This window comes from Mobula hypostoma, chromosome 1 (genome assembly GCF_963921235.1).
Source record: "Mobula hypostoma chromosome 1, sMobHyp1.1, whole genome shotgun sequence".
Taxonomy (NCBI): domain Eukaryota; kingdom Metazoa; phylum Chordata; class Chondrichthyes; order Myliobatiformes; family Myliobatidae; genus Mobula; species Mobula hypostoma.
The window spans coordinates 151334088-151622445 of record NC_086097.1 but is presented as its reverse complement, the minus strand read 5'-3'; the positions used below and the strand labels follow the sequence as shown (position 1 = coordinate 151622445).

General features: G+C 41.0%; 1 protein-coding gene across 2 annotated transcripts; it reads right to left on the bottom strand.

Moving 5' to 3' along the window:
- Nucleotides 1-56096: 56096 nt before the first annotated feature.
- On the bottom strand, nucleotides 56097-282502 carry LOC134351722 (KH domain-containing, RNA-binding, signal transduction-associated protein 3-like). Of its 2 annotated transcripts, XR_010019243.1 has the most exons (12): nucleotides 282387-282502; nucleotides 282036-282127; nucleotides 211960-212078; nucleotides 178349-178465; nucleotides 174004-174150; nucleotides 169973-170109; nucleotides 168483-168666; nucleotides 140621-140703; nucleotides 94004-94062; nucleotides 71822-71990; nucleotides 70342-70403; nucleotides 56097-56484 (listed from the first exon to the last, which is right to left on the bottom strand). XR_010019243.1 is itself a non-coding variant. In XM_063058289.1 (10 exons), exons 2-10 carry the CDS (start codon nucleotides 282124-282126, stop codon nucleotides 71890-71892), a joined length of 1038 nt encoding a protein of 345 aa, XP_062914359.1. In that variant the 5' UTR covers nucleotide 282127; nucleotides 282387-282502; the 3' UTR covers nucleotides 71288-71889. The 2 variants fall into 2 exon arrangements, 1 of the variants encoding a protein (XP_062914359.1); XM_063058289.1 differs by lacking the exons at nucleotides 56097-56484; nucleotides 70342-70403 and having other exon boundaries at nucleotides 71288-71990.
- Nucleotides 282503-288358: the final 5856 nt, after the last annotated feature.

Genomic DNA, 288358 nt, shown 5'->3' with positions numbered 1-288358 from the left:
AGGGATTCAAGTTTTTGGATCATTGGGACCTCTTTTGGCGCAGGCGTGACCTGTACAAAAAGGACGGGTTACACTTGAATCCTAGGGGGACCAATATCCTGGCAGGGAGATTAGCGGGGGCTACTGAGGTGACTTTAAACTAGAATGGTTGGGGGGTGGGAATCAAATTAAAGAGGCTAGGCGTGAGGAGGTTAGTTCACAACAGAGGGATGGGAACCAGTGCAGAGAGACAGAGGGCTGTAAAGTGAGCGTAGAAGCAAAAAGTACAAAGGAGAAAAGTAAAAGTGGCAGGCCGACAAATCCAGGGCAAGCATTAAAAAGGGCCACTTTTCAACATAATTGTACAAGGGTTAAGAGAGTTGTAAAAGAGCGCCTGAAGGCTTTATGTGTCAATGCAAGGAGCATTCGTAATAAGGTGGATGAATTGAAAGTGCAGATTGTTATTAATGATTATGATATAGTTGGGATCACAGAGACATGGCTCCAGGGTGACCAGGGATGGGAGCTCAACGTTCAGGGATATTCAATATTCAGGAGGGATAGACATGAAGGAAGGGGAGGTGGGGTGGCGTTGCTGGTTAAAGAAGAGATTAACGCAATAGAAAGGAAGGACATAAGCCGGGAAGATGTGGAATCGATATGGGTAGAGCTGCGTAACACTAAGGGGCAGAAGACGCTGGTGGGAGTTGTGTACAGGCCACCTAACAGTAGTAGTGAGGTCAGAGATGGTATTAAACAGGAAATTAGAAATGTGTGCAATAAAGGAACAGCAGTTATAATGGGTGACTTCAATCTACATGTAGACTGGGTGAACCAAATTGGTAAAGGTGCTGAGGAAGAGGATTTCTTGGAATGTATGCGGGATGGTTTTTTGAACCAACATGTCGAGGAACCAACTAGAGAGCAGGCTATTCTGGACTGGGTTTTGAGCAATGAGGAAGGGTTAATTAGCGATCTTGTCGTGAGAGGCCCCTTGGGTAAGAGTGACCATAATATGGTGGAATTCTTCATTAAGATGGAGAGTGGCATAGTTAATTCAGAAACAAAGATACTGAACTTAAAGAGGGGTAACTTTGAAGGTATGAGACGTGAATTAGCTAAGATAGACTGGCAAATGACACTTAAAGGATTGACGGTGGATATGCAATGGCAAGCATTTAAAGGTTGCATGGATGAACTACAACAATTGTTCATCCCAGTTTGGCAAAAGAATAAATCAAGGAAGGTAGTGCACCCGTGGCTGACAAGAGAAATTAGGGATAGTATCAATTCCAAAGATGTAGCATACAAATTAGCCAGAGAAAGTGGCTCACCTGAGGACTGGGAGAAATTCAGAGTTCAGCAGAGGAGGACAAAGGGCTTAATTAGGAAGGGGAAAAAAGATTATGAGAGAAAACTGGCAGAGAACATAAAAACGGACTGTAAAAGCTTTTATAGATATGTAAAAAGGAAAAGACTGGTAAAGACAAATGTAGGTCCCCTGCAGACAGAAACAGGTGAATTGATTATGGGGAGCAAGGACATGGCAGACCAATTGAATAATTACTTTGGTTCTGTCTTCACTAAGGAGGACATAAATAATCTTCCAGAAATGGTAAGGGACAGAGGGTCCAGTGAGATGGAGGAACTGAGTGAAATACATGTTAGTAGGGAAGTGGTGTTAGGTAAATTGAAGGGATTGAAGGCAGATAAATCCCCAGGGCCAGATGGTCTGCATCCTAGAGTGCTTAAGGAAGTAGCCCAAGAAATAGTGGATGCATTAGTGATAATTTTTCAAAACTCGTTAGATTCTGGACTAGTTCCTGAGGATTGGAGGGTGGCTAATGTAACCCCACTTTTTAAAAAAGGAGGGAGAGAGAAACCGGGGAATTATAGACCGGTTAGCCTAACGTCGGTGGTGGGGAAACTGCTGGAGTCAGTTATCAAGGATGTGATAACAGCACATTTGGAAAGCGGTGAAATGATCGGACAAAGTCAGCATGGATTTGTGAAAGGAAAATCATGTCTGACGAATCTCATAGAATTTTTTGAGGATGTAACTAGTAGAGTGGATAGGGGAGAACCAGTGGATGTGGTATATTTGGATTTTCAAAAGGCTTTTGACAAGGTCCCACACAGGAGATTAGTGTGCAAACTTAGAGCACACGGTATTGGGGGTAAGGTATTGGTGTGGGTGGAGAATTGGTTAGCAGACAGGAAGCAAAGAGTGGGAATAAACGGGACCTTTTCAGAATGGCAGGCAGTGACTAGTGGGGTACCGCAAGGCTCAGTGCTGGGACCCCAGTTGTTTACAATATATATTAATGACTTGGATGAGGGAATTAAATGCAGCATCTCCAAGTTTGCGGATGACACGAAGCTGGGTGGCAGTGTTAGCAGTGAGGAGGATGCTAAGAGGATGCAGGGTGACTTGGATAGGTTGGGTGAGTGGGCAAACTCATGGCAGATGCAATTTAATGTGGATAAATGTGAAGTTATCCACTTTGGTGGCAAAAATAGGAAAACAGATTATTATCTGAATGGTGGCCGATTAGGAAAAGGGGAGGTGCAACGAGACCTGGGTGTCATTATACACCAGTCATTGAAAGTGGGCATGCAGGTACAGCAGGCGGTGAAAAAGGTGAATGGTATGCTGGCATTTATAGCGAGAGGATTCGAGTACAGGATCAGGGAGGTACTACTGCAGTTGTACAAGGCCTTGGTGAGACCACACCTGGAGTATTGTGTGCAGTTTTGGTCCCCTAATCTGAGGAAAGACATCTTTGCCATAGAGGGAGTACAAAGAAGGTTCACCAGATTGATTCCTGGGATGGCAGGACTTTCATATGAAGAAAGACTGGATGAACTAGGCTTGTACTCGTTGGAATTTAGAAGATTGAGGGGGGATCTGATTGAAACGTATAAGATCCTAAAGGGATTGGACAGGCTAGATGCAGGAAGATTGTTCCCGATGTTGGGGAAGTCCAGAACGAGGGGTCACAGTTTGAGGATAGAGGGGAAGCCTTTTAGGAGCGAGGTTAGGAAAAACTTCTTCACACAGAGAGTGGTGAATCTGTGGAATTCTCTGCCACAGCAAACTGTTGAGGCCAGTTCATTGGCTATGTTTAAGAGGGAGTTAGATATGGCCCTTGTGGCTACAGGGATCAGGGGATATGGAGGGAAGGCTGGAGCGGGGTTCTGAGTTGGATGATCAGCCATGATCATAATAAATGGCGGTGCAGGCTTGAAGGGCCGAATGGCCTACTCCTGCACCTATTTTCTATGTTTCTATGTTTCTATATCTATTGCCATGGTTCAGCTCTGCCCCACTGTCAACCACATTGCTGCCACTTCTCCTGACCCAATGATCAAAAGATCACACAAATAATTTTAGCAGTTCTGCTAATCTATTGAAATGCCCATTTGCAATACTACCGTATATAAAAAGACTGGGACTTATTTACTTCAGTGAAAACAAGATCCACTCTTCAAGAGGTTTTCAAGTCAAAAATGCCTAATTCCCAGAATCATTAATCAACTCTATTTAAATGTTCTCGAGTCCACCAGCATCATTTTAAAGGTCAAGCCCCCAGGTGAAAAATGGTTTGCAACTGACCTCAGCAGAGTTCTGCAAGAAAGAAAAACAGCTCATTTCATCTTTTGATTAATCACCCACAAGATTTATCTTGGTATTTAATTAACTTTCTATAAAACAGATTCATATTGGCTACAAACTTTCAGTGTATGATCAATAGTATTATTCAACAGGGTAAAAAGGTATCCATTTACCATTCCTATTCATGGAGCCATGTCCCAAAATATACTGTTTTACTTGTATCAGGGAGAAGCAGCCATTGTCAGAGAGCGTGCAATTTTAGATATAGCAGCCATTAATACACATACAGTAAGAACCAGACTTCACAAACTATTTTAAATAAAAGCTACCTATCAATAACAAGTAATTAGTTTTGAATTTAAAAGGGAACCAGTTTACACAAGCAGCATTGTTGAAGAGGGCTGACAACTGGTTCATAGCTTTAGGCCACTGAAGAGATAAGGTTTGCAAATTGACATGATTTCCCTAAGACAATAGGATCATATGACGTAGGAACAGAATTAGGCGAGCCCATCAAGTCTGCTGTGCCATTCTATCATGGCTGATTTATAATACCTCTCAAACACATTCCCACATTCTTCAGCCTTCTCCCTGTAACCTTTGATGCCCTTACTAATTCAGAACCTATCAACTTCTGCTTTAAATGCTTGGCTTCCACAACCATCTGTGGCACTGAATTCCATGGATTCACCACTTGCTGGTTAAAGAAATTCCCCTTCTTCTCCGTTGTAAATGGGCATCCCTCTCTAATGCCAGCACATCATTTTTAGATAAGGTACCCAAAACTGCTCACAATACTCCAAGTGCATTCTAGCCAATGCCTTATAAAGCCTCAGTATTGCATCCTTCTTTATGTTCTATTCCGCTCAAAATGAATTTCTTATTGCATTGGCCTTCCTTACTACAAACTCAACCACAAGATAACCTTTAGGGTATCTTACACAAGGACTCTCAAGTCCCTTTAAGGCTCCAATTTTTGAAAGTTTCTCCCTGTTTAGATAATAGTCTACCCCTTTCCAGCTATCTTCATATTGTCCTCAAATATGGACACAAAGTCATCAATTCTATCATCCAAATCATTGACATATAGCATGAAAAGAAGTGGTAACAACATCTACCCCTGCATAACACCATGAGTCATGGCAGCCAACTAGGAAAGACCGCCTTCATATCCATTCTTTGCCTGCTGCTTGTCAGCCATTCTTCTTATACTTTAGTATGCAATGACCAAAAAAAAAGACGATAGGTCTGCGTCAAACAGGCATCTTCAACTAGTCTGCTCTCTATCACTCTCTACGTGAGTCCCCTGTCTGCTCATCTCTCACCACTGATCTCCCTCCTGGCGTTTATCCCTGCAAGAAGGGCAGGTGTTATACATGCCCCTAGACTTCCTTCCTCACCGCTATTCAGGACCCCAAACAATACTTCCTGGTAAAGCAGCACTTCACCTGCAGGTCTCTTAGGGCTGTCTACTGTGTTTGGTGCTCCAGGTGAGGATTCCCCTACATTGGTGAGACACAACATAGCTTGGGAGACCTCTTCATTGAGCACCTTCATGTTGACTGCAACAAAAGGTGGATTTCCTAGAGGTCACCCATTTCAATTCAATTTCCCGTTCCCATTCCAGATTGATAGTCCTCTACTGCAATGGTGAGGCTACACTTGTCATGGTTTTACAAATGACAAAGGAGACGCCGAAGATTCTCCAAGAAATTTTGAAACTTTAATTTGCAAATCAAAGCTGAGACAGACAGTGGGCTAGCCTCTGAATGCCTGCCTATTTTTTCACACAGCATTCTTTATAGCCCCCCTTCTCGCATTAGCATACGCTGTAAGTTTCACTCTAACTAATAAATCAATTACTCTTATCTCTCTTACTTCGCTACATTCCTTTCTCATGGTGTTAAAAGTACACAGGTTTCATTCTAACTAATGAATCAATGGTTACATAGCAAAGTACCATAGGAATCCCCTACACACTCAATAACTGACCCTTCATGCATAGCAAAGGCATAGTAAACACCTGAATAAACACTTGATACGCAATAAAAGCACACTTAAATAAACACTTAAAAAACAAAGTGTTACAATGTTTTCCAATACACTCAGGTTGGAGTAACAACACTTCATATTCCATCTGGGCAGCATCCTGATGGCATGAATATTGATTCCTCTAAAGATTTGATCCTTTCTCCCCCTCCCTTCACTTTTTTCCCATTCCCCATATTAGTTGCCCACTCATTCTTTTTATTCTCCTCAGCTTCTCATCAACTCCCTATGGTGACCCTCCTCCTCCCTTTCTTCCATGGTCTACTGTTCTCTCCTATCAGATTCTTTCTTCATCAGCCATTTGCCTCTTCGACCTATCATGTCCCAGTTTTTTACTTCATTCCCCAACCCCCCACAACCCACCCACCTTTGTTTCACTTATCACCCGTCACCTTACATTCCTTCCCCTCCCCCACCTTCTTATTCTGCTTGCTGTAAACATGTCATCCCTTTCTCTCAATTCTTCTATCTCTGCTGTAACTGCTCTCAGGATGAGACTTTTCATTCTAATGAATGTGAGATGACCTCAAAGTTTTTGGACGGAAGGACTCAGTGTCGGCTGTGTTCAGGTGCTTCCAATGCATCGGCAGTTGTCGGTGCCTGGAGGTTTATGGGAGGGAGTTTCTCCCTTTGCCGCCTGCTATCGGGGACTCGGGACTTTGAGACTTATTTTTACTGTGCCCATCGTCTGTTCTTTATCAAATTATGGTATTGTTTTGCACTGCTGTAACTATATGTTATAATTATGTGGTTCTGTCAGTGTTAGTCTTTGGTTTGTCCTGTTTTTCTGTGATATCACTCTGGAGAAACATTGTATCATTTCTTAATGCATGCATGCGTTTCTAAATGACAATAAATGAGGACTGAGTGTTCTCATAATCTAATCTAATCTAATCCTTTTATACATGGCATCAAAGGTTACGGGGAGAAGGCCGGGAACTGGCATTGAGGAGGAGATAGAAAAAAGCATCAGCCATGACTGAATGGCAGAGCAGACTCAATGGGCCAGATGGCCAAATTCTGCTCTTATGTCTTATGGTCTTATGGCCCTTCAAAGAAAGGGGTTTTCCTTCCTCTGCCATCAATGCAGCCCTCACCCGCATCACTTCTATTTTGCGAAAATCTACCCTCATCCCGTCCACCCACCACCCCACCAGTGATAGGGTTCCCCTTGTCCGCAACTACCACCCCACTAGCTGCCACATCCAGCACATAATTCTCTGTAACTTCCACCACTTCCAATAGAATCCCACCATCAAACACATCTTTCCCTCCCCCCAACTTTCCGCTTTCTGCAGGAATTATTCCCTCCATTGTCCACTCATCCCTCCCCACTGATCTCCCTCCTGGTACTTACTCCTGCAAGCGGAACATGTGCCACACCTGCCCCTATACCTCCTCCCTCACTACCATTCAGGGCTCGAAACGGTCCTTCCAGGTGAGGTGACAGTTCACCTGTGAGTCTGTTGGAGTCACCTACTGTATCTGGTGTTCCCAGAGTAGCGTCCTGTTTATTGCTGAGGCTGCTTCGCCAGGCACCTCTGCTCCAATCACCAGAAAAAGGCAGCAGTTCCCGGTGGCCACCCATTTTAACTCTACTTCCCATCCCTATTCCTATATGTCAGTCCGTGGCCTCCTCTACTGCCACATTGAGGCCACACTCAGGTTGGAGGAGCAACACCTTGTAGCCTCCAACCTGATGGCGTAAAGGTTTATATTTTTTATCTTCTGGTAATTGCCTCCCCCTTCACCATTCCCATTTCCTTCTCTCACTTAATCTCCTAACCTGCCCATCACCTCCTAGTGGTGTTCCTCCCCCTTCCTTTTCTTCCATGGCCTTCTGTCCTCTGCTATCAGATTCCCCCTTCTCCAGCCCTTTATCTCTTTCACCAATTGACTTCTTGGCTCTTTACTTCACCCCTCACCCCTCCCAGTTCATATCTTGTATTTCATCCTCCCCTCCCCCCTCCTTTTCACTCTGACCTCATCTTTTTTCTCCAGTCCAGATGAAGGGTCTCGGAGAGAAACGCCAAAGACTTACTCTTTTCCATAGATGCTGCCTGGCCTGCTGAGTTCCTCCAGCATTTTCTGTTTGTTGCTTGGATTTCCAGCATCAGCAGATTTTCTCTTGTTTCTGAATAGCTTATCCCTCCTTCTTTTCCAATCCTGATGAAGTGTTGGCCCAAATCATCGACTGTTTATTCCCCTCCATAGATGCTGACTGACCCTCAGCTTTCCTCCAGCACTTTATGTGGGTTGCTCAAGACTTCCAGCATGTGCTGCATCTCTTGTGTTTGTCTTCAGCTAAGGTATTTAGCAGCATCATGACGGAGATCAAGGAAGGTTCCAGAATGTTTATTTTACCACTTGTGTATCAGATATGGTTGGAAGCATATTTATTCTGTCAATCAATAATTGGGGTATTTTATAGCCAGAGAATTATCCCTCACAACGCTATTTCTGAGTGCTTGTGTTTTTATTGCACTCAGAAGCTTTCAGAATATTGATGTGAACATCTTTGTTGCAACAATTTTATTTGATTGCCTTGTCAGTAGAGATCCTCTCCCATTGTAAATATGTCATTCTATGGAAACAGTTATGCTTACACAATATATTGAAGTAAATTGTGCAACTGTAATTATTGAAGTATTAATCACTTGCTGTTATCCACTCAACAGTACAAATACTTCATGTTCAGAGAGATTTTACCATCAGTTTTCCTCTGCATGTTGCTTATGTACATCTCTGGCTCCGTTTCCATTTGGTCATTAATTGATTGTCTTAACATTTTGAAGCTGATAAATTAGTTTGCACTGTCTGTTTTAACTGGTTCACATTGCAGTCTGAGAAGGATTTTGCATAAGATAAGGGCGTGTGTTGTTGCAGGCAATACATTAATATGGATAAGTGATTGAATAACAAAAATAAAACAGTGATTAGTGGTAAGAAGGTCATCTTCAAGTAGACTGATTCTTGACCATTTCCAGCCCATTGTTAGATTCAAACAAAAGGATCAAATGCATTTCATCAAAAAGGGCTGATGACACAAAGATGGTTGGGAGGCAAAAGAGGTGGGGGCGTGGCATTGTTAATTAGGGATAGTGTCACGGCTGCAGAAAAGGAGGAAGTCATGGAGGGATTGTCTACTGAGTAAGTGTGGGTGGAAGTCAGAAACAGGAAAGGGCAATATCTGTACTGGGTGTTTTTTATAGACCCCCCCCCCAATAGTAACACGGATAGGAGCAGACAATTTGGGAAAACATTTAATTGGGGTGGGGGAAATATGATGCAATTAGGCAGGAACTTGGGACCATAAATTTGGAGCAGATGTTCTCAGGAAAATGCATGGCAGAAATGTGGCAAATGTTCAGGGAACATTTGCATGCAGTTCTGCATACGTATATTCCATTGAGGCAGGGAAAGGATGGTAGAGTTAAAGAACCATGGTGTACAAAGTATGTAGAAAATCTAGTTAAGACAAAAAGAAAAGTTTACGAAAGGTTCAAGAAACTAGGCACTATTAGAGCTCTAGAAAATTACAAGGTTGCTAGGAAGGAGTTTAAGAATGAAATTAGGAGAGCCAGAAGGGGCCATGAGAAGGTCTTGGTGAGCAGGATTAAAGAAAATCCCAAGGTATTCTACAAGTATGTGAAGAACAAGAAGATAAGCCGTTTGAGAATAGGACCAATCAGGCATGATAGTGGAAATGTATGCATGGAGTCGGAGGAGGTAGCGGAGGTACTTAATGAATGCTTTGTTTCAATATTCACCAGGGAAAAAGACCTTGGCAATTGTGGGGATGACTTAAAGTGGGCTGAAACGCTTGAGCATATAAACATAAAAAATAGGATGTGCTGGAGGTTTTGAAAAGCAATAAATTAGTTAAGTCACTGGGACCGGATGAGATATACCCTAGGCTACTGTGGGAAGCGAGGGAGGAGATTGCTGAGCCTCTTGCGATGACCGTTGCATTAGCAACAAGGATGGGAGAAGTACTGGAGGATTGGAGGGTTGCAAATAAGGTCGCGCCTTATAAGCCTGATTGAATCCTTTGAGGAAGTAACAAAACACATTGATAAAGGTAGAGCAGTGGATGTAGTGTATATGGATTTCAGTAAGGCATTTGATAAGGTTCCCCATGCAAGGTTCCTTCAGAAATTAAAGTGGCATTCGATCCAAGGAGACCTTGCTTTGTGGATCCAAAAGTGGCTTGCCCAGAGAAGGCAAAGGTTGGTTGTAGATGGTTCGTATTCTGCATGGAGGTCGGTGACCAGTGGTGTTCTGCAGAGATCTGTACTGAGACCCTTCCTCTTTGTGGTTTTTATAAATGACCTAGATAAAGAAGTAGAAGGGTAGGTTAGTAAATTTGCTGATGTCACAAAGGTTGGGGGTGTTGTGGACAGTATGGAGGGTTGTCAGAGGTTACAGTGGGACATCAATAGGATGCAGAACTGGGCTGAGAAGTGGCAGATAGACTTCAACCCAGATAATTGTGAAGTGGTTCATTTTGGTAGGTCCAATTTGAAGAAAGATTATAATATAAATGGTAAGACTCTAGGTAATGTGGAGGATCTGAAAGATCTTGGGTTCCGTGTCAATAGGACACTCAAAACTGCTGCACAGGTTGACAGTGCTGTTAAGAAGGTGTATGATGTGTTGGTCTTCATCAACCATGGGATTGACTTCAAGAGCCATAAGGTAATGTACAGCTACATAAGACCTTGTTCAGACCCCACTTGCAGTACTGTGTTCAGTTCTGATCACCTCACTACAGGAAGAATGTGGATACTATAGAGAGAGTGCAGACGAGACTTACAAGGATGTTGCCTGGATTGGAGGGCATATCTTATGAGAATAGGTTGAGTGAACTCGGTCTTTACTCCTTGGAGCGACAGAGGATGAGAGGTGACCTGATAGAGGTGTACAAGATGATGAGAGGCATTGATCATGTGGATAGCCAGAGCAGTGGCGGTGCCAGAGATTTTTTCTTGCTGGTGCTACGGAGGGGCTGAATGATTCAGTGATGGTGCTGAGGGTTGCTCCGTATGGTAATATGTATTCGCAAGGCCAGACATCTGGTGTTAAAAAGTCAGTTTTAAGCATTATGTGCCTACTATAAATGCCTCTGTTGATTCACAAGCAACAGCAATTGATAGATCTAATATAGAAGTGAACCGTTACAGTGTCAACAGCATCAGAGACAACCTGGGCTACACAGAGCATAAACAAAAAAAACAAACAGAGCATCCGAGCAACAGCGGACAACGTGAATCACGCACCAATCCCGCAATCGGCGCCAAATGCGTGCTTTTCAACTGAAAAACACAAAACAAACCCACTGCTATTCGCATTACATAGACAGCAATGCCAAAAGATACACCATTATTAAAGTCAAATAAGACAAACAACAGATGCAAGGCTTTACCAGGAGTTGGACAAATCGTACTCTGACCATGCAATACTTCAATTAATTCGGCTATTGAATTTAAAACAAAAATCAACAGAATCACCACTTGGAAGTCTAAGCAAAACCAGTAGGCTTAATAGTAGTAAGTGTAATATTTTAGGATTTTCAGGAAACATAAGGACTATGGGGTATCCACCACAAAATAATAATAATAATAATAATAATCAGCATTAGTCTTGGCCCAAATTTTTAAAAAATCATCTGCACTCACCATTAATGTTTTCAGAGAAGCACAATCCGTCTGTTGTTGTGATTGGTGGCGAAAGCATCAATGATTTTCTGGATGTCACTGTCTGTCCTTGCTTTTGTTTTATTTCCAGCAGACGCCAAACCTGATGTAGCTCTGCAGTCAGGTTCACTTCAGTCACTCCATAGTATTGGGCCATTGGCCAAAGCCAATTCTTGTCTAGGAAGAACTTGTGCTTGGGACTCAGTGCTGAGACTCCAGTCAGAACACCCCCAGTCTCAATTGAGAACCGTCTTTTCATTTCAGTCAGAAGTCTGTCTATAACTGGATAGAAACAGTGGTTGCGAAGGTCATCAGAAGATGTGACAGGTGTGCGTTCAGTGTGGGCTTCAACAACAAAATCATGTAGGCAGCGGGGTGGCTGGGCCTGTCTCCTTTCATGTGGTCAGTATACCGGCCTTGACGCACAGGTCCCTAGCTCTTGCCTGAATTTCATTCCATGATTCCTCTCCTCGTTTTGCTGAGAGTGCATCGATAACAGACTGAGCCAAGTCCACAGCAGATGAAAGCTCCAAACTGGGAGATTGTAGCTGGTCTGACATGAACTTGGTGACTCGGAATAAATCCTCAAACAGAGTGAGAAGTAAAGCAAACTGCTCGTCAATCAGTCCATTTACAGCTCTGGCCTCCGTTTTCCTCCGTGCATTTGATTGACCCATAGTATCCTGTAGTGTAGCTAGAATGGCAGGGAGTGATTTCCTTATAGTCCACAAAGCTGTATACTGCCATGCCCAGCGTGTATCTGACAATTTCTTCAACTCCACGGGCTGTGCAGTTGATTCCTGTTCTTTCTGTTTCTTCATGAAAAGATCGTGGGCAACAGAGTTTGAAAAGAAGTTGTAAAGCAGCTGCACAGTTTCAAAAAACTCACCCACTTGTTGTACATTGCTCACAACATCCACTAAAACAAGGTTAAGTCTGTCAGCATGGCGGTGTGTATATAATGCCTGTGGGACCTCTTTCCTGAACCTCTCTTGTACCCTGTTATTGCACGTGGACATCACTGCCACCCGTCATAACACTGACCTACACACGCGTTCTTATCAATAACACACTGGGCGAGCATCTGTTCAATGCTTTTAAGAAGCGACTCTGCGTTCAACCCTTCTGCTGGAGTGAAGTACAATAATTCTTCAAGCACTGTTTTGTTATTCAAATACCGCACCACCACTGATATTTGCTCCTTTTTACTCAAGTCTTTACTTTCATCCACCATGATGGCAAAATATCCAGCCTCCTTGATTTCTGCACTTATTTGACGTCTGACCCATATCTGCCATAATACCCATAATTTCATTTTGGATATCGTGATGGGTGTCTTTTGCATTTCCAGGATTGTCCTCTTTTTTTTTAGCTACAGTCTTATCAAACTTCCCAATTACACTGAGCAACTCAACAAAGTTTCCCCTATTGCCAGATCCATCATTGTCCTGGTGTCCTCACTGGGCAATGCCTTCGCACGCAGTATAGCGTACAGACTCAACTACTGCTCTCATATACTCACAATTTTCTTGGACAATCTTGGCATGTCCTTTGTCAAGCATATTTCTCAATCTTGAATCGTCCTGTTTTCTCAATCTGAATTCGGCCCGTGCCTCCATCGCAAACTTATGAGCTATACTTACATGGTGGGTTTTGAAAGCTGTTGTAGCTTTCCGCCAGTTGTGGTAACCGGTGACAGTGAAGGTAGACTCAGAATGGAAACCATGTCCTCCACACAGGAAATGCCTGCATGCGAAGCAGAATGTAGCATCTTTTGTGATTGAATATTCCAGCCAGGAGTTCAGGTCAAACCAGCCACGAATACTCCTTTGCTGATTGCCAAACTGTTGCGAAGGGTACTTTTTCAATGCTGGCCGACGGGGTCCTTCCTCAGGCTGCTGGCTAACATCACTAACAGTGTTCCCACTAGCACTAACAGCAGCTTCATCCAAGTTCTCTTCCGAATCCCGCTCCATTTCTTGTTCCTCTACTTCGCCCTCACACTCTTTCGATGAACTGCTGTCATCCTCATCCCCACTTACTTCTTTCTGCATGTCACTTTCAATTAAGACATGCTCAGGCTGAAACATCACTGATTCCTCTGGATGAGGTCATTTTCTGACTAAAAACCGATCCATTTTTCATGCCGGCCAAAATAATACACGTGCCAGGTCGACGCTAGCTTGCAAAAGAACAATGTGTGCGTGTGGCATCCGTTAGTCTCACGAGGCCATGGATCTGCGCCTGGATGTATACTATCAATCTCTCGCGTGAGTGAGAGTGAGTGACGTCACCACCTTAAGTGATCTTGGATCAGCTTAACTGATCTGAGGACAGCAACGGCAAGACATTGACAACGAACGAATAAGCAAAAGTGTAGAGTGGATCTGACAGAGCTTATAACTTTTTTGCTGCATGGGTGCTATGGTAATTGGGGGCGCTGTTTCACTAGATCAGCTGGAGAAAAAAGCTGTATTCAAAACTATACAGAGAAAGCAAAGCAGCTGCAGTTAATTTCTTGTTGGTGCTATGGTGGGGCAATTGCAATTTCTGCTGGGGCTATAGCCCCAGCTAGCACCACCTTAGTGCCGCCCCTGAGCCAGAGGCTTTTTCCCGGGGCTGAAATGGCTAACACGAGGGGGACATAGATTTAAGGTGCTTGGAAATAGGTACCGAGGGGATGTCAGGGGTAAGTTGTTGTTTGTTTTTTTTTCCCACGGAGAGTAGTGAGTGCGTGGAATGCACTACCGGCGGCAGTGGTGGAAGCGGATACAATAGGCCTCTTAGATAGGTACATGGAGCTTAGAGAAATAGAGGGCTATGTGCTAGGGAAATTCTAGGTAGTCTCTAGAGTAGGTTACATGGTCGACACAATGTTGTGGGCTGAAGGGCCTGTAATGTGCTGTATATTTCTAACTTCTGTGTTCTATGTAAGTAAATAGAAGAACAGAAAGAGTCAAAGGAGGCTATAAACAGATTGAATGAGCAACTACAAATCTTGGATATGTGGGATTAATAGAAATACAGAATTCATTTAAATTCTATGAGACTTTTGACTAGAGGGATCAGGCAGCTCCCTTTGCCCAAAGTCTGTTAACCGAGAATAATGAAATACCTATTCACTATTCAATGCACCTGGTGCAAAGTGTTAATATTCTGAACTATTCAAGGAAAATAAAGGAAAGCAAAATTGTCATCCAAAATGAAACAGCATACCACCTTCTGATTCTGGACTCACACATTAACAACAGTCATCTCTGTGGTGTTGCCCTTCAGCACAGAGCTAAATTGTGGAAGTAACAAAGACCAAACAAACTCAATAATAAAAAAGTTAACATTGACCCAGACTTGGAAACTACATTAATTTTGTCTTTACTGTTTGCAGTTTATTACATCCAGTTAATTATATCCTCATCTTTGAACAATATTTGAGTTGCCAGCTTCTGTAATTTAGAAAGATTGAATGGGGTCTAATCAACTTTTGCCCTTCTATGTTAAAACAAATTCAGAAATAAATTACTTTCTTCATTTCCAATCTCTTCCAAACGAAGCTTTAGACTTGTATTATTGTAATTTCTACAAGTACTTATCTAGGGGAACTAGTAATCAACCACAACATTATAGTGGATACCTTAAGGACCCCTGCATATTTTTATACCAGCTCTGAATTTAATAGAATAAGATGTCAGTTTCTTCTTAGGTTTTCATCCCAGCTCATTTTCCAAAATCTGCCACAGAAGCACAAGAAGCTATACTATATTTGATCATTGATTTCTCCTGTAATGAATGATATCCTCCAGTTGCACACATTGTTGAAAATCTCATTCCCTCCAGCAGGGAAAATCTATTTGTACAAATTGGCATGCATATCTCAGATTAGAAAATTACAGATATACCCCTGCAAAGAGGAGAGTGAGAAATAAGAAAGTTTAAGACCTGACAGTCCAGGATCTGCTATGGGAAAATTATTGGAATCATTACTTAAGAGGAAATTCCTTACAAACTCCTTGAACTTCATGATACAATAGCTAAAGTACAGGAGAGTAACATGTTTATGTGTATAGTTTACGAGGGCTTCCAGAATGTATTTGCTAAAGATCCACATGAGACGCTTTGTTAATAGCACAGGCTAATGGAATCAAATGTAAATTTTTGACTTGGTTAGATTCATTAGACACTGGAAAGCAGAGTGCCTGGATAATGAATAAATAACCTCATCAAAAAGATGTGACTAGTGGTGTCCCAGAAGAGTCTGAGCAGGAAGTCAATTATTCATTATTTTAATAATCAGATTAGATCATTCCGGCAGCCCAATCAGTGATGGGAGCAGTGCACATCAAGGAGGTTTCTCACAGGTCGGGGGCGCTTGTTTAAAAGGAGAGCTTCGCGGGTGTTCGGTGTCATTCCAGTGGCCCAATCAGCGACGGAAGCAGCGCATAGAGGACTTAATAAAAGTGCAGAAGGGACAAGTGGAGCGGCCATTATTGGGAGTGGGCCAGTGGTGAGAGCGGGAGTGTCAGGCTTAGGCTCAAAGGAGGCTTCAGCTCGGAAGAGGTATTGGCTTTGGGTAAGTTGTCTGGGTAAATTTCTGTTAAGTTTCCCTTTTTTCTTACTGTGTCAGGGGTACAGGAGATTCTGTGAATGTTCATGGGGCACCTGGATGGTATGTTGCCTCCCAAATGCCAGGGTCAGGAATGTCTTGGATCATGTCCACAGCATTTTGGAAAGGGAGGGGGAGCAACCAGATGTCTTGGTACATATTGGTATCAATGACATAGGAAGGAAAAGCAAAAAGATCCTGAAAAGAGAATTTAGAGAACTAGACAGCAAGCTGAGAAGCAGGTCCTCCAGGGCAGTAATTTCTAGATTGCTACCTCTGCCACGCACCAGAGAACAGGATGATATGGCAGATAAATGTGTGGCCGAGAAGCTGGTGCAGGGGGCAAGGGTTCAGGTTCTTGGATATTTGGGATCTATTCTGGAGGAGGTTTGACCTGTGAAAAAAGGGATGGGTTGCACCTGAACCCAAGGGGGACCAATATTCTCACAGGCAGGTTTATAAGAGCTGCTGCAGAGGGTACAAACTAATTTGGCAGGGGGATGGGAACCAGAGTGAAAGGACTCAGGATAAGACAGATAGTTAAAAAAGCAAAGATAGCGTGATAGACTGCCAGGAAGGGCAGGCAGATGATAGGACAAAATTGCAGTCAGCAGGGCATTAGGGATGCAGAATCAAAAAGAGCAGCAAATACAGTACTCAAAGTATTATATCTCAATGCACGGATTATAAGAAATAAGATGGACGATGGATGATAAGATAGGTTGTCGGTTATGATGTTGTGGCGATCTCTGAATTGTGGCTGAAGAATGGTTGTAGTTGGGAGCAGAATCTCCAAGGGAATAAAGGGATCCTATTCTGGCTGGCTGCCAGTTACCAGTGGTTTTCCACAGGGGTCCGTGTTGGGGCCCCTTCTTTTTACATTGTACATCAATGATTTGGATTATGGAATAGATGGCTTTGTGGCTAAGTTTGCTGATGATACGAAGATAGTTGGAGGGGCCGGTAGTGCTGAGGAAATGGAGAGTCTGCAGAGAGACTTGGATAGATTGGAAGAATGGGCAAAGAAGTGGCAAATGAAATACAATGTTGGAAAGTGTATGGTTATGCACTTGGCAGAAAAAATAAACGGACAGACTATTATTTAAATGGGGAAAGAATTCAAAGTGCGGAGATGCAACGGGACTTGGGAGTCCTCGTACAGGACACCCTTAATGTTAACCTCCAGATTGAGTCAGTAGTGAAGAAGGCGAATGCAATGTTGGCATTCATTTCTAGAGGAATAGAGTATAGAAGCAGGGATGTGATGTTGAGGCTCTATAAGATGCTGGTGAGACCTCACTTGGAGTACTGTGGGCAGTTTTGGTCTTCTTATTTAAGAAAGGATGTGCTGACGTTGGAGAGGGTTCAGAGAAGATTCACTAGAATGATTCCGGGAATGAGAGGGTTAACATATGAGGAACATTTGTCCGCTCTTGGACTGTATTCCTTGGAGTTTAGAAGAATGAGGGGGGACCTCATAGAAACATTTCGAATGTTGAAAGGCATGGACAGAGTGGATGTGGCAAAGTTGTTTTCCATGATGGGGGAGTCTAGTACGAGAGGGCATGACTTCAGGATTGAAGGGCGCCCTTTCAGAACAGAAATGCGAAGAAATTTTTTTAGTCAGAGGGTGGTGAATCTATGGAATTTGTTGCCATGGGCAGCAGTGGAGGCCAAGTCATTGGGTGTATTTAAGGCAGAGATTGATAGGTATCTGAGTAGCCAGGGCATCAAAGGTTATGGTGAGAAGGTGAGGGAGTGGGACTAAATGGGAGAATGGATCAGCTCAGGATAAAATGGCGGAGCAGACTCGATGGGCCGAATGGCTGGCTTCTGCTCCTTTGTCTTATGGTCTTTTGGTTACACATTTTATCAGAGGGATAGGAAGGCAAGAAGAGGGGCTGATGTGGCTTTGCTGGTAAAGAATGGCATCAAATCAGTAGAAAGATGTACATAGAATCGGAAGATATTGGACCCTTGTGGGTTGAGTTAGGAAATTGCAACGGTAAAAGGACGCTGATGGCAAACCTCCAGACAGTAGCTGGAATGTGGATTACAGATTACAACAGGAAATAGAAAAGGCGTGTCAAAAGGACAATGTTATGATAGTCATGGGAGATCAACATGCAGGTTGATTGGGAAAATCAGTTTGGTAATGGATATCAAGACAGTGAATTTGTTGAATGCCTATGAAATAGCTATTTAGAGCAGCCTGTCATTGAGCCTACTCAGCTATACTGGATTGGAAGTTATGTAATGAACTAGAGGCAATTAGGAAACTTAAGGTAAAGGAACTCTTAGGAGTCAGTAATCACAGTATGATTGAGTTCAATTTGAAATTTGATAGGGAGAAAGTAAAGTCTGACGTAGCAGTATTTCAGTGGAGTAAGGGAAATTACAGTGATACAAGAGAGGAGTTGGCCAAAGTAAATTGGAAAGAGCTGCTGGCAGAGATAATAACAGAGCAGCAATGGTTTGAATTTCTGGGAAAAATTAAGAAGGTGCAGGCTAGATGTATTCCAAAAATAAAGGAATATTTAAATGGCAAAATAGTACAATCATGCTGACAAGAGAAGTCAACATTAATGTAAAAGCAAAAGAGAGGGCATACAACAAAGCAAAAATTAACGGGAAGATAGAGGATTGGGAAGCTTTTAAAAACCTACAGAAAGGAACTGAAAGAGTCATTAGGAGGGACGAGATGAAATATGAAAGCAAGCTAGCAGATAATATCAAAGTGGATAGAAAAAGCTTTTTCAAGTATATAAAAAATAAAAGAGAGATGAGGGTGGATATTGGAGGGCTGAGAAATAGGCTGAAGAAATAATAACTGGGGACAAGGAGATGGCAGATGAACTGAATGAGTATCTTTCAACAGTCTTCACTCTGGAAGACACCAGCAGTATGCCAGTTGTTGAAGGGTGTGAGGGGTGAGAAGTGAGTGCAGTTGCTATTACAAGGGATAAGGTGCTCAAAAACCTGAAAGACCTGAAGGTGCATAAGTCACCCAGACCAGATGAACTGCACTGTAGGGTTCTGAAAGAGGTAGTGTTAGAGATTGTGGAGGCATTAGTAGTGGTTTTCCAAGAATCATTAGACTCTGGCCTGGTTCCAGATGACTGGAAATATGCAAATGTCACTCCATTCTTTAAGAAAAGAGGAAGGCAGCAGAAAGGAAATTATAGACCAGTTAGCCTGACTTCAGTGGTTGAGAAGATGTTGGAGTCAAATGTTAAGAATGAAGTGATGGAGTACTTGGTAATACAGGACAAGATAGTACAAAGTCAGTATGGTTTCCTTCAAGGAAAATCCTGACTTCAGAGGTTGGATTCAATTGTTAAGAATGGGGTTATGGACTACTTGATGAAACAAGACAAGATAGGTTAAAGTCAGCATGGTTTCATTAAGGGAATATCTTGCCTGACCAGCCTGTTGGAATTTTTTAAGGAGATTACAAGTGGGATAGATAAAGGAGATGTAGTGGATGTTGTATATTTGGATTTTCAGAAGGCCTCTGACAAGTTGCCACACATGAGGCTGCTTACTATGTTAAGAGCCCATGGTATTACAGGAAAGTTACTAACATGGTTAGAGCATTGGCTGATTGGTAAGGGGCAGTGAGTTGGAATAAAAGGATCCTCTTCTGGTTGGCTGACAGTGACTAGTCGTATTCCGTAGGGGTCGGTGTTGGGACTGCTTCATTTTATGCTCTATATCAATGATTTGGATGATGGAATAGATGGCTTTGTTGCCAAGTGTGCAGATGATAGGAGGATTGGTGGAAGAGCAGGTAGTGCTGAGGGATCAGGAAAGCTACAGAAGGACTTAGACAGATTAGGAGAATGGGCAAGAAAGTGGCAAATGAAATACAATGTTGGAAAATGCATGGTCATGCACTTTGGTAGAAGAAATCAAAGTGCAGACTAATTTCTAAATGGGGAGAAAATCCAAAAATCGGAGATGTAAAGGGAGTTGGGAGTCCTTGTGCAGAACACCCTAATGGTTAACTTGCAGGTTGAGTCAGTGGTGAAGAAGGCAAATCAATGTCAGCATTCATTTCAAGAGGTTCAGAATATAAGAGGAGGGATGTGCTGCTGAGGGATTGTAAGGCTGAGGCCTCACCTTGATTATTGTGAACAGTTTTGGGCTCGTCATCTAAGAAAAGTGGTATTGGCATTGGAGAGGATTCAGAGGAGGTTCTCAAGAATGCCAATTCTGGAATGAGAGGGTTATCATATGAAGAACGTTTGATGGCTCTGGCCTGTACTTGCTGGAATTTAGAAGGATGAGAGGGGTTCTCATCGAAACCTTTCAAATGTTGAAAGGCCTAGACAGAGTAGATGTGGAAAGTATGTTTCCCATGGTGGGGGAGTCTCGGACGAGAGGACACAGACTCAGGAGAGAGGGCCATCCATTTAAAACAGAGATGCGGAGAAATTTCTGTAGCCAGAGGGTGGTGATTTGTGGAATTTGCTACCACAGGCAGCTGTGGAGGCCAGGTCCTTGGATGTATTTAAGGTGGAGATTGATAGGTTCTTGATTGGTTGCGTTTTCAAAGATTACGGGGTCAAGGCCAGGGAGTGGGACTGAGCAGGGGCAAAAAGGGTCAGGCATGATTGAATGGCCGAACGGACTCGATGGGCCAAATGGCCTATAAATGGTCTTATGAAGTATCACATATCCAGATAAATTGTTGACCTAAATGATAGTAGCATATCACATATTTTAGATGTGTGCAAAAAATTACAATGAGAAAATGATATATTCATTGAATGGTTGAAACACAGACAAATGGATTTCAACAAATTCAGAAACAAATAGATGATGCTGACATAAACACGAGATTCTGCAGATGCTGGAAACCCACACACAAAATACTGGAGGAGCCGAGCAAGTCAGACAGCATTTATGGAGAAAAATAAATCAACATTTCATGCTGAGATTCTTCATCAGAACCAGAAAGGAAGGGGCAGAAGTCAGAATAAGAACGGGGAGAAGGAGTACCAGCTGGCAGGTGAGAGGTGAGACCAGGTGAGAGGGAAAATAACTGGGCGAGGCAGAGGGATGAAATAAGAAGGACCTCCATCCACTTAGATTGAACCATAGTCTTGAGAAGAACTTGAATAAACCAACTTTTCATTTGTGGATTCATGAGCCTCTGCTGCACAGCTCATCATGCACCTTGATCAGATCTCTCCTCAAGTTTTTGTTTTCATGGAGAAGAGAGCACGAGACAGTTCAATTTCACACTGGTATGATCTGTCAGATCTGTCTGAATACAGTGAGTCTTTATTTAACCTTTTTCTGTTGCTTTTATGTAATGCTATATTTTAATTTGAGTACTGAAAACTAAGAACAATAAGGTTTCAAAGGGCCATAGCAGTCCAAGCATATAAAGCACTAAAATGTGATTGCCAAACTCAAAAATTAAAATGTCACAATTATTGGAAATGCAAAATAAAACAAAAAGTAAAATAGAGGAAAGACGGATGGAGAGAGAAACTGATTAAAAGTGTCAATTCCATGCCTCTCCATCAGAACTTTGAAGGGTTAGAAACAAACAAGTTTTAAAAAGCAGGAAAATGGGGAAGGAGAGGGGAAACAATTAGGAAGATTGAGGTTAAAAGTGACTGAGGCCTGATTTCAGAAGCAAAGTTCAATGCACAATTGCTACCATATTACATTCTTAGAATATGCAACTAAGGATGAATTTTCATTTCTCGGGTTTAAAATTGAAAACATTTGATCACAGTAGGCAGAGTTTCTAATAGGTTCACCAGCAGTCAATCTGATTGGACTTTTGCCAATACAACAGAAACATCCCTTATTATAGAAACATAGAAACATAGAAACATAGAAAATAGGTGCAGGAGTAGGCCATTCGGCCCTTCGAGCCTGCACCGCCATTTATTATGATCATGGCTGATCATCCAACTCAGAACCCAGCCTTCCCTCCATACCCCCTGACCCCTGTAGCCACAAGGGCCATATCTAACTTCCTTTTAAACATAGCTAATGAACTGGCCTCAACAGTTTGCTGTGGCAGAGAATTCCACAGATTCACCACTCTCTGTGTGAAGAAGTTTTTCCTAACCTCGGTCCTAAAAGGCTTCCCCTCTATCCTCAAACTGTGACCCCTCGTTCTAGACCTCCCCAACATCGGGAACAATCTTCCTGCATCTAGCCTGTCCAATCCCTTTAGGATCTTATACGTTTCAATCAGATCCCCCCTCAATCTTCTAAATTCCAACGAGTACAAGCCCAGTTCATCCAGTCTTTCTTCATATGAAAGACCTGCCATCCCAGGAATCAATCTGGTGAACCTTCTTTGTACTCCCTCTATGGCAAAGATGTCTTTCCTCAGATTAGGGGACCAAAACTGCACACAATACTCCAGGTGTGGTCTCACCAAGGCCTTGTACAACTGCAGTAGTACCTCCCTGCTCCTGTACTCGAATCCTCTCGCTATAAATGCCAGCATACCGTTCGCCTTTTTCACCGCCTGCTGTACCTGCATGCCCACTTTCAATGACTGGTGTATAATGACACCCAGGTCTCGTTGCACCTCCCCTTTTCCTAATCGGCCACCATTCAGATAATAATCTGTTTTCCTATTTTTGCCACCAAAGTGGATAACTTCACATTTATCCACATTAAATTGCATCTGCCATGAGTTTGCCCACTCACCCAACCTATCCAAGTCACCCTGCATCCTCTTAGCATCCTCCTCACTGCTAACACTGCCACCCAGCTTCGTGTCATCCGCAAACTTGGAGATGCTGCATTTAATTCCCTCATCCAAGTCATTAATATATATTGTAAACAACTGGGGTCCCAGCACTGAGCCTTGCGGTACCCCACTAGTCACCGCCTGCCATTCTGAAAAGGTCCCGTTTATTCCCACTCTTTGCTTCCTGTCTGCTAACCAATTCTCCACCCACACCAATACCTTACCCCCAATACCGTGTGCTTTAAGTTTGCACACTAATCTCCTATGTGGGACCTTGTCAAAAGCCTTTTGAAAATCCAAATATACCACATCCACTGGTTCTCCCCTATCCACTCTACTAGTTACATCCTCAAAAAATTCTATGAGATTCGTCAGACATGATTTTCCTTTCACAAATCCATGCTGACTTTGTCCGATCATTTCACCGCTTTCCAAATGTGCTGTTATCACATCCTTGATAACTGACTCCAGCAGTTTCCCCACCACCGACGTTAGGCTAACCGGCCTATAATTCCCCGGTTTCTCTCTCCCTCCTTTTTTAAAAAGTGGGGTTACATTAGCCACCCTCCAATCCTCAGGAACTAGTCCAGAATCTAACGAGTTTTGAAAAATTATCACTAATGCATCCACTATTTCTTGGGCCACTTCCTTAAGCACTCTGGGATGCAGACCATCTGGCCCTGGGGATTTATCTGCCTTCAATCCCTTCAATTTACCTAACACCACTTCCCTACTAACATGTATTTCGCTCAGTTCCTCCATCTCACTGGACCCTCTGTCCCTTACTATTTCTGGAAGATTATTTATGTCCTCCTTAGTGAAGACAGAACCAAAGTAATTATTCAATTGGTCTGCCATGTCCTTGCTCCCCATAATCAATTCACCTGTTTCTGTTTGCAGGGGACCTACATTTGTCTTTATCAGTCTTTTCCTTTTTACATATCTATAAAAGCTTTTACAGTCCGTTTTTATGTTCTCTGCCAGTTTTCTCTCATAATCTTTTTTCCCCTTCCTAATTAAGCCCTTTGTCCTCCTCTGCTGAACTCTGAATTTCTCCCAGTCCTCAGGTGAGCCACTTTCTCTGGCTAATTTGTATGCTACTTCTTTGGAATTGATACTATCCCTAATTTCTCTTGTCAGCCACGGGTGCACTACCTTCCTTGATTTATTCTTTTGCCAAACTGGGATGAACAATTGTTGTAGTTCATTATGGTGCAGAACTAACACCTTCCAATCCATCTAATTTCGTGGATACAAGATTATCTCTACGAATTAATTTGTTAATGTTGTAGTTTCTGGAAATAAAATGGGATGAAGAGATTGAGTAAGAGAGAAAAAATCTAACTGATATTTTCCTATTCCTAGTGCACCTCAGTCTTCCATCCTCATTCTTCTTGTTGTATCTCAGGGAATGCAAATTTTCCAATTGATTTTGAAGCAGTGTTTTCTGCTGAAGTGTCAATGCCTCTTTAAAGAACAATTCAATAGCAAAGAGAAAAAGCAACTTTTAAAATTGACTGAAGTTCACAAGTCCCTTTTTGTCCTCTCAGCATAAAGCACATTTTTCATTATCATTCAAACTTTTCAGTTTTCCTTCTGCTGCAGCTACATCAAGCTCATAGGCAACTGGCCAGCAATGATTAATTGAGGAGCATGCATGGAACAAAGCCTGCCCTGAATCAGGCTTTCAATTCCACCATCTGACCCACTAATAGCTTGCAGCTATTGAAAAACTATGAATCCTAGGCGCCGGTTTTCAGACTGAAAATCTGGATGACAACTGCTCAGAAGTCTTGGTGGCAGAACGAATGTGTTGAATTAGTACTTTGCCGTTCTTCACATACATCATCATCCACAGCACCTTTCAAAAACAAATAACATTGTTTTAAGGCAGTCGGACACACTTACATTTGTCATTTTTCTATTTAGCAACACAAAATGCAGCTCTATACTGGATGAGAGGCAGTGTCAAAGTGTAGAGCATCTTGCATTAAACACTCTGACAGCTCCATTGATGATCCATTTGGTAACTGCATACTTTGGCATGGAACTGAGTTAGCCAGGCCAGAAAAGTTTTTGGTTTGTTCCTCATTGTGTGCTGGGTTGGCCGAGTTCACATAAAGCGAGTAACTCGTTTCAACTTTGCATTGGTGCTAATATTTTACAAGAATAAAATATCAGCCATTCTGGCCAGTCTTCACCGTTGCCTGATGACTTCTGCGGGCATGCATGTGTGTGCATTAAATGAGGAGCAGCTTCATCTGTGGTCTTTTGTGACATCAAATAACCTGTCAAATATATAGAATCGCCTCAGGGTGAAGATACTGAAATGCTTTGTTTCTTCAGTAGGAGAAAAAGAAACAATGAAAAATTATTGGCCGTAAAAGTAAATGAAAAAGTTGCAGCAAAGGGAATCATATTAAATGGATAATGCTGGAGCTGCTGTTTCAGTGGGTAAGAAGCCTGAGGTCATAAACCATTCATAATTCTTAGTATTTTCATGATTTTAAAGTAGTTGCTAGAGGATAATTGAAACTCCCAAGGGAGATGACCACATTAATGTTGATTGATTTTACCAGTGTGTAATTTCAGTAATATACACTGCAGTATCATCTAGTCAAAATCTCCTATGCTCTTTGGGATTTATTTTCCACTCTGCCAGCAGCTGTTACCTTAACCCTTATACTGCACTTTTTGCAACTTCCTGCCAAATTGTCCACCTTAGCACCAGTCCCCAGACTTTTGAAAGCACTGTGAAATAAAATGCCCTTCTGACCTTGCTTTCGAATTTGTCCCCAGCCCATATTTTCTCCTCGCCCTTTTTCTCTCTGGCTCCATGTTTACCTTCCTAACACCATGAAGAAAAAGGACTTATTTCCCTGTGTGAGATGAGTGCTGCAAAATGGCCAGCAGTTTTCTCAGCTCTCTGAGCTGGCGTTCTAAATATAAACATAAAATTCTGGAAATATTCAGAAGGCTAGGCAGCATCTGTGGAGAGGGAAACATTGAGTTAGCATTTCACAGGTTTACCTTTCATCAGAACTGGGAAATGTTAAAAATTAAGCATCGTTTATGTTACAGAGAAGGGGTTGGGGTAGGGGGAGGAGGGGGGAAATGTGCACGGAATGGTCTGATAGGGTGACAAGCTGCACATGACAATAACCTCGACCTGACTTGACCAAGACAGATTGATGGACACAAGTGGTGGTGCTGCTGGCTGAGGGTTGGAGCTGTTGATCTTTCTGCAGCATTCTTCTCAGACAGTGAACCATCTCCATTCTTTACATGGTTTTGGAAAAGTGAATATGGAGACAGAGAGTAAAAGGGAGAAGAAGGCATATCAGCTAGGGATTGCAATAATACACACCACAGCATCATGTTATAGAATTATATATTCAACGAGTTGTACAGCATAGAAATGAACCCTTCTTCCCATCGCTTCTATGCTGACCATCAAGCTTATCCATACCAATCCCACAGCAGCAATAATTCAATATCCCTCTGTGCCTTACTCATTCAAGTACCTGCCCAGATGCCTCTTTAATGCTGGTGCTCTTCCAGCCACTACCTCCTTCTCTCACAGATCATTACAGATACTATTCACCATAAAGATGTACCCTTCAGATTCCCGCAACACACATCAAAGTTGCTGGTGAACGCAGCAGGCCAGGCAGCATCTATAGGAAGAGGCGCAGTCGACGTTTCAGGCCGAGACCCTTCGTCAGGACTAACTGAAGGAAGAGTGAGTAAGGGATTTGAAAGTTGGAGGGGGAGGGGGAGATCCAAAATGATAGGAGAAGACAGGAGGGGGAGGGATAGAGCCAAGAGCTGGACAGGTGATAGGCAAAAGGGGATATGAGAGGATCATGGGACAGGAGGTCCGGGAAGAAAGACGGGGGGGGGTGACCCAGAGGATGGGCAAGAGGTATATTCAGAGGGACAGAGGGAGAAAAAGGAGAGTGAGAGAAAGAATGTGTGCATAAAAAAGAGTAACAGATGGGGTACGAGGGGAAGGTGGGGCCTAGCGGAAGTTAGAGAAGTCAATGTTCATGCCATCAGGTTGGAGGCTACCCAGACAGAATATAAGGTGTTGTTCCTCCAACCTGAGTGTGGCTTCATCTTTACAGTAGAGGAGGCCGTGGATAGACATGTCAGAGTGGGAATGGGATGTGGAATTAAAATGTGTGGCCACTGGGAGATCCTGCTTTCTCTGGCGGACAGAGCGTAGATGTTCAGCAAAGCGGTCTCCCAGTCTGCGTCGGGTCTCACCAATATATAAAAGGCCACATCGGGAGCACCGGACGCAGTATATCACCCCAGTCGACTCACAGGTGAAGTGATGCCTCACCTGGAAGGACTGTTTGGGGCCCTGAATGGTGGTAAGGGAGGAAGTGTAAGGGCATGTGTAGCACTTGTTCCGCTTACACGGATAAGTGCCAGGAGGGAGATCAGTGGGGAGGGATGGGGGGGACGAATGGACAAGGGAGTTGTGCAGGGAGCGATCCCTGCGGAATGCAGAGAGAGGGGGGGAGGGAAAGATGTGCTTAGTGGTGGGATCCCGTTGGAGGTGGCGGAAGTTACGGAGAATAATATGTTGGACCCGGAGGCTGGTGGAGTGGTAGGTGAGGACCAGGGGAACCCTATTCCTAGTGGGGTGGTGGGAGGATGGAGTGAGAGCAGATGTACGTGAAATGGAGGAGATGCGTTTAAGAGCAGAGTTGATCGTGGAGGAAGGGAAGCCCCTTTCTTTAAAAAATGAAGACATCTCCCTCGTCCTAGAATGAAAAGCCTCATCCTGAGAGCAGATGCGGCGGAGACGGAGGAATTGCGAGAAGGGGATGGCGTTTTTGCAAGAGACAGGGTGAGAAGAGGAATAGTCCAGATAGCTGTGAGAGTCAGTAGGCTTATAGTAGACATCAGTGGATAAGCTGTCTCCAGAGACAGAGACAGAAAGATCTAGAAAGGGGAGGGAGGTGTCGGAAATGGACCAGGTAAACTTGAAGGCAGGGTGAAAGTTGGAGGCAAAGTTAATAAAGTCAACGAGTTCTGCATGCGTGCAGGAAGCAGCGCTAATGCAGTCGTCGATGTAGCGAAGGAAAAGTGGGGGACAGATACCAGAATAGGCACGGAACATAGATTGTTCCACAAACCCAACAAAAAGGCAGGCATAGCTAGGACCCATACGGGTGCCCATAGCTACACCTTTAGTTTGGAGGAAGTGGGAGGTGCCAAAGGAGAAATTATTAAGAGTAAGGACTAATTCCGCTAGACGGAGCAGAGTGGTGGTAGAGGGGAACTGATTAGGTCTGGAATCCAAAAAGAAGCGTAGAGCTTTGAGACCTTCCTGATGGGGGATGGAAGTATATAAGGACTGGACATCCATGGTGAAAATAAAGCGGTGGGGGCCAGGGAACTTAAAATCATCGAAAAGTTTAAGAGCGTGAGAAGTGTCACGAACATAGGTCGGAAGGAATTGAACAAGGGTTCCCTTTCAATCTCTTCCCTCTCACTAAGCCTGTGTCTTCTAGTTTTTGTCATTCATACCATGGAAAACACACTCTGGCTATCTACCCTATCTATACCTCTCATAATTTTATCTCAATCACCCCCTTAGCCTTCTTTGCTTAAGGTAAAACTGTCCCAGCCAGTCTAGTCTCTCTTTATAACTCAAGCTCGCCAGTCTACACAATATCCTTGTGAATCTTTTTTGCACCGTCTCTAGTTTAATCAAATCCTTCCCATAATGCGACCAGCAGCAACACTCAATACACTGAGTACAGCCCAGCCAATGCTTCGTATAATGCTAATATGACATCCCAACAGTGTTGCCACTTCTGGGAAACTGTGTACTTGCAACACTCTCCAGGGACCTGCCATTAACTGTCTGATTTAACGTCCCAAAATTCTCCACTTCACACTTGTCAGAGTTAAATTCCATCCATCATTCCCTTGCTCACTTCCCCAGTAGATTTATGTCCTTTTATAATTTTGGACAACCTGCTTCATTGTCCACTGCACCACCAGTTCTGATGTCAGCTGCATTCTCATGCAGATCATGAATATAAATGACAAATGATAGAGGACACAACTCTAATCGATGCAACACAACACTGGTCATAGTCATGGGCATCCAATCTAAATAACAGTCCTCTACTACACTCTCTGCCTCCGACCTCCAAGGCAATTTTGTATCCAATAAGCCACTTCATCCTTGATCCCATGTGTCTATTCTTCCAGACCAGCCTACTACGCACAGCCATGTCAAAGGCCTTGACACCTCCATGTAGCCAATAAATACCGTACTGCCTTTATCAGTGCTCTTGGTCACCTCTTTAAAAAACTCAATCAAATTCATGAGAGGTGATTTCCCATGCCCAAATCCATGCTGACTAGTATTAATTATGTAACTCTCACTTCGCCTAGTGGCTTAATATAGGGGGTGATAACCCCCTGTCTGGCCAAACTTAAGAAATCTTGTTTGGGAGGATGCTGTGCAGTGTCCCCTGTTACAAATCAGTACCCCGAAATAACAAACAGTACACAATATGCGATTAAATGATTAAGCTTTATAGTTCTTACTTTGACTATATGGTTAGTAGAGAAACAAAATTTAAACAAGGGCCCAATTTTATTAAACAGTCTGTGCGCAAAGTTGGAGCTCACTCATAGGCCTATCGGTCCCCATCAACCTCCTTCGATCATTGCTGCCCTTCGGACCCTCAATCCGAGTCCACCCTGTCTGGCGGTCTACCAAGTTTGTCCATTCGCGTCTTCTCACTTTATCTATCTCTGTCCGGCAAATGCCCACGAAATCAACTGCTTCCAGATTCACAAGACAGGGCAACAAAATCTCGATTGGTTAACATGCATTCCACAGTCCTGTTTTCTCCAGCCATAGCCCAAACATTGCTGCTACAGAGAAACTGTTACTTCAGCAGTGAACATTACAAAGAAGCCATTACATTAGCAGTGAAACCTTACAGCGTGTTACAATTATCCTTGCACTTCCAAATACAGTAATGCTGTCTCCAGAATCCCTACCAATTATGTTCTCACTACTAATGTAAAGCTTACTCTTCTTAAGTAAAAGCACAACATCAGCTGATTTCCAGTCTTTCAGTTCTACACGTGTAGCTAACAAAGATACAGTAATGTCTGCTAGCACTCTTGTCCCTTGCCTCCCATAACATCCGAGGATAAATCTCATTAAACCCTAGGTATGTATTATCCATCATGCATTGCAGGACCTCCAACACTTCCTCCTTTGTTATGTAGTTATGCTACAGGACATCAACTCTTCCTTCTCCTAAACTTCCTAGCATCTGTGTCCTCTTCAGAGTAAATATAGACGAGAAGCATTAATTTAAGACCTTGACCATGAATCCACGCGTAGCTTATCATAGTACTGGCAGAGTCAAAAATAACTCCTAAAGAGAAAAGGAGATTTTTGCTAGATGATACTGCAATGTATACCACTGAAACTACGCACTGGTAAAATCTATCAACATTACTGTGGTGAAGGCTTGTTAAATGCAGCTGAGCTGTCTGATGGAGGTGCAAGTAGAAAGAATTCAAAGGCTACAAAAAAGAAAGCAGTGATAAAGAATTGTGGAACTATGACATAAATATGTAACTGCAGTTGCAGGACATGGAATAAAAGAGAACGTTGGAAATATACCACAGGTCAAGCAGCAGCTGTGGAGGTGGAAACTGAGTAAATGTTACAGCTGATAACATTTACATCTCTACCAACATCAATTCAGTTTCAGGACAGAAGTCTATATAAGTTAAACAACCATGATGGTAGCTACCAGTTCCAGATCTAGACTAAAAATGTATCAATTTTCCCTTACTCATGAAGGCTTCCGACTTAAGAAGGCGCTGTTTACAGCTTTAAGCGACATCTTGCTAGTGGTCAATGAAACAAAGAAAGCAACTAAATATTTAATTATTCACACTGTTTCTGGGAAACAATTACTGCCAAATAGCGGCCCGTGGCTTCCCTGTCGGAGTTGAGTTGAACTGCCTTTACAATCTGGCATTTTTGCGGTGTGACTGGGGTCTCGCTGGGGCAGGATGTTTGTCCATGCAGGAGTTGTCGGAGCGGACTTGGAGGCAACTTGAGGTGGAGCCGGGAAGAGCAAGGAAAGGTCCAAGGTTTGATCAATTTAAGAGCCAAACAACAACAAAAACACAGCACTTTAACAATCCACTACTTTCTTAGATGTCTGCGAATATTCGGCATGGCATGTAAAACTTTGACAAACTGCAATAGATGTGTGGAGGAGAGTATATTGATTGGTTATATCATGGCCCGATATGGAAACACCACTGCTGTTGAATGGAGAATCCTACAAAAAGTAACGGATACGGCCCAGTCCATCATGGGTAAAGCCTTTCCCACCATTGAGCACACCTACACAGAGTGCTGTCACAGGAAAGCAGCATCCATCATCAAGGACCTCCAGCACCTCAGCCATGTTCTCCTCTCACAGCTAACATCAGGAAGAAGGTAGGACACAAAACCCCAGGTTCAGGAACAATCAGGCTCTTGATCCAGTGAGAATAACTTCACTCAGCTTCGCTTATCCCATCGTTGAACTGTTCCCACAACCTATGGACTCATTTCCAAGGACTCTTCATCTCCTGTTCTCAATATTTATTGTTTTTTTATTTATTTCTTTTTTCTTTTGTATTTGCACTGTTTGTTGTCTTGTGCACATTGTTTGTTAATCCATCCTGCTGGGTGCACTCTTTCATTGATTTGACTGTGCTTTTTGGATTTGCTGAGTAAGCCCACATAGAGATGAATTTTAGGGTTATATATGGTGACAAATATGTGGTTTGATAATAAATTTACTTTGAACTTTGAAGTCACTGGACTGTGACCATTATTTTCCTTTTTACAGCACCTTACCAACACTGAAGGATACATAATATTTGCCCTTCTATTCCTCCCTTTCTCATTATCCAGAAATACAAACATTCCTTCTAGGAGAAGCAGTAATTCACTTGAACGTCATAAAAATTATTTAGCCTTTTATAATAATAGTAATGAAATACCCTCCATAATTGAAACACCATAGAATGATTGAGTGACCAATTTAGTGCACATTTTGTTCCGTCTGAAAGAGTAATCACAAGTTTCCAGTTGCCTGTCACTTTGTCTACAACTCACTCTAAACATGCTCTCCTTGGTTACCTACACTGTTCCAGAAAAGCCCAATATGAACTCAAGGAACAATATTTTATCTTCCAATTCAGTGTGGTACAGCTCTCAGGATTCAACTATTTCAGATAACCTACCTCTCCAATTTGTACTAAAATTAGCTAGTTCTGATGACAGATCACTAAACTATAAAATTAACTTGGCCTTTTACCTGTCACAGATAGTTCCTGACAATCTGAGTATTTTCATCATTTTGTTATATCTCAAGCTTAATACTCTCTAATCCAGGCAGCATCCTGTTGAAGCTCTTCTGCACCATCTCCAAAACCTCCACATCTCCCTTGGTGTCCACCTTTCCCAAGCATTGCTTCTGCTCTTTCCACACATCCCTCTTCTCCATCTCTTAAAACACACTGGACTTCTAACTTTTCCTAGTTCTAATGAAAGGTCATCAAATGATAACTCTCACAGATGCTGCCCGAGTACTGTGCACCTTCAGCATTTTTCCAGATTTTCAGCAACTGTTTTTCCCATTCCAAACTATGCCTTGACCTTGTCAACACAAAAAGGGTAAGAAAAGCACCAGCATATCACTCAGTGCTTTTGAGTCAGGATAGTGGCTATTTTCTAGAGACTCTGGATTGACCACGTGCTGTGGCTTCATTACTTGGTGCCCCCAACTTCCGGGATAGCAACAGCAATATCATTGGTGGTTTTAACATCTCGTACTTAGACTTCCTGTCAAGAAGTGTGACCCTGACCTATATAGAAAATCTATGTATGAATTTTGCAAAGCCATCAAGAGAAAATACCAGACCCAGCTGCAGTGACACACAAGCCACCAATTTTGCCGTCAGGCTTTAAAGGGCTAGAAAGCAAAGTCAGGCAATATATCTAGTTGGTAATAACACACCCCTTACCAATGAGCTCAATGTATTCTATGCATTTTTAAAACAGAATATCGGTGAAACGATGCCACCCACCCCAACAGCCTTTGATATGCTTGTAGCCATGGTCACAGTCACAGATGTCAGATCAGCCTTCCTGAGGGTCAACCCGTGGAAAGTAACCGACCTAGATGTATTTCTTGATTGTGTGCAAAGCAGCTGGTGGGTGTATTCACAGATACCTTTAACTTCTCCCTACTTCAGCCCAAGGATCCCACCTGCTTTAAAAAACCACTATCATCCTAATGCTAAAAAAAAATGATAATGTGCCTATACAACTACTATCCAGTGGCTCTGACATCCATCATGAAATGCTTTGAGGTGCTTCCAACCTCCTAGACGAACACGACCCACTGCAGTCTCCCTATCACCGTGGCAGACCCCTGGTGGATGCCACTTCTTGGTCCTACATTCATCTTTGGAACATACGGATAACAAACTTACCTCCAAACTCCTTGGCCCACGTCTCTGTAACCCTTTTCTGCAACTGAATCCATGACTTCTTGATCAACAGTTTGCAATCAATAAGGAGAGGCAACAACACTTTCACCATGATTACTGTATCCCCAACACAGGTGCCCTATTTTCACCTCCTGCTTTACTTCCTATACACTAATGACTATGTGGCCAAAATCTGCTCTAACTCCATTTACAAGTCTGTAGCTGACTCCAGCTGGTGGGCCAGATCTCAAACTATGAGATGCAGTGCAGGACAGAGGTAAAAAGCCTGGTAGCATGGAGTCAAAACACCAATCTCGTGCTCAATATCAGCAAAATGAGAAAAGCTGGTCACTGACTTCTGGAAGTGGGTTGGTATACGTGCCCCTGTCTATATCAGAGATTCTGAGGTGGACGTGGCTTAGAGTAGCTAGTTGTAAATATCACCAACAATTTGCTTTGCTCCAGACGTATGTATGCCAACGTCAAGAAAGCACATCAGCACTTCTACTTCTTTAGAAAACTATAGAAATTCACCTTGCCCTTGATTACTTAAACAATCACAGCTTGGTATGGCAACTACTCTGTCCAAGACCGCAAGAAACTGCAGAGTTGTGGACAGAGACCAGTCTATCACACAGTCTTCCCTGCATTGACTAAGTCCGTACTTCCCACTGCATTTGTAAAGCAGCCAACTTAAACAAGTTGTTATCAGAATCTTGAACAACCCTCAGATACACTAAAAGATGAACACTTGATCTTCAAACCTACTTTGCCATGGTGCTTGCACTTTACTTGTCTACTACACTTCACTTTCTCCATAACTGTCACACTATTTTGCGTGTTCTGCTTTTTTTTCTTAGTACCTTGATGCATAGGACTTACAGTATATATGGAATGATCTGTACAAATGGCACACAAAGCCTTTCACTCTGTCTCACTGCAAGTGACAGCAATATTCAAGTTCAGGTTCAAGGTTATTGTCATTCAACTGTGCACATGTACATGAATGCAACAATGTTCCTCTGGACACAGAACTCACACAACTCACACACATAACACAGAAAGTAATATTACCACTAGTAAATTAACAAGATAGAAGGAGCCTTTGAGATACAAGTTTAAAAGTAAATAGAACAACTCTACTTGTCCTTCACGCGTGATGAGACCTGGGTGGTGGCAGGGAGTTCAGTCATGTTGCGGCCTCGGGGAAGAAGCTGTTTCTTCATCCTAACAGCTTTTGTCCTAACGCTATGGTAACTCCTGCCTGATTCAGTTAACAATATATTGTAAAGCATTACAAGATACTTCACACATAAGATTATACATTTAATGCCTACAGCGGAAACTAGATGTCTTTCGTTGCAGTTGGTTGATGTGTATAGAACTCAACCCTGATATAATAACACACAAAAAATGCTGGAGGAACTCAGCAGACCAGACAGTGTTTAAGAAAAGAGTACAGTCGACGTTTCGGGTCAAGAAAATAAACACAAGAGATTTTGCAGCTGCTAAAATCCAGACTAACACATACAAAAGGAGGAGGAGAAGATGGCGACGTGACACAGCGCGCGCGGCCACTCTGGTGAATGATATTTGTAATCTGTCAAGTAGGATACCGTGCACAATTCTGATTTGATGGAGACAGATGTGAGAGTACGGAGAAACATCTGGAAAAACTTCTGAAATGCCCGCTTCGCTGCCGCTGCTGCTGTGTGGTCCAGAATCTCTGGAACAGAAGGCCCTGAATCCTCGGCTTTGCTTGTTTTGGCGGCCGGGGCAAAGTCGAAGGCGCTCGGCAGAGGATGGCACCTGGAAGGTGGTATTGGAGGGGCTGGTCGGAGGCTCGAAGTTTTCGGATGGATGGACTCAGTGTCGGCTGTTGTTGGTCGCTTCCAATGCATCGGCAGTTTTCGGTGCCTGGAGGTTTATGGCAGGGAGTTTCTCCCTTTTGTCGCCTGCTATCGGGGACTCGGGAGTCGATCGGGACCTTGAGACTTTTTTTTACCGTGTCCATGGTCTGCTCTTCCTCAAATTATGGTTTTGCTTTGCACTGCTGTAACTATATGTTATAATTATGTGTTCTGTCAGTGTTAGTCTTTGGTTTGTCCTGTTTTTCTGTGGTATCACTCTGGAGGAACATTGTATCATTTCTTATTGCATGCATGCATTTCTAAATGACAATAAACGAGGACTGAGTGTTCTCATAATCTAAAATGCTGCAGGAACGTAGGCAGCATCTATGGAGAATGATAAACAGTTGATATTTCAGGCCGAGATCCTTCATCAGGACTTATGCAATCCTGATATAATACATACTTTCTTTATTATACTGCTCTCCCATGTTTGTCAGACACATAAGCACTTGTACTTTCTATGCCTTCTTATTCTAGGAGTTTCCCTTTGATGTCCAGTTCTTAATTATACATTTGCATTATCTTCCGACCATAAAAGAGTGACCTCTGAACTAGATATCAGGGAGAGTTAAACCTGTCTGATTGAGTAGATCTTGCTGGCCAACACAGTTTGCAAGATCCGGTCAGATCACTGAGAAAGCCGTTTACTTATTTCTCTATGTGACGACGTGTTCTTTCAGAGCCCCCAAGGGAAACATTAACCTAACCAGTGCCCCACCACCCCCATTCTTCACAGACCACTAGTTGCCCCTGAAGTCACCACTGCTTGCCAGTGGCTTCGTGGCAGTTAACCTGGTCTATATCTGTCAGCAGGTTCTCAGAGGTACTTTAATGAGGCTGATTGGTACAATAGTTCTCACTGCCATGCCCAGGCAGCTTGGCTGCTCACAATAGATAATGTTTCCCACTCGTGTGTTAGATTTGTAAGTCCTACTAATGTCACATTAGTAGGGAATGTCACATTAATTAAAGGAAGCCAAGTTGCAAATTAAATCAATTCAGTACTGTACGTCCCTTCTACACAGGAAGACCCCACTTAAGAGGTCTAGTGAAACAGTGAGCATTGAGGGTGTCTGAAAGGGTAAGCAAAATGAAAGGTACGAAAGTATTATTTGGAGTCAGGGCTTTTTGGGAGATTATGAACGCAGACTGGTCAGAGGGGTCAGCAGCAGGTGGAACCCAATGAATAAAACTGAATCCTCTGAAGGAGCTGTAGAAAGAGAAGCAGGAAACGAAAGGTAACCATACTCCATGAGCACCAGGCAGGAGGGCAGGAGATCACTTGATATTGATAAGGGAGGGGCAGATGGAAGGTTGGGAGCATTGCAGTTTACTGGTTGAGTGTGACTGGGGAAGAAGTCACAAAGGGATCTGAAATTGAGGATTCAAATCCTAAAGTGAAATTGCTGAGGTAGAGAAGCGAGAGAAATCTTGGAAACTCCATCGAGAAATAATGTTGGAAAAGTGAGAATGCAGTTTTGAGGTCATTACACAACATTGGTTGTGGAATGGAAGGCAGTGATGGGGGACTGTAAAGAAACTGAAAATGAAGATGTGTAGAGAATCAGAATCAGGTATAACATCATTGGCACTTGTCATGAAATTTGTTGTTTTGTTGCAACAGTATGTGCAATACGTAATAATAGAAATCTGATGGCGGGGGGGGGGGGGCGCGCGTAGAAACAGTTCCTGAAACACGGAGTGCATGTCTATTCTATTCTACTCAGCATATTTACATGTAGGTGAAGCACCATCCCTCATGAGTCCTGTATTGACACCTGCAGGGTTGCAATCCAGATGAGTCAGTGCCATCATCATTGATTTCCTGATTAACACATACAAATGCTGGAGGAACTCTGCAGGTCAGACAGCATCAATGAAAAGGAATAAACTTTCAACGTTTCAAGACGAGACCCTTCAACAGTCCCGATGAAGGGTCTTGGCAAGAAATGTTAACTATTTACTCTGGATTTCCAGCACTCGCAAATCACACATGTTTATCATTGCTTTCCCTTGGGGTTCACATGGTCCATATACCACCATTCTACACTGATCTTTTTCAGGGTCAAGAGTTTAAATGAACTTGCATCGGGTTTGGTCTATATAGGAACAGTGTAAGACTAAGATGAGTAAGCCACAGCATGGCCAAACTTCAAAAAATGTGTACAGGCAACAGGAATTGTCTCTTTTCCAGGAAAGGTAGTTATCACATAATAGCTGTTCAATGATGCATCTCCTTTCTAAGATTTGATGAGTAAATTTTCTGCAGCAAGTATTGATTTCGCACAAAAGGGAGCTAGACAGCATAACAATACTTCTTATTTTGGCAGCAGTGTGGGAGGGTGCAGCAAATGTGGAAACTTGCTCCCAATCCAGTTTGATTTGAGTTATCCTTCAGTGTGTGTCTGCTTCTTTGCATCTGTGGTGATTGGCCAGTGGACAAAAATTGTTGATATTTTTCAACAATTTCTTAAATTTTACTTCGCTCCTCATAAGCAATTCCACAAATGATGAAGCAATCGGTTATTAGAGCACAAAAACTGAACATACCTTGGAAGGGAAGGCTAAGTGGACTAATAGGCTTGCTTGGAAGTTGATTTTCTGAATGCCACATGACTGAACTGAGGTGTAAAATTCATTGGTGATATTGGGCATGCAGCTGTGCTAAAGATCATCATACATGCATTTCGAGTGTCACTGCTGCTACACTGGGCCACAACTTGGATCTCTAATAGGAAAACAGGCCCTAACAGAAATAGTTCTGGTGCTACTTGAAGTGATATAATTGGGAGCTGGGAAAGGAAAGCTGATTTCTTGAATGGATTAGAGGATATGAGCTGCTTGGATTAGAGAATAGGAGCTACAAGAACAGGTTGGACAGACTTGGATTGTTTTCCTTAGAACATCGTGGGCCAGATGGCTTGTCCAATGCTCTACTATGTTCTATGTTATGTGATGTGAGTTTGGATCTTCAGAGGACAGGCTCACCTTCTAAAACAGCATATTCTATTTTGATGAACAGAGGACTGAGATCCTATTCTTCTACTTGGATGTACAGAAAACTCTAATACGGAGTTCAAACACTCAAACACGTTACATTCACAAGGATCAAGGAGTCTGATGGAATTCTACCAACATTGAAGAAGCTTGATATTATCCAGGCCACTGTTGTGGCTCACCAAAATTACTTCGATTGGCTTCCCTTACAACCTCCTTTGAGAAAGATAACAGATTCCAAACATGATAAATTCCGCAGTTGCTGAAAATCCGAAGCAACGCACAGAAAATGCTAGAGGAACTCAGCAGGTCAGGCAGCATTGATGGGAATGAGAGAAAAACCAGTTGATGCTTGGGGTCGAGACCCTTCTTCAGGACTGGAAAGGAAGGGGGAAGATGCCAGAATAAAAAGTGAGGGAGAGGGGAAAGAGGATAGCTGGAAGGTGATCGGTGAAGCCAGCTGGATAGAAAAGGAAAAGGGCTGGAAAAGAAGGAATCTGATAGGAGAGGAGAGTGGACCATGGGAGAAAGGGAAGGAGAGGGGACCTAGGGGAAGGTGATAGGCAGGTGAGGAGAAGAGGTAAGAGGCCAGAGTGGGGCATAGAAGAAGAAGGAAGGGGGAGGGAAAAAATTTGCTCTCAATCAACACTAATGGTATTTTCCCCTCTTTTCCCTATCAATTTCCACTTACTTTGGGGACAATTTACAGTTACTAATGAACTGGATCAAAAGGTGGGAAAAATACATGTTGTCACAGAGAGCATGTGCAAATTCCACTCAGACATCACCAGAGATCAGAATTGAACCTATGACTCTGGAGTTGGGAGGCAACACCACTAACTTCTGCAACTAGGTATTGAATATCACCCTAGTCCATTTATTTTCAAAACTCTCTTATAGTTCTATGTTTAAGCCTTTTGGGATGATACACCTACCCAGAAACTGAACTGGAGCTGTCTAATACACAATGGGGTGCAGGTCAGAGGGTAGGAATTCTGTGGCAAGTAACTCACCTCCTAACTCCCCAAAGGTTGTCCACTATATACAAGGCTCAAGTTAGGAGTGTGATGGAATACTCACCTCTTGCTTCAATGAGTGCAGATTCAACAGCACTCAAGAAGCTTGACACTATACAGGACATAGTCGCCCAGTTGATAGACACCCAATTTACAATCATTGACTCACTGCACCACTGACTCACAGTGGCAGCAACCTGTGCCATGCATAGGATGCATCGCAGCTACTCACCAGAATTCTGGGCAACACCTTCCAAGATATGACCTTGAAGGACAAGAACAGTAAAAGCTTGAGAACACCACTACCCCGAGGCTGCCCTCCAAGCCACATGCCATCCTAATTTGGGAATATATCAATACTCATTCACTGTCACTGGGCCTTTCTTCCTCACAGCATTGTGGGAATACCCGGACCTCAAGGACTACAGCCATTCAAGAATGCAGCTGACCACCATATTTTCAAGAGAAATTAGGGATGTGCAATAAATGCTGGTTCAGCCTGCAGAACACTCATCCCTTGAAAGAACATAAAAAAGGGTGTACTTTCCCTTATCATTTCAGGACTCTTCTTCTGTGGGCTTTTATGCTCTTTTATTTTAGTTTTTTTGATACAAAAATATTGAAAAAATGGTACTTATTCTGATAAAAGATCAAGACCTGAAACAATGTGTTACATTCTGTTTATGATTTTTATTCTTTGCTCAATTTCATCAGTAACTTAGTTTCATAGCCACCGAGAATTTAAATTATTCCAGTGTGTTCCCTCTTTACTTTGGCACAACACAGCATTCTTCCATCGGTTCTCTTTGTCCTGAACAAATTCACAGTTATTTAAGAATGTACATCACTACCTTCACACCAGACTGCCATTTACACCTTTATAAAGTGTCACATTCTCATTCTCAAATCAAATCAGCCATCTTTCTGGAGATTGCATAATTAATTAGTGCCAAAGCTGAGTTTTTTTGGTGTAATTGACTTTGCCTTAAGTTGAAGTAGAGGTAAACCTTTATCAGTCCGTCATTAAATTGCTCACATGTGATTTTTTTTCTGTATTACATCTACTTCAATTGATGAGTTTTATTGACCAACTGCAATTTAATAACTTTATAAATTTTAATTATTTAATCATTGAATTAATATGAGAATGAGAATGTATATCTGACAAAAGGAATATAAAAGGCAGACTATTATCTAAATGGAGAAAGATTGCAGATGAGCAAAGTGATCTTCTTGTGCATGAACTGCAGAGAAGTGCAGCAAGCAACGAGAGGGCTGAAGTTTAGCAATTGGAAAGTATCTGGAGTTCTATGCACAATTTTTTTCTCATTACTTTAGAAAAGATATACAAGCACTGAAGATATTGGCAAGAGATTCAGCAAGGCAATTCCAGGGACGAGAGATTTGTCTTATCACAAACAACTGAAGAAATTAAATCTATATTCTTTGGCATGTAGCGTGATATGCGGTGATCTTATTTAAACACGAAGTGGATATGATAGGGTAGATGGCAAATCATTTCACTGGTGGACGAAACCCAAATGAGGGCCTTATTTAAAGAAAAGAAGTTGTCATTTATAACTAGAGTCTATGGGAACTTCTTACAAAGTTAGTGAGTCACTTGAATTCTCTATCTTAGAGCATTGCAGAGGATAGGTCTTTGTGAGTTTTTTTTTAAAGAGGAAGAATATTCCTCTGTCAGTTCTTATTTTCTAGTCAAATGTAGCAAATAGTACATAACGTAGCAAATAGTAGCCTGGTAGATTACCTTCCCAAAGGTTACTACTAAACAACAGGAATTCTGCAGATGCTGGAAATTCAAGCAACACACATCAAAGTTGCTGGTGAACTCAGCAGACCAGGCAGCATCTCTAGGAAGAGGTACAGTCGACGTTTCAGGCCGAGACCCTTCGTCAGGACTAACTGAAGGAAGAGTTAGTAAGAGATTTGAAAGTGGGAGGGGAAGGGGGAGATCCAAAATGATAGGAGAAGACTGGAGGGGGAGGGATGGAGCCAAGAGCTGGACAGGTGATTGGCAAAGGGGATATGAGAGGATCATGGGACAGGAGGTCTGGGGAGAAAGGCAAGGAGGGGGGGAACCCAGAGGATGGGCAAGGGGTATAGTCAGAGGGACAGAGGGAGAAGGAGAGTGAGAGAAAGAATGTGTGTATAAAAATAAATAACGGATGGGGTACGAGGGGGAGGTGGGGCATTAGTGGAAGTTAGAGAAGTCGACGTTCATGCCATCAGGTTGGAGGCTACCCAGATGGAATATAAGGTGTTGTTCCTCCAACCTGAGTGTGGCTTCATCTTTAAAGAAAGGGGCTTCCCTTCCTCCACTATCAACTCTGCTCTCAAACGCATCTCCCCCATTTCACGTACATCTACTCTCACTCCTTCCTCCCGCCACCCCACTAGGAATAGGGTCCCCCTGGTCCTCACCTACCAACCCACCAGCCTCCGGGTCCAATATATTATTCTCCCGTAACTTCCGCCACCTCCAATGGGATCCCACCACTAAGCACATCTTTCCCTCCCTCCCCCCCGCTTTCCGCAGGGATCGCTCCCTACGCGAATCCCTTGTCCATTCGTCCGCCCCATCCCTCCCCACTGATCTCCCTCCTGGCAATTATCCTCGTAAGCGGAAGAAGTGCTACACATGCACTTACACTTTCTCCCTCACCACCATTCAGGGCCCCAGACAGTCCTTCCAGGTGAGGCGACACTTCACCTGTGAGTCGACTGGGGTGATATACTGCGTCCGGTGCTCCCGATGTGGCCTTCTATATAGTGGCGAGACCTGACGCAGACTGGGAGACCGCTTTGCTGAACACCTACGCTCTGTCCGCCAGAGAAAGCAGGATCTCCCAGTGACCACACATTTTAATTCCACATCCCATTCCCATTCTGACATGTCTATCCATGGCCTCCTCTACTGTAAAGATGAAACCACACTCAGGTTGGAGGAACAACACCTTATATTCCGTCTGGGTAGCCTCCAACCTGATGGCATGAACATCGACTGCTCTAACTTCCGCTAATGCCCCACCTCCCCCTCGTACCCCATCCGTTATTTATTTTTATACACACATTCTTTCTCTCACTCTCCTTTTTCTCCCTCTGTCCCTCTGACTATACGCCTTGCCCATCCTCTGGGTCCCCCCCCCCTTTGTCTTTCTCCCCGGACCTCCTGTCCCATGATCCTCTCATATCCCCTTTGCCAATCACCTGTCCAGCTCTTGGCTCCATCCCTCCCCCTCCTGTCTTCTCCTATCATTTTGGATCTCCCCCTCCCCCTCCCACTTTCAAATCTCTTACTAACTCTTCCTTCAGTTAGTCCTGACGAAGGGTCTCGGCCTGAAACGTCGACTGTACCTCTTCCTAAAGATGCTGCCTGGCCTGCTGCGTTCACCAGCAACTTTGATGTGTGTTACTACTAAACAGTTGAGTTTTCATAAAAAATAAGAGTTTAATTTGATACTCATCCTACCTTTTAAAGGCAAGTTTAAAGTCATAAATTCATGCAATGTCCTAACCACAACTCATACATTCCTTTACTCTTTTAACAAAAACTGAGAATTATGTAACTTTTCATGAATTAGCAATAGACAATGAAAATTTCCAGACTTGAATATTACAACATAATCTATTTCTTGCCATTAGAGATTTACTTATTATGAATGAATGCTTAAAAATGCTGATACTTCTTAATTTTATTATTACTGTCTTTTTCTCCATATTAATTCTGAGACTTTTTACAGTAGACACTGCTGTAAAACTGTATAGACTAATGTAAGATTATAGCCAAATATAACCATTATGGAACTTTTTTATGGACAAAAGAAGTTTTATTTTGAACAATGTTAGTTCTACAGCTCAGGAGGATAAAAAAACATAATTAAAATTAATATAATTAACAAAAATCTGGATACATGCTGTACATCAAGCCAATTAAGATTTAAAAGAAATTGATAAATGGAAATTGGCCAAAGAGTTTGCTGAGAAAATAGCAAGTGGCAATATGCATATCATTACTAAGGTGTAAATCATCCAGCTACTTGTGCTGCAGATTTCATTTGTAATTACCACAGATTTATAACTGTAGATTCTGCCACTTCATCATTAGGCTTGTGAAAACAACTGCTTACGGTCAATTGCTAATGAATTCTAAGAAATTTTTGGGTTTGCATATTAATAATCAATTATGTTCACCACTGAGTTAGCTGTAATGGCTTGATTTACTTCCATGCTGCAACTCCTTTTCAGATGTCCCGAAAAGAAACAACGTAAACTATGAAGATTCATTCCTGCAGTCAATTTGTTCTTGAGATCATTTTTAAGTGTAGTGTATTTCTACGTTATCTCTCTTACTTCAATCTTTTATTGATTATAAATGCTTATGTGTTCAGTTTTTGGAATTCTCAACACCAGAGGGTTAGAGTAACTGGATTATTGAGGGTATTTAGAAAGGAAATAGGATTGAGAATCAGATTTGGATTATTTATCACATCTACATTGAAGCACAGAGTGAAATGTGTCAACACACACAAAACACTGGAGGAGCTCAGCAGGCCAGGCAGCATCATTGGAAAAAATATAGTCAATATTTCGGGCCGAAACGCCTTCGGCAGGATTGGAGAAAAAAGGCTGAGGAGTAGATTTGAAAGATGGGGCGAGGGGGGAGAGAAATGCCAGGTGATAGGTGAAACTTCGAGGGGGAGGGATGAAGCAAATAGCTAGGAAGTTGATTGGTGAAAGAGACAGAAGGCCATGGAAGAAAGAAAAAGGTGGGGGGGTGAGGAGCACCAGAGGGAGGCGATGGGTGTGCAAGGAGGTAACATGAGAGAGGACCAAGGGGGTGGGAAATAGTGAGGGAGGGGGGAGGCATTAATGGAAGTCTGAGAAATCGATGTTCATACTATCAGGTTGGAGGCTACCCAAGCGGAATATAAGGTGTTATTCCTCCAACCTAAGTGTGGCCTTATCCTGACAGTGGAGGAGGCCAAGGATGGACATATTAGAATGGGAATGGGAATGGGAACTGGCATTAAAATGGGTGGCTACTGGGAGATCGTGCTTGTTCTGGCAGATGGAGCGTTGACGCTTGGCGTAATGGTCTCCCAATCTACGTCAGGTCTCACCGATATACAGGAGGCCACACCAGGAGCACCAAACACAGTAAATAACCCCAACAGACTCACAGGTGAAGTGTCGCTTCACCTGAAAGGACTGCTTTGGGCCCTGAGTGGTAGTGAGGGAGGAGGTACAGGGGCAGGTGTGGCACTTGTTCCACTTGCAAGGATAAGTGCCAGGAGGGAAATCAGTGGAAAGCGACGAATGGACAAGGGAATCTCATAGGGAGCGATCCCAGCTGAAAGCAGAAAGTGGGGGGAGGGAAAGATGTGTTTGGTGGTGAAAGTTTCAGAGAATTATGTGCTGGATGCGGAGGCTGGTGGGGTGGTAGGTGAGGATGAGGAACCCTATCCCTGGTAACTGGTGGGAGGATGGGGTAAGAGCAAACGTGCGTAACATGGAAGAGATGTGGTTGAGGGCAGCATTGATGGTGGAGGAAGGGAAGCCCCCTTCTTTGAAAAAGGAGGGGAGCTCTTTCATTCTAGAATGAAAAGCCTCATCCTGAGAGCAGCTGCGGCAGAGACGGAGGAATTGAGAGAAGGGGATGACATTTTTACAAGTAACAGGGTGGGATGAGGTATAGTCCAGGTAGCTGTGAGAGTCCGTTGGTTTATAATAGACATCGCTGGATAAGCTGTCTCCGGAGAAAGACACAGTAAGATCGGGAAATGGAAGAGAAGTGTCGGAAATGGACCAGGTGATTTTGAGGCCAGGGTGGCAGCTGGAGACAAAGTGGATGAAATCGACGAGTTCAGCATGGGTACAAGGAGCAGCACCAATGCAGTCATCAGTGTAGCATAGGAAAAGTGCGGGACGGTCACCTATCGCCTGGTGTTTCTCTCTCCCCGCCACCACCTTTCCGATCTACTCCTCGGCTTTTTTCTCTCCAGTCCTGCTGAAGGGTTTCAGCTCGAAACCTTAACTGGACTTTTTTTCCATAGATGCTGCCTGGCCTTCTGAGTTCCTTCAGCATTTTGTGTGCGTTGCTTGGATTTCCAGCATCTGCAGACCTTCTCTTGTTAGTGAAATATGTCATTTACATTAACAACCAAGGATGTGCTGGGGGCAGCTTACAAACGATCTAGGAAAGGCCTATGGAAACAGGAGGTGAGGCCTAAGGCAGCTCAGCTAGGATTATATTGAATGGTGAGGCAGATTTGAGGGGCTGAGTCTCCTTTTCATTCTTGTCTTTCATTATGTTCTAATATTCTTGAGATTGATCTAAAGCTTGAACTTTCATTAATTTGCAACCAAATATTTTTGGAAAGGCACATCAGTGGATGCCTGGTTCTACCATGTTCCCAGTCACTATTTTAATTAGGGTTGATCAACTCTTTAAAGTTACCATTTATTGAAACATTCTTCTGTAACTTTAAAGAGTTGTTCCCTTCCAGCTGACTGAACTACTATGAATTTTCAGCTCTTTCAATCAAAGTAAATAGAAGCATACCAATCTGATGATTGACTGTATTGATGTGCTGGTGGACTTCTGCCACCATAACCTGGCACTCAACGTCAGTAAGACGAAAGAGCTGATTGTGGACTTCAAGAAGGGTAGGACAAAGGAACACATACCAATCCTCATAGAGGGATCAGAAGTGGAGAGAGTGAGCTGCTTCAAGATCCCTGAGGATCTAACCTGGTCCCAACATATCGATGTAGTTATAAAGAAGGCAAGACAGCGGCTATACTTCATTAGGAGTTTGAAGAGATTTGGCATGTCAACAAATACACTCAAAAACCTCTATAGATGTACCGTGGAGGGCATTCTGACAGGCTGCATCACTCTCTGGTATGGGGGGGGGCAGTGGTGCAAATGCACAGGACTGAAAGAAGCTGCAAAGGGTTGTAAGCCTATTCAGCTCCATCTTGGGTACTAGCCTACAAAGTACCCAGGAAACCTTCAGGGTGCGGTGTCTCAGAAAGGCAGCATCCATTATTAAGGATCTCCAGCATCCAGGGCATGCCCTTTTCTCACTGTTACAATCAGGTAGGAGATACAGAGATACAGAAGCCTAAAGACACACACTCAGTGATTCAGGAACAATTTCTTCCCCTCTACCATCCAATTCCTACATGGACATTGAACCCTTGGACACTACCTCACTTTGTTTAATATACAGTATTTCTGAATTTTGCACATTTTTTAATCTATTCAATATACTGCAATTGATTTTTATTATTATTATTATTTTATTTTATTTATTTTTCCCCTTCTATATTATGTATCGCATTGAACTGCTGCTGCTAATTTAACAAATTTCACATCATATGCCTGTGATAATAAACCTGATTCTGATTCTGATTCTAATAATTGCGAATTTAACAAATATTTATGTTGCTAACTAGATTTACTCTCACCTCAACACTCCTGATGTGTGTAATGTGATGTTGCTACATCAAGTTTTATAATGAGATTAAGTAGATTTTCCAATATATTAGGATATCCTATAAAATCATTTTACTTATAATCAGTTAAGTATTTTTAATAGGAGATGAAAAGTCACACAGGCCCACAGAGTCCGAAATGCTCAACATCTACAATCAGGGCAGTCTGGGCAGATCCATTGTTTCAGCCTATTTAGCAGAATCTGTTTTGATTCCACTTTTTATCTTGTTTCTTCCTTTCCCACCTATATTCGCAGCACTCAAATGCTATTTGTCATAATTTCCAAATCCCATCTTCACCAAGGACATACAATGTTTTTGCACCTCCATCCCTACATCAAGACCTGTGCTTCTGCCCAACCAGTACCTCTCCATAAGCACTCGCACATGTCTGGCTTATTTTCCCAGATCAAAGATGTAGCAATGACATCCCACAAAGGCCCCGACTACGGTTGTCTTTTTGTGGGGTACATGAAGGTCTTTGTTCCGGTCCTGCTCTGGTCCCCTTGTCCAATTCCTCTACAAGCACACCAAGGGCAGTAATATCCCCTCTAATTTGCAATGGCCAGTGTGCGCAAAAATGTTGTGCTGTACTTAACATGAGAAGGTAGAGGCTGACAATCTTTTGTACGCAGTTTAAATTTCTTTGTGTGCCAGTAGCAAAAAATGTGTGTACGCGCATGCACACACACACACACACGTGCACACACACACACACACACACACACACACACACACCCACCCACACACACACACCCACATACACACACGACGCACCTGCACGCACACAGCTTAGAGGGAACATTGAATGGCAGTATTGTTGCTATTTCCTGCTCAAGAATTAACTTTTGCTGTCAATTTTTACCGTGGTCTCACCCTGATATGACCTATCTTTGATTCTTCCCATCCCTTTCTCGCTTTCTCCAGTAATTACAATGCTGGAACTGAAGAGCAGAAAATCAGAGAAGGGAAAAGTGATGCATATAATATTTATTCAAAGAACAGCAGACAGCGACTAACTGTCTGTCCCAATATGACTTGTTACTAATCAAGACCTGTACGGAATTCAGAATTCAGGGCCATCTCTCTCACTTGTTGTTTCACAGATCAATTGACCAAACCAGTTAGGTTCTTATTTATATATCATTTTTAGTTCCTTCCTCAATCATGACTGGAGGTTCAGTGCTCACACATGTAGTGTCATTCAGAATTATTATTAACCATCATCTTCTTTTGCATATTTCTTGTGCCTCACTTTCAAAATCTAAACCATGAGCTTCTCACCCTGTTTTTACTAACCATCCTTCTCACAATGTCTTCTAATTTGTAATTAAGCATCTCTCTAAGTTTGGGTTTTTACTAATACTGAAGTTCTTGCCAGTTTCTTTATCACCTTCGGCCTTAAGATCATTCCAAATCTCCTTGCCTCCTATATGCATGATATTTGTGGTCATCTGTTTCATGCCTGCTTTGTCTGTTCATATGTACCACGCTGAAAATTCATATTTGGTTTCAGCTGCCTCGTTTTATATTTTTAGTGACTCTAGTTAATAATGGGTTTTGGATAATAGACGGAGTAATACAGCATGGAGACAGGGCCCTTTGACCCAACTCTTCCTTGGTGACCATGGTGTGCACCAAGCTAGTCCCACTTGCCCATGTTTGGCCTAGTTCTGCCTGACTATGTGCTTATACAAATAACTTGAATGTTGCTACTGCACTTGTTTCAACTACTTTTTCTGGCATCTCATTCCATATACATATCACCCTCTGAGTGAAGATATTACCCCTCAGGTCCCTTTGAAATCTTTTACCTCTCATCTTAAACCTATAGCCTCTTAAACATAGGACAGATGCTAATTTCTGGCTTGCTCAATGATATGTTTACATTCAATTCAATATAAAGTATATTTTTATGAGCTAACTGAATTACAAAACTAAAACCTTCTTTGTTATACTTAATCACTATCTCAGTTGACAAGTTATTGACAAATATTAATCACAAAGTATCTACAGGTACTCTGTACAAGTTACCTCAATTATGCTTCATCCTACCTATATCTTGTGACGAGATTAGTTCATTGTGCACTTCCTCTGTCTCCATTGCTTTTGGTTTGCTGATAAAACTTTTCACATAAGTGCCCCTGAGGTGCTTTCCTTCTTTTTGTACCATGGCAGAACCCTTACACCCCTCCTCTTACCTCATCTCGTTCTCAATAAAAAAAGGATATCATGGTGCCTGCCTTCAAATTCAAAGGATCATCCTTTGCAATCCCCATCAGCTTCAATGGAATTCCACCATCTTCCCTCTTAGCATTTTGAAGCGACCATTCCATTTGCAACTCACTGGTCCATTCTTCCATCCTCATGTTTTATTCTTATAGTTCTTTTCCATGCAACTACAGGAGATGCAATACATGTCCAATCATTTCTTCCTTTCCCACCATCCAGGAGTCTAAACAGTCCTTCCAGAAAACACATTTCCTCCAAACTGGAGAGCTGTATTTGATACTCACAGTCTGGTGTCTGCTAGATTGGAGAAACAAAATGCAATGCACATAGGCAAAACTTAGTATCTTGTTGTCTTCCATGTATTTCTCCATCCCATTCCCAGCCTCATCTCTTTATCTGTTGCTTAATCCTTTCTGCTATTGTTCATCCACCTTGATATTGGCTCAGTTTTTCTCCATTAGCACATTCTGACCTGCTGGCCACGTTATACAGCCCTGTATTCCACACTGTTCTATACTTCTGTTTATATTCTCACTCCCCTATGAACCAATGATGTAGATGAACTCAACGTGGAAAGCCTGACCACCCCTTATTATAGATACTTGCTTCATCCTACCCATCCCCTCCTCCCTTTTCACTGCAAGATTGTTTATTTACTTCAGATGTTTTGACCTGAAATATCCTTTTGTTCCTACTTCCACAGATTCTGCTTGATCTGTTGACCTGCAGCATTTCCTGTTCCTATTTCAGATTTCTAAGTTTTCTTTTTGATTTTTATGATTTAGCATTGTTATTAAATATTTCTGCATAAGATTGGAAAAAGCTTGGAGAACTCTTGCATAAGTAGATACTGTGTAAGTTGGAAAAAAATAAAACCTGACCTATGCCTGTCCAAACTGAATGTGTCCTGAGTCCTAGAACACGTACGTGTAGACGTCTTGAGTCCTGTTGGCCCTGGAGTTCAGTCACCAGGATCTAGTGCTTGTTTTAAAACTAAAATGACAGACTTTTTTTTTGAACCAAAAGATATTAAAAGATTACAGGGTTAAAATATCATTTGGAGTTGAGCCATGCATATTTGAGATTAAATAAGATTCTTTTGGTCAGGTTTAGCAATGGCATTGAAATTCCACTTAAGGTTACGTAAGATTAGTGATCAACTTTGCTTTAATCAAAGCTTCTATAATGCATTCCTGAGTACATCAACAACTACAGATGAGTTACAGCAACGATAGAGGGCATCAACTCATTATGCCCAAGCTACCTAGAGGATATCCATCCTCAATAATCCCTTTTTCTGAGATTTGGACTGTACCCTTCCAAGCCTGGGTGATTCAAGTACTCATCAGATACTACTTAAATTCTACTAGCGACTCTGCTTCAAATAGCCTCTCTGGATGGATATCCCTTTCAGAGCTGCTCTAAACTTCATTACCCTAAATTGATCTCTGAAATGGGAAAACTCTCCTGCAGTCTACCCTATCTATACCCCTCATAATTGTAGGGGAAGGAAATACAGAAGCCTTAAGTGGTGTGGATAACTTTATTTGCTACTCCTCTAAACTGATTTTATCTTTCAAAGTCTCTCTACAACTCATGTCATCAGCATTATTTTTATTTGCAGGTTGTCTTCTCTTGCACCTTTGCTGTCTGTCGGTCTTCGCTTATGTAAAATACTATTGTATTTCATCTTCCTGAATAGGTCTATATTCTAGCATATATGTACTTTGATAATAAATTTTACTTTGAACTTTTTAATTCAAAGTAACACTCTATGTTGACTGCTGTAAGATAGTTAAAAGTGGGACATGCCTGCAGTTTTTCATCTGGAATATGTATATACTACAAACTCAAAACGATTATTCAATGGCTTTGATTTGAGTTCAAGATGTCAAAGGAATGAAGTAAAACTCTAATATTGATACTTTCAATTATTTACTTTTTGGCAGATTACGTTAAGATTTCTCATTTTTGGCTATTCTTTTGGTTATATGCATGATTATCTCTGAGCAAAAAGCTGCAATCCAACCTCATTTAAAAAGATCTCAGCAACTGTTAAATTACTTTCTTGCAGTTTTCACTAAATCTTGTACTTAATCACCACATACCAATGTAATTACTATTTTCAAAGAATAGTTGACCATAACAGAAGCAAACAGCTATTTTATTTCTATGTAGCACAGTATATCAACTTGACACATGGGGCAGTTTGTATTTAAAAATATATTCAAATAATAAGACAACAGAAGATTCTCAAGTTTGCCCAGTTATTAGTGCCACTGACATTGATAAAACAATATTTGAGATGAAACAACAGAAATTCACTGGGACACAGCAGGTGCAGCAGCATCTGAAATGAGCTGCTACCAGCTTTTGGGATAACCTACTTGAAATTATTTTAGCTTATAGCGTCTGGCAGGATAAATGGACTTTGATATTATAGTTACATGCAAAGAGTTTTCAATTATTTGTTTTTTTTATGCACAAAAGTCTAATTTTGACATTGATTCCCAAGGGAAATCAAAATCTTCATTTGATGGAGCTGCAACAAAAAGAAAAGCAATTATTAAGCAGAGCGAAGTATCTCACATTGGGCTGTAAAAAATTAAAAACAAGGAGGGGTAGTAGATTAATGTGGAAAAAAATTTACTTTTAGAAATCTTATTATTTGTAATATTCCTTGAATTTCTCCTCCAACACATTGGAGATTCAAGTTCTTGACATTCAAAGTTTATGTTCAAACAAGGTATGCAATGGTAAAGTCTACATTAAAGAGACTAGGAGTCTGCTGATAGTTTTTATCATACACTCAGAGGAAACCTCATGAGCTTTCTGGGACCATATCAAAGCAAGCAGTATTTAGAAGGAAAATCCAGGCCATGTTTAACCACCAAATTGTTAGAGGTTTACATGGATTTTAAAAATTCTCTTCATGATTTAGGCTCTTGTAATTTTGGAAAAAGAAATGCTCATGTCACTACTTGAAAATGAAGAGAATATTCTTATCTATGCAGTGATGCATTCAGATATGGTACAAGATGTTATCTTTTGAGGTAGAGAGGATATATCAGAAATGGCTTCAGCAAGTTCAAGCACAAAGGGCAAATTTTCTTCAGCTGTAGTCTGGAAGTGGCTTGATTGTGAAGCTGAGTTTTTTTTTCCAGCAAAATGCAAGGTAGTAAAAGTATCCTAAATGGTATAATCATATCTAATCACTTTTGGTCTGGAAAGCAAAATAAACACACGATCAAATACATTTCCTTCCGTGCATCTGAATCTACAACCTATTTAGTGGGCTTTTATAATTAAGCACTGGTTTAGTACATCAATGGATCTGGATACTGATGAAAATAGAGAGAAAAATCATGAAGGGAATAAGGTGTGTAAGGTGTATTTTTACTAGCCTTACTGAAGCAACAGTAGATGACATCTCATTGGCTCTTCACACAACCCTGGAACATGTGGCCATCAAAGATGCATACACCAGGATGTTTTTTTTTATCAATTACAGCTCGGCACTTAACACTATCATCCCCTCAAAACTAATCAGTAAAATCCAAGACATAGAAACATAGAAAATAGGTGCAGGAGTAGGCCATTCCGCCCTTCCAGCCTGCACTGCCATTCAGTATGATCATGGCTGATCATCCAACTCAGAACCCTGTACCAGCCTTCACTCCATACTCCCTGATCCCTTTAGCCACAAGGGCCATATCTAACTCCCTCTTAAATATAGCCAATGAACTGGCCTCAACTGTTTCCTGTGGCAGAGAATTCCACGGATTCATCACTCTCTGTGTGAAGAAGTTTTTCTTAATCTCAGTCCTAAAAGGCTTTCCCTTTATCTTCAAACTGTGACCCCTCGTTCTGGACTTCCCCAACATCGGGAACAATCTTCCTGCATCTAGCCTGTCCAATCCCTTTAGGATTTTATACATTTCAATAAGATCTCCCCTCAATCTTCTAAATTCCAACGAACATATAAGCCTAGTCGATCCAGTCTTTCTTCATATGAAAGTCCTGCCATCCCAGGAATCAATCTGGTGAACCTTCTTTGTATTCCCTCTATGGCAGGGATGTCTTTCCTCAGATTAGGGGACCAAAACTGCACACAATACTCCAGGTGTGATCTCACCAAGGCCTTGCACAACTGCAGTAATACCTCCCTGCTCCTGTTCTCAAATCCTCTTGCTATGAATGCCAGCATACCATTCGCCTTTTTCACCGCCTGCTGTACCTGCATGCCCACTTTCAATGACTGGTGTATGATGACACCCAGGTCTCATTGCACCTCCCCTTTTCCTAATCGGCCACCAGTCAGATAATAATCTGTTTTCCTGTTCTTGCCACCAAAGTGGATAACCTCACATTTATCCATATTAAATTGCATCTGCCATGAATTTGCCCACTCACCTAACCTATCCAAGTCACCCTGCATCCTCCTCACAGCTAACACTGCCGCCCAGCTTCCATCTGCAGACTTGGAGATGCTGCATTTAATTCCCTCCTCTAAGTCATTAATATATATTGTAAACAACTTGGGTCCCAGCACTGAGCCTTGCGGTACCCCACTAGTCACTGCCTGCCATTCTGAAAAGGTCCCGTTTATTCCCTCTCTTTGCTTCCTGTCTGCCAACCAATTCTCTATCCACATCAATACCTTGCCCCCAATATCGTGTGCTTTAAGTTTGCACACTAATCTCCTGTGTGGTACCTTGTCAAAAGCCTTTTGAAAATCCAAATATACCACATCCACTGGTTCTCCCCTATCCACTCTACTAGTTACATCCTCAGAAAATTCTACGAGATTCATCAGACATGATTTTCCTTTCACAAATCCATGCTGACTTTGTCCGATGATTTCACTGCTTTCCAAATGTGCTGTTATCACATCTTTGATAACTGACTCTAACATTTTCCCCACCACCGATGTTAGGCTAACCGGTCTATAATTCCCCAGTTTCTCTCTCCCTCCTTTTTTAAAATGCAGGGTTACATTAGCCACCCTCCAATCCTCAGGAACTAGTCCAGAATCTAAAGAGTTTTGAAAAATTATCACTAATGCATCCACTATTTCTTGGGCTATTTCCTTAAGCACTCTGGGATGCAGACCATCTGGCCCTGGGGATTTATCTGCCTTTAATCCCTTCAATTTACCTAACACCACTTCCATACTAACATGTATTTCCCTCAGTTCCTTCATCTCACTGGACCCTCTATCCCCTACCATTTCCGGAAGATTATTTATGTCCTCCTTAGTGAAGACAGAACCAAAGTAGTTATTCAATTGGTCTGCCATGTCCTTGCTCCCCATAATCAATTCACCTGTTTCTGTCTGTAGGGGACCTACATTTGTCTTAACGAATCTTTTTCTTTTCACCTATCTATAAAAGCTTTTACAGTCAGACCTGGGGCTCCATACCACCTTGTGCAATTGGATCCTAGGTTTCCTCACTTGTAGACCCCAGTCAGTTCTGATTGACAAAAACATCTCCTCCGTAATCTCCATCAGCACAGAAGCACTGCAGCGATGTGCACTTAGTCCCCTGCTCTACTCGTTTTACACCCTTGACTGTGTGGCTAAGGACAGCTCCAACACAATGTACAAGTTTGCTGATGACACCACTGTTCTGGGCTGTATCAAAGGGTGTGATGAATCAGCATATGGGGGGTGGGGGGCGCTGGAGATTGAAAATTTGGTTGAGTGGTGTAATAACGATAACCTCTCACTCAACATCAATAAGACGAAGGAAATGATAGTGGACTTCAGGAGAGGGAAACCAAAGGTCCATAATCCAGTAATCATCAGAGGATCAGTAACTTTAGATTCATGAGTATCATTGTCTCAGACGACCTGTCCTGGACCCATCATATAAATATAATAGCAAAGAAAGCACAACAGCACCTCTGCTTCCTCAGGAGTTTGTAGAGATTACGTCAACAACCTCGGCAAACTTCTATAGATGTAGGGTGGGAAGTGTGCTGACTGGATTCATTACAGCCTGGCTGGGAATACTGATGTCTTTGAACAGAAAATCAGATAACAGGTTGTGGATTTGGCCCAGTACATTGGAAAGGTTTTACCCACAACCATTTAGCACACCTGATTGAAACGTTGCCGTAGAAAAGCAGCATCTATCATCAAAGATCCTCACCACCTAGACCATGCTCTTTTCTCACTGCTGCCATTAGGTAGAAGGTACAAGTGCCTCAGGACTTGTACCACCAGGTTCAAGAGTAGTTACTACTCCTCAACCATCAGGCTCTTGAATAAAAGGGGTAACTATATTCATTTAAAAACTGTATCTCATTATTTTATGCTAATCTTTATTGCTATTATTGTTTTATCTGTATTTGCAGTTTGTTTACAGTTTGGTTACTGTTCTATAGATTTGCTAAGTATGCCCGCAGAAAAAGAATCTCAGGGTTGTGTGTGTGGTGATATGCATGTACTCTGATAATAAATTTTACCTTGAACGTTGCACAAAAATGCCAAGAAGCAAAGTAACACTGCTTGAGAAGAATGCATGCCAGAGGCCTGAACAAAACATTGCAGGGTTTAGGATTTATGTAAGCTAACTGCTTACATAAATACCATGGTGGAAAGTAAACTAACAACATCAAAAGGAAACAGAAATGGCAAACTGAAATGAGAACATTATAATTTTAAATTAATGGATTTCAATAACTTGTAGAAAGAAAGTAGTAATCACTGGACAAAAGAAAAACTAAGGTTGGGCTCCAGTGGTTGACCACTCCTTCCATAATCTGAGGAATTTACAATCTAATTTTCTAGAGTCACAATCTTGCTGTCATTCAAGAGATATTCCACAACTAATATAATCTGAATTTATGCCTTGTATTATGGCCTAAGTTTTCCAAATGTAGTATGGAATTCATATCAGAGGGAAAAATATCCTGCATATGTAACTTTTTCAGATTATGATGAAAGGTCATTGACCTGAATCGTTCATGGCTTTGTTTTCTTCATAGATGCCATATCTACTGAGTATTTCCATCATTTTACCTCATATTTAAAGCATCTCCAGCATTGTATTTGATGGCAAGATTGCTACAGGAGAAAATAGTTCAGTGATTTTGCACTGGCACAGAAATAAAGATTGTGTGCATAATTCCAATTGTCTTAGTTCTGAGTTAACAAATTCACTACATTATTTTCCACATTTTATTACAGATACAATACAGTTTTGCTTCTTGTTTATTTATCAAAGTTAAACACAGGAACACAAACATGATAAATTTCTGGATCTGGATCAAAGGAAGCCAGAATATTTTAGAAATCAATGAGCTATTTAACTTCGTTTTAAAAAAGTTCATTACATGAAAAATATTTTATGTTAAAATAGAAAAGTGAGAATGCAGCTATTATTCAAATAAACAATGCAAAACACAACTACTTTGGTAAAAACTAAATTTACAGATATTTACAATTTTACAACCAGTTTATACATGGAATCAACAATTATGTTCGATTTTTATTCTATATGACTGTCATTTTGTTGATTGCTCTTTTTGGTCATCTTCATTTAATCGGTGACAAGTCAAACGCACAGTCTCCTGTTAAAAGGACAAATAAAGAATTTTATTACAAGTATATTGTTTCTTTGTCCTACTGTGAATACTGGCAAGAAAATGAATCCCAGGGTCATATATGGTAACATCTACAGTACATACTTTGATAATAAATTTATTTTGACCTTTGAGATAACTGCAAAACATTGCCATCATTTTCAGACTCTATTCAATTCTTGAATTTTATTTGTCATTATAACCCAAATTAAACTATTTATCCATGTATTACAGTATCACTGGATTAAGGAATTTAAAAAAAAAGTAATTTATATTTGCTGGCATTTACCAGTGAAGGGCTTTCAAGTAGAGGCATGCTTTGCCACTTCAGGAAGTTAAGAGCCAATTCAGTACATTAGTGTAATTTGTAGACACATACAGACTAGATCAAACAGGGAAGACAAAAGTCATCAGAAAACAAGCTCAGTTGATTTGACAATAAACTTCAAGGTTGCTGACAGATCTTATTTTTTTCAGATAATTGAATCTGAACTCTGCCTTAAATTTTGTCTTCACTGGAAGTAAAAGGGGAGAAATATAAAATGAGACACAAGTTTACTATTTTCCATTTAACATAATTGTACAAAATCAAAGTCCAACCATGTTCTCTTTAGTCAAGAGGCTTCCATGGATATTATTGACCAGTAACACAACCAACGAATGCATGACACAACTATGCACAGTAGTTGTGCATTTACTAACAACTGGCTTAGAAATGAAAACACAAAGTATTCAACAGGAATTCTGCAGATGCTGGAAATTCAAGCAACTTTCATGTGTGTAACACAAAGTATTTTGTGTTTTTTTGCAGAACATGGAACATTGACATTTTCTACTGTGTTCAGATTTATAAGTCACACATACACAACTTTGTCAATTTCAGGATGCAGGTGCTTCAAACATTTCTTTTTTATTAATTGTCCTTAAGAAGGAAAAGGTGGGCCATCTTCTTGAAGCACCTCATTCCTGTTGGTGAATATAACCTCATGTAGCTGTTGACAAGTTTCAAGATTTAGATGGGAAAAACCCCTGCATAGCCATATTAGGATGACTCATAATTTGGAAAGAACCTATGCTTTATGGTTGTAGGTTTTTGTGTTGCTGCTGAGCTAGCTTGATGAACAGTTCCAGTGCGTTTTCTGATTGCATAGACTGCGGCCTTGGAGCAACAGGGGTGGAAGGAATGAATGTTTAGGATGAAAAATGAAATCCTTGTCCTGGTTGGTTTTGAGATTTTTGACATTTGTTCAGCTGCATTCAATGCAATGTATTCCGATAACAACGTCAGAGACTGTATCCAATCCTGATCTTGGGCACTATCAAGATGGAGTTTGCACATTCTCCCTCTGACCACATGGATTTCCTCCGAGTGCTCCATTGTACCTAAGATTTGTGAGTTGGTAGTTTAATTGGTCACTGCAAAGTGCAGTGTAGGTGAAAGACAGCACCTGAAGAGTTGATAGTAAGTAGGGAGAACAGGTTTCAGTGCAAATGGGTTGATGATAGATGGTGCACGTATGCTGGGCTGAATGGCCTGTATCTCTCTATGATTCTCTTGCAATATTGATGTTTTGAAGATGGTGGAAAGGCTTTAGGTCAGGGGTTCCCAACCTGGGGTCCACAGATCTCTTGATTACTGGTAAAGGCCCATGGCATAAAAAAGTTGTGAACCCCTGCTTTAGGGTGTCAAGAATTAAACCTCTTACATCAGAATACTCATGAGGTTCCTGACCTGCTCATTTGGCCTCTACATATATTCAGCTAGCTGGCATACGATTCTGGTCAATATGACCCTACAGGGTTTTGATGGTGAGAAATTTGCAATGCTAATACTAGTCAATGTAAATGGTAAGTCCCAGGACATTCTCTTGTTGAAGATGATCAATACTGAAAGTCTTGCAATACAGCATTGTTTTCCACAGGCCCATCAATACCTGATTATCTAGATTTTACTCTATGCAAGAGTGCTCTGCTTTAGTTACTGAGGTATTGTGAATATTTTGAATTTGAAAAATATACATTCAGCAACCCCAAAGTTTCTTTATAAACTTTTTCATGGACTAGAGTATACATTAAAGGCTGCTAGAAATCTTTGTAAAGGCTAACATTGTTCATATTTTCATATAAAAGCAGAAAACACTGTATACACTTGGCAATTTAGGTAGCATTTGTGGAAACATAAACAGTTTCTTTTATCCCTCTATATATAGTCAGTGAGATATATAAAACGGTAACAGCGTTTTTTGGCCTATTTCATCCATGCCGACCAAGATTCCTAACTAGCCCTATCTCAATTAATTTGATACACATCCCTCAAAACCATTTTCACCTGCCCGAGTCTTTTTAAATGTTGCTAATGTACCCAACCACTTCCTCTGGCAGGTGACCACTCCCAGTAGAAAAAGTTGCTCCACAGGTTCCTATTAAATCTCTCCTCTCACTTTATATCTATGTCCTTTAGTTGTTGGTTCTCCAAACTTGGAACACATTGTGTGCATACTCACCCTAATTCTGCTCCACATGATGTTATATCTCTCTGTAATATACCCCTTATATTTCTAGGCTCCATTGAATAAAGTCACAGCCTGCTCAATATCCCCTCCATACTCAGTCCCATGAGTCCCGGCAACATCCTCGTAAATCAGTCCAGCACTCTTTCTAACTTAATGGAATTTTTTTAAAGCAGGGTGACCAAAAATGAACACAATATTCCAAATGCAACTAACAACTGTAGCATAACATGCCAAGTTCTATACTGAATGCCTAGACTGATGATGGCCAGCATGGCAAAGGCATTGTATCTACCTGTGATGTCACTTCCAGGGAACCACATTCATATACACGTAGGTCCCACTGTTGTACAATGTTCCCCAGCATTCTACCATGCCAAACAACTTTTATCAGAGGCCTTACTGAAATCCATATAAACTGTCTGCAGCCCTGCCCTCATTGAGCTGCTTGGTTACTTCTAAAGAACTCATTCGAGTTCTAAAGACTTAATCTCCTGCACACAAAGCTGTGCTGATTATCCTTATGAACCTCTCTCTTTCCAAATTCTTGTACATCTTATCCCTCTGAATTCCTTCTTGTAACTTACCTACCATAGATATTTGGATTATTGGCCATTAGTTCCCAGGTTTTTCTTTACAATCCTTTTTAAATAAAGGCAAATCATGAGCCACCTTCCAGTCTTCACCTGTCACTAATGATGAAGCTAAAATTGCAGTTAGAACTCCTGCATTTTCTACCTTCTATAATGTTCTTTAATAGACTGGATCAGGTGCTGGAGACTTATCTACTTTGGTACATTTTATTACATCCAGCACTTCCTCTATAACACAGACTAATCTCAAGACTATTAACTATCTCAATTTCCTAAGTCTTCGTGTGGTCTTTTACCAAAGTAAAGAGGGGAAGCATGACTTGGAGGTAGGAGTACAGAGGTACATTCATAACATAGAGATATGTAAAATTATGTGGGGTATAGAGGGGGTAAATGTAAGCAGGCTTTTTCCACTGAGGTTGGGTGGGACTGCAACCAGAGATCATGGGTTAAGGGTTAAGGGTGAAGGGTGAAAAGATAAGGGGAACATGAGGCGAAACTTCTTCATTCAGAGCAATGAGATGAGAGTGTGGACTGAGCTACCAGCACAAGCTGCAAGCTCAATTTCAACATTTAAGCAAAGTTTGGATTTGCTGATGACACTAAACTGATTGACCAAATCTCAAATAATAATGTGGCAGCCCACACAGAGGAAGTCATCACCCTGGCACAGAGGTGTCAAGAAAACAGCCTCTCCTTCAATGTCGCAAAAACAAAGGAGCTGGTTGTGGACTACAGGAGGAATGGAGACAGGCTAACCCCTATTGACATCAATGGATCTGGGGTTGCGAGGGTGAACAGCTTTAAATTCCTTGGCACAAATGTCACCAAGGATCTCATGTGGTCTGTACATACTGGCTGTGTGGTGAAAAAGACACAATAGTGCCTCTTTCACCTCAGATGGCTGCAGAAGTTTGATATGGGTCCCCAGATCCTTAGAACTTTCTATAGGGGCAAAATTGAGAGCATCCTGACTGGTATGGGAACTGTACTTCCCTCAATCACAGGACTTTACACAGAGTGGTGTGGACAGCCCAGCGCATCCGTAGATGTGAATTTCCCACTATTCAGGCACTTACAAAGACAGGTGTGTAAAAAGGCCCTGAAGGATCATTGGGGACCCGTGTTACCCCAACCACAATCTGTTCCAGCTTCTACCATCCGGGAAACGATACTGCAGCATAAAAGCCAGGACCAACAGGTTCTGGAACAGCTTCTTCTACTAGGCCATCAGACTGCTTAATTCATGCTGACTTAACTGTATTTCTATGTTATATTGGCTATCCTGTTGTACATACTATTCATTACAAATGACTATAAATTGCACATTGCACATTTAGACAGAGACGTAATGTAAAGATTTTTACTCATGTATATAAAGGATATAAGTAATAAAGTCAATTCAATGCAATAGTAGGGATATGGAGGGCTATTGTCCCAGTGCAGGTTGATGGGAGCAGGCAGCTTAAGTGGTTTCGGCATGGACTAGGTGGACCATAGGGCCTGATTCTGTGTTATACTTTTCTACAGTTCTATGGCTTTGCCCATGATTTGTGGCTCTAAACAAAGATATCTACTTTAGTCTTTAGGTCCTAGTCTCTCTCCAGTTAACTCTTTTTCCTTTAATATACTTATAAAATCTCTTAGGATTCTCCTTGATCTTCTCACCCAAAGGTATCTTATGCCCCTTTTATGCCCCTCTGAATTCCTCAGGTATACCCCAGCAGCCCATATACTATTCCAGGAATTCACATGATTCCAGATGCCTGCACCCTATCCCCTACATCCGTTTTTTCTGACCACATCCTCAATATCCCTCATAGGAACATAGATACATAGAAAACCTACAGCACAATACAGGCCCTTCAGCCCACAATGCTGTGCCGAACATGTACTTTAGAAATCACCTAGGGTTACCCATAGCCCTCTCTTTTTCTAAGCTCCATGTACCTATCCAGGAGCCTCTTAATAGACCCTGTTGTATCCACCTCCACCACAGTCGCTGGCAGCTCATTCCACGCACTCACCACTCTCTGCGTAAAAAACTTACCCCTGACATCCCCTCTGTATCTACTTCCAAGCATCTTAAAACTGTATCCTCTTGTGTTAGCCATTTCAGCCCTAGCCAAAAGCCTCTGACTATCCACACGATCAATGTCTCTCATCATCTTATATACCTCTATCAGGTCACCTCTCATCCTCTGTCGCTCCAAGGAGAAAAAACCAAGTTCACTCAACCTATTCACGTAAGGAATGCACCCCAAGCCAGGCAACATCCTTGTAAATCTTCTCTGCACACTTTCTATAGCTTCCACATCCTTCCAGTAGTGAGATGACCAGAACTGAGCACAGTACTCCATGTGGGGTCTGACCAGGGTTCTATATGGCTGTAACATTAACTCTCCGCTCTTGAACTCAATCCCACAGTTGATGAAAATCAATGCACTGCAGGTCTTCTTAACCACACAGTCAACCTGTGCAGCAGCTTTGAGTGTCCTATGGACACCCACCCCAAGATCCCGCTGTTCCTGCACACGGCCAAGAGTCTTACCATTAATAATATATTCTGCCATCATATTTGACCTACCAAAATGAACCACCTCACACTTATCTGGGTTGAACTCCATCTGCCACTTCTCAGCTGCCTTTGATAAAGCCATGCTGACTATTCCCAATCATATTACGCCTCTCCAAATATTCATAAATCCTGCCTCTCAGAATCTTCTCCATCAGTTTACCAACCACTGAAGTAAGACTCACTGGTCTATAATTTCCTGGGCTATCTCTACTCCCTTTCTTGAATAAGGGAACAACATCTGCAACACTCCAACCCTCCAGAACCTCTCCCATCCTCACCGATGATGCAAAGATCATTGCCAGAGGCCCTGGGGTATATCTCGTTTGGCCTCGGGGACATACCCAATTTGATGCTTTCCAAGAGCTCCAGCACATCCTCTTTCTTAATGTCTATATGGTCAAACTTTTCAGTCTGCTGTAAGTCATCCCTACAATCGTCAAGGTCCTTTTCCATAGTGAACACCTCCGCTATCGCCTCCGGTTCCATACACACTTTTCTACTGTTACATTTGATTGGTCCTATTCTCTCACGTCTTATCCTCTTGCTCTTCACATACTTGTAGAATGCCTTGGGGTGTATGGGGTGTCAGAGAGGGGTAGCACCTCTGGTGGGGGAACATGTCACGTGCTTTTCAAGGCAGTTAGTCCACCTTTGGTCCCCTCCTGGCACTCAGCCCTCACCTGTGGCTCCCCGTAGCTGTTTGCATGCGACAGCAGCTACACCCTGGGCAACAGCTTCGACAAGCCGGCTAAACCAGGTGAGGGTAGACGACAGGTCTCAAACCCTCGGTGAGATAGGGAGTTGTCTATCCCAACATGTGAAAACAGACTCCGGTGGATTGAGCGGGCGAGACCAATGGAAGGTCCAACGTTCAAGAGGGCAGTCTCTGCAAGCGTTGTGGAATGTGTAGAGCATGACATGACACAGAAGACGTCCTGGTCATCCACTGTGCCCAGTCCCATTTCCAGTCGTCTCAACTCTTGTCTTGCCACTGGATCCAGATGGGAATTGGGAACTTCACTTAAATCCAAATCATGCGCTAGTCTCGACACCATCATTATGACTAATGGTGTCGTGGTCTTCATCGACGACGATGGACGAACAACAAGAATGCTTTGGGGGTTTCCTTAATCCTGCTCACCAAGGCCTTCTCTTGGCCCCTTCTGGCTCTCCTAATTTCATTCTTAAGCTCCTTCCTCCTCGCTTTATAATTTTCTATATCTCTATTATTACCTAGTTTTTCTGAACCTTTCATAAGCTTTACTTCTTGACTAGATTTACAACAGCCTTCGTACACCACAGTTCCTGTACCATACCATCTTTTCCCTGCCTTATTGGAATGTACCTATGCAGAACACCATGCAAATATCCCCTGAACATTTGCTACATTTCTGTCATCCATTTCCCTGAGAATATCTGTTCCCAAGTTATGCTTCCAAATTCCTGCCTGATAGCTTCATATTTCCTCTTACTCCAATTAAATGCTTTCCTAACTTGTCTGTTCCTATCCTTCTCCAATGCTATGGTAAAGGAGATAGAATTGTGATCACCATCTCCAAAATGCACTCCAATTGAGAGAAATGACACCTGACCAGATTTATTTCCTAATACCAGATCAAGTATAGCCTCTCCTCTTGTGGGCTTATCTACATATTGTGTCAGGAAACCTTCCTGAACATACCTAAAAAACTCCACCCCATCTAAATCCTTGCTCTAGGGAGATGCCAATCAATATTGCTGAAATTAAAATCTCCCACTATGACAACCCTGTTATTATTGCATCTTTCCAGAATCTGTCTCCTCACCTGCTCCTTGATGAACCTGTTACTACTGGGTGGTCTATAAAAAACACCCAGTAGAGTTATTGACTCCTTCCTGTTCCAAACTTCCACCCACAGAGACTCAGTAGACAATCCCTCCATGACTTCCTCCTTTTTCGCAGCTGTGACGCCATCTCTGATCTGCAGTTCAATGTCCCCACCTTTTTTGCCTCCCTCCCTGTCCTTTCTGAAACATCTAAAGCCTGGCACGTTAAGTAGTCATTCCTGCCCCTGAGCCATCCAAGTCTCTGTAATGGCCACATCATCATAGTTCCAAGTACTGATCCACATTTGAAGTTCATCTGTTTTGTTTCTCAATTTGTGAGCCAACCACCCCTTCTTCCATCTCCAGTTCGGTTCCCATCCCCCAAGTGATTCTAGTTTAAACTCACCCCAATAGCCTTAGCTAGCCTCCCTGCCAGGATATTGGTCCCCCTCGGATTCAAGTGCAACCTGTCTTTTTTGTACATGTCACTGCTGCCCCAAATGAGGTCCCAAAGATCTAGAAATCTGAATCCCTGTCCTCTGCTCCAATCCCTCAGCCACGCATTAACCCTCCACCTCACTCTATTCCTATACTCACATGGCACAGACAATAACTTTATACTTTATTGTCGCCAACCAATTGATACTAGAGCATACAATCATCACAGCGATATCTGATTCTGCGCTTTGTGCAGAATCAAAATTTCTGATGCACTTTGAGAAGAAACTTCAAAATTCACTACCTTTTATGTTAAGCATAGAAACATAGAAAATAGGTGCAGGAGTAGGCCATTCGGCCCTTCGAGCCTGCACCGCCATTTATTATGATCATCCAACTCAGAATCCTGCACCAGCCTTCCCTCCATACCCCCTGATCCCCATAGCCACAAGGGCCATATCTAACTCCCTCTTAAATATAGCCAATGAACTGGCCTCAGCTGTTTCCTGTGGCAGAGAATTCCACAGATTCACCACTCTCTGTGTGAAGAAGTTTTTCCTAATCTCGGTCCTAAAAGGCTTCCCCTTTATCCTCAAACTGTGACCCCTCGTTCTGGACTTCCCCAACATCGGGAACAATCTTCCTGCATCTAGCCTGTCCAATCCCTTTAGGATTTTATACGTTTCAATCAGATCCCCCCTCAATCTTCTAAATTCCAATGAGTACAAGCCCAGTTCATCCAGTCTTTCTTCATATGAAAGTCCTGCCATCCCAGGAATCAATCTGGTGAACCTCCTTTGTACTCCCTCTATGGCAAGGATGTCTTTCCTCAGATTAGGGGACCAAAACTGCACACAATACTCCAGGTGTGGTCTCACCAAGGCCTTGTACAACTGCAGTAGTACCTCCCTGCTCCTGTACTCGAATCCTCTCGCTATAAATGCTTAAAAAAATCCTATATAACATTGATGTTCAGCCTTAATCTAATTTTATTATAAACCTTTTGTCCCAGACTCAGTAGCAGAAAAGACAGTTTCTACCTGTGCATTCAAATCTTTTAATTGTTTAACACAGATAATTTTGTAACCCACCATTGTCAAGGGAGTACAAACATAATCCATGCAATCTGCTTTTGTAATACCTCAAATCTTTTAATTTTGGTATCAGCATGGTAATTCAAGATGCATCAACATTAGTATAATCTGAGAAAGAGGGCCCAAAAATAAAAGTAGTAATGCACTGAAGTCTAAACCAGAATCTTAACCAAGTCTGTTATGAAAGCAGCAGGAGAATAATCGAAGATGCAACTAGTTGTTACAATCAAAGGCATTGTTCTGCATCTTGTTTTCTAGTCACACAGTTAACAAAATACAGTCATAGCCAGAAAGGGAAGTCCCAAGGCAGTGAAGTACAGAACAGGGGATACAGGCAGATGGGTGCTTCTGATGCATTCTGACCTGCCTGGTATTCAGCTACCTTCTTTCTCCAAAACACAAAGTCCAATTGAAAAGCATATTTCTTAATTCCATTAACACTTATAAAAACATAAGAAATAGGAACAGGAGGAGGTCATTTGGCCCACTGAGTCTACTCCACCATTCAATCATGGCTGATCCTTTTCATCTCCTCCTCAACCCCAGTTCCCAGCCTTCTCCCCATAACTTTTGAAGCCATATCCAATCAAGAATCTATCAATATCTGCCTTAAATACATCCAACAACCTGGCCTCCACAGCTGCATGTGGCAACAAATTCCACAAATTCACCACCCTTTGGATAATGAAATTTCTCTGTATTTCTGTTTTGAAAGGGCGCTCCTCCATCCTGAGGCTGTGCTCTCTTGTCCTAGACTCTCCCACCATGGGAAACATCCTCATCACATCTACTCTGTCTAGGACTTTCAACATTCGGAAGGTTTCAATGAGATAACCCTTTCATTCTTGGATCATCCTTGTGAAACTCCTCTGGACCCTCTCCAATGCCAGCACAACTTTTCTAAGACGAGGAGCCCAAAACTGTTTACAATACTCAAGGTAAGGCCTCACCAGTGCCTTAAAAAGCCTGAGCATCATATCCTTGCTCTTGTCTTCTAGACCTCTTGAAATGAATGCCAACATGGCATTTGCCTTTCTCACCACCAACTCATTCTTCAAGTTAACCTTTAGGGTGTTCTGCACAAGGACTTTCAAGTCCCTTGGCATCTCAGATTTTTGGATTTTCTCCCTGTTTAGAAAATAGTCCACACATTTATTCTACTACTAAAGTGCATGCCCATACATTTTCCAACATTGTATTTCATTTGCCACTTTCTTGCCCATTCTCCTAATCTGTCTCAGTCCTTCTACATCCTACTTGTTTCCTCAACACTACCTGCCCATCTACCAATCTTCGTTTCATCTGCAAACTTGGCAACAAAGCCATATATTCCATCATCGAAATCATTTCTATACAGCATAAAAAGAAGTGGTCCCAACACCGACCCCTGTGGAACACCACTAGTCACTGGCACCAACCAGAAAAGGATCCTTTTATTCCCACTCACTGTCTCCTACCAATCAGCCAATGTTCTGCCCATGTTAATAACTTCCCTGTAATATCATGGGCTCTTAACTTAGTAAGCAACCTCATGTGTGGCACCTTGACAAAGGCCTTCTGCAAGTCAAAATATACAACATCCACTGCATCCCCTTTATCTATCCTACTTTTAAGCTCCTCAAAGAATTCCAACAGGTTTGCCAGGCAGGATTTTCCCTGAAGGAAACCATACTGACTTTGTAATATCTTATCCTGTGTCACCAAGTATGCCATCACCTCATCCTTAACACTTGACTCCAACATCTTCCCAACCACTGATGTCAGGCTAACTGGTCTATAATTTCCTTTCTTCTGCCTTCCTCCTTTCTTAAAGAATGGAGCGACATTTGCAATCTTCCGGTCCTCTGGCACTATGGCAGAGTCCAATGGTTTTTGAAAGATCATTTCTAATGTCACCACAATCTCTAATGCTACCTCTTTTAGAACCCGTTAAGATGGACAATGAGGTTTGTACATGCTGAACTTATACTTCAAATGCACTGCAAATTTCTGCTTTATGATGAGTGCAGGGTACGGAGGAAATAATGCCTCTACTGTGAGCGATTCTATTGTACAGCAATATATAAAATAAATGAAATTATATACAATACAATGGACCAAATAAAACATTGTTTTAGTATAACAAAGAGGTTTGTTAAATTCTTTCCCTAGGAAGACAAACATCAATAATGAAGTTTACCATTTCTTTCAATGTGTCAGCATAGCTTTTAGTCATCTGAGGAAAAGATCAAAATTTCAAACCTCATCCATCAGAGAGTAATGATAACTGACTATGTGCTTCTGTGAGATGTAATCTCAAAGTATTGGAGAAATGACACCCATTTGGTGTAATTTCAAGACAGGCCTTGGGTGGGCAAAATCATTCATATCCATTGACAGGATAGGCAAATGATTGGCAATATTCTCTCTTTAGCCAACACCTTTAGAATCGAGATGGTGGTTACATTTGATAGCTCTGAAGGACAGGCTGCACGTCAAACACTTGACTCCTAAAGGGGATGCTCAATTTCAAGCTCCAGACGATCAAAGAAAATGTCTTATGGATATTCTGAGAGCATTTTTGAAAAAGTACAACAACTCAACTAATTCACAGGAATCCCTGGCCCATTAAAATTAAAATGGAGAAGACATTTGTGAAATGGTAATAAAGCAGAGGACAAAGCTTCCCTGAATTCCCTTTTCCACCACATTCCACCCCCTCTTGCCTGCCAGACTATGGTCAGTATCTGTTACCCCAACCAAGACATTTATTATTTCATTCATCTATGGAAAAGACGACTATAAGACATAGGAGCAGAATTAGGCTGTTCAACCCATTGAGTCTGCTCCACCATCCATTCATAGATGACAAATTTTCTCTCAGTCCAATTCTCCTGCTTTCTCCCCGCAACCTTAGATGCACTTATTAATCAAGAACTTATCACCCTCCACTTTAAATATGCCCAATTACTTGGCCTCCATAGTTGCCTCTGGAAATGAACTTCACAGATTCACCACCCTCTAAAAAAATTCCTCATCACCTCTGTACTAAAGGGATGTCCTTTGATTGTGCTCTCTGGTCCTTCACTCTTCCACCAGTGAAAACATTCTCTGCATGTCCACTGCATTCAGTAAGTTTCAATGAGATCCCCTGTCATGCTAAACTCCAGCGAGTAAAGACCCAGAGCCAACAAAGGCTCTTGTAATGGTAGAATAGTAATAAAAAATAACCAAGGAAGGAAATGACATTAAATAATGATGATTGTCCACAACTACAGTCAAGGCATTATTAAAGGAAACATGGCAGGAAATAAAGGATTGCTGAAATGATAGCAAAAACATATCTGGATAATTGCCAGAAAAATAATTAACTACAGTACAGTGAACTGCTAGCTACTAGCACACTTAAGTTATAATCCCCGACTCCAAAAAGAAATGAAGGGGTCCTCAGACTGAGGTGCTCAAAAAGTTAATAGGGTTTATATTTAATAGAAAATGGTGAAGAAAGTCATACAACTCTATGTTTTCAATGCAGCTGACGTACATGAATCCCAGAGGCAATACACTTCAAAATGGCATTTGGATATATTAATGCTCTTCCAAAGTAAATATTGGAAGAGAAGGGAATAAGGATTAAAAAAAAATGGTCTGTAATAATAAAATGGACAACTTTTAGCAAGCAAATTTATAAAACGGTTAACACTAAATTGGAAGGTACAACCAGCACATGAAAGCGCCAAAGGGGAAAAATTTTCATATATTATCATCATCACATACTAAAGTATTTGCAAAAAAGGGGACTGGTCACCCTGGGGCACCAGTTGAGTCCCCTACTTTCTTTATATTCACATAAACAAGCAAACAAATGAGATTTTAAAATTAAGAGTTTGAAAAATCAAGACTACTTCAGTACTGAAGTGGAATATTAATCCAGTTAATACTCAAGTCCTGAAACCTTCTGATATGGCACTATTAAAACCCAGCTACAAACTTTCACTTATTTCAGGTGCATCGTGAACAACATTGCTATGTAGTTCATTTTTTTTTTAAGATGATAATGGAAATAATCTGAATAATACCAATCATACAAGATACAGTAGGATGAAGTCCTTACTCAGGGAAGTATGATACACAGACATGAATTACTGTTGACTTTATCCCCTTTCTAACTTCTGCAGGGATAAGCCTTAAAATACAACAAACATCAGCTAATATGACATTTATAAATTGCGGACCAAGTCTTTGAAAACTGATCAGTGCAAGAGAGTAGCTTGACTATCTTCCCATTTATTGGTGCATTACCATAGATTTCCATGAAGAGTGAAATCTGTAACTAAAGCACCTGGTGGAGGTATTAATATATCTCTAATATTCAGTAAGTAGACACTTAAAGAGAAACTATTCCTTCATATTATGAACAATATGTTAGAATAATGAATATTTTGTGCTAGTTTAATTGCAACTAAGAATGACATTACAATTATCCTCAATATTCAATTGATTTCTGTTGGAAGATGTATTCTTGTTTGTCATTTGGTAGTGATGTGATTGAAATCATCTCAATTGTCCCTATCCCAGTAAAATGTGTTGAAATTCTATGGAATCGCAGGATGAGTTTTAGTTGTGGCGGTTGCAGTTACTGTCAGATTTTAAAATGAAAGGCTCTTTCCATGGAGATGCAAGTTACCTCATATTTATGCCACTGCATGCTTGTACAAATGTTTGAGTTTTCAAGAACAATGGGGAAAATTTTATTATGGAGTACTGGACAAGGTCATGAGTAGTACTGAAGAGGGAACTGCTAACTACGCAAGAATTCAAAAAATAAAACTATTATAAACACCTACCATAATGTCCAATTCGAGGACCATTTTAATTCCCATTTGGTCAGGAATGTGAGAAAAAGATCCTGTAAGTGGAGGGAAAAAATGTGAAACACAAAATATATTACAACATCAATTACAACCAGAATGAAATTATTTCAAAAAATAGTCAAGCCTTATAAAAATAAATACATGCACTGCTACAAAAAAAAACATTGTTTAGAGTGAATTTATTCTGATTCAAAACAAAATCAAACATTAAGCAGTTGAGGCTAACTATGACAATTATAGACAAAGGTTATGTGGTTTTTACACTTTGTTTAACAGGATAGAATTTAAGAGATCAGCTACTGCTTAGTTTGCAGTTATAAAGTTTAGTCTCTACACAATTACAAGATCGATTTATAATTGTTAGGAGTTTAGAAGTACTTGAACCTTTTCTATAGTTTTTTTTTACTCTAATAACTTTACAACCTTGCTTTCTTTTAGCGTTTACTGGTTTTAAATGTTAAAGGTAAATTAAGTGATATTAAAATCTACTTGATTCATTTACCTTTGGAACTGAAGACCTTTTAAGGGTTACACATCCACTGCCTCTGACGAATGGCACATTAGTCAAGTCTGTTTGCCTCTAAAAAGCTTTAATTGCTTCCAGCGGAGGATTCATTTAGGTAATTCTCATAAAAATTCCAAAGTGCACTAGTGAAAAAATGCTTAGACAAGATGAAATGCTGATCACATTCTTCATATAAATTCATTATTCAGTAGTGTATTTGCAAAGGGCAACAATATGGACTTTTTTGTGTTTTAAGACATCACTCAGGTATATTTCTGTATAGACCTCTCAAGACAAACTTTTTTTAAAGAAGATTTTATAAATACATAAGTATGCTTTCCCTGTTTAAAAGATTTTTGTGGATTTATTATTTGGTGTTATAAGAAAATATATCAATGTTACTGATATGTCACACACAGCAAAGTTTGTTTTTTTTTCTCTCAAAACTTTATTTGTATCAAGCAAGAATAGTCAATGTCTTTGATCTTAACACTACAGAATATCTGGAGACTTCAGATACAAAAGAATACAACTTTACTTGGCATTTGGAGTTTACTGTTGTTTAAGTAAAAGTTTACAAGGGATAGCGCTCTAACACAAGCTTAAACTTAAATTCAAACCAAACTTAAACTAAGTTTTAACAATAACTAAAAGCAAAATGGAAAAAACATTGCTATCAACTGAATCTTGCTTTACATTTTAAGTGATCTACATTATCAAACCTAGTTTGGTAATAGATTTTTTAAAGACTAGTTAAACTTAAAAACGTTAGTCCTGTTTACTTGTTTCCAACAAAGCACGTAACAAGATCAAAGATTTCCCACCCACCTCCTTCCCAAAGTCAAATAATTCCTCCATCCAAAGGACTTCATACAAGAATTCAGAACTGATTAAACAGATCTGTTATATTTAGGAAAAAAAGAACTTTTATATAAAATAACCAATTACTTTTAACAGCGTACATCACTGCAGAAACAGCTAACTGATGATTGTATTTCACAGAGTAGATGGTGAAATCAGTATCTTGGTGCATAGGGATGCTCTCTGTATGCTCCTTTAGGTGCTCTTGTTGGAGGAGCTTTCATCCGAGAGTTGGAATTCGTCCACTCTTCCTGACCTATTAGAAATGTTACACACATACAAAATAAAAATCTACATTAGAGCAGCCAAACCCAGAATAATAAGAGTTCACATTATAAAATTTAAAACCATACTCTTCTATCAGAAACTGTATTGTATATCAGATATTTTAATTGGCTTTCAAAAGTGGCATCATAACCAAAATTAATTTTTAAAATTTTCTAATGATTCTACAAAATCTGGTATAATTTCCAGATTTTAAATGGACTCTTTCACCATAAGAGTTAAATTATTGAGAATTGTTATTTAATATGAAAAGTGGAATGGTAAGCAACTCCTAGGTTAAAGTTACAATGCACTGTTTATTAAATTTGCTGTCACAATACCTCAGCCTGATGGAAGTTTGTGAACTATCATGTATATGGTTAAATGTTTCATAATCATTGAAACTTTCATCAAAGACAAAGATCATTTGGCCCATCAAGTCCATGTGAAGCAAATGGAGCTATTTGGGTTGCTCCCAATCCTCAGCTCAGTTCATTGCTTTGTACTCTTCAAATGTTTTCAGGTACATACTTAAATGTAATGATCGATTCTGCCTCCACTATCCTTTCAGGCAGCAAGTTCCAGATTGTCAGTACACTTAAGCTGAAAAAGTATCTTTCAATTCCATTCCCATCCCTTTACCAATTAAATAAGACATTTTTTGTCAGTAATCCTTTTGTGAAGAGAAACAAGCCCTTCCTGTTTACTTAGCCTAAACCTCAATAAACCTTCCTGCAGTTCCAAGGAAGAAAACTTCACTCTCATTAATTATAAAGCTCCATCTATAGCAAAATCTGAAAGTTTCCTCAGCATCTTCTCTAGTGTGATCACATATTTCTCACAGGTGATCAGACAGTAACCAATGATTTTTTAAGGTCTATTAAGTGTTTTAAACAATTCCAGTACTATTTCTCTGCTCCTATGCTCTATGCCTGGGCTAATTTAGGCAAACCTTTTTAATTTTCTTATCTCAGTATCTTGCTACTTTCAAGGATCTCTGAACATGCACTCCTAGTTCCTTCTGCTTCCCTATACTCCTGCCATTTATCATTCTTTCATCTGTTTGTCCTCCCCCAGAAATATTACCTCACAGTTCTCTGCATTAAATTCCATTTATCATTTTTATGCCCAGTTAAAGTTACTTCAGTGCAGTCTAAAACCTCCCACCCAATAACTGCTGCCTGACCTGCTGAGCTCCCCCAGCAGATGGTAATAAGCAAACTTCTCAACCACAGTTTTACAATTCATGTGTAGATAGCATGATTAGCACAAGAACCAGTTAATAGTTAACCATGCATCATAAAGGCTGGCTATTCTGAAGAAATCGATAGCCTTAAAGAGTGAAATTCAAATTCAGCAAGTTAGACTTTCTGGCTTAAGCATTAGTTTATGGCTTAAGACAGGTGATCACCTTTAATTTAGTGTGCTATTAATTTGAAGATCATAAACCAAAATAAAAAGGTTTTAGAATCCACATTCTTTAAATATATAATTTATTTTATATTTCATTTAAGTAGTTCATTATACTGGAATGTTGCTAATTTGCTAACTTCAACAATAAATCCTTTTGCCAGATCTTAAGATGAGAACAACAAAGATCTATCACTTTAAGCAAATAACAATGAAATAATATTCTCTCAGCACACCACCTAATAGTAAAACGTAAGCCATGATTTCAAGAAACTACAGTGATATTGAAGAATTACAGTTTGGACTAAATTGCAAAGTGCAGAGAATTTCATGTCAATAATTTTTAAACAATATCTTTGTAATGTAAAATATAGAGTCTCATGAACAAATTACTTTGTAAAATATTGTACAAATTTGTTTTTCCCTAGGTTAGGAACTTAGTTTAATTAATTTGAGTTAAAACTTAATATTTGATTAAAACTACTATTTTTTTGGCAGAAACCAAAACCTCTATTTCTTCAGGAACTGTGAAAACATCTGAAGGTTAGATTGATCAGACTGAAGAACATTTTCTGCATTAAGTAGAAGTTCCGGAAAAGTTTTACAGATACACAGTTACACTGAACGTATCACCATTCAAATAATTTCTCCACAAGCCATCAAAACTTAGTATTTACCATCACTCCATAATTAAGTTCTTCTCTAAATGGTTATGTAGCATGAGGGAAAAAATGCAATTGCTAAATTCAGTATCTTCAGCTTCATGTTCCATATTTTGACCATGATGGGAATCTGTTTATACTATAAAAAGTGGTATCTAAGAACAGAGTTCAGTTCAGTAAAATTGGCAGCTAGGCAATAGAAGGCTGAAAATATTGAATGCTTCCCTACTCACTGTAGAATGAGACTTCAACTTCTAAAGAATTTCAAGGATCTGCCAACAATTATCACTTTATGTAAAATCTGAGAGCAAGGCTCTGAAAAATCATATTACAACTTATATAAAGTCAAATTCCTAGGACAAACTTTGGACAGGTATATTTATAATTAAAAAGGAACATATAAGGAAAACCGCACCAGAATTAAACTTGCCAGAACAGCAAGTTATAGACCTCTTTAAATAAACTAACATTATTTTTCTGGCTATATTCTCACCAACCAACTCCAAGAGTGAAAGCCCAGAGATGGTTACACACTCAAAAACTACATTTCCACAAACTTTATCCCATTACAGAAAATAGACAAGCATTGGAATGCACGTAAGCACATGCTAATGATTGTACTCATTGTACAAAACTGAACATGCCTTTGCTTTTCCCAAAGTCAAATATCAATATAACTTCTCACTGTCTTGGGAAAGTATGAGAAACAGAAATAGAAGGAGGTTACTGGAAACAATTTTACCATTTAATAATTTCATTCTGACATGGCAAGCCTCAATATCATTTTGCTGATTGACCTTCATTATCCTAAATTCACCTATAATGCAAAACTCTTAAAAGTAAAAAAAAAATCTGTATTCACAGCTCTCTGAGGTAGATAATTCCAAAGATTCATAATCTTTTGAGAAAATATTCCACAACTTTAAATTTAACCTTTGTGTTGTAATGTAATGTATTATAGTTTTAGATGCTCCCATCAAGGAAAACATTCCAACGGCAAATACTCTGTCAAGTGCTCTCAAAATTAGAATAATTTTCAGTTAAATTATGTCAATCTGCAAATTCAACAGGACACTTTATGTTTTGAGTTATCTTCATGCCCCTAAAAATATTTCTGTGTCGGGGCACATAACGATAAAGTTTTATGTGCAGCACTCCTTTTGGAGTATTATAATGGAACTTGGACTTATAATGGAATTTGGATTGTAGTAGTTTGCAGCACTAGTTGTAAAATTTCCCCAAAATAACATCTTAAGCACATTACATTGATCTGGAACAGCAGACAAACACATAACTTGCTAAAATCCTTCAGCCACCACCAACTTCCCACCACTGATTCCTCATGACCCAACTTATCCCCATCTACAGTGTGATGTTCACATTCATGTTATTTCTTTCCAGTGCATACATGATCCTAACCCTAATCCAGTTCCATCTCCTCCAACACTATGATGCCAGTGATAAGTTTCCAGTACCTATTCACTGTTTCTGCTGCCAATCCTTCCAATCCCCACTTTCAGAAACTCTCAACCAGGTTGCAACTGATCTCCTGAAGCTAGGCTTAGGAGTAGAATTCCATTAGGCACATTTGGAAATGACTAATGCTGTTTTTATATCTGAGACTTCAGTGGGAACCTAGAGCTAGTAGGATACTAAACATAATTGCCCTTGTTCTCTTATGCCTTTTAGAGTGTGTGTAAAATATTTTACCATGATTCAATAATAAGTGCACATTATTTTCTACCAAACCCCAAAGACTAATAGGCCAAATTAACTCACACCATTCCTCATAAAACAATTCCTTCATCCCAAGAAACAATCTTGCAAACATCCTTTGCATCACTCCAAGTAAAGACTTCTCTTGTGTAACAATCCCAAGAGTTTTTACTACCCTAATCAATTTACTTTGTGTGTCTTTGTTATAAGCCATGCAAAATATCCATTTAACAGGCTGCCCTCAACAACTCCCCTTTTTACCACCTCAAAGTCAATTTAAACATACTTAAGTTAGACATATTCTTAATAAATTTGTACTACCTTGATTAATCTGCTCCCCTCTAAGTGATTATATATGCTTCACAATGCATCTAATAACTTGCCCAATATGACTGCCACACTGATTAGCTTGTGTTTACTTGGTCAGTTCCTTTCACCATTTGTACTGTACAAACTATTACCACTCCTTTGAGAGAGTGTTTATTGACCAGATTTCAATTTATTAAAGCAGTATGGTAAATATTGGGGCAAATGATTAGTATGAGCACTGCAGTACAGAATGTTTTCATTCTTCAATAGCTTGAAAACTTTCCTATTACCACACTGCTGCTGCTAGTGGTAAAGGTTTGGAGTTATTTGCTGTCATTCAGGTGAGGGAAAGGATTGTTCTGAAGATGTGCTAAGGTGTTTTGGGGTCTCAGAATTAAGATGCTGGGATCAGTACAGTGCCAGCAAGAGCCTAAAAGATGAAAGGGAAGTAGGGACAGTCCGATAAGGATTTCAATCCACTGCTATGCTAGGAAGTCTAGATTGTTGTGAATGTCTAATGATGACTATTCTTGAGATAATATGATTTGAGTCTCCTGACAAAGTTGTAGAAGTGGAACTGCACAGGATATTACAATATTTATTATGGTATAATAAAATTTTAATTACATGATTCTTCTCTTGATGTTTTTGTCCATGAAATTGTTCTCAACTGTATAACTCTTACAAGTTTCCTCAGTAAATAATATAGCAGAGAGAACTAAGGAAAACAGCAGTGACCAGTGCAACCTCATTTACGTCTGATTCCTAGTTTCCAATAATACGAAGAGCTGTACGATCTTGATTCAATTCCACAGACTCTCCCACAGACATTAATTTCAAGCTACTGTTAAAATTTCATGAATCTAACTTAAGTATTATTTATGGATCTGTCTCTCTAATGCAGGACTAGTACCAACTCTATTAAAATGTTAACATTTGCACAATGGAGTAAGATTGGGTCTCACATCCATGATTTAACATTAACCCCACCAGCTGAATTTCTCCTACTTAAAATGGAGATCAAATTCCATCCCTCCCACTCCCTATAAGATATATCCAATGTTTAGGTACCAAAGTCTCAAGAACTCAGGCAGTTTTAACCAAAACATATGACATGTCCGCAGTAAATAGCACAACACCCATTTTAATTTTCATCACGTTAATTTGATATAGTTACTTGCCCTATTAAACAAATTACTTTTAAAACTGTGTTAAACAAATGTTCCCTTATGTGGGATGCCGCATGCTGCACATCTTTGTCATATGGACAAGTCAGTATTCAAAGTAAAATCAGGATATGAAATAGAAAGAAAAGCTTAGCTGAAGATAGGCTGGGTTGATAACTCTTTTGATCTGTTTATTGCTCGACTTAAGGATCCATTTTACATCCTTTACCACTCCACTTGCTCTGTATTAAGAACACCTATATAATTTCTATACTGATAGCAAAATTACAAATTCAAACTTTACACTAAAGATTGCAGACTGATGTCAAATTTGACGAAATGGGTCTAACTTACTGGGCAGCAGCTTCCTCCCATTCTTCCTTCTATCAAGTTAACAATCTAGAGCATTTCTTTTGAGGTAAGTTTATGAATAGAACCATTCCCATAGGGAGCTCCCCTTTAGACCTTAATAAAGTTGTTAGATGTTTGTTCTGCATGTTCTTTACCCTGTTGGTCCTCAGATATGAACTACTGCAAACTTTTCTCCTGCTGAGGTAGCCTGGTCCTACTAATCTGCTGCCAGAATGTGGATTATCAGTTGTGAAGAAGGAGCACAAATGAAATGTTGACATCAAAATAAGGCAAGAACCACATTTTTCATTGAACTAGTTATTATTCCAAAAGAGCTAAACCTATATTCTGTTTCAACTGTCTTTCATATGAGCTTCCATTACTGCCTCTAGGAACTTCCACTAAAACTGCATAGCTATGGCACTGTTTCTCTCATAAGAAGATGACTTCAGTTTTCATATTTCCTAAGGTAGACTGCAGTGATGCTAAACAAGATGACGTCAACAGAGCTCTTCAAAATGTGAGTCACTTGCTGAAAGTTATTATTTATCTTCTAATACCTTTTTGAGATCCTTTTATTCCCCACCCCCCCCAATAGTTGGAAGCTTTATCTGTTGTACTCAGAAGAGCGTAAAGAGAATCTCACCCTCCAGTGAGATTTCTCCTGGATTGTCCCCAGGCCCATACTGATGGTACTCATTCTCAATTTACCATGTGTAGATCCTGCTGCCTTATTAACTAATTTAATCAGAGTGACAATCCAAGTCAACTCGGAGCCTGGAAAGTTTGCAGTGACAATAAAATACATCTCCAGGATATAGTGCTCTTCCAAGACTGCTTCATCAATAGTCCAGTTATTGAAAATGACCTATTAGAAAAAGAAAACTCATTAGTTAGAAAGGTTAAAAAAACAGCTAAAGATAATAAATTAAGAATGTAGTCTGCTGCATTTTTACTTAAGTAACTGTAAATATCCTGCGCGGTCAAGTTATCATCCTTTGATTCCAAAGGCTCACTGTTTCTCATCCCATCCTGCTATGCCCGGGTAAGTGCTATAATGTTGAGTATTCATTTCTTCCATCCCTGTTCCTCTGTAATGCTACTTGTGCTCTGACTGACATATGCTTTGTGTTCCCCTACAAAAGGTTGGGGTGGGGGAAAGGTTCTGGAGGAAGAAAAGAAAATTTTCGTAAAGGTTAAAAGAAATATGTAGGCATGTAATATAATCAATAGGTATTAAAAAAGGACAAAATGAAAATAGGGAAGTGTTACAATATAAAGCCACAGACGTAAGATGGAGATGTTGACAGTGTGCACGAGATAGGATACAAGAGAAACATGCTGAGAAGTCAGTGTGCCTGAACTAACAATGCTTGATGCAATGCTTCCTTATCATTACATTACTGAAATTTATGACATCAATGCCCACTTTGCCATCATATCTGTACTGGCTAAAGAAGGCCTACCCAACCTAATCCCAGTCTTCCTGCTGGTTCTCGGTGGCTTTATCACCTTAGGTTCACTTCCAAATACTTTGTAGACAAAATGAGGAATCTTGTCTCTACAACAGACTTACAGGCAACAAATGTAATGCTCGCTTCACTTGTTACAAGGAAAAAAAATTTTCTACAGATGATTTCAAATCAGTAAAACCACTGATTACTAACTCTCTACAAGAATGGCTGTCCAGGCCCTGACAATTTAATATAGCTCAATTAAATTCTTAGTTTCATTTGTTCTAAACGTTTTCTTATATCTAATATTCACTATCCCCAAATGAATCCTTGTAAATTACCTCTAAGCCCGAACAATTTTCCTAAGATGATGAATGTAACTGAGCACAGTTGTCGAAGCAATGGTCTAACTATTGCTAGCTAGTGCTTATTAAAAATAGGTTGACTGAGCTAGGGCTATTGTCTTTGGAGCAAAGGAGGATGAGAGTCCACTTGATAGATGTGCACAAGATGACAAGCAGCATAGATATCAGCTTCACAGCAGCTTTGTAGTGAAATGTATTCAGTGTTCATAATGAGATCGCCTCTACATAGGAGAAACTAAATTCAGATTATACTACTCCTTTGCCATTCATCATTCATTCAGTCTGCAAAGTAAATTCTGAGATTCTCGTGCATGCCACTTCTGTTCTGGCTTCTCCTTTCTGTCTTCTGCATTACTCCATGGATGTTCAGTATAACTTGTGGATCAGCATCTCATCCTCTGATTTGGCATGTTACAACCGTTGAAACTTATTATTAACCTCAGTATTTTCTGGCGAAACCCATTCTCATTACACACACATTCACACAGATGTGATTGAAACTGGCAATTCAATTTACGTTGAACATTATAATTTTGCTCCAGTTGCCAGTTTTTAAAATAACATGATTTTGTCAATTTTATGCTATATCCCAATTCTACCCAACCTCCCTCTCTGTAACTTAATACATGCTTTCCCACTTTTCTAGTTTTTATTAAGGTAATTCTGCTTCTCTCCCCACTTCCAACATTCTCTTTTTAATTGCTGTTTCACACAGTTCCACTCTTATTCTGTTTTTCAGTAATAAAGAAAAATATTTTGTCAGAACTCTGCATCACCTTTACCCAGCATTTGAGTATCATGAAGAATCTGAATGTGCAGCATAGCGTTCCTTTTTTGAGTATCCCCTTGCATGTTTGACCTGCTCACAAACCCAACCACCAAAGCACAATAACATATATCCCAAACTGAGTATTATTTGCCACTTTACTACTTAACTGACCAGCTCAATATCTGCCTACAGTCCATATGATTTACTGTACAGGGATTTCTTTTCTCATCACATATCATAGATCATCCACAACCTTTTCAAATCAAACTTTCTACATATGTCTCGATATCTAATATATTACACAAAAGGAAAGGCACCTTCAAGAACTTAATGCAAACAGCTGTCTAGTTAAATAACACCCAATCTTTGCTCTTTGCTTCTTATCAGAGTCAGTTTGAATCCAACTCACCACTTTCCCTTTTGAACAGACTATCATGCTTCTCTAGTTTAAAAAATTGTTCCAAATTTCTTCAAATGTACTACCATTAGCTACCTTCTTGAGAAAAATTCCGACCCTAACAGACAGGAATTTCCGAATCTATGCTCACTGTCTTTGATTAAGCTGTCCAGTTCTCAATGGTAATCTATATGATCCCTCAGCGTTTTATGACTTAAATAGAGAATAGGCTGTACTTTGCACAAACCAATTCCTCTTTAAATATGGGTCAACATTAACAGCTTATCAGCCACCATTTCTAGTGGGGGAAATAAGTTTATATGTTGAATGTAATAGAGGGAAGGAATTATTGCGCACTCTGGGAGAGTATGACAACAATGCGCTTGGATGGTGTTGGGACAACTGCAATAAGTACTCACCCTCATTGCTTTTGTGAAGTCAATTAAACTCCATGGCCTAGTATTCCAGTTGTCCAGACCCACTAATGACGACCTTGGGATCCTCTTGTGGCTGCTGGAGACCAGGATCTCATCCTTTCCTTGTCTTGACTATTTCTACCAGAACTCCAAGATGGAACACAAAAATGGGGAATTCCTGGAACTCATTTGTGTTGCCATAAATATTCAGTGTAGTTCAGTGTAGTATTCATGCAAAAATGAAAGCAAGGTTTGCAATTTTGCTTTAATGGGGCATTCCGCTTTTCATAAGCATTCAAAGGTCTGCCAGAAACTATCCAACTTCAGTCATCCTCTAGACTCTCAAATGTACAGAAAGGAAGCCTGTTAATTTTGTGGGAATGAAGTATAGGCTACAGATACATCCATACCTCATCATGTAATACCAGCCCATCTGTCCCAATATATTTAGCAAAAGTGAACATAACATGTAGAATATGAGGTTAACAACCTAGGCCAAGAAATTGGATTAGTAATAAAACATATGCTTTTGTAAGTGCACAAAGTGTGCATGCTTTTAAGTATTAGCATTTATTACCTGCTTGAAGTCCTGCTCAATGAGGAAACTGGACTGGGCATTTCCCTCACAATTCATCCTTCCATGGGTGTGATTTATCCATCATTCACATGCGATATCATTAATATGCATGCTGCATATTTCTGACACACTTATAGAAAATGCACTAAGAGATCATGACCTACAACCTTATTCACAGCAGAACAAGGACTAAGCTGAATAGTTTCAGGAACCATACAGGAGAGCTCCTGGTGAAACATTTGCTGTATATACACAGATGAACTTACATTGATGTTTCCTGATCGTTTCATTGCTGTTACAACTCAAACGTAACGGCACAGGAAAAGCACATTCTATTTATATTTGTAGGTAGAATAAAATTACAATAGTGATTTCTCAGATCAAAGCTGGGCCAGTTTGCAGGTAATTCTTGCTGGCCCTTAAATTTGGCATTTTGGTAAACACAGTACTAATTTAGTGCACTAGAAATAGATTAAATTCTAATTCTAATTAATTAAAATTTTCAAAATGACATTATGTTCTTTTTACTCTTGAACTGAGGTTAAACATTAATATCTCTTTATTACATTATAGATCAGACTGCAATTATGGAAAGAAGTAATTAATATTTTTGGTTAAAGATCCTTTATCACAGCTTTTCATGAGGATCTTAAAGTAAAATTTCAGGTTGATGATCCAGATAAAGGCTTTAATACAGAATCACTGACCCGAAATGCTAACTTTTCTCTTTCCAAAGATTTTGGCTGACTTGTTGAGTGTTTCCACTATTTTTTATTTTTGTTCTAAATACACTGCATCTAAAGTTCTTTGATTTTCTTCCATTGCAAAGCTGGTTTTTAATATAGAAACAAATAAAGACAGCATTAAAATATTAATTGAAGGAAATCAATCCTTTATGTATGCTTTACTGTTGTCCAAATATAACTAAATTAGGAAAATCCACACTATATTATGCACACTTTATTTTCCTCAATCTGTTCCCTCTAAACTATAATGGTCAGCCCTTATTCTCAGTTCCTTATTCTCATTCTTCAAGCCTCTACATTCAGCAGATCATTTCCTGGAAATGCAGTTATTTAAACTTTGATGATACCAAAAATTTATTTTATTTCTCAGCATTCCAAAAATTTTTCTTTTCCATCAACCCTAATAACAATGCTCAGGCCACTTCCCTTAGAAGCACAAAAGATGCAACAGCAGCCCTTTCAAAATCCTTCCATTCCACCTTCAAGGACACCAAATGTTGGTTGGAACATGCAACTTAGTCATAGATCAATGCAACACGGATATAGCCCTTTCTGCTTAACAAGTCCATACTGCCCATGTGCCCACCTTGCCAACTCTTCTCAAATTGTTGATTGTATTCTCCATTCAGAATATGATCTCCTACATATAATTCTATATACAAGCATGACTCAGATAATCAGCTACCTGTCATTTTTAATCATAAACACAAGAAATTCTGCAGATGCTGGAAATCCAGAGTAACAAAATACTAGAGGAAGTCAACAGGTTAGGCAGCATGTATGGAAAGGAATAAACAGCCACCGGTTCTGGCTGCGATCCTACATCAGGACTAATAAGGGGAGGGGAAGAAACCAGAATACGAAGATGCTAGTGGTGGGAGGAAGGGAATAAGTACAAGTAAGAAGGTGATAGGTGAAGCCTGGTGGGTAGAGCAGCGGGGGGAAACAGTGAAAAGCTGGGAGGTGATAGGCAGGTGAGAAGAAGAGGTAAGAGGAGAGTCAGTGTGGGTGATGAAAGAAGAGGGAAGGAGATGGGAAAAAAAAATCAGAATTTAGAAAAACAAATCAATGTTCATGTCATCAGGTCTGAGTTTACTCAGATGAAATATGAGGTATTGCTCCTCCAACCTGAAATAGCCTCATGGTGGCAATAGAGGAGGCCATGGACTGACATGTTGTAATGGGAATAGGGATTGGAATTAAAATGGCTGGTCACAGAGAAATCCTGCTTGTTGCCGATGGATCACCTGGTTTCACCTATCACCTTCTAGCTTGTACTCCTTCCCTTCCCCCCCATCTTCTTACTCTGGCTTTTCTCCCTTCTTTTCCAGTGCTGATATGTGTTCTTGGCCCAATATGTTGACTGTTTCCTCCTTTCCATAGATGCTGCCTGACTTGCTGAGTTCCTTGAGCATTTTGTATTTGTCATTTTAAGTCTTCATTTTACTCTCATACTGATTTCTCCAAGTTTAGCCATTTATATTATTTTAACTAAATTCAATTTTCAATCAGGCCTCATGTTCTTCAGCCGAAGACCTTATTGACCATATTCCCATGCTACTATGTAAAGCAAATGAAGAGATTCCTTAGGGTGCTGACTAGAATTATTAGAGGATTGGAGGATGGCAAATGTTCTATTGTTGAGAAAGGTAACAGGGAAATCCTGGATATTATAGACCAGTAAGTCTTATGACAGTGGTGGGCAAATTAATGAAGAGGGTTCTTAGGGTCAGGATTTATGAGCACTTGGAGAAGCATAAACTTATTAGGAATAATGAGCATGGCTTTATAAGGGGCAGGCTGTGCCTCACGAGTCTGATTGAGTTTTTTAAAGTGGTAACAAAACAAATTAAGGTAGGGCAGTGGATGTAGTATATATATTTAGTAAGGTGTTTGACAACGTTCCTCAAGTTAGGCATATCTGAAAAATTCATGAAGCATGCCACAGTCCCGAGGAGACACCAGATTGTTTGGTGGGAGAGAGTTAAGCATGAGTCAGTCAGTACATTTTGCACGTCACAGATCCAAAGAGACATTGGATTGCATGTAATTAAGCAATTGGCAAGAAGCAGTTAAAAAAAAAGGTTAGGTTTAAGCAGAGAGGCCATTGTTTGAGTGGGCCAATGTTGGAGTGGGGAGTTGAGGCTTTGCTTTATTGAGGCTCTGATGAGGAGAGGCTAGGCTGTAGGTAGATTTTTTTTCATTATTTCTTTATTTGTTATCACACATTTAAAGCACTGAGGATAGAGACAGGATACTGGAATGCACCTCTTGCGGAATGTGGGAAGGTAGGGAGACCTCCAGTGCCTCTGATAACTACACTTGCAAGTGTATCCAACTGCAGCTTCTGGCAGACTGTGTTAAGAAGTTGGTGCCAGAACTGGATGAACTCTGGATCATTTGGGATGCTGAAGGGTTGATAGATAGGACATACTGGGAGGTAGTTACAGCAAAAGTGCAGGACACAAGTAACTGGGTGACCATTAGGAGGGAGAAAGGGGATATGCAGCCAGTGCAGAGTATCCCTATGGCTCTTCCCCTCAACAATAGGTATAACACCTTGGATACTGGTAAAGGGGAGGTGGGGAGTTGACAGGGTCTCTGGCACTGACCCTGGCTCTGTGGTTCAGAAGGGAAGGGGATAGAAGAGGCAACTTGTAGTGTTAGGGGGTTCATTGGTTAGGGAAACAGGAAAGGGAACCTGTCAATGAGAACAAGATCCCCAGGTGGTTTGTTGCCTTCCAGGTGGCAGGATGAGGAAAACCTCGGATTGAATTCACACCATTCTAAAGTGGGGGAGGAGGGAGTAAGGTCATAGTCCACATCGGGACCAATGGCATGGGTAGGAGGGGTGACAAGGTTCTGCAAAGTGAATTCAGAGAGTTAGATGCTAAGTTTAACAACAGCATCTCCAGGATTGTGATTTCGGGACTGCTACGTGTGCCATGTGCTAATGAGGCCAGAAATAGGAAGATCATAGTTTAACAACATACATCAAAGTTGCTGGTGAATGCAGCAGACCAAGCAGCATCTATAGGAAGAGGCGCAGTCGACGTTTCAGGCCGAGACCCTTCATCAGGACTAACTGAAGGAAGAGTGAGTAAGGGATTTGAAAGCTGGAGGGGGAGGGGGAGATGCAAAATGATAGGAGAAGACAGGAGGGGGAGGGATAGAGCCGAGAGCTGGACAGGTGATAGGCAAAAGGGGATACGAGAGGATCATGGGACAGGAGGTCCGGGAAGAAAGACGGGGGGGGGGTGACCCAGAGGATGGGCAAGAGGTATATTCAGAGGGACAGAGGGAGAAAAAGGAGAGTGAGAGAAAGAATGTGTGCATAAAAATGAGTAACAGCTGGGGTACGAGGGGGAGGTGGGGCCTAGCGGAAGTTAGAGAAGTCAATGTTCATGCCATCAGGTTGGAGGCTACCCAGACGGAATATAAGGTGTTGTTCCTCCAACCTGAGTGTGGCTTCATCTTTACAGTAGAGGAGGCCGTGGATAGACATGTCAGAATGGGAATGGGATGTGGAATTAAAATGTGTGGCCACTGGGAGATCCTGCTTTCTCTGGCGGACAGAGCGTAGATGTTCAGCAAAGCGGTCTCCCAGTCTGCGTCGGGTCTCACCAATATATAAAAGGCCACATCGGGAGCACCGGACGCAGTATATCACCCCAGTCGACTCACAGGTGAAGTGATGCCTCACCTGGAAGGACTGTTTGGGGCCCTGAATGGTGGTAAGGGAGGAAGTGTAAGGGCATGTGTAGCACTTGTTCCGCTTACACGGATAAGTGCCAGGAGGGAGATCAGTGGGGAGGGATGGGGGGGACGAATGGACAAGGGAGTTATGCAGGGAGCGATCCCTGCGGAATGCAGAGAGAGGGGGGGAGGGAAAGATGTGCTTAGTGGTGGGATCCCGTTGGAGGTGGCGGAAGTTACGGAGAATAATATGTTGGACCCGGAGGCTGGTGGGGTGGTAGGTGAGGACCAGGGGAACCCTATTCCTAGTGGGGTGGTGGGAGGATGGAGTGAGAGCAGATGTACGTGAAATGGAGGAGATGCGTTTAAGAGCAGAGTTGATAGTGGAGGAAGGGAAGCCCCTTTCTTTAAAAAATGAAGACATCTCCCTCGTCCTAGAATGAAAAGCCTCATCCTGAGAGTAGATGCGGCGGAGACGGAGGAATTGCGAGAAGGGGATGGCGTTTTTGCAAGAGACAGGGTGAGAAGTGGAATAGTCCAGATAGCTGTGAGAGTCAGTAGGCTTATAGTAGACATCAGTGGATAAGCTGTCTCCAGAGACAGAGACAGAAAGATCTAGAAAGGGGAGGGAGGTGTCGGAAATGGACCAGGTAAACTTGAGGGCAGGGTGAAAGTTGGAGGCAAAGTTAATAAAGTCAACGAGTTCTGCATGCGTGCAGGAAGCAGCGCCAATGCAGTCGTCGATATAGCGAAGGAAAAGTGGGGGACAGACACGTGGCCAAGGAGTTGGTGCAGGAGGGAGGGCTTCAGATTTTTGGATCATTGGGTTCTCTTCTAGGGAAGGTGGGAGTTATACAAAAGGGACAGTTTGCACCTGAACTGGAGGCGGGGTAATATCCTAGCAGGAAGGTGTGCTAATGCTGCTGGGGGTGGAAGGGGTGTTAAAACTGGAGAGGATGGGAACCAGAGCTCCAGAAAAGATAATGTCGAGTGGTTGAGAAGAATGATGCTGTTAAGCCTACATACAAAGTAAGGAATCGAAAGGTTGAGCATGATGGGACTTGTATTCTGAGCTGTGTATATTTCATTACAAGGAGTATTGTAAGAATGGTGAATGAGCTAAGGGCATAGATCAGAACATGGAATTATGACATTGTAGCCATTAATGGCATTTTGCTGCAGGGAGGACAGAACAAATACCTCAATGTTTGGGGGGAGGGGGTTCGGTTGCTTTAGACATGATAGAGCAGGAGGAATTAAAGGGGGAAGGAGTGGCATTATTAGATAAAGGAAAAAGCCACCACAGGGCTCACTTAGGATAGACTGGACAGCTCATCTAGTGAGACTTTAGAAATGAGGAATAAGAAAAGTATGACCACGTTAATGGGATTATATTATAGACCACCCAACAGTCCGCAGGATTTAGAGAATATATGTAGAAAGGTCGCAGACTGTTGTAAGAAACCATGTGATAGTAGGTGATTTTAACTTCCCACATATTGACTGGGACTTCCAAACTGCAAAAGGGCTGGATGGGAAAAGGTTTATTAAATGTGTTCAGGTAAGCTTTGTTAATCGGTAAGTACAAGTCCCAACTACAGAGAGTGCAATACTGGATCTCCTATTAGAGAATGAGAAAGGCAGGTGACAGAAGTTTTGGAGAAAGGCCAATTTTGACAGTTTCAGAAAGGATCTGGCAAGTGTGGATTAGGACAGGTTGTTTTCTAGCAAAGGTGTACTTGGTAAATGGGAGGCTTTCAAAAGTGAAATTTTGAAAGTGCAGAGTTTGTATGTGTGTCTGATTACAGAAGATGATGAGGAGGAGTTGGCTGACTTGAAGCAAATTAGGGTGAACAAATCCCCAGGGCCTGACAAGGTGTTCACTTGGACCATAAGGGAGGTTAGTGCCGAAATTGCAAGGGCCCTAGCAAAACTATTTAAAACATCCTTAGCCGCGGGTGAGATGCCAGAGGATAGCTAATGTTGTTCCGATGTTTAAGAAAGGCTCTAAGTCTAACATCAGTAGTGGGAAAGCTATTAGAAGGTATTCTAAGGGACCAGATATAGAAATATTTGGATGGACAGGAACTGATTATGGTTAAACAACATGCCTTTCTGCATGGTAAGCAATGTTCCCTCTACTGTGAGTGTGAGTGAGTGTGCACACATCTTTTGCACAAATGAATTTAAACTGTGAACAAAAGGTTGTCACCCTCTAACTCAATGGCATGTTAAGTATATTTCATGATCATACATAATCACAAATCGTTTTCCAGTTTCCAATGCACATAGTGTTGTCAACATGGAGTTTGCGATGATTTGTCTGTGGATTTTAGAACTGGCTTATTGAAGAAATTATTCAGTGCACACACTGGTCATTACAAATTAGAGGGAACATTGGTGATAATTTGTGTCTCGAATATTCTGGTTTAAGATAATCTATTATTTTATTAATACAGTTATGCTGTTGGGTATTTTACTTTCTGCAGATTTTCTCAAAGTGCAATAAGTATTCCTTTAATTACATTATATAATCAAGTATTTCATTTTTATTTAAAATAAAATTTGATTAAGTTAGGTTTGTTGCATTAGCCAAATAGATTTGTCTTGTTAACATTTTTTCCAAGTGCACAGGAAAAGAATGGGGGAGTCATTTTCTAGAGACAGCGAGGGATTGCAGGAGAAAGGAGAATGGAAACATACAATGAACATCAAATAGGAACGGAGTGAAATGCTCACAGACCTCATATGGAAGGACAGATACTGATGTTGGGAAATCCTCATGCAGACAATAGTTAGCATATGGCATTGAAGAAAGTTTGTTGCCTTTTTCCTTGAAAGTTGCATGAATATTTGTTTCCTGAGACAGATTCTTCAATGCAAACCCATTTTGGTATCATGAGTAAACTAAGTGAAGCAAGCTGGCTTGATTATGCAACAATGAGCTCCAAGATTATGTGCATGATATAGATTAATATTTATATATATGGGTGGGCACTTTCTTTATTTTGTGTTGTATAGTACTTTGTTTGTTATAGTTTAAAATATTTAGTCAATACAATTTCAATTTAAGATTATACTGGCGAGAGTTAAATTATTGTTTCCTATTGAACAGTAAATTTACATGGGTGTGTCAGTGTTTCTACAGTAATTGCCTCCGTTTTGCCTTAGAATGAACCATCAAACTTTTATGTGTGTGCTTACCTAAATATTTACTCTAGACACATTATTACCCATGTGTTGTCGAGTTATGTTGCTGTTCACTTGTATTCACAGTAATAGTTAACTCATTAGCCTACACTGAGAGGAATATATGCCTAACCAATCTTAAGAGTTTTTTCAAACAAATTACCAGGAAAGTTGAAAGACAGTGGATATTGTCTACATGGACTTTAGCAAGGCCTTTGACAAGGTCCCACATGGGAGGTTAATCAAGAAGATTCAGTTGCTTAGCATTCAAGTTGGTAGTAAATTCCATTAGACATTGGTTTTGCGGAGAGGCCAGTGAGTGGCTGCATCTCTGACTAGAGGCCTGTGACTAGTGGTGTGCTGCGAGGATCGGTGCTGGATCTGTTGCTGTTTGTCATCTATTTCGATGTTCTAGATGATAATGTGGTAACCTGGATCAGCAAATTTGTGGATGACACCAAGATTGGGGCTGTAGTGGAGAGCAAGGAAGACGATCAAAGCTTGCAGCTGATGAAATGGACTGAAAGATGGCAGATAGAAGTTAATACAGACAAGTGTGAGGTGCTCCACTTTGGGAGGACAACCAAGGTAGGTCTCACATGGTGAAGAGTGTGGTACAATAGAGACCTGGGAATACAAATCCATAATTTCTTGAAAGAGGTGTCATAGGTAAACAGGATCGTAAAGAAAGCTTTGGCACACGGGCCTTGTTGAAATTGTATAAGACGTTGGTGAGGCCTAAAAGGGTGTTGTGTCTGGTTTTGGTCACATACCCACAGGAAAAACGTAAGATAGAAAGAGTACAGTGAAAAATCACAAGAATGCTGCTGGGACCTCAGCAAAAGTTGAGTAGGTTAGGACTTTATTCCTTAGCATGTAGAAAATTGAGGGATGATTTGATACAGGTATATAAATTTATAGGGGTCATAGATAGGGTAAATGCAAACAGGCTTTATCCACTGAGATTGGGTGAGACTACAATTAGAGGTCATGGGTTAAAGGTGAAAAATAAACTGTTTAAGGGGAACAATAGGAGAATTTCTTCATTCAGAGTGTGGAATGAGCTGCCCAGTGCATGTGGTGGATGCAGGGTCGATTTCAACATTTAAGAGAAATTTGGATAGGTAAGTGGATAGGAGGGGCATGGGGCAAGGTCTAGGTGCAGGTCGGTGGGACTAGGCAGAATAATGGTCTGACGTGGACTAGGTGAGCCGAAGGGCCTGTTTCAGTGCTATGACTCAAAGCATGGGATCCAGGCAGAAATGGCTGTGAAGATTCTGAATTGGCTAGTCCACAAAGTCAGAGGCTGGTAATAGATGGAGAATATTCTACCTGAAGGTCTCTGACTAATGGTATTTTTCAGGCATTGTTGTGGGAACCCAGCTCTTTGTGATTTTGATCAATGACTTGCATGAGGAAGTGAAAGGTGGTTTAGTCAGTTGGCAGATGATACAAAGGTTGGTGCTGGGGGATAGTATAGAAGGTTGTCACATGTCATAAAGGGATATAAATTGGATGTGGAGCTGAGCAGAGAAGTGGTAGACAGAGTTCAGTCTAGAAAAGTGTGAATTGATATACTTTGGAAGATTGAGCTTGAAGGCAGAGTACAAGATTAATAGCAGGATTATTAGCAGTGAGGAGGAACAAAGGGATCTTGGTATCCATTGATTTCTTGAAGTTGTATGCCTAAGTTGATAGGATGGTTATGAACGTGTATAGTGAGCTGGCCTTCATTGGTTAGGCAATTGAGTTCAAGAGCTATGAAGCAATGTTACAGCTCTATATAACCCTGGTTATAATACCTTTGGAGTATTGTGCCTCATTATAGGAAGGATGTGGAAGCTTTAGAGATAGTGCAGAGAAGACTTACCAGGATACTACCTGGATTTGAGAACATCTTATGAGAAAAAGCTGACCAACTAGGCCCTTTCTCTTTCCTGTGAAGGAGGATGAGAGCAATTGGTTAGAGGTGTATAGGATTATGAGAGGCACAGACACAGTGGAGAGCCAGCACTTTTTTTCTGCAATGGCTGGTATAAGAGGAGATTCATTTTAAGATGAATGGAGATGTTTAAAGCTGGTTCTTTACATAGAGTGATAGGTGCCTGGAACATACTGCCAGGAGTGGTAGTGATGCCTGATACAATAGGAACATTAAAGAGATTCTTAGATAGGTAGTGGTAAGAAAAGTGATGGATTATAAGCTGTGTAGGATGGAAGGGTTGGATTGATTGCAGTGTGGTTTATTTGCCATCAGAATGGAGAATGGCTGAAGAGTTAGCAGGGACTGGAAGTATTGCCTGTTCTTTGGCATTAACATGGGTCCTACACCCTTTACCGCCACCACATTCCCAAGTTCAGACAACTGTTTTTCCATGTTTTCCTCTTCCTCTGTTGTAACTACTTACACTTTCACTGAACTTATCTTTTGTTTATTTGCCTTTTACTTAAAGTAGTATGTAAATACCTAAACAACTGTTTGTCAGGGTGGTGGCAAAAGGATTTATTCCCTGTCAAGTGGAGCACTGGTGCATATAATTTTTTTTAAGGACTTAGCAAGTAGATGCACACAAAAGCTTGCAAATGTTGACATTTAGAGAATCAAACTAAATGCTGGAGTAACTCAGTAGGTCAGGCAGCTTCTGTGGACAGTTGATGTTTTGCTTTGAGAAAGGGCAAGAGACGACAAAGAACTTGTACACAAAAAAACAGATGTGGAAATAATTATGATTTCTTTCAAAGTGTCCACAAAAATGTAAGTTGATTGGTCTTTGTTTGTTTCTAATGCATCATGTCATATAATGTAGGTGATCATGGTCCTTTCATGGCCATGATTGTTCTGGGCAAATTTTTCTACAGAAGTGGTTTGCCATTGCCTTCTTCTGGGCAGTGTCATTACAAGCTGGGTAACCCCAGCCATGATCAATACTCTTCAGAGATTGTCTGCCTGGCATCAATGGTCGCACAACTAGGACTTGTGATGTGCACCATCCATCACCTGCTCCAATTGCTTCAGGTGACCTTGATCAGGGGGCTAAGCAGATACAGCTTGCCCAAGGGTGACCTGCTGGCTATTGGAGGGAAGGAGCCCCTTACACCTCCTTTGGTAGAGGCGTATTCTATTTCTAACCCACCATCCAATTGGTCTTCAGTGCAGATAATTACCTCCCTTGTTGTCTGGACTATTATGTATCATTCAATTAACATCCATCCTCTACTCAGGCACAAATCCCTTTTTGTTCTTTCCCCTGCCTCTGTGGTGTTCAAACACTATTAATCACTAACATTTCCAATTCAAGTGAAATGTAATTAACACCTGCGTCTCTCTACCAATTTCAGAATTCAAAACAGCTTTTTCAAAACCACTGTGCATCTTGGTTTGAAAATTCTGCAGACTGCATTACTGATTATGCTATTCTGTTCTCAACTCTTGAGCCTCTTCTCCATTTATTGTCTCTTTTTCTAGGAAGTGCAAAGTTGAAGAACTCTAAACAATCAGCATGTCAAACAGAATATGTGTAAGAGAAAAAAGTTAACATTACATGTCCAAATCCATTGCAACAATTCAATTTTCTGTAGCAGGGAAGACGGAAGAGAGATAAGTAAACAAAGGGAATATTTATGAAAGGGTAAAAACAAATTAGTTAGTGCATCTGGTGGAAACAGACTACATTTCTGTAATAGTCATACAGCACAAAACTGTGACTTCAGCCCAGCCAACCCCCGCCCCCCCACTGCACTATTACTATGCCAATCATAAACTACTTATCTACATTAATCCCATTTTCAAGCACTTGGTCCATAGCCTTCTGTACCATGGTAATTCACATCCACATCCAAATACTTCTTAACCATTGAGAAAGTAATAATTACTTCACTCAACCATTCTGGGTGAAGTAGTTATTCCTCAGATCACCTCCTAACTGCTTGCCACCACATTAAACCTAGAGCCTTTGAATTTAGACATTTCTTTTATGGAAAGAAAGCTTTACTGTTACCCTGTCACTATCCCTCATGCCGTTGCTTACCACTATCTGGTCGTCCCTCAGGCTCCCCCTCTCCAAGGAAAAGAAACCCAGCCTCTCCAGATAAATAATACATTCCATTCCAGGCTACATCTGGGCTTCTATCCTTGGTTGGTGTTTCCAGAATTTTCTGTTTTTTTTTGAGCTTTCCACCATCATTTTTTAAAAATTCTAACTGAATACCAGCTCCCAAAGCAGTACAAGTACTTAAGAGAACTACATAAAGTAGGGCAAAAAAAGGATTGTGCAGAACATCACAGTTGAGATAGCTGTTGCCTCAAAGCTCCAGTGACTAGGTTCACTCCTGTCATCCAGTGCTGTTGGTGAGATACTTGCACATTCTCCTTGTGACAGTGTGGATTTTCCCCGGTTTCTTCCTACGACCCAAAGATGGCTAGATTGGTAGGTTATATGCCCATTGTAATTCACCCCTAGTATACAGATGAGTTGTCGAATTTGGAGTGGGTGGTTCGAGCGTGGGAGAAGACTGAGAATAGAAAGAGGGGCAATACATTATAAGGAATATAAATCAGTGAATTGGATTACTCTACAACATAGACTCAATGGGCCAAAATAACTTCCTGCTGCATCATAGGGAAATATGAAATATAAACTAGGTAGGTGCAATGAACAGTTCCTTTGCTGTAATTCTTATGGGATATCCTAAATATGTGATAACACAACATTTTCATTTTATCCAACAGCACCTGAAATATGAATAACACCTAGAAATTTTGTATAATACGCGATTACTTACCAAATGATTCATATGATTCCTGACCAGTTCCATGACCATAATCATAATAATCCGATGCGCTGTAAATAAGAGACATTTATGAATCAGACTATTTCAAGTAAATTACTTAATGTGTTTATATGTAAACTCTGGAAGCAAATTGGCAATTAGAGACTTGGCATCATATTTTCAAATCAATCCTCAAGTGAAAGTGATATACATATCTAGTAATTAAACAAATTGTCATCTCCACCACCTTCTCAGTTTAGCATTGTTTTGTTTCAAAATAATTTCAGTTATAGGCTCTAAGAATGGATACAACTTCAGGTTGTGGTCTTCAATCATACAGCCACAGATTAATACAGTCAAACAAGTCTGTACTGACCACTTGCCCACCCAGCCAGTCCCAATTTCCCGTGTTTTAGCCCTCAGCTCCCCAAACTCTGACCCTCACCGTGCCTATCCTAGTGCCTTTTATAATGCTCACCTTTCCCCCTCCTAACAGAAGTTAAATGGCTACAAAATAACCCATTAAATTCCAAAATAAGCTCGAGACACTAATCAGAAAGGTTGCAAAGGCAGTGTGTTTACAGTTTAAAAATAAATCTGAGTTCTTTGGCAAAAACATGTAGTTACCACTGCTTCAAGGACTGAATCGATGCTTGCATGAATTCCCAGGTGTCTAGAAGTGATGGAACAGTTGCATTCCTGAGAGATTGGAAATCAACAACTCACTGCAGCTGGACTTAAATAGTTGAGGTGAAATGAAGCCAATGGAACTATTAGTTGTTTATTTTTGATTAGAAATTTCAGACAAGAAATTGAAATACATCTTCAAGAGAGTGTGCTGAATTGGTGGAGGGATTCTGGAGAAAAAGCACAAGTATTTTGTTGTTCATGAGACTGCCTGAAATGTGACAATAAACCTTGCACCTACCAAATGCACAGAACGAATACTCCAATAAGGTGTTATTTTATTCAGCTCAAAGCCAGTGGAATTAAAGGATCGTAGGCTACAGCTGTGGAGATGATGGGGAAGATTATGGAGATGACTGAAGGATGTTGGTTCTGGAAGAAGAACGTCAGTAGCCATGGAAGCTTAAACTGTCATCTACTTGGGAAAATGATGGACACCACAAACTTGGTATCTAAAATAATGATGAGACTGACTTTAAACCTCTGGCTATTTCCTGCTTCAGTGTATGAAGCCCTTGCCATTCTAAGACCTAACTGACTGTATAATATTGCATGTTATGAAACTGAACACTGCAAGTTCGTGTCACTATGCAGGCCTAAAGGTCTCTGTGCTTGTGTGCAATATCCTTAACAGGAACAGGATCCAATTTCTTAAAGCCTGTAGTGCTCAAGGTAATACAGAAGGTTTACAGCATAAAAAGGTCTTTTGGTCTGTCATGTCCTTGCCTGCTCTATGTTTAGAATAGTCTAGCTTGACCCACTACATACTGTCCTCTTAATACCTCTGCAAGTTTTTTTCCTTTCAGACAGCTCCTATCTCATCATTTTAAATATCCACTACTACCATAACAGAACATTCCAGATCCTACACATGTGCCATATAAACAAATTTCTCCTGTCAGTTTTGATTCTTGCCAAATACATTCGGAATCAGATTTATTAATATTGACTTAGATGTGAAATTTGTCATTTTGCTGCAGCACTACAACACAAAGACATAAAATTCCTATAAATTTCAAATATAGTGTAAAAATAATGATGGACCTTCATTCTATGTTTCTAATTTGTGAACTTCTCTCTATACCCTTCAGATTCTCTTTGTTCCTTTATAAACAACCACAGCTTCTCATATATGTCTATGCAACTGAACTGTCTTATTCCAGAAACGTCTTTAGTGATCTTTGCTTTTCATCTTTCAAAGTGTAGTGCCCAATACTCCACTAAAGGCCAAGCCATTGTCGTGTAGGTTCATTACGACTTCCCTGTTCTTCTATCCTATGTCTCTGTTATACAGTCAGGAATTGCACACAATTTTTTTTAGAAACCATTTTATCAACCTGCCTTGCCACTTCTAATGAATTATGCTCATGTAACATCAGGTCTTTACTCGTGTTCCTTTTAGAATTACGCTTTCTAGCTTATTTCGCTTCTCCTCGTTTTTCCATTTCAAAACTTAATTCTCATTCCTAAGCATTAAATTTATCTGCTATCTATCGCACTGATTCCCCAAACCTGCTCGTATCTCTTTAAAGTCCATTATTCATGTTCTTATAATTCACAATGCCAGCAAATATGGAAACTTTGCTCTGTGCACAGAGCTCCAAGTCATTAATGCAGCTTGAGAATCCTGCATTATCCATTGGGGATCTTCAATGAAAACTTCCTTCCACTCAGGCTTGAGGGGAGGTGGGAAGAATATTCACTACTATCATTCCTTCTATTTTGTATCTATGCTATTTTTCATTCCAGGGGTTTCCACTTAAATAAGATATTATATGGCACTTCAATAATTCCTTTTGAAAACAAATACATACATTTTCCTCACAAATCCCATTAATTATCAAAACTCTTACCAAGCTAGACATGATTTGGCTTTAACAAATCCATGATGACCAATCAATCTACGCTTATCCAAATGACTGGTTAATTCAGTCGATGATTACTATTCCTTGACATTCCTCCCATCAAGCTTAAACTGCATGCACTGAGGTTACTGGATTTATTTCCACAAACATTTTTTTGGTCAGTTATTTGCAATTGTTCAGTTCCCAGGCAGGAACCCTCAATGCTGAAATGATTATGGCCAGACATTTTCTTATGCTTCCCTCAACAATGTAGAACATACTAACTTCGACCAGGTATTTATCCACTAGATCAGATCTTATATACATGTATATTACATACAGTTGCAAGAAAAAGTTAGTGAACCCTTCACAATTATCTGGCTTTCTGCATTAATTACTCATAAAATGTGATCTGATCCTCTCTAAGTCACCAATAACAGAATCAGAATCAGAAACAGGTTTATTATCACTGGCATGTGACGTGAAATGTGTTAATTTAGCAGCAGCAGTTCAATGCAATACATAATATAGAAAAAACAAACTATTAACAAATAAATCAATCACAGTGTACGTATATTGAATAGATTAAAAATAGTGCAAAATACAGAAATACTATATAAAAAAAAGGTGAGGCAGTGTCCAAGGGTTCAATGTCCATTTAGGAAATGGATGGCAGAGGGGAAGAAGCTGTTCCTGAATCGCTGAGTGTGCACCTTCAGGCTTCTGTACTTAATACCTAATGGTAACAGTGAGAAAAGGGCATGCCCAAGGTGCTGGACATCCTAAATAAAGGACACTGCCTTTCTGAGACACCGTTCCTTTAAGATATCCTGGGTACTTTGTAGGCTAGAACCCAAGATGGAGCCAACTACATTTACAACCCTCTACAGCTTTTTTTGGTCCTGTGCAGTAGTGCCCCCATACCAGACAGTGATGCAGCCTGTTAAAATGCTCTCCACGGTACATCTATAGAAGTTTTTGAGTGTATTTGTTGACATACCAAATCTCTTCAAACTCCTAATGAAGTATAGACAAATACAATCTGCCTAAAGCAATAACACACAAACAATTGTCTTATCATGACCTTACTGAATATATTGTTTAATCATTCACAGTCCAGACTGGAAGAAGTATGTGAACCCTTGCATTTAATAACTGATAGAAGCTCCTATAGCTGCAATAACCTCCACCAAACGTTTCCTGTCGCTGCTGATCAGACATTCACAATGCCGAGGAGGAATATCAGACCATTCCTCCATACAGAACTGTTTCAGTTCATAAATATTTGTGCGATACCTTGCATGAACAGCCTTCCTCAAATCATGCCACAGCATCTCAATTGGGTTAAGGTCTGGATTCTGACTTGGCAATTCCAAAACACGAATTGTCTTCTTTTTAAACCATTCTGTTTTTGATTTACTCTTGTTTCTGATCATTATCTTGTTGCATCATCCAACTTCTATTAAGCTTCAAGTGATTGAATTGACTTTATTACTTACATCCTTCATATACCTGAGGAGTAAAAATCTTTACGTCATGTCTCTGTCCAAATATGCAATTTATAATAAATAGTATGTACACCAGGACAGTCAATATAACATAGAAATACAGTTGTGTCAGCATGTGTTAAGCAGTCTGATGACCTGGTGGGAGAAGCTGTCCCAGAGCCTGTTGGTTCTGGCTTTTATGCTAGAGTACTATTTCCTGGACGGTAGCAGCTGGAACAGTTTGTGGTTGGGGTGACTTGGGTCTCCAATGACCCTTTGGGGCCTTTTTACACACCTGTCTTCGTAAATGTCCTGAGTAGTGGGAAATTCACATCTACAGATGCGCTGGGCTGTCCGCACCACTTTCTGCAGAGTCCCATGATTGAGGGAAGTACAATTCCCATACCAGGCAGTGATGCAGCCAGTCAGGATACTCTTTATTATGCCCCTATAGAAACTTAGGATTTGGGGGCCCACACCAAACTTCTTCAAATGTCGGAGGTGAAAGGCGCTACACAGCCAATACGTGCAGATTACATGAGATCCTCAGTAATGTGTATGCGGAGGAACTTACAGCTTTTCACTCTCTCAACCCCAGATCCACTGATGTTAATAGGGGCTAGTCTGTCTCCATTCCTCCTGTAGTCCACAAGCAGCTCCTTTGTTTTTGCGACTTTGAGGGAAAAGTTGTTTTCTTGACACCACTGTGTCAGGGTGATGACTCCTTCTCTTCTCTGTAGGCTGCCTCATTATTTGAGATTACACCAATTAGTGTAGTGTCATCAGCAAATCTAATTAGCAGATTGGAGCTGTGGGTGATGATACAGTTATAGATATACAGAGAGTAAAGGAGGACCGCTACCCTGATATTCTCCTGTAAAATGTCTTGATACAATTGGGAATTCATTGTTCCCTTAATGATTGCAAGCTAACCAGACCTTGAGGTAGCAAAGCAGCCCCACACCTTGAAGCTTCTTCCACCATGCTTTGCAGTTGGAATGAGGATTTGGTGTTGGTGTTCAGTGCCCTTTTCCCTCCAAATATAGTGGTGTGCATCTCTGCCAAGAAGTTCAACTTTTGTTTCATCAATCTACAGAACATTGTCTTAGAAGCATTGTAGAACATCCAGGTGGTCTTTTACAAACTTGAGATGTGCAGCAATGTTTTCTTCCGTGGTGTCCTTCCACGAACAGCATTATTGTTTACTGTTTTTCTTATAGTGATCACATGAACAGAGACGTTAGCAAGTTCGAGAGATTTTTGCAGGTCTTCTGCTGTTACCCTCAGGTTCTTTTTTACCTTCTTCAGCATTGCACATTGTGCTCTTAGTGTGACCTTTGTAGGATGCCCACTCCTAGAGAGAATAGCAACAATACTGAACTTAGTGCATTTGTAGACAATTTCTCTTACTGTGGAATGATGACACACAGGTCTTTAGAAATGCTTTTGCAGCCTTTTCTAGCTTCACGGATCTCTATAAGGTTCTCTGAAAATTGTTTAGCTCGAGGCATGGTGCAGTAAACAGATCTTTCTTGAAAAGAGTCAGCTCTGTCAGTAACTTGACTTTGTCTTTTTTTACATATAGGGCAGGGCACCTCTACAACCCACAACTCCAATCTCATCTCATTGACTGGAACACTTGACCCAAATAACCCATTAGGCATTACCCCAGAGGTTCACATACTCTTTTGAACCTAGACTGTGATTGTTTAAATGGTGTACTCAGGTGTGTGTGTGTTTATTACATTCTAACCAAGGTTGGTAGGTAAAGTATTATTCTTTCTAACTAAAGCTGCAGATAATAATATTACATAATTGAGCTCTGAATGAGCATTTTAAGGATTAATTTGTCAGAATATTAAATAATATGCGCCAACATTTGTGACTTTTTTTCAGACTAGCACTTTCATGTTTCATAAATAGTGCTAGTGGGCAACATCCTGTATGTGGAATTACATCTGATGGATGATTGTAGGTCTTTAACAATCTGTTCATTTTCCTCCTTAAATAAATAGCTGTGCTTTAAAGCTATTTCTATTTTCTATCATTACTGTTTTATTTAACATGACCTGAGGCAAATTGCATACTACAAAATTGATAGAATTTAACTTGTGAAAGTGCGAACGAACCAACTTTGGAAAGTTAAACCAGGGTAGAACATGCCGAGTAAGTTGCAGGGGACTGGGGGATTAGAGGAGGGGGCTGGTTTGTCACTGAACACAAGAGACTAGGGATATAAGTACATAGTTCCTGTAAAGTGTCAACACAAGGGTGGACAAGATGGTGAAGGCTATGGTATGCTTGCCTTCATTGACCAAGGCTTTAGGAATTGGGATATCATATTACAGTTGTACAAATAAAAGGTTAGGCTGCATTTGGAGTATTCTGTGCAAATCTGTTGTTGAAGTGCAGGAAGAATTGAACTGAATTTACTTAAATCCTACATCTATCCCACAACATGGGGGGGGAAAAATCTTTGCATTATGACTCCGTCACAATGTACAGATATGTGAATTTATAAGTCTAATGGCTTGTAGTAAGAAGCTGTCCCGTAGCCTGTTGGTCCGAGCTTTAACACTGAGGTACTATTTGCCAAACAGAAGCTGCTGAAACAGTTTATGGTCGGGTTGTCTGGTATCCTCGACGATCGTCCAGGCCTTCTTTATGCACCTGCTGCTGTAACCGTCCTCAATAGAGGGAAGTTCACATCCACAGATGTGCTGGGCTGTCCGTACCACCCTCTGCAGTGTCCAGCGATCAAGGTTGGTGTAGTTCTCATACCAGTCGGTGATACAACCAGTCAGGATGCTTTCAATGGTGCCCCTGTAGAAATCTTGAAGATTTGGGGGCTCATGCTGAACTTCTTCAGTTGCCTGAGATGGAAGAGATGCTGTTGTGATTTTTATTGCCACACAGCCAGTGTGTATAGTCCAGGTGAGAACTTCGGTGATGTGCATACCGAGGAACTTGAAACTGTAGTCCCATTGCTGTTAATCTGGGTGAGCCTGTCTCCATTCCTCCTGCAATCCACGATGAACTCTTTTGTTTTTTGGACACTGAGGGAGAGGTTGTTACCTTGGCACCACTTTGTCAGGGTGTTAACCTCTCCTCTGTAGGCTGTCACATCACCACTAGAAATAAGGCTAATCAATGTTAGAGAAGGGGACTCAGAACACAACCGGGGGGGGGGGGGGAGAACCAGTGTTGAGGGTCAGAGGGGCTGAGGTGAGGGCGCAGATCCTTACCACTTAACGGTGATCTGATAGGAGGTCTAGGATCTAGCAGCATAAGGTGGGGTGCAGGCTGAGGTCTCTGAGCTTCTCGTCAAGTCTGGAGAGAATTATGGTGTTATGTTTCTCTCTTTCAAATTGCAGTATAAATTCAATCATGTTATGATCACTGCCTACTAAAGGTTCTTTTACGTTAAGATGACTGAGAAAATCCAGGCTATTACACAATACCCAATCTAGGATAGCCTTTCCCCAACTAGGCTCAAGCACAAGCTGCTCCAAAAAGCCATCTTGTAGGTATTCAACAGATTCCCTCTCTTGCGATCCAACACCAACCTGATTGTCCCAATCCCCTTGCATATTAAAGTCCTCCATTACAATCGTGACATTACCTGATTACATGGCCTTTCCAGCTCCCTTTACAAGCTCAGCCCCAAATCTTGGCTACTATTTGAAGGTCTATATATGATTCCCATAATGGTTTTTCACCCTTGCAGTTTGTTAACTCCACCCACAAAGATTCTACTACATTCTCTGACCCTGTCACCCCTTTCTAAAGATGTAATTCCATCTCTTACCAACAGAGCCATATCACTGCCTATGCCTTCCTGCCTGTCCTTTTTATACAAAGTATATCCTTTAATGTTAAACTCTCAACCTTGTCCTTCTTTCAGCCACAGCTCAGTGATGCCCATAATGTCATACCGACTAATCTATTTGCGCCATGAGTTTGACTACCTTATTCTGAATGCTACGTGCATCTAAATACAGTGCTGTATTTAGATGTTTTTGTGCATAGCTGAGTCTTTCAGCTTTGTTTTTACTTCAGAGGAATGCCTGTTTGGCAGCAACTCTTCCATGAAGCCCACTTCTGACAAGACCTTGGACTGTAAAGGGATATACTTGCTTTCCAGTGGTTTCTGTACATTCAGAGCTGACAGGTGTGCTGAACTTCTTCCGATTTAGAAGGGACATCAATTTGATGTATCTCTCAACTGCTGCACTCAGTTTCCATGGCCGACCACTGCATTTCTGTTCCTCAACTTTGCCCGTTTCTTTGTACTTCCTCAGAAGAGCTTGGGCAGCACATCTTGAAACTCCTGTCTGCTGCAAAATTTCTGCTTGGGAGAGACCTTCCCGATGCAGGATGACCACTTGGATTTATTCTCACATGTAAGTTCATAGGCGGAGGTCTGATCATATAGAAGTTCATGAAATAGGGAGAGAGCACATATAGATAAGGTGGAGTACATTTTTCCCCAGGGCAGGAGAGTCTAGAAATAGAGGATACAGATCATGAGAGGAGAAATTTAAAGGAGATCTGAGAGGTACGTTTTCCACACAGAGGGTGATGATTTATTTAGAATAAGCTGCCAGGAAAAGTGGTAGTTTCAATTACAATAAAAAAAAAGTTAGAGAGATACACAGGAAAAGTGCAGCAGGGTATGGGGCTAATGCTGGAAAATGGTATTGGTGTTGATAGGCGTCACATTTAGCATGGACAAGAATGTAATCAAAGGACCTCCTTTCTGCGCTGTACAATTTTCTATAGCTTTTACATTGTCATCTAATTCACTAATATTGGGCCAATGAGGGTCCCAGCAAAGTTCCCTGTAGCACGCCACTGGTCATAGACTTCTCATCAGAAAAGCATCCTTACATCACTACACTCTGTCTCCTATCACCAAGCTAGTTCTGGAGCCATTTAGCCAAATTGTCTTTGACCCATGTGCCTTAATGTTGTGGACCAGCCTACCATATGGGACCTGGTCAAATACCTTACTAAAGTCTCTTTAGATAATGCCAACACTTTGCTTTCATCAACCTTAGTTACCTTCTTGAAAATCTTAATCAAGTTATTAAGGCAGCATTTCTCCCACTCAAACCCATGCTGACTATCCATGACTAGGCCCTGATTTTCCAAATGTACATAAATCCTATCTTCTAAGATTTTCTCCAGTACTTTCCCAACTACTAACATAAGACCTGATTATCCATGCAGCCCTTAATAAATAAAGGAACAATGTTAGTTATCTTCCATTCTTCTGGCATCTCACCTATGGCTAACTCTTCCTTTGAATCCTATAGAAACGTGGGATACTGTAGGTCTCAACGTTCAAAGTAAATTTATTATCAAAGTACATATATGTCAGCATATACAACATCCAAAGACAACATCATTGGTCCCTGAAGAGAGCAACTTGGATATGCTCTACAGAATGTTTTGCGATTATCCTTAATCATACTTGTCAAACAAATTTCAGAGCTCCTTTTAGCCTTCCTAATTTATTTTAAGTTCTCTGCTACATACTCTATACTTCTCCATAGAATCCATCTACCTCTGTTGCCTATAACTGTTAGGTTTCTTTTTTTAAACTGATCAAACCTTAAACTTCCTTTGTCATCCAATGTTCATTAATCTTGTCATTTTTGCTTTCAGACTTAGTGGAATATGTAGGTTCTGAACTCACAGTGGCTCCCTTTTAAAAGACTGTCACTTATAAGTTGCCATTTTACCTGCAAGCATCTGCTCCCAACATTTACTTGCCAGGTTCTTTTTTATGTCATTCAAATCAGCCTGCTACCAATCTAAGACCTTAACCCAAAGGCCAACCTTATCCCTATCTGTAGCTATCTTGAAACTTTTAAAATTACGGTCACTGTTGCCAATATGATCCCTTACTCACACTTACACCACCTGCCCAGATACATTTTTCTAAGACTGAATACTGCCCTATCTCTAATAGGACTCATTTATATATTGTCTTAAAAAGCTTTCTTGGATGCACTAAACAAATTCCACCCCATCTAATCCCCTTGCCATCCCAGTCAATACTGGGAAAGTTGAAATGGCCTGCTGCCATGATCATATACTCTCAGTGGTCACTTTATCAGGTGCAGGAGTGGAACCCCATAAGACAAAAAGATACAAGAACAGAATTAGGCTATTCAGCCCATCGAGCCTGCTCTGCCATTCCTTCATGGCTGAACTCGGATCCCACTCAACCCCATACACCTGCCTTCTCGCCTTATCCTCTGTTGCCCGGACCGATCAGGAATGATCAACTTCCACCTTAAATACAAGCACGGACTTGGCCTCCACTGCAGTCTGTGGCAGAGCATTCCACAGATTTACTACTCTGGCTAAAATAGATTCCTCCTTACCTTTGTTCTGAAGGGTCGCCCCTCAATTTTGAGGCTGTGCCCTCTAGTTCTGGGTACCCTTACCCTCGGAAGCATCCCCTCCACTCCCATTCCATCTAGTCCTGTAGGTTTCAATACAGTAGGTTTCAATGAGATCCCCTGTATTCTTCTCAATTCCAGTGAGTACAGGCCTAAAGCTGCCAAATACTCCTCATATGTTAACCCCTTCATTTCTGGAATCATCCTCGTGAACCTCCTCTGAACTCTCTCCAAGGACAACATATCTTTTCTGAGATAAAGGGCCCAAAACTCCCAAGTGCAGCATGACTAGAGTCTTATAAAGGCGCAACATTACCTTCTTGCTTTTATATTCTATTCCCCTTGAAATAAATGCAAATTTTGCAATTGCCTTCTTTACCACAGACTCAACCTGTAAATTAAATTACTGGGAGTCTTGCACGACTACTCCCAAGTCCCTCTGCACCTCTGATGTTTGAACCTTCATTCACTTAGATAATGGTCTGCACTATTGTTCTTTTTATCAAAATGCATTATCATCCATTTCCCAACACTATATTCCATCTGCCACTTTTTTGCCCATTCTTCCAATTTGTCTCAATCCTGCTGTAATCGCATTGCTTCCCCAGCACCACCTCCCCCTCCATCTATCTTTGTATCATCCGGAAACTTTGCCACAAGGCCATGAACTCCATTAACTAAATCACTGACAAAGTGAAAAGCAGAGGTCCTAATACTGACCCCTGAGGAACGCTATTAGTCAACGGCAGGCAAACAGAAAAGGCCTTAATTCTCACTCGCTGCTTGTCAGCCATTCCATTATCCATGCTGGTATCTTGTCTGTGATGCCATAGGATATATCTTGTTAAGCAGCTTCATGTGTGGCACCTTATCAAATGCCTTCTGAAAATTCAAGCAAATGAACCCACTGCTTCTCCTTTGTCCACTCTGCTTGTTACTTCCCCAAAGAACTCTAACAGATGTGTCAGGCAAGATTTCCCTTTACAGAAACCATGCTGACTTTGACTTATTTTATCACTAGTTTCAAAGTACCTCAAAACCTCATCCTTAACAATAGACTCCAACACTTTCCCAGCCACTGAGGTTGGGCTAACTAGGCTATAATCGCCTTTCTTTTACCTTCCTCCTTTCTTAAAGAGTAGAGTGACATTTGCAATTTTCCAGTCCTGAGGGACCATGTCAGAATCAAGTGATTATTGAAAGATCATGACCAATGCATCCGTTTTCTCTTCTGCAACCTCTCTCAGGACTCTGGGAAGTCATCCATCTGGCCCAAGTGACTTATCCACAATAAGATCTTTCAGTTTGCCTAGCACTTTTTCCCTTTGTCATAGCAATGGCACTCACTCCTGCTCCCTGACACTCACAGACCTCTGGCACACTGCCAGTGTCTTCTACAGTGAAGACTGATGCAAAGTACCCATTAAGCTCATCTGCCATTTCTTTGTCCCCTCCCATTACTACCTTACCAGCATCATTTTCCAGTGGTCCAATATCAACTCTCATCTCCCTTTTACTCTTTATATAACTGGAAAAACTTTTAATATCCTGCTTTATATTATTGGCTACTCTGCCTTCATTTCATCTTTTCCCTTCTTATAGCATTTTTTAGTTGCCTTTTGTTGGATTTTAAAGACTTCCCAATAATCCAACTTCCCACTCACTTTTGCTACCTTATATGCCCTTTCCTTGGCTTTTATGCAGTCTTTAACTTCCCTTGTCAGCCGCAGTTGCCTAGCCTGCCATTTGAAAACTACTTCTTCTGTGAGACCTCTATCCTGCACCTTGTGAACTATTCCCAAAAACTTCAGTCATCTCTGCTCTATCATCACCCTGCCTGTATCCTCCTCCAATCCACCTAGGCAAGCTCCTCTCTCTTGCCTCTAAGTCCCTTTAGTCTATTGCAATACTGATACATGTGAGCTATGCTTCTCAAATTCAATCATATTATGATCATTGCCTCCTAAGGATTCCTTTACGTCAAGCTTCCTAATAAGAGCTAGGTTATCACATAACACATAATCTAAGACAGCCTCTCCCAGAGTTCGCTCTCTTGCAATCTGACACCAACCTGATTTTCTCAATCCCTTTGCATATTGAAGTCCCCCATACAATTATGTCATTACCCTTATTACATGCCCTTTTCAATCTCAACCCCACATCTTGGCTACTATTTGGAGGCCTATTTATGATTCCCATAATTGAGTTTTTACCCTGTGTGGTCATCTGCTGCTATAGCCCAAGCACTTTAAGGTTCTAATTGTTGTGCATTCACAGCTGGTCTTCTGCACACCACAGTTATAACACATGGCTTGAGTTACTGCTGTCTTCCTGTCAGCTTGAACTAGTTTGGATGTCCTTCTCTGATTTATCTCATTAACAAGGCATTTTTGCCCACAAAACTGAATTTTTTTTTTGTTTTTCTCACCTACCTCTGTAAGCTCTAGGCACAATTGTGCATGAAAATCCCGAGATCAGTAGCTTCTGAGATACCCAAACCACCATGTCTGGCACCAACAATTGAAGAGTCTCAGCCCAAAATGTCACAAGTTTTTTTCTTTTCCATAGATGCTGCCTGGCTTGCTGAGTTCCTCCAGCATTTTGTTTGTGTTGCTTTGGATCTCCAGTACCTGCAGGTTTTCTCATGTTTCTGATTCTACAGTCAAAGTCACTTAGATTACATTTCTTCCCAATTCAGATTTTTGGTCTGAACAATAACTGAATTTCTTGACCATGTCTACATTCAGTTGCTGCCACATAGTTGGCTGATTAGATAATTGCATTAATGAACAGGTGTACCTAAAGTGGCCGTAGTATATGCTCTTGCACCTTGCTGTGTTTTGCTTAGACATTTGGTCATCTAATTCCCATTGATTATTGGGAGGGCTGCAGTACATTCCCATCAAATTGACTGCCCATCTCTTACTAAGTTCCATCTGTATCATCTCATTGGATGGTCCCTCCAGAAAATCTCCTCAAAGTACTATGTTTGCATTATCCATATCAATAAAGTGGTCAATCCCCTATCCTCTCTTGCATTCCCTTTTGTCAGTTCCAAATCTTCCATACTCTGGAATATATAATTGAAATAATACCATTATTCCAAGTGTTGATCCATGCTGTATGCTCATCTGACTTCCATTAAAGTAAATGCAGCTGAGCCTGCCACCTTCCCATCAACTTGCCCGTCAACTGTGCTCATTTGTCTATTCATCGTCTACATTTTCCTGTACTTCTACAGAAGTTTATTTTATCTTATTACAACTTTATTCTATATTGTGCTAACATCTTAAAAACAGCAAATTTAAAAAAATTGGGATATTAATAGGAATAACATTTAAATAGGTTTGCTAATACCACCAAAATCCCATGTGTCAGATTATTGGAAATTTTCTACGCACGGTAATGATATAATGAACCTTAATTCCCAACATAAATGACCTCAGATTGTATCAGAGTACACTTCCAACACTGCAATTTAAAATTAAGGGGCAGGTCATTGGCAGGATTTAGTGTAGCCCTGGAACTCCATGATCATTTAAGGTAAAATTTTATTAACTAGAAAATCAGAATGAGTTGCTGACTGTAAAATCCTGGGCTCTTGAGTTTGTTGGGTGATAAATGATGTCCCAGACCAGGTACTTGACTGTCAAAGAAGGACAGGGACCTGGGTCAGGAATATTAGAACGAAAAATAGCTGTACACCTTGCCAATTTTCTGTCATTCCCAACTCCTTAATTTAATATGAGCATCTGATATACTATAGCATTCATCTTACTTCCCAGTCTGCAGTAGTGAGTGGTTAAACATTTGGCTTCGGTAGGCAGCCGAGCCACGTTCTAAACTAGCTTGCCTTCAGCGACAAAAATTGCTTTCGAAGAGCTTTTTAAAATTGTGGTTAATAGGGCTTATGCCTCATCATTTGGGGATTCTAGTGATTCTCAGAAGGCTCCAATTAGGAGGACTATGGCAAACCAGCAAGAACATTTTTATTTTGCATTAAGTGGGGAAGTGCAAGTTCTCTCTGAAAACCGTAAAGCCTTGGACAAATGCGGGTTGGGGTAGCAACTTTGGTAAATCATAAAGGCAATGGGGCATTGTGCAGCAGTATCACTCGGGATATATGATATACAGCTGAAATAAGAATAATGCTCAATGTAAAACTGCTGGGTCAACATTCAGGAAAGGCCAAAACAAGCTGTGAGATGCCAATTTGCTCATAGAAGCAGATTGTTCATTTATGATCAGGTTTCGTTCATTTTAAAATTCATTCAATTTTTTAAAACATTTTAGACCATAAGACAAAGGAGCAGAAGTCGGCCATTCAGCCCATCGTGTCTGCTCCGCCATTTTATCATGAGCTGATCCATTCTCCCATTTACTCCCACTCCCCCGCCTTCTCACCATAACCTTTGATGCCCTGGCTACTCAGATACCTATCAATCTCTGCCTTAAATCCACCCAATGACTTGGCCTCCACTGCTGCCCGTGGCAACAAATTCCATAGATTCACCACCCTCTGACTAAAAAATTTCTTCGCATTTCTGTTCTGAATGGGTGCCCTTCAATCCTTAAGTCATGCCCTCTCATACTAGACTCCCCCATCATGGGAAACAACTTTGCCACATCCACTCTGTCCATGCCTTTCAACATTCGAAATGTTTCTATGAAGTCTCCCCTCATTCTTCTAAACTCCAAGGAATACAGTCCAAGAGCGGACAAACGTCCCTCATACGTTAACCCTCTCTTTCCCGAAATCACTCTAGTGAATCTTCTCTGTACCCTCTCCAACGTCAGCACATCCTTTCTTAAATAAGAAGACCAAAACTGACCACAGTACTCCAAGTGAGGTCTCACCAGCGCCTTGTAGAGCCTCAACATCACATCCCTGCTCCTATACTCTATTCCTCTAGAAATGAATGCCAACATTGCATTCGCCTTCTTCACTTCTGACTCAACCTGGAGGTTAACCTTAAGGGTATCCTGTACGAGGACTCCCAAGTCCCATTGCATCTCAGAACTTTGAATTCTTTCTTCATTTAAATAATAGTCTGCCCGTTTATTATTTCTGCCAAAGTGCATAACCATACACTTTCCAACACTGTACTTCATTTGCCACTTCTCTGCTCATTCTTCCAATCTATCCAAGTCTCTCTGTAGACTCTCCGTTTCCTCAGCACTACCGGCCCCTCCACCTATCTTCGTATCGTCAGCAAACTTAGCCACAAAGCCATCTATTCCATAATCCAAATCATTGATGTACAATGTAAAAAGAAGCAGCCCCAACACAGACCCCTGTGGAACACCACTGGTAACCGGCAGCCAACCAGAATAGGATACATTTATTCCCACACTCTGTTTCCTGCCAATCAGCCAACGCTCTATCCACATATGTAACTTTCCCGTAATTCTATGGGCTCTTATCTTGTTAAGTAGCCTCATGTGTGGCACCTTGTCAAAGGCCTTCTGAAAATCACAAAGGCCTTGTGATGATTTAGGAGGTTACTGATGAGCATGTCTTAGGCTAGAATGATATTGCAAGTTAGTGATGCTGCATTGTTCCAAAGATTTGGATTTGATCTAGACTTTTCTGCTATCTGGAAATAGGAGCAGAATTAGGCCATTAAACCAATCAAGTCTGCTCCATTTTACCATGGCGGATTTATTATTCCCTTCAACCTCATTCTCCTTCCTTCTCCCTGTAACCTTTAACATCCTTTCTAAGATCCATCACGCTCCGCTTTGAATGTACGCAATGACTTTGCCTTCACATCCATGAGTGGCAATGAATTCCAGATTCACAACCCTCTAGTTGAAGAAATTCCTTCTGATCTCTGTTCTAAGGCGATGTCCCTCTATTCTGAGGCTGTGCTATTGGTCCTAGACTCCCCCACTACAGGTAGCATCCTCTATATATCCACTTCGTCTAGACTTTTCAATATTTGATAGGTTTCAATGAGATCCTTCCTCATTGAATTTAATTCTTCCGCGATCTAATTATAAATTTTTTAGTATATTTTCTTGCTGGCGGTTTGATGTTTATTTTTAGAAGCTTTTTGTATGACGCATGACTCTGGGGTTGTACACCTAATGGGTTCTTTTCTTTTTCTCTCACTTTTCTGCTTAGTAGGTTTTTTTTGTTATCACAAAAATTTTTTTCGACCTTTAAGATAATGTCTTTTTTGAGACATTGTAAGTGTTGTTACTTCAATGTACTCATGTTATTTTTCCTGTATAATATAACAATAAAAAGATTTGAAAAGAAAGAGATTCTTCCTCATTCTTCCAAACTCGAGCAAGTATAGGCCTAGAGACATCCAATGGCCTCATACGTTAACCCTTTCATTCCAATAATCATTCTTGTGAACCTACTCTGGTCAGTCTCCAATGCCAGCAGACTTTTTCTTAAATACAAGGCCCAAGACTGCTCACAGTACTCCGACTGGATGTCTGAATTCCCGATGAACTTTTATTCAGAGTGCCTTCTGCAAAAGATTTGGGGAAAGTTACGCTGACAGAACAGGTTTTGACCAATTGGTTGATAAGGATGTTGTGTTAGTCCAGACTAGCAGTGATGGGACTGAAGTCGCATTGCCTGATAGGCTGGCGAGGGGGGGCCATGGGCAGCCCATATTTTTAGAGAAGGGGGCATGTAGACGAGGGTGAAAACTTTAAAAGACAAATTGTTCTCATTTCTGCGAAGTGAGGGAAAAGTGTTGTCTGATGTGAAAAGTCTAAATGGGTCCATCAGCAGTTGATTTAAATTTTGAACTGGTTTTGGCGTTTACATCACTGGTTAGTAAATGTAGAAGTGCATCTGCAGAGAGCCAAAGTTATTGTAGGTTGGGTGTGTTCTCTGGGGTCAAGTCCACACTCGATGGGGAAGAAGAATATGATGCTTGACTGATCAGACATCGTGGTTACTGGATGAATGGCAGTACTCAGATAATATGGAAAAACAGAGACTAGTAGAGAGCTTAAAGGGTTTGGTGGCTGATATACTAAGGTTCCTAAAGGCAGAAAATCTATTAGCTATGTAAGCTAATTACCAGTGAGCTCTAGAAGGTGCTTTGGCACTGTTGAAAGTGCAGCTGATTTGATGACGGAAGTTTGGGCACACATTCCAGGAGGAAGAAGAGAAGCTGTCTGTCTACATTTTTAGGTTGGAGAAACTACTGCATTGTTTCTGCCACAAAGGAGGCATTCAACCACCTGAGAGAAATTGCTTGAGGATGCAGTAAGTTGTGAAGGGCGCACTGTCACATGACACGATTACTCTATGTATTCAAATGACCTGCAACATATGCCCTCCTCCATCTTTTACCAAGTTATTCAGAACAGTTAGAGGAGGAAAACGTGATTGAGAAATAGGACATTTCTGAAAGCCAAGTGGTATCTTCAGTGGTAGCCTCTGTTGCTTAAGTGGCCCCTGATGTTACGGAGATAAAGCTTTTGAGGAATGAGGTAGAAAACCTTTGAGCTGAGCTGATTCAATGGATGTCTGCTGATGTTCAGCTAAACATGATACGTCCATTGGGAAACACGGCAGAAGACTGCTGCTGAAAAGGGTCTCTTGACCAGAGAGGTGACTGGTATTTTCTGTTAAAACTATGCGGAAAATGGACATGTGAGACTGCGAGGGGCAGGAAAATCTTCGAAGAGTAAGTCAGCAGTTAATCAAACAGAGAAGAAAAGAGGCACAAGTGCGGAGGGACCCAGCAAAGGACGGGCTGGCGTCTCTGAGAGAATACATTCAAATCAGTGTATTAAGGGAAATGCTAAAGTGCAGAACACTATTCCAGAGGTTTAGTGGCACCAACCTCTGATGTATCCATATGGATTGAAGGTATTTATGCTAGAGCGCTAATTGATGCTAATTGATTTACGGTACAGATCCTTTTACAACCAGTATTTAACGCATTTACCATTGATGCCACTCAGTGCCCTTGAGATTTGGGGCCTTAGTACCGATGAGCTATGATAGCTACTTGTTGTTGAAACTGGAGTTTTTGGAAGCAGATGTTGGAGTAATTGAGACTATTGACACATCAATGTTGGTCTGCCCAGATCCGGTTGAAGAGTGCAGCTTCCAATCTAGTGGGAATGAATACTTGTGAGAAGGCTCGTGGGAACATCCAAGGAGAGAAACAGAAGGAACTTTATGAAAACCTTGCCCATTCATCTGGTGTTCAGAGCTGCTTTGAGAAAGCGCAAGTTTCCCCTAAGCAGGATGATAAGTAGAAATGAGGAACTGTATGGTACACCCATTCCAAATCTGTCATGTTATGTCTGGGAGGAGTAACTAGAGTGATGGGAATCCCCAAATTTGCTGGAATTGCCCAACACCCTGGCCAGCCAGGTGGATTCTCTTGATGATCAGGAAGAAGGGCTACACTTACCTGCAAGAGTACTGGTGAGACCTGAAATGCAGAAATCTTTGGCTGTCTATGCATACAGGATGACAGTGATTAGCAGGAACTCAGGAAGAGATGTCACCTTCAGATGTGGGGTGCCAATTGCTCCTCTTCTTCTTGTGACAGTAGTGTCTCGTTTTCCGTAGAAAACGGAAGAGCAACAAGTCTGAATCGAGGAAGTCGACATTGAAGTCATACAACTTGGGTGACTTATACCAGAGGAATGGAAAAGGAGATTAACTGAGAAGAATTTGAAACGTGATGGTGATTTTCTACTGACGAGTCTGATGTTGGTTGCTCCAAAAGTATTTCCACACTATTAGAGTGACCGAGGACACCCCTTTCTGAGAGAGATCTTGCTGGTTAGCTCCAGTAAAGGTTGAAGATGTCCAGCTGCCCCTTTTTAAACTGGAGGAAGCCAAGTTCAGTCATGGAGCATGGAGACCTGAGCTGCCAGAAAGTATGAGTGATAGACAGGGGGAGGCATCCTCTGGTAGACAGGAAGGGCCACAGGGGTGGTTGAAGCCGGAGAAGCCTAAGGTGAGATAAGAAGGTCTCAGAGAATCAAGAAATCCCTAGCTAGGCTGGCAGAGGATGCACCTGTAAAGCAGACCGTTATGTCCATTTCCATGGTCAGATATGCTACTTCCAGGTACAAATGGATTTGGGGTCCTAAAATCACGATATTCATTTGAATGTTACTAATAATAGTTTAATAAGTTCCAAAGTCATGAGGACATGATTATTTTTAGTGGGGCGAAAACTGTAATGCCCTAGATAAGATTTCTACTGTTATGCTGTAGATATTTCGTTTTAGCAGCTTCTGCAAAAGCATGTCCTGCTGGTAGGATGTTTGGTTTTGGCTAAAGATAAGGGGCTATGATATTCAACTTTAGAACTGTGTCAGTCAATCAGGATAGTAGATTTGAGAGAAGGTTCTAGAGACAGCTGGGCAGAAAGAGATTTGTGACTGTGTGGTTTGTGAGTTTTCTTTGATGGGAGCTGCAGAGAGGAAAGGAGGTAACATAGCTGAGAAGTCTGTGGGAAGGAGTGTCCCTGATGCAAGAAGTGCTTTGTACAGATGAACGACTCCAAGGAGGAATGGCCAATGCTCCTGAGAGAGCACCATTTGTTCAAAATATATTTGGATTGAAGTTCATAATATGGTGTGTGCTTTCACGCAGAGTGTGGGTCCAGCGCTTGAGTAAAAAGACAACTCCAAGATGAGTTTCAACTTTACGTGCACATTTCAGTTAACCCAGTCAAAAGGAGCCCCTTTATTTACTTTTCTACTAACTGTTCCATAAAGCTGAAATTTGTAAATATACATTCTCTTAATAATTTATTAGGTTTTTAGAAGCTGGGATGGGCTGAGCTGCAACCGGGCACCCTCTAGGTCTCATGATACTTTAGATATTGTATACGAAATTTATCTGTACTGCTGCCTTCGTATAAAGCCCAAAAATAACTTTGGATGCAAATTTTATACAGAGCTGCTTTTCTGTGCCCCAGAAACTTGGGAGTATAACTATAAGGTTCTTTACATGAGTTTCTTATTCACTAATTGCATAATTGACAACCATAAGGTAATTTCAGCATGAGATCAACTTGGGAAAGCAACTCTATTAATACAGATTTATATGTTATGATAAGGGGAAACACTATAGGATGAGGAGGACTGGTACAAGATTCATATCATGATTTTTGAGAAGGTAAGGAGAAACCAGATGATTGTGGTAGATTCTGATAGATTGAGAGGAATGATGGGTTCATTCCAGTTACTGTTGGTATACAAGTTGATGTAGTGTGTAGTGAAACTGAGGAAGGACGTGCAGATAGGGTAAAATTGCTGTCAGTTGTATGTGTTGGTGTAACATAGGGGCAAGATCGAAAAGGGTGACGAATGCAGGACAGAAGGTATTGTATTTGAATGTATGCAGTTTACAGATTAAGTAGATGATTTTGTGGGGCAGATAGACATTGGCAGGTAAGACGTGGGCATCACTGAGTCATGGCTGAAAGAAGATCACAGTTTGGAGCTTAACATCAAAGAATTAAAAGGACAGGCAGGTAGGCAGAGGGAGTGGAGTGGGGTGGCTCTGTTGGTTTAAAAAAATAAAATGAAATCTTTTGAAAGAGGTGACTTAGGTAGATGTAGAATTCTTGTGGGTAGGGTTAAGAAACTGCAAGGGTAAAAATACCCTACTGAATTATACACAACTCAGGCTGGAGGAGCAACACCTCATATACTGTCTAGGTAGTCTCCAGCCCCTTGGTATGAACATAGAATTCTCCAACTTCCGGTAATTCCCTCCCCCTCCCTTCCTCTATCCCTATGTCACTCTGTCCCCTCCCCCAGCTGCCTATCACCTGCCTCATGGTTCCACCTCCTTCTACTACCCATTGTGTTTTCCCCTATTCCTTCTTCACCTTATTAGCTAAGATAGACTGGCAAATGACACTTAAAGGATTGACAGTGGATATGCAATGGCAAGCATTTAAAGGTTGCATGGATGAACTACAACAATTGTTCATCCCAGTTTGGCAAAAGAATAAATCAAGGAAGGTAGTGTACCCGTGGCTGACAAGAGAAATTAGGGATAGTATCAATTCCAAAGAAGCAGCATACAAATTAGCCAGAGAAAGTGGCTCACCTGAGGACTGGGAGAAATTCAGAGTTCAGCAGAGGAGGACAAAGGGCTTAATTAGGAAGGGGAAAAAAGATTATGAGAGAAAACTGGCAGGGAACATAAAAACTGACTGTAAAAGCTTTTATAGATATGAAAAAAGGAAAAGACTGGTAAAGACAAATGTAGGTCCCCTACAGACAGAAACAGGTGAATTGATTATGGGGAGCAAGGACATGGCAGACCAATTGAATAATTACTTTGGTTCTGTCTTCACTAAGGAGGATATAAATAATCTTCCAGAAATAGTAGGGGACAGAGGGTCCAGTGAGATGGAGGAACTGAGCGAAATATACGTTAGTAGGGAAGTGGTGTTAGATAAATTGAAGGGATTGAAGGCAGATAAATCCCCAGGGCCAGATGGTCTGCATCCTAGAGTGCTCAAGGAAGTAGCCCAAGAAATAGTGGATGCATTAGTGATAATTTTTCAAAACTCGTTAGATTCTGGACTAGTTCCTGAGGATTGGAGGGTGGCTAATGTAACCCCACTTTTTAAAAAAGGAGGGAGAGAGAAACCGGGGAATTATAGACCGGTTAGCCTAACGTCAGTGGTGGGGAAACTGCTGGAGTCAGTTATCAAAGATGTGATAACAGCACATTTGGAAAGCGGTGAAATCATCGGACAAAGTCAGCATGGATTTGTGAAAGGAAAATCATGTCTGACGAATCTCATAGAATTTTTTGAGGATGTAACTAGTAGAGTAGATAGGGGAGAACCAGTGGATGTGGTATATTTGGATTTTCAAAAGGCTTTTGACAAGGTCCCACACAGGAGATTAGTGTGCAAACTTAAAGCACACGGTATTGGGGGTAAGGTATTGATGTGGATGGAGAATTGGTTAGCAGACAGGAAGCAAAGAGTGGGAATAAACGGGACCTTTTCAGAATGGCAGGCGGTGACTAGTGGGGTACTGCAAGGCTCAGTGCTGGGACTCCAGTTGTTTACAATATATATTAATGACTTGGATGAGGGAATTAAATGCAGCATCTCCAAGTTTGCGGATGACACGAAGCTGGGTGGCAGTGTTAGCTGTGAGGAGGATGCTAAGAGGATGCAGAGTGACTTGGATAGGTTGGGTGAGTGGGCAAATTCATGGCAGATGCAATTTAATGTGGATAAATGTGAAGTTATCCACTTTGGTGGCAAAAATAGGAAAACAGATTATTATCTGAATGGTGGCCGATTAGGAAAAGGGGAGGTGCAACGAGACCTGGGTGTCATTATACACCAGTCATTGAAAGTGGGCATGCAGGTACAGCAGGCGGTGAAAAAGGTGAATGGTATGCTGGCATTTATAGCGAGAGGATTTGAGTATAGGAGCAGGGAGGTACTACTGCAGTTGTACAAGGCCTTGGTGAGACCACACCTGGAGTATTGTGTGCAGTTTTGGTCCCCTAATCTGAGGAAAGACATCCTTGCCATAGAGGGAGTACAAAGAAGGTTCACCAGATTGATTCCTGGGATGGCAGGACTTTCATATGAAGAAAGACTGGATGAACTGGGCTTGTACTCGTTGGAATTTAGAAGATTGAGGGGGGATCTGATTGAAACGTATAAAATCCTAAAGGGATTGGACAGGCTAGATGCAGGAAGATTGTTCCTGATGTTGGGGAAGTTCAGAACAAGGGGTCACAGTTTGAAGATAAAGGGGAAGCCTTTTAGGACCGAGATTAGGAAAAACTTCTTCACACAGAGAGTGGTGAATCTGTGGAATTCTCTGCCACAGGAAACAGTTGAGGCCAGTTCATTGGCTATATTTAAGAGGGAGTTAGATATGGCCCTTGTGGCTACGGGGATCAGGGGGTATGGAGGGAAGGCTGGGGCGGGGTTCTGAGTTGGATGATCAGCCATGATCATAATAAATGGCGGTGCAGGCTCGAAGGGCGAATGGCCTACTCCTGCACCTATTTTCTATGTTTCTATGTTTCCTGCCTATCACCTCCCTGCTTCCCCTCCCCCACCCTTTTATCTTTCCCCTTACTGGTTTTTCACCTGGAACCTACCAGCCTTCTCCTTCCCACCCTCCCCCCACCTTCTTTATAGGGCCTCTGCCCCTTCCCTCTTCAGTCCTAATGAAGGGTTCCGGCCCGAAACGTTGAATGATCGTTTCCACGGATGCTGCCCGACCTGCTGAGTTCCTCCAGCATGTTGGGAGGATGAATATACACTCAGTGGCCACTTTATTAAGTACAGGAGTGAAAGCTGATGTGGTCTTCTATTTCTGTAGCCCATCTACTTCACGGGTTCAATGTGCTGTGCATTCAGAGATGCTCTTCTGCAAACGACTGTTGTAATACATGGTTATTTGAGTTACTGTCGTCTTGCTGCCAGCTTGAACCAATCTGGCCATTCTCTATTGAACTCCCTCATTAACAACAGTGCTGACTGCTGCTCATTGACAGCTTTTTTTTTGTTTTTCCAAAAACTCTGTAAGCTCGAGACACTGGAATGCATGAAAATCCTTGGAGATCAGCAGCTTCTGAGATACTCAAACCTCCCTGTCTGGTACCAACAATCATTCAGTGGCCAAAGTCACTTAGATCACATTTCTTCCCCATTCTGATGTTTGGTCTGAACAACAAAATGAAGCTTTTGACCATGTCTGCATGCTTTTATACATTGAGTTGCTGCCACATAATTAGCTGATTAGATATCTGCATTATCAAGCAGGCTGACAGATATACCTAATAAAGGGACCACTGAGAGTAGTCTTTCCCCCCCAGGGAAAGGGAACAAAAATTAGAAGGCATAGGTTTAAAGTGAGCTTGGAAAGGTTTAAAAGGGACACAAGGAGCAACTTCAGACAGAGTGTGGTGCAAATATGGAACGAGTTGACAAGAGGAAGTAGCTGAGGTAAATGCAACAACATTTGCAAGGCATTTGGATGAGAAAAGTTGAGAGGGATACTAGGCATATGCATACAGATGGGACAAGCTTATGTAGACACCTTTTTTTTTGGCCTGGACTAATTGGGTTGTAGGGCATGTTTCTATGCTGCATTACTCTGACTATTTACTCTATCAAACACACTCAACACTGTCTCATTTTTCTAAAATCCAATAAACTCAATGATTTCTCAAAAGATAACCATCTTAGGAATTAACCTTGCTAACAATGCAGATTCATTAGTTATGTCAGTCCCAAACATAAGGAGATCAGAATTCACAAAATCAGTGCTATTCGTACAGAGACAGACTACGAAGTCAAGCTATCCTCTGTTATTTCCTGATTCTCTTTTTGATTTCTCATATTGTGGTAACATCTGCCACTTCCCTTTTATACATCTACATAACAACAATCTTTGAAAAAACAGATTCTGAAAATAACCAGAAAATTGTGGCTGCATGGCATTGGGTATCTGTGATCTAATCGTGATGCAATGTAATCACAATCTAAATATTAGCCTCCAGAATCATTAGTATAGAATGTCTGCATTTCAAGTCATGCACATAGTTCAAACATTTTCTAGATTTGACCAAATTTGTTTGCAATAAAGTGACTCCAATGTGCATATTACAGATACATCTCATCACACTTCCTGTCATTAGACAGAATTGAATGTCTAAATGAAAGTAATCCTGAATTGTCACAAGTTGCTGTCTAGTGTCCAATGCTAAATCTCAAGGTTTGTTCAAACAGCATTTTGTGCTTGTTTTCACTGCGCTTTTAAGTAGTGCTTCACTGGATAATTACTGTCTATTGCACTTACCACAGAAAGTTAAATATGGTACATTGTAAGTACCACTCACCTTAATGATCAACAATTCACCAGTTTTACAGAATGTGCTGAAGTAAGAATAAGGTCTCTTTTAGGTTACAAATTGCTGTCGGAGGCATTGAATATTTTTAAACTCATCTTTTGCCTTTGTAATAATTTTTCATTCTTTACTTTGATATATTCTGAGCTTTAGCTTATAAATATCGCTTGTTCTCAGTTTATTGATTCTGTTTACAGTAAAACAGAATAAATTCCGTATTTCTGCATTTAACTGTGCACGTACTTACTGTAAAAGTTGCTGTTTTACCATGTTATTGTGTTAAATTCTGATCATTTTACTATCATTACAATTGCAAAATCCTGGCCATTGTATTTTCCATTAGACCAAAGACATTGATTTCTGTAAGACTGGACAGGTCTCAAGATTTGTTTTGAACTTTTTTTTCCTGTGGCTATGGCATTAGTTTACTCACTTTCAATGCTGTTGTTTCAAAATCAAATAGTCATTAGCCCAGATGCTAAATTTCAATGTCATTTCACCTTCAACTTTTGTTTCCCTTTTAGCAAAACTTTACAATTGGAACTGCTCAGCTCAATGTTATTCCATTATTCAAGAAGGGAACCAAGGATGATCCTGGAATTTATAGACCAATAAGTCTCACAACAGTGGTAGAGAAGTTACTCGAGAGAATTCTTAGGAATAATATTTATGAGCATTTCAAGAATCCTAGTCAAAGTAGAGAGAGCCAGCATGGCTTTGTGTGGGGTAAGGCATGTCTTACTCACTTGATTAAGCTTTTTGATGAGGTGACAAGGGTGACTGATGAAAGTAGAGCTGTGGATATTGTTTACATGGATTTCAGTAAGGCGTCTGACAAAGTTCCTCATGGGAGGCTCATCTAGAAGATTAAGATGATGGGATCGATGATGTTCAAAAGCCATTTGGACTCAGAACTGGTTTGCCTAAGAAAAACAGAAAGTTGTGTTTGAAGGGACTTATTTTAGTTGGAGGTCAGTGATTAGTGGTGCTCTCCAGGAATCTGTACTGTGACTTCTGTTGTTTGTGAAGTACATAAGTGACCTGGATGAAAATGTAGATGGGTGCATTAGTAAGTTTGCAAATGATACAGAACAAGATATAAATCAATTGCAGTTATATAAAGAGTAAAGGTGTAGTCTATTAATGGCGAGTGAATTCAGAAATTGGAGGTGCAATGGACTTGGGAATTCTGCAGGATTCCCTAATGCTTAGCTTGCAGGTTGAATCAGTAGTAAGGAAGGTAAATGCAATGTTAACATTCATTTCAAGAGGACTAGAATATAAAAGTAAGAATGTAATGCTTTATAAGGCATCAGTCAGACCACATTTGGAGTACTATAAGCAGATTTGGGCCCCAGTGGATGTACTGGCATTGGAGAGGGTCCACAGGAAGTTTATGAAAATTATCCCAGGAATGAAAGGGTTACTGTATGAGGAGTGTTTGACGGCTCTGGGCCTGTACTTGCTGGAGTTTAGAAGCATGCGGGTGGGGGGTGGGGGGGTGGGATGAGGGCAAAATGTCACTGAAATCTTCCAAATACTGAAAGGCCTAGATAGAGTTTTGAACCAGATGAACAGCCTTTGAATAGAAGTTCATCCTTTCAAACAGATGGGGAGAAATTTCTTTAGTCAGTGGGTGGTGAAACCGTGGAATTTATTGCCATACAAGGCATGGATATCAAGTCACTAGGAATATTTAAAGTAGAGGTTAATAGGATCTTCATTAGTAAAGGTGCCAAAGGTTACGAGAAGACAGGAAAATGAAGTTGAGGTGAAAATAAATCAGCCATGATCAAATGTGAAGTATTCCTAATGAGCCAAATGGCCCAATTCTGCTCCCATGTCTTATGGTCTTTTGGTCTAATTTGCTTGAATGGGACTTGTGTTATACACATTGCAGTTGTATTTATTTACATAAAATGTTAATGATTAAGTTTTAAAAATATCTACTGGCTATAAAATATTTTGCAACAATCTGAACATATGGGAGGGCAAATAGTCTTTGCGTCCAGAATCAGGCAGGACAAGTACTTTAAAAAGAAAGAATGGATTCTTACTATCTTATGTAGGTAATGCTTTATATGCTATAGAATCACAATTAGAAGAAACAGTCATTGTATAATGCACAATTTTTGCCATGGCAATCAATACTACAGGTCAGATGTACACTCATGTTGCTCAACATTTAGTTTACACAATTTGTCGCACTTGCTACTTTCTAAGATCTCTCCCATTCCCAAATGCTGATGCTGATTCCAGTGGTTCTAATAGTAACAAAGGAATGACCACCCGATACTGAAGAATATACTGAATATGAAAAATCAAAATTAATCAAGCCTGCTTTCAAATAATTTCATCTACTATCTGTATTTTCCTTCTAAACCCAAATAAATTTGAGACTTCCCAATCCATAAACTTCAGATCAGAACTGTTGGCATGCTTTTTATTTGAACCATCTTTTTATTGAAATCATTCATTGCTTAAAAAAAAACACCCATTTTTATACTTTGGTTAAAACATCTTATCCTGTTTATAGATAAGTATTCACTACATTTGATTGCAGTGGCTCTTCAGTATTATTTGACACAAAAATTAAAAGCTACATTTTACACAACTTCTCAAGAGATTTATCACTTAATTTACAATCCTTAGAAAATTCATAGACTCATACAAAAAAGTACAGCACAGAAACAGGCCCTCGGCCCATCTAGTCCATGCCAAAACCATATAGACTTCCTACTACCAGAGACCTGCACAGGGACCACAGCCTTTCCATCTATGTACCTACCCCAAACTTCTCTTAAACTGACATCAAGCTTGCATGTACCACTTGTGCAGGCAGCTTCTTCCACACTCTCATGACTCTCTGAATGAAGTTTCCTTTCATGTTCCCCTTAAACTTGCCACCTTTCACCCATAACCCACGGCTTCTGGTGGTAGTCCCATCCAACATCAGTAGAAACCCCTAAGTGTTTACAGGCCTACCACTCCCTGGCTTCTCCTACAAAGCCAGTGTCTAATCCAATTAACTACCTCGTCTTGAATGTCAAATGACTTTACCTTCTTGCCCAACCTCCCATGTGGGATCTTGTCAAAGGTCTTGTTAAAGTGCACGTAGATAACATTCACTGCCTTGCTTTCATCAACTCTCCTGGTAACTTCCTTGAAAAACACTTAAGTTTGGTTAGACATGATCTACCATGCATAAAGCCATGTTTACTATCCTGAATCACTGCATGTATATCCAAATACTTATGTATCTGGTCACTCAGACTACCTTCCAATAACTTTCCCACTGCTGATGTCAGGATCACCGGCCTATAATTTCCTGGTTTACTCTTACAGCCTATCTTAAACAGCAGAACAACACTGGCTATCCTCCAATCACCCAGCACCTCACCTGTCACAATGATTTAAGTATCTCTGCTAGGCCCCCAGCAATTTCTGCACTTGCCTCCCACAGGGTCCGAGGGAACACCATGTCAGGCCCTGGTGATTTATCCACCCTCATTTGCCTCAGGATAGCAAACACCTCCTCCTCTGTAATCTGTACAGGGTCCATGAAGTTGATGCTGCTTTGCCTCACTTCTAGACTGTCAACCAAGTAAATACAGATGCAAAAACAATTTAAGATCTGCCCCCATCTCTTTTGGTTTCACATATGAGTTACCACTCTGATATTGCACAGGACCAATTTTGTCCCTTGCAATCCTTTTGCTCTTAACCTATTTGTAAAATCCCTTAGGATTCTTCCCCACTTTGTCTGCTAGAGCAATACCTTCTTTTAGCTCACCTGATTTCTTTCTTAAGTGTTTTCTTGCATTTCTTATACTCCATAAGTACCTCATTTGTTCCTACCTGCCTATACCTGACATGCATTTTTTTTTCTAACCAGGTCCTCAATATCTTTTGAAAACCAAGGTTTCCCTAAATCTGTTATCTTTACCTTTTATTCTGACAGGCACATAAAAGCTTTGTACTCACAAAATTTCACTTTTGAAAGCCTCCCACTTATCAAGTACACTTTTGCCAGGAAACAGCCTGTTCCAATCCACATTTGTCAGAAATGTTCTGACATCATCAAAATAGGCCTTTTTCCAATTTGGAATCATAACCTGCAAACCAGATCTACCTTTTTGCATATGTACAGTACTGTGATCACTAGAAGCAAAGTGTTCTGCAGAAACTTCTGTCACCTGCCCTGTCTCACTTTCTAATACCTGGTCAATTATCGCACTCTCTCTCATTGCGACTTCTACATACAATCCAATTTAGACAAATTATTGAAAGAAATCTTCAAAACATATAGGTTTATCTGACTGTGTCTACCAGACATTGTTTTTTTTGTTATCACAACAGGAAAATGAACTATATATGCTTTAAACTTTAATTTGTTTTATCTCACAGCTTGATGAAAAATACCAGAAACATACATGGTCAACGGCTCTCTCTGCATGAATCCTCATGTATCATGAAGAAGCATAATCAATTTTCTTTTCTAAATGTGCAGTCAGATCAAATTCATAATGCAGATTTCCTAAAAATAAACTAAGTGTTGTTTGGAACAGGCAACTGCCTACCGCAATCTATTAGCGATTTGTGGAACAAACTGGAACAGCTTGAACGGAACTTACTGTTCATTAAGAATGAAACATTATATCAAGTATTTAAGACTTGAATTGATTGAATTACATTGTAAAATTGGTAGCCACACAACCAATGATAATAAGATCTCATATACCTGTCATCCTTTTTAAAATACAAAATAAGCATTGTGTCCTCAGACAGCTTTTTGCAGCACCTGTTAATACCATGAATGGATGATTATAAATATCCGAGAATTCAGCACTATGCTATTAAACAGATGGCACTGCTAGATTCAAATTATGTAGATTTCCCAAATGCACTGCATCTTCATAGAGTTAATACACCTAATTTTACTTTTGCCCTGCAGAACATTTATAACAATTGCATGTTTTGCACTACTAATGGATATTTCTTCAATACTGTTTTTTTTTGCATAAACAGATGAAAACAAAGAGTCTCTACCATTTTGTTGATGTCTCTGTATGATACTGGTGAAAATGTGTGGACGACTTGAACTTTTTTAATGCATTTGCATTCATAAATAAAAAGATTAATTTGCAGAAGAACTTTGCTTTTTGATACAAATTGATCTTCTGTCCAGATCATACATGCTAATTCTAAAATCACTAATAAATGTTTGCTTATTTTATGAACATTGCAATTCATTCACACAACACTGAAGAGGACACTTAGCAAGATCTCACTGCCTATTATCAAGAGTTTTGAACAGAATTGTCAGCATTTAGTTGCTCAAATAGCAGTAAGTTCCAAGCTTCAATGCAAACTGTCAAATGGGTCACATTTATCAGTTTGCTCCATTTGACAAGTGATCTGAGTCTACAACTGGGAAGCCAAAGAGGACAAGTTATTCTGCTTGCTTTGATATTTTAGTTATTGAAAAAACAGATAATTTGTTCACCTAAACATTTAAAATTCCTTTAATTTTTAATTCCATTTTAATAATTTGTAAATATTTTCTGAATGACAAAGATATGGACAAACTATTGAAAAAACTACTTTTATAGCCAAGAAAACTGGGAGCAGAGTTTCGCTGTCTGTCAAATGCTCAGAGATATTTTGAGGAAGAGTTCCTTTATTTTGCCTCCTTTAGTCACGTTAGCATTCAGAATACACGGCTGAACTCCAGGCGGTAGAGAGTCATTAAAATTGGCACTCTGCATTAAACTTAATTTATTGCACACATGGCATTCTGGGGATAACAATTCTAGTCAGATTCCATCACTCCATTTTCTATAGCTACTTATATTGTACCACTCTACACATCCTTGCTTAAGAATCTTCAGTGAAGTGAAAAAATTATCACCCTAGCTCTACCTGTATTAAAACTAATGGAATATATATTATATCAAATCATGAAAGAATACTATTAAACATTATTATTACCAACATGAAAAATGCTTTAAGCCAGAGGTCCCCAAACACCGGGCCGCAGAGCATGTGCTACCGGGCTGCGAGGAAACGATACGAGTCAGCTACACCTTTCCTCATTCCTTGTCACGCACTGTTGAACTTGAACATAGGGTTGGCAACTGTCCCGTATTTGCCGGGACATCCCATATATTGGGCTAAATTGGTTTGTCCCTTAAGGGACCGCCCTTGTCCTGTATTTCCCCTGCTAAGGTAGAGTGTTCCTATGAAACCTTTCGTGCCAAACTGGCGTGAAGCGAAGCAGCAATTACCATTAATCTATATGGGAAAAATTTTTGAGCGTTCCCAGACCCAAAAAAACCTACCAAATCATACCAAATAACACATAAAACCTAAAATAACACTAAAATATAGTAAAAGCAGGAATGAAATGATAAAGACACAGCCTATATAAAGTATAAATCATGTATCTACAGTGTAGTTGGGAAGATTAAGGCAAAGCCGATTTGTGGAAAAAAAACCTGCACGTACGCACATGCGCACGTCACATATGCACACGCATGCGCACACAGGTGCCTGCACAAGGCTTCATGGTCATGGTAGTCTTTCCTGGGGTAAAATGTCCTGGGATCTGACTGCTACTTTTGTCCCTTATTTGGGAGTAAGAAAGTTGGCAACCCTAAATGTAAAAGACATGTTGAGGTGAGTTTAACTCCCCCGTGGTCGGCTGGTCCGCAAGAATATTGTCAATATTAAACTGGTCCGCGGTGCAAAAGGTTGGGAATCCCTGCTTTAAGTTGTCTGTAGAATTACAGTAAGTACAACAGAATTTTCATGGTGTAATTTCTGTAAGTCAGGTCATCGGATTCAAAAAATTACTTTACCCAAGCAGTAAGGCTGATCAACAACACCTCCACCCACTATCCTACCTCGTCACACTGCCTACAATCACTATCATTTCCTGTCAGGGTCAGCTTATGTACAGACACTCCTATGCCTAGCATCACATTATGGACATGCAATCAATGTATATACAAGAATCTTATGTATTTATATATATTTGTGTTTTTTGTTATTATGTTCTTAATCTTACTGGGTTATTATTTTCTACTGCACCAGATCCAAAGTGACAATTATTTTGTTCTCCTTTACTTGTGTACTGGAAATAACGTTAAACAATGTGGAGCACATACTGTATATCCCTAATGCTCTCCACATTACATTTCCTGATATCAATGCTATTTCTTTGCTTCTAAATATTTCAAACAATAGTTCTTCTCACCATTGAACAATATTAATGTTACAGGTGTCCCCCGCTTTTCGAACGTTCGCTTTACGAAACCTCACTGTTACGAAAGACCTACATTAGTACCATTTTCGCTTTCAGAAGGTGTTTTCACTGTTACAAAAAAAAAATAAAGCGCGCGATAAAAGGCAACGCACGTCCCGAGCAGCCGCTGTCCCCCGAATTCGGAACTGCTTTGCTTTAACACGTGCCTGTGAGCAGCCGTTTGCAAGATGAGTTCTATGGTATTGGAAAAGCCTGAAAGAGCTCATAAGGGTGTTACACTTACGGTAAAACTAGACGTAATTAAGCGTTTTGATCGTGGTGAACGAAGTAAGGACAACGTGAGTTTGGCTTGTGGAAGCTGACGAACATGATGTTGAAGAGGTTTTGGCATCCCATCACCAAGAACTGACAGATGAAGAGCTGATGCAATTGGAAGAAAAAAGGATAACAATCAAAGCTGAATGAGTAATGATAAAGTATGACTTTAATTTTGAAAGGGTACGTCAGTTTAGGAGATATTTGCAGGATGGTTTGAGTCCTTACTAAAGAACTGTGTGATAGAAAAATGCGCGAGGCTCAGCAGTCAAGCAAGCCTTCCACATCAGCCACAGCAGACGACGAACCTCGACCTTCGACGTCGAGGCGAGCAGAGATAGAAGAAGATGAGCTGCCTGCTCTAATGGAAACAGATGACGAGATGACACCCCAGTGTCCCACCACCCCAACCCACAGGCCACGGACAGATACCAACTCACGGAAAATGCAACGGTAGCCGGGAGACATATAGCACATCTTTAAGAAAAAAGCCGAAATAAACATGCTAATTAATTAGGTGCCGCCGACACCTAATTGTCAGCCCAGATCAGAGACGACGCAATCGGAAATCGGCACTAATCTGGGCCGATAATTACATGTCGGGTGGCACCTAATTAATTAGCTTGTTTATTTCGGCTTTTTTCTTAAAGATGTGCTGTGTACCTCCTGGCTACCGCTGCATTCCTGCATGCTTCGCGGCAACGTATCGCTCGGTGGCCTGGAGGGTGGGGGCCACTGCACCACCCAACCTGCGATGACTCAGTCTAACACACCATCATCAGTATGCTCGGCAAGCTATCTTCCCGATTCCCGTAAGTGATACTACACTGTACATACATTATTTCTACTTTATATAGGCTGTGTATTTTTACGTGTTATTTGGTATGATTTGGCAGCTTCATAGCTTAAAGGTTACTGGAGAGAGTGTTCTTGCCAACAGTGCTTGTGTGAGATTTTCTGTCGACGGCGCTTGCGTGAGATTTTCACTGTGGAGAACAGTTCAGTAATGATAGTGGAAAAGTATTTCTACTTTATATAGGCTGTGTATTTATCATATCATTCCTGCTTTTACTATGTGTTACTGTTATTTTAGGTTTTATGTGTTATTTGGCATGATTTGGTAGGTTATTTTTGGGTCTGTGAACGCTCACAAAATTTTCCCATATAAATAAATGGTAATCGCTTCTTCGCTTTACGACATTTCGGCTTACGAACCGTTTCATAGGAAAGCTCTATCTTTGGATGGCAGGGGAAACCTGCATTACCTAACTCCATTCAATATCTGAGCTGTAATGCTATGTTTAAAGTTACAAAAATCAAACACTCATCACAGAAATCCAAGAACATCTGTTTGATACTTAGAGACCAACAAATGCTCCCGATACGTTATTGTACCTTATTAATCTGCAGGAACCAATCATGTCAGTTACATATTATGATATGTAAATTATAAGAAATTGCCAATACAATTCTATCAATTTCCTCTTGGGCAGAAACACAACACCTATTGTTAAGGGCTGCACCTCCAACTTCCATTATGAGCTGGAGCAGTGGTTTCCAAACTTTCTTTTTGGGTTACCGCCTCTTGGCTCTCAGACCACAACTCCAGTGCTCCCCTCTCTCTTTCTGGCCATTACATAAAAACTATAAAGAATTTTAATTTCAGAAGCACAAAGAAAATAGGAACTGCAAATGCAAAGCAATGACAAATAATTGCAGAAATTATTCAAATCTATTTAAAGTTAGAAATGTTTTAAAAATTTAATTTCAATAGAAAATTTTCATCAGCAATTTTAGAGTAAACATTCCTAGTCTAACTAATCACTACTTCATTGATTTTCACCTTTCAATGAGATGGATGGGCTTGTTGGAGCAATATCAGCTTCTCAACATCAGGTCAAATGTCACTTAAGAGTCTCAGATCCTCACGTTCAGTAATTTGCAGACTGCTTCATTGCATTGAAAGAAATTGGACAACTGCACTGAAAATGCACACCACTAAATATGATGCTGGGAAAGTAAAAGAACATCTTGATCTTTCTCCACAGTGTAGGAGAGCATTCAGAAATTTATTTTTGCAACCAAAGGTCTTAATATGATTTTTGAACTTCAGCTTCAACTCTAGGTCATTTTGTAATGAGATCAGTTCTTCCTCAATCCTTCCTGTTAATTCCTTATTACAAATGTTCAGGAATGGATATATCATCCAATGTGGAATATGAATTGAGGGATGATGCTAAAATCTCTCTGACATGTCTTTATGCAGCTCACCCAGGTATGTACAGTATACTCAAAGATCATTTTCTAGTAGCCTTTCTTTTCCGATTCAAAGAGGCTCTGAAATTGGAAAGGTTGCGAAGGCCACTGTTGTACTTCAAAAGGGTTAACTTAATGAAATGCAGAGATGACAGATTTGGCTTTAACAAGATTCACATCATTTCCTTCAAATTGAAGACTGATTTCACTGAACTTTAAATATTGACAAATAACTAATATCATGCCTAATATTCTTGAGCTGATTAATAAATAAAGCATTTGAGTCTTCAAGGAATTTTATCACAGCTTCAAAAAGCACATAAAAGTGTCTCAGGCAGTTTCCTTTTGAGAGCCATCTGACTTCTATCTGCAACAGCAAGCATTCAAACTGTTCATCGTTCTCGATAGAAAACTCTTGAAATAGTTGGGAATTAAGATCATGGAGTTGATGTTATTTACTGCTATGATAACAGTATTTAATAAATGAACTTCTAATGATATGTGCAGCTGATCACTTGGGTTTTCTGCAATAAGATGTCTGTGAATTACACGGTAAATATGTTAGATACAGCTTTCATCAATAAAGTACTAACCCCACAGTGGTGTCTGGTCATTGATGGTGCCCTGTCTATTGTACAAGCAAGCCTGTTGGTGAGAGGAATGTCCTTCTCTTTGGAAAAAATGCTCAACAATCCTAAATATTGACTCTCCCTTTGAATCTGTTTCTAGTCCCTTGCAAGTAACAACTTTTGAACCATGCTTTCATCTTTTATGAAGCAAACATAACCTTGAAGCAAGAGTTGTTGCCTGGCAAAACTGACTCATCCATCTCAACAGCAAATTCTGTTATCCTAAGTGTTCTGCACAATATGTCCTCCACATTCTCATCGATTCATCTTTGAACAGAGGTGTCGCTGAGAGCAATCACTTTAATTATTTGGTCTGGTGACTTCAAAAGTGTACTTGGAACCTCCCTTATTGCTGTCAGATTCAGTTCTTCTCCAATTGTATGGGGCTTTCCAGACTCAGCAATGAGTATGAAGCACACAAACCATCATCATTTTGTTGTGAAAAGTATTTCAAAACACAGTAAACATGTTTTGAAGTGTGTTCCATTTCTGACAACTTTCACAAAGTGACTGAAAAAAAATCCAAGTTTTCATTTGCTTTATCAGAGAGCGTTCTCTTCAAATGTTCAAGGAGCCTGGATGGTTTCATTGCCTTATTTTAAAACATCTTTTCACACAACAGGAATTGCATCACTACAGGATTAGAGTATGGGAATCGTAGTGGCTAACACTGTACTATAGTGAATGGCAATAATGCGGAGGCCTGGCCTGGAAATAACACAATTTCTTCAGTCCAAATTTCTCACGGCACCGAAATACAGAAGGTGTCACATTGCTTTTCAATAACTATAGCATGCTTCAAGCAAGGTCTAAGAGAACAGTGAGTTAGCAAGAGGAGATTACACGATCATTGTAATCAATTATGAGGCACTGAGGATCAAATGCTTATAATACATAATTCAATTATTAATTTAAGACTATTATCCCCCAGCTCCCCCTCCATTTTACTTTTATTGCCCTCTTAGAAATTCTCACAGCTCTATGGGATGATAGTGCCCACTTGTGGGGAGAAGGCAGAAGAACAGGGTTAAGAGGGATAATAAATCAGCAATGATGGAATGGCAGAGCACGTTCATTGGGCCTATGTCTTCTGCTGCTATGTTTTATGATCTTATTTGACCTTGTGTTCACTTTCCAAGCTCATACTGTCTTCACATCTGGCAGTCCTTTATTTTTAATTTTTCTCTTTAAATCTTTGTTACTCCATTCTTGTGGTTCTGTAGAGCCATTCTGAAAATCTCTACTTCTTAATAACTATAACTACATCTTCTATCAACACACAAAGTTGCTGGTGAACGCAGCAGGCCAGGCAGCATCTCTAGGAAGAGGTAGAGTTGACGTTGACTCTACCTCTTCCTAGAGATGCTGCCTGGCCTGCTGCATTCACCAGCGACTTTGATGTGTGTTGCTTGAATTTCCAGCATCTGCAGAATTTCTCGTGACTACTTCTTCTATAATATGATGTGTGTGTAAACAAATGTAGCCCCCCGGCCACCCTCAGGGTCGCTCGGCTCGCTGTCGTCTAGGGAAACAGCCCTCGGCCCCGCCAAACTGGGTAATTAGTTTGTATGGATGCTGTGTGATGTACCCCACCCCGCCCAAATAACAGACAATACACCAGCTACGACTAAATGATTTACAGTTTATAGATATTACTGGAACTATATAATTAATAGAGAATAAAATATAAAAAGAAAATAAAAGGTGCCACACTTATCAAAGTTCAATCTCTTCGTGCACAAACAGTTGGAGCTCAGGACCCTTCTTCTTCACCCTGCGACCCCTTGGACCACCTCAACCAGCCGCCTGGGACCAACAATGGTGGTCAACCAGACGCTCTACACGAGTCCGTCTCCATCTCCCCTCCTCGCCGAACGCCCCGCTTGGGGTCTAACCCCGTTAGCGGACTCACAGCACCTGGTCCATTCTCTGTCTCTCTCTCCCGCCTTCTGCCCCAAAACTCCATGCATACAATATCTTCAGACACAACAAAAGCATAACAACTATCGCAAATGGTTCATTAGTCCTCGTATCAATAGATAATACAAAACAAACTGCAGGTGGGAAGGACTTTCTCAGCGTTTAACATAACAAAGCATTCCAAAGTATAACATAACAAAAAAGCCATTTTAATTAGCCTACACAGTAACATAAGAGACGAAACCCCCTTACACTCTCCCCCCACCAAATAAAGTCATGCCATCATGACTTCTAAATAACTCGCCGACCAGTCCTGCAGACACACAACACACACATACACACAGTGACAGTGCTCCTCAAACAGTGGACCTTACGCCTGTCCCACGGGCGCTACATAGGTTAACCTATCTGGGAGCTTCTTAACCCTCCGAGACCTCTGTACCCCCCTCACCTAAACCCAAAAGGCCCAGACACTACTAGGGATACCTAGGGCCTGCTTGCCAACTCCTCTCTCATTCAGGCCACCATTACAGCTCGGAGCCCCCTGTCCTGTGTCCGGGGCCCCGCTTCTTTTCCTTCCTGATCCTGCCGTAACTCAGACTGCCCACAGCTAGCCCTCCCCACTACACCTGACTCAGTGGGAGAAGGGCCAAAGGTCTCCTCAATCACGGGGAAGATAGCGAAAGGCAGCATGTACCACATGTGCAGCACATCATCCTTCGAATTCCTATTCGTCCTCATTCCCTCGATCGGTAGCCGCTGTTTTAAGTTTCTCCAAACTGAAACATTTAGCCGGGGCTACCTCTTCAGCGTCCTGCAGTCGAGACATCAGCTTCTTCGGGGACTCCTTCAGCTCTCGCCACAGCCTCAGCAGCTCTGATTCAGGGTTCTTGGCCATCTCCATCTGGGACGCAGTTACCCCACCAGCTTCTTCCACCCTGACCTGAAAAGCAGCAGTTAAAAGATGGTCAGCCTCCAGTTTTTTCTTCCTGATGACATTTTCCAGGTCAACTTTCAGTTTTTCCACTTCATCTAAACTCGCGATAGTCATCTTCAGGCTCCTTTCAAGCGTCCGCCTCCTGTTTCCAAGATCTGTCCTCCTTTTCTGCACCTCCTTGGGAGCGTAGTCAAACTCCCCTCCCTGGGCTCTCAGTTTTCTGTTGGCCTTAGTCAGAACACTTCCTTGATCTTCCCCAACTTGTAAGTCTTCCAATCTTTTCTGAATCGACATCTTGAGTTTCTGCTGATCTCTTCAAAGGTGGTCATTGTTTCTGCTCGCTGGATTAATTCATCAGTACATGACCGCAGTGTCGGCTCGGAACTCCATTGTTCCTTCTCCACGCTGACGAATGTGAATTCCAAGTCTGCAATGGTCGTCTCACAAGTGCGGCAGTCTCCGGCCGGCAGTTCTGAGCACTTAGTTCAGTGGTGCAAATCCCCTCTCCCCTGTGTCTCATTCAGATTGACGACCTGGGTTTCCATCCCTAGGTCCACCACTGTCTGTTCCAACACCAGGAAGTTCAACTGGTATGTCGGGTCATTTTTCTCACATTACACCAAACTCTTCCAGCCAAAAACTCCTCCACATTTGACACTTCGCTTCGGTCGCCCGGGCTCAGCCACTCGCCTCGCCTCATAGTCCCCCCAGGCGAATCCAAGCTCTAGGCGGTCATCCACATACGCCAAAACTCCACACACCTTCACTTCCCCCATGGTCTTCCTCGTGCCCCACGGGAAGGATGCAGGGGCTTTGGATATGCCCTTGGGCATCTTTTCGGATCGGAAGAATCCTAGGGAACTAATAACGGCCGTTGTCGGCTCGACAATCGCACTCCTCGGGATCTGGCAACATCCACTCCTCAGATCCAGCACATTAAACGACGTCACATAATCCGCACACACGCTGCCCCCATCTTCCACAGCGCCAGGGTCCAGTTGCCGCAACCTCTCTCTCACTGAGGTATCTTCAGCGGTCAACTCCCCTCCCTCGTGGTAGTTCGGAGCAGCTACTAAGAGGGTCTCACCCTCAGCTACTTTCCCCAGGCCGTACCACCGCTGGGCCTCGTTTAAATTCGGTACCGGCTTAAGGCTGCTTCACACGTCCTCAGAAGCAACTCAACACACAGGGTGCCCAGACAATGCCCCCATGAACTCCAGGGTCATTAACCAATCATTGTCTTCTGGATAACTACTAGCCCTGGTACCCAAAATCTCCGGTGCCCTTGCGGTTGTCAAGGGTAAATGCTTCAGACATCGGTTGCAAAACAAACTGTACAACAACTTGACCTGAGCCCCAGGGTCGAGGATGGCTTTAACATCATTTCCCTCTATCCGTAACGACACCTTGGGGCGTGGTCCCTCTAAGCCTTCAGGAATAGGGTCTTCTCCTTTCGGAAGTTCATTGGTACATTGCTGGGAACGTGCTTCCCCAGAGACTCCAAGCCGTTCCCCCCTGGGCCTCCACTAAGTTTCCCGACACCTCTCTGATCAGCTGAACAACTGAAGGAGGGGCTGATCCCCTGAAATGATCCCCCTGGCACTGCAAGCAATTTAGCTGCCCTCCTAGCCAAAGAAGACAGACTGAAAACTTTCCCCCCTCTTTCAAATAACTGACAGTTGTCACTACGGTGTAAGTGAGCCTGACAGCTCTAACACCGTCACCAGCCCGCCTACTTAAACTTTCAGTCAATCCCTGTCACTCTCGCTCAACCGAGCACTGCCACTCATCTAACAACTGAGAGATCCGCTCCGCCCACATCTCGCACGCCTCCGCCCCTTCTGGGGTGGACATTATCCCAAACACCAGGCGGAGCCTGCCAGAGCTAGAACATTTATTCGCACGCACTACCTCCAAATCAGACCACTCTTTCCTTTCTCTCCCAACAGCATGGACAGCCCCGAGTTCCACCTCCAACTCGTCAGTGCTAGTCTGAACTCGAACAAAGACCTCATCCACCATGCATACAGCAATAACCAGCAAATAACCCACAGAGACACACATTACCGATTTAAACAGGACCACCACACAGCATACCAGTAGATCCAATCCCGGAGGAGCCCCCACTATGTAGCCCCCACAGCCACCCTCAGGGTCACTCAGCTCACTGTCGTCTAGGGAAACAGCCCTCGGCCCCACCAAACTGGGTAATTAGTTTGTCTGGATGCTGTGTGATGTACCCCATCCCACCCAAATAACAGACAATACACCAGATACGATTAAATGATTTACAGTTTATAGATATTACTGGAACTATATAATTATTAGAGAATAAAATATAAAAGGAAAATAAAAGGCGCCACACTTATCTCTTCGTGCACAAACAGTTGGAGCTCAGGCCCCTTCTTCTTCACCCTGCGACCCCTTGGACCACCTCGACCGGCCGCCTGGGACCAACAACGGTGGTCAACCAAACGCTCCACACGAGTCCGTCTATGTCTCCCCTCCTCGCCGAATGCCCCGCTTGGGGTCCGACCCCGTTAGCAGACTCACAGCACCTGGTGTATTCACCGTCTCTCTCTCCCCCTTCTGCCCCCAAACCCCGCACATACAATATCTTCAGACACACCAAAAGCATAACAACTATCGCAATTGGTTCATTTGTCCTCATATCAATAGATAACACAAAACAAACTGCTAGCGGGAAGGACTTTCTCAGCGTTTAAACGTAACAAAGAAGCATTCCCAAGTATAACAAAACATAGAAGCCATTTTAATTAGCCTACACAGTAACATAAGAGACGAAATCCCCTTACACACACACACAGACTGTTCTTCATTTAAACTTGGGTTTTCAAATTCAAGTTCCAAGGGATTTTCTTACTGTTTAATTTTCAATTGGAAGTGGACAAATAATAGCTGGTCATTAGACAATGTTTATATAGCAGTTTAACATATTTTATAAAGCAGTACAGTATTTAAAGCATCTTTAGTCTTTTCCTGAATGGACAAAAATTTAGTGAAGACAAAAATAAAGTCATGATGAAACAAAGTGATGAAAAACTGTTTAAAAACACAATTTTCTGGCGCTTTTTTTAAAAAAAGGCAGAGAATGCTCATCTAATAGAATCTGTGTATTATGGGTGAACAGCAAAGGGCAAGGCAAAGTTAATCTTATTCTATTCTATTGAGAATTTATGACCATGTATTCTGTTTAAGACAAAATGAATTAATGTTTTTCTTTTTAATAGTTTGTATCATTAAGTGGCTACAAATCTGTTAAAATTCTCATTAAAACCCAAAATATCCACTATTTTATTTAAGGATGATGGATGTCCAGCTAGGCTAGTGTACATATTGAATCCCACACCAACACTGTTACTTTTTTAGCTGCTTTTTAGATAACTTGGCAAGCCTCAGTTATTTTAAGATTAATCAAAGTCTGTCCCGAGCCTTGTGGCCCATCAGGATGGTGTTTATGCCGGTTTCCGTGGTGTGAAGTGACGGTGAGTACGAGACTCCCCCCTCGCCCCACCGATAGGACGCCAGTCTATCGCGACATTAACCCCCAGCATTTTTGCCCGTACCCATTCTCAGCTGGGTAGACTGGAGCATTGTGTGGTAAGTGCCTTGCTCAAGGACGCACATGCTGCCTCGGCTGAGGCTCGAACCCACGACCTTCGGATCGCTAGTCCAATGGCCCTAACCACTTGAGCCATGCGCCACATCTAGTTATTTTAAGGGGGCCACAAAAATTAATAGGATCAGATGAAGTCTTCAGCAGCACACCACGAGATTGAATTTGAACACAGCAAGAAACATTCATTCAAGATAAACATGAGAATTTCTACTCATTCTTATCCAAGGACTAGTCTATTTAAAGTTCTGCATAGATAGTTCAAGCTGTAGCCGGATAATAACATACTCCACAATAATATCCATCAGCTTGTTCTCTAGATTTTTGTATCATTATTCTTGGCTACTACTTTTCAATGATGAAAACACAGGCAGATACTGTACGTCACATACAAATACATTGTAAAATAGCAGTGATTGAGAGGACCATGCTAACGATTTGGGACTATGAGAGAGTGATTACTGCTGTTATCAATTAATTGGAGCTTGAGCACATACATAACAGAAGGTATGAAATAATACCCCACAATTTAAGAAGGACGAGAAAGCAGAAATTGGCCAGTTTGCCTGACATCTGTACAGGGCAATATACTAGAAACTAGATGAGAGTAAGAGTAGCAAGGAGGATACGTACAGATTCAGGAAACTTTAGATAGGCCAAGTTAATAGGTGATGATAAGGAAGATGAAATACAGGTGCATATTCCTTTATCCGAAATTCTGAAATCCAAAAAGCTCCGAAAACTGAAGTTCTTTTCGCCCACAGCTGATGTCACTCAGGTGTGACGTGGCAGCACTAGCAGAGGCTGCCAGATGTCAGTTGTGGCTCAGCGCTCATACTGGTTACACGTGCATTTGCTGTTCGCTGATATTTTGTGTTCACTGTTGGCTTTGTGTTTAATTTCACTGTGAAAATGTCAAAAAGAACTGCAGATACCCCTATGGGTAACAACGAGAAAAAGAGAAGGAATCTTCTCTATCAATAATGCAGAAAGTGGAGAACAGAGAGAAGATGGTGGCGCGACGCAGCACGCAGCGGCCACCCTGGTGATGAATATCTGTTATTTGTCAAGTAGGATGCCGTGCACAATCCTGATTTGACGGAGGCAGACGTGAGAAGCATGGAGGAACATCTGGTGAAACTTCTGAAATGCCTGTTTCGCTGCTGCTGCTACTGTCAGATCCAGAATCTCCAGAGGGGAAGGCCCCGAGTCCTCGGCTTTGCTTGTTGCTCGGCGGTCAGGGAGGGGTCAAAGCGCTCGGCAGAGATGGTGCTTGGTGTCGGAGGGCTCAAAGTTTTCGGACGGACTCAGAGTCGGCTGTGGTCGGGTGCTTCCAGGGTGCTGTATGGGCAAGTTTGCGGTGCTGGAGGTTCATGGCAGGGAGAATTCCAGGGAGAGGTGATTTAAAATACACGGGAGGATGTGCGTAGGTTTGGTGTGCCACTGGGTCCTAAAGTCCACCGCAGTGAGACAGGTTAAATAAGGGACGAGCATACGTGTTTTTTGGTATCGGCGGGGGGGGGGGGGGGGGGCGTCTGAAATCCAAAAAATTATGAATTCCGAAATGTAACTGGCCCCAAAGGTTTCGGATAAGGGATTGTGGACCTGTATTGTATGAAAAAATATGAGACGATCCATTTGGGCTGAATATCTGAAAACTAGAACTTATTTTAAAATGGCGAGAAACTGGGAAATGTCGGTGGAGGAACTTGTATACAAAGTACCATGAGTTAATATGCAGGTAGCGCAACCAATTAGGAATTCTCTCTTGAGGCGATCTCACAAACAAAGACCAACAAGGTTTGGTGGAGACATTTCCTGACTGGGTACTTTTGGTCTCCCAACAGTCTCTATTCTTTTGTTTCACTATCCCCTTTCCTGAATCCAGTTACTAAATAACTATCAGTTTACCTTGATTTTACTTAGTAATATTTCTTTTACCATTTATTCTCTTGGCCAGTCTTTTCACTTAAACTTTCACCCTTGAACTTTTTACACTCATCAAACAAACTTACTTACATTAGCACATCAATTTCCATCTCATCATCCAGGAAGGGTCTAGATTTCCAGAATCTTACCATCATCCTTATATGGATATATTTGCTCTGAATGTCTATTAATTCCTTGATTTGGTCACATTTCTCTGATACTGAATAACCTTTGGGTTGATATTCCTACTTTATCTATGCTAAACTCTTTCTCAGCCTGATATAAATTGCCTTTGCCTCATTTCTATTTTTTCCATTCCTGGTTAATCTCTGAACTTTTCCCCGAATTTACCAAAATTAACCAAATTATATTAGTCCAACTAATCTGGCTAAACACCAAAATGGCGAATAGTGTTATTGACAGTGCTATTAAATTGTACTTACAAATAAGCAACTCCACAAACCTGAGGGCAAGTCCCAGTAGATGACCTTACTGAATTGGCAAAGCAGGCCATGCTTCCTATATTCATATGTCCATCTTAGGACCTAGAGTGAGGTTGCTCAATAAAAGTATGTTCAATCCTTTTCATAATTCTTCAAAAAAAAAGAATACCAATGCCTATGAGCAGCAAGATCTTACTATCATTTGGGTATGGTTAGTTAAGGGAAAGTAACATACATCCCACACAATTACCAAAAAATGTCACTGTCTGAAACAGGAGAAAATTCAACCATTACACTTATCATTTACTAAACCCATCCTGCAATCAGCACAAACTAGAATCTTAACTGCCACATAAACAATGTGGCTACCACAGCATCAGAAGCTAGGCAGCCTGTACTGTATGACACAGTATGACACAAAACTTGAGGCACAAGTCACAAATGTGGTGAAATAATTTCCACTTGCCTGAAAAGAAATTCAACCTCTTTAATACATAAAATCACTCGATAGAAGTTGATGATTAGCTGACATCCAATCCACAGTCTAAATATCCACTCTTTCCATCACCAATACATTAGTACAATGTATACTCTTTTCCAAATACACTGAAGTTATTTACCAAAGCCATGTCAACACAAAGGTGGTCAAGAACAGCAGGTAAACAAGAATACCATATACACAAGAAAGTCTGCAAATGCTAGAAATCCAAAGCAATGCACACAAAATGCTGGAGGAACTCAGCAAGCCAGGCAGCATCTATGGAATGAATAAACAGCCAATGTTTCCGCCAAAATCCTTCTTCAGCATTCAAGAATAACAAGAATACCACCAGAGAGACTCTACCAATTTCTGCATACATATATATCTCCACCCTAACTTGGAAATGATTCCTTGTTCAATGATCCTCACTGGGTCTACATCTTTGAATTCCCTACCTAATAATAATGTGGGAGTAAATGCAATAGAGATAGCCAGTAAATGAATGTTGCTTTTTAAAAAAAACTTCACATTTTAAATTTAAAATACTGCAAATTAATTCCAGTTTTAACCTCTCATTCATTCTCTCCCTCAAGATGATTATTCAAAATTAGAATACAGGAATAAGAAAACCAGTTTCTTTCGTAATCCGGGGGCAGCTTATAGGACTTCAGAACCAATGAAGCACATCTTGAAGCAGTCACTACTGTAGACGCAACAACTAATTTGCAAGAAGCAACCTCCTTCAAACGTACAAGTACACTCAGTGGCCACTTTATTAGGTACAGGAGTAGAAGCCATTGGGGTCTTCAGCTGCTGTAGCCCATCCAATTCAAGGTTCAAGGTGCTGTGTTCAAAGATGTTCTTCTGAACACTACTGTTGTAAAACATGGTTATTTGAATTACTTGTACCTTCCTGTCACCTTGAACTATTCTCCTGACTTCTCACATTAACAAGGTGTTTTCCTTCACAGAACTACCGCTCATTGGATGTCTTTCGTAAACTGCAGCATTCTCTGTAAACTCTAGAGATTATTGTGCATGAAAATCCCAGGAGATCAGCAGTTTCTGAGATACTCAAACCACCCTGTCTGGCACTAACAATGATTCCATGGTCAAAGTCCCTAAGATCGTATTTCTGACCTATTTTGATGTTTGGTCTGAAAAACAAGGAAACCCTTTGACCATGTCTGCATGCTTTTATGCACTGAGCTGCTGCCATGTCACTGGCCAATCAGATATTTGCTTTCATGAGCAAGTGTACAGGTATACCTAATAAAATGGCTACTGAGTGTAATGATAGAGGAGTAAAATACTATTGATACATCTGGATAAATTCTCCAACTTTTCTTCCAAAACAAAAATACCAGTATCCTTTATATCCACAGGAGGTCAGATGGGGTCTTAAACTCAAGTCATGCATCACCAGAATAATCAATGAAACCTCCCACAATTTGCCTTTACAGTTTATTTCATAAAGTCACACATCAAAAATCAATGAATGAGGTTACGAAGAATCAATATTACCTTTGGCCTTGATTGCTGTAGTTGTTATCATAAGAGTCGTAACCTTGGTCTTCATATGTTGCTCCATAGCCATCAGCATATGCCTAAAGTTTCAAGAAGGAGCAGTGACTATACTATGTACAAGTTATTCTCAAACACATCTTCAAATACTGAACTGGCTGTGCATTGAAAGTCCAAACAAGCCAGTGGAATTCAGCCCAAACTGGAATATCTAAACAGAAAGAGAGTCCAACTTCCTCCCATTATGAGAAATTGTTCCATGTGCACTGGTAGTCAGTTAGTAAACATTCTTCATAAATTGCTGTAAACATTGAGGTTTGAGATCATTCAAATGTGGAACCAAGAACAATTACTTTCTTTGTATTAACACATACATACTTTAGCAATGTTCACTCCATTGATCAGAGATGGGAGTACTAAGCCACCCCTTCTCATTCCTATTCCTGGAGAATTCTAATGCCGACTGTAATTCTTCCAATTCTTGTCATAACTTTATTAGCTAACCGAGCATAGGCAGACCTTTAAACTTGGTATATTCTGGTCTGTGTGTCATAGTGAGAGCATGACTGGAACATACTGCCAGCAGCAAGACATCCACACTTTCTGCTGCAGCGTAGAAAAAGCAGAGACTTTTTGCTGATGCTCATTGTCATCAACATTCACAAAGGATCTAATGTCCAGGGTATTTCTAAAGAGATCTATCTCTTAACATGATTGTCATTATGGTTTAATGATAAATAGGCATGGTTTCTTATTGCTTAATGGCAAGGCCCCATACTGCTACTGGATCTCGCACAATGTATTGCTGTCAACAGAACATATTCTATCCAGGAGCAGATGAAGAAACCTGACAGCTAGCAAGACCATTACTTAAGCTCTGCCAGCTGTCAAGGACTTCAAGTGTATAAATGCTTCTGAAATTCACAAACATTCAAAAACAATCAAATTAGTTACTACTGAACATCAATTAAAGTCATGTGGTAGTTTTAATTTATCACAGCTACATTTACAGACACCAACTGCAAACATTCAAAATGGCATCCTGTCCATTCAGAATTGCTCAGGAAGCTCATTTTTAAAAAAATTATGTGTTTACACTAACTATTTAAATAGATATATGCTTACTGCAATACAGTTTTTCTCCTACATAATCATGTATTACATTGTACTGCTGCCACAAAGTTAACCATTTTCATGACATATGCTGGTGATATTAAACCTGATTCTGATTCTACTACAAATAAGGCTTAAAATACCTAAACACAAGTTTCATGCATTTGAATGTGCTTTTGAAGAGGTGACCAAGAGGATTATGAAAGGTAGGGCATGGTGTCTATGTGGACTTTGACAAGGTCTCTGATGGTAGGTTGGTCCAAAAGGTTGATCACATGGGATTCAGAGTGAGCTAGTCAACTGGATACAAAATTGGCTTGGTGGTTGGAGTCAGAGGATGACTGTAGAAGACAGTTTCTCAAATTGAAGCCCTGTTACCAGCAGCGTGCCATCCGGATCTGTAATATCTTCCCTCTTGATTGTGTTACGAGAATACACATAAAATTAAGATGTTTGCTGGCCTGGGCTAGCATCAGTGGCATCAGCAGTTGGTCTGCCACCTGCCCTCAGGGGAAGGAGAGATAAGGAACAATGGAGCAGCGTCTGGAGATGTGTAATGAAGGGATGTGGGAGGAAGAGCTGTCTGGAGCGGCTCCCCCCTTTGAACCCTGAACTGTTTGAAGTGATGGACAGGCGATACCCCAGCAGGGGGATAAAAAGGGACAGGTTCGCTAAGACACACACACACGCCACCCGAGGTAACGAGACCCTGGAAGCGGTGCGCTTCTCACGAGTGGGTGAGAAGTACCAGACAACGACAAGGGTGGAAAGGTACGATCAGCGGGAACCCGGTGTGTGTCCGCCCTTGCCTGGGTGCCGGGTTCACTGCAGAGGATCGACCGCATCTGGAGGAGGGGTCACAGTCGGTGACCTCAGGTGACATCACCAAGGACCCGCCCAAATGCTGTTTGTGAGCCATCTTGCTGGTCTGTGAGTGAAGCAGTGTTCTGAATGATCAGTTGTTCCTATTCTATCTCTCTCTTCCCCCACGTTGTCCATCGCCATGGAAACGATTACTGCGAACTGAACTTTGAGTCATTTTGAAATTTGGTCATTTACCCCTAGACAACGATAGAGCTTGATTGATGCTGTTATCTTACTTCTGTGCACATGTGTGGTTATCATCACTGAATTGTTGCATTTATTATCCTTTCGATTACTGTGTTGCTTGTTTCTTTAATAAAACTTTCTTAGTTCTAGTACTCCAGACTCCAACTGAGTGATCCATTTCTGCTGGTTTGGCAACCCAGTTACGGGGTACGTAACAATTGTCACCTACACTAACAATTTGGATGAGAATGTAGATGGTATGGATTGTAAGGGTAGTGAAGAGGACAACTGGCACGCTTGCCTTCTTTGATTAGGACACTGAGTGCAAGAGTTGGAATGTCATGTTACAGCTGTACATGATATTTGAATTACTGTGCGCAGGTCTAGTCATCTAGCCATCGGCAGGTTATTATTAGGCTGTCGGGAATGCAGTAAGGATACACAAGGATGATGCTGGAATTGGATAACTTGAGTTATAAAGAGAGACTGGATAGGCTGCAGCTGTTTTCCCTGGACTGTGGGAGGCTGAGGAGTAAATTTATAGAGGTATATAAAATTATGAAGGCACAGTCAAAGTGCATGTTAACAGTTTTCTCCCCCCTCAAAGTAGAGGAGTCGAAATTTAGGGTGCATTGTTTAACTTGAGAAAGATTTAAAGGGGATCTGAAAAGCAAGCTTTTCTCCATACTAAAGGAGGCAGCTATTTGGATTGAGTTGTCAGAGGAAATGGTAGAGGTTTCAATTAAACAGTTACATAGGTAGGTGTAAGATTTAGAGGAATAAGGACCAAAACACAGGTAAAAAGGAGTAGCTGAGGTAGGCACTTTGGTTAGCCTGGACAAGTTGGGCAGATATAACTTTATAATAATAGAAAGGCCACTTTTTTTTTGTTGGGAAAAAGGGAAAATGAAATGCAGAAATCACAGAAATAAAATCATCAGGTTTCACTTCTATCAGCTTTTCCACTTTTTTTTAAACTTCAAAACTAATAGATATTGAAAACAGTTTCTTATAATTATGTACTTACATTTCTGTATACAGGTCACAATAGTATTGGTTTTCAGAAGATATTAGGATCAATGATAATTGATATGGTTTCCAATTTGCTGTTGTCTTCTATATAATTACCTCAGAAAGGTATAATCTACTTACTATTAAACATTTAATGCCTACATTAAAATGCCTCATCAAGTCAAGCAGCATCTATGGAAGGTAATAAACAGTCGACATTTTGGGTTGAGACCCTTCAACAGGACTGGGAACGATGAGGGCGGAAGCCAGTATAAGATAGGGAGAGGGGAAGGAGGACAAGCAGGTAGGTGATGGGAGACCTAGTGAGGGGGAAGGATTGTGTTATTTGCATCATGTTCTGAAAGTTGGTTACCTAGAGATTTTCTGAAGAGACAGCCACACAAGGATTAAAGATCCTCGCCTGCATAATTCAGCAAAAACACTATTCCTGTCACGTTCTCTTTTGGGAGTATGGAGCAAGCAAAAGAAATAATGTATCAATAGATCACTACACTGTATTTTTCCAATCATTAATGAAACACATCTCTAGAAATACTTCAGCCAGATAATAATTCCTTCCTTGAATGCCAAGTGGAAATCATCTGGTAAATTTTATACTGACCAACTATATCAGTGGCCCGTTGTACTACTTGATCGCCAGTAGTTTTCTATAAAGTTATTACCTCTCACTTTCAATGCTCTCATTTTCTCTGTCCAAAACTGTTCAAGCATAAACATAGATTTACTCAAAATTTACAACCAATATGCATCAATGATGATCTCCGAAACTAGCTAAGTGAAGTAGGTAATTATGGCCAGTGAATTTTTTTCCCACTTTTTAAAAAACTGAATTACTGCTGTAAAGTTGAATTCTATATGCAAATCTAAATGGGCCATCTTAATAAGTAGTTTTAATAAATACCTGATTCTAAGAAATTTACACTCTTTCTAAGTTCACGGTTAGTCAAGAGACTTCTTCACAATACTCAATCATACTGAGCAATGATCGATTTCTACTAGTCCTGGAAAGTACAAAACAAAAACGTTCACAGAAATTAATAGTGGAATATGGACAACAAAACTAGTATGATTTTCTTTAAAACCAGGACTTGGTAATGCTTACATCGGCCAGGCCTGGAGTTTATAATTACTTATTCAGTTGTCTCCTTCAAATTACCTAAAAAAGAGAAATGTTTTGGCATTGGCAATATGAGGTGAGAGAAATCAAATTAAATTTGAATTCCCATAATTGGATAGGTGAGTTGTTGGGCATAACTAAGTTGGTGATGTATTTGAAGATACCCAGGCCTTTAAATTCTTGCAATTGCAATGTTGTACATATTTGTCTATCTATTCTATATGAATTGCAAAGTAACAGAATAGTAGACACGTCACTGAAGAATGCTACTTCCAAAAGATACCAAATTTAATATGACCCATGATACTGATTCAATTAACAATTTCTTCTTTTACAAACATTAGATTTCCCAGTAGTGACACACTGACACATTTTTGCAATAGAACCATTGAGAGAATTCAATCGAGATAAATTTGTTTGTAGCTGTGTACATATTCTGACAATTCCTCCAAAGAGCAGGCATAAAATGAGAAAAGGTTCGCCCAGTTTTTGTTTGCTAAACCCTTATTAAAACTATTCATGGCAAATGTAAAATTCATCCTGCAGCTGCACAATGAAATTGCAGTTCACTTGGACCTGGAGTCAGTGATCTGAACACATTAGAAACTTTAAACTACTAGCACCTTTCACTCTGCAATGTAAGCTAAGTATTCTGTGATGTATAATCTATTTTTTATTTAAATCTAACACCTGGTTTAAAAATCCAAAGGCTTATAAATAAGATAAATGATTAGTTAACCTGACTTAATAACGCTTAAGGGATAGATACTGGTCAGAAGATGGGTCTTTCCCAAGCTCTTCCTTACGTGGTGAAGTGGAATATTTTAAGCGCACCAGAAGAGAGAGATGGGATTTCAGTGTATTATTCCTTACAAAGGTTGACCCTTTCAATAGTACAACACTTTTTTTAAAATTGTTATTCTGCAATTAACCTAGCTTAGAGATTGGATTGAGATTTGAACTGTCAACCTTGATTGGGTTTCACTGGAACAAGCACAAGTTTGGCAAATCAAAACTTTCACAGTAATGAAAAGTAGACAACAGACATTTTTGTGGGGGGGGGGCACAGCTCAGGCAAACTGAAGCAGTTTGAGAGAAGATGAGAATGCATGAAAAAGCATAGAAGGTGCAAACTAAGTAGCTGATGCATTTTTTTTAAAAAAAACACAGAATTGTTTGTTCAGTTGTGATTGGATAGCAGCACTCATCAAGGAATTTGCAAAGCTTGCTCCAAGGTGGCTGTCAGAAACAATAACTATGTATGAATTTAGAGATACAGCATGGTAACAGGCTCTTCCCACCCAACAAGCCTGCAGTGCCTAATTACACCGATGTGACCAAATAATGTAACCAGAAAAAGAGAGAAGATCTGCAAATATTGGAAATCTGAACAACACACAGAAAATGCTGGAGGAGCTCAGCAGACCAGGCAGCATGTATGGAAAAACGTAAACAGTCAATGTTTCAGGCTGAAGCCTTTCATGATAAAGGGTCTTGGCCCAAAATGACGACTGTTTATTCTTTTCCATAGATGCTGTCTGGCCTGCCGAGTTCCTCCAGCACTTTGTGAGTGAACCTACTAACCAGTACATCTTTGGAATGTGGAAGGAAACTGGAGCACCTGGAGGAAACCCACACAGTCATAGAATGTACAAACTCCTTACAGACACCAGAGGAACCGGACCTGTGTCACTAGCACTGTAATCACATTTTGTTAACCGCTACACTACCATTCTGCCTTTAATATACTCCCCTTAAACCTTTCAGCTATCCAAAACAGTTACTTTCCCCAAGCAGTAAGACTGAAACACCTATGCCCTCTAACTCCACTACTACTTTATTTCCTGTCAGTCACCTAGTGTCACTTTATGGACATACAATCAATCTATGTATATAAGCTCTCATGTATATATATTTATTGTGCTTTTTTTATTATTATTATATTCTTTATCGTGTCTTTTTTTGCACTGCATCAGATCTGGAGTAAAATTTATTTCATTCTCCTTTATGCTTGTGCACAGGAAATGACAATAAACAATCTAGAACAGCTCTCCTGACAATAAACTTTCTTTGTTTCACCACATCTACAGAAAAAGTAAATCAGCTGCATTACATAGTGCAGCATTTGTTCTATTCACAGAACGCAGAAAAATACAGGGCAATACAGATCCTTTGGTCCACGATGTTGTGCCAACCATTTAACCATCTAAGATCAATTATCACCCTTCCCTCCTATATAGCCTTCCATTTTTCTTTCATGCCCATCTGAAGAGTTTCTTAAATGTCCCTAATGAATCTGCCTCTATCACCAGCCCTAGCAGTGGTGGTGACACCTACAACTCGGTGTGGAAAATCCTACCTCTGATATCTCCCCTATACTTTCCTCTAAACACCTTAAAATTATGCTCCCTTGTATTAAGCATTTCCACCCTGAGAAAGTCTTCGGCTGTCCACTCTACCTATGCCTCTTATTTTACACCTCTATTAAGTAACCTCTCATTTACCCCTCCCCCTTTAGCCCTCCCACCAAAACAACGGAACCCCAGAAAATTGAGCTGTCAGTCCTGTATCTCCTGCAACCAAGTTTCACTAATAGTTACAATATCATAATTCCATCTGTTCACCTATGCCCTGAGCTTACCTGTCTTTCCTACAATACCTGCATTGAAATATACACAGCTCAGAATATTAGTCACAACCATGCTCAAACTTTTGATTCCTAATTTTGCCTGAGATCTATTGCTTATTTTGTCTATTCTGGCATGCAGGTTCAAATCCCCTTGCAACTCTAGTTTAACAACCCTTTCCCCCAATCCTCATGCAGCACTAGCAAATCTTCCCGCAAGGATATTAGACACTGTCTCTTCAGTATAGGTTCCACCTTCCCTGGAAGACAGCCCAATGATCCAAAAATCTGACACTACACCAACTCCTTAGCTACATGTTAAACTATATGATCTTCCTATTTCTGGCCTCATGAGCACGTGACTTGGATAGAAATCCTGAGATCACATCACTGGAGGTGCTGTCCTTTAACATAGCACCTAACTCCCTGAACTTAGGGAGGTATGATCATATATATGTATGATCTATGGAAGGCTATCTTAAGAGCAAAAAAAAAAGCAATTCTGAGTGAACTTAGAGAGGAAGTCAGATGCAGGGTCTGCAGGCCATTACTTCTTACAAGGCAAAACCTAACATCATAAATGGCAATGATGCTTCACTCCCAATGAGCTGAACTCTCTTTTATGCACTTCGAAAGGGAAACTAAAACTATATCTGTGTGAATTCCTGCAGCATCTAGTGATCTTGTGATATCTATCTCAGAGGCAAATATCAGAACATCTTTTGATAGTGAACCCTTATAAAGCTTCATGCCCCGTTGGTATACCCAGCAAGGCACTGAAAAGCTCTGTAAACAATCAGCTGCAGTATTCAAGGGCATCTTCATTCCCTCACTGCTGCAGCCAGTTTCCCACCTGCTTCATACTAGTGCCCAAGAAGAGCAGGGTGAGCTACCTCAATGACCATCACTAAGAAGCACTCACATTTACTGTGAAGAAGTGCTAATGGGAGATTGGTCATGGCTAAACTAAAGCCTGCTTGAGCAAGACTACAGCAATTTCTCTCACACCACAACAGATCTACAGCCATACAATGTCACTGGCACTGGATCATGTGAACAGTAGTATTACTTATGCAGTTTAACAATTACAGCACAGTGGTCAACACCATCATCCCCTTAGTAGTATCAACATGGTTCAAAACCTGGGCCTCTGTTATCTTCTTCTGCAAATGGATTCTTGATTTCCTCATCAGGAGACCACTGGATCATCAATAATAATTTTTTCTCCTCGCTGATAATCAATACAGGCATGCCTCAGGGATACTTGCTTAGCCTACTGTTCTGCTCTACATTCATGACTGTGTAGGTACGCACAGCTAAAATAGCAGCTATAAATTCACCGATTACACAACAGTTGTTGGCAGAATCTCAGATGTTGATGAGCAGGCATATAGAAGTGAGCTAAATCAATTGGTTGCGTGGTGTCACAACACAACCTTACAGTCATCAGTAAGACCAAGAAATGGACTATGGACTTCAGGAAGGGAAAAACTGGAAGAAAACTCAGCTTTTCTCATCGAGGGGTCAGCAGTGGATAGGCTGAACAGCTACAAGTTCCTCGGTATCAACAGCTCTGAAGATATGGCCGAATGGCCTAACTTCTGCTCCTGTGTCTTATGGCCCAAGATTTACCCTGGGCCCTATATATTGTTTCAATTACGAATAAGCCACACCAGCAACTATATTTCATTAGGATTGAAGATTTTGTACGTCACTCAAGACCCTTTAATTTCTACAGATGTTCCTTGGAGAGCATTCTGACTGATTACACCATCTAGTATTGAGTTTCCAATGCACACGATTAGTAAAAGATGTAAAGGGTTGTAAACTCAGCTACCTCCATCATTGACACTGGTCTCCTCACCATCCAGAACATCTTCAAAAGGCAATGCCTGTAAAAGATGGCATCCATCATGAAAGACCCGAACCATTCAAGAAATGTCCTCTTCTCATTACTACAGTCAGTGAGGTACAGGAGCCTGAAAACAAACACTCAATATTATAGGAACAGCTTCTTTCACGTCACCATCCGATTCCTGAATGATCCATGGATGCATGATGCATGACTATTACGCCTGCTCTTTACATTATTTATTTTTGAGTTATTCTTATTGTAATTTATAGCAATTTATTTATTGCATGGTAATGCTGCCATAAAACAAATTTCATGACATACATGAGTGATAACTGGGGAGGCAGCTTAATTGGGTCAAAATGCACTGCCCTAATAAATCCCAATTAACTGAATCCAATAGAATATGATTGATGACCTTTTATCAGTATAGGGGAAAGTCAGAAAATGAGTACATTTTAAATTTCAAAGTGATGGGACAGTGGCGTGACACTGCCTTGCAGCTCCACTGACGCAGATTTGAGTCAGATCTCTTGGGGTTGTATGCTTTCCCTGTGACAACATCCCAGGTGCTCCAATTTCAATTCACATTCACTGACATGCTCATTGTTAACATTAATTTGCAACCATAAGCTACCTCCTATACAGCTGATGGGAGAATCAGGAGTACATTAATGAGAATATGCTGCACAGGAATAAGAGGGACAATAGAATTACTCTGAGAGCTGTATCGGCTTGTGGGGCCAAAAGTCCTTTTATAGCACAAAGAAACATAGAGAAGGCAAGAGACAACAAAAAAAAAAGTGGCTGTGATATGGTGGAGCTTACGAGAAAATGGATGATAGAGATTGGAGTCAATTGAGCAAGGTGAAGGCTCCTCCCGAAAGGCATCTCACCTACCTGGAAATGGCACTTAAAGAATTAAAACTTTGAAATAACCCAGAGTGGCTCACTGGGGCTTTATCTTGGCCTGCTGAGTGTTAACATTATTTTCAGTTTTTTTAAAATTCAGATTTCTGGCATCTACAGTTTATTTGCTTTTCAATCCCTGACCAATTCTGATGCAATTCAGCTTTTGTTTTTGTCACATTGAGCTTTCCACAGCAGTAAAGGGGGAATGGTTATATTCCCCTTTGATAGAAATAGTCACTGTCTGAAACCTGTAGACAGAAAGAAATGTCCAGGTCTGAATATCCATCAGGCCTTCATACATACAGACAGATTATTTCATTATGTGAACCACAGATGCAAATGAACACTGAGCAATTATCAACAGAACAACACACACAAAATGCTGGAGGAACCCAGCAGGCAAGGCAGCATCTATGGGAGAGTACAGTTGAGGTTTTGGGCCAAGATCTTTCAGCAGGACTATTATCAATAGCTACTGTACATCTGATTTTTGGACACAAAATGGTCTTAATCTGATGAGACCATAATAGCACAGACACAAGTTACTTGGGCCTCAGCTATGCCTGCCTTTTCATTGGCTAAATGGAACTTTATGAAAGCCTTCTATGGTAATGCTCCCCAACTCTTTCTGCACTTCAATGACAACTGCATTGTTGGCGCATCATGCACCCATGCTGAGCTCATCAATTTCATCAACTTTGCCTCCAATTTCCACCGTAAGCTTAAAATTACTTTGTCCATTTCTGAAACCTCTATCCCCTATTTGAATCTCTCTGTTTCTATCTCTGGAGCTAAAATGTCCACCAATATTTTTTATTTATTTTACTGATTCCCATGGCAATCTTGATTATACCTCTTCCCACCCTATCCCTAGTAAAAAATGCCACTCCATTTACTCAGTTCCATCGTTTCTGCTGCATCTGTTCCCAGGATGAGGCTTTCCTTTTCAGGACAGAGAAGACCTCCTTCTTCGAACAACAGGGTTTCACTTACTCCACCACTGATGCTGCCTTCACCCACATCTCTTCCGTTTTCCAGACTTCCAGGCCCACTACATCTTCCCACCTCATTAACAGGGATAGCATTCTTCTTACCCTCACCAACGACCCCGTGAGCCTCCACATCCAACACAACATTCTCTGCAACTTACACCATTTTCAATGGGACCCTAGTACCCAACGCATCTTTACTCCCCCCTCCCACCCCGCAAACTATCTGCTTTCTGCAGGAATGGCTCCCTCCGTCTTGTCCATCATCTCTCCTCAAATCTCCCTCCTGGCACTTATACCTGTAAGTGGCAGAAGTGCTACACCTGCCCACTCACCCTCTCCCTCACCTCCATTCATGTTCCAAACAGTCCTTCCATATGAGGCAACACTTGGGGTCATCTACTGTGCTACCGATGTGGCTTCCTCTACATTGGTGAGACCTGACATAAGACTGGAGAATCGGTTTGTTCAGCACCTCCGCTTCATCTACAAAAGCAGATTTTCGTGGTAGCCAACCAGTTTAATCCCTATCCCCATTCCAACATGTTGATCCATGGCCTCCTCTACTGCTACAATAAGCTCACTCTCAACATTGAGGCGTAACAGCTCATATTCCACCTTGATGGCCTCCAACCTGATAGCATAAACATAGATTTCTCCTCCAACTTCTGGTGATTTTCCTTCCCCCCCCCCCTTTAATTCCCCACTCACAGGTCTCTTACTGCTCTCCTCACATGCCTGAACCTACCCCGGTTACCCCACCCCCTCCTTCCCATTCTCCGATGATCCTCTCAGATTCTATCTTTGTCATTCTTTATCTTATCCACCTATCACCTCCCAGCTTCTTACTTCACCCCCCCACCCCCCACTCCCCACTCACCTTGCTTCAACTATTCACCTTCCAGCTTGTTCCCCTCCCGCTACCTTCTTATTCGGGCGTCTTTCCCTTCCTCTTTCAATCCCAATGAAGGGTCTCATCCAAAATGTCAACTATTTATTAATTTTTATAGATGCTGCCTGAACTGTTGAATTCCTCTTCGTCCTTTTAGCATGCTCTTCCGTTCATGATCATAGCCAATCTTACATCTCAGCGCCATTTTTCTGCACTATTCACCTAATACCATTAATATGAAAAGTCTATCAGTCAGTTTTCAATTCAACAACTAGGTTCCAGACAGAATATTCCAAGGACTCACTTACCATCTTCAGTAGAAGAAACTTTTCCTTATCTCAGTCCTATATTCTGAAACTGTGGCTCCTGGCTCCACACCCCTAATCCAGGAAAAAATATTTTCCTTGAATCCAGCTGGTTAAACTCTGCAAAGATTTCTGAAATAATAGTCTGAAGCTGAGATAATAGATATCCATCAGCCACAGACATCTTCCATTGTTCTATGCATATACATTTCATTGTAATTGCCAACTAATCTAATTTCCAACATTAGTTTTATTTGAATTCTCTACTGTGACGCTCAGTTTACAGTCACTGTGAAGTCAAAGGCAGTCTCTCCCACTACAACTCTGAGATTCAGAAGTTAATGTTTTCAGTAAGGCTGGAATGTGGACTTGACCAGAGTGTTGACTAAATTGCTCTCATCTGTTCAAAATATTACATGTTTCCAGTTTAATAAAATGTTGGGCTTAATACAGTGTGAAGATCTATTTAAAAGGATAGTCAAAAAGTAAATAAAGGAAACACAAATCTCTCAATTCCTATCGACAATAAATCACCTTTGAAAGCTTCACTACAATCTACAATTTTATCTTAATTAAACAGTGCAATGAATACTAATTGCAGTTTCTCAAAAATTAACTGCTTATTAAATATTATGCAAAATAGTTTTAAGGAAATCTACCAAGTTGAAAACCTGTTAGGCATTTGGATATATACTTCAAATGACAAAAATTAATTGTAACAAAGCAGCTCCAAAGAAAAAGCTTTTTAACTGGAACTTGGAAGAAAAGTGGATGTCAATCAAATTGGTTGAGGTGTGTATGCAATTGACATAAAACACAATCAAGAAACAGAAGCTTATCAAATCATTCCCATGTACTGGAATACACAATGACAAACAATTTCACTGAACCTTCCAATAACATGCAATTTTATTGCAACTTTCAAAATCATGTTTAATAGCAAGTTCAGAAACATTTTCCCCAAAACTACTTAATTAACTACCCTCAATTTTCCAAATGCTACTTAATTGTCAATTAAGTTTTCATGCTATTGCCTATGCTCATTTCAAAAAGGAAAGTTAAGGAAAGCTTGACAAAGGGATAAAGGCAAATGGAACGAACATAAGTGAATACCACATGCAATAGGCTGAGCTAGTGGATTAAATCCAAGCACAGCAAGCTTGTTCCATCTAGTCATGAATAGGGGACAGTCAACAGTTATGAAAGTTGAACAATCCAAAAATGTCATCATTCTCAATATGGAAAGCTCCAACATGAGAGTGCAAGATTCAAACATTTTCAGCCAGAAATATCAAGTGGATGCTCCACATGGTTGCTTCTCGAAATCCCTAGAACGCAGAAGTGAGCTTTCAGTTAGTTCAATCCATTCCTAAGATGATGATGATGATGATGACGTCGACTCAGACCTGAGAGGCAGCGTCGGGCATTTTCATGCCTTTCAAGGCGCAATTTGAAAGGCTGTGTGGGGCGGCACTCCTTGCACAGACATTTTGCAGTATTATTTTATGAGGCCGAGTTGCGAGCTCAATATCAACCCGGCGCGGATGGAGAGTGCGCACGGGGGCGGTCCGTCACTGGATCGAACTCGGGAACCTCTGTTGTTAGGTCGGCTGGTGGCGCAGTGAGTGAGATCAACACCATTCCTGAGAGTGCTGGATAAAACAAAGGCAAGAAACCAGACAATAACCAACACCAACTCTGGAACTGAAGACCTGTACTCCAGAACCAGCTGTTTCTTTTGCCAAGCTATTCCATGACAATACTAGCATCTAACACAATGCTGTAAAATATCCTCTTCACAAAAAGCAGGGCAACTTCTGCTTAATGAACACTCAAACATCAAAGTGAATGAAAATGTTAATGCTGCCATCAAGTGACATCCAAGGAACCTTGATGAAACTGAAATTAATGGACATCAAGGCATAAACAATCCAATGATTGGAGTCATACTTCACACAACAGAAGATGGATTTGATTGCTGGAGCTCAATCATCCCACCTCCCTGACTAATAGCTCCTTAGCGCAATGTTCAAGCACATACATTTTCCAAATGCTTCAACCACCATCTTCTTTCCGTTGTGAAGTCTACAGATTTTGATGATGCTTGGACATGAGTTACAATACCTCAGAAAATGATGCAGTACTTGTTTCTATTTGCAACATCCAGGTATAGAGTGCCATAAAAATGCAAGGCTAAAGTCACCTCTAAGAACATTCCAACCATCTATGTATGAAATTCAGTGGTAGCCCATCACCAGATACCCAATAATAACATTCTGCAAAATCTCATCTAGGTTTGCTGCATAGATAATATGGCTACACACTCGGATCAGAGGTTGAAAATCTACATTGAGCTTTTTCCCAATTTGGAAGTATACAGACTTTCCTTCATCATCGCTGGTAGTATATCCAGAGCCTTACACAGAAGGTCTTTCGCTGATCAAGAAGGCAACTCAAATTTCACACAGGGAATTAGGAATGGGCATTTAATGCTTGTGTTATCAGCCATCCTGAAAATGAATAAACAACTTAAAAAAGTTGGGCATCGATGTTAAATATGGGATAAATGAAGCATAATCTGGAGCAATCTGCTCAACTACAGTCCTGGTTGGACATCCATTGTTCTTTTCTTCCTTGCACCCCAGGGATTCTGACTTGAACAACTACGACTCTCCAATTATAAATCAATCTGGGCCACATGTCATGCTCTTACTCCCAAACTTGCTTATGCAAATACAAACGTATGTTAAGAGTGATTTTGCATTTAGGTCATTTACATTTAGCAAATGGCTTTGGCTACCAGTCTTCTGTTTCTTGAAAATGTATTGTGAATTTAATTTGGAACAATGCATTCCTAAAAAGCTTTGAATACCAGTCCAGATGATGCTGGCGTCTGTGGGATGGATGCGAATCAGAAGGTGTGAAGTTTGTATGTAGTTTCAAAAGAAAGCATTGTCTATACTTTGTAAATATAAAATTGCCCTTTGTGTTTAGCACTTAAATATCGAGCCTCATGTTGGGCCAGTCGACCTTTCCACCGAAAAGGCCTGCTGTTCCTTGATTTGACCAATAAAGAAGCTGCTTTGAATCTACCAGTAATTTTCTCCGGCGATTTCATTCACCAACAACAAATATAACCCATAGCTTATTTACCTATTTGCAAAAATATTGCTTCTAAACCCAACAATAAAAATAAAAACATTTTGAAAGTACTCAGTATATGAGGTAGCATCTATAAATAAAAAGTTACTTTCAGGTCTGCCCATCAAAAACCAGGTTTACAGGGTACTGTGTTTCTTGAGTCCAACACTGTAAACAGAAGCAGAAAAATACAAGCCTTTTTGATAAACCTGATAAGGTTATTTGGGAGGTAGATATTCTACATGATCTTTCAGATATCCATTGGTAATATGCGTGATTGTAGAGTAAAAATTTGTTAAAACAATTTAGAAAGCAATAAAATGTGCAACCTCACAGGGCTTTTAATCATACTATTGTGCTTCGGACAATTTCTCCTAATTAAATCATTACACACAGATGTCATTAAAATGTGAGCCACACCAGATAATTTGGAGAATTAAACAAAATATGCAAGCTGGCAGAATTAAATGTCAGAAAAGGTGAATTGACAAAAACATTGTGTTTCCTGAATAGAGGAAAACCAGGTGATGCAAAAGAGCTGCGGGATATGAAGCTTCAGGATTATAGAACAATTAAAGAGTTCCAAAAATAATATGAAACAAAATGATTGAAATACTGGGATTTATTTTACTTCAAATTTCTGGTAACTCCAGTGGCAAGAAAAGTTGCAGGAAGAGTTGCCATAATGCAAACAACTTTTTTGTTTGTTGTCCCATTGTACCAAAGTTCAGTTTACTTCAGGGAGCACAAAGGCATGATTATTCACTGAGCTGGTTAATGCTAGAGTGGGAGAGGAGTGTTGAGAGAAATTAATTTAGTACCTAAATGGAGAGGAGCATGAAGCGAAACATTAGGATGGGTTTGGAGTTGTGACCAAACTAAGGTGATCAGTAAGAGACAGGAACTGATCTGATGTAATCCGCATTTGCATGTTGTACATTGCAGAATTGAGGAACTAGCATTCTAATGTTGGAAGGCACTGCACTATAAAGGCTGGAGTAATACAAAACAAATCATTCTTATCCACTGAGTTCTAAACATACTCATGGAACCCTTACTTTTCCCAAGTAAATAATGTAGGTCAGCTTCTGTGCATACAGCTTCCTGAGTAATGCAACAAGCATCTCTGTTGCTTCAACTTTTCTCTCCACTCAACAACTGTTGTTATCGACAATCATCATCTAAGGTCCAATTTAAGGTAATGATGCTGGAACCCAGCCAAACTTAATTCTCTACTTCCAAAATGCCAAATTAAGATCTCAAACATTATTTTTAGTGACAGGCAGAAAAGCAACAAAAGAACATTAATTATTTGATTTGAGTTAAGAAACGTACCAGTATTTTCTTAGTTAATCCATTTTTGTCCAAATGTAAGTTAACTTTCTCCCAGATTATGTTTCCAAAAGCAATGACATTAATTTGACTAAGCTGTAATTATTAATTGTATTTTTTGCTTATTCTGGGCAATTATGCAACACATGCAATCCTTCAGTGTTATGGTACAGCTGCTGTAGCAAAGTAGGATTAGAAGACTACAAACATTATCTCCACTATTTCTATTCTTTTTCCCCTTCCCTACAACAGCCAAGGATACATTCCATCCAGACTGAGGTGACTAGCCTATTAAATTCTATCAAACTTTCCAGTGTTTCGATTTTATGTCAGCTTGTATTCCAATAAATCTCATTGCATACTGTAGCTTTGCAAACTCCCCTTCCTTAAATCAAACCAAAAAACAAAATATTCTAGCTATGAGTTCTTAAGTCCAGTAAACAAAACAAGTAAAGCATGCTGTTCTTTGATTGTAATTTTTGATTCCACAGGTAAAAATGAACATTTGTAAACACATTATTAGCACAAGTTGGAACAAACTTTTTCAACTTAGGTCCATTGTTTCTCAAAAGTAACGTCAGAAGGAACCCAATAAAGGATAATATACATCTTAATAAATACATCCCAGAGTACAACATCATCACTGGAAACAACCAAACCCAAGGTCAATCATTATTGAACATAATTATTTTGCTCAGTTTTACAGAAAGCTGAAATTCCATCTGGTTTGCTCTGATTAGTTCTGCAACTTTCACAACTTGACACATTTCCCACAGAACAGCCAATACCCATAGCCTGCATCAAGCCACTTCACACACTGAGGTAGATGCTGTCCTGAAAGGCATTTTAATATGGTATTAAGCAGCTCTGGATACTGATATTTTGAGGAGAAGATTAAACTGAAGCAGAGAGCTGACACCTCACCCCAAAATAAAGTCCAACATTTTTTATGCAATGTCAAAAATTATATGCAAACTATTAATTTGATTTCTCACCAAGATTTGAATGTGTAAAAAAAAAATGCCTTCACTGGCACTTTACATATTAGACTTTGAAAATAACCCACCAGTTTCAGAGTGCTTAGGGATATCCTGAGGGCACATTACACAAATCTTTTTTTCCCAAGTTTAGCACCATTATTAGAATATTCATCTTTTAAAATATGTATTGGTGACTGCAAATTTCAAACTAGTGCTTCAGGCTACTGGTGATGCTCAATTTAATTCCAAATATGATAAAAATTTATTAAAGTTTAAATGAAAAGTAGAATTGTCATATGCTGAAGCTACGAAGGATACATGATGCAATTATATCTTAATAATAACTTAATATTAACGAAACATGCAATTTGAAACTGGAAAATCTATTTTATGGAATCTGTTCAATTCCTGTCCTTTTCTGATATCAGCAAGTGTTCTATGCATTAAAGTGGTTACTTAAGATAATTCTATGATCTGGATTTACTTACATACTGAACCTAAGAAGCAATTTTGAAATTGTTCAAAATTCGACTAGGTTTATAAATTCTAGGTTATCATACATCTCCCATTAAAAACAGAATATTTAAAAGTCTGTGGCAATTTTTTTTAAATTTTATGGGGAAAAAGTGAAGATCAGTATCTTAAGAACCTTAAAACTCTACTTCCAAAATTATTGGAATTTCAGGACCCAAAGTCCACAGAAAAACTAAAAATAGTATAGTCAGTGGGCCTATCAACTTCGACGGTAAGGATGTAGGTGTTAACCCTTTATATGATTTTAACCCATAAAGGATGGGACAGTATTGTTCAAATAGTCTCCAAAACGTATTGCTTGCAACTTGCAATCAGAGCTCTAGCCCAACATGAGAAAGGTCCTCATTAAAACATTGTCCAATATTTAGATACCAGAAAAGGTAGGATATAACAGGGCTATTTCTGCTGGAATTCAGAAGAGTGAAAGACACTTGACTGAAATAAAACACTGAGGATTCTTAAACAGGTTGAAAGAAACAGAATGCCTTTATTTATGAGAGAATCTAAGGGTTACACCTTACAAAGTCATTTATTTAGGACAGACTCAAGGTGACTTCTTTTCTCCAAGGTCAGAAAATCTCTTTATCCACATAAAATTTAAACTGCCTGAAGATTTAGACAATTAAATTAACTTACAGAAATGTTTTGTTACTGCTTTAAAAATTTACTTTCCAGAAAAAAAATTACAAATTGAATGAGAGCATTGTTGGTAAAGCCAGCATTCAATGCTCATCCCTAAATGCCCTGTAAGACATCATAAACTCAGAACTCGTTGAAGTCAAATTTTGATAGGGCATAAAGTAAACGTCAGGGACCTTAGGAGTATTGATGTATAGGAACACATGGGGTGGAAGGCCATAGCTCCATGAAAACTGTGACATGAGGCTAGGGTACTGAAAATATTCAAAGGCCAAAGGATTGAGTACAAAAGGTGGAACATCAAGTTGCAGCTCCACGAAAAAATGACAATATTCCAAGTACAATCTAATCACTTACTTGTGTAGCTGCAACTTGATATTTCAATTTTTTTAAAAATATACTCTATACCTCAGCCTATGAAGTCAGCATGCGTTAAGGCATCCGTTAGTCTTGCGAGACCATGGATCTGCGCCTGGAAAGTCTTCACTCTCCAGGGCGCAGGCCTGGGCAAGGTTGTATGGAAGACTAGCAGTTGCCCATGCTGCAAGTCTCCCCTCTCCATGACACCAATGTTGTCCAAGGGAAGGGCATTAAGACCCATACAGCTTGGCACCAGTGTCATCGCAGAGCAATGTGTGATTAAATGACTTACTCAAGGACACAACACGTTGCCTGGGCTGGGGCACGTACTCACGACCTTCAGGTCGCTAGTCCAATGCCTTAACCACTTGGCCACGTGCCCACACAGCGTTACACCTTCTTCATCACTTTGCCTACCTAGGTATTGTAAGAAATATTACAACTTTATGACAGTAAATGAAGTGCTGGAAAAGTTTTAAAGCTCAACTTAAAAAAAAACAAACTCCTCAGGAGAAGAAAGCCACATGGGACTATGATAGTTCAAACTGCAAAGGATGAGTGGGAAAATTCAGCATCAGTAGCAGGTATAATACCACCAGAATACGTTGTGAAAATTGGTGTCTCTGCAGCAGTAATACATAAAACCGTGAATTACAGTAAATTTCTATATAAAATAGTTAAATTAAATAAGCAGTGCAAAAATAGAAATTAAAAAAAAATAGTAAGGTAATGTTCATGGGTTCAATGTCCATTCAGGATTCTGATAGTAGATGGGAAGAAGCTGTTTCTGAATCATTGAGCATGTGCCTTCAGGTGTCTGTACCTTCTTAGCAATGAGAAAGAGGAATGGCCTAGGTGATGGGGATTCTTAATGATGGACACTGCCTTTTTGAGGCATTGCTCCTTGAAGATGTCCTGGGTATGATAGAGGCTAATGACTACGATGGAGCTCATAAATTTACAAGTTTCTGAAGTTTATTTCGATCCTGTGAAGCAGCATTCCAACCACGCCCCCCCCCCCCCACGGCAGACGGTGGTGCAGCCAGTTAGAAAGCTCTCCACAGTGCACTTGTAGAAATTTGCCATACTGAATCTCTTCAAGCCCCTAATTAAATAAAGGCTGCTGTAGTGCCTTTTGTTTGCTGCATCAATATGTTGGGTCCAGGATAGAGCCTCAGAGATGTTGACACCCAGGAATTTGCAATTACTCACTATTCCCAAATCTGATCCCTCAATGAGAACTGGTGAGTGTTCCCTCATCTTACCCTTTCTGAAGTCCACAATCAGTTCTTTGATCTTACTGAAGCTGAATGCTTTAACTTCACTGCTACTGTGAAACCACTCAACTAGCTGATATATACCTTGCTCCCTTACACCCTCTCATCATCATCTGAAATTCTGCCAATATTGGTTGCAACCCAGCAAATTTGTAGATGGTATTTAAACTGTGCATAGCCACGCAATCGTAGGTGTAGAGAGAGTAAAGCACTGGACTAAGCACACAGCTCTGAGGTGCCCTAGTGTTGATTGTCAGCAAGGTGCAGATATTATTTACAATCAGCACAGTCGAAGATCCAGCTGCAGAAGGAGGTACAAAGGTCCAGGTTCTGGAGCTTTTCGATCAGCTTCTTCCCACCTACCATTCAAATTCTGAATGGACATTGAACCCATGAACATTACCTTACCATGTTGATAGGAACACATTGTAGGAACAAATTGTGTTAAACGCTGAGCTGTAGTCAATAAACAGCCAGACAGCAGTATTTGATTTGTCCAGGTGAGCCATGACTGAAGTAAAGAGTCAATGAGATGGCATCCACCATACACCGATTATGGCGAAAGGCAAATTCAATGGATCCAGGTCTTTGCTCAGACAGAACATACTTCCTGAATATATTCACGAAATAAAGAGAATACGGCAATGAAAGAGTGGGCTTGAAGTACTGATTAGAGAGAATCTTGTGGAGTAGATGGCAAAGGTGATCTGGAAGGGCCAGAGCCAAATTTGTTGACTTAATACAATGCACTCCAGTTACTTGGGCAATCGGTTAAGTCAGGGCAGCTTATTTTGGACAACACTTAAAGAACAAAAACTAATTGAGAAAATAAGTGGTATTTTGTTTGTTTATTTGGGCCACTATGCTACCTAATTGGAACAGGAGACTGTTATGAAACAATTTCTAACTAGCATCAGTCATGTGCACTTGTGCAGCTATCAAGACACCAACACTGCTTAGTGTAGTTTTAAATATCATTAGCTATGTGTTTATATTCAAAAAGCAATGATTTTTGTCACTGATAGCTGGTGAAAAATAAGCAGTAAAACAATTAAGAACTGTTTTACACACTGCTGTTTCAAGCATTCAAGCTAGGAACTACAAAAAGTTAGAAGGTATCAACAATCATCTTAAATGTGGCAATGGAAATGAATATTTGGAGATGCAGTAGTCAAAAAAATTCTATGAAGGCTGTCCATTATTTGCACTAGGTGCTTGTGCTGATCTTGTTCATTTACAGTTAATCAAGCATAGTCAAGACAGCTTTGTACATGGTAAATTATGCCTAACCAGAGCTTTTCAAGGAAGTAACCAGAAAAGATTTTGAAGGCAAGGCAGTGGATGTTGTCTACATGAATTTTAGCAAGGCTTTTAACAAAGTCTTACATGGGAAGTTGGTCAAGGTTCAGCTGCTTGGCATTCAAGATGAGATAATAAATTAGATACTGGCTTCACGGAAGAAGCCAAAGTGTTTGTAGATGATTGCTTCTTAGACTGGAGGCCTGTGACTAATGGTGTGCTGCAAGGATTGGTGCTGGGTTTGTTGTTGTTTGTGATCTATATCAATGATCTGGATGATAATGTGGTTGACTGGATCAGCAAAATTGCAGTTGACATTGAGAATGAGGATATAGTTGACATAGAGGAAGGCTATCAAAGCTTGACGCAGGATTTGGACAAGCTGGTGAAATGGGCTCAAAAATGGCAGATGGAATTTAATGCAGACAAATGTGAGGTGTTGCACTTTGGGAGGACCAACCGGGGTAGGTTTTACACAGTGAACAATAGGACACTGAATGCGGTTGAACAAAGGGATCTGGGAATACAGGTCCACAATTCCTTGAATGTGGTATCACAGGTAGATAAGCTCATAAAGAAAGCTTTTGGTACACTGGTCTTCATTAAATCAATGTATTGAGTACAGGAGTTGGGATGTTATGCTGAAATTGTGTAAGACATTATACAAAAGCTTAAGGGGAACATGAAGGGAAACTTCTTCACTCAGAGGGTCATGAGAGTGTGGAATGAGCTGCCAGCACAAGTGGTCCATGTGAGCTCAATCTCAAAATTTAAGAGAAGTTTAGGTAGAAACTACAACTAGAGGTCAAGGTTTGAAAGATGAAATGTTTAAGGGGAACATAGGGAAACTTCTTCACTCAACAGGGTGGTGAGGGTGCAATGAGCTGCCAGCATAAATAGCGAATGTAGGGTTGATTTCAACATTTAAGAGAAACCTGGATAGGTACATGGATTGCAGGGGGAGGGGGTGAGGGCGGTGGCATGGAGGGCAATGGTCCAAGTACAGGTCAATGTGACTATGCAGATTATTGGTTCAGCACAGACTAGATGGACTTTAGAGCCTGTTTCTGTGCTGTAGTGTTCTATGACTATGGCTCTAAAAGAACACAGTAACGCACACTGGATGAATTCCTCGGTGATAACCATCAGGAACTATTGCAAGTTTTACAGTACTGTAGTAGTATCGGTAGTGCTCTAATTTGTTCTGTATTTCATTTAAAATGGGTAATTTGTTACTCAGACAGTTGTTTGCCTTTTATTTTATACCTGTTTAAATATATCCATGAAACCTTAGTTAATTGGGGCAGCTGCTTAATTGATCTAAAATGTACTGGTCCCTATGTGTCCCAATTAACCAGGATCCCCTGTAATTTAAAAGTGCTCTTTTGTTTTCTCCCTCCCTCTAGCTGCCTTCATTAATCTATAAACCAGATGGCTCTGTAAATAGTATAATCTGCATAAATCTGGCCTCAACACCATCAGTGATAAACTTCCATTGTTATTTCCATCCCTCCTCCATTCTGCGACCCTAACTTGTTTTTATACTTTGAAGAAGCTTCCCTGAAACACATTTCCAAATTTTTAATTTGTCTAGTGAGTGTGCAATTGTTGAGTGCGTGTACAACTTGGCTAGGAACATCAAAAATTCTGGGAAGCAAGACTAAGCTGTAAAACAAAACAGATTTTGGGGTTTATAAACTCCAGTTTAGTCAGGGCAGTCAGCTGCCACCGGATATCATATGGAGCATATCCAATTGGCTGAAGACTAGCTTCTATGGTAGAGTGAAGTCAGATAAATAACAAACTTGGTCAGGCAGTCAGCTCAGGAGGGTTAAAAACATACTAGTCTTGGATTTTGACCAAGACTAGTGGGAAAAAAAATCCACATTTGTTGCTCTCATTAAATCTTTATTCTTTTAAATTATCAAAAAATAGATTGGCACCTTCACACACTTGGAGCTGTACCCTTTGATGCTCCTTGATCAAGTAATTGGCATAGATTTTCAAATACATTAAAACATATACACAGCATCACAATAGAAGCAAATTACGTTGAAGAGACTGAATACTATCACAAGATGAACAAAACTAACCGACTGATGTTACCGAAAACGTAGGAACTATTTATACACAGTTACAATCCAATTATATGTGCTTTTCTTCCCAAAAATTAAGTGGCATTAAAAATCTTACTTGGGTATGGAGGTACTTCTTTACTAATGGAACTTAAAACACTTTATCCCAAGCATCTAGATGTAAAAAACATCAATGTTCAAATAGTTCTTAAAACTTGTGTAGTCACTTTTCAATATGAAAATATACTACAGCTTTGCCACATTTTTACTGAAACCATGAAAATCAGTAACTAGTGGGGTACCACAGGGATCAATATTAAGGTCTCAACTATTTACAATCTATGTAGGTGACTTGGATAAAATTGACAAGTGCAGTGTAACCAAATTTGCTAATGATTTTTAAAAAAAAGATGGGTTAGCACATTGAGGACACAGAGCTTGCAAAGGAAGGAATGTTAAGTAACTGGACAAGTTATCAAATGCAAAATAATGTAGGCAAAAATGAGGTCATCCACTTCGGAAGAATGAACAAAAAGCAAATTGGAATTCAAATTAAACGTTTATGAAATGCTGGGCTCCGGTCACATGAATCACAATGCAAGTATGAAGGTACACTGAATAATTGGAAAGGCTGGCCTTTTTGTAAGGCGTAAGGAGTATTAAACAGGGAAGTTCTGATGCTGCTTTGAGGACACTGACAAGAATGTACCTGGAGTAGTGCATGCAGTTTTGGTTTCTACATTTAAAGAATAATGTACTTGTGCTGAATGTACTTTAAGGTTCACTTGGCTCTTACCTGGGATGAAATTGTAAATGGAGAGGCCAAGCTAAAACTCACTGGAGTTCTGAAGAATAAGAGATCTACTGACTGAAACATACAAATTTCATATGGATTGACAGTGTAGATGTTGGACATTTTTTTCTTTATTGGAGTAGTTTGAACTAGGATGCATAGTTTAAGAATAAGGCATCCATTTCAGATGGAAAAAAGGAGGAATTTGTTTACTATGACAGAGTTATTGATTGTATTCAAGGATGACATATTTAAACAAGGGGAATCAAAAGGAATTGAGAAGAGAATAGGAAAGCCCAAACTGAATCAGCCCGATCTTTGAATAGCCATCTCCTCCTGCTCCTTATGCTATTATAATTAGATACATACAAACTATGTTCTGTCAGTAAAAAACAGAACAGTACCTCTTGCATACATGTACTTGTGCATGTGACAATAAGCTCAACTTTGACTTTGAATCTAGAGATACAGCTTATTTGCCCTAAATAGTGAATACACTGAAAAAAAAACCCACAAAAATTGGCCAGTGCAGCATTTTCTCCAAACCTTCAAAAAGATTTTCACTGTCTTACAGATGTAAGAGAGTTTCTAGATAGGATTGTAACATCAGATGTAGGGAATGTAATCAAAGCTATATTTACCCCATGTTCTTCCCATCAACAAATAGTCAAAGAACATTTCTTCCAAACACATATGACTCAGCCATCCTCCCCAGTCCAGCCATCTCTATAGGTTATGGGGAGAGGGCAGGAGAATGGGGTTGAGGGGGAAAATAAATCAGGCATTATTGAATGGTGGAGCAGATTTCACAGGCTCAAAAGCCTAATTCTGCTTCAAAGTACTACAGTCTTAACAGCCCACATTAATATCAAACTGTGGCAGTAAACACTGTTTACTCTGCTAACATCAAGCAGCTGCAGGTAATGGTGTTGATGTCTACCTCTTGCTGTTCAGCAAATCATGAGAGCAAGAGCCCTCAGGAGAGGGGAGCAAGGAGAGAGGAGCTCATTAGTTAAGGGTTTCCATTGCCAGGAATAATATATGGGCTTCTGGGAATATTTGCATGCAGTCACAGCCAGTTAAATTCAAATTCTCCTCTTGGTAGTAGCATTCTTACTAAGAAATCAGAAAACAAATTTGAGATTCCAATCTATAGAAACTGGAGGATGCAGATGCCAGTAATCTAAAACAAAACCAGAAACTAATGGAAGAACTCAATTGAACAGGCAGCATCCATTAGAGAGAAGGAAATAGTCAATTTTGCAGTTAGTGATTGCTCCTCAGAAATAATTAAATATTGACATGGATGCTACCTTACCCACTGAATCCATCATCAAGGAATCCCCTCCCTGCCCCCGCCCCACAAGAATTTAGGACATGTTCTCTTCTCACTGCAGCCATCAGGACGGTGGAACAGAAACCTCAGGACTTGCAACACCTGGTTCAGGAACAGTTATAACTTCACTCAATTTCACTTGCCCTATCACTGAAATATTCCCATAATCTATGGACTCACTTACAAAGACTCTCATCGCATGCTGTTGATATTTGTTGCTTATTTATTATTTTTATTATTTCTTTTTCTCCCTGTTTTCGTATTTGCAATTTGTTGTGCTTTGCATACTAGTTATTCGCCCTGTTGGTGCAGTCTTTCATTGATTCTATCTTGGTTATTAGATTTATTGAACATGCCCCAAAGATAATGGAAAAGAATCTTAGGTATATGGTAGCATTTATGTATTTTGATAATATATTAACTTTGAACTTGAAATTTGAAGTTAGAAAGACATCCAATGATACAGCAATTTACATGACCCCAGGGCAATGCAAAAGACTTTACACCCAGGTACTTATGAAGTTAAGTTATTGATAAAAAGTATTCATTTATTTAGTGATACAAGAGTAGGCCCTTCCAGCCCTTTGAGCCATGTTGCCCCAGCAACCCATATCAAAAACCCAATTAACACTAATCTAAGCACGGGAGCTTTTGGAATGCCTATAATTTTTTTCATTATCTTGACTAATATTTATCCATTAATCTATACCAGTGCAGTGTATTAGCTTATCAATATTATATTGCTATTGTAATATTATGATCATCTTGCTTCACTTCATCCATCTAATGAAATTTCTAACATCGAAATGGGGTAATACAAGAAATCAGTCTTAAATTTAGTTATTTCTCTTTTCAGCACTAAATTACAATGCAGCCCAAGTCCCCAGTTTTTTTTAAATCTTAAACTACACCAGAGGGCATGGATTTAAGGTGAGAGGAGTTAAATTCAGAAGAGATGTGTGGGGCAACACAGAGTGGTGGGTGCCCGGAATGTGCTGCCTGAGGTAATGGTGGAAGCAAATATGATAGTGGTGTTCAAGAAATTCTCAAATAAGCACATGTGTAGGAAATGGAAAGAAATTGACATTGTGTAGGCAGAAGGCAGAAGATTGTGGGCCGATGAGCCTGTTCCTGTGCTGTGCTGTTCTATAGTCCATATGGTGCATCCTTGAACACTATCTACCACAAACAACTCTCAGTGGTAGAACTATATCAAAGCGCAAACTAAATTTATTATCAAAGTACATATATGTCACCATATACAACCCTGAGGTTCATTTCCTTGCAGGCATATTCAGTAAATTGAAGAAACATAATAGAATCAATGAAAGACCACACCATTGTGCAAAAGACAGTGCTCCATGTAAATGTGCTCAGTGGTGGGGAGGATTTTACCTGTGAAGGGCTGCTTTTTCTACTGTTTGTCGGATTTTCCATTCAAGGGCATTGTTGTTTCCATACCAGGCCGTGATGTAACCAGTCACTATACTCTCCAGCACACATCTATAAAAGTTTGTCAAAGTTTTAGATGTCATGCTGAATTTTTCCGAACCTCTAAGGAAGTAGAGGCACTGCCATGTTTTCTGCGCAACATGCTAGGCCAAGGACTAGCCAAATTTCAATGCCTGTATTGTAAGATTTTTACCAAGATCTTAGGATATAGGATTTTCAATTACCATGGGTCTAGCTAAACACTTAAATTTAAACTTGGAAACTCAAAGGGTCGAGTACTTTCTGAATTAATTGTATTATAACGTTTTTTTAAAATCTGCAAATGATTAGCTGCTCATTAACGATTTTTTTTAAAGTGAGCTCAATTCACCAGCAATCTTCCTAAAGTATAAAATGAGAAAGCAGTTCATAAAAACTTAGTTCTGTTAGAAGATGAAATTGGTCACAATGGAGATGACCTCCATCCATGCAAATCAGGCATTCCAGATGAGAAGAATCTGAGGCACATTCAGCAATTATACAGCGCTTTCTTCTCGTCCTTGCTAAGGTTATGGGAATATGGCTTACATTTTTCCTGTTTAAACTGATTCCTCCACTTTATTATTTTAAAATTTTGTCAAATTGGGGAGAAGCTCATGATCCATTTTGTTATTATTGGTAAGCAATTTATTTTTTATAGGATTACTGACTCTCTGTTAGATTTTTCCAGCTTATTTAAAATCTTCATTCCATTATCACACGAAGTGATTTACTTACATATTCACCATATGCAGAATCTTGTACAGGGGGCGGTGGTGGTCTATAACCTGCTGCTCCTCTTGCTCTTGGTGCTGGAACTCCTCGTCCTCTAGTTCCAGGACCTCGACCAGGAGGTGCTCCTCTGGGAACGGGCCCTGATCGTGGAACTGCAGATGTGGGGGGAGGAACTCCACCACGACCTCTGATAATAGCACAAAAAAGAAGAGCCATTAAAAGAAAGCAAACAAAAACAACTTACCAATTTCTCCAACTTTTGGCAACTGTTCCCCCTTCACCATTCCCATCTCTCACCTTATCTCCATATCTGCACATCATCCCCTTCTGGTGCTCCATTCCCCTTCTCTTTCTTCTATGATCTTCTACCCTCTATCAGATTCCACCTTCTCCAACCCTTTATCTCCTTTGCCAACGTTATCTGACCCCACCCCCTCCAGGTTTCACCCATCACCTACTACCTTGAACTTATTCCTCCCCTCCCCCCACTGCCTTGCTCTAACTTCCCATCTTTTCTTCCAGTCCTGATGAAGGGTCTCAGCCCGAAATGTTAACTGTTTATTCTTTTCTGTAGATGCTTCTGGTCTGCTGAGTTCCTCCAACATTTTATGTATGTTGCACACATTCTCCTCATTTGCTCCACTTCCCATAAAATAAAATCCAGTGAATTTCAACACTTTCTGTGTGCGTGCGTGTGTGTGTGTGTGCGTGTACGTGTATATATATAAAAAACCTTTCCTCCTTTATTATCATGTTTCTGCACTGCCATCAACACAGGCAATTCTAAACTTCTCTTTCCTATGTATTACTGGCTCAACCACCCTTTGCTTGCCCTTCCCTATCAGTAACTTATTGAGAAAAGGAGTCTGGTTTAAAGGAGAGCAAAATTAGGAACATTTAGTATTTTTATAAGATTCAATTAGTCTTAAAAGTATATCCACCCCCCCCCCCCCCACAACAGTGCTCACAATTTACTGTACAGCATTCATGTAACATCGGTCTTCGTAGTTTTTTAGTCATAGAATCAAAGTTGTACAGTACAAAAACATGCACTTTGGTCCACTACTTTGTCTATATTAATCTTGCCTGCTTGCACCAATTCCATACCACACTGAGCCTTAGTCATTCAAGTACCTTGCAAGATGTTCCTTATATATTATTGCTTTATCTGCCTCCATCTTGAGATGGGCAAGTGAAGTGTTTTGACAAACAGGCTACCAGGGATAGTGATGGAAACAGATATGATAATGACATTTAAGAAAGCGAATATGACACATATTCACCTGTCTAAATGAATATGCAATGGGAATGGGAAAATATGATCAGGCACAGACAGAAGGCCAGGGCCTATTCCTGTGCTGTTCCAAGTTTAATATAAAATTTAATATTGATGAACAGTCAAAACATCTGAGAATGCAAAACTGATTCTGAAATTAAGTTAAAAGTCAGCATGTCACAAGCTATAGTACTAGACTACATATATTTATTCACACCTGGTTAAAGCTGGAACAATTGCTCCTCGGCCCCTCACTGGTTTCCCCCGAACCGATGGAGTTTCTGGACTTTCTGGTGTACCATTCAGGTATGACAACTCCTGAAGCTGTTGTTGTCTAATTTCATCATTGTAATCCTGAAAACAAAGACACACACATTATAAATATTATTACTTTACAGGAGAAGTAACTCAAGATGGTAACGGACAAGCTTTTTTTTAAAACCTGTTTCAGATCCAATTTCATTCTTTAAGGCCACTTTTTTCCACTTGTGTGGCATCAGTAGCTCACCTCCTCAAGTGCTTTCTAGTAACTTTGTTATATTAGGCAAGAGTATTCCAGCACTAAGCTTATGTGTCCTTTGTTCTATTTAACATACACTCAAGGTTATCCAAAACTCCTGTTCACTTCCTAATTTGCACCAGGTTCTACCCATCCATCATAAATATTAAGGAAACCAAGAGATAACAGTTTAGTGATTCTATGGTAAAAGACCGAGGAAAATGATTCCAAGATAAAAGATCAACCATTATCTTACTGAATGGAGGATAAGATACAAGGAGCCAGATAGCCATCTTTAATATCTCTATTTTTCCCTTTCAGGGTTCTTTTGAAGACACCGACCCGGAGTTACACGTTGACTATGATTCTTTGCGAGAATGGGATCCACTCTCGGAGTTTCACGCCAGTCCGTTATTCAGCACGCCAAGGGTTCGGTCTAAGAGCACAGCTCGCCTTTGGAGGGCCAAGATCTCGTGGGCCTGGAGATGGGCGGATCAAAGGTCGGTGTCTGGGCAGGAGATTAGTGTGTCCTGGGAGATGGAAGATCTAAGGCTGCGTGCCCAGAGACCCCAGATCTTTGGGCACAGAGCTTGGAAAAAGTGACGCAATGGACTTTTAACATTGTTATGCCTCCCCTCTCGCTATGAAACGGAGATACCTCTTTCTCCCTTATTAGGGAGAGAGAAAGCCTGTGGTATGTCTCATACCAAGTGAACAAGTAGTCTTTGGAGTACTGTAAGTCTGTGTCTTTGCTGTTGCTTTGCTCACACTTGAGTGCTCGGTGGTGGATGCCAATGTTTTTTTTGCCGGTGGGGGGAGGGTGGATTGTTGCTTGCTGCCACTTATGCACGGGACGGAGGGGTACTGTGGGGTACTTTGGGGTTCTAACATTTAACTGTCATTCATTCTTTGGGGCACTCCTCTGTTTTTCGTGGATGGTTGTGAAGAAAAACCATTTCAGGATATATATTGTATACATTTCTCTGACAATAAATGTATCTTTGAAATCTTTGAATACTCTTTCTATCTTTTCCTTTGCTTGTATTCCTATACTTGGTTATCTGTACTACCTCCCAGTTAAGCAGCACCAAAACATAAAAATTCTTATCTCCATCTTCAAATTCCTTCTCTTCCCACCACTTCTTCCCATCTTTAATTTCCTCTAGCCCCATAACTAAGATACAAAGATACAAAGGCCCCTTCAGGATGCTGTGTGTAAAGAAGAAAGAATCAGATTTGTTGATTTCATATTTCCGGGGACATCCAGTCAAAAAGGTGCCAAGCTACAGTCTCCAATGAGGTCGTGGCTCAGACAGTAGTTGTTGTTGTTTTTTTTTAAGGTTTATAGGGATAGCTTTGGGAAGAGAGGGGAGTTAGGAGTCTGTTTAGGGTTTAGGGACAGGGATGTGGCGTATTAGAATTCAGGCCTGAGTCTAGATCATGACTCTGCATTCAAAATCCAGTGACGTGGACATGGGATAAAGATATCAGTGGTTAAATATCAGGCCGGTGGACCAGTAAGGATAAGGGCTGGTGGTCCTCCAGGTCAACAGGTTGCCAGCAGGATCCAGGATCAGGTTCCATGTAGGCAAGAGGAACACTAGCCGGTTACCCCCTAGGTATGCGAGTTGGTGAATCTGGAGTTCAAAGATTGGAACTCATGGTCCTCATCCGTCATCAGCAAGTCCTGGGGTCAAAACCAAAGATCATAGCCCTTAGGTCAATTGGAAGCCCAGAAGATGAGGCCCGGGATCTGCACCACTGCGGAAGTTCAAGCTCAATGTACGCAAGTCTAACGGCGGCTGAGAGGAAAGAACGGGGCATGTTTTGTTGCTGTTGCTGCATGTGTTGTTCTGTTAACATTCTGGGCATGCCTCAGTACGCTGGCGCTGGTATGTGTAGATAACACTTGCTGGCTGCCCTCAGCACTTCACGAGCTTGTGTTTGCTCTAATACAAATGACACATTTTATAGTATGTTTTGATATACATATGATAAATAAATGAAACTGAAATATGATCTGATGGGTCATATTCCCTTATTATTTGTCACATGGAGGTGTAATTGCCATTTAAACACTGCAATATGACTGACTATACTGGTTAATTTCTAATAAAGGTTTAAAAATTTCCAAACGGCACCTGCAGGAAGAACTTTAGACTTTGAGGAAAAGATGGGCTTTGAGGAATGCCTTCTGCACTATACACAGGTGGTCTGTTGTCTATTGTCTATTGTCTGAAAACATAGGAATGCTTTTGTCTGTCTTCTTGCTGCACAGGAACACAAGCCAATTAATTAAACTGGAAATTGGACAATGAACTTATTGAAAGCAAACTCTAAATAACCTAATTCCCTTTGTTTCACCCGCACCTTCCCTCACTTTCTCTGCCACTGGCATCAACTGCAGACCATTTCACTTAATCATTTTTTCTGGAACAGTGGTAGTTGACATAGGAGGGGTGATTGATAAGTTCATGGCCTAAGGTAGAAGGAGATGAGTTATTCAGCTCCCGTTACATGCACGTGCAGTTCTACTCTGAGTGATTATGCAGAAAGATTGAAGTTAATAACTCATCTTCTTCTACTTTAGGCCACGAACTTATCAATTATCCCTGTTGTGGACAATTTCCTGGAGGTCCAAGACGCCAACTTCTTCAAAGAAGGGATAGGTATGCTCCAAGCCCGCTGGACTAATTGTGTAAATGTAGGAGGGGATTATATTGAAAAATAAATGTGCTAGGTTTTCTAAAATTGACTCCTTCTACTTTAGGCCACAAACTTATCAATCACCCCTTGTATGCATTTTTGTACTATATAATGGAGTGGCTATGATCTGAAGCAAGTTCTTGCATTATATCCCTTCAGACCCAATGGTTTTATTTCATACTGATAAACCCGAGATCAAAGAATAAAACAGCTACGTAATGTGGAAGGGTCGATCAGAGGAACTAACTGCCTCCCTTTTTTTTAAAAAAAACATTAATAAGACTGGAATCATTAAGAACAAGAAGCAACTCTTTTTGCCATGATTATCCTCAACACTGGTGCCCTACATGGCTGTGTCTTCAGCCTCCTACTCTACTCTATGTAACCCATCCTGATCAAACCACATGGATGCCCAGAAAGCTCACTAGTGTCTCTATTTCCTCAGGAAACTAAAGAAGCTTGTCATGTCTCCTTTGACCCTCACCTATTTTTACCAATGTTCCAAATAAATCACAGCTTCATATGGTAACTGCTCTACTACTGACTACAAGAAACTGCCAAAAGTTGTAGGCACAGCTCAGCAAATCATGGAAACCAAGTTCCCACTATGGACTCTGTCTTCGTTTCGTGCTGCTTTGGTAAAGCACATGACACAACCAAAGACCCTCCCACCATGACATTCTCTTCTCTCCTCTCCCATCAGCAGGAAATGTAAAAATCATGAAAGCACATGTCACCAGGCTCAAGAATAATTTAAAAACTATTAAATAGAAGTATAATAGCAACCAACAAAGATGTCCTTATTTTGCACCAATTTATCTAGCCATCCACTTTTGTTTTGTACAGACCCATTAGTTTGCAGTTAATCATATTGTAATCAAATAGGCCAGATGGATTAAGTCTGTTCCTAGAGGGAATAGTCTTCTTGTTTGTTGAACCGAATGACATTTCTATAGCTCTCAAATACTTCTAGAATTATGTGTTCAAATCACAATAATCAAAACAAAAATAAAATTAATGAGAATATGAATTTAAATACCAACCGGTATGAGGAATTTCTTTACTTCCTCTAGAGCATGTCCCATTCTAGCATAGGCCTCTGATGGTGGCGCAAATACTTCAATCAGTACATGCAAATCCTCATTAAGATGTGCATATTTAGATTCACCGCTCTTCCGTAATTCCTCTTCCTGTTAAGTGGGAGATGTAGAAGGAAAAAAAACAATTTTCAAATGTCAGGTCAAGATCTTCAGAATAATTGCTGACCGCACTTCTTTCACACTAGCCTTTTATTTATTGAATTTTGGTATATGTATATTGCAGCTGTCATTCTACACTCTCCACATCACTAACATTTTTAGCAATAACACCTGCCTTAAAATCCAAAGTTACTTGTCAGATGCATCCCTTTTATAAAGAAAATGAATCTTAGAACAGTGGAAAAACAATTAACTTAAATATACAAACATTTAGCAATTTGAAAACATTGAATGACACAGTATAGAAAGAGACTACTTGGCTACTGCACCCAAATTGGGACTCTGTATAACATTTTACCAATGCCAAATAATTTAAAAGGGAAAGATACATTCTTCTGCCTCTAGTCAATCATTATATTTTCTCAATAAAACTGCAACAGCATCTGAAAGTGCAATCTTGTTAGTGATATCCAAGAAATGCATTAAATATATCTTCACAGAATGTTTGGATGCAAAAGACTTTTCCAGTGTTGAAACAACCTGCACAACCCTAAACATCACCTCAGTATAGCAATACTATGACCACTGCACACCAAGGGAAATTACATTTTTGTTCTAATTGGCTCCTTTCTTGTCAAAAATAGTGTGTAAATTAATGTTTTTTTCTTATGAATGTTGTGTATCTGATTCTATGTGATACCTGTGACACTGCTGCAAGTAATTTTTCCATTGCACCTGTGCATAAAATCCACTTCAAGTTTGAGAATACAGGCTCTGGTAGGTTCAACTGCTACATACTATGGCAACAGCCTTGCCACAGTCACACAGCCAGCAGAGGAACTGTCCCTTCAGCCCACGATGTCCATGCCAACCATAAATTACTCATCAACCGGGTGCTTCCAGTTAAGGCAAAATCCTAAAATGCTCGATTCTGACAGTGAAATTATCAAAACTAAGCAGCCCAAGAATGAGTGTCACACATCTATATACTACTAAAATTCTCATGCTGTTTGTGACCTCCAACTAGCCCAAATGGTGCATTACAGCGGCACTTTTTTTGACTAAATCGACTTAAGATGCGCTAACTTACAGAATGCATGCAAAGTTCGGGTTATATAGTCATATAAAATTGCTCACTCGTCAATCAACAGGCCCTGCTTTCCACAACCCGATTCCAGCTTTAATGGAAACCGCGACACGACACCACGACATAAGCCCACGGCCAGCCTCAGCAACACCTCATGATGCTCACAGAGCCGACTGCACCCTTCATGGAAACCGTGACACGACACCACAACGCATGCGCACGGCCAGCTGCAGCAGCGCCTCACAATGCTCACAGAGCCGATTCCACCTTTCATGGAAACCGCTATGCGACACCACAACGCATGCACACGGCCAGCCTCAGCAGTGCCTCATGATGCTCACACCAGTGACACCAAACGCAGCAAAAAGGCCGGGCTATCACGTCCATTTAGGAGAGCGCCAACCACATCATCAAGAAAAATCAGCATCCTGAAGGCTTTGGTGTTACTGCTTCGTATCTTCTGTCAAGCATTAGGGTAAAAAAATATGGACAGCCTAATTATGTCGCGTGGAAAGGGAAGGGGGACATTATGGTCAAGACTACACTACCCTTCTCTCAAAGGGTGGCCCAACGGGTCACCGGGTTGTCTAGTTTGATTTACAAACACATTTATTACACACCTGTGAAAGCTGTTAATAATCTTACTTCATAAAAACAAACTACTATGTTGAATTCTGCAGCATCTTTAATTTGGAATCTAGATAACAAATACTAACCAGATATTTACCTTGGAAAATTTAGCAGTAAACCCCAGTTGCTCCTTTAACCAACTGATAAAGGCTTAACCTGATTGGATGTTTTCCTGAAAAGAACTAGACTCACCAAGCCTGTGAAGCAATTGATACTTTTTTTTAAAATACAAGTACACTTCTTCAGAAGTCTTTGTAACGCCTATTTGCACAAAAAAATTACATAATTTCCCCTTTGGGTGATAGCTGGGTGTAATGGACACTGTTAGAAACCTGACATTCAGTAACAGGAGACACCTTATCCCTACTGATAAAATATTCACCACTAAATAATTTCACCTCAAGGGAACTAAGGATGGGCAATTAAATACTGGGTCAGCCTGCAAAGCCAATATCCCTTGCGTAAATGTTTTAAAAACCTTCACCTTCCTAACTTGAGAAAACTCCAAACAGCAAGTGAGTCACTCTGTTAGCAGTCTATTCAATCAGAAGGCAGTAAACCCTTTGAGTTGTCATGGGTTGTGAATCTTTCTTGATTGATCAGTGTTACAATAGCTGTAATCCAAAAACCACCATTATCTGACCTTACTGGAATTTATAGTCTATATCTATTCCAATCTGAAAAATTACTCTAATTCAAAGACAGGGTTCACTTGGTCCTCAAGTTTCACTCTACTAGCCGCTGCATCCAGTAAGTCATCATTCACCATTTCAGCCAGCTGCACTGAGATCCTACATGTCACATCTTCCCCCTTGGTACCAATTTCTGCTTTGTGCAGGGAACACCCTTTCTGTAATTGCTTGGTCACTCAGTCCTAACCACACATCCCTCACCAATATACATTAAGAGTCTCCCAGGTCAGGCAAAGATTCATATACACCCCAATCAACCTCATTTGTATCTCAAGTTCTCAATACGACCAAGAATAGACTGGGTAACCATTTTGTGAAAGACCTGCCTGATTTCCAGTGGACATCCTGAGCCCTCAAATGTATTCCATTTCATCCCCGCTTCCATTCCTATAACAACCTATTTGTTCTCTACCTTCTCCATTGCCAGGGTGAGGTCAAACACAAACTAGAAGACCAACACCTCATATTTGTCGAGAAGCCCCTAACACAATGATATGAACAATGAACTTTCCATTTTAGATAACCTGCATTCTCATGCTTTCTCTCTCTCTCTAATCAGGTGAAATTCTCCCATCACCAAAGGGTGCCATCTGCTCTTCATGCCTTCATTATCTACATTCATATCACTCTCATTATCAGATTCTAGCCTCTGCCCTAAATCCCCAACTCATCCTCCCAACTTCATTTTCCCCTTTTATCTCCTGTCTTATCTGCCAAGACCCATCACATCTCCCAACTTCACCCTTCCCTTTCCTCCACTCCGCATGGCTCCATCTGCCTATCATCCCCTTCCTTACCTTGTTCCATCTATTGCCTGCCAGCCCCTGCCTCTCCCTTCTCTTTCACTTCGTTACAATCTCCCCTCTACTGTCAAGTCCTGATGCAGGGTCTAAATCTAAAATGTTGATAATCCTTTTGCCTCCATAGATGCTACTTGACCAGCTGAGGTCCTCTTGCAAATATGTTTTTGCTTAATCTCCTTTCCTGATTCCCTACCATGTAAGAATCAGAAAAATATTGTTGGAAAATCTCAGGGTTAAAGCTGCAATCTTATAGAATATTAAAAGAGAAAAGCCTTGAAATATGTTCTTGAAAAACACATCAAAGCACTGGAGGAGCTTAGTGAGTCGGGCAGCATCTATGAAAGAAAATGGACAGTGAACGTTTCAAGTAATTCTTCTCCATTCAATAAAGTTTATAGTTTAAGATTTCTTGATTCATCTAAATAAGCATATTGTGGTTTTATCTCTTCCAGTGGTGAAACACAGTCCAAGTTTGCTTAAATGATGACATTTTGCCTTGAGCCATTCCTGAAGACTTTATTTTTTATTGAGGCAAATGTATCAGAGAGAAAACTAGTTCTATATCACTAATAATGTTAGGTCTCCCTACAAGTGATGATGCTTTCATAAAATACTGTAATGTCAACAGCATTATCATTTGAACAACTAAAGAAATAAGTGACTGTGTGGTACAAGAACACGCTAATGCTATTATGTTTAATTTCTTGCAATGGGTTGATTTTTAAATTGGATTCTCATGGTGATCCTCAATTTTCAAATTTTGTGCATGCAATTTTAAATCAAATACCATGGACTATATGTAATCTTGACAAGCAGCTGTAGGAAATTTTCTCTAAACATTGTATGCATTATTCTTCCCCACTATAAACATACTCATTTATTACGAGCCAGGAGACACTGGTGTCACGATAAGAGGAACAAAGCTGAAGAAGTTGAACTAACATTGACCTTCTATGCTATACATTTTTGAATCTTACCTTGGCTTTGTCCCGCATGGATCCTTTACCCAAAATGGACATCTTTGTCAGTGTTTCTTCCTGTAATCTCTTCAAAGAATTACCACGTGGGCCCAAAAGCTTACCAACGAAGTTAAACTACAAGCAATGAAAAAAAATATTTTTAAGACAATCAATGAAGAATAGTCTAAGCTCCATTTATTCACTATAGTAAACTCTAGTTCCTCTATACAAAATAACAACAAACCTCAAGACTACTTAATTCAAGTTACAGTTGTCAGCTTTGTTTTGCTATTTCATCCACTTCACTGCATCACTTCTATACGTGAGAATTTTGTAAAATAATCACATGGGCAAGGAAAAACATTCCAATCATGTAATCTTTTTAAAAATCAGCTCAGAGCAAAATCTATTTTAATATATTTTCCTATAATGCAGTTTTTGCTATCATTATGCAACCAATAAATCTCAATACTGGATTAAGCATGGTTATACAGGAGCTTCAAAGGTTGAATGACCATTTCTCACTCTTAAGAAATCCTTTAGCTTCTACATACTGGCTTCACTCACAACACGCTGGAGGAAGTCAGCAGGTCAGGACGAAGGGCTCCGGCCCGAAACGTCAACCGATCTTTTCCACGGACGCTGCCCGACCTGAGTTCCTCCAGTGTGTTGTGAGTGTTGCTTTGACCCCAGCATCTGTAGATTATTTTGTGTTTACATACCGGCTACAAATTTTATACTTTTTAACCATATGATTATTTTATACAAACTGCACTTACATTTGCAGGCTATATTATACACATTTCATAGAAAGAAACTAATCAAATTCAACTAAATTACATTTCAAGTTTAGTTGCTAGCTCCTTCTCCACCAATGTCCTATCTAGAGAGCTACCCATTGTACCATCATTCAGGTGACTCTTCCATGCATCACTAAACAAACTGTTGCAACATCCAAAATTCTCCAAGCACATTTTTAATAAATATTACATGGTGGCATAATTTGAAATGTTCTGTAGGAAAAGGACAGTACCTACAAAGCTATATTCAATGTACATCAGTTGAACAGAAGCCTATCACAGATCGGGATTCCTTAGCAAGGGCAAGTATAAATAAGGCAGGGGCAAGCGAACCTGCCATTGTTGGAGTGGATTGTTAGAGGGATCTGAGGCTTTAATTCCTTGAGACTACAGCGTGGACAGGCTTGAGTCGGGCAAAAAGCTGCAGTTTTTTTCCTATCCTATTTATTGTTATGGTTGTACAGTTAAGAGCAGTAGGGATGCAAAGCAGGACATGTGAATGGATGCGAGAAGGCCAGTGTTGACTTCACCTGCAAGTGCATCCAACTGTAGCTTCTAACAATCTGAGTTAAGGAATTGGAGCTAAAACTGTATGAATTCCAGATCAATCGGGAGGCCGAGGGGTGACAGGCATATAGAGAGGCAGCTACATTGAAAGTACATAGGAAACTAGGTGACAGTCAGGAGAGTGAAAAGGGTTAAACAGCCAGTGCAGAACAACTGAGTACCTCTGTGGCCAACCCCCTCAACAACACGTAAAACACTTTGGATACTATGGGGGGGGGGGGGGTGACTAGCAAAGGAAAGTCACATAGGTCAGGTCTCCAGCACTGAGTCTGGCACCGTTGCTCAGAAGGGAGGAAGGCAACCTGTGATAATAGAGTATTCATTACTTAGAGAACAGAAAGGAGGTTTTGTGGACAAGAACAAGACACCCGAATGGTACGTTGTCTCCTGGGTACCAGTGTCAAGAACATCTCGGAATGACTCCTCAGATTCCTAAGTAGGAGAGTGAACAGCTAGAGGTCATGGTCCAATGACATTGGTAGGAAGAGGCACGAGGTTCTGCAAAGTGAGTTTAGGCAGTCAGGTGCTAAGCTAAAGGACAGGAATCCCAGGGTTGTGATCTCAAGATTGTTACCTGTGTCATGAGCTAGTGAGGCCAGCAATAAGCAAATCATACAGTTCAACATGTAGCTAAGGAGATAGTGTAGGAGGGAGGGCTTCAGATGTTTGGATTATTGGGTACTCTTTCAGGGAAGGTGGGGCCTGCACAGAATAGACTGTTTGCACATAAGCTGGAGGGGGAACTAATATCCTAGTGGGAAAGTCTGCTGGTACTGTATGGGGGAAGGGTTCAACTAAAGTTGTAGGGTGATGGGAACCAGAATGCCAGAACATATAGTGGAGTGGTTCTGGAGATTTATTAAGATCACAGCAGTGCTCACTCAGGTCAGACCAGTGAGATTTTATGGGTGGAACTGAAGAATAAGTAAGGCATGACCATGTTAATGAGGCTACATTATAGACCAATCATTAGTCCATGGAATTTAGAGGAACAAAATTTGTAGAGAGATCGCAGAATGTTGCAAGAAACATGTTGTTGTTGTTCGTCCTTCGTAGTCGAAGATGACCATGGCTTCAAAGTCAAATGGGAGATTGGTGGCTGAGAGTCCGGAGGTGACAGATGAGGCCAATCCAGGCCCTGAAGGCTCTCCCACATGTGGGACACAAGTGGGTGGGTGCTGTCGTGGCAGTGGATGCTGCTCGGGCCTTGTGCACAGCACGTTTTTGTTGCGCCTTGATGATGCGCCTGACTTCAGCTGCACGGGCTCCTGTGGTGATCTTGCTGCGCCAAGCTGGACGGTCGAGGGCAAGCGTCTCCCACGCGTTGATGTCGACACCCAGGCCTTTGAGGGACACTTTGAGGCAGTCTTTGTAACGTTTCTTCTGCCCCCTGACTGAGCGCTTGCCCTGACACAGTTCTCCGTACAGCAGCTGCTTAGGCAATCGGCTGTCTGGCATTCTGACCACATGTCCAGCCCACCTGGCTTGGGCTTTCAGCAGGAGGGTGTGGACGCTGCAGAGCCCAGCTCGTTCCAGGATTTCCGTGTCGGGGACTTTGTCCTGCCACCTGATGTAGAGGAGTCTGCGGAGACAGCTCAGGTGAAAGTGGTTGAGCTGTTTGGCGTGTCTGCTGTAGACAGTCCAGGTCTCGCTGGTGTAAAGGAGGGTGGTAAGGACCACTGCACAGTAGACCTTCAGCTTGGTGGTAAGGCTGAGTCCTCTCCGCTCCCAGATGTTCTCACGGAGTCTCCCAAAGGCGGCGCTGGCTTTGGCAATCCTGTTGTTGACCTCAGCGTCTGTATTCACTGCGCGAGAGAGTATGCTGCCCAGGTAGGTGAAGTTGTCGACTGCCTGGAGGTTCTGGCCCTTCATCGTGATGCGCGGCTCCTGGTATGGCTTTCCTGGGGCAAGCTGGTACCTAACTTCAGTCTTTTTGGTGCTGATAGTGAGTCCGAAGTTGTCGCAGGCTTGTGAGAAGCAGTCCATTTCACGCTGCATCTCCTGCTCTGTGCTGGTGTTGAGTGCGCAGTCATCAGCAAACAAGAAGTCTCTGATGACAGTCTCTTGCACCTTCGTAACTGCCTGCAGGCACCCAAGGTTGAACAACCTGCCGTCAGTCCTGTACCTGACGTGGATTCCTTCTTCGTAGTTACGGAAGGTATCTGTCAGCATGGCAGAGAATACCATACTGAACAAAGTCAGGGCAAGAACGCAGCCATGTTTGACGTCATTTGTCACCGGGAAGGCCTCCGACTCGTCACCGTCATCCAGAACTTTCACCATCATACCGTCGTGGAACTGCCGGACGATTGTGATGAACTTGCTGGGGCAGCCAAACTTCTCCATGATCTTCCACAAGCCTTCTCTGCTGACCGTATCGAAAGCCTTGGTTAGATCGACAAAGGTCACGAAGAGGTCGCTGTGTTGCTCCTGGCATTTTTCTTGGAGTTGGCGCGCAGCAAAAATCATGTCTGCAGTCCCACGTTCAGCACGGAAGCCGCACTGGCTTTCTGGGAGCAGACCTTGCTCAAGATATTGGAGAAGGCGGTTGAGCAGGACGCGGGCCAGAATCTTCCCCGCAATGGACAAGAGGGAGATGCCTCGGTGGTTGTCGCAAGACTGGCGGTTGCCTTTCCTCTTGTAGATGTGGACTATGCTGGCATCTTTCAGCTGTTGCGGGACCTGTCCCTTTTTCCACATGGACTGGAAGAGTACAGTCAGCTTTTGCATCATGACAGGGCCTCCTGCTTTGTATACCTCAGCAGGGATTGCATCGGGTCCTGGTGCTTTGCCACAGGAGAGTTGCTTCACTGCCTTCCTGACTTCATCTACTGTTGAGAGGGTGTCGAGGTTCTTGTTGATCTCTACCTGGGGCAGGCGGGCAATGGCCTCGTCGTTGATGTCGGCAGGGCGGTTAAGGACGTTGTTAAAGTACTCAGCCCACCGATCCAGAATTTGCTTCTTCTCTGTCAGCAGCTGCGTCAAGGAGAGGTGAGGAGCCGGAGGACTGGGGTCCGTATACAGCCTTAAGCGCATCGTAGAAGCGCTTTATGTCGTGGCTGTCTGCATAGCCCTGGATTTCATCGGCCTTCTTGCTGAACCAGCTGTCCTGCATCTTGAAATTTTTTCTGCACCTTTCTTCTTGCGTTGGTAAAGGCATCTTTCTTGGCTAGCGACGTGGGGTCATTCTGATGCGCTCTGTAATGTTGCAACACACATCAAAGTTGCTGGTGAACGCAGCAGGCCAGGCAGCATCTCTAGGAAGAGGTGCAGTCGACGTTTCAGGCCGAGACCCATCGTCAGGACTAACTGAAGGAAGAGTGAGTAAGGGATTTGAAAGTTGGAGGGGGAGGGGGAGATCCAAAATGATAGGAGAAGACAGGAGGGGGAGGGATGGAGCCAAGAGCTGGACAGGTGATAGGCAAAAGGGATACAAGAGGATCATGGGACAGGAGGTCCGGGAAGAAAGACAGGGGCGGGGGGGGGAGGGGGGAACCAGAGGATGGACAAGGGATAAATTCAGAGGGACAGAGGGAGAAAAAGGAGAGTGAGAGAAAGAATGTGTGTATAAAAATAAATAACAGATGGGGTACAAGGAGGAGGTGGGGCATTAGCAGAAGTTAGAGAAGTCAATGTTCATGCCATCAGGTTGGAGGCTACCCAGATGGAATATAAGGTGTTGTTCCTTCAACCTGAGTGTGGCTTCATCTTTACAGTAGAGGAGGCCGTGGATAGACATGTCAGAATGGGAATGGGATGTGGAATTAAAGTGCGCGGCCACTGGGAGATCCTGCTTTCTCTGGCAGACAGAGCGTAGGTGTTCAGCAAAGCGGCCTCCCAGTCTGCGTCGGGTCTCGCCAATATATAAAAGGCCACATCGGGAGCACCGGACGCAGTATATCACCCCAGCCGACTCACAGGTGAAGTGTTGCCTCACCTGGAAGGACTGTTTGGGGCCCTGAATGGTGGTAAGGGAGGAAGTGTAAGGGCATGTGTAGCACTTGTTCCGCTTACACGGATAAGTGCCAGGAGGGAGATCAGTGGGGAGGGGTGGGGGAGACGAATGGACAAGGGAGTCGCGTAGGGAGCGATCCCTGTGGAATGCGGGGGGGGGGGAGGGAAAGATGTGCTTAGTGGTGGGATCCCATTGGAGGTTCCCATTCCCATTCTGATATGTCTATCCACGGCCTCCTCTACTGTAAAGATGAAGCCACACTCAGGTTGGAGGAACAACACCTTATATTCTGTCTGGGTAGCCTCCAACCTGATGGCATGAACATCGACTTCTCTAACTTCTGCTAATGCCCCACCTCCCCCTCGTACCCCATCTGTTACTTATTTTTATACACACATTCTTTCTCTCACTCTCCTTTTTCTCCCTCTGTCCCTCTGACTATACCCCTTGCCCATCCTCTGGTCCCGCCCCCCCCGGCCTTTCTTCCCGGACCTCCTGTCCCATGATCCTCTTGTATCCCTTTTGCCTATCACCTGTCCAGCTCTTGGCTCCATTCCTCCCCCTCCTGTCTTCTCCTATCATTTTGGATCTCCCCCTCCCCCTCTCAAATCCCTTACTCACTCTTCCTTCAGTTAGTCCTGACGAAGGGTCTTGGCCTGAAACGTCGACTGCACCTCTTCCTAGAGATGCTGCTTGGCCTGCTGCGTTCACCAGCAACTTTGATGTGTTGCTTGAATTTCCAGCATCTGCAGAATTCCTGTTGTTTGCGCTCTGTAATGTTGATGTTTCTCCGTTAGTAGTGCCTGTATTTCTTCATCATTCTCATCGAACCAGTCTTGGTTTCTTCGGGTTGCTGGTCTGAGATGTTCGAGGGCGGTAATGTAGACAGCGACTCTGAAGGCCGTCCACTGTTCTTCAACGCTGGTCCCGTCAACCTGTGGTGTGTCTGGCAGTCTGCCTTCAAGGTCATCGACGAGTTCTTCTGCAACCCTGCTGCTTTTCAAGCTTAGAGACATTCTGCCTTTTTGCAGTCTTCTGCCCTTGGGATCTTCTCATGGGCCGAATGCGAAGCCTGAACTTGGACACAATGAGGCGGTGATCGGTCCAGCAGTTGGCACCACACATAGCTCTCGTCACTCTGACATCCATCCTGTCCCTCTTCCTGGTGATGATGTAGTCAATCAGATGCCAGTGCTTCGAGCGTGGGTGCATCCATGACGTCTTCTTACGGGTGGGTAGGCAGAACAGGGTGTTGGTGATGACAAGGTCGTGTGTGGCACATGTCTTGAGGAGCAGAAGGCCATTGTTGTTACACTTGCCAGTGCCGTGTCTTCCAATGATCCCTTCCCAGGTTTGGTAGCCTGTCCCTACTCTGGCATTGAAGTCCCCGAGAACGATGAGCTTCTCTGACTGTGGGATTGCTGAGATGAGGGCATCGAGTTCTTCATAGAACTTGTCTTTAATGTCATCTGGGTTGGTCATGGTGGGAGCGTAGGCACTAATCAGCGTAGCACTCTTCTTGTTTGCAAGTGGGAGCTGAAGTGTCATCAGGCGGTCGTTGATGCTCTCTGGGTGCTTGGTGAGTTTACGGGCGAGGTTAGAATTGATGGCAAATCCCACGCCTGCTTCTCGTCGTTCAGCGCTGCTGCGACCGCTCCAGAAGAACGTGTATCCACCACTACGTTCTGTCAGCTGGCCCTTGTCTGCTGGTGCGTTTCGCTGAGAGCTGCTATGTCCACGTGGTAGGGAGCTAGCTCTTTTGCAACCAGTGCAGTTCTTCTCTCTGGTCTGTCTGCCTTGACGTTATCTCGCAGAGTTCTCACGTTCCATGTGCCAAGGTTGAGCACCATCACTTTCTTCTTCACTGTTGTAGGTCGACCGTTATGAGGGATCCCCACCAGTCGCGGTAAGCTGGCTAGGGTGAAGTGAAGCAGACTATGTTTCAGGCACCCTTTCTAGCCCCTTCCTCCATGGAGGTGAGCAGAGCGATCCTAAAGAGGGCTGCTCAGACACCCAGGGGGCTGCCGAACTCAACTGCTGCTTCAGTCCAGTAGAGAGCGACCCTATGCCCTGGGCCGCCTGTGTTCAGGTTTGTGACTACAGCTTCCAGTGCAAGAAACATAAGGCTGTGATAGTAGGCGATTTTAACTTTCCACATATTCACTGGGACTTCCATACTGTAAAAGGAGTAGATGGGACAGAATATGTCAAATATGTTTAGGGAAGTTTCCTTAATCAATACATAGAAGTTCCAATGGTAAGAGTGTACGGTGTTTGATCTCCTATTAGGGAATGAGACAGGGCAGGTCACCAAAGTTTGTGCAAGGGAAAATGTCATTGGTTTCAAGGTAGTTATAGAAAAGGACAGGACTGGTCCTCAGGTTGATTTTCTAAATTGGAGAAAGGCCAGTTTTGATAGTATCAGAAAAAAACTGGCAAGTATAGACTGGGACAGGCTGTTTCCTGGCAAAGGCAAGTATGAGGCTTTCAAAAGTGAAATTTTGAAAGTACAAAAGTTTGTATATTCTTACCAAAATAAAAGACAAGGGTAACAGTATTAGGGAACCTTGGTTATCGAGAGATATTGAGGCTCTGATTAATAAGAAAAAAAAATGCATAACATGTGTAGGCAGGTAGGAACAAATGAAGTACTTATGGAGTATAAGAAATGTAAGAGAATACAAAGAGAAAATCAGGAGGACTAAAAGAAGGCACGAGGTTGCCCTAGCAGAAAAGATGAACGAGATCTTAAGGGTTTCTACCAATATGTTAACAGCAAAAGGATTGGAAAGGACAAAATTGGTCCTCTAGAAAACCAAAATGGTAATCTATGTGTGGAGTCAAAAGATGGGGAAAGATCTTATATGGATTTTTTTGCATCTATATTTACTATGGAGATGGACACAGTATCTATAGAAATGAGGCAAAGCAGGAGTGAGCTCATGGACCTTATACATATTATAGCGGAGAAGGTGTTTGCTGTCCTGAGTCAAATTAAGGCGGACAAATTCCCTGGGCGTATCAAGGTGTTCCCTCTGACCCTGTCAGAGGCAAGTGCAGAAACTGCAGGGATCCTAGCAGAGCTATTCAAATCATCTTGAGCAATAGTTGAGGTACTAGAGGAATGGAAGATAGCTAATGCTCCGCTGTTTAAGAAAGGCTGCAAGAATAAACCATGAAATTCTTGCCCAGTGAGCCTGACATCGTGGGAAAGTTATTGTAAGGTTTTTTTTAAGGGACCAGATATATGAGTATTTGGATAGACAGATTAGGGATAGACAGTGTGGCTTTGTACATGTTAAGTCATGTCTAACCAATGTTACAGCATTTTTCCAAGGAAGTTACCTGGAAAGTTGAAGCCAAGGCAATGGATGTTGTCTACAGGGACTTCAGCAAGGCATCTGACAATGTTCCACATGGGAAGTTGGTCAAGAAAGTTTAGTCACTTAGCATTCAAGGTAAGGTAGTAAGTTGGATTACAGATTGTCTTTGCAGTAGAAGCTGAAGATGGTTGGCTCTCTGACTGCAGGTCTGTGCCAAGTAGAGTGCTGCACAGATCAGTGCAGGGTCCATTGTTGTTTGTCATCTATATCAATGATCTAGGTGATATTGTGGTTTAATGGATCAGCAAATATGCGGATGACACCAAGACTGGCAGAGAAGTGGACAGCGAGGAATACTCTTAAAGCCTGCAGTGCGATTTGGACTGGTTGAAGAATGGGAAATGGAATTTAATGCACATTGCCACACCTCACACTTGTCACACCTGTGAAAGGTCTACACTGTTTGGAGGACCAACCAGGTAGGTCTTACACAGTGAGCGGTAGGGCACCAAGTGTGGAAGAACAAAGGGATCTGGAAATACAGATCCATGATTCATTGAAAATGGCGACACAGGTAGATAAGAGTTGTAAAGAAAGCTTTCGACAGATTGGCCTGCATAAGTACAGGAGCTGGGATGTTATGTTGATGCTGTACAAGCCATTGGTGAGGCCTGATTTAGAGTATTGTGTGCAGTTTTGGTCACCTACCTACAGGAAAGATGCAAATAAGATTGAAACAGTTTCAAGAAAATTTATAAAAATGTTTCTGGGTCTGGAGGACCTGAGGCACAAGGAAAGATTGACCAGGTTAAGGCTTTATTCCCTAGAACTCAGAAGATTGAAGGAGATTTGATGGAGGTATACACAATTATGAGGGATATAGATAGGGTAAATACAAGCAGGGTTTTTGCACTGAAGTTGGGACAACTAGAGGGCATGGGTTAAGGGTGAAAGGTTTAGTGGAACATGAGGGGGAACTTCTTCAGAGGGTGGTGAGAGTGTCGAATGAGCTACCAGCGCAAGCGGTGGATGTGATTTTGATTTCACTTTCAACATCCAAGAGAAATTTGTATAGGTATATAGATGGGAAGGGTATGGAGGGCTATAGTCCAGGTGCAGGTCGAATGGGACTAGGCAGTTTAAATGGTTCAGCATGGACTATATGGGTCAAAAGGCCTGCTTCTGTGTTATAGCTTTCTAGGACTCAATCGATAGTGACCAGAAAGTCGTAATTCTTTCAACCACATGATGCTGTTACATTCAGGCTGGAATGCAGAACAACTGAATTTAAAGCAATGCTGCCTCCAGGTACAATAAAGTAATTTATCCACCATTTAGGCATCCAGACTCATACAACTGGCAAAACTTAAGAAAAAAGATATTTTAGCTCATTTACATCTATAGATAAGGGTAGTGAAATGGTAATTCACAACAACATTCTTTGAAGATTTGGCACTTCACGTTATGGAGAATGCAGGCATTCATTATGTTCTAATTTTACATTAATGCTAATTAAATGAACACAATTGCAATGTAAAGGCCAGAAATAACTTCATATAGATCAGTAATATATCTAAAGTTTTATGCATAGAACACTAGTTAAGTTTTTTTTGTCTAAGCAATTCTCATACAGCCCACAAACACTCACCCCCACCCCCAGCACCCAATTTAAAACCAGATGGCTGAGAATATACTATGCTGCTGTCCTTGATCTTAATCACGGAGCAGAATTGCATTTGGAAGCACTGATTAGGGACAGCCTGCATGGCTTTGTGAAGAGGAAATCACATTTTTGAAGAGGTGACCAAGAGGATTGATCAGAACAGTGCAAATGTCATCTACATGTATTTCAGCAAAACCTTTGACAAAGTCTTTTGTGTCAGGCTGATCCAAAAGGTTAGAACACTTGATTCAAAGTAAGCTAGCCAAATGGATGCAAAATTGGTTTGGTGACAGCAGAATGCTGTTTTTCAGTTTGGAGGTCTGTGACCAGTGGATTGGTGATGGGTCCTTTGTTGTTTGTCACATATATCAAGAACTTTGAAGGTAGGTGGCAGATCACACCAAAATTAATGGCACAGTGGCCAGTTAAGGTTATCCACGGTTACAACAGAAGAAAGGGCAACAAAACAGCAAATGGAATTTAACTCAGACAAGTGCAAAATGCATTTTTTGAAGTTAAATCAGGCCCTAAGAAGTGTTAGTTTACAGATAAATCTGGGGAACATGTATAGAGTTTTCTGAAAGTACAATATGAGTGAAGAGACTGATGAAGTCAGTATATGACATAAGAGAAGGCATAGGAGTTGGGCATCAACTTACAGTTGTACAAAACATTATTTTGACCAAATTTGGGACTATTATATGTGCAGTTCTGGTTGCCATACTATTGGAAGGATGTGATAAAGATAGAAAGATCAAGAAAAGGTGTTTCATTCAGTAGTGTTTCCTGGGCTGAATCACGAGTTATGAGGAGAGATTGGATAGTCTGCGACTTCTCCCATGCCCAATGTAACAAAGGAGGTCGAGAGATAACCATACAAGTTGCGTTCCCATCCCACCCCAAAGAAAGGGGTAAAACTAGAGGCTAAAGGTCTCGAGGAGCAAGGTTCCCCCACCCCACACAGGTTGTTGCAATATGGAATTAAGGAATAGGCTGCCAGAAGAGGTGATAGAGGAAGATGCAATCATAAACATTTTAAAAAAATGTCAGTTAGGTACAAGGCTATGAAAGTTTATAAAAAGTCATGGGATTACTTAAGATTAGCATCTTGGTCAGCACAGATGAATTAGGTTAATTTTTCCCACAAGCTATATAATCTATGAATTTAATCTATGAATCATTTGCATACCAGGCCCAAAGTTAGTTCAGCTAATAACCACATACACATATTAGGAAGAGTGAGTGAACTAGACTCTTCAAAAGGGTTAGCTTTTTAAATTTGAACAAGATATAAGTGTCGCTATTATAAACTGTTCTGTTTACTCTTCAGCTTCTCAAACTATTGATTTCTTTATGGTTGAGCATCCCTTGATGTTACTGAATAAGGAAATCTAGGATTTTAGCTAATTGTTTGGATTGCAATGGAAGATCCTCATGTGACATCTCTTTCACCTTGTCCTTAACAGCAGACAACATAGGATAAGCTTGTGAAAATGAACAAAGTGACTTTAATTCCTCATTCCACTCAAAAAACCCACAATGTTTCCTCATGCCATTCTGAATCACCAGTCTCTGCCCTAATGTACTGTCATAGTGAGACCTCAATGCATCTAACTCAATTTTGCATCTTCAGGAAACTTGATTTCTCAGTCTACATTTGTGATCCAGCTGTAAAATTAGTTCAACTTGCTTACTCCACACTACCACGCACTCCCCCCCCCCCACCGCCTTTCCTTTCTTTTCTCTGGAAGTGATGAATATGCCTAGCCTGATCTGTAGGCCTTGCACTCCAGCTCTGCAATTTTTAAATTCTCACATTTATTTGGTCTTGTATTTTATTTTGATCCAATCTAGACTACTGTTTTTTTTTTGTTTGCTTTACTGTTGTTAACCAATTTCTCACTTTCTAACTCCTCCCATTCACTCAATGGCCAAATAGCATTGTTTACCATTTATTCCCATAGCCACCCCAGTTTTCCATGCAACCTCCCTGCTTCCCCAACACCACACTACCTTCTCTTCTGGTCCAAAGAAATTACAACCTGAATCAGTTCGCTTTTGACAGATGTAGTTAGACCTGCTGAGCACTTCAATTTTCTGGTAATGTAGTAATAAGCTAAGAAAACGGCTATGTTGTTCAAGTCAGTGATGAGGTCAGTAATTGGTTTAATAGTAGAGCACTGATCAAGCTGTATGGTCTGTCTGAGACATGGTTTTTGTAGTTCTACTGACTGCAGCCCCGGTAGATACTTCTATTACATTATAGGCACAAATCTTGCAGGTAGTAGAAATGATCCGAGACAAATTTGAACAATTCAGTATTAAAATCTTCTTGTATTACAATCCTTTCCACACTTTGAAAAAGTATTTTATCATCTACATAAGAAACCTTGAGACAATTGGGGACCATAAATGCAGCAACACACAAAAATTGCTGGTGAATGCAGCAGGCCAGGCAGCATCTATAGGAAGAGGTACAGTCGACGTTTCGGGCCGAGACCCTTCATCAGGACTAAGAGGAGATAGTAAGAGATTTGAAAGAGGGAGGGGGAGGGGGAGATCCGAAATGATAGGAGAAGACAGGAGGGGGAGGGGGAGGGATGGAGCTAAGAGCTGGAAAGTTGATTGGCAAAAGGGATATGAGACGATCATGGGACAGGAGGCCTAGGGAAAAAGAAGGGGGGGGGAGCCCATAGGATGGGCAAGGAGTATAGTGAAAGGGACAGGGGGAGAAAAAGGAGAGAGAGAAAAAAATATATAATAAATAACGAATGGGGTATGAAGGGAAGGTGGGGCATTAACGGAAGTTAGAGGTCAATGTTCATGCCATCAGGTTGGAGACTACCCAGATGGAATATAAGGTGTCGTTCCTCCAACCTGAGTATGGTTTCATCTTTACAGTAGAGGAGGCAGTGGATAGACGTATCAGAATGGTAATGGGACGTGGAATTAAAATGTGTGGCAGTCCTTCCAGATGTTCCTCCGTGCTCTCAAGTCTGTCTCCATCCAATCAAGATTGTGCATGGCACCCTACTTAACAGATATCATTCACCGGAGTGGCTGTTGCGCACTGCGTCGTGCCGCCATCTTCCCCTCCTCCCCTTGTATCGAAAGGACAGGTGTGGCTTTGTTGTTAAAAAAAAAATGGAATCAAATCATTAGAAAGAGGTGAGATAGGATTGGAAAGTGTAGCATTGTGGGTAGAGCTACGGAAAATAGAGACCACCTCACCCCCCCCCCCCCACAATCAGTAGTAAAGATAGGGCACTGTTTATGATAGTTATAGGGGGGCAGGTTGGCGCTGGATCCCAAGAGGGGGTATTTATAGAATGCCTATGAGATGGTGTTTTACAGCAGCTCATGATTGAGACCACAAGAGGATCAGCTCTTCTGGATTGGGTGTTGTGCAATGAACCAGAATTGATTAGAGGGCTTAAAGGTAAAGGGTCCCTTAGGGACAAGTGATCATAATATGATTAATTCACCCTGCAATTTGAGAAGGTGAAACTAAAGTCAAATGTTATTAGTATTACAGTGGAGTACAGGGAATTAGAGATATGAGAGGAGCTGGTCAAAAATGATTGGAAAGAAACACCAGCAACAATGGCTGGAATTTCAGGGAGCAATCTGTAAGGCGCAGAATATATCCCAAAGTAGCAATATTCTAAAGGCAAGATGGCACAATTGTGATCAACAAGAGACACCAAAGCCACTATAAAAGCCAAAGAGAGGGTACATACTAGAGCAAAAAACAGAGGGAAGTTAGCAGATTGGGAAGCTTTTAAAAACCAACAGAAGGCAACTAAAAAAGTCACAAGGAAAAGATGGAATATGAAGGTAAGCTGGCCAATAATTATTAAACAGGATACAGGTGTCCTCTGCTTTTTGAACGTTCATTTTACGAAACTTCACTGTTACAAAAGACCTACATTAGTTCCCTGTTTTCGCTAACAGAAGATGTTTTCACTGTTACGAAAAAAGGCAGTGTACGATAAAAGGCAGCGCACAAAAAAAAAGCAGCGCGCGCCCCGAGCAGCCGCTCCTCCCTTGGATTCGGAACGGTATTCTAGCGCGCATTGCTTAAACACGTGCCTGTGAGCAGCTGTTAGCAAGATCAGTTCTACAGTATCGGAAAAGCCTCAAAGAGCTCGCAAGGGTGTTACACTTAGTGTAAAACTATACATAATTAAGCGTTTCGATCCTGGTGAACGAAGTAAGGACAAAGTGAGTTTGGCTTGTGAAAGTCAACGAAGACGATGTTGAAGAGGTTTTGGCATCCCATCACCAAGAATTGATAGATGAAGAGCTGATGCAATTGGAAGAGGAAAGGATAACAATCGAAACCGAATGCAGTAGCGACGGACCAAAAGTGAAGTTGTCCAGGAACTGAACATGAAGCAACTGCATGAGATTTTCGCTGCAATGATAAAGTACGACTTTAATTTTGAAAGGGTACGTCGGTTTAGGGCATATTTGCAGGATGGTTTGAGTACTTACAAAGAACTGTACGATAGAAAATGCGCGAGGCTGAGCAGTCAAGCATACTGTCGTTTTTCAAGCCTTCCATATCAGCCACAGCAGACGACGAGCCTTGACCTTCAACATCGAGGCAGGCAGACATAGAAGAAGTTGACCTGCCTACCCTGATGGAAACAGATGACACCTCAGTGTCCCACCACCCCAACCCCCAGGCCGCGGACAGATACTGATTCGTGGAGAATACAGTGGTAGCTGGAGTGCACCTAGCGCATCTTTAAGAAAAAAGCCAAAATAAATAAGCTAATTAATTAGGTGCTGCCCATGTACCCCTGCATGCTTCGCGGTTCAGTATCGGTTGGCGGCCCGGAGGGTGGGGGCCACTGCACCACCCCAACCTCCGACGACTCAGCCCAACACACCATCATCAGTGTGCTCAGCGCTGCCTTCCCAATTCCGGTAAGTGATACTACACTGTACATACATTATTTCTACTTTATGTAGGCTGTGTATTTTTATGCGTTATTTGGTATGATTTGGCAACTTCATAGCTTAAAGGTTACTGATAGAGAGTGTTTTTGCTGAGAGTGCTTGCGTGAGATTTTCGCTACGGAGAACAGTACAGGCAATGATTGTGGAGAAGTATTTCTACTTTATATAGGCTGTGTATTTCTCATATCATTCCTGCTTTTACTATATGTTACTGTTATTTTAGGTTTTATGTGTTATTTGGCATGATTTGGTAGGTTATTTTTGGGTCTGCGAACGCTCACAAATTTTTCCCATATAAATAAATAGTAATTGCTTCTTTGCTTTACGACCTTCTGGCTTACGAACTGTTTCATAGGAATGCTCTACCTTCGGATGGCGGAAGAAACCTGTACCAAAAATTTTTTTCCCCCCAGATATATGAAGTGTAAAAGAAACAAGAATAGAGATATCGGACCACTGGAAAATGACGCTGGAGAGATAATGGGGGGAAAAGTGACAGGTGAACTGAATAAGTATTTGCATCGGTCTTTTTGCGGAAGACACTAGCAATATGTCGGAAGTTCAATAGTATCGTGGGCAGAAGTGTGTGAAGTTGCCATTACTAGGGAGAAGGTTTTTGGGAAAGAAAGCTCTGAAAGGTAGATGGGATACACCCTAGGATTCTGAAAGAGGCGGATAAAGAGATAGTGGATGCATTAGTAATGATCCTTCAAGAATCAATTGAGTCTGGAATGGTTCTGGAGGACTGGAAGACCACAAATGTTACTCCACTCTTCAAGAAGAGAGGGAGGCAGAAGATGGAAATTCTAGGGCAGTTAATCTGACCTCAAGTGTCTGTTAAGATGTTGGAGTTGATTGTTAAGGAAACATAGAACATTGTTGCAATAAAGCAGCATCCATCATCAAAGATACTCACCACCCTGGCCACTCCCTTTACTTGCTGCTGATCCTGTTTATAGTTACTATTCTATTGATTTGCTGAGTATGCCACAGGAAAAAAGATTCCCAGGGTTGTATGTGGTGACATGTATGTACTCTGATAATCAATTTTACTTTGAACTTTAAGGATATGGTTTCAGGGTACTTAGAGGTACATAATAAAATAAGCATGATTTCCTTAAGGGAAAATCTTGCCTGACAAATCTGTTGGAATTCTGTGAAGAAATAACAAGCGGCATAGACAAAGGAGAATCAGTTGATGTTATAAACTTGGATTTTCAGAAGACCTCATATGCTTAACAAGCACCCATGGTATTACAGGAGAGATACTAGCAAGGATAGAACATTGGCTGATTGGCAGGAGGCAGATTGGAAATAAAGGGAGCTTTTTATGGTTGGCTTCCAGTGACTAGTGGTGTTTCATAGGGGTTGGTTCAGTTACAGATTTGGGCAGAGAAATGGCAAATGGGGTTTAATCCAGCCAAATGTGAAGTGTTGCACCTTGGTAGGTCAAATGTAAAGACAATATACTGTTAAGGGCAAGACCCTTAAGTGTTGATTAGCAGAAGAATCTTGGGGTCCAAGTTCATAGCTCCCTGAAAGTGGGTACACAGTCTAATAGGGTGGTTAAGAAGGCATATAGCATGCTTGCCTTTATTGGTCAAAGCACTGAGTTCAAAACTCAAGGAGTTATACGACAGTTTTATAAAACTCTAATTAAGCAGCATCTGGAGTACAACATGCAGTTCTGGATACCCCATTATAGGAAGCAGAGCGTGCAGAAGAGGTTTACTAGGATATTACCTGGATTAGAAGGCAAGTGCTATGATAAGAAGTTGTACAAACTTAGACTGTTTTCTCTGGAGCATCAGAGGCTGAAGGGAGATCTGACAGAGGTTTATAAGATTACAAAAGGTATAGATAGAGTAGACAGACATTATCTTTATGCCCAGGGTCAAAATATCTAATACCACAGGGCATGCATTTAACATGAGAGGGCACAATTTCATAGGGGATGCGAGGGGTAAGTTGTTTCTTTTGTTTGCGCAGAAAGTGGTGGGTATCTGGAATGTGCTACCTGGGGTGGTGGTAGAGACAAACATATTATTTTAATTTAGAGCAGGGGTTCCCAATCTGGGGTCAATGGACCCCTTGCTTAATGGTAAAAATATGTAATAAAAATGTTGGGAACTCCCAATTTAGAGATATTACGGACATTTAAGAGACATTTAGATAGGAACATGAATGAGAGTAAAATGGAAGGATATGGACATTGTAGGCATAAGGGATTTGTTTAATTGGCTATTTGATTATTAATTTATTTGGTTTGCCTCAACATGGTGGGCTGAAGGGCCTGTTTCTGTGCTTACTGTTCTATATGTTACGTCAGTGATAATAAACCAGATGCTGAAATGAATATGTAGGGTATGAAAGGAAGGATTAGGTGTCATTAGCTTAATTAGCTTGGCAAAATTTCACAGGCTGAAGAACACCTTTGTTCTTTGGGTAATCCTAACTGAAATTTCCAAGCAGAAAAACAGCAGGTTCTAATTACCAAGCATTTGCAAAAGAACACTTGAGAGTATCCCATTCACTGATCCAAGTACATAAAAGTACATACATTTTAAATTTAGATAAATGCTACTTAATATAGCACTGAAACAATTAGTTAAATCTTAAATGTTTCAAATTAGAACCTACAAACACAAAATGATATAAAAGCATGCTGAAAATATTCAGCACATCTGGTAGAAAAGATAAATATAGAAATATGCTGCAATTAATTCCCTAAAGAAAGAATTGTCAAGTAGTTAAGAAACCATTGGATTAATATGTTGCTGCAAGGATGCAGTCTAAAACATAACTTTTCACAAGTTCCTCTTAATTCTAACTCTTCAGAGACATACAGACAAAATGCATTTGATTTCAAGAAATAGAAACCCATGCAATTCAGTTAGTGTAAAATAAAAACTGCTAAAGGGGTAGATTAAAAATACAAAATCTACCTTTATGTTTTACTCTCATGTCACTGGGCCTTGCACTATCTCTCCCCACCGCACCACCACATGGTGCTTGCCAATCCTGCAAGACAAGCTAGCCTACCTGAGGAATCCAAGTTCAGTGTAAAATAACAAAAGGCAAACTTACTATCTCTTCAATTTTCTCTTCCTTGTAACTTCCCTGGGCCTACGAAAGAAAATCCTGCAGCCTTACAGCTAAGGTCTTCAATGCATCCCCGAGTCCTGTCACTAGCATCAATAGCACTATTAATACAAGAAGCCAATATAACCAAAGATGCTACAATATCTACAGTTCCTTCATTCTTGCTCAATGGATTGTCTGTAGCAAAACACAATATTTAATCAATATTAAAATCATGTAGACCATAAGACAAAGGAGCAGAAGCCGGCCATTCGGCCCATCCAGTCTGCTCCACCATTCTATCATGAGCTGATCCATTTGCCCACTTTGTCCCACTCCCCCGCCTTCTCACCATAACCTTTGATGCCCTGGCTACTCAGATACCTATCAATCTCTGCCTTAAATATACACAGTGACTTGACCTCCACTACCGCCCGTGGCAACAAATTCCACAGATTCACCACCCTCTGGCTGAAAAAATTTCTTTGCATCTCTGTTCTGAATGGGCCCCCTTCAATCCTGAAATCATGCCCTCTTGTACTGGACTTCCCCACCATGGGAAACAACTTTGCCACATCCACTCTGTCCATGCCTTTCAATATTTGAAATGTTTCTACGAGGTCCCCCCCCATATTCTTCTAAACTCCAAGGAGTACAGTCCAAGAGTGGTCAAACATTCCTCATATGTTAACCCTCTCATTCCCGGAATCATTTCAGTGAATCTTCTCTGAACCCTCTCCAACGTCAGCACATCCTTTCTTAAATAAGGAGACCAAAACTGTACACAGTACTCCAAGTGAGATTTTACCAGTGCCTTATAGAGCCTCAACATCACATCCCTTCTCCTATACTTTACTCCTCTAGAAATGAATGGTAACACTGCATTCACCTTCTTCACCACCGATTCAACCAGGAGGTTAACCTTATGGGTATCCTGCACGAGGACTCCCCAAGTCCTGTTGCATCCCAGAACTTTGAATTCTCTCCCCATTTAAATAATAGTCTGCCCGTTTATTTCTTCTGCCAAAGTGCATTACCATACATTTTCCAACATTGTATTTCAATTGCCACTTCTCTGCCCATTCTTCCAATCTATCCAAGTCTCTCTGCAGACTCTCCCTTTCCTCAGCACTACCGGCCCCTCCACCTATCTTTGTATCATCAGCAAACTTAGCCACAAAGCCACCTATTCCAGAATCCAAATCGTTAATGTACAACGTAAAAAGAAGCGGCCTCAACACGGACCCTTGTGGAACACAACTGGTAACCGGCAGCCAACCAGAATAGGATCCTTTTACTCCCACTCTCTGTTTCCTGCCAATCAGCCAACGCTCTATCCCCGTATGTAACTTCCCTGTAATTCCATGGGCGGCACCTTGTCAAAGGCCTTCTGAAAATCCAAATACACAACATCCACTGCATCTCCCTCGTCTAGCCTACTCGTAATTTCCTCAAAAAATTGCAATAGCTTTGTCAGGCAGGATTTTCCTTTAAGGAAACCATGCTGAGTTCTGCCTATCTTGTCATATGCCTCCAGGTACTCCGTAACCTCATCCTTGACAATCGACTCCAACAACTTCCCGACCACCGATGTCAAGCTAACAGGTCTATAATTTCCTTTTTGCTTCCTTGCCCCCTTCTTAAATAGCAGAGTGACATTTGCAACCTTCCAGTCCTCCAGAACCATGCCAGAATCTATTGACTTTTGAAAGATCATTGCTAATGCCTCTGCAATCTCCACAGCTACTTCCTTCAGAACACGAGGGTGCATTCCATCTGGTTTGGGAGATTTAATCTACCCTCAGACTATTCAGCTTCCTGAGTACTTTTTCTGTCATAATTGTGACTGTGCACACTTCTCTTCCCTGACATCCTTGAGTGTCCGGTATACAGCTGATGTCTTCCTCAGTGAAGACTGATGCAAAATACTCATTCAGTTCCTTCGCCATCTCCTTATCTTGAATTACAATTTCTCCAGCATCATTTTCTATCAGTCCTATATCTACTCTCACCTGTCTTTTACTCTTTATATATTTGAAAAAGCTTTTAGTATCCTATTTGATATTATTTGCCAGCTTCCTTTCATAGTTCATCTTTTCCCTCTTAAATGACTTTCTTAGTTTCCTTTTACAAGCTTTTAAAAACTTCCCAATCCCCTGTCTTCCCACTAATTTTCACTTCCTTGTATGCCCTCTCCTTTGCTTTAACTTTGGCTTTGACTTCTCTTGTCAGCCATGGCTGCATCCTTTTTCCATTAGAAAATTTCTTCTTTTTTGGAATATATCTGTCTTGCTTCCTCACTTTTCACATAAACTCCAGCCACTGCTGCTCTGCCATCCTTCCCGCTAGTGTCCCTCTCTAGTCAACTTTGGCCAGTTCCTCTCTCATGCCACTGTTTTTCCTTTACTCCACTGAAATACCGACACATCAGATTTCAGTTTCTCATTTTCAAATTTCACAGTGAACTCAATCATGTTATGATCACTGCTTCCTAAGGGTTCCTTCACCTCAATCTCTCTAATCATCTCTGGTTCATTACACAATACCCAATCCAGTACAGACGATCCCCTAGTGGACTCAACAACAAGCTGTTCTAAAAAGCCATCTCGCAGACATTCGACAAATTCTCTCTCGAGATCCAGTGCCGACCTGATTTTCCCAATTCGCATGTTAAAACCCCCCACAGTTATCATAAGATTGCCCTTCCGACAAGCCTTTTCCATTTCCTGTTGTAATTTGTCATCCACATCACTGCAGCTCTTTGGAGGCCTGTATATAACTGCCAACAGGGTCCTTTTAGCCCTGCGATTTCTTAGCTCAACCCATAACGATTTTGCACCCCTTTCTAACTATTTAATATCATTTCTTACCAATAAAGCCACGCCACCCCCTCTGCCTACCTACCTGTCCTTTTGATACACCGTGTATCCTTGGACGTTCAGCTCCCAGAGACATGCATCCTTTTAGCCACATCTCAGTGATGGTCATAATATCATACCTGCCAATCTGTCGCTGTATGACAAGATCATCCACTTTATTCCTTATGCTGCGTGCATTTAAGTATAACACCTTAAGACCAGTATTTGGTACTTTTTGCTTTGATTGCAATGCAACTCATCCCAATAGCTGCAAATTTGCTTCATCCCCTGCCTGTCCTTCCTGACATCTTAACTGCTCACTATCTGAGATTTATTTCTGTTTTCTCCCTCCTCTATCATTCCGGTTCCCATCCCCGTGCCAAGTTAGTTTAAACCCTCCCTAACAGCTCTATTAAACCTTCCCACCAGGATATTGGTCCCCTTTGGGTTCAGGTGTAACCCGTCCTTTTTGAACAGATTATACTTCCCCCAGAAGAGATCCCAATGATCCAAGAATCTAAAGCCCTGCCCCCTGCACCAGTCTCTCAGCCACACATTCATCTGCCTGATCCTACTATTCTTGCCCTCGCTGACATGTGGCACAGGTAGCAATCCTGAGATTACTACCCTGGAGGTCCTGCTTCTCAGCTTCCTTCCTAACTCCCGGAAATCTCTCTTCAGGACCTCCTCCTTTTTACTATCTATGTCATTGGTACCAACATTTACCAAGACAGCTGGCTGCTCGCCCTCTCCCTTCAGAATATTCAGGACCTGATCCGAGACATCCCGTACCCTGGCACCTGGGAGGCAACACACCATGCGGGTATCTCTATCAGGCTCACAGAATCTCCTGCCCGTTTCCCTGACTATGGAATCCCCTAGGACTACCGCATTCCTCTCCTCCCTCCTTCCCTCCTGCACAACAGCGTCAGGCTCAGTGCCAGAGACCCGGTCACTGTGGCCATCCTGTCAGTTCACCCCCCTCAACAGCATCCAAAACGAGATACTTGTTGCTGAGGGGGGCAGCCACAGGGGTGCTCTCCACTATCCGGGCATTTTGCTTCCCTCTCCTGACAGTCACCCAGTTTTCTGACCCCTGTAGCCTAGGGATGACTACCTCCCTGTAGCTCCTGTCTATCACCTCTTCACTTTCCCTAATAAGCAGTAGGTCATCAAGCTGCAGCTCCAGATCCCTAACACGGTCTCTAAGGAGCTGCATCTCGGTGCACCTGGCGCAGATGTGTCCATCAGGGAGGCTGGAGGTCTCCCAGGATTCCCACATCTGACACCCTGAACAAAGCACTAACCCTGCAGGCATGCTATCTAATGAGTGATCCATATGTCAGTTTCTCTTGCCTGCTTTATACCATATCCCTTAATACTGTTACCTAATGCTGACCTAAAGCTTTGAAAGTTGCAACCAATTTAAAACCCATATTCAAGAGAATTCCAGACTTCTTGTAATCTGTGTGTAAAAGTAGTCATCCTGATTTCCCAGTGTGGCCTCCTCTACATCAGTGAGGCCTAATATAGAATGGGGGACTGCTTTGTCAAGCACCTTTGCTCCATGCACAACAGGAGGGATTTCCTGAAGACCAACCATTTTAATTCCACTCTCCAATCCCATATGTCAATCCGTGGCCTCTCCTAATGCCAGGATGAGGCCACTCTCAGGTTGGAGGAGCAACACATCAAATTCCATTGGAGTAGCATCCAATCTGAGTGCATGAACATCAGTGTCTCTAACTTGCAGTAATTTCTTGCCCCTTCCCATTCCCCATTTTGTCTCCTCTTGCTCCTCTTCTGTAACCTGCCTAATATCCATCTCTAGTGCCCCTCCTCCCTTTTTCTCCATCACCTACTCACCTCCCCCATCAGATTCCCTCTTCTTACTTCGTCTTCTCTCCCCCACCCACCCAAATTCACCTACAATCTTATTAGCAAGGGTCCCCAACCTTTTTGCTCGCAGACCGGTTTAATATTGACAATATTTTGCTGACCTGTCACGGGGGGGGGGGGGGGTGTTCAAGTAGGGTTAAACTCACATCAACATGTCTTTTACAGTTATAGTTGCCAACTTTCTCACTCCCAAATAAGGGACAAAAGTAGCAGTCAAATCCCAGGACACTTGTGTTTACCCCAGGAAAGACTACCATGACCATGAAGCCTTGCGTGGGCACCTGTGTGCGCATGCGTAACGTGTGCGTATGTGACGTGCGCATACGTGTACGTGTCGATTTTTTACCCACAGATCGGTTTTGGCTTAATCTTCCTGACTACACTGTACATACATTATTTCTACTTTATATAGGCTGTGCACTTATCATATCATTCTTGTTTTTACGATGTGTTAGTATTATTTTAGGTTTTGTGTGTTATTTGGTATGATTTGGTAGGTTTTTTTGGATCTGGGAACGCTCAAAAAATTTTCCCATATAAATAAATGCTAATTGCTTCTTCGCTTTACAACATTTTGGCACGAAAGGTTTCATAGGAACATTCTACCTTAGCGGGGGATATATGGGACAAGGGTGGTCTCGTATGGGAGAAACCAATTTAGCCCAATATACGGAATGTCCCGGCAAATACAGGACAGTTGGCAACCAAGTTCAACAGTGCGTGACAGGGAATGAGGAAAGGTGCAGCTGACTCGTATCGTTTCCTCGCGGCCCAGTAGCACATGCTTTGCGGCCCAGTGGTTGGGGACTGCTGTCATTAGCTTGTATTCCTTCACCTCCACCCACCTCCTTATTTTGGCTTCTTCCCTCTTCCTTTCCAGTCCTGATGAAGGGTCTCAGCTCAAAATATCAACAGTTTATTCCCCAGTCTGACTTGCTGAGTTCCTCCAGCATTTTGTTTTATGTTGTCCTGATTTCACTGCTTAATGGGCTGGTTTTAATCTAATACAAAAGGTTGAACAAGTTAGGTCTTTATTCTTTGGAGCGTAGAAGGTTGAGGGGGGACTTGATAGAGGTATTTAAAATTATGAGGGGGACAGATAGAGTTGACGTGGATAGGTTTTTTCCATTGAGAGTGCGGGAGATTCAAACAAGAGGACATGAGTTGAGAGTTAAAGCACAAAAGTTTAGGGGTAACATGAGGGGGAACTTCTTTACTCAGAGAGTGGTAGCTGTGTGGAACGAGCTTCTAGCAGAAGTGGTTGAGGCAGGTTTGTTGTTGTCATTTAAAGTTAAATTGGATAGATACATGGACAGGAAAGGAATCGAGGGTTATAGGCTGAGTGCAGGTTGGTGGGACTAGGTGAGAGTAAGAGTTCGGCACGGACTAGAAGGGCCGAGATGGCCTGTTTCCGTGCTGTAATTGTTATATGATTATATGTTATATGGTTACTTCTGTTCTCTTGTTCTGGTTTCCCCACGAGTAACTAGAATTTCTGGATCATTTTAATATTTAATCAATCATTCTCAGTACTTTCTGTTCAAATTAAAATAAATTATACGTTCTACACTTCATTTATACATTTTTGGGGGGGAATTTGGATGTCACTGGTAAGTCAATATTAACTGCCCATTCCTAACTGTATTTGAGAGATTGTGAAGAGCTGTTTGCTGGAACAACTAATTTCATTTAATGTGGGACTCTCCAGAAGTTATACCAGTTATGGTGAAGCAAGCAAGGATGGATTAACATTTGGAAGGGCAATTGCAGATGAAGTTGTGGCCCAACTCAGATTGCCAGAGTTCATCTTCGTGGTAGACTGTTGAGTTTGTGAAGTGCTATAGAATTAACTTCAGCAATTTCCTTATAGATGGGCAGAAGGCTTTGAGCAATCACTTGCTACATGGCACCCAGCCTCTGATTTGGATTAGTACTTTCAGTATGTATACAGCTGATCCAATTGAGGTTCTGGTTGATAGTGATCCTGAGGATTTTGATGGTGGAAGACTTTGAAGGTGGAAATGCCACTAAATGCCAGAGGTTGATGGCAAGACTTTTGCTTAATGGAGCTGGACATTGCCTACCATGTTTCGGCATAAATAAATGTCAATGATCAGCCTGTGTACGAATGTTGTCTCGGCCTTGTATGCTGGTATAGACTGATTCACTTCCGGTCCTATTGTATTAACTGATTGAACTCTGGTGAAAAATTAAACATTATGTAAACCATAAACCATAAAAACTACAGCACAGAAACAGGCCTTTTGGCCCTTCTTGGCTGTGCCGAACCATTTTCTGCCTAGTCCCACTGACCTGCACATGGACCATATCCCTCCATACACCTCCCATCCATGTATCTGTCCAATTTATTCTTAAATGTTAAAAAAGAACCCGCATTTACCACCTCATCTGGCAGCTCATTCCATACACCCACCACTCTCTGTGTGAAGAAGCCCCCCCACAATGTTCCCTTTAAACTTTTCCCCCCTCACCCTTAACCCATGTCCTCTGGTTTTTTTCTCCCCTTGTCTCAGTGGAAAAAGCCTGCTTGCATTCACTCTATCTATACCCATCATAATTTTATATACCTCTATCAAATCTCCCCTCATTCTTCTACGCTCCAGGGAATAAAGTCCTAACCTATTCAACCTTTCTCTGTAACTGAGTTTCTCAAGTCCCGGCAACATCCTTGTAAACCTTCTCTGCACTCTTTCAACCTTATTTATATCCTTCCTGTAATTTGGTGACCAAAACTGAACACAATACTCCAGATTCAGCCTCACCAATGCCTTATACAATCTCATCATAACATTCCAGCTCTTATACTCAATACTTTGATTAATAAAGGCCAATGTACCAAAAGCTCTCTTTACGACCCTATCTCCCTGTGACGCCACTTTTAGGGAATTTTGTATCTGTATTCCCAGATCCCTCTGTTCCACTGCACTCCTCAGTGCCTTACCATTAACCCTGTATGTTCAACCTTGGTTTGTCCTTCCAACGTGCAATACCTCACACTTGTCTGTATTAAACTCCATCTGCCATTTTTCAGCCCATTTTTCCAGCTGGTCCAAGTCCCTCTACAGGCTCTGAAAACCTTCCTCACTGTCTACTACCCCTCCAATCTTTGTATCATTAGCAAAGTTGCTGATCCAATTTACCACATTATCATCCAGATCATTGATATAGATGACAAATAACAATGGACCCAGCACTGATCCCTGTGGCACACCACTAGTCACAGATCTCCATTCTGAGAAGCAATTCTCTACTACCACTCTTTGGCTTCTTCCATTGAGCCAATGTCTAATCCAATTTACCACCTCTCCATGTATACCTAGCAACTGAATTTTCCTAACTAACCTCCCATGCGGGACCTTGTTAAAGGCCTTACTGAAGTCCATGTAGACAATATCCACTGTCTTCCCTTCATCTATTTTCGTGGTAACCTCCTCAAAAAACTCCAATAGATTGGTCAAACATGACCTACCACGCACAAAACCATATTGACTCTCCCTAATAAGTCCCTGTCTATCCAAATGCTTGTAGATTCTGTCTCTTAGTACTCCCTCCAATAACTTACCTACTACCGACGTTAAATTTACTGGCCTATAATTTCCCGGATTACTTTTCGATCCTTTTTTAAACAACAGAACAACATGAGCCACTCACCAATTCTCCAGCACCTCACCTGTAGACAGCGACATTTAACATATTTCTGCCAGGGCCCCTGCAATTTCAACACCAGTCTCCTTCAAGGTCCGAGGGAACGCCCTGTATTCAGAGAGTAGCCGCATTTTTGACATTTTGACAGAAAGCAAGTTTGATGAAGCAGCTGAAGAGAACTGGGCCCCAAAACCTCCTGGACTGGGCTAATTGAACAATGAAAGCGATTACAAACGTCTTTTGTAAACGCAAAAGATTTTGCAGATGCTGAAAATCTTGAGCACTATGCACAAAATAAATACTGGAGGAACTCTGCAAGTCAGGCAGCATATATAGAGGGGAATAAACTGTTAATGTTTCAGTCAAGATCCCTTTCAGGACTTTGACATTTTGGGCCAAAACCCTTCATCATCTTTTGTGTGGCATCACTCCAACCAAGTGTTTTCTCCTTGATAGCTACCAACTTTGACTTAACCAGGATTCTTTAATACAATCAGAGTCAGCAAATTTCTGGAATCCAGTTTTTTGACTCATAGTTATATGAAGGCTGACAAAGCCCATTTTGCATCAGTAAACAAGAGGCAGTTAATAAAATTGTAGACAAAGTCTCTATCATTTTGCTGATGGGGTAATGATTACCTGGTCTGAAATCCAATAGATGAACTGAATTGCCTAAAAACTGGGTTACGTGATGGTGGAAAACTCAGGAGAAAACAGAGACAGAGATATGTATTAATTTCTCTTGGCTGCATTAAAGTGGGCCTCACTACTGTTGAAGATGGAGCATCCTCCTCGGCTGTGTAACTGTCTATCACCATTCAGGATTGTAGATCCTGACCCATTAGTTGCAAGAACACTTTATTCTATTTACTACAAGCTGATTTTGAATCTTAAGTTAGGTCATATTACAACCTCACTAAACCAGTATTTTTTAATGCAAGCCTACAGTTACTCCCTGCATACCCTCTGCAGTCCTCACAGAACCAGGGTGGATCTCCTGCCTTAATAACAATAGATTACTATTATATTTTCATAAATGACCTGAATGAGGAAGTGGAGGGATGAGTTATTAAATTTGCTGATGACACAAAAGATGGGGGTGTGTGGAGATAGTGTGGAGGTCTGTCAGCGGGACCTTCATAGAATGCAAAACTGGGCTAAGAAGTGGCAGATGGAGTTCAACCCAGATAAGTGTGAGGTAGTTCATTTTGGTACGTCAAATATGATGGCAGAATATAGTATTAATGGTAAGACTCTTGACAGTATGGAGGATCAGAGGGATCTTGGGGTCCAAGTCCATAGGACACTCAAAGCTGCTGCACAGGTTGACTTTGTGGTTATGAAGGCATATAGTGCACTGGCCTTCCTCAATTGTAGGACTGAGTTTAGGAGCCCAGCGGTAATGTTGCAACTATATAGGACCCTGGTCAGACCCCACTTGGAGTACTGTGCTCAGTTCTGGTCGCCTCACTGTAGGAAGGATAGGGAAACCAAAAAAAGGGTGCAGAGGAGATTTACAAGAATGTTGCCTGGATTGGGGAGCATGCCTTATGAGAATAGAATATTGAATGAACTCGGCCTTCTTTCCTTGGAGTGACGGAATATGAGAGGTGACCTGATAGAGGTGTATGAGATGATGAGAGGCATTGATCATGTGGATAGTCAGAGGCTTTTTCCCAGGGCTGAGATGGCTGGCACGAGAGGGTACAGTTTTAAGGTGCTTGGAAGTAGGTACAGAGGAGATGTCAGGGGTAAGATTTTTTTTTAATGCAGGTTTTTTTTTTAATGTGAATGCATGGAATGGGCTGCCTGAGACGGTGGCGGAGGCAGATATGATAGGGTCTTTTAAGAGACTCTTGAATAGGTACATGGAGCTTGGAAAAATAGAGGGCTATGGGTAACCCTAGGTAATTTCTAAGGTAAGGACATGTTCGGCACAGCTTTGTGGACCGAAGGACCTGTATTATTCTGTAGGTGTTCTATGTTCTAGATTAGGGATATACCTAGGCCAAGGTTTCTAATTATGGAGGTGTGCAGTTCTGCTTTATGCCTGACGAATGCCCAGTTTTCAGCTGCCACATCTGTTCAGTCTTTCTCATTTAGCACAATTGTAGTAGCACAAAAGAAGATGAAGGCTAGGTGGCCGTGAAAAGGGTAACCGTCTCTTCACTTGTAATCATTTCTAACAGAATGGAAAGGTGCCAGTATCAAAGGTTAAGATTGTATAGACAAGGTCAAGTTGAATTATGCCTCATATCAGTTCACCCACTACCTGCACAGACCTGGTCTGGAAATCATGACCTTCAGAATTTAGGCAGCACTCGCAAGCAGCAGCCAATCTTACCAATAGAGACTGAAGTCTCCAACCCAGAACCCTTTCTACTTCCAGTGTTTCTTCCAAATGCCATTGAAAATGAGTGAAGTACAAATTCATTAGTTGAGAGAGGCTAGTAGATACTATTAGTAGATGGTTTCCTTGCCCATGGCCTGATGTCAATGTTGAGGACTGCAAGGGCTCATATACCATTTCTAGGTCTGTCTCATTATTATTTTCTTATTGCACGCAGACCATCAGGGAAGAACAAACAGCTGTTATCACTAGCACTTAGTGGTTACCACCACTAAATCATCATCAATAAATGCACTGATTCTTTATTTAATAAACTAAAGCTAGTTAGGTTGTATTCAGATGCACAAAGTATGCAGGACATAAATAAAAGCCTATTATTTTGCCCCAAAATATTTTTCTCAAAGTAATCTTTAGAAATAGAAAATTTTATAAGCCAATCTTTTTTTTTATTTTATACTTTGAGTATTTTTCCTCTACGAGCAATAGGGGGGGAAAATCTAGGCTGATGTTTTCATTCTGTAATTCCTGAGATACAATTTTCAGCTAAAACTAAGTGGAGTCCTTTACACCCCCTCAGAAAAACTTAAAGCGTTTCAATGGATAGCAGCAGAGTTCTATCCAGTGTAAAGTGAAATATTTACCTTTCAACCAAATTCAGAAAAAACATAAATGCATCTAGCTACCACATTTCTATTTTGGCTTTCTGCGGTGTTTCCCACATAATAAAAGACTCAAAGATGCACATTTTTCTTAGGAGTCTTTACATGTTCCAGAATTGTCATTGTTAATATTAGAGATCAAGAATGCCAGGATGTAAGGTCTTGAAATGTTAAGATTTGAATCCCTGTCTTCTTCCTGCCCTTGATGGGCATGAGAGCTTGAAAATTTATGTTACATCATTTAAACTAAATAACTTAAAACACTTTCCCCGAAATACAGAAAACATTAAGGTCTTAGAACGAAATATAGTCGCTCAAGAATTTAATGCAGTCAAATTTGGTCCATCCCCCACAGCAATAAAATTCACTTGCAAATAAAGCTCAAGTATTCTACTTACAAGGACAAGAGTCAAGATCAACAAGTGCCAAATTGGGCAAAGAAATGGTAAATTGGGTAGCGTGGTTGGATATTCCCATATTTAATAATTTGTACAGTTAATTGGGGATCCTGAGAAAAGAAACAAAGGAGATAAGGAGGATCAGAGGCTGGGATGGGGATGAACATGTTCTTCCAACAGACAGGAAGAATGGAGTGGGGATGTGGGAATACTTAGAATGGAGGTTCAGGAGTACAGCTCTACATCGTAATGGAAGCCAATGCTGGGGGAGGGAGAGGAATTAATGACCTGAAGAAGCAAAGATGTTGTATGAGTAAGAATACCATTAGGAACTTTTAGGATAACATAACTCTGATTCGACCATTACATTAAAAAGAAAGTAGAAACATGCAAGCAATTCAAAAAAGATGGTGTGTCAGGGTCACAAGAGGGACAAGATGACTCATGACAGGAAATGCAAATTATCCTAACATTCGTCAGGAAATTACTGGAGTCCATAATGAATGATGTAACAAAAGAATACCTTGAAAAGAAAATAGTTGTAGAATAGTCGAATGAACTATTCTTTGAGGATATGACTAGTACTAGTAGAATGGACAAAGGGGGCCAAGTGGATGTGGTACATGTAATTTCTGGAGGGCTTTTTGATTTCAACAAGTTAGCATGAAAGGAATTGGGGTCAATATGTTTACTAGAAAAGAAAATTCATTCATGTAACTAAATCAAATGGTGGTAGTGGGGTGGAAATAAACAGATCCTACACACATACAGTCTCTGATAGGGTACAACAGGGACCAGTACCCACAAAGATACTTGTCCTCTAGATTAATAATTTGTCTTTGGAAATAAAATAACTTATTTCCAGTTTTACAGGTGATACTAAATTAAATAGTAAATTTAAAAGTACGGAACACGACGTAAACAGGCCTCAGGAAACACGAACAAGCTGAGTTCACAGGAGAGAACATAACCAAAGTTCATCTACACATAATGCAAAAAAACAAGTTTATTTATTTTTTTTTAAACACAGTAAGAGTGTGAGTACATTAATGATTTAAAGTACCCAAGTGTGCTCATAAGCAAGTTATGAGACTCAAAGTGTGGGTACAAGCAGCAACTTGGGATGCAAATTGTATATTAGCTTATATTACAAGAGAACTTCAATACGTCAATAAGGAATTATAAAGGGTCCAGGTGAAACACAGCTACAGTAAGGATACAGCTACCACAGATGGAACACAGTGAAGATTCATTAGACCAGCTCTAATGTGTCTGGTTTATCACATGAGGAGATATCAAGCATATTAGATGATATTCAAGGAACTTGAAAAAAAATCTAATTGAACATTCTTACTCGAATTGGCAGGCTGGAATGTTCTCTTACCAAGGAGTCCAGAATTTGAAGTCAGCCTCAAAATAAGGAATAGACTTTAAGAGGAAAAGAAGTTTCTTCACTCAAGAAAGTGGCAAATCTTTTGAATTAATTTTTTTTTTATATACACATGAGAAGTATATAATATGAGACATTAAGGAAACCAGAGGACATGGAATATTCAGGAAAGTAGCACTTTCACCCTAATAATAGAGGAGTGACCAAATGGGCTATACACTCAGTTAAATTCTCATGATCTGTTAAAGAAATGGAACAAATGCAAATCTTCAACCGCATATAGCTGTGGAAAAAAATACACCTGATTTTAAATGCACTCAAGTTTCAGTGCACTTTAAAATCACAGAGATGTGTATAACTCTTTGGCAAGAGGTAAACACATCAAACGTCAACATAATTTCTCCAACATCAAAATCAAGTTATTGGCTATTGTTATTTTAATAAATAGAATAAAGCAACAAAAGCATTACCGTGTTCCCCCCAAATTCAAATGCAATACTGTTCTAACATAGCACATCCTTTCCAACAAACTGCTTAGTTTCACACCATTTAGTTACAGCAATTTTTGCTGTTTAAGAGATTTTACACATTTGCAGAAAATGATTTCACCGTCATCTTAGCAACCAGATTAGAATTTGCACTGAAAGTATTGATTCTTAATCATAATACAAATCAAAAGTAGTAAACCAAACTAATGGCTGGATAGTGCTGGTCTACCAGGGAAGATTTTTATTTCCAACTGGCAGAACTCCTGTTGAAGCACAATGAACTAATGAAGACTTAATACAAAGCCCTGGTTACATTTGTGTCAAGTGGTATGATCTTTGAAAGTAAAATTCCTAAACAAAAAACTTAAAACCATGGTAAATTATGTTGTCTACTATCCAATAAAAAAATTGGGAAGAAACAAAATAAGGTACTAAAAACAATGTTTGCAATCTGTTTCAATGACTTGGATGACAATGTGATAAAACTGGATCAGTATATTTGCAGATGACACCAAGACTGGGGGGGGGGGTGGGGTGGGTAATGGACAGAGAGGAAGGCTAAAGCTTGCAATGGGATCTGGGCCCGCTGGAACAAGAGGCCAAAAAAATGGCAGATGGAGTTTAATGCAGAGAAGTACGAGTTGTTGCACATTGGGAGGACATCCAAGGTAGAACTTGAACAGTGAATAGTAGGGCACCGAGGAGTGCAATAGCATAGAGGAATCTGGGAATCCAGATTCCCTGAAAGTGACGTCATGGATAGTTAGGGTCATAAAAAGAGCTTTTGGTACATGGGCCTTCATAAATCAAAGTACGAGTACTGGCATTGGGATGTTATGTTGAAGCTGTATAATATGCTGGTGAGGCTTAATTTAAAGTACTATGTGCAATTCTGGTCAACTATCTACAGGAAAGATATCAGTAAGATTGAAAGAACACAGAAAATTTACAAGGATGTTGCCAGGACTTGAGGGTCTGAGATATAGAGAAAGTTTGAATCGGTTCGGACTTCATTCTCCAGAGCATAAGAGAATGAAGGGAGATTTGTTAGAGGTATACAAATTATGAGGGGTGCAGATAAGGTAAATGCAAGCAGGTTATTTCCACTGAGGTCATGGGCTAAGGGTGAAAGATGAAATGTTTAAGGGAATCAGGAAGAGGATCTTCACTCAGAGGGTGGCGAGTATGGAATGAGCTACCAGCACAACTGGTGGATGTAAATTCGATTTCAGCATTTAAGAAAAGTTTGGATAAGTACATAGAGGGGAGGGGTACAGAGGTGCAAGTCGATGATCCTGGGCAGAATAAAAGTTTGGCATAGACTAGATAAACTAGTTTCGGTAATGTAGTGCTCAATAACAATATGAAACAAATCAAAAACTAAAGCCCTGCAAATCCCTTTATAAATCACAACAATATGCAAGTCGCACAACCAAAAATTAAAAGAATCAATTTGCTTACTCCTATGTTTCATTATCTACAGTATAGTCTTTAAACTATTTAGTGGAATTCAAACCAAAATCCTTTTCTCCCCCCCAAAAATGAATGTAATCTAGTTGCTTACCTTTGGAAATTGTTTAACAGGAATTAACACTTTTTGAGCGAGCTTCATGTTTTTATTACTGACAACATCCACAAACTTCTCCTCATCACTTCCTTCTCCTGCCTCTATTTTTGTTATCTCTGCAAGATAAAAATATCAATGATTACAGACATTTCCCAATTTTTAATAGAAAATCCATTCATTATCCCTGCATTTGTGTAAACAATTATATAACTGAAGTTGCATTTCTATCCTAGCTATTCAAATCCTCTTGATTGGTTTCAACTTTCCTAGAATAAGTCCAACTGTAATCCAGCTGCTAAATTATTTGCTTTCAAGGCAAACTGTTAACATATTCTTGGCCATCCAATGTGAATTTACAACCATTTGCATTTGTAGCATATACATTCAGTGGCTACATTATTAGGCATGCCTGCTCATTAATACAGATATCTAACCAGCCAATCATGCAGCAGCAACTCAATGCATAAGAGCAAGCAGACATGATCAAGAGGTTCAATTGTTCAGACCAAACATCAGAATGGGGAAGAAATGTAATCTAAGCGACTTGGACCTTAGAATAATAGTTGTTGACAGGGAGTTTACAGAAAATGGTGTGAGAAACAAAAAACATCCAACAAGCAGCAGTTCTGTGGACAAAGATGACTTGATGATGCGAGAGGTCAGAGGAGAATGGCCAGACTGGTTCAAGATGTCAGGAAGGTGACAGTAACTCAAATAATTATGTGTTACTACAGTGGTGTGCAGAAGAGCAGCTGAACACTCAACACATCTACTGAAATGGAAGGGCTACAGCAACAGAAGACAACGAACATATAGTTGGTAGCCTATTTATTAGGTACATGTGGTACCTAATAAAAATAGACGCCGGATATATTTATGAAAAATATCACTTGGCTTACAAATTATTTTCTAGTTATCTCCAAGCAGTCGTGTTAAGGTGATTTAATTATTACCTTCCACAATCACTACCAGCACAGATGCACAAAGCTGTGTGCTTAGCCATTTGCTCTACTCCCTTTATACCAAGTATAGCACCTATGCAATACTTGAGTTTGTTGACAATACCACTGTTGTTTGCCAAATCAACGATGCTGAAGAAGAGGGAGACTGAAAATATGGCTGAAGAGTGCCACACCAACGTCTCACTCAACGTCAGCAAAACCAGAGTTGACTATTGACTACAGCAGGAGGAAACTAGAGGTCCATGGGCCAGTCCTCATCAGTGGGTCAGAGGTAGAAAGCATCAGTAATATTAAATTCCTTGATATTATAATTTCAGAGGATCTGTCCTGGGTCCAACACATATGTGCCTTAACAAAGAAGGTCCAACAGCACCTCTTTCGTGGAAGTTTGCGAAGATTCAGCATACCATCAAAAACTTTCAACAAACTTCTCTAAGTGCACGGTGCAGGGTATCCTCACTGGTTCCATCATGGCCTAACACGGAAACACCGATACCCAGTAATGAAAATGTTTAAACGAAGGAGTGGATACAGACTACTCCATCATAGGCAAATCCCTCTCCCACTGTTGAGCACATCTACAAGGAATACTGTTGCGGGAAAGGAGCATACTTCAAGGACCCCACTAGCCAAGCCATGCTTGCATCTCGCTGCTATCAGGAAGGAGGTACACGAACCAAAGGACTCAGACCACCAGATTAAAGAACTATTATTATTCCTCAAACATTAGACTCCTGAACCAGAGTGAGGTAACTTCACTCACTGCAACAATAAAGTGATTCTTTGTCAATGGACTCAGTTTCAAGGACTCTACAACTCATGTTCTCAATGTTTATTACTTATTATTATTTTGTCCTTTTCCTTTTATTATTTGCACAAATAGTTGTTTCTTTTTGCATACTGGTTGCTTGTCCGCCTTGTGTGCAGTTTTTCCCATTTTGTTTCTTTGTATTTACAGTGTATTTATGTGCACTTTTCACTGCACATAAACAGCTCCTCCATGGAGAGTTACAAGTACCAGGTTACAAAAAATTGAGGACTACTGAGAGGATCATCGGGCTCTCTCTTCCACCCATCTAGATATTTATCAAGAGTACAGAGCCCTTAGCATTAAGGATCCCTCCCATCTATCCCACAATCCCTTTGAACCGCTACCATCATGCAGGATGTACCACAGCATTAGGAGAAGGTAACTATTAGAATGGGACACAGCTTCTTTCCCCAGGCCGCGAGACTACTATGTTCCTGTCGGAGCGAGTCCAGAGGAGGTTCACAAGGTTGATTCCGGGAAGAAAGGGGTTAACATTTGATGAGCATTTGGCAGCTTTTGAGTCTGTACTCACTGGAGTTTAAATGAATGTGGGGGATCTCACTGAAACCTACTGAATGTGGAAAAGAGTAGATAAGGTGCATGTGAAGAGGATGTTTCCTATGGTGGGAGTATCCAGAACTGGAGGCACAGCCTCAAAATTGAGGGGCGACCTTTTAGAACAGAGGTAAGGAGGATTTTTTTTTTAGCCAGAGAGTAGTAAATCCGTGGATTGCTGTGCCACAGACTATAGCGAAGGCCATGGGTATATTTAAGGAGGAAGTTGAAAGCTTCCTGATGGGTCAGAGCATCAAGGGATATGGCAAGAAGGCAGGTGTATGTGGTTATGTGGGATCCAGGATCAGCCATGATGGAATGGTGGAGCAGACTTGATGGGCTGAATGGTCTAATTCTGCTTCTATGGCTTATGGTCTTACTGAACTCCCTGCTACGCCCAGATCTTAACACTTAGGATATGCCGATAGTATTGTACTGTTTAGTTTTTAAATTTTGTGTCATAAATGTACCTCGTGCCAAATATCAATCTTCTAGAATACATTTTTATTATTTGTTACTTTATTTTTGGTAATATTACTTTGTGTTGTGGGTTATGTACTATGTTGTGCACCTTGGTCCAGAGGAACGTTGTTTTGTTTGATGATATACATGCATACAGTTGAAAGACAATAAATTTGAATGCCGACAAACAAAATAATCTCAGGGTAGTATATGGTGACATTTGTACTATGTCACTAGTTAATGTTTAAAGTAAGTTTATTAATCGAACAGAGAAAGCAAAACCAATAGTACAAAAAATTGTAAGTCTAATCTTGACACAAAAGCAGAAAGTGCTAGTAGGCCCAAGAGCACGAGAGTGAAGAAAATGTTCTAGACTCAAAATCTTTCGTCAGAACCAGGAATCTAGTGATCCACATTCCTCCTTCCATAAATGCTACCTGATCTGTGTTTCAGCATTTTTGCTTTTGATTCAGATTTCCAGCATCTCCATTTTATTTTGAGTTTTAGTATAATCTCAGAGGACAAATACTTTTACTGAAGCATTCTGACAGACAATTGTCAATTAGAAACATGAAGGTCAGTTAATGAGGCTAGCTACATTTGGGTAAAGCGGTATAAATGAGGGCATCATAGGTGATTATGTAGAAGACAAGACTTATATCAAGCCTTCACAGGGTATACTCAAAACTAACAACCTATAAATTTAAATAGGAAGATTAATTGGATCTGTGACAAATGATAATGGCAGCTGATATTTGAGTAGACGACCAATTCCAGGGAGATATTGCAGAAATCAGTTCCATATATCTTGATTTATGAGATACACATGAATGAATTGGCTTGCAGTGAAGCAAGATAAGCATTATACAAAAACAAGTATATGGTTGATAGGGAATACATTATTATCAGACTGCATGGAAGTAGCAATGTACTGTCTAACTGGGCAGAAAAGTGGCATAAGACACTGCTGGGAAGTACAGGTAACAAAATAACGATGAGAAGCAGTAGTGGGAGATTCATCTTCAGGATGGCTGCCAGTGCCTAGCGAACTACTGCAGGAGTCAGGATTGGGAACACAACTTAGTTACTTTATATGTTAATGACCTGGATGAAGGAAATATGGCCAAGTTTGCAGACAGTACCAAGATGGGCGAAGGAACAAGTAATATCGCAGAAGGAGTGGTCTGCTGAAGGATTTGGGCAGTTGGGAGATTGAGTAGGAAAGTGAGAGATACACTTTGGCAGGAACATAGATGTAGACTATTTTCTAAATAGAGAGAAAATTTGGAAATCAGCGGTGCAAAAGGATTTGGAAGTCCGAGTTCAGAATTTTCTTCAGGTTAACTTGCAGGTTGAGTTGACAGAACGTAATCAGTCAAAATGTTACAGTAAACTTTAAAAAAAAACTGCAGATACTAGAAACCTAGAATAAAGAGTTAAGCAATGTTAGCAGTAATTTCAAAGGAGTAAAATGCAAAAATAAGGATTTATTACTGAGACTTTATAAGGTGCTGTTAAGATCGCACATGGGAATATTATGACCAATTTTGGGACTTGTATCCAAGGAAAGATTTACTGCCTTAGAGAGAATCCAAAGTTCAAAGTAAGTTTATTATCAAAGTACATATATGACACCATATAGAAGCCTGAGATTCATTTTCTTGCAGGCATACTCAACCCATAACGGAATCAATGAAAGACCACACCAACAGGGCAGACAACCAGTGTGCAAAAGACAACAAACAGTGCAAATACAAAAGAAAAAAAAAAATCGATAATAAATAAACAAGCAATAAATAGACAACAAGAGATGAAGAGTCCTTGTAAGTGAGTCCATAGGTTGTTGGAGGAGTCAGTGATGAAATGAAGATGAGTGAAGTTATCATCTTTGGTCATTTGTGCCTGATGGTCAAGGGGTAAAAACTGTTCTTCAACATGGTGGTGCGAGTCCTGTGGCTCCTGCATCTTCTTCATGATGGCAGCAGTGAGAAGAGAGCATGACCTGGGTTGTGGGGGTCCCCAATGATAGATGCTGCTTTCCTGTGACAAAACTCTGTAAATGTGTACAATGGTGGCGAGGGTATTACCCATGATGGACTGGGCCACATCCACTACTTTTTGTAGGATTTTCCATGAAAGGGCAATGGCATTTCCATACCAAGCTATGATGCAACCAATCAATATACTCTCCATTAAACATATACAGAAGTTTGTCAAAGCTTTGATGTCATGCCAAACCTTCACAAACTTCTAAGGAAGCAGATGCACTGTCAAGCTTTCTTCATAATTGCATTCACATGCTTGGCTGAGGACAGATCCCCCAAAATTGGTAAGGATGCTGAGGAAGAGGATTTCTTGGAATGTATGCAGGATGGCTTTTTGAACCAACATGTCGAGGAACCACCTAGAGAGCAGGCTATTCTAGACTGGGTATTGAGCAATGAGAAAGGGTTAATTAGCAATCTTGTCGTGAGAAGCCCCTTGGGTAAGAGTGACCATAATATGGTGGAATTCTTCATTAAGATGGAGAGGGACATAGTTAATTCAGAAACAAAGGTTCTGAACTTAAAGAAAGGTAAAATTTGAAGGTATGAGACGTGAATGAGCTAAGATAGACCGGCAAATGATACTTAAAGGGTTGATGGTGGATATGCAATGGCAAGCATTTAAAGATCGCATGGATGAACTACAACAATTGTTCATCCCAGTTTGGCAAAAAAATAAATCAGGGAAGGTAGTGCACCCATGGCTGACAAGGGAAATTAGGGATAGTATCAATTCCAAAGAAGAAGCATACAAATTAGCCAGAAAAAGCGGGAGAAATTCAGAGTCCAGCAGAAGAGGACAAAGGGCTTAATTAGGAAAGGGAAAAAAGATTATGAGAGAAACCTGGCAGGGAACATAAAAACTGACTGTAAAAGCTTTTATAGATATGTGAAAAGAAAAAGATTGGTTAAGACAAATGTAGGTCCCCTACAGACAGAAACAGGTGAATTGATTATGGGGAACAAGGACATGGCAGACCAACTGAATAACTACTTTGGTCTGTCTTCACTAAGGAGGACATAAATAATATTCCGGAAATAGTAGGGGACAGAGGGTCCAGTGAGATGGAGGAACTGAGGGAAATACATGTTAGTAGGGAAGTGGTGTTAAGTAAATTGAAGGGATTAAAGGCAGATAAATCCCCAGGGCCAGATGGTCTGCATCCCAGAGTGCTTAAGGAAGTAGCCCAAGAAATAGTGGATGCATTAGTGATAATTTTTCAAAACTCTTTAGATTATGGATTAGTTCCTGACGATTGGAGGGTGGCTAATGTAACCCCGCTTTTTAAAAAAGGAGGGAGAGAGAAACCAGGGAATTATAGACCGGTTAGCCTAACATCGGTGGTGGGGAAAATGCTAGAGTCAGTTATCAAAGATGTGATAGCAGCACATTTGGAAAGCAGTGAAATCATCCGACAAAGTCAGCATGGATTTGTGAAAGGAAAATCACGTCTGACGAATCTCATAGAATTTTTTGAGGTTGTAACTAGTAGAGTGGATAGGGGAGAACCAGTGGATGTGGTATATTTGGATTTTCAAAAGGTTTTTGACAAGGTCCCACACAGGAGATTAGTATGCAAACTTAAAGCACACGATATTGGGGGCAAGGTATTGATGTGGATAGAGAATTGGTTGGCAGACAGGAAGCAAAGAGTGGGAATAAACGGGACCTTTTCAGAATGGCAGGCAGTGACTAGTGGGGTACCACAAGGCTCAGTGCTGGGACCCCAGTTGTTTACAATATATATTAATGACTTAGATGAGGGAATTAAATGCAGCATCTCCAAGTTTGCGGATGACACGAAGCTGGGCAGCAGTGTTAGCTGTGAGGAGGATGCTAAGAGGATGCAGGGTGACTTGGATAGGTTAGGTGAGTGGCAAATTCACGGCAGATGCAATTTAATGTGGATAAATGTGAGGTTATCAACTTTGGTGGCAAGAACAGGAAAACAGATTATTATCTGAATGGTGGCCGATTAGGAAAAGGGGAGGTGCAATGAGACCTGGGTGTCATTGTACACCAGTCATTGAAAGTGGGCGTGCAGGTACAGCAGGCGGTGAAAAAGGCGAATGGTATGCTGGCATTCATAGCAAGAGGATTTGAGTACAGGAGCAGGGAGGTACTACTGCAGTTGTACAAGGCCTTGGTGAGACCACACCTGGAGTATTGTGTGCAGTTTTGGTCCCCTAATCTGAGGAAAGACATCCTTGCCATAGAGGGAGTGCAAAGAAGGTTCACCAGATTGATTCCTGGGATGACAGGACTTTCATATGATGAAAGACTGGATCGACTAGGCTTATATACGTTGGAATTTAGAAGATTGAGGGGAGATCTTATTGAAACGTATAAAATCCTAAAGGGATCAGACAGGCTAGATGCAGGAAAATTGTTCCCGCTGTTGGGGAAGTCCAGAACGAGGGGTCACAGTTTGAAGATAAAGGGGAAACCTTTTAGGACCGAGATTAGGAAAAACTTCTTCACACAGAGAGTGGTGAGTCTGTGGAATTCTCTGCCACAGGAAACAGTTGAGGCCAATTCATTGGCTATATATAAGAGGGAGTTAGATATGGCCCTTGTGGCTAAAGGGATCAGGGGGTATGGAGAGAAGGCTGGTACAGGGTTCTGAGTTGGATGATCAGCCATGATCATACTGAATGGCGGTGCAGGCACGAAGGGCCAAATGGCCTATTCCTGCACCTATTTTCTATGTTTCTATGAAATGATAACACTAAGGAATTTACAGTTGCTGATAGTCTTCATCTCTTGACTTTCCCAGTGAGGATTGGCTCATGCACCTGTGGGTTCCTCCTCCTGAAGACAAATCAGTTCTTTAGTCTCGCAGACATTAAGAGTTTGTTTTTGTGGCACCGCTCAGCCAGACTTTCAATCTCCCTCCTATATGCTGACTAATCACCTTTGATTTGGCTTACGACAGTGGTATCATCAGCAAACTTAAATATGGCATTGGAGCTATGCTTAGCCATACAGTCATTAGTATAAAGTGAATGGAGCAGGGGGATGAGCACATAACTGTTCTGATGGAAATTGTGGATATGTTGTTTGCGATCTGAACTGACAGGGATCTGCAAGTGAGTAAATTGAGGATCCAACTGCACAAGTAGGTATTGAGCCCAAGGTTTTGAAGCTTATTGATTAGTCTTGAGGCGATAATAGTATTGAATGCCAAACTGCAGTTGATAAAGAGCATTCTGATGTAATGTATCCTTGCAGTCCAAATGTTCCAGGATTGTTTGTAGAACCAATGGCTTGTCAGAGGTGGTTCACAAGAATGCTCTTGGGATTGAAAAACTTAACCCTGCAGAGGTTCATTTAATGGCTCTGGGTTATGTACTTAATGCAGGTTAGAAATCTAAGGGAGTGGCGGGGGGGGGGGGGGCGCCGAGCAAGGAAATTTCATTGAAATCTACAGAATACCAAGAAGGGCTGGACATAGTGGATATGTTTCCATTAGCAGATTCTCAACCTGCTAATGAAAGAAATCGAGATGAAGAGGAATTTCTTTTGCCAGAGAGAGGTGATTCTATGGAATTATAGTCACAGAGGGCTGAGGAGGTAAAGTCATTGGGTGTATTTAAAGTTGAGATTAATAGATTCACGATTGTTAAATGGGTTACGTGAAGAAGGCAAGAGAATGGGGTTGATGAAAAAATATCAGCCATGACGAAATTATGGAGCAGACTCAAACGGCCCATAACCTAATTCTGCTCCCATATCTCATGCTTTTATGCAAACAAAGGTAAGGGACACAATGTTAGGGAACTGAAAACTAAGTCACAGCAAGGAGAGACTGCTATGGCAAGCAGATACAGGTGCAGGGTTCTGTTGCCTGCAAAAAAATTGAGTAGTTTCATTAGCAAAATTTGCTCTGGCTTACCCATGTGATCAAATTACCAACCTTTAAGGCTCTGGATCACAAAAAAGAATGGTTCACAGATCATTTCTAGAAGGCATTCCACCAGCAATTCCTTTACAGAAACAAATTAAATGTAGGAGAACTGGTTATCTGAGATTACAAGTGCAGATGCCAAACCACACTCAAAATTCAGGCAATTAAGATTAATCTATTCAACATCTGAGCGATTGCATTATAGCGTTAATAAAATTTACTGATTATTCTGCTCAGTGAAGGCACAAAAATTTGACTTAAAATATAATAACTTGACAACAAGTAACAATTTTTTAAATGACCCAAGGTATTAAGAACCTGTTTATTCAAAATGTATTGATGTTTTAATCACGTGGTTAAAAGCAATCCATTTCTGTTAGTCACCTTGTAGAGTTCAGTAAAATGTGATGTTTTAAAGACTTGAACTTGTGGGTAGCGGCTAATTAATTCTTCACACGATCACACATCAACACACACACACACACGCACGCATGCACACACAGAGCACTAGATTTCCGATTGATATATTTATCATAGCATCAACACAGTTCAATATGTTTGATAGGTTAAAACAAGGCACAATGCAAATGAAAACATTAACATAAAAAAAGGAATTAGACAAGCACTCGAAAAAAGTGAAGTCAGAGCATGATGACGAAGGAACAAAATAGGATTAAAATAGACAGTTGTTAAGAACAAAGAACCACCAACTCAGCACATACTTAAACACAAAATTCCATTATTCTGTGTAATCACAATGAAAGAATCTATTTTGTACTGGTTCATTTGATATTCCTTCTTATTTGTTGTGAGGAAAAAGCCAGTTGCCTAAAGTTTATGGATACATTAATTAAACTTGTAGATTAATAGCAATGGGATGGTACTTGTATTCCATATTTATTTCACATTACTGTAAAACATACAGTATTCCACTACGTTATAATTATGTGGTTTTTGTCAGTTTTTCAGTCTTGGTTTGTCATGTGTTTCTGTGATATCATTCTGGAAAAACATTGTATCATTTCTTAATGCATGCATTACTAAATGACAATAAAAGAGGACTGTGTGTCCTCAAAATCTAATAATCTAATCTAATTTACTATTCCTGTAATTGGAAAGGTTTTAAATGTTATTTGTTAACCTCTACCAAGGATAGCAAAAAATACTCACGAACATGTCTTGACCAAATTTTCCAGTGAATCAAGTGAACTGATGAGATTGTGTAATTTAAATATTCAGCTTAAGACACAACAATCCTCTGAATAGTGATTGAAATGTACTATATCGTATTAACTTAATGGAAAAGAACATCAACACTACCTGCAATGACTGTCATGCTTCTAGATGAAATTACTATGTTAAATACCTGTCAATGTTAGATCAAGATCCAGTATTGAAATAATTTTCACCTGGGCCTCTTGTACAGCTACATTAACATGGCCTTGAAGGAATCATTTGTCAAATGCATATTATTAATTTAAAGAGATCCACAGTATGTCTGAAGTAGTATAGCTGACAGCAACTGTCAAAACAATACTTAAATATTCAAAAAAAATTCCCTTCCAGTCACAGTTTAACAAACTAATATCATCAGTGACCAAAGCTACAATTCCACAGAATAAAGCATTGTTAATTTACGTCCTCATTCATAGCTCATGCTGTACAGTTCTACTAGGGTAGGAAATGTGAACACTTGAGGGTTTATTATCTGCTTCCCAATTTTGATTGCTCAAAGATTCCCTGCCCCAGTATGGAATGAGTTTCACATCAGCTGGGCCAAGCAGGATTGAACTAGGTTCTTCACATTCAGTTATGACTCAGTAATATACAAAATCTAGGACAATTTGGCCAGGGTACTTCAAATGTGGCCCAACATTGTTTCCATGAAATTATAATTATGCAAGCCATTAAATCGTAGAAAATAAAAGGTTGGCCTAGATTTGAAATTTCAATTAATTTATAAACATTTTCTATTTTGCATAAAAAGTTCACAAATCAAATATAAAAGGTCAACAACTAATGTTGCATTTACGTCTGTTTGTTAAACATTGAATAAAAGTCAATATTCATGAAAAATGCAACCATAGAATAGAAAAAAAAATTAACTAAAACTATGCCATACAATATGCTGGAAGAGTCATTCCCCCTTCAAATTTGCAATGGTCATTTAAGCTTGGCTATTGCATTTGTCAAGATGGTGCTGGCAAAATACAGCTACATTCTGCAGACTAGCTCAAAAAGCTACCAGCTATATGTTTTGTTAATTACAAATACAGCATAGAATAGACTCTTCTGGACCTTCAAGCTGTGCTGCCAGCAACCCACCAATTTAACCTTAGCCTAATCATGGGATAATTTACAATGAGCAATTAACCTACTATTTGGTATGTCTCTGGACTGTAGAAGGAAACTTGAGCGCCCGGAGGAAACCCATGTATTCCAAGGGGATGACAGACAAACTCCCTGGATTGAACTCTGATGCCCCAAGCCATAAATGTTGCTCTAACTGCTACACTACCATGGCGCCCTGCTGAACTGTTATCGCTGCAATCAGCAGACTATAATTTCCCTTTATGAAACACACTTTGAACCATCTAAATACACTAGTGATTCAATCTTCTGAAGGACTCAAGAATACAGATATAGCACCTGAATGTGAACAAATGTTCACAGTAAGTAGTGAGGACAGCGATCTCAAGCCAGATTGAAGTGACAGGGAATGTGACCAACTCCTCTTAGCATTCTCTTAGCCAATGTAGTCACTATCATCACTAGCACTTACATCCACTGTGATGAAGTGCTTTGAGAGGTTGCTCAGAAGCATATCTACCCCTGCCTGAGAAGTGACCTGCATCTACTCCAATTTTCCTCCCATTACAAAAGGTCAACAGCAGATGCCATTTCATTGGCTCTTCACTCAGCTCTGGAACCTCAGGACAGTGAAGATGTATACATTACAATGCTCTTCATTGACTCCAGCTCAGCGTTCAACATTATCATCCCCTCAAAACAATTCACTAAGCTCCAAGATCTAGTCCTCAATACATCTCTGTGCAACATAATCATCCATGACCTCACTTGTTGACTCCATTCAGTACAGATTGACAAAAACATCTGCTCTACTCACGATGCTTATGACTGAGGCTAATTACAGCTCCAATTCCATATTTAAGTTTGCTGATGATACCATTGTTGTTGGTCAAATCAAAGGTGGTGACAAATCCGCTTTTAGTAGGGAGACTGAAAATCTTGCTGAACAGTGCCACAACAACAACCTCTTGCTCAACATCAGAAAAACCAAACAGCTGATAATCAACTACAGGAGGAGGAAACCTAAGGTCCATGAGCCAGTTTTCATCAGGGGATCAGACATGGAGAGGGTCAGTAACTTTAAATTCCTTGTCATCATTATTTCAGAGGATCTGGCCTGGAACCAGTACACAAGTACCATTACAAAGAAGGCACAGCAGCACCTCTACTTTCTTATAAGTTTGCAAACATTCAGCAGGATATAAAACTTTGATAAACTTCCATTGATACTCAGTGGAGAGTATCCTGACAGGCTGCATTACAGGAACAAAAGGAACAAAAATGGAAGTGGAAATGGAAAAAATTGGAACAAAAATACAGGAAGTGGTAGATCCACCCCAGTTGATCACTGATAAAACGCTCCTCACTATTGAGCATCCATCATCAATAACAGGCATTCGTTAGTCTTGTGAGACCATGGATTTGCGCCTTGGAAGGTTTCCACGGCACAGGCCTGAGCAAGGCTGTACAGAAGACCGGCAGTTGCCCATGCTGTAAGTTTCCCCTTTCCACACCACCGATGTTGTCCAAGGGAAGGGCACTAGGGCCGATACAGCTTGGCACCGGTGTCGTCACAGAGCAATGGTGTGGTTAAGTGCCTTGCTCAACGACACAACACACTGCCTCAGCTGAGGCTTGAACTAGCAACCTTCAGATCACTAGACTGACGCCTTAACCACTTGGCCACGTGCCAACACATGTCATCATTAAGGACTGCCATCATTTAGACTATTCACTCTTCACACAAATATCACTGGGTAGGAGGTACAGGAGCCTTGTGTCCCACACCAGGTTCAAGAACAGTTATTACCCTGCAACCATCATGTTCCTGAAGCAACTGGGTTAACTTCACTCACTCCAACTTTGAAATGATTCCACAACCTACAGACTCATTCATCAAGGACTCAACAACTCATGTTTGCTGTACTAACAATCTTATCTATTTATTTGCACAATGTCATCTTTTGTACATTGGCTGCTTATGTCTTTGTTTATATGTGGTTTTCATACATGTTATTGTATTTCTTTTTCCTGTAAATGCAAGAAAATAAACTTGACGTACATGTTAATGTACACATACTTTGATAAATTTGACTTGAACAATCAGGCAGCTCCAAAAGCAGTCAATCTCACTTTAACTTAGGAGTTCCTTATTACATTAGGAACTGAACAACCTAATAACAGAAAATGCTTGAAAAACTCAGCAAGTCAAGCTGTTTCTGTGGAAAGAAAAACAATGTTGGTTTCAGATCAAAGACATTCAGGGCAAAGTGTCAGAACTCCAAACCAAAACATTCATTCTTTTTCCAAAAATGCTGAATAAAAGCTGAAGTGCTTCCAGTTTTCTTTTGTTTTATTTTGTGACTTGCAGTATTTATTTCTGATTTTCAAAATGATTTCTAACAATTCACATGACCCACTTACAGGAAGGAGGCAGATGTTAATCAAGTGGTGCTTTACTTATCCCTTTTCTCCTCCATGAAGAAGATTCCCCAGGTCGAAGCCCACTGACTGGTACAGAGATGTTCTAGGCTGCAAGAAGTGGGGTGGATGTTTCCTATAGTGGGGGAAGTCAAGGACCAGAGGGCACACCTCAATATAGAGGGACATTCATTTAGAACAGAGACGAGAAGGAATTTCTGTAGGCAGAGGGTAGTGAATCTGTGGAATTCATTGCTACGGATGGCTTTAGAGACCGTCAGTGGGTATAGTTGAAGTGGAGGTTGATAGATTCTTGGTTAGTCAGGGTATCAAAGGTTACAGGGAGATGACAGAAAAATGGGGTTGAGAGGATAATTAATCAGCAATGATAGAAGCAGACACAATGGGCCAAATAGGCCAATTCTGCTCCTGTGTCTTATGGTCCAAGTGGTGGCCAAACCTCTATGAAACAGAAACATTTTGCTAGTTTTTTTGAGATACAGCACGAAATCGAGGTCCGGCAATCCCTGAATTAACCCTAGTTTAATTCTGAGACAATTTGCAAAGACCAATTAACGTGCTAACCAATATGACTTTGGGTAATGGGAGGAAACCGGAGAACCTGGAGAAAATCCACACATTCCACAGGGAGCACGTACAGAGTCTTTACAGATGATGTCAGAATTGAACTCTGAACTCAGACACTCCAAGCTGTAATAGCATCATGCTAACTGCTATGCTACCGTCGCGTCCATCCTTCAAACATTTTTCATCATTGGTTGTACCTCCATGTGGCATTCAAAGAAACAGCAATACCTACAAAGTAATCTTCTATTTAATCTAAAATCTATTTGCAAAAACTTAACACTTTCACCCCCATCATTTAATGATGGAGGAATCTTAAAACATATTTTAATAATAGTCCAAATAATACTTATATTTTATACTTATACTTTATTGTCACCAAACAATTGGTACTAGAACGTACGATCATCACAGCGATATTTGATTCTGCACTTCACACTCACTGGATTACAAATGTTAAATATTAAAAATATTAAAAATAGTTAAAATTAGTAAATATTAAAAAATTAAATTATAAATCATAAATAGAAAATAGAAAAATGGGAAGTAAGGTAGTGCAAAAAAACTGAGATGCAGGTCTGGATATTTGGAGGGTACGGCCCAGATCCAGGTCAGGATAGTTCAGCAGTCTTATCACAGTTGGAAAGAAGCTGTTCCCAAATCTGGCCGTATGAGTCTTCAAGCTTCTGAACCTTCTCCCAGAGGGAAGAGGGACGAAAAGTGTGTTGGCTGGATGGGTCGTGTCCTTGATTATCCTGGCAGCACTGCTCCGACAGCATGCAGTGTAAAGTGAGTCCAAGGACGGAAGATTGGTTTGTGTGATGTGCTGTGCTGTGTTCATGATCTTCTGCAGCTTCTTTCGGTCTTGGACAGGACAACTTCCATACCAGGTTGTGATGCACCCTAGAAGAATGCTTTCTACGGTGCATCTATAAAAATTAGTGAGGGTTTTAGGGGACAGGCCAAATTTCTTTAGTTTTCTCAGGAAGTAAAGGCGCTGGTGGGCCTTCTTGGCAGTGGACTCTGCTTGGTTGGACCAAGTCAGGTCATTTGTGATATTGACCCCGAGGAACTTAAAGCTTTTGACCTGTTCCATTTGTGCACCACCGATGTAAATTGGGTCGTGCGGTCCGCTACTCCTTCTGAAGTGAACAACCAATTCCTTCGTCTTGCTGACGTTGAGGGATAGGTTATTGTCTTTGCACCATGCCACCAGGTTCTTAATTTCCTCTCTGTACTCAAACTCATCATTACCCGATATATGGCCTACAATTCTGGTGTCATCAGCAAACTATCTATCGAGTTTGATGGAAACTTGGCGACACAATCATGAGTGTACAGTGAGTACAGCAGGGGGCTGAGTACACAGCCTTGTGGGGCACCGGTGCTCAGAGTGATTGTAGAGGAGAGCTTGTCCCCTATTTTTACAGCCTGGGTCCTGTCTGTGAGGAAGTTGAAGATCCAGCTGCAGATCTGAGTGCTAAGGTCCAGGTTCTGGAGCTTAGGAATCAGTTTATTTAGAATGATGGTATTAAAGGCAGAGCTGTAGTCAATGAAAAGAAGCCTTACGTATGCGTCTTTATTCTCCAGGTGTTTTTAGGAGGAACGTAGGGCCAGAGAGATGGCATCTGCCGTTGACCTGTTGCTCCGGTAGGCGAATTGCAAATCTCCGCCGTCACTTCTGTGTGGTCGTCTGCTCCAGAGAGATGCTGGTCGGAATGGGCCGTGTCTCCAAGCTCTCCGGCACGGTAGCAGACCGTGTCTCCCGGAACATTGTGCGCCTCGTTGGTCGGGTCCAGGTGTGGTCCGGAGTTTAAGAAGCAGTTCTGACGTGGTGGTCTCCAGCTCGGTCAGCAGCTTCGCCAGAGTGTTTTTGCTCTTTATCTTTCTAAATTGGAGGTTTAGAAGGGTTTGTCGGGTATAGGATAGCGAAGAGGGCAGTTTGCTCAGGGAGCACGCGCAAAGTCGCCAGTTACCAGCGCCATCTTTAACGGAATAAAGTTAACAAATGGATAAAAGTTTAGAATAGCAGTTGGGGGGGGGTGGGGAGGGTGAAGGGAGAGTCAACAGATGTTCTTCCATGGAGACATACACAGCCATTTGACTACAAACATTGATAGCAAGTAATACAGAACTCCACAGCAAAGCCTGGTAAGCATTGCCCGAAGACAAATGTACTTTTTATAATGTTCTGGCAACATTGATCTCAATTTTATGCCTTCATAGTATGTAGCTTAAAATTGTAATACATTGAATATTATTACCTTTGCAATCACAACATTTGTTCCATTCAAGTTATTGAGAGCAGACATTAAGTAAATTAAGAGCAGCCCATGTAATATCTGAGCATTAAAGAAAGAAACTTCATATGACTGGTCAGGAAAGTAGTATAATATCCACTTTATTTTGATAAAGTAAGCAGGATTATTTTGATTTTATTGCATATAATTAAGGGAGAATTTTATGCTGAGACAGCAGAATTCAATCCCAAAATGTGAAGTGATATACTTTAGAAGATTAAACATGGAGGAAGAATACGGGTTAATGGCAGGATTCTTAGCAGGGTGCAGGATGGGGATCTTAGGATCCATATCTATGGAACCCTTAAAACTGCCATGCAAATTAACAAGGTAGATAAGGTGGATATGACGTGTTGGCATTCATTAGACGGGGGATTGCGTTCAAGAGCTGCGAGGTTTTGCAGCTCTATAAAACTGTGTTTAGTCTACACTTGAGTATTGTGTTCAGTTCTATTCACTCATTATAGCAAGGATGTATAATCTTAGAGAATACAGACAAGATTTATCAGGATGCTGCTTTGATTGAAGAGCATGTCTTATGAGGGAAGGTTGAACAAGCTGGGGCTTTTCTCCTTGAGCGAAGGATGCGAAGTGACTTGACAGGTGTATAAGACAAGAGGCATTAATAAAGTGGACAGCCAGCACCCTCCACCCCCCCAACCCCCCAGGACAGAAATAGCTTATACGAGAAGACTCGATTTTAATATGTTTGGAGGAATGTACAGGAGAGGAATTTCAGAGGTAGCTCCCCCCACCCCCACACAGAGATGGCTCCAGCGACTAGAGATGTCATGCAAGCGTTCACAAAACTACTACTTTTTCTTCTTTTAAATATACTTCTACTAATTTGTGTGCAGTTAGAACCTGTAGTTTACATTTTGGTAATGTGATTTTGGACCAACTGAGAGATCTGGTACTTTTGCTATCTCCAGGAATTCAGAATGGTTAAGAATAGAGAATACTCTTGAACTATTTCAAGAACTCCGCAGTTTGTTGTTTAAAATTTTGAGTTATTCGCTCACTTCTTGCCATTTGCGCATTTGGTGTTTGGTGTTTTCTTTGAACAGGTTCCATGGTGTTTCTTTGTTTCGTGGCTACCTGCGGAAATACAGGGTTGTACATTGTATGCATATTCCTATAATAAATGTACCTTGAATCTTTGATGGATGTTTGGTGCACACACTGCCAAGGATGGTGGTAGAGGCAGATACTCAAGGGACATTTAATAGACCCTTATATGGCCTTTGATTAGGATGAAGAAAAATGGAGAGCTATGTGGGAGGGAAGCATTAAGATTAACCTTGGAGTAGGTTAAAAAGGTCGACATAACATTGTAAACTGATGAGCTAGTACTGTTCTATATTCGATATAATAAGCTGATTTTCCTTGAAGCACCTTGAAGCAAAAAACATTTTCGAGATGGGTGCTAAACCAAAACTTAAATTTCACTTACAGAAACAAGAGTTCTTTAAGACGAGTGAATTACAACCAAATATATTTACTTAGTGATACAGTGCAGAGTAGGCCTTTCGAGCCACACCACCCCAGCAACCCGACAAACCTGATTATCCCTAACCGAATCACGGGACCATTTACAATGACCAATTAATCTACTCAGTAGTCTTTGGACTGTGGGAGGAAACCAGAGAAAAACCACACATTCCACAGAAAGGACATACAGAGACTCTTTACAGAACAGCACCAGAATTTAACTCTGAACTCTGCAACACCGCAAGCTTAACAGCATCATGCTAACTACTATGCTACCACAGTGGCAATGCAAATGAATGTGTCAAATTCATGAGAATAGAAGGGAGCACAGAACATTACTTCATTTTAATATGACCCTCTCAAGAAACAGGTTTACTAGAATATACACAAAATGCAAGTCTAATTGCACGAGAAAGTTAGCAACCTTATGAAATAAATAAATTGTGCTTCAAGGCAACAGGATAACATAGTGGTTAGCACAATGTTTTACAGTTCCAGTGACCCGGGTTCAATTCTCGCAGCTGCCTGTAAAGATCGTGTACGCTTTCCCTATGACTGCGTGGTTTCCTCTGGGTGCTCTGGTTTCCTTCCACAGTCCAAAGACTCTCCCACCATAGGAAATATCCTCTCCACATCCACTCAATCAAGTCCTTTCACTACTGGACAAGTTTCAATGAGATAACTGCTCATTCTTCTGAAATCTAGTGAATTCAGGCCAAGAGCCATTGAATGCTTTTCATATAACAAGCCATTCAATCCTGGAATCATTTTACTGACCCTCCTTTGAACCCTCTCCAGTCTTATCACATCCTTTCTGAGATAAAGGCTCCAAAACGACTTGCAATACTTCCAAGTAAGGTCTCACCAGTGCTTTACAAAGTCTCAACTTTACATCATTGCTTTTATATTCTAGTCCTCTCGAAATGCTAACATCACATTTGCCTTTGTTACCAAAGATTTAACCTGCAAATTAATCTTCAGGGAATCCTGCACAAGGACTCCCAAGTTTCCCGTGTCTCGTTTTTTAAAAATATTTTCTTTCCAGTTAGAAAGCAGTCAATCCTTTCATTTCTCCTACCAAAGTGCATGGCCATACATTTCCCAACACTGTGTTCCACCTGCCATTTCCGCCCCCCCGCCCCCATTCTCCTAATCTGACTAAGACCTCCTCTTGCCGTTCCACTGTCTTAAATCTACCTGTCCCTCCACCTTTCTTCATATTGCTTGCAAACTTTGCAACAAAGCCATCAATTCCATCATCCAAATCATAACGCAAAGAGAATCGGTCCAAACACAGACACCCTTGGAATCCCACTAGTCATGGGCAGCCAACCAGAAAAGGCTCCCTTTATTCCCACGCTTTGCCTCCTGCCCATCAGCCACTGCTTTATCCACGCAAAAATCTTTCCTGTAATACCATGGACTCGTAGCTTGTTAAGCAGCCTTGTGTGGCACCTTGTCAAACGTCTTCTGAAAATCCAAGTAAGCTCCATCAACTGATTCTCCTTTGTCTATCCTGCTTGTTATTTCTTCAAAGAGTTCCAACAGCTTTGGCAGGCAAGATCTTTCCTTACAGAAACCATGCTAACTACAGCCTATCTTATCATGTGCCTGCAAGAACCTAGAAACCTCATCCTTAATAATTGACTCCAACATCTTCCCAACCACACAGGTCAGACTAACTGGCCTATAGTTTCCTTTCTTCTGCCTGCTTCATTCTTGAAGAGTGGTATGACATAGTTAGGATTATTTTAAAATGGCATCATGGCTTGCACAGAAAAACAGCATTTTCCTGAACTGCACTGCTCTATGCTCCATTTAATTGGCAGTAGCAAGTCAACTGTTGCAGAATTGGGATCATGAATTAGACGCAAGTGGCAAAGACAAAACATGTGAAACCCCTTTTTACCAGGTGTCTTTAGAAACGCAGCTCATTAGTCTCTGGCTAACAGCCACTGGACTCAGTGATGACAAAATTGCTGTACGTGAGAAAAACTTTGTACGTTTAGGGTCAGTATGACTTTGGTTCCACCAAAACTGGGAAGTTGTAATGTCTCAACCACCTGAAACCAATTCTGTGAAAATACTATGTAAATATTGACCCCATGCAATTAGCCGTCGGCAAGAAATAAAAAATCGTACATGGCATACAATTATTAAGGAAGTATAGTTACAAATTTCAGCTTTATCTAACAGTTAGTAGGAAACAGAAAAAAAACCAGACCATTACAGTTAACTCAGTCCAAATGTGCAAATAAGATTGCAGCTCATCTTTAACTCGCATGCTGGACCCATGGTCTGAACACCACCTTCTGAATGTCGCTCAAAATCCATCATAAACAAATGGGCTTCCCCACAGGAGTACTGGCTTCACGGAGTAAGGACCATTTATCTGCACAAAGCACCTTGTGCAACAGGGACAACATCCTCAGCCATCTTGACTCGCCTTCGCCAGGCTCTCACCAAAAATACCTCGACCCACACCAGTGTCCATCACAAAATCCACTCCACCCAGGATTCTCTAGAACCTACCCCAATTCCACCATCCTGATTGGCTGATCTAACATTCCTAAGCTGAACAGCATAGCTCCTTATCTTTAGCTCAAACCCAAACATGCTAGAAGCAGAACAGACTGCTCTTACAGAACTGCTGAAATGAAATACCTAGAGCATAGCAGTAAAAATTTAACCAAGGTATTACACAGACATAATTACACATCAAGTTCTTGGCTCTCAGATGTTTACAATTTATTCTAAATGACCTGGAGGAGTGAGCAGAGTACAAGGTATTCAAGTTTCCTGAATCACACCGAACAATGGTACAGGTGTCCCCCGCTTTTTGAACGTTTGCTTTACAAAACCTCACTGTTACGAAAGACCTACATTAGTACCCTGTTTTTGGTTTCAAAAGGTGTTTTCACTGTTATGAAAATAGTTCAGCACGCGATAAAAAGCAGCGCGCACCCCGAGCAGCCGTTCTCCCCGGATTCGGAACGGCATTCTCGCCAGCATTGCTTTAACACGAGCCTGTGAGCAGTCGTTTGCAAGATGAGTTCTATGGTGTCGGAAAAGCCTAAAAGAACTCATGAGGGTGCTACACTTAGCATAAAACTAGACATAATTAAGCATTTTGATCGTGGTGAACGAAGTAAGGACAAAGTGAGTTTGGCTTGTGGAAGTTGACGAAGATGATGTTGAAGAGGTTTTGGCATCCCGTGACCAAGAACTGATAGATGAAGAGCCGATGCAATCAGAAGAAGAAAGGATAACAATCGAAACCGAATGAGTAATGAAAAAGTATGACTTTAATTTTGAAAGGGTACGTAGGTTTAGGGGATATTTGCAAGATTCTTTGAGTCCTTACAAAGAACTGTGTGATAGAAAAATGCGCGAAGCTCAGCAGTCAAGCAAGCCTTCCACATCAGCCACAACAGACGACGAACCTCGATTTTCGATATCGAGGCGGGGCAGTCATAGGAGAAGATGAGCTGCCTGCCCTGATCAACGATGACTTGACACCCCCGTGTCCCACCACCCCAACACCCGGGCCCGGACAGATACTGTACCGATTCGCGGAGAAAGCAGCAGTAGCCGGGAGGCACACAGCACATCTTTTAAGAAAAAAGCCGAAATAAACATGCTAATTAATTAGGTGCCGCCCCACACATAATTGTCGGCCCAGATGAGAGGTGATGCAATTGGCAATCGGCACTGATCTGGGTTGACAGTTACGTGTCGGGCAGCACGTAATTAATTAGCATGTTTATTTCGGCTTTTTTCTTAAAGATGTGCTGGGTGCGTCCCAGCTACCGCTGGACCCCTGCGTGCTTCACGGCAATGTATCAGTTGGTGGCCTGGAGGGTGGGGGACACTGCACCACCCAAACTCCCACTCAGCCTAACACACCATCATCAGTGCGCTTGGCGCTGAACCAATTCCGGTAAGTGATATTACACAGTACATACATTATTTCTACTTTATATCGGCCGTGTATTTTTACGTGTTATTTGGTATGATTTGAAAGCTTCATAGTTTAAAGATTACTGGAGAGTGCTTGCCCCGTGTTTTTGCCAACAGCGCTTGTGTGAGATTTTCTGCCGAAGGCGCTTGTGTGAGATTTTCCCTACAGAGATCTGTGCCGGCAATGATTGTGGAAAAGTATTTCTACTTTATATAGGCTGTGTATTTATCATATTGTTCCTGCTTTTACTATAAGTTACTGCTATTTTAGGTTTTATGTGTTACTTGGCATGATTTGATAGGTTATTTTTGAGTCTGCAAACGCTCACAAAATTTTCCCGTATAAATAAATGGTAATCGCTTCTTCGGTTTACGACATTTCGGCTTACAAACCGCTTCATAGGAACACTCTACCTTCTGATGGCGGGGGAAACCTGTACACTAAATTGGTAGGGGTTTGTGCCTAGCCCACTGCTCTACTCTCTCTGTACCATGACTATGTGGTTAGGCATAGCTCAAATACTATCTATAAATTTACTGACGATACAACCATTATTGGTAGAATCTCAGATGGTGACGAGAGTTGTACAGGAGCGAGATATGCCAATTGTGGAGTGATATCACAGCAACAACCTGGCACAATGCCAGTAGGGCGAAAGAGCTGATTGTTGCTTCAGGAAGGGCAAGACGAAGGAACACATACCAATCCTCACAGAGTGATCAGAAGTGGAGAGAGGAATCAGTTTCAAGTTCCTGGATGCCAAGATCTCTGAGGATCTAACCTGGTCCCAACATATCGATGCAGTTATAAAGGTGGCAAGACAGCGACCATGCTTGATTAGGAGTTTGAAGAGATTTGGTATGTCAAAAAATACTCTCAAAAACTTCTATAGATGTACCATGGACAGCATTCTGACAGGCTGCATCACTGTCTGGTATGGGGGGGGGGGGGGGGAGGGCACTGCACAGGACCGAAAGAAGCTGCAGAGGGTTGTAAATTTAGTTGGCTCCATTTGGGTACTAGCCTACAAAGTACCCAGGACATCTTCAAGGCAAGGAGTGGTGTCTCAGAAAGGCAGCATCCATTATTAAGGACTTCCAGCACCCAGGGCATGTCCTTTTCTCACCGTTACCATCAAGTAGGAGGTACAGAAGCCTGAAGGCACATACCCAGTGATTCAGGAACAGCTTCTTCCCCTCTGCGATCCGATTCCTAAATGGACATTGAACTCTTGAACACCAACTCACTTTTTAAAAATATATTATTTTTTTTTGTTTTCGCACGATTTTTAATCTATTCAATATATGTATTCTGTAATTGATTTTTTTCTTCTATATATTGCATTGAACTGCTGCCGCCAATATAAAAATTTCAGAACACATGCCGGTGATAATAAACCTGATTCTGAAGACATCCAAGTGAATCGCTACTTCACATGGAGGAATGTTTGGATTGTTGAATGGAAGAGAAAATGTAAAAACAACAGGTTCAACATTTCTTGCAGGTGCCTAGGAAATTGACAAAATGGATTGGTCAGTTGGGACAGAAAAAGAGGCAAAGAGATAAAGAAGTATTGAAAGGTAATTTCAAAGTGGGGAGGGGAAAAGGAGGAGATATGTTTGGTTTCCTGTTGGGATTACCTGGTAACTGTCTTATTAATGGTTGTGCTCTTCCCTGCATGTTGAAACATTATTTCTATGCCATCTAAACTTTATCATTTTAAAGATTGCTGCTCAGCCATGATGTTGCCTTTTCGCAGAAGGTATCCCAGTATGTTCATCCTTTACTGATGTACATGCAATCATATTTCTGGTACCATCCTCGTAAGTTTCCTTAGCATCTTTTTTGATCATCACACTATAAAGTGTTATCACACTGGAGGGAATGAAGAGGAGATTCACAGGATTAAGCATTTTAATTATGAGGAGACAGGATATACTTGCTTTGTTTACAAGTAGTAGTTAAGGCCGATGGATAACATGAGGTACAAAAATTATAAGGAATATAGAAAAGTAGATACTAATAACTATCTCTCTATGGCAGAGGAGTTCAAGACTATTCACTAGCCTTCTGAGGCACAAATTTAAGTGGGAGGATTAGAGAGAAATTCTGATTTTCTATCCACTCAGAGGATATTTGAGGTCTGTTAGAAAATGTGATGGAGACAAGCAGGCACATTTGCAACATTTAAGAGGCATCTGGAGCAGTACCTGAGTTGCCAAACCATAATAAACCGTGGACCAAGTGCTGGAATATAGGATTAGCACCTGATCATCAGCATGGATGAGCAATAAGGCCTGTTTCTGTGGTGAATGATTTGTTGACTTTCCTGCAGGTATTGCTTTGACTTTCCTGCAGGTATTGCTTTGCCACTGTCCACAGTTGGTATTTTTTGGAAGTAGTTACAGAAACATCACTCAAATAACCCTTTAAGCTCATAATAACAATGCATTATTATATCTGTTGGTCTCTAGATCATCTATTCTTCTACTCTCTCCTTCCTTTGGTATTCTATTACTGTTTTCCATTACCAATGCTGCAATCTATAAATGGTCTGTAGTTCTGAGGACATGTTTTTACCTTCATTTTCAATATTAAAAAAAAGTAAACTACTCACTGGTCTTCTGAGACCTACACCTAACAAATTACTAGGCATGAGCAGCAGTGTCTCTGCATGGATGTAATTCATCTGAATCGGAGCTTTTACTTTTCAAGTTTGATTTATTTATTTAATGTATCCCCTTTTCCCATTTTAGATAAATGGGATTTCTATTCATCAAATGTCACATCCACTTGTTGCATCCTCTAGTAAATACTGAAGTGAAATGATGGCTTAGCATTACTACTGTGTCATTACCTGTGATAATTACCTGCCCATCTAGCAACTGTCCTATGTGTTTTGCTTTTCTGCAACTATTGTTGATTTTTCTATAGCCTCTCTCAGTAATCCTTATGGCTGGTTTCTCCGAACCATGTCTGGCTCCAGCTTCCCTGTCTCAGAGTCACTATATGCTGTACAGGCAGTTTAAACAAATTATATGGCTAACAACTGTGTCTCTTGAACCCACATGAATCTTAACCACATTGCCAACGTATTATTCCATATTAGGAATCATTCTTTTGTAATCTGAGTCGTCTATTATCCTTTCCTTTATTCAGGGAGGTTGGTTAGTGTGCTGTATTTATACCACTAAAATTCAGGTTAACCAACACAAGCCAACTTGGAACAACCAGGAGCCTCTTAGTTTTTTTTACATCAAAGATATCAGATACTATAACTATCAAGCCAACAAGTATATAAATAATCAGTGGTTAATAATATTTATATGCTGTTACGTACCCCGTAACTGGGTTGCCAAACCAGCAGAAATGGACCACTTAGTTGGAGTCTGATTTAACAGAAACTAATAAAGTTTTATTAAAGAAATAAGTAACACAGTACTCTAATCATAAGGATATAAATGCAACAGGTTAGCAACGATAAAACACACATGTAAACAGAACTAGGGTAATAGGAATCAATCAAGCTCTATCGCAGTCTAGGGGTAAAATGATCACTCTCAAGTAACGCAGAGTTCAGTTCAGCTTAGTACAGTTCACAGTAATAGCTGTTGTGCCGTTGGAGAGAGAGAGAGAGATAGAGATATTCAAATCTGATTCAGCAGACCTTTGATGTTCTTCGCAGTTAGCTCTCGGGCGGACCCTTTGTTATGTCTTCTGTGGTCACCGACTGTGACCCCTCCGCTCATAATACAACCGCTCTTCCGCGGTGAACCCGGCACCCAGGCAAGGGCGGACACACACACCATGTTCCCGCTGATCGTACCCTTTCACCCTGTGCGTCTATGGTCGGTTCCCACGACCAGACCTCCAAACTCCCACCAACTTGTGGGGGCACACCGCTCTTCCAGGGTCTCGTTATGTCGTGATCTTGTGGTGTCCCGTGCCTTAGCGAACCTGTTCTTTTTATCCCCCTGCCGGGATATCACCTGTCCATCAAACTTCAAACAGTTCAGGTTCAAAGCAACCAGTCTGTCAATACTCTTAATTGTGTTTCTTTTCCGTTATCTCTCTCATTAACATTTTGAACAGTTCACCATTGTCTCCCTTATCTCTCTCATCAGTATCAATCTTCTGATAACTTGGTTTGTCATCACAATGCTTTAATAAACACTGCCCAAGCTGAAATGATCTGTATGGGTGGCATGCAAGATTTTCCAATGTACTTTGGCAAATGTAACAATAATAAATGAATATACCAACTTATAAATACTGTATATGGTAACGTTCAGTATTAGGCCAAGGAAAGTGAAAAGCAATTTGAGGTGAAGTTCGAAACACACTCAGATGCACGACAGCTGTGGTAGGGTTGACATGTCATTAATTCCTATAAGCCCAAAACTAACAGCATAAATAGTTGTGATATTCCATTCTCCTGAGCTCAATTTCTTTTATGCACACATTGAAAAGAATAAGATTATACACAGTATTAGATAACCCTGTAATCTCTGTCTCACTAAGCTGATGTCAGAACATCCTTCAAGGCATTAGGCCTAATGGCTTACCTGACAAATTAATGAAAACCTATACTGACCAACTGGTAGAGCGTTTAAGGACATTTTCAACCTCTCACTGCTGCACTCTGAGGTTCTCACCTGCTTCAAATGGGAATCAATCACACCAGTGCCCAAGAAGAGAAAGGTGAGCTGTCTTGGCAATTAATTGCCTGGTGGAACTCACAAATGTTAAGTACTATGAGAGGTTGGTTGTGGCTAGAATTAATTCCTGCTTAAGCAAGGACCTGGGCCAATGTAATTTGGTTACCAACACAACAGCAATCTCAATCGCTCTCCACTAGATCCTTGACTACCTGGATAACAGCAACACCCATGTCAGGCTGCTTATTGATTTCAGCTCAGCACTCAACACCATCATCCCTTCAGTACTAATCCAGTAAGCTTCAAATTCTGGGCCTTTGCACTACTCTTTGCAACTACATCTGACTTTCTCACTGTGAGGTCATAGTCAGCGCGGATCAGTTATAACATTAGCTCCTAGCATTAGCATGCTTAGCCAAATTCCCTACTCTTTCTACACTCATGACTGTGGCTAGGTAAAGTTCAAACACCATCTGCTGTATACATACATCTATTGATGCTTCTGGACACATCTTCAGTGATGTTCCTGGAATCATCGGGTGTTTCGGGTCTTTCAACATCATACAACCTCCTCCAGGTGACCCAGCCGGGGCTGATCAGACCCCAGCTTGTGTCCAGATGACTAGCTACTTGTGACTCCATGGCTCCCCTCTTTTGAGCCACAGCCATCTTGAGGCCCTCTCTGCCGCATCAGTGGTACTGCGGATGGCTCTCCACTTCCCCTCTCCCTCGATGCCCAAAATGCTGAAGGCTCTAACTAAAGAATGGGCTACAAATCCCCTACAACCAACCTTCACTGGGAGACACCTCGCTCCCCATCCAGCCTGCTGACAGTTGCTGACCAGTCCTGTGTACTTGGAGAGCTTCCTTTCAAAGGCCTCTTCCAAGCTATCTTCCCATGGGACTGCCAGCTCCAGCAGCACCACTTGCTTAGTCGACTCAGACACTAGGACAATGTCTGGTCACAGGGTGGTGGCTGTGATATGGTTGGGGAACTTCAGCTGCCCTTCGAGGTCCACCAACAGCTGCCAGTCCCTTGCAGAGGTCAGAATGCCTGCAGATGTTCTTTTGGCAGGAATTGGTTGCTCCCCAGCTCTGACAAAGGCAATGGTCTGCTTGGAGGGTCGGGACCGCTTCGCCCACTCAACTCCTGTGCTGATGGCTTCAGTGATGGTCTTCAGGATCTGATCATGCCTCCACCTATACCGTCCCTCACCAAGTGCCCTTGCACAGCCGCTGAGGATGTGCTCCAGGGTCCTCGCTTGGAGCACAGTGGGCACGCAGATGACTCTGCCTTGCCCCATGTGTGCAGGTTTGATGGGCTTGGAAGCACATCGTACACCAATTTCCCCCTGGGATCAATAAAGTATGACTATGACACTGCCTGAATGAGAAATTGGATGCGGTGTGGTTCGGCTTTCCAAAGATCAGCCCAGGTCACTTTCCTCTCAACCACATTCTCTCATCTTGTCTAAGCTCAATTATCACTGTTGTTGGCAGAATCTCAAATGGCAACGAGGATGATACAGGAGTGAGACAGATCAGCTGGTTGAGTGCTGTCGCAACAACTTTGCACTCAACATCAGAAAGACCAAGGAATTAAGTATGGACTTCAGGAGGGATAAGTCATAATACATACCAGACCCCGTGGAGGGAACAGCAGTGAAAAGGGTGAGCAATTTCAAGTTCCTAGGTGTCAAAACCTCAGGATATATCCTGGGGCCAACATATTGATATGATTATCAAAGCAGCACGCCAGGAGTTTGCTGAGATTTGGTACGTCAAAGACTAAAATTTCTCTAGATACAGTGGAAAGCATCACTCCCTGGCAAGGAGGCTCTAATGCACAGTATTGCTAAAGGCTGCAGAGAGTTAGTTAGCTTCATCACAGGTACAAGCCTCCCCACTATCCAGGACATCTGCAGAAAGTATGACTTAAGAAGGCCGCATCCATCATTAAGACCCTCACCGTATGGAAAACATCTTTTCTCATCACGTTTTTGGCTCCTGTACCACATCATCCAACAGGCTAGTGGTACAGGAACTTGAAGCCATTTTAAGAAAAACTTCTTCCATTCTGCCATCAGATTTCTGAATAGTCATGAACTCAAAAACACTCCCTCATTGTTCCTCTCGCACTATTTTTTATTGTATCTTATAATATTTGTCATTCCATACTGCTGCTACAAAAACAAATTTCACAAAATAAACCAATATACTGATTCCAAACTTTTACTTATTCAAAGTTTGCCTATTTCTTTAAAGAATAAAATAAAACCTAATTTTGCAGTGCCCTTAATCCTTGAAAGCAGACAGAAGCCAATTATAGGAAACAAGTCCCCAAAACAACAGAAATATTTACTAGAAAGCAAAGAGTTAATGTTGGTTACATTCTCTTCATTAAATATTGCAGTGAGAACATCCATTAAAACAGATATGAGGTTAATTTAGCTTTTTGGAATAGAATAATTCAATGTATCAGAGTAGATCAGAGACAGGGAACTTAACCTCACAATTCAGTCAGGACTTACTACTATTACTAAAAATGAGATGACGCTAAATTAGCTGTTCCCTGAAAGGACAGAGCTGGGATTCAAAGTTTTAGTTCCTTGAAATCAGTGTATAGTCCAAGATATGTTGCAATACTTAACAGCAAACAAATTTTAAAATTAAAATCCATTGCATTGAGACTGAGTGATCCAAACATTTCTCTTCACTGCAACAAAACAATTGAATAAACTATAAATACTAATTAAAACTTGATTTATTGTTCAAATTGTCATTTAACTATAGTGAATTCCAGATAATTGAGACGTATCGCGACCAGTATATTTTGGCCCAATTAGCCGAAGTTTCATGGAAATAGTTAACATAAAAAAGACAAACTACAGTTTAACTGAGTAACAATTTCTGTACTTAATTGAAATACAGAACAAATTAGACAACGACTAGTACCTCTACATTACTATGAAACTGCATATTAATTCCCAAGTTATTAATTCATCTGATCTGCCATATTTTTGATTGACTGCAAATGAACAAAATCAGCGCAGACACCTAGTGCAGATAATGGATGTCTTAATACAATGCTTTAGACAACTGCATTCCCCAAATTTTCATTTTCATTGTAACATTCAAGATGATCATCAATACCTTAACTATTCCTTACTTGAAGTAGTTTCATTTTCACCCCTGTCCCATTTCAGGCATCTCCAAGCCTGAATGCTTGAAACCTCATTGAGCATAACAGTTCTGAATGGTCGTTCTGAAACCACTTGTTTCTCGCCAACTATCAGTGACAAAAATCACTGCTTTTTGAACACAAACACACACAACTGCTGCCATTTGCCCTAAGAACAGTGACGTATAACAGCCACACAAGTGCATAAGACCTACGTTAATTAGAAACTGTGTCCCAAATAAACAAAGGGAGCTACCTTTGATTAGTCTTTGTTCTTTAAGGGTTGTCCCAATTAAGCAGCTGCCCCATATAGCTGATGGCTCAATTAGCCAGTATCCATCATATAGTGAATTAATTAAATCTTAGACATGCAATCCGAGAGGCTAGCTCACAGCAAATCTTCAATTATAGAACCAACTTCCTGTTTACCCTGTATACCTCGGACTTTAGATACAACACTGAGTCATGTCATCTGCAGAAATTCTCTGATAACTCAGCAATAGTTGGGTATATAAAGGGAGGACAGGAGGATGAATACAGGGCCCTGGTGGAGGACTTTGACAAATGGTGCAAGCTGAATCATCTGCAGCTCAACATTAGTATGACAAAGGAGACAGTGAAGGACGTTATGACTAAGCCTGCACTGCTCCCTGTTACTATTGATGGTAGGATGTGAATATGGTGAGGACCTACAAGTACCTGGGGGTGCACATGGATAACAGACTTGAGTGGAGCACCACATAGGAAGTGCACAAGGGCCAGAGTTGCCTCTACTTCCTGGGGAAACTGAGGTCCATTGGAGTATGCAGGCCTCTCCTTCACATGTTCTACTAGTCCGTTGTTGCCAGTACAATCTTCTACGCGGTGGTGTACAAGGGCAATGGCATCAATGGTGATACCAATGGGCTCAATAAACTGATTAGAAAGGCTCGCTCTTTTGTTGTAGGAGTCAAACTGGATATACTGGGGGCTGTGGTAGAACAAAAGGAAAATCCTGGACAACAGGAGTTCTGCAGATGCTGGAAATTCAAGCAACACACATCAAAGTTGCTGGTGAACGCAGTGGCCTGCTGCGTTCACCAGCAACTTTGATGTATGTTGCTGGAAAATCCTGGACAATGTTTCTCACCCTCTGCAAGCCACCTTGGCTGAACAGAGAAGCACTTTTAGCAGAAGACTGAATCAACTGCGCTGCTCCAAATAGCACCACATGAAGTTATTTTCACCCGCAACCTTCAAGTTTTATAATGTGTCAACCTATTGCCGGGGGAGTGATGATCCCCCTCCTACTAAACTGTTTGTGGTAGCATTTTGTATTCTTTCTACTTCTCTTCTAATATTTATATCTGTGCACTTATAATGCTACTGTGACATGGCAATTTCCTTTGGGATCGCTAAAGTATCTATCAAAATTTTGAAACTACCAACTAGTTAGTGGTCAGTGAAACTACAAGAATATAATTAGTTACAAAATGATCTGCATTTATTTGACCATAAGACATATAGCCAGATTCTGCTCTTTCAGCCCATCGAGTCTGCTCTGCCATCTCATCATGACAGATCCATTTCTCTCTCAGCCCTAGTCTTCTGCCTTCTCCCCATATCCCTTCATCCCTTGACCAATCAAGAATCTATCAACCTCTGCGTTAAATATTTGTAAACATTTGGCCTCTACAGCTGCTTGTGGCAACGAATTCCACAGATTCACCACTCTCTGGCCAAATAAATTCCTCATCTCCATTCTACAACGACGTCCCTCTATTCTGAGGCTGTGTCCACTGATGCTAGAATCTCCCACCACAGGAAACATCCTCACCACATCCACTCTATTAAAGCCTTTCACCATTCAATATGGGTCAATGAGGTCACCCCTCCTTCTTCTGAATTCTAGTGAATACAGGCCCAGAGCCATCAAATGCTCTTCATTTGACAAGCCACTCAATCCAGCAATCATTTTAGTGAGCCTCCTTTGAACCTTCCAGTTTCAGCACATACTTTCTAAGACAAGGGGTCCAAACCTGCTCACAATTTTCTAAGTATGGCCTCAACTGTGCTTTGTAAAGTCTCAACATTCCATCCTTACCTTTATATTCTAGCCTTCTTGAAATGAATGCCAACATTGCATTGCCTTCCTCACCACAGATTCAAATTGTAAACTAACCTTTAGGGAATCCTGTGTCCCTTTGTGCCTCAGATTTTTGTATTTTCTTTCCATTTAGAAAATAGTAAGCAACTTCCATTTCTTCTACGGTCACACTTTTTTTTTTAAACAGGATGTATCTGAAGAAACTTTTGATATCGTCTGTAATATTACTGGCTAGCTTACTTTCATATATTCCATCTTTACCTTCTTATTGACCTTTTTTTAAAGTTACCTTCTGCTGTTTTGTTTTAAAACCTTCCCAATCCTCTAACTTCCCACTAACTTTTGCTCTATTATATGTTCTCTCTTTGGCTTTTATACTGGCTTTGACTTCCCTTGTTAGCCACAGTTGTGTCATCTTGGCTTTAGATTACTTCTCCCTCGTTGGGATGCATATATCCTGTGCCTTCTGAATTGGTTCCGGAAATTCCAGCCACTGCCACTCTGCCATCATCCCTGCCAGTGTTCTTTTCCAGTCAATTTCTCTCATGAGCCAACCAGTCAATATGGCCAACTTCTCTCATGCCTCTGTAATTCCCTTCAGTCCACTGTAATACTGACACACCTGACTTTAGTTTGTCAAATTTCAAGGTGATTTCAGTCATATTATGATCACTTTCCCTGAAGGGTTGTTTTACCTTAAGCTCTTTAATCAATGTTTTTAATTGAAATTTTTTACCACCCATTTCATCTGGATTTTCACAGAAATATCTCTAATTTTTTCTATTAAAATCATTTGAAACAAATTAATTTTGAATTGTCCCCCCTTTAGCTTTTCTGTCCAATTACATACTCCATATATTGAAGGCAGTATGTAATTAAGACAGATACAAACGATATTCAATTCTCTTATGGGGATAAAAGTTAGTTTTTAACTGGAATTTATAAGCAGTTTTGTACATTTATTTCATTGCACTTCCCAAATAAATATTTTTCTATTGAATATCTCATCTTTATTTTTATTTCTGATATGGTACTGCAAAGTGCAAAGTACAGCATAAGTCACTCTGCATACTTGGGACCCATGGTACCAGATGAGCAGATTTTCCATACTGTCGATATAGCAGGAAGTATGCCCAGCTGCAGATCCTCTCAGACTGCATTATTAAATTGGAGTGGTAGTTGGACTTACTGGGATGTATACAGGGGGCAGAAAGTATCACAGATAAATTTCAGGGATGTGGTCACATGGTAGGTTCAGCCAGAGAGATTGATAAAAGTATAGGGAAATGGGGGATTCTGAGATTTCTGTAAAAAGTGGATTAAGTACTGACTATGTCTGTGACTGCAGTGTGTTTGAATAATGTCTCACATGCTTTCTTTGCAGCAAGATAAGGGTTAAAGTTCGCCCAGATCCACATAAGATATCTCTGGGCTTTTCACAACTTTTGATTTTGACAAAAAGCAGTACCTGATGGAAATTAGACAGAACATTCCTTTCTCAATTAAAGCATAAATTTGACGAATGATCTTATCTTTGTAATTAAGTTGTGGCTCCAGCAAACCAGGTAGGACATTCCTTTCTTTAATTAAGGTGGCTGGAGGTCTATCAAACTGATTGTTCTTTTGTATCAGTAGTCCATTAACTTGGCCGGAATGGTTATCAAACTGATTGTTCTTTGTATCAATAGTCCATTGACTTGGCTGGAATGCTTATCAAATTGATTGTTCTTTTGTATCGGTGGCCTTATAACTTCTGACAATTCTGACATCAGGCAGTGAACTTGTAGAACTGCCGGGGAGATGAGAAAGATTCTCTCCCTGATGTCGGGTCCAAATTCACTCACCGGCTGAGCTCAAAGAAATAAACAGGTGAAAAGATAAGTAATGATCTTTTTGTACTGTCGTTATTTGATCCAGCAAATTTACGTTTACAAGATGGATGACTGTGAAGAGAGGCAGGAAGGTTGTACAAAGGCCTCACAGCTATTCCCCTCTTTAACAAGTATAACATCTTGGAAACCATCAAAATAAGTAGCCTCTCAGGAGAAAGCAACAACAGCAGCCACATTACTGATCTTCCTGCAGTCAGGTGTGCTGTCAGGTCAAAGCCAGTTACAGTGAGAGGATACACTGTGCTCATGGGAACAGAAAAGGCACACAAGCACAATTCTACAATGGTATGCTGCCTCCCCATGCCAGAGTTAAGTATGTTCCTGAGCAGATAAGGCACATTTTGAAAAAGGGAAGGCAAGTAGCCGAAGATCTTGTGCCATATTTGTATTCTTGAAATGGCAAGAAAACAGATGTGCTCCTACATAGAGAATATGCTAGAAGTTAAAAAGCAGGGAACTCTAGGGTTGTGATCTCAGGATTACTTCTACTGCCACCACCTACTGAGGCCGGAAATAGAAAGACAATATAGTTGAATGTGTAGTTAAAGAACTCATGTAGGGAGAAGGGCTTCAAATACAGGTTTTCCCCCACCATCCGAAGGTAGAGCGTTCCTATGAAATGGTTCGTAAGCCGGAACGTCGTAAAGCGAAGAAGCAATTACCATTTATTTATATGGGAAAATTTTGTGAGCGTTCGCAGACCCAAAAATAACCTACCAAATCATGCCAAATAACACACAAAACCTAAAATAACAGTAACATATAGTAAAAGCATGAACGATATGATAAATACACAGCCTATATAAAGTAGAAATACTTCTCCACAATCATTGCCAGCACTGCTCTCCGTAGCGAAAATCTCACACAAGTGCTCTTGGAAGAAAATCTCACACAAGCACTGTTGGTAAAAACACTCTCTCCAGTAACCTTTAAGTTATGAAGCTGCCAAATCATACCAAATAACACATAAAAATACACAGCCTATATAAAGTAGAAATAATGTATGTACAATGTAGTATCACTTACAGGAATCGGGAAGACAGTGCAGAGAACACTGATGATGGCGTGTTAGGCTGAGTCGTCGCAGGTTGGGGTGGTGCAGTGGCCCCCACCCCCGAGCAGCGAACCGATACCGATCTGTGAAGCATGCAGGAGTACAGCGGTAGCCGGGAGGCACACAGCGCATCTTTAAGAAAAGAGCCGAAATAAACAAGCTAATTAATTAGGTGCTGCCCGGCAAGTAATTGTCGGCCCAGATCAGAGGCGACGCAATCGGCAATCACCTCTGATCTGGGCCGATATTTACGTGCCTGGCGGCACCTAATTAATTAGCATGTTTATTTCGGCTTTTTTCTTAAAGATGTGCTGTGTGCCTCTCGGCTACAGCTGCATTCTCTGTGAATTGGTATCAGTCCGCGGCCTGAGGGTTGGGATAGTGGGACACTGGGGTGTCATCTCGTCATCTGTTTCCATTAGGGCAAGCAGCTCATCTTCTTCTATGTCTGCCTGCCTCGATGTCGAAGGTCGAGGTTCGTCGTCTGCTGTGGCTGATGTGGAAGGCTTGCTTGACTGCTGAGCCTCGCGCATTTTTCTATCATACAGTTCTTTGTAAGCACTCAAACCATCTTGCAAATACGCCCTAAACCGACATACCCTTTCAAAATTAAAGTTGTACTTTATCATTGCAGCGAAAATCTCACGTAGTTGCTTCACGTTCAGTTCCTGGACGACTTCACTTTCGCTACTGAATTCGGTTTCGATTGATATCCTTTCCTCTTCCAATTGCATCAGCTCTTCATCTATCAGTTCTTGGTCACGGGATGCCAAAACATCCGCTTTGTCAACTTCCACAAGCCAAACTCACTTTGTCCTTACTTCGTTCACCACAATCGAAACGCTTAATTATGTCTAGTTTTATGCTAAGAGTAACACCCTTACGAGCTCTTTCAGGTTTTTCCAACATCTTGCAAATGGCTGCTCACAGGCACGTGTTTAAGCAATGGTGGTGAGAATGCCATTCCAAATCCAGAGGAAGAGCGGCTGCTCAGAGCGCGTGCTGCTTATTTTATCGCGCGCTGATTTTCTCCACGTGCTGCCTTTCTTTGTAACAGTGAAAATACCTTCTGTTAGCAAAAACAGGTAACTAATGTAGGTCTTTCGTAACAGTGAGGTTTCGTAAAGCGAACATTCAAAAAGTGGGGGACACCTGTATCTAGATCATTGGGATCTCTTCCAGGGCACGTGGAACCTATATAAAAAGGAGTGTTTGCATTCAAAATGTTGGGGAGGTTTCTAAGCTCTACTTGGAAGGATTTAAATTGTGTTGTGGAAGCAAGGGAGGGAGAACCAGAGCAAGCCAGTCCACGAGTAGCAGAGGCTCAAGGGCACTCCTATTTTCAAATAGAAGGTTCACATGTAGCCTGCATGATTTGCTATCCCTTCAGGTAAAAACAGGATTTTACAATGTTCAAGAAGCCTGCAACAATGTAACTGAAGAGATGGCTTGTGCAGGACCCAGGCTCAGAGGTCAATGCTGGAAACCTGGCTCAGGTATAATCCCTGTTACGACTGGCCACCCAAATATAATATCCACCCAATACCTGAGAGTAAGCAGCTCCTCTCTCTCCCAGCTCCAAACTTGGTGTTAAGCCTACCCCTCTCTTCAACTAATCAAGCCAAGAGCTATGTACCCAACACCCAGTATTCCAGGGGATCAAATGCTTAATCTTCAGGTAGCCTTCCACGCACTGAGCAATCATGATCCTCTCATACCAACTCTTGGGCCCATATCCCCATGGTGGCGGGGAGGGGGGGGCAAATAAGCTTTACTGATGATCTTTGTGCAGTTCACGATACGGATGTTCAACAGGGGCGCATTACGCAAGATCTGTTCAGAGGTATAATATTGCTTGAGGCAATGTGTCTTTAAACTTTCATTCACCTGCCTGCAACCAACTGAAAAATGCACCTTAAAAATCCAAGCCAAGTGTTAAGCAAATATCTTCTTTTGACAAGCACTGAACATAAATGCTACCTGGTGACTGATAGGAAATTAAACTCAGAATGATTATTACTCAATTTAGAATGAAATTGGAGTCATATGAAAAACATTCTTTTAAGTAACCATGTTGACCAAGGCTAAAACACAATCCCTGAAATTAAATTTCAATTGTCCTTATGAAAAATGTGTAGTTATAATTCCATATAGTTAAATGACAATGGAGACAGCAGCCAGAGAACTGGAAATGAGTACCAATGAATTGATCCACTTGACCCGAAACAGGAGTGTGTGGGCCATGGCAGTCAAAGCTCAAACTGGACATGGCACCTGATGATGATGATGTTAGTTAAATTGAGGATTTTGACTATGGAAAACTGACCTAAAAACATTGCTATCATTGGAAAACTTAATAAGAAACAAGTTAAGCAACACACAAAATGCTACAGTACTCAGCAGGCCAGGCAGCATCTATGGAAAAAAGTACAGTCGACATTTAGGGCCAAAAAGTCAACTGTATTCTTTTCCACAGAGGCTGCCTGGCACACTGAGTTCCTCCAGCATTTTGTGTTTGTTGTTCAGATTTCCAGCGACTGCAAATTTTCTCTTGCTTATGATTACACAATTTAAACTAAGAATTTGAATCTGCCTCTTAAAGTGCCATAATTGTACTTGCCTCTACCATTTCCTCTGGTAGCCTGGTCTAATCATTCACCACCCTGCATGGGAAAAATTCCCCTCAGGCCTCCTTTAATTATTTCCCTTCTCATCTTAAATTTATGCCCTTAGCTTTGGACTCCCCTACCCTGATGCTCCCAGGCCACCCTTTTGACACCTAGCATCCAACAATACACTTGATTAGGCTTTGGGGATTATCTACTGCCATACAGTCAAATGCATTTGGAGTAATACCTCATATTCTGTCCAGGTAGTTTCCAATCAGATGACATGAATATTGATTTATCTGTCTTCCGGTAACCACTTCCTTGATTTTTTCCCCCTGTTCTTATCGGTTCTTCCCCATTATGATAACCCCCTCACCCCATCTCCTCTCACCCCCATGTTTTGCCCATGTTCTTATTCCAGTCCACTGACCTCTCAGATTTCAAGTTTTGAGCTTACTATTCTGCCTTTTTAAAAGCAACCTTAATATACTGAAGCAAGCATTTAAGACTAATCCTCCTTCATCTCATACACCACAGATACGTGTCCAACAAGGACTGCTAGATTAAATTCTGCTTTCCTTAACCAAGGCATTGGTGCCAAGTGCAACATTTTCAAAATTAGCTCAAACACATACCAAGGATCACCCTTGGGTTATAAATAGTTCATACTGCTCAGCTACTGAACTGGATGAATTCTGAGTCACTGCAGTACATTAGATTATTTTTTTTGATTTTCACAAATATACACTATTTTTCCCATTCTGACAGGAATATTAGAACACTGACTTTATTGTATTGTCAAACCATTGGGGTTTCAATTTCAATGATCAGTTCCACTAATGAGCTATGTCACAGAGCCCAAATGCATACTGATAATTACATTTTCATCCTCCCCTAAAAATACAGATAATGAATTGACAAAGCTAGTTATTTCATTCTGTCCCCTCCTGACAATTCGTACAGTGAAACTATACACAAACTAACAGTTTAAGGAGCCTGAAGACACACATGCAATTCAGAAACAACTTCTTCCCCTCTGCCATCAGGTTTCTGAATGGTCCACGAATGCTGATTGCTCCTCTTTTTTGCACTATTTTGTAATTTATAGTAGTTTTATGGCCTTGCAAAGTTTGCTGCTGCACAACAAATTTCACGTCATACAAGACAATAGACAATAAACCCTATTCTGATGAGTTGAAGCACAAGTAAAAGATCTGAACCAAAATATCAATGTCAGCTTTACTGATGAATTCATACAAAGGATTCAAGGTGAAAAAATAATAATTTGATGAAAATAGTAATGCATTAATGATAAACAGGTAGGTGAGCAGTGATCTCATGCAAAAAGCTGCAAAAGGAATATATACAGATTAAGCAGCAAATGGAAAAATGTGACAGAAAAAAGCAATACCAAGTAATACAAATCATGCAAATACTGTTTTTTTTATTTCTCCAGGTCTATGGGAATTGAAAAAAATACACCCTGACCCCACATATTACTTCAAATCTACATACTTCAAGCTGTTCTTACCGAAATACTAGTGCTTTAAAGTACATGTATAAAAGCTGAAGTAGTATAAATCCTGTTTTACATTTTCTCTGAAAGCAAAATAGATGATTAAATTACAATCTTTAGGAAAAAGATTTCTAATTATGTAGAGGACCTTGCACTTGATGAAAGATGGAAAGGGAACAATAACACCCAATTGTTACTTACCTTTTGGTAAATACTGAGAGAGAGAGAGAAAAAAAAAACAAAACTTGAAGATCTCCACAAATGTTGAGTTCTGGGAATATAACAGAGGTTTTGCACTCAACAGAATGTATTGTTCAATTCTTTGGTGAATTGCAACTTAGTTCTCAATCGAAAAGTAAAACGAATCTGGTGAATATGCATTGTTTAGCAATCGGGGTTTTGGCTTAACCAGAAACACAGCATGCCAGGTAGCAAAACAATCTTTTAACCCTTCAGAACTGATCAAGTTATTCAGTCGCAGAGATTTTAACTCCAGTCCACGTTGCCAAGCAGAAAATTTGCAGATGGTCTCCAATATTCAGCCAAACAACGTAATATTACAAACTTGTTTGACCATCTGCTCATTTTTTTGGAAAAATTACCTATACCTCCAGGTCCCTCTATTCTACAACACTTCTTAAGGGTTCTATTATTTACTGTGAATGTCCTCCTATGGTTTAACTTCCCAAAATGCAACACCTTGCATTTGGCAGGGTTTGACTTCATTAATTCTATTTGCTATTCTCTGATCCGCTTCCAAAGTTGGTTTAGATCCTTTTCTAAACTCTGATAACCTTCTTTACTGTTGACACCACCAATTTTGATGTGTCCATGTTAATAATACATCATTTAAATCATTAAAAAAAAAGTGGACATAGCACCAATCCCTGCAGCACATCGCCATTCAGAAATCTCCAATCTGGAAAAAAAAACACAACCCTTCAAATGCAGAGAATTAAGTCCAAGTCAATTTGGTACTAAATTGGCTAACTCACCCTAGATTCTGTGATCTAACCTTCTACACCAGCTTACCGTTTGCGGGATACCGTCACAGCTGAAAATAGTGATAAACCCCATTTTCTGAGAATACAAACACTCCCTCCCCAGAACACTGGTTGTTAGCATATCACATAGTCTATAACCTTTGGAATGCAATGAGAACTTTTCCAAGCAACTTAGCTGAACAGAGAGAATTGCATATTTCCATGCCATCCATTACATTATTTCTCAGCAAAACAAAGATCTCAGTGGATGAAGCAACATTAAGACCAAGAGTACAGATGGAAGATAGACAGTACAGAGGAACAGTGGGTTACAAATGAGTGCCTTATGTTACATACCCCGTGGGTATTTTGTGACTGGCTTACGAGCATGATGTAATGGTCTTGTGGAGGTCACATGATGTAATTTTCCAACCAGTGTGAGGTCACATGATGACCTGTTCTCAACAGGTATAAAAAGGGAAACCCTGGTGACGCCATTAATTTTGTGTTAGTTCGTCAGTTACTCCGTTATGCTGCGTATTTGTCATGACGCAGTTTCGTTTTAAAATGGAGTTTCCCTTTCTATTTTAAGGTGCAAAGACTGGTGCTGGCAGTTTCGCCAATTGCTGCTAGGTTTGTGTGTTACATCTATAATTTTCCCTTTTCAGTAGTATTGGAGAGTGAAGACTTTATTAAAGGACGGGAACCTGAAGGATCGGAATAAAGTTGGAGTCGTTCGGCGGTTTTATAGAGGATCGACCCTATCGAGCATTCATTCAGAAGTGGTGACCTGTATCTGAGATGAATCCTGCAAGAGCGGGGAAGTTGTGCAGTGTTCACTCGCCAGGAAATGGTCAGTTCCTTTAAGCCGTATTATTTCCTTCATCATGAATCCTTTGGAGAATCAGCAGTAACGTCACGTCTTCGAAGAAATCCGTTTCCAGAGAAATCTCTCCTTACTGACAGTGTAAATCACTTGGACTTCGAATTTACCATTTTAAGACTGGGTTCGAATTTACCACTTTAAGAACTGTTTTCGCATTTACCCTTTTAAGAACTATTCCAGAGTTATCGTTTAGCAGTTAACTTCCGGTTGAGTTAGTCGTTTGAATATTTTTCGCTAATATTGAGCAGAGTTTAATAAATCTTTATGTTTGTTATAAAACCTGCCTCAATTCATAATTCATTGTTGCGGATCACGTGACACTTACAAAAATCCAAGTGTATACAAACTTTTCTATATTTTTTTAAAACTATTTTTAAACTGTGAACAATATTACATGGTACTCATGAATGATTGCAAAGTATGCATTTCATTAGTTTAATTATAAGTGATTATTGAATGAAATGGAATTATAGAAAGTGTTTTACAGCATTATGATTTGACTTATGTTTCCAACTTATATGGGGGAGAGGGATTAGCATATGAACAATTCCCAGAAACAAAACCCTGATATAATCCAGGGAATGCCTGTATGTACACTGAGAGAGAAGGGCAAAACAAAGACTGGTAGGTGATAGGTAGAACCAAATAAGGGAGAGATAGTGAGCAGCTAGAGCTAGGTGGGAGCATGGATAATAAAGATCATAAAATGTAATAGGATACTTATAGCTGGACTGTGAATGTGAAACTCCATTTACAACATCCAAACTGAAGGCCTCTACAGAATTTAATGAGTCAACTGGGTGACAGATCAACGATCTCCTGTTGCTTTGGATGAGATCTGATTGTTTAACTACCTTGAAAGACCTCTCACCATTCTACCAGAGGTTAAATGAGCTATTAAAAAACAGATCTCTTTACCCCTTGAATTGAGCTGCTTATTCAAACAGAACAGTACAATACAGGAACAGGCCCTTTGGCCCATGATGTTGTGCAAGCTAATGAAGCCAATGAGACCTCATCCTTTCTGCCCTTCTGTGTTCACATGGCCTTTATCCTTCCACTATCTGCATATTCATATGCTTTTCTAACAGCCTCCGAAATTCCTTAATTGTATTTTCTTCTACCACCATTTCCACCCCTGGAATAACATTCCAGACACCCACAATTCAAAAAGTTGCCCCACACATCTTCCTTTGAACTTATACCCTGTGGTATTAGATATTTCAAACTTGAAAACAGATGCCAGCAGTCCTTTACATCAAAGTTGCTGGTGAACGCAGCAGGCCCTTACTTTTTTTTAAATATATAATTCATCAGATCTCATCTCTGCCTCTGCCATGCCACAGAAAACGACTAGTTTGCTCAACCTCTCCTTATAGCACATGGCCATTGTCAGGCAGTATGCTGGTTAACATCATAAACCCCCTCAATCCTTCCTATAATAGAGTGACCAAATAGAATGGAAAAGTCCAGATGCGGCCAGAGCTTTATAAAGTTGCAATACAACTTCCTGTTCTTGAATTCAATGCCTCAACTACAAGTATACCATAAAGCCTTATTCGTTACCTTGTCAACCTGTGCAGCCACTTTCAGGCAGCTTTGGACTTGGACCTCTAGATCCCTCTGTACTTCAACATTGTTAAGGCTCCTATCATCAAATGTGTACTCCTCCTTTACATTTGACCTCCCAAAATGTTATACCACATATTTGCCCAGATTGAACTCCCATCTGCCATCTCCCTAATTATATCTGCAAATGAGAAATGGCCTGTTGTATCCTTTAGTGACCTTCTATACTATCCACAATGATACTAATATCTGTGTCATCTGCAAACATTAACCCATCCATCCATGTTTTCATCCAATTCATATCACATCACAACAGAGAAACCAGTTCAGATTTCTGCAAAGCACTACTAGTAAGACCTCCAGCTGGAATAAGAGCCATCAACTGTCCATCTTCAAAAAGAAGCCAATTCTTTCTTTTCTTTTTCCAATATTTTTATTGATTTATCGATTCCTATATAGAAGAATACAGAGTCCAAGAGAATACATATTATAAAACAAAAGAAAAATATAATAATACCAGGCACAGTATATTGAATCACATTAACAAACTCCTTACTCTACATTCCTATAGATTAGATTAATTTGTACATTACCAATTATACGAGAAGCCAATTCTGCATCTAAATGGCCATCTTAATTTTCTGGATGAGCCCACCATAGGGGTCTTCTTAAAATGGCTTACTAACATCCATATAGACAATATCCACTGCTCTACTTTCATTTAACACCTTGGTCATCTCCTCAGAACAAGTTAGTAAGACATGTCTGGTACAGGTAAGTCTTACTAACTTGTTCTGAGGAGATGACCTCAGCCATGCCCAATATCCCCAAACAGGCCATGCTTTTCTAACTGTTCATAAAGCTTATCCCCAAGAACCCAATCCAATAGCTCCTCTACCACTCACAAAGAGTCACTGGCTTATAGTTTCCAGGATTATCCCATTTCTCTTGAGTAAAAGTATAATAATAGCTACTCTCCAGTCCTCCTAGACCTTATCTGTTGTTAGTGAGGACACAAACACCTTGGCCAAGAAACCAAACTATCTCATCTGTTGCCTTTTTCAATAACTCAAGGTATATTGCATCAGGCTCATAAAACATTTGAAGAACAAAACTACTACTGAAGGGTTACAAGTTAACATTTTAAACTGGTAAAATCAAAATTATACAAAGTAGAGGCAAACTGTGAATTAGACATATGCTTTTATTTTATTACAGGTCCATGCCTGCTAGAGATTGAAAGGTTTAGTCCCCAATCTATATAGCTCTAGTACTACACACTTCAGCTAAATCCATCCTGAGCTTTTGATATTGCAAGCACTGCATAGGTTTTCATTTGACTTTGATAATACAAAACATTAGTGGAAACTGTAAGCAACACTTCAAACAGTCTCACAGATCAAGTATGAAGAATTTTATTCCTTTGACCCACTGTATGGTTAACACGATGAACATCTTTATATAGAGCTGGTCACTTACCAACTTCTCCCAGGTACAGTATTAACTGTACTCTTCAAAGCAGTGAATTCTGTGAGTACTCCACTCAGAAAATAGACTATTTTAGGGCTCAATCACTGCACCAAGCTTTCAGTAAATACAAGTAGATTATGGTTGAATGAGTTCTTTTCTCTATTCTACCTGATAAAACATTTGCATCTTATGATAATTTTTCTTAAGCATTTTGTAATTTTAACAACTCCTTCACTAAAATTGTTGTGAATTAATTGGAGACCAAACCATGCTCTTTTTATATAAATGAATGCTCTGCAAACAGTTCAACAAATCTTGTGTAATTTTATCATATTGGCCTATATTTCTCATACGCAGGGGTGCCCGTAAGTTAAACAATCTGAACCCATGTCAATCCTTTTGAAACAACCCTCCTTTCAAAATACCATTAACCTGATCTGAAGACTTGCCGTATTTGTATTCCTGTCTAACTCCCCCTGCCCATCTTCCACCCCAATAAAGATTCTTTAATACTAAATATCATATGAACAAATGCAAGTTGTTGGGAGCAGTTTCTTGATTTTACATCTTTCATCACTAAATGGGCAAATCTCAAACCAAATCCATTCTGCAAATTCACTCCACCTCATTCTCAATCTATGCATTATATTAGCTAGGTCAACCTATAGTGAAAGAGCAAAGCACTATACTCTTGCATTATGTTGTAAGAGAGAATCCACACACACAGTTTGTTTTGTATCTCCTATATTAGGCAAGTCATTTACTTCATTCCATAAATGATTATGGATAAATCTTAAGATTCTGCTGACTTCAGCACAGGAATATGTAGTAAGTGTCACTAAAATGACTACAAAAGGTATTAGCAGCAAGAACAAACTCAAACTTTTTGAAGTTTTTAACCCCTCGCCCAACTCAAATCTGTGTTTTACATGAAAATGCAAATACAATTAAAAAGATGGGGCACCATTTGTTTTAACCCAATATTCAAAATATAATTGCAATGCAATCTGCATATATAGCGCCTAGGTTTATTAGCCTTTTGCCATTGTGTATTGCAATATTTTCCAATAATATCACTCATTCTTTCCTCACTTCTTCCCTAAATTAATTGATGCTTAAAACAAACTTTAAAATATGGATGCAGAGGAAAATCTAAAACCCAAAAATTAAGCAAGTCACTAAAAGACAATCGAGAGCAAAGCTTGAAAAGAAAAAGACTCATGCTTCTGTCCAACTTCTCAAATAAAAACACCTTGAAATAAAAGCAACCTTTGGCTCAAACTTGTGGAAAATCTAGAAGAAAATCACAATTTTAAAATTGAAAAAAAATCCCAAACACTTAGAATTAAGCTTTTAAGTCCAAAAATTATTTAAGTTTGGAGTGGGACAGGCAAGAGGAGGAAAAAAAAGTTTATTTAACCTATATTGGAAAGTATCCTTTTTGAAGGCCATATTCCAAATGAAGCACAAATTCATTCTCTGATCTTTGACCACTTACAATCACAGCCTATCTTGCTTACTGGCTTAGTGGTGATCCTTATACTGAGTTAGTCATCTTAAAAGCAAGTCCGTCCCAGATACATGACAGCTTTAGGTACACAACATGGAACCAAACTAGTGCAATACAGTCTACCCTCCTTATCTACAGGGGATTGGTTCCAGGGCCCCCCACAGATACCAAAAAAAAAGGATGCTCAAGTCTCTTATTAAAAACGGCGTAGTATTTGCATATAGCCTACGCACATCCTCCCGTATACATTAAATCAATAGACAATAGGTGCAGGAGTAGGCCATTCGGCCCTTTGAGCCAGCACCGCCATTCACTGTGATCATGGCTGATCATCCACTATCAGTATCCAGTTCCTGCCTTATCCCCATAACCTTTGATTCCACTATCTTTAAGAGCTCTATCCATCTCTTTTTTGAAAGCATCCAGAGACTTAGCCTCCACAGCCTTCTGGGGCAGAGCATTCCATATATCCACCACTCTCTGGGTGAAAAGGTTTTCCTCAACCCCGTTCTAAATGGCCTACCCCTAATTCTTAAACTGTGGCCTCTGGTTCTGGACTCACCCATCAGCGGGAACATGCTTCCTGCAGGCAGCGTGTCCAATCCCCTAACAATCTTATATGTTTTAATAAGGTCCCCTCTCAGCCTTCTAAATTCCAGCGTATACAAGCCCAGTCGCTCCAATCTTTCGACATATGACAGTCCCGCCATCCCGGGAATTAACCTTGTGAACCTACGCTGCACTCCCTCAATAGCACGAATGTCCTTCCTCAAATTTAGCGACCAAATCTGCACACAGTACCCCAGGTGTGGTCTCACCAGGGCCCTGTACAGCTGCAGAACGACCTCTTTGCTCTTACACTCAATTCTCCTTGTTATGATGGCCAGCATGCTATTAGCTTTCTTCACTGCCTGCTGTACTTGCATGCTTGCTTTCAGTGACTGATGTACAAGAACACCTAGATCTCGTTGTGCTTCCCCTTTTCCTAACTTGACTCCACTTAGATAATAATCTGCCTTCCCGTTCTTACCACCAAAGTGGATAACCTCACATTTATCCACATTAAACTGCATCTGCCATGCATCTGCCCACTCACCCAGCCCGTCCAAGTCACCCTGCATTCTCATAACATCCTCCTCATATTTCACACTGCCTCCCAGCTTTGTGTCATCGGCAAATTTGCTAATGTTACTTTTAATTCCCTCATCTAAAATCATTAATATATATTGTAAACAGCTGCAGTCCCAGCACTGAACCCAGCAGTACCCCACTGGTCACCGCCTGCCATTCCAAAAGGGAATCACTACTCTTTGTTTTCTGTCAGCCAGCCAATTTTCAATCCATGTCAGTACTCTGCCCCCAATACCATGTGCCCTAATTTTGCCTACTAATCTCCTATGTGGGACTTTATCAAAGGCTTTCTGAAAGTCCAGGTACACTACATCCACTGGATCTCCCTTGCCAATTTTCATAGTTACATCCTCAAAAAATTCCAGAAGATTAGTCAAGCACGATTTCCCCTTCGTAAGTCCATGCTGACTCGGACCAATCCTGTTATTACTATCCAGATGTGTCGTAATTTCATCTTTTATAATTGACTCCAGCATCTTTCCCACCACCGACGTCAGGCTAACCAGTCTATAATTCTCTGTTTTCTCTCTTCCTTCCTTCTTGGAGAGAGGGACAACATTAGCCAGCCTCCAATCCACAAGAACTGATCCTGAATCTATAGAACATTGGAAAATGATTACCAATGCATCCACGATTTCTAAAGCCACCTCCTTAAGTACCCTGGGATGCAGACCATCAGGTCCCAGGGACTTATCAGCCTTCAGACCCAACAGCCTATCCAACACCATTTCCTGCCTAATATAAATTTCCTTCAATTCATCCATTACCCTAGATATTTTGGCTACTATTACATCTGGGAGATTGGATCTGTCTTCACGAAGGAAGACACAAACGAAGTACCTGTTCAACTCGTCTGTCATTTCCTTGTTCTCCATTATAAATTCATCCGCTTCTGTCTTCAAGGGCCCAATTTTGGTCTTAACTATTTTTTTCCTTTTCACATACCTACAGAAGTTTTTACTATCCTTCTTTATATTCTTGGCTAGTTTACCTGTGTACCTCATTTTTTCTCCACGTATTGCCTTTTTAGTTACTTTCTGTTGCTCTTTAAAAGTTTCCCAATCCTCTGGCTTCCCACTCGTCCTTGCTATGTTATACTTCCTCTTTTATTTTTATACTGTCCATTACTTCCCTTACTCCCCTTAGGATCTTTCTTCCTCTTTGGAATGAACTGATCCTGCACCTTCCACATTATTCCCAGAAACACTTGTCATTGCTGTTCCACTGTCATCCCTGCTAGGGTATTGTTCCACTGAACTTTGGCCATCTCAAAGATTACTTATAATACCCTAATACAATGTAAATACTATGTAAGTAGTTGTTATCCTGTATTGTTTAGGAAAAAATGACAAGAAAAAAGTTCCTCTCGCTCACAACACAAGTAGCAAACAAACGAGACGCAAGGCGAACAATGCTCAAACGAGTAATACTTCTAATCATCTCTAGATTACAGTATTACAGAATACAATGGAAATGTTATGTAAATAGTTGTTACACTGTCTTGTTTAGGGAATAAGGACACTTTGGAGGAGGCTCAATAATACTAAACTCAGGAACTGTGGAGGTTGAGGGATGAGGATCTTCCAGCGTTGAACGTCAAGACTTCAGAATTGCAGATGCTTTAGTTAGAAACATTGTTATAGGAAGCTGTTTCTTCTTTTTCTTTGCATCATCAAACACGTCTTGCAGTGGTTGTAGGCATGTTGTTATCCCTCGGGTGACACAGAGGCTTCGTTCCATCGAAGGATCGTCTCGAGGATTGTATCCTTTAACACAGCGGTCCCCAACCACCGGGCCGCAAAGCATGTGCTACCGGGCCACGAGGAAACGATACGAGTCAGCTGCACCTTTCCTCATTCGCCGTCACGCACTGTTGAACTTGAACATAGGGTTGCCAACTGTCCCGTATTTGCCGGGACATCCCGTATATTGAGCTAAATTGGTTTGTCCCATACAGGACCGCCCTCGTCCCATATTTCACCCGCTAAGGCAGAGCGTTCCTATGAAACTTTTCATGCCGAAATGGCGTGAAGTGAAGTAATTACCATAAATTTATGTGGGAAAATTTTTTGAGCGTTCCCAGACCCAAAAAATAACCTACTAAATCATACCAAATAACACTAACATATAGTAAAAGCAGGAAGGATATGATAAATACACAGCCTATATAAAGTAGAAATAATGTATGTACAGTGTAGCCGGGAAGATGAGGGCAACGCCGAATTGCGGGTGGGGGGAAACTGGCACATATGCGCATGCGCACATCACACGCGCACGTGATGCATGCGCACACAGGTGCCCGCGTAAGGCTTCATGGTCATGGTAGTCTATCCTGGGGTAAAGTGTCCCGGGATTTGACTGCTACTTTTGTCCCTTATTTGGGAGTAAGAAAATTGGCAACCCTAACTGTAAAAGACATTTTCAGGTGAGTTTAACCCTGAACATCTCCGCACCCACCCCCCCCCCCGCCCCCCTGCCGGTCAGCCAGTCCGCAAGAATATTGTCAATACTAAACCGGTCCGCGGTGCAAAAAGGTTGGGGACACCTTACTTTAACACTTGCGCCTGTTGAAAAATTGCTGCAAATTTAAGTGTCCAAATTGATGACTCTGCCTCCTCTAAATCTTCTGCATCATCATCTTCTGTAGAGGATTTCAAAAGATCTTCGATTTCCTCATTGGTAAGGGTTTTTCTATGCTCTTCTACGAGTTCCTCGACGTTGTCCTCGATCATGTCAGAGAAGCCATCCCCACCAACTTCCCTTGCAACATGCAAGATATTCCTGACTTCTGCATCAATAGTGGGGAAGCCCCTGAAATCACTGACTATCTCACTACATAATGGGTTCCAACATACATTGACTGTCTCGGGCTTTACGGCATCTACAGCCTCTGCAATAAGAACAATTGCATCTACAATTGTGAATTTCTTCCATCAATCTATGATGCTGCAGTCAGGGTTAGCGTCAAGGGCAGCATGAATCCTCCCGAAGGTGAGGCGGGTGTAAGTCACCTTAATGCACTTGATTATGCCTTGATCAAGTGGCTGCAGCAGTGACACAGTGTTAGGAGGCAGGAACATCACCTCCACATTATCGTCGGCAAAGCAAAGAGATTGGGGATGGCCGGGAGCATTATCAATTATGAGGAGGACCTTGAATGGCAGCCCCTTTTCTTTGAGGTATTTCTTCACTTCAGGAACGGGGCACTGGTGGGACCATTCCAAGAACAAGATCGCTGTCACCCAAGCCTTCTTGTTGTGTAGCCAGAACACAGGCAGGCAATTTTTGTTTGTTCTTAAGGGCCCGGGGTTGTTTGCTCGGTAGACAAGTCCTGACTTGACCATGTGACCAGCTGCATTGCCACACAGCACCAGAGTAAGGCAATCTTTCCAGGCCTCAAACCCCGGGGTCCGCTGGGCACTCTTATGGATGTAGGTACGATTGGGCATCTTCTTCCAGAACAAGCCCATTTCATCACAATTGAAAACTCGCTCTGGAAGGTAGCCTTTCTCTTCGATGAGTTTCCTGAACTCCTCTGGGAATGCTGCTGCGGCCTCCACATCAGCCGATGCCGATTCTCCCGTGATCTTTACGTTCTTGAGGCTGTAGTGCTTTACATAGCCAGCCATCTCTTACTAGCCTTAAACTCTTTCCTCACGCTCTCCTCAACCCCGAAAGTGCTCATAGAGACCAAGTGCTTTTTCACGTATAATTTTCCCATCAACAGGGATATGCTTCTGTGACATGTCCTCTAGCCACATACTTGCTCCTTTCTCAGTCTTTGCAAGCACTTTATCACGAACCGGGGAGACCATTTTCGCTGTTGTAGGGGCAGCACTAACACTTCCACGAACTTCAGCTTCTTTCTGCTTTATTGTGCGAATGCTCGATTTGTTCTTACCAAACTTACGGCCCACTTCGGCAAGCGACGTGCCACTTGTCAAATGATCTAGGATTTCTACTTTCTCGGCAAGAGATAGCACTTTACGCTCCCTCTTAGCCTTTGAGGAATTGCTTTGACCACTTAATTGCTTTTTAGCAGCCACTTTTTCACTGAAAAAAAAGTAGTAACCGAATGAGACGCGAGGCGAACAAAGATCAAACAACGAGTGCTGGAGAGAGCACTTCCAGGTTTTCCCAATCCGCGGGTGGTTGAACCTGTGCATGCGGAACCCACGGATAAGGAGGGCCAACTGTACTTCGGGATTGAATAGTAAAACGATCTTTTGAGGAAGAGGCAAATATTCCCAAGGGTTCTTTCTCCCAGAGCAGCAGAATCCTTGTGGAACTTAATTATCATCCCTCAATAAAATTGACTTACAAACCACAAACCTATGATCAACATTATGGATCTATAACAGTCTAAGTGCAATCTATGTCAGTGCTGCAATATTTCAAGCCTTTCTCATATCAATGCTGAATACTGGCTTCCACAAAAGTGGCACTAATCTACGAGACAGATGGGAATCAACTTACATAGCATCTATTCACGAACCAAGGTCATCCAAGTTTAGTCAGAGCTGCATTATGTACACAGGTAATGTTTATGTAGATAGACATTCATGCTCCGAGTCACTATTGATTTGTTCACCCAGACACTTCAGTGAATGGGCCTTTTATTTTACATCCGCAAACCAATCTGACCCACTCCATACCACTACCCTCCAACAACAAAAGGTACTGGCTGAGATACTGGAAAATAAGGACTACTATACACATCACAGGAGCCACCTCTCAGTGAAGGCAGTCTTGATCACAAAATACACCATCGCCTTTTACAGACAGGACTGCATTTGTTTGAACACATCCCTCTCCCCTATGCATTTCTGGGACATGGTTACCAACAGCAAGCTCCACAAAAACTGGAAAGATACCACTAGCAGGCAGGTTAAGCAAACCACAATATTATCCTCAACCCAAAAGGCAGAGATCCAAATATAATTAGTTTATTCTAATGGGCAGACTATATCTTTCGCATGCTCAGCACTATCTGATGAATACGACAAAATAAAATTCCTGTCATATTCTCAAAACCTACCTGTGATGCGAAAAGGCATTTGCAAGTGTACTGAGAACATACAAAATCAGTATCGACCTAGAATCGGGTTCATTATCACTAAAATATGTTGTGATTTGTTGTTTCACAACAGCAGTAAACTAATACATTTAAAAATATACAATTTGCAATAAAAACTAAGTAGTGCATAAAGAGACCAAAAATGATTAGGTAGTATTCATGGCCCATGAGAAATCTCATGACAGAAGGCAAGAAGCTGTTCCTAAAACACTAGAATATGTGTTTTCAGGCTCCTGATAGTAGTGTTAAGAGGGTAAGTCCTGAGTGCTTGAGATTTTTAATGACGAATGCTGCCTTTTTGAGGCATCATCTTTCAAAGGGCACCACCTCCCAAATTCATCATCTTCAAGCTCTTCCCCATCGTCCAGCAATGGTCTCAATCACCTCAAAAACCACAGACCTGGAAGAAACTTCAACATATAAATTTCTGTTAAGACCTATGAACTTCAAATATCCCTTCACCTCTTTAGTGAGGATTCCTTCCAAGTGCCCATTTAATAAAACACCAGAAAATGTCTTTATTATACATATTTAGGCCTCTAAATAGAAATCTTAAGATTAATAACTCATCCAGGATTAAATTTCTGCCACTGCATTTCAAAACAATGCAGGAACAAGTACAGAGTTTACATATATAATTCCTTGGTTTCATGATTTTTTTTTAAATAGTGGTGTTACTCAAAACCATTTCACAATAATGGATTTCCATGCTCTATAGTAACGAGATAGTAACACTCACATATTGGACAAGATTGTCATTTTCTAATACAGGCACTGTTTTATACTTTATACTTTATTGTCGCCAAACAATTGGTACTAGAACGTACAATCATCACAGCACTATCCGATTCTGTGCTTCACACTCCCTGGATTACAAATATTAAAAATAGTAAAAATTAGTAAATATTAAAAATTTAAATTATAAGTCGTAAATAGAAAATAGAAAAATGGGAAGTAAGGTAATGCAAAAAAACCGAGAGGCAGGTCCGGATATTTGGAGGGTACGGCCCAGATCCAGGTCAGGATCCGTTCGGCAGTCTTATCACAGTTGGAAAGAAGCTGTTCCCAAATCTGGCCGTACGAGTCTTCAAGCTCCTGAACCTTCTCCCAGAGGGAAGAGGGACAAAAAGTGTGTTGGCTGGATGGGTCGTGTCCTTGATTATCCTGGCAGCACTGCTCCGATAGCATGCAGTATAAAGTGAGTCCAAGGACGGAAGATTGGTTTGTGTGATGTGCTGTGCTGTGTTCACGATCTTCTGCAGCTTCTTTCAGTCTTGGACAGGACAACTTCCATACCAGGTTGTCATGCACCCTAGAAGAATGCTTTCTACGGTGCATCTATAAAAATTAGTGAGGGTTTAGGGGACAGGCCAAATTTCTTTAGTTTTCACAGGAAGTAAAGGCTCTGGTGGGCCTTCTTGGCAGTGAACTCTGCTTGGTTGGACCAAGTCAGGTCACTTGTGATATTGACCCCGAGGAACTTAAAGCTTTTGACCTGTTCCACTTGCGCACCACCGATGTAAATTGGCTATTGGTGATCCCATAGACATTAAACTTTATTTCCACTCCAAAACCAGTCTGATGGGGAAAGAGGGGTAGCAGCCAGAGACCTAAATGAGGTAATGGGGGTGATGGTGGTAACAAAGTGGATAGGACAGCAATCAATATTAAGAAGGACACAGAGGAGGAAATTGAAAATGAGCTAGAGGACTGAAACACAGGACTTACCCAAGCAAGGTATCCTTGGAAGCATCCTTTAAATTATACCACTACAAGACAATTGGCACTTTATAAAACCCAGATGAGAGTGCCCGATGACAAGACTGCTTCAGAGCCTCGCCATTACCTTCCTCCAAACGGTACTTGAAATTAGCTTTGCACAGCAGATGACATTAACACCTAGATCCACTACAGAAAACAGCACTCACCATCCTAAACATGAACCATGGCAGGAGCACCAGTCAAACTTCATTAATGGCAAAACCAATTTATGCACTTCATTCAGGGAAAATGATGATTTTAGTAATGTATGGCCAAATCCTCAACACAGTTACAATACCTCTGTTCTGCACCTTTAACTAGACAAAAACTTCAAGTAGTGGTCACATAAATACATCTGAGATTAAAGCATAACCGCCAATGATATTTACCAAATAACTTCTAGAAATACAAATGCCACTTTTTAAATGTTATATGATTCACATTCTAACAATTCAGCACTATGGTAGATATAAATACCAAAAAGCAAATGCCAATAAAAAAATTATACCAACAAATACAAAAACTTAACTTATTGTAAAGAATGGATCTTACATTAATGGTAGGGTCATAAAGCAACAAAGCATGAATACAGACCCTTTGGCTCAACTTGTCAATGCCAATCATGCTGCCTACCCAGCTAGTCCCGACTTCCTGCTTTTAGCCCATATCCATAGCAGCGCTTCCTAAATGATATTTTTGTCCCTGCCTCAACCATCTCCTCTGGCAGTTTGTTCCAGGTGCTCACCACCCTCCTCATGAAAAGTTGCCAAGTCCCATGTAAAGTTTTTCCCCCTCACGTAAACTCATTTCCTTAGCTTTGGACTCCTCTATCTTGACGAAAACTCTTACCATCCACCTCATCTATGCCTTTCATAATTTTAAACATTTCTACCCCCCACTGTCCTACTTTCCAAATAAAGACCTAGCATCTCCAATCTCTCCCTATAACTCAGAACTCTGGCAACATCTCATAAATCTTTTCTGCACACTTTCTAATTTTACATTTTTTCTCTAACAGGGTGACCAAAACTGTGCACAGTACTCCAAGTGCGACTTCACCACAGAGTTATACAATGCAACGTAATGTTCTGACTCCTACAGTGAGAGCCCTGACTGATGAAGACCAGTGTGCTAAATACCTTCTTCACTGTTTACGGAATGTATAGTTCATTGCACTTTCAATTAACAATGTATTTTTACTCCAAGCTCCCTCTGTTCCTTTACACTCCCTAGTGCCCTACCATTCACAGTATGCCGGTTTGACTTTTTAAAATGCATCATCTTACTCTTATCGGTATTAAATTCTATTAGCCATTCCTCAGCCCATTCCCCAATGATTTCCTCTGATCTACAACAACCTCCCTATCAGCATGTCATCATTTTGTCATCTGCAAACTTACTGATCACACTTTGTGCATTCATGTCCAAATCATTTATATAAATAATGAATAACAAGGGTTCTATGTGGATGTGTGGCTGTACATTCCCAAAACAAAAGCTGTGAATGAACCAGAAGGTACGTCATCTGTTAAGGGCTAGATCCATGGCATTCAAGTCTGGTGACTCAGGTCTGTACAAGAAAACCAGGTATGATTTGCAGATGGCCATTTTAAGAGCAAAGAGAAAATTCTGAGCAAGGGGTTGAAGGGGACATCGGATACACATCAATTCTGGCAGGGTTTGCAAGACATTACTTCCTACAAAGTGGAACCCAATAGCATGAATGGTAACAACGCTTCACTACCAGATGAGCTCAATGTCTTCTATAACTGCTTTGTAGAGGAAGAATATAACTACAGCTGTGAAGATCCCTGTTGCACCCGGTGACCCCTGATTTCTGGTTTCTGTCTTGGAGACCAACGTTAGGCTGTCTTTAAGGAGGGTGAATCTTCGCAAACCCCGATGGCATACCTGCTAAGGCTCTGGAAATTTATGCCGACTGGCAGGAGTACTCAAGGACATTTTCAACCTCTCACTGCTACAGCCAGAAGTTCCCACCAGCTTCAAAAGAAGAAACTATTGTACCAGTGTCTAAGAAGATTAGTTTGAGTTGTCTTAATGACCATCATCCAATAGCACTTACATCTACAGTAATGAAATGCTTTGAGAGGCTGGTCATGGCTGGAATGAACTCCTGCCTCAGCAAGGATTTGGACCCACTACAATTTGCCTATCACCACAATCAGTCTACAGGAGGTGCAATCTCAATGGCTCTTCACGTGGCCTTTGATCACCTGGACAATACAAACACCTATGTCAGAATGCTGTTTGATGAATATAGCTCAGCCTTTAACACCATTATTCACACGGTCCTGAAAGACAAGCTACATAACCTGGGCCTTTGTACCTCCCTCTGCAAGTGGAACATTGACTTCCTAACCAGAAAACCATAATCTGTGCGGACTGGTGATAATATCTCCTCCCTGCTGACGATCAACACTAGTGCACCTCAGGAGTGTGTGCTTAGCTCACTGCTCTACTCCCTCTACACATGACTATGTGGCTAAGTATAGCTCAAATACCATCTATAAATTTGCTGATGATACAACCATTGTTGGCAGAATATCAGATGGAGATGAAAGGGTATAAAAGAGTGTGATATACCAGCTAGTTGAGTAGTGTCATAGCAACAACCTTGCACTCAACGTCAGTATGACAAGAGATGATTATGGACTTCAAGAAGGGTAAGACAAGGGAACATGAACCAATCTTCATCAAGGGATCAGAGTGGAGAGAGTAAGCAAATTCAAGTCCTGGGTGTTAAGCTCTCTGGTCCCAACATATTGATACAGCTATAACGAAGGCACAACAGCAGCTATATTTCATTAGGACTTTGGTAAGGTTTGGTTTGTCAACTAACACACTTGAAAACTATCGATGTAGCATGGAGAACATTCTGACAGACTGCATCACTGTATGGTATTTGGGTTTGGGGGTGGGGGGGGGCACAACCAGACAAGCCCAAAAGCAGCTACAGAAAGTTGTAAAATTAGTCAGCTCCATCTTGGGTACTAGCCTCTGTAGTACCCAAGGTATCTTCAAGGAGTGGTGCCTCAGAAAGGCGATGTGCATTAAGGACCCCCATCATCGAGGGCATACACTATTCTCTTTGTTACTGTCAGGCAAGAGGTACAGAAGCCTGAAGGCACACACTCAGCAATTCAGTTAACAGCTTCTTCCCTTCTGTCATACGATTCGTAAATTGACATTGAACCAAGAACACTACCTCACTTTACTTTTTTAAATAATTGTTTTTGCACTATTTTTAATCTATTCAATATACATATATATATACTTACTGCAATTGATTTATTTTTTATTTTTCTGTGTTACCATGCCTTGCATTGCATTGCTACAAAGTTAACAAATTTCCCAACACATGCCGGTGATAATAAACCCGACACACCAACTTCTGAAGCACACCAATAACAATGGCTTCCATTCCGAGAAACAACCTTCAGGCACCCTCTTCTTTCCAACTCTGAACCAATTTTCAATCCACTCAAATTGCTGTCCCTGGATTTCATGGGATCGCACCTTTCTAACCAGCCAGCCATGAAAGATCTCGTCAAAGGTCTTGCTATATTCCTAATGGACAACATTCACAGCCTCATCAACTTTTCTGCTTACTTTTTAAAATAATTTGAAAACCTCTGTCAAACACGAATACCCACGCAATAAGTCAAGCCAACTGCTCCTAATTCAGACTTTATCCAAATGCTGGCAGATCCTGTCCCTCAAAATTTCCTCCAGGAGTTTCTCCACTATTGATATCAGCCTGTAATTGACTAGCTACCATTCTTAAACAGAACATTAACTACTTTGGGAACTTCACTAGTGGCTAATGACGAAGCAACCGTCTCGTAAGAGCCCCTGCAATTTCTTCTCCGGCCTCCTGCAAAATCCAAAGCCCTGCAGATTTATCTACTTAAATGTAGGAAACACTTCCAACCTGGTAATATGGATATTCTCCAAAACTTATTTCATTATCTCTTGAGCAGGCATGATTTTCTCCTTTCCTGTGGCTCAAGACATAAGTGGCCTTGCTGAACTCTAAGTGGACCAACACTTTCCCTAGCCACCCCTTTACATTAAATATACCTATAGATACAGAATTATTACAACTGAACTAAATTACTAAGAGAAAATCCACAAAGTATTTCCAACAAACTACAACTTCCCTTCCTTCACCCCAAGCATGTTACTTTCCATCATGCTGTAAACATCTACCTTTTGAAATTGAGGTTTCAATGGAGACTCTGTTTCCTTAACAGTAAATGTTTTCAATTTACCTCACTTGTTACATCTGGTAATTGTGAACCAGTATTACTAAAGGGTTAATCACATGTCAGCGTCTTGCTCCTGAAGCAGCCAAATATTTGTAAGAAAATCAAGAGAATTTAATTAGCCTTCTTCTACTGCTATCAGATCAGATTTAGGTCAGTACTGAACAATTACTACACACAGGAAATATGGATAAATTCAATAACAGCAGTACAACTGAGAGCAATGATAAAATCAAAGAGGTCAAGCTTATCAGATAATGACAATAATCATTCAGGAGGAATGACAGAAAAGTTGATTTTTTTTTAATTCACACAGGTGGACATAAATATCAGTCATAATTTTAAAAAATGACTGCATGGTACACTTTAGTCCTATTGAAAATACCATATTTCTCAAAGTCTTAAACCGGATTAAGTGTCAATACTGTTGTATCTGGTCATTAGGTGATTGTCACTCCCCACTATGTCTGTAACTGAAATCTCCATTGACCCATCAAGACTGACCACAAAAATTCCTAAAGGAGTTTTACATTCCAAGCCCAGGTTCAAACTGCCATACAGCCAACTGTAATTTGGCAGTTAAGTGGAGTTCACCAGCAAGATTGAGGGCTGGTGGAAGTTTATCTCCGTTACAAATTATAACAGTAAATTTCAAAAGCATGAACTATCTGAGTCAATATTGCCAATATAAAGTTCTTAATATTAGTTGTACCCTTACAACATTTCTCAGTGCATCTAATGATTCCAATAAACAACTGAGAAATTCCACTACTTGAACAAAGATACTAGATTATCAGAGATTTACCGAGAAAAGACAAGTTTGCCATAGTCATAAACATGTTATATAAATACTTGATCCTAGCACTGGATGGTCAAGAAGACAAATGCGTCTTTCTTCATATGATCACTTAAAAATACCTGAAGTAGAAAGGACTGTCAATAGTTTCAACAGAAGGCTTTATATTGAAACAAAAAAATACACAAGTGCAACACAGCACACCATCAAGATACTGCACTTATTTCTGCACATTCTCATAGGTGTCAACCAGGTGAGACTGCCAAATATTTTTGGAAAACTATAAAAAGTGTGAAAATGTAGAGAAATTTAACAAATAAGGCAATGAATTTGAAAAAAAATATATAAATTTAAGAAAAAACTTTTGATGCCAAAAATCCAAAACAAATAGATAATGCTCGAACACTTACTCGATCAGGAAACATTCACAAGAAAGAGAAACAGTTCATGTTTCAGGTCTTTGCTTAGTTCTGATGAAGGGTCTTGGGCCCAAATCACAGAAACATAGAAACCCTACAGCACATTACAGGGCCTTTAGCCCACAAAGCTGTGCCAAACTTGTCCATACCTTAGAAATTACCTAGGTTTACCCATAGCCCTCTATTTTTCTGAGCTCCATGTACCTGTCCAGGAGTCTCTCAAACCACCCTATCGTATCCACCTCCACCACCATCGCCAGCAGCCCATTCCACGCACTCAACACTCTGCGTAAAAAAAAACTTAACCTTGACATCTCCTCTGTACCTACTTCCAAGTACCTTAAAACTGTGTCCTCTCGTGCCAGCCATTTCAGCCCTGGGAAAGAGCCTCTGACTATCCACACGATCAATGCCTCTCATCATCTTATACACCTCTATCAGGTCACCTCCCATCCTCCGTCACTCCAAGGAAAAAAGGCCGAGTTCATTCAACCTATTCTCATAAGGCATGCTCCCCAATCCAGACAACATTCTTGTAAATCTCCTCTGCACCCTTTCTATGATTTCCCCATCCTTCCTACAGTGAGGCGACTAGAACTGAGCACAGTACTCCAAGTGGGGTCTGACCAGGGTCCTACATAGCTGCAACATTACCTCTTGGCTCCTAAACCCAATTCCACGATTGATGAAGGTCAATGCTTTCTTAACCACAGAGTGAACCTGCGCAGCAGCTTTGAGTGTCCTATGGACTTGGACCTAAAGATCCCTCTGATCCTCCACACTGCCAAGAGTCTTAACATTAATACTACATTCTGCCATCATATTTGACCTACCAAAATGAACCACTTCACACTTATCTGGGTTGAACTCCATCTTCCACTTCTCAGCCTAGTTTTGTATTCTATCAATGTCCCGCTGAAACCTCTGACAGCCTTCCACATTATCCACAACATTCCCAACCTTTATGTCATCAACAAATCTACTAACCCATCCCTCCACTTCGTCATCCAGGTCATTTATAAAAATCACAAAGAGTAGGGGTCCCAGAACAGATCCCTGAGGCACACCATTGGTCACTGACCTCCATGCAGAATATGACCCGTCTACAACTGCTCTTTGCCTTCTGTGGGCAAGCCAGTTCTGGATCCACAAAGCAAGGTCCCCTTGGATCCATGCCTCCTTACTTTCTCAATAGGCCTTGCATGGGGTACCTTGTCAAATGCCTTGCTGAAATCCATATATACTACATCTACAGCTCTACCTTCATCAATGTGTTTAGTCACAGCCTCAAAAAATTCAGTCAGGCTCATAAGGCACGATCAGCCTTTGGCAAAGCCATGCTGACTATTCCTTATCATATTGTGCCTCTCTAAATGTTAATAAATCCTGCCTCTCAGGATCTTCTCCATCAACTTACCAACCACTGAAGTAAGACTCACTGGTCTATAATTTCCTCGGCTATCTCTACTCCCTTTCTTGAATAATGGAACAACATCTGCAACCCTGCAATCCTCTGGAACCTCTCCCGTCCCCATTGATGGTGCAAAGATCATCATCAGAGGCTCAGCAATCTCCTCCTTCACCTCCCACAATAGCCTGGGATACATCTCGTCCAGTCCCAGTGACTTATCCAACTTGATGCTTTCCAAAAGCTCCAGCACATCCTCTTTCTTGATATCTACATGCTCTAGTTTTTCAGCCATCCCTACGATCGCCAAAAATCCTTTTCCATAGTGAATACTGATGCAAAGTGCTCATTAAGTACCTCTGCTATCTCCTCCAGTTCCATACACACTTTTCCACTGTCATGCTTGATTGGTCCTATTCTCTCACATCTTATCCTCCTCTTCTTCACATACTTATAGATGCTCTTGCTCTTCACATACTTGTAGAAACTTCACATCATGAATTTTCTCTTTCTGAAGATGTTGCCTTATGATACTAAGATTTTCCAGTATTCTGTGCTTTAAGAAAATGTCTTGTTCGTCTATACTCTCAATCTAAGAAATAGCATTGTACAATACAAATAGAAGGGAAAAACAGCTGCAAAGTGTCATTGCAAAGATTCTACCTCTGCCCTCAGAGTAAAACCTCCAAAAGTACACAATCATGCACAAAATACCAATTAAACATAGCCTGTCTATGCAAAATTAAGATAAGCATTAACGACTGAAGTATGGTCAAGTATTAAATTGGGATCAAGATGTTTTCACATTCAGACCCAACAATTATTGCCCTGTCAAACCCAATCTCTAACTGAGCAATTTGCAAGCATATCCATCCTTAATGTAGATATTCAAGGATATATCAGGCTATGGCTGGGTGGTCAAAATTTATGTTATTGATTACGAAATGATCAATACAGCATAGGGATTTATTTTTCTTAAAAATGTACTCTAGCATAATTTCCCATCAAGTTTGGGATCGCTAATTTTTGTGCTCAGAACGAACAACTCTATTCTCTTAAGAAACATGTTTGAATTAACTTTCTAGCCACGGAATATACAAAGTCTATATTTAGAGCAGGTGCATTTCAAACATGTACCAAAATATAAAAGTAACAATTAATTAAAAAGGTAAGCTTGAGTTCATTTAGACTATATGTGAAGAAAACTATTTTCAAAACTAAAACCTGTGCACTAACAAAACAAAAAAAATGAGAAGTGCTGCAGGAGAGAAAAAAAACAAATCAACATTCCATGATATGCCTACTGAAACCAAATGGCAATCTTGCGCTTAAATGAACTTACTGCAGAACCACAAGGCAATCTGAAGGGTTTATTCCTAATGAATTTCACAGCTGCAACATCTCTACTTATAGCCAAACTTCAAAAGTAAATATACAAGCCAAATGCCAAACAATTTAATTCTACTGTTCAGTTTCAGCTATGTATATATTTTAACCGAATACTACCTTTTAATTTTCATAGCAAACTCTCATTTTCTGAATTTCACAGCAAAGATCTAAAATCAGCTTTCAAAGTCCTGAGGTGCTTATAAAAATTCATGCTCCATATATTGTTATTTAATATAGCCATCATAATTTTTCTTGATTTGCAGACCAACATCTTAACATAATGAAAATAGATAAACTATATCAAAACCTTTGAAAAGCTACGATTTCTGTAGCAATGGTAAACTTATTGCATTGTACACCACATTCCGCACCCACAATTGACCACATTATACTTTTATCTGCGCAGCAGGTGTTGAGCAAGCCCAAACTTAAAGATAATAATCATGCAAAACCTTTTAAACTAACTTCACATAAGAACTGTCAAGTATTAAAACTCTGTCATCTTACAATCAAAGTTTTAAAGAAAATATAGTGGATTCCAGTTATTTGGTTCATCGGTTAATCTGGACAGCCACTTATTTGGGACAACTCAAAGAACAAAAACTAATTAAGAAAATAGCTAGGATTTCCTTTGGTTATTTGGGACACTATGCCACTTAATTGGGTCAGAAAATTGTTTCTGAACAATTTCCAACTAATATCAGTTGGCCAGCTGGTGGCGCAATCACATCAGCGCCAGATTCCAGAGCGAAGGCTGAGTTCGAATCCAAGTCGGGCCACTCCCTGAGCTCACTTTCCATCCGTGCCTGGTTGAGCGTCGAGCTAGCCACTTGGCCTCGTTAAAAAAAAAAGGGTCGAGTCAGGAACGTTCATATCGTGACCTGGTTAATCCGAAAGGAGACGAATCCTGACATCACGCACCAGACAATAATGGCTGACTGTCTGGTGCGACACGCTACAAAAAAATCAGTTGCATACACGTGTGTGACCATTCGACACTACACAGTGCTTAGACCAAAGTTTTTAAAATAGTGTCGGTTATGTGTTTATATTCAGAAAGTATTGTTTTTTGTCATTGACAGGTGACAAGAAATAGGCAGTAAGACAATTCAGAACAGTTTTGCTCAATGTGGTTTCAAGCATTCACGCTTGAAGATGCCAGAAACAGCCAGGAGCGAAAATGAAACAATTTCACTATTTCAGCAAGTTAGGAACTATGAAGAATTTGAAGATATCAACAATTATCTTGAAAATTACAATGGAAATGAAGATCTGAAGGATGCAATTGTCAAAAACATTATATGAAGGCAGTCCATTATCTGTCCTAGGTGTCTGTGCTGATTTTGTTCATTTACCATCAATCAAAAGAACACGGCAGCATACACAGGTTGAATTCCTCCATCAGCAACTTCTAGGAATGAAGTTTTATAGTACTGTAGTAGTATCAATAGTGTTTTAGCAACACACACACACCCCCAGCAGGCCAGGTAGCATCTAAGGGAAAAGTACAGTCAATATTTGGAGCCGAAACCCTTCAGCAAGACTGGTGGAAAAAAAGCTGAGGAGGTTTGAAAGGTGGGGGAAGGGGAGGGAGAAACACTAGGCAATAGGTGAAACTTGGAGGGGAAGAGGATGAAGCAAAGAGCTAGGAAGTTGATTGATGAAAGAGACAGACAGAAGGCCACAGAAGAAAGAAAAAAAGGCCCCCCCCCCAGCTCCGGTGGGGTGGGAAGGACAGCAGCACCAGAGGGAGGTGATGGGTGGGCAAGGAGATAACACGAGAGAGGGACCCGGGGAATGGTGAAGGGGGAATTATACTCTCTCCCCCCCCCCATGGATACTGCTTGGCCTGCTGAGTTCCTCTAGCATTTTGTGTACGTTGCTTGGATTTTCAGCATCTGCAGATTTTCTTGTTTGTGATTCGACAGTTTTCCAATTTTTATTTAAATCCATCATTTGTTACTCCGTTAAATGGCAATTTGTCTTTTTTATGCCTTTCCTCAAAACTTCAGTTAACTGGGGCAGCCACTTAATTGGGCCAAAGCGTACTTGCCTCAATTAAATGGAGCTCACTGTAGTAATGGCTGATTGACAAGGACAATACTAAACCACTTGAGATCCTAAAGCAATTCACATAATCAATTGCAAAGCTGTAGCATTTAACCTGCTTGTATACTTCATAGCATAAATGTTATGACTGCCTTCAGAATTATTAAACCTGCGTTTTTCATTTTCTATTGGCTATTAGATCAATGACATTTTATTTTGGAATAATATGCAAAAAGTGCTGGTGGAACCCAGCAGGTCAGGCAGCATCTATGGAAATGAATACTTCACCTGAGAATCCATTGGGCCCCAGCAATTCTTCCAGATGAGGTATCACTTCATCTGCAAATCTGCTGGGGCAATCTACCACATCTGGTGCTCCCAATGTGGCTTTATCTACTTTAGCGACACCCAACATAAATTGGGGAACTGCTTTGTCAAGCACCTTCACTCCATCCGCAAAAAGCAGGACATCCCAGTGGCCAACCATTTCAATTTCTATCCCCATTCCAACATACCAGTCCACGGTCTCTTCTGAAAGATGAGCCCACTCTCAGGTTGGAAGAACAACACTTGTATCCCATTTAGGTCACCTCCAGCCTGATGGCATGAATATAGATTTCTCCAATGTCCAGTAAGATTTTCTCCCCCACTTTCCCCTTGTTCATTTCCCCACTCTGCCCATCTCTTCTCACCTGCTATCACCGTCCCCCTGGTGTCCCTCCATCCCCTTCTCAAATAGGCCACTCTCCTCTCCTATCAAACTCCTTCTCCAACCCTTTACCTTTCCACCCACCACCTCCCAGTTTCTTAATTCACTCTTCTCCCCGACCCACCCAGCTTCATCCAGCTTGTACTCCTTCCCCTCCCCCACCTTATTCTGTCATCTTTCCCCCTTCCTTTCCAGTCCCGATGAAAGATCTCAGCCCAAAATGTCGACTGTTCATTCATTTCCATCGATGCTGCCTCACCTGCTGAGTTCCTCCTGCATTGTGTGTATTGCTTTGGATTTCCAACATCTGTGGAATCTCTCGTGTTTATATTAGTTTGGATACCTTTGCAGTTACATGGAACAACCAATTTGATTTTGTGGTGGAATTCAAAAAAGGAATACTTCACTCAAGTCAAAACAAAAGTCTGCAATTAAATACCCTAAGTTCAGTTAATGTTATAGAACTTCGTTAATAAATACAAAATCTTTCCAGGATTTATTAAATCTTTGTGAGACCACAAGCATTCCATGATCCATTAAGCAAGGCAATGCATATTCCTACATTGCATATTCATTTTCTCATTTAAGAGATAATTAAATTTATTTGCATTCGGGATAGAATCCTTGAAAGGACAAGAGTTCCTCCAGCGTTTGTTGCTCATGAAAGTACAATCCTTGCTGCCATTGTCGTTTTTTTACTAGACCTAGTTTTCAGCAATATTCAACTTGAATTTCAAATCTCAGCCTGCTGCTGTTGTTTGCTGGGGCAGCAGGCTGAGGGTAGCAGACACCAACAGAATCAACAAACTCATTCGTAAGGCCAGTGATGTTGTGGGGATGGAACTGGACTCTCTGACGGTGGTGTCTGAAAAGAGGATGCTGTCCCAGTTGCATGCCATCTTGGACAATGTGTCCCATCCACTACATAATGTACTGGGTGGGCACAGGAGTACATTCAGCCAGAAACTCATTCCTCCGAGATGCAGTACAGAGTGTCATAGGAAGTCATTCCTGCCTGTGGCCATCAAACTTTACAACTCCTCCCTTGGAGGGTCAGACACTCTGAGCCAATAGGCTGGTCCTTGACTTATTTCATAATTTACTGACATAATTTACATATTACTATTTAACCATTTATTACTATTTTCTATTACTATTTATTATTTCTATGACTATTACTATTTACTAATAGTAATATTACTGTTAATATTTCTATTACTATTATTTATGGTGCAACTGTAACGAAAACCAATTTCCCCCAGGATCAATAAAGTATGACTACGACTCAATTTAGTAGCAATTACATGAGTCACCAAGTAATTTAGGTTATTTCTTGCATAAAATGCACCAATTCCAACTTATCATGTTAAACCTTACAGTACACTTGCATCCTGAAAAATATGTGCACACAAGGAACAAAAGATCTGTTGAAAAGTAAAGCAAAAAATTAAAACAGTATTTTAGGAAATAAATTTTAACTTGACACATTTGCCACATGAAACTGTTTAATGAAATTAGAAGAGGTTCAAATAGTGGGTAACTAACTTAAAATCAGGATGAACTGAATCATTTCTGTGAAGGTTATGAAATGTTTGAAATTTTTAACAATTGAGAAGATAATTTTTTTCTTGAACAAAAAATATTTGAAGCCTTTAAAAAAAACAATAATCTGAAACCGCTACTTCAACTATAAAGGCTTTTAAACAGCATTACAAGTCACTCAACAGGAGTATCAAGTCATATTTGCATCACCTAAATTCAGCACAATTTAGTAAGTAATCAGTGCTAAATCACTGCAAATTTAAGCACCAAGCTCCAATGCAAAATTCCTGTTCGTATCAGAAGCACGATAGAGATTACTCACTCTACATTTGTCAACAATTGACTGCACGATGACATTCATAAGTTTATCGTTAGGTTTTCACTTTATGGGAATTTCTAGTCTCTCCCAAAATTACAATATACAATTGCCAAAAACATGATACCTTATCACTATAAAATTTGTATAATTAGTCAACAAAACAAATACTGTGGATCCTCTTAGCATTAACCATATAACAATTACAGCACGGAAACAGGCCATCTCGGCCCTTCTAATCCGTGCCGAACTCTTACTCTCACCTAGTCCCACCAACCTGCACTCAGCCCATAACCCTCCATTCCTGTCCATATATCTATCCAATTTAACTTTAAATGACAACATCGAACCTGCCTCAACCACTTCTGCTGGAAGCTCGTTCCACACAGCTACCACTCTCTGAGTAAAGAAGCTCCTCCTCATGTTACCCCTAAACTTTTGTCCTTCAACTCTCAACTCATGCCCTCTTGTTTGAATCTTCCCCACTCTCAATGGAAAAAGCCTATCCATGTCAACTCGATCAATCCCCCTCATAATTTTAAACACCTCTATCAAGTTCCCCCTCAACCTTCTATGCTCCAAAGAATAAAGACCTAACTTATTCAACCTTTCTCTGTAACTTAGGAGATGAAACCCAAGCAACAGTTTAGTAAAGCTCCTCTGTACTCTCTCAATTTTATTGACATCTTTCCTATAATTCAGTGACCAGAACTGTACACAATACTCCAAATTTGGCCTCACCAATGCCCTATATAATTTCAACATTACATCCCAACTCCTATATTCAATGCTCTGATTTATAAAGGCCAGCATACCAAAAGCTTTCTTCACCACGCTATCCACATGAGATTCCACCTTCAGGGAACTAGGCACCATTACTCCTAGATCCCTCTGTTCTACTGCATTCCTTAATGCCCTACCATTTACCATGTATGTCCTATTTTGGTTAGTCAACCAAAATGTAGCACCTCACATTTTTCAACATTAAACTCCATCTGCCATCTTTCAGCCCACTCTTCTGTCTTAAATTTCTCTGCAAGCTTTGAAAACTTTCCTCATCATCCACGCCACCTATCTTAGTATCATCTGCATACTTACTAATCCAATTTACCACCCCATCAGCCAGATCATTAATATATATGACAAACAACACTGGACCCAGTACAGATCCCTGAGGCACATCGTTACACGCCATCCTCCAATCTGACACACAGTTATCCACCACTACTCTCTGGCATCTCCCATCTAGCCACTGCTGAATCCATTTTACTACTTTCATATTAATGCCTAACGATTGAACCTTCCTAACTAACCTTCCACGTGGAACCTTGTCAAAGGCCTTACTGAAGTTCATATAGACAACATCCACATACATACACTATTTGACACATACTTACAAAATACCATCTACTGTTCAGGAAAGCATACATGTTCTTGAAGGACCACTTATCAATTTCAGTCAGCTCCATAAATAATAGATAAAAGTAATTTCTGTGCTCAAAATTAGATTGGATATAAACACCAGAAAATCTGCAGATGCTGCAAATCCAAAGCAACGCACACACAATGCTGGAGGAACTCAGCAGGTCAGGCAGCATCAACGGAAAAAGACTGGAGAAGAGTCTTGACCCGAAATGTCGACTGTTTACTCTTTCCCACAAATGCTGCCCTGCTGAGTTCCTCCAGCATTTTGTGTGTGTTAGTTTAGATTGGATACAATTCCCTTTTCTTCTACAAAAATTGGGTTAAGATAAGCACACATTCAACATAGAAAAGTCAACAAGTACTGAAGTTATCAAAATAAATTGAAATGTGAATGATAATTGCATTTTTAAAAATTCTTTTTATTACTCCTGTCAATCCAACACTGCAAAAATTTGATGGAATACTGTTAATGGCAAATGTGTCATTTGATCATTACAATGCCCTTGAAATTAAAAAGTCTGCTTTTCCCCAGATAAAAACTATCTTATCCCAACACCATGAACATAAAGACAGCACCACTGCGGAGCCAGAGTACCAAAATGCAACATCACTTCAAATGCAAATATCAAAGTTTCAAACCAAACCCATAAATTCAAAAATTAATTCATGTACAAGTTTCACAAGAACATCAGCAAATAAGGTTGTCAAATAGTAATTTTAACCGTGATACATGTTCACAATATAGTCCAAATAAAGTCTAGGAGAAAGCAGTGCAAAATACTATAAAATTGCTTTAACAGAAAATTACAGTAGATTTTTTGCTAACCACAAACTTTCCTGTTTACAAAAAGCATCTAAAATTGAATGCATATAGGTCAATAATCTCCTGCTTTAGAGAATAGATGGTCAGAATACCTAGTGTTTGAAGTAATCAACTAAAAAGTTTAAGCTGCAGAACTTCTGAACAATTCAGTTGTTCAGTTACCTCCTTAGCATTCCTGCTTCTGAAAACTGCCTCAATGCAATGGCATGAAGTGGAGATCGGCGGCTTTGCATGATGCAGTGTAAAAAAACAGTGGGTATTACTATTACCAGAAAAAGTGACTCTATGCATATTGAAAAAAGTTATACTTCTTTCTACCCAAAAAACTCAAACAGTGTAGCCAATCTATCCACGCTAGCAAAGTATTTATTCTAAATTTGCAGATTTCAAGAATAAATTATAGTTTTATGACATCAGTAAGCTATATAATCACAAGGTGCAACTCATTCTTAAATGCTGGAACTCAGCAAGTCAGGGAGCCTCTAAGGAGAGGACAAAACAGTCAACATTTCCAAAAGAGAACTTCATCACAATCGGAATAGGTGGGTCTTGGCATGAAATGTCAACTGATATTCCCTCCACAGATGCTGCTTGACTTGCTGAGTTTCTTGAGCATTTTCTGTGTACTGCTCAAGAACTACAGCATCTGTAGAATCTCAAGCTTATAATCATACTGCATACTTTAGCACAATGAAAACTTGAAGCTAAACAGTGCTCAATTCATGTACTTCACAAACATTGGATATGTGAAGTCTAGAAATGCATGGATATTAGTGAATTTGTCAGTATAATATTAATACTGATATTAAAAATGTCATCTAAAATATCTGTAGTTATGAATTTCTCCATTAATTTGTTTCCCATTAATTATTAATTATATTGCTTCACAATTTTTGACATTGGCATACAAGATGTTTTTTCCATCCTTCAGATGCCTTCATTGAAAACACCAAAGAATGAATCAATTCATTTTTAAAGGTATCTTCCAAGACAGACCTGCGGCAGAAGCAATGTCCGGAATGATTTTTTAATTAGAACATCGATTCTGTATTCTTTCCGGATTTGAAACTTAGGCAGGAATGTATTATACTTTAGACATTGTTCCGAGTTCTATTTATAGCTATTTTCCTTAAACAATTTGAATTTTGAAATATGCGTCCAGACGTGTTTAATAAAACTTTTAGACGATGATAGAAACGCCGATCATTAGATGAAAACAGTGCAAATGAGCTGAAGAATGATTCAATGGGAGCACATTGAGTCCAAAAACACAAGTGATAGGGAAGGACTTTCCTACTGAAGTATGTTTTGCAGTATTTTAAAACTGCATTGCATGAATCGCAATCACCTGAACTGCTGGAATAAAATAACCTCCAAAAAAAAAGAAACGTTAACCCGTGAGTATTTCAGAGAGACAACCTGTGTAACGGGTTATGAGTAATGTCCACAAATCAATGAGAACAATAGAATCGACGGGGAAATGCAAACAAAAAATGACTTCAGTCATCATTAAAATGAATTAAAAAAACAAAAATCTATTTCGTTTGCAACTTTGTTTGTATTGGAATCGAATAAAACAAAAATCGTATTCAGAAAAAATAAATTATTTTAAGTCAAGTAATATTTTCTGCAATAAATAACAAGTTGAGAGTTTAGCTGGGGCCAGAAGAGAATAATCACAAAGTTTTATCCAGGTCTATAAATACAGTGAATGTACCTGCTGTCACTAGCCTGGTGGCGTGGACGAAAGAAGGGTCCAGACTGTCCTTCTCGGCCATCAGCTCGGGTAAATACTTCTCATCCTCCATCCTGCAGCAAAGGGCGACTTGGGTCATTTTTTTAAAAGTGTTAGCACAGTAATGAATAATCACTTAAAATCCACCCACCACCCCAACCTCACATACAAAAAAATCAGCCAAAGCGTCCAACTCGGGCGGTGAAATGCCGCGGTTCGGCTGTTCAAATTAACACAAATCCGCAAAATACAAGACAGAAAAGCAGTCCCGAAGACACGACTGTGAGGTAACCGCTGCCCCGAACCCCTCTATGACTTTATTTTCTCACTCACTCATTCGTTTTCTCTCTATTTTCCCCCTCTCCTTCCCCCCTTTCTCCGCTTCAGGCGACAACGCAGATTATAAAGAGAGGAAACGAAATCAAAAATAACCGTCCGCTGCCTCCGTTGCAGCCCGCCCCCAGCCGACTGATTGGTCTTGTTCGAGTCACTCAAAAGTCTGCCCCTGTTGCTATTGGACACCCCTGCACCTTCTCGCTAACGTGGTTCGACCTATCGCCGCGCGAATTTTTCGCACCCTGCGAAAGAGCCGAGCCAGCTTCTGAGGCGGCAAGTGTGCTTCCCAGCTCCGAGCTTCGTCAAAGGTCGATCATTCGTTAATCCCCGCCCTCCTGTCCTGATTTCTTTCTTGAATGGGCTTTGTGCCCGTCAATCAAGATTGTAGCACCGCTCACTCAGTGGCGGGGCACCATATATTTCCGCGGAGTAAAAATAATTCAATAACTGTAAATAAATAAATCGTATTTGAACATAGTTTCAAAATATTTATAACATTTTATGCAACGTAACTTTGTATTCGTTTTATGCATTCAATTTATTAAAACATATTTGATGTTTGCTTATAGTCGGAATATACAGGACTCTATTGCAATGAATTTTATTGATTTTTTTTATAAAAAAGGGGCAGAAGAATATGAGGTGACAGTGAATCTCACTAAGAATGAGTTGTAGTTAATGTAATGGTTTAGGGATGGATGGACATTATTTGCTGCAGATTGACTGCAAGAAGTCATAAAGCACTTCAATAAAGTTTCTTTCTGGAAAGAGGCAATACTGCCTCCCTGTGGTTTATTTCTTACATACAGCTTCCCTAATCAACTACAACGTTTATTGATACGTTCGTTCGATCGTTCAACGATGAGAACCACGCTAATCATCCGCGATTTGGGGCTGGACTGGCCTGTGGGTACATAGATGGCTGGAGAAGCCAATCCACGCTCGAAAAGTCCTCTGGTAGTGTGTTCAAAAGATAATGAGCTGGGGTTCACTGCCTCGGGGTAGCCTATGCCTCTCCGCTGCAATTGTCCCTTCTGCCTCATGTGTCACTGCACCCTTATAATGGAGGGAGGGCCGCCACTCAACCAGAACCAGTTCCCATGTGTCTTTGTTGATGCCGAAGGCTTTTAGTGAAGTTTTCAGGGTGTCTTAAGTGTTACCTTCGGCCTCCAAAGGAACCGTTTCATTTTTGTAGTTTACCCTAAAGCAGACATTTGTCAAGTCAAGTCAATTTTTAATTGTCATCTCGACCATAAACTGCTGGTACAGTACACAGTAAAAACGAGACAACGTTCTTCAGGACCATGGTGCTACATGAAACAATACAAAAACTACACTGAACTACGTAAAACACAAAAACTACACTAGACTACAGACCTATCCAGAACTGCGTAAAGTGCACAAAACAGTGCAGGCATTACAATAAATAATAAACAAGACAATAGGCACAGTAGAGGGCAGTAGGTTGGTTTCAGTCCAGGCTCTGGGTATTGAGGAGTCTGATGGCTTGGAGGAAGAAATTGTTACATAGTCTGGTCGTGAGAGCCCGAATGCTTCGGTGTCTTCTGCCAGATGGCAGGAGGGAGAAGAATTTATATGAGGGGTGCGTGGGGTCCTTCATAATGCTGTTTGCTTTGTGGATGCAGCGTGCAGTGTAAATGACTGTAATGGCGGGAAGAGAGACCTCGATGATCTTCTCAGCTGACCTCACTATCTGCTGCAGGGTCTTGCGATCCGAGATGATGCAATTTCCGAACCAGGCAGTGATGCAGCTGCTCAGTATGCTCTCAATACAACCTCTGTAGAATGTGGTGAGGATGGGGGGTGGGAGATGGACTTTTCTCAGCCTTCGCAGAAAGTAGAGACACTGCTGGGCTTTCTTTGCTATGGAGCTGGTGTTGCAGGACCAGGTGAGATTCTTCACCAGGTGAACACCAAGAAATTTGGTGCTCTTAACAACCTCTACGTTGGAGTCGTCGATGTTCAGTGGTGAGTGGTCTCTCTGTGTCCTCCTGAAGTCAACAACCATCTCTTTTATTTTGGTTACATTCAGAGACGGGGTATTGGCTGTGAACCAGTCCGTTAGCCGCTGCACCTCCTCTCTGTGTGCTGACTCATCGTTCTTGCTGATGAGACCCACCACGACCATGTCATCGGCGAACTTGATGATGTGGTTTGAGCTGTGTGTTGCAGCACAGTCGTGGGTCAGCAGAGTAAACAGCAGTGGACTGAGCACACAGCCCTGGGGGGCCCCCGTGCTCAGTGTGATGGTGTTGGAGATGCTGTTTCCAATCCAGACTGACTGAGGTCTCCCAGTCAGGAAGCCGAGGATCCAGTTTCAGAGGGAGGTGTTCAAGCCCAGTAGGCTCAGCTTTCCAATCAGTTTCTGAGGAATGATTGTGTTGAATGCTGAACTGAAGTCTATGAACAGCATTCGAACATACGTGTCTTTTTTGTCCAGGTGGGTTAGGGCCAGGTGGAGGTTGATGGCAATGGCATCGTCTGTTGAACGGTTGGGACGGTACGCGAACTGCAGGGGGTCCAGTGAGGGGGGCAGCAGGGTCTTGATGTGCCTCATGACGAGCCTCTCGAAACACTTCATGACGATGGATGTGAGTGCAATGGGATGGTACTCATTGAGGCAGGACACTGAAGACTTCTTCGGCACGGGGACGACGGTGGCGGCCTTGAAGCACATAGGAACGACGGCGTTGCTCAGGGAGATATTGAAGATCTCAGTGAGAATCTCTGCTAGCTGGTCTGCACATCCTCTAAGCACTCTGCCAGGAATATTGTCTGGTCCAGCAGCCTGTGGTCTGGTATAAGAACTACATGACCTTCCCAGTGTAACTGGGATTACATCAGGATGGTCTAGATACTGGGCATGCCAACTTTGGTAGATACCTCAGCGTCAGGGATTCTATCTTGCAACTTAATATTAAGGAGATTTCTGTGCAGACTGTGTGGAAATGGTCCAGTTTCATGGCGTGCTGTTGGCACCCTGACCATGTTTCACAGGTGTAAAGCAGAGTGGGGAGTAGTATGGCCCCATGCACCTGCAGTTTCATCTGTAAACTTATGCCTCTTCTGTTGCAGACATTGGTATAAAGTCTGCTGAAGGCTACATTTACTTTGGTGATCCTGCTGTTTACTTCACCATCAATGACGATGTTCCGGGACAGTATGCTGCCAAGATACGTGAACCCGTTCACTGGATTGAGTCTTTGACAGTTGATTGTGATGTTTGGCTCAATGTATGATTTCCCTGGAACTGGCTGAAGCATTAATTTAGTCTTCTTGGTGTTGATGGTAAGACCACAGTTGCATATGCATGAGAGAATTTGTCAGCACAGCACTACATATCATCTCTTGATTCAGCATTGAGGGCACAGTCATTAGCAAAAAGGAAGACTCTGATGATGCCTATCATAACCTTCATTTTTGCTTGGAGCCTCCTAAGGTTGAACAGTTTCCTATCAGTGCCGAATCGGATGCTGGTGCCTACCTCGCTGTCTCTGAAGGCATCTGTCAACACGGAAGAAAACAGCAGACTGAATAGTTTTGGTGGCAAGATGCAGCCCTAATTGTCCCATTTCAGACAGGGAAAGGCTTGGATGCCTCACCATTGTCCTGAGCTCTAGCTTGCATGCTAATGTGGAATAGCTGCACCATGCTGATGAATTTCCTTGGACATCCATTCTTTGCCATGATCTTGCAGAGACCCTATCTGCTAACAGTGCCAAAGGCCTTAGTATGATCAACACAGCAGGAGAACAGGTCAGCTTTTTGCTGCTGATGTTTCTCTTGTAGAAAACACCATTTTGATGATCATCACGCTCTTTCTGGAATCCACACTGACTCTCCGGTAGGTGTTCCCGGTCAAGGTGTGATGTGAGACAGTTGAGAAGAAACCTGACAAAGGTCTTGCCTGCGATAAACAGCAAGATTATTTCCCAACAGCTGTCACAGGACTGTCAGTTTAAATTCCTGTAGAATTGTCTCTTGCTGCAACGTGAGTTGGAAGAGCTAATAGAGTTTTTTCTATTAGCACTGCACCACCTTCCTTGTGGGCCTCAGGTGGTTTAAATCTGATCCAGGTGCTTTGCTGCTGAGAGTTGATGTATTGCTCTGTGGGTCACGGCTAAGGTTGGTGCAACATGCAGTACTTCATTGACATGTATTTGGGGTTGGCTTCATCATTTATAGTCAAAGGACAATTCAGAACTGTTAAAGAGCTCAGCCCACCGATTAATTTTCTTTTTGTCAATGATCAGCATGTTCCCATCAGTACTAAGGAGAGGGGATGCTCCTGATGATGTGGTCCAATGGACTTCTCTTAGTGCGTACCTCTCTGCATACACCTGGATTTCATCAGCTTTATTGCTCAGCCAGAAATCCTGCGTCTGACACAGTTTGTGTCGTATGGTCCTTCATATCTTATTGAAGGCATCCTTCTATGAGATGGACTTCGGGTTGCTGAGGAAAGCTTTATGGAGACAATATTTCTCACCCAGCAGTTGTTTGATGTTGACACAGTTTTCATTAGGACAAGTCCTTGTGCTTTCTGGCAACAGGTCCCAGAATCTCTATAGCAGTGTTGTCAATCAGCTTTCAAAGGTTTGACCAAGCAGTTTTCACACTCTTGATTGTCCAGACGATGCATCCACAAAGGTGGGAAGGTGGAAAACACTTCTGGTGTTCAACAATTCATGTTCGGCACATATCTGGAGTAATAGAAAGTCGTTGCTGCTGGAATGGCCAACACCATGTTTCCCAATGACCCCATCCCAGGAGGATAGTCAGTCTACTCTGTGTTGAACAGGGATGATAAGGCCTTGGGAACAGTGACAATAACTGAGTGCAGTTCTTCATAGAACTTGTCCTTGATATCAGCTGGGTTGGTTATAGTTGTGACATAAGCACTGACAATGGTGACATGCTTCCTACCATGCGACGGGGGAGTTTCATAGTCATCAACTTGTCATTCGCACCCTTTGGAGGCCCAGCAAGCTTGCCAGAGATCACTGTCTTCACTGCAAATCCAACCCCAGCCTCTTATTGGTCTTAATTCGCTCTTCCACTGCAAATGAACGTACATCCCATGCCCCTTTCACAAAGTTCGCCCTCTCCTGCAAGCTGGGTCTCACTCAAGGCTGTGATAATGATGCTAAGTCAGGCTAATTATTAGAACAGTTCGCTCTGAGGTCTGCCAGTATCAACTCTGTCCAACAGTGTGCCACGCTCCAAGGGTGAGAGGAATAGTCCTTAATTTTCTCTTTAATGTGTTTTGACCGCTAAGATAGGGTGCAGTAAACTGGTCAGGGAAAGAACGGAGCAGGCAATCTTTCGAGCACTTGTTCTAGCTCCTTCTTCAAACCATGGAGGTGAGCAGTGCACTCCTGTAAAGGGCTGCTTGGTCACTCAGGTAGCTGCTGAAAGCCATTACTGCTCTGTGTCAGTGGATAACAACCCTATGGCCTGAGCCACCAGACTGCAGGCCAGTGGTTACGACTGCCAGTGCACCCACAGAGGTAGAGGAGAACTGTGACACCCCTGGTGCCACATCATGCTCTAAGTGCTCCACAACGCCTTGTTGCATTTACCTATTTGCCCATTGAGCCAAACTAGTGGCTACCGCTGCACATTCTGCTGGGTCCAGTCCTTGCTAGCTTGACTAGCCACTCCCAAACTCCCCAAGGGTTTAAGAGCCATTGGTTGCCCTCATCTGGGTTAGCCTGCCCGTCGAAGCAGTTTACCAGAGTGTGGCAGCTGTCACGAGCAAACAGCTGATTGGAGCCACAGGTGTAAGCTGAGTGCCAGGTGGGGACCAATGGTGGATGAGTTTCTCCCGAGGGAACTCGATGTCCCCACCCCATTAGATACTCTACTCCTCCCTGGTGCCCCATACATCCCTATTGATATGCAAGTAATAATGATTATCGGCAATGCAGTGAATTCCAGTTAATTGG

Coding starts and splice junctions, on each gene's coding strand:
- LOC134351722 (XM_063058289.1), bottom strand. CDS start 282,126: ATGGAGGATGAGAAGTATTTACCCGAGCTGATGGCCGAGAAGGACAGT. Junction 212,079..282,035: donor CACCAGGCTAGTGACAGCAG/GTACATTCACTG, acceptor TTTATCTTGCAG/AGATAACAAAAATAGAGGCA. Junction 94,063..140,620: donor TACAGCAATCAAGGCCAAAG/GTAATATTGATT, acceptor TCTTATTTACAG/CGCATCGGATTATTATGATT.